The sequence below is a fragment of the Tachyglossus aculeatus genome, chromosome 5 (assembly GCF_015852505.1).
Source record: "Tachyglossus aculeatus isolate mTacAcu1 chromosome 5, mTacAcu1.pri, whole genome shotgun sequence".
Lineage (NCBI taxonomy): Eukaryota > Metazoa > Chordata > Mammalia > Monotremata > Tachyglossidae > Tachyglossus > Tachyglossus aculeatus.
The window spans coordinates 74,649,067-74,926,771 of NC_052070.1; the positions used below are offsets into that span (position 1 = coordinate 74,649,067).

At 46.6% G+C, this 277,705-nt stretch overlaps 2 protein-coding genes and 2 non-coding genes across 4 annotated transcripts; 3 read left to right on the top strand and 1 right to left on the bottom strand.

Annotated features, from left to right (window-relative positions):
• Window positions 1-507: 507 nt before the first annotated feature.
• On the bottom strand, window positions 508-62,162 carry STRA6 (signaling receptor and transporter of retinol STRA6). The gene is made up of 18 exons (XM_038746562.1): window positions 61,933-62,162; window positions 47,852-47,984; window positions 32,773-32,839; window positions 31,783-31,868; window positions 31,050-31,189; window positions 26,372-26,538; window positions 22,928-23,053; window positions 20,380-20,447; window positions 19,373-19,449; window positions 18,330-18,391; window positions 16,978-17,140; window positions 11,798-11,873; window positions 11,415-11,548; window positions 7,637-7,754; window positions 6,352-6,453; window positions 4,013-4,176; window positions 1,497-1,634; window positions 508-1,010 (listed from the first exon to the last, which is right to left on the bottom strand). The coding sequence occupies exons 1-18, from the start codon at window positions 62,150-62,152 to the stop codon at window positions 832-834; spliced, it is 2,220 nt and encodes a 739-aa protein (XP_038602490.1). The 5' UTR covers window positions 62,153-62,162; the 3' UTR covers window positions 508-831.
• An 11,865-nt stretch (window positions 62,163-74,027) lies between these two features.
• LOC119928813 (coiled-coil domain-containing protein 33-like) lies at window positions 74,028-228,407 on the top strand. Its single transcript, XM_038747330.1, has 16 exons — window positions 74,028-74,337; window positions 80,838-81,145; window positions 137,232-137,395; window positions 154,761-154,992; window positions 162,492-162,511; window positions 162,707-162,766; window positions 164,483-164,616; window positions 177,713-177,822; window positions 179,828-179,929; window positions 189,372-189,463; window positions 191,554-191,674; window positions 201,106-201,235; window positions 203,025-203,158; window positions 206,226-206,297; window positions 223,633-223,821; window positions 228,207-228,407. The coding sequence occupies exons 1-16, from the start codon at window positions 74,028-74,030 to the stop codon at window positions 228,309-228,311; spliced, it is 2,283 nt and encodes a 760-aa protein (XP_038603258.1). The 3' UTR covers window positions 228,312-228,407.
• On the top strand, window positions 159,286-159,423 carry LOC119929078. Its single transcript, XR_005451220.1, has one exon. It is a non-coding gene; the product is annotated as a small nucleolar RNA SNORA7 (small nucleolar RNA).
• LOC119929418 lies at window positions 224,828-224,965 on the top strand. Its single transcript, XR_005451543.1, has one exon. It is a non-coding gene; the product is annotated as a small nucleolar RNA SNORA7 (small nucleolar RNA).
• Window positions 228,408-277,705: the final 49,298 nt, after the last annotated feature.

A 277,705-nucleotide genomic window follows, 5' to 3' on the forward strand; every position in this document is an offset into this window, starting at 1 on the left:
GGAGGGGTGAGTCACCCAAGTAGGTCAGACACAGGACGGGCCCTCTGTGGCCTGTGGCAATACCCAAATCTCTGGGTGGCATAAGGGGCGCATGTTCTGGAAGACTGCCCCTCTGTACTTGGTGACATGCCCTGGTCAGAATGTGGCACTAGTCACAACCTGGGGTTCCCAGAATAGACATGAGCCTGAAGCATCCTCAGAAGGTTTTGGTAAGGACTCTGGGAATCCATGAAAGTCAAAGGAGCATTGAAAGGAAGAGGGTTAGTTAGAAACAATTACAGCATTGGCGATTAGGAGAGGGTCTCCTTCCAGAACTGCTGTGCTGAGAATGCTGCATCACCTATAGAGTGAAGTCCCCTCCCTACCCTGTCCCCCAAAAATACATATAATGCCTCCAGCTCCCCTCACTCCTAGCTTTGGGTCTCTCCTCGGAAGAGGCATCCACGAAGGGGCTCACCCAACTCATTTCAGTTATAGGGGGCAGGATCCAACCCTGCCCCCCACCCCCCACCCGGAATGAAAATGCCAGTTTGTTGAGCCTGGGTCTCCTAGGTCAAAATCAAAGCAAGACCAAATGAAGCAGGGGCTTCCAGACCTGGTAGACCAAGCTTTTCCCTGGGAACATGGCAAGTCATGTCCGCTCAGTAAGAGCCAGTGGCCCAGGGCAGCCAGCCAGATGCTCCAGGGGTCAGAAGCCCTTCAGCATCTCTTGTAGAAGGAAACAGAGCAGCAAGGAAGGAGTAATCTGAACTTTCTCACAGGGTAGGGGAAAGGGCCCAGGGGGCATCCTTGGCTAGAGTTATAAGCCAGAGGGTCTCTCTTTCTCCTTCCTCAGGGCTGTGTGGGGCTGGATTGCTTCCCATTGGCCTGGGAGTCAGGAAGGACAGTCTTGCGGAAGGCCAGGAGGGCTGGGTTGTGGAGGAGGGTGTAAATTAGCCACCATCTGGCTCGGGCCTGCCTTGATCTGGCCCTGCTGACTGTTGGGTTCTTGGTGTGCATCAACTGGATCCCTGAGAGAGAGAATCCCACCAAAACACCCCCTAAGACCCTCCATTCCTTGATCATTATAAATCCCCCATGACCCCCACCCACCCAGAGGACTTCACCAGGGAGAACCTTCAGGAGAGTCCAGAGAGGAGCAATGGCAACTTCCTCAGAAGCTGAGGGCTGACACAAGGCATGGAGGGTCAGCGGCCATCTCTTTATTCCAGGTGAAGGTTGATTTTGTTTCTTTTATTCCCTGTCCCTCCTAAGGGGGAGCGGGCTGGTCCAGCTGGAGATTTGTTGGCAGGAAATGGAGCAGCAGTCATAGCATTCTCCCACCCCACAAAAAGAGAATGGGCTCTTCTGTACCAAATGATGTAGAAAGAGCCAGGTACCAGGGCTGGGGAAGGAGAATTCCAGTCCAGGAAGTTTCCCCTCCTCAGTGCTGGCTCCATGGGGCAGGTGGGGGGCAGGAAAAGGGTTAGGGGTGGGCACCCAGCATTCCCTCTCACCTTCCTCCACATCACAGGACTTCGGACCCATCAACGGCTCTGGGCTGGATAATTGGAGAAGCAAGGAACAAAAGGCTTTCATTGCTGGGTGTGACTGGTTGACCTCAATTTTCAAGAAATAGCAGTAAGTGCGGTAACCTGGGAGGGAGGGGAGGATGAAAACACAGAAGGCGGGTAAAAGCCATGCCTATGATGGCACTGAAGCACATACAGTGTTTTATATGCAGATTAGAACTGACTTCCTGCTTCCCCACCTCCCAACCCTGCTCCTTCTCCCCCTCTGTCTGAACAAGGGCAAAGCACAAGACACTGGGGGATACAGCCACATACTCCTCCTGGGTAGAAGTCAGGAGCCCGGTTAGAAACTGGGAGCCCCAGGCAGAGCCCGAGACAATGCAACTCAGACCAGCAGATGTCTGTTTTCAGGGAAGTGAACTGCACAGGGTCAGGCCCACCAGGGCAGCCTTCCTGAGTTGGGGGCTTCACTCTTCATGTGATACAATGTTCTTGGCAGAGCAGTTCTGGAAGGACACTCTCCTAATGGCCAGTGCTCTAATGATTTCTAACTAGTGTCCTTCGGTGCCCCTTGCTTCCCACCTGCTCATCCCTGTGTCCAGTAATATCCAGAGCCATGGTGCCTGCCCACATCCCAGTACTTGGGAGCATTGCGAGAACTCCTTATGAACAAAACCAACCCCCCTCGCCCCACCTTCCTCCTACCATTCCTCTCCAAACTCCTTGAGCGAGTTGTCTACACCCACTGTCTCAAATTCCTTTCCTCCAATTCTCTCCTTGACCCCTTCCAGTCTGGCTTCCATCCCCTTCACTCCACAGAAACCACCTTGTAGTAGGTCACCAATGATCTCCTTCTTGCCAAATCCAATGGCTTCTACTCCATCCTAATCCTCCTTGACCTCTCAGCTACCTCTACACTGTTAGCCACCCCCTTCACCTGGAAACGTTATCCAACCTTGGCTTCACTGACTCTGTCCTCTCCTGGTTCTCCTCTCATCTCGTTGGCCATTTATTCTCAGTCTCTTTTGAGGGCTCCTCCGCTGGCTCCCATCCCTTAACTGTGGAGGCCCCACAAGGTTCAGTTATGGGTCTTTCTTCTATTCTCCATCTACACCCTCTCTCTTGGAGAACTCATTTGCTCTCATGGCTTCAACTATCACCTCTTTGCAGATGATACCCAAATTTACATCTCCAGCCCTGATCTCTCTCCCTCTATGGAGCCTCGCATTTCCTCTTTCCTTCAAGACATCTCTACTTGGATGTTCTGCTGTCACCTCAAGCTTAACATGTCCAAAACAGAACTTCTTATCTTCCCTCCCAAACCCTGTCCTCCTGATGACTTTCCCATCACTGTAGACAGCACCGCTATCCTTCCTGTCTCACAAACCCATAACCTTGGCATTATCCTTGACTCTTCTCTCTCATTCAACCCACATATTCAATCCATTACTAAATCCTATTGGTCCGAACTTCACAGCATTGCTAAAATCTGCCCGTTCCTCTCCATCCAAACCGCTACCATGTTAATAAAATCACTCATCCTGTCCTGACCGGATTATTGCATCAGCCTCCTTGTTGACCTCCCAGGCTCCTGCCTCTCCCCATTCCAGTGCATATTTTATTCTGCTGCCCAGATCATTGTTCTACAAAAACCTTCAGGACATGTCACCCTACTCAAAAAACTCCTGTGGTTGCCATGCACCACCACCACAACAAAAACTCCTCACAATTGGCTTTAAAGAATTCCATCACTTTGCCCCCTTCTATCTCACCTTACTTCTCTCCTACTACAACCCGGTACACACACTTCACTTCTAATGCTAACCTTCTCACTGTGCCTTGATCTCGCCTATCCTGCTGCTGCTGACTCCTTGCCTACTCCTGCCTCTGGCCTGGAACACCCTCCCTCCTCAAATCTAACAGACAATTACTCTCCCCCTTCAAACTTTACTGAAAGGACACCTCCTACAGGAGGCCTTCCTTGACTAAACTCCTCCTTTTCTCTTTTCTTACTCCCTTCTGGGTTGCCCTGACTTGCTCCCTCTGTTCTTCAGCCCTCTCAGCCCCACAGCATTTATGTACATATCTGTAATTTTTTATATATTAATGTCTGATCCTCCCCTTCAAGACTGTAGGCTTGTTGTATGCAGGGAATGTGTCTGTTTATTGTTGTATTGTTCTTTCCCAGGAGCTTAGTATAGTGCTCTGCACTCAGTAAGTGTGCAATAAATATGATTGAATGAACAAGGAGCCATGAAGGAGCAGAGAAGTCCAGTGGCAGGGGAGAGTGGAGCTGGGCTGCAGTGCTGGTTCCCCTGACACCAGCACCCCCAAGACAGCCACTACCCTGAGCCAGCCCACACGGGGCAGGAGCACTGTGTTCCAAGCCCACAGGGCAAGTGGCCAGCATCCAGGAGGCTCACACTGGGGCAGAAGCAACCATAGACTCCAAATCTGAGGGGAGAACCACTGAGAAGTCTGATGTCAAGGTTCATCTGTACCTGGGTCGAGGGTCTCCACTCCTCGATTCAGCAAACTGAGGTGCAGCAAGCACAGGTGGATGACGTTGTAGAGGGCGGAGATGACAATTCTCCAGACACCTGCCAGGACTCCCACCAGCACGTTAATGGGGAACAGCAGGAAGGTCACTATGTAAAAGGCTTTCCTGTAAAGCATAAAGGGAGAAGGGAGCTCAAGGGGGCCTGAGGGGGGAGAAGGAGGAAGGACTGGGGTCTTGCGGGTCTCAGAATCAACTTCCAGCCTCCTGTGGGCCTTCTCGGGACCAAGCCAAGGAAAAGCAGCTTAGATGGGGATCCACTAGGGGGCAGCATGTGTGCCCTAGAAACATGGCCACACCCAGGACAAGGGAACCACATCTTGCCATGCCTGGGGGTAAGGGGCAACCCTCTGCGGTGGGTGACCCATCTGTAGGGGGATGGGGGCATAGAGAAACAGTGTGCTCTGGTGGATAGACCACAGGTCTGGGAGTCAGAGGACCGGACTTCTAATCCTGGGTCTGACACTTGCCTGCTGTGTGACCCTGGGCAAGTCACTTCACTTGCATCTCTGTTACCTCATCTGTACAATGGGGATTAAGACTGTGAGCCCTATGTGATACAGAGACTGTGTCCAACCTGATTAACTTGTATCTACCTGAATGCTTAGTACAGTGTCTGGCACATAATAAGCACAAAACAGATACCACAAAAAAAGCACCTGCTGCCCTGAGTAACCCAACCCTCTCAGTCCTGTGTGCTTCCACCCAGCTGTAGTAGGAAAGCTCCCAAGTGGGACTGAATCACTGTACAAAGTTGTCTAGGCACAGTCCAGCTTAGAGGCTCAGCCACCTAGGAGATGGTTGTTCTTATGGTTCTGGCTAATTACAAAGTCCAGCACTCTCTCTGGGTAGGGGACCACCAGCCCTAAATCCAATATTTCCCTGTCCTCTAAACTTACAATTTTATCAATGGAAAGCTCCTTGGTTTTTTTATGGTATTTAAGTGCTTCCTAGGCATTAAACTCTGTTCTAAGCACTGGGGTAGGTACAAGTTAATTAAGTTGGACACTGTCCCTGTTCCCCATGAGACTCACAGTCTAAATAGACGGGAGAACAGGTATCCCCATTTTACAGTTGAGGAAACTAAGGCACACAAAAATTAAATGATTTGCCCAAGTTTACACGGCAAGCAATTGGCAGCCGGGATTAGAACTCAAGTCCTTCTGACTCTCAAGCCCATGCTCTCTCCACCAGGCCATGTTGTTCCTCCTTGTGGTCAGGGAATGTATCTACCAACTCTGTTATATTGCACTCTCCCAAGTGCTTACTTAGTACAGTGCTCAATAAATGCCATCGATTGATTGGCCTTAAAGGGGGAATGACATCAGAGAGTAACTGTACCCTCTCTCCCTCTGACCCCCAAGGAAGTCTCTATGCCCATTTATTCAAGCAGCAGAGTGATGTATATTGGATTGCCAAGATTGGGCATCACCAGGTTCTCACTATCTCTGCCCCCAGCTTGCTGTATGATATTGGCGGAGCATGCACCCTCTCTGGTCTCACTTTCCTCCCCTGCCCTCCCTCAACCCTCTACTGGGAGTCCGAAGGAACAAAAAAAAAATGCCTTGCACTCCTTGAAGGGAAGAACTGGATCAATAAGAGGTGGCACCATGAGCCTACCGAGGGTTCACCAGCACTACAAACTTTCTGTGGTGGCTCCTAACACGAATTCTCCTTGCCAGGATCATCTTGTAAGCAAATGAGCCATGATTTAAGCCACACCAGGTCATTTGCCCCAACACAGAAGGGTCCTGACCCTGTTCTCCAAAACTATAAAACCAGATATCTACCGGCTATACCCAAACCTCTGGATTCCACCCTCAGGCCTTGAAAGGGGGAGAAAGAAGGGAAGGATGGTGCCCCAGCTGCTCTGATAAAACCTGTCCCCATCCCACTGGGCACAATGCTAAAGTAGGCTTCATCTCCCAACCTTGCAAGCCACTTCTCCCAGCCAAGGGGCTAATCAGAGCTGACAGGCAGGCTCTGCAATGTCAGGAAGGCCTTCTGGACTGAACTGCATCCTGCAGAGTGGGCAGCTGCCACCCTCACCTCACACAGTCCCTTGAGATGGATGGTGTTATGCCACCTTTGAGAAGGCTGGAGCAAAGACATCCCAAAAGGAAGCACTTGAGAGAGCAAGCCCTACCACCACCATCCCCTCTCTGTCCCAGCCTTTAAAGGCACCTCACCCCCATCCCGCCTCCCTCCAGCCTGTAGGTCCCCCCATCTGTAGAGTCATTCTGAAACAGGACAGAGGTGAAGGTCAGGACACGTGACTGTCACCTGTTGGTCAGCTCTTGGTGTCCATGGTGGTCTTTGAGGAAGAGGCAGCGAGCAGCCAGATTCTGCAGGAGTATCGCCAGCACCAGGGTTAACCAAAATGGCCTAGGGGGATGGAGAGAAAGGACAGTGTCCAGACAAGCCATGTTTGGAAAGTGGTAAACCCAGCCAGGGGATTGGGTCATTTGTGGCTTTGCAACAGCTGCCTGGGGCTCTGGGCAGGCCCCTTCTCTTCATGGATTTATTGATTCAGCCAGTTGTATTAGCACTGCACTTCTTCCCCAGCACTGCTCAACCTTTCTGGGCTAAGGATAATGCCAATAAATGAGGGGGGAATTCATTAATTCAACTGAATTTGAGTGCTTACTGTGTGTAAAGAAGAAAGGAAAAAAAATTAGAAAGTGACAATCCAAGGGAGGATTAATATCATTTTAATTCCAAAGCTGCTGGAGAACCAGCTACAGTCTGGGTAAGCAAACTTCCCAGATAATGCAAGATATCATTCAAACATTCTTGTCCCTCTTAATTGTTTCACACATCTGATTAGTTTCTATCTACCCTGGCTCTTGGCACAGGGCTTAGAACACTGTGATCTCTTAATACCCAAACTAACTGGGGGCTGTCTGATGGGTGGCAATTGTTCTTTACTCTTAGCTTGGTGCCTGGTGGGTGATGTTCTGGATCCAACTGAGGCTCATTTGCCACAATTTCAGTCAATCTGACCACCCCCAGAGGTCTGGAGAGGGAACAGGTCAGCCACATGTTTAGAGCCAAAGGCACAGGCAAAGTGACAGCTCTCTCTCACTCTAAGTTCAATCCCCTCTCCAAGCTTGGGAAATCTCATCTGGATGCACTGGTGGACCCCTTGGTGGAAGTAGGGAGATAGCCTACACTAGCCTTGCAAATAAGTGAAAAAGTTAATCAGCCCACTCCAGTTTTTGCCTTCCTGTTTAATGGAACCTTTTCCCAAGGCCATTGTTGTACCCTGTTGAAGAACTGGAGGGTTCCCTCCCCATGGTTCACTGGGACATGGAGCCCCTTAGCTTCTAGACCCCCTGCAGGGATTATTCAGTGAGTCCAAGACAGAGCCCAGCACTAGACTCCACTCCATCTCAAGCTTCTTTGGACTATAAGCGCACTGTGGGGAGGGGCTGTGTCTACCGACTCTGTTATAACGTATTCTCCCAAGTATGGTGCTCTGCACAAAGTAAGCACTCAGAAATTATGATTGATTCATTCTCTGGAACCTCAAAGCAGCCCAGCCCCTGCAAGACTGCACAAGACTCACCACATTGTCTTCAAGACTTGGAACAGAAGCAGGTTTCTGCCGTACAGGATGGGGACTGCTACCAGGAAGGCAAAGGCCACGATGCAGTGGAAAAAGATCAGCTGCTGAATGAGGAGCCCTAGGAAGAGTTGACAGGCTATGAGTTACCCAAATCAGCTCCCTTTGCCTGAAGGCTGGAAGCAAGGAGAAGATACTGAGTTTCTCAACAACAGTGTCCAGCGTTCAGTGAAGAACACACAACTTTCTCTCTTTACATCCTCTTTTAAAAGAATAGTTGGGGAAAATTGATGGATCAAGACTGAGGCCAGGTGGGAAATCAAAGATCAAAAGCCAGGAGTGTCAAGACCTACTTCTCAACCTCAGTTTTTTCTCCAGCTGAGGAAGGGGATTTGGGGACAGTGAATACCCACTTGGGAGAGACCACAGATGGCATCTCAATTCCAATCCTTGAGTGGCCATTCTTGCTGCTGTCCAGTGGTTAGAGGCCTGGACATGAGGATCCCTGGGTCTTTGAGCCAGCTCAAACACCAACTTGCTGTGTGACCTCAAGCACTAACTTAATCATTATGGTATTTGTTAAGTGCTTACTATGTGCCAGGCACCGTACTAAGTGCTGGGGTGAGTACAAACAAATTGGGTTGGACACAGTCACTGTCCCAAGTGGGGCTCACAATCTCAATCCCCATTTTACAGATGAGGGAACTGAGGCACAGAGAAGTGAATTGACTTGCCCAAGGTCACACGGCAGATAGGTGGTGGAGCTGGAATTAGAACCCATGACCTTCTGACTCCCAGGCCCATGCTCTATCCACTACATCATACCTATACTAAGTTGAGGGAGCCAGTTAGAAGGGGAAGGGGGTACACCTCTGTCTCCTCTAAGAATCGGCAGGATGGGCAAGACACAGGAATGCTTTGGACTCCTCTAAAGTCCTAGGGGAGTTTGGGAGTTTAGTCCTGCTAGTCCAGTGCCTTTCAACCCCAAGACTAGTGTTGCCTGATGTCTCTCAAATATACGATTGTTCCTTATTGCCTTGTCCCATCTTCCCAGGAAGATGTGTCAAGGCACATCTGTCAACAGGTCATGTGTAACTGCCCCATGTGGAGGAACACCAGGGGCAGAAGTTATGGGAAGCCTGACCACTATGGCCATCCATTGCCCCTAATTGGAGCCCTGGCATCTACCCCTGAATGCAGACCATGCCCTGCTTGTCTCTGTCTAGCTGGCCACTGCCGTGATGCTGCGCTTTGTTTACTACAGGGCTGAAACGATGCCTCCTCTGCAATCCATCCAGGCACGAGAAGACCTGCTATGGACTCAGTGGGCAAAGGGAATGGCAGGGCAGGGTCAGCCTCATGGGAGCTACAGTCCTCAGACTGCACAGCGGCCATCACTGGCTTAGGGCCTCTAGGTCTGAGTGACCCACACCCCTCCTGACTCCCAGGAGCAGTGGGAGGGAACCTGGAAGGGAATTGTGGTGGGGGGGGGGGGGTGATTAGGGAGGAAGCTCCAAACCTTGAAGAAAGGCCCATCATTCATTCATTCAATCTTAATTATTGAGTACTTGTGTGCAGAGCACTGTACTAAGCACTTGAGAGAGTACAATATAACAAGACACTCACACATTCCCTGCCCACGGCGAGCTTACCATCTAGAGATGAGCTTACAGTCTAGAGACGAGCTTACAGGGTCCCAGCAGTGATGAGAGGCTGATTGGTCAATTAGTCTCCTACCACCATGACCAGCAGAAGTCCATGGAGGTTTCTGGGGCCATGGCTGAAGGGTGGGATGTTGAGGGACACATCCCACAGCCTCCCCTAGCATGTAGTGTTGATTTTTTTCTACCCCATTAAACTTAGCACTTGAGAGAGTACAATACAATTTGTAGGCACAACTCTGCCCTCAAGGAGCTAACTACAGTACTGTAAACAAAGTGCTCAATAAATACCGTTGATTAATAGATTGGTGGCTTTTCAGGGATCGATGTGAGAGGAGAGTGTGAGGGAAACACTGGGGATCACCTGGGGCTGTAGCAGGCTCCACTAGAGCACAGCTCTGACTTCTGCCAGTCTGCTGCTGGAGTGTTCTGACTGTCCAATACTGGCAGCACACAGGTGGTGATGATGATGATGGTATTTGTTAAGCACTTATGTGCCAAGCACTGTTCTAAGCACTGGGAGAGATACAAGGTTATCAGGTTGTCCCACGAGGGGTTCACAGTCTTAATCCTCATTTTACAGATGAGGTAACAGTCACAGAGAAGTTAAGTGACTTGTCCAAAGTCACACAGCTGACAAGTGGCAGAGCCAGCATTAGAACCCACAACCTCTGACTCCTAAACTCGTGCTCTTCCCACTAAGCCATGCTGCTTCTTGGGCTGTTCTGAGCCCAACTGCAACCCATCAGACTCCCTCCCCATATTGCCCATTCATTAATCCAAAGGGCTTGATGCAAAAATTAGTTTAGGGAGAGTCGGATGCACTCTGCTGGACTTAATTACTAATGCACACTCTCGTGGTCATGCACCTCATCAAACCAACTGAGCGACAAGATGAGCGGTCTTAAATTACAAATGGGGTCTTCAATTTTCTTTTATTTAAATGTTACCCAGCCACAAAGAGGGTTAATGAAGGCTTTGGCAAAACCAGCACACTCAGGACAGTGAAGAATATCCAAATTAAAGATGTCCAGGATAACACTGGGAAAAAGGAACCCCTAAGCACCCTCCCCCCACAAACCCCTTCAATCTGCATGAGGCTCCCAGCCCCCTCCTTCTCTTCCTCTTAGTGGGCACACATACACCCAGGACTCCCAGCATCCCCAGCACTTTTCCCATGCTGCTCAGCTATTGGAAGGAGTGGGTGTGGGGTGGAAGGAGGAGTCTGGGGGGGGTCACAGAGGAGGAGGGCAGGGATAGAGAATGGAGCTGAAGTGGAGGAGTAGTAGAGTGATTCCCATGAGGCTGGGGGTGCCTTCTCCCTCCCCTAAAGCTTTTTGGAAGGCCCACTGTTCTCTCCCTCCCTTAAAGCTTTTTGGAAGGCCCACCTCCTCCTGACTGTGCCCTATCCCCCCCACCCCCGGCCTCCTTCTCCCGCTCCCTTCTGCATTACCCAGACTCACCCCCTCCCAGCCCCACACCGCTTAGGTCCACATCCCTCATTTATTTATATTAACTTCTGTCTCCCCCTCTAGCCTGTAACCTATGGGTGGGGAAAGTGCCTGTTTATTGTCCTCTCCTGAGCACTCAGTACAGTGCCCTGCACACAGTAAGCACTCAAATACAAATGACTGACTGGATTGAAGGCAACGTGGCTCAGTGGGAAGAGCCCGGGCTTGGGAGTCAGAGGTCATGGGTTCGAATCCCAGCTCTGCCACTTGTCAGCTGTGTGACCTTGGGCAAACCACTTCACTTCCCTGTGTCTCAGTTACCTCATCTGTAAAATGAGGATTAGGACTGAGCTCCACGTAGGACAACCTGATCACCTTGTATCCCCCAAGTGCTTAGAACAGTGCTTTGCGCATAGTAAGTGCTTAACAAATACCATCATTATTATTATTCCCCTTCCCACACTCATCAGTTATCTCTATCCACCTCTAAACTCTGAACTTCCCACCCTCCAAACCTGCTCTCCATCTGTTCCAGGTGGCCTTGCCCAAACCTGGCCTCTGTTCCTCAGGTTCCCTCCATCCCTGTGGCTCAGCAGCAGACAACCCCTCAGCTCAGTGTTGCCACCCCTCTGCAGTTCAGTTCATGTCCTGGTGGAAGCAGAGAATCACCTAGGCAGGCGAATGCCGTCTGGTAGCTGGTGAAGCTCATCCAGCAGAAGAGAGCAGTCTGGGACGGACGCAAACTCCGGGGACGGCAGAACACGGTCAGCTTGGCCCCTCGGTACAGAGCTTTCAGATTAGCCCTAGGGAGATAAGAGCAAGCAGCGGCCTCAGGCTTGACACCCTCCCACACAGAAGGAAGACTCAGGACTCAGAGGGAAGACCCCAGATTCCAGACTACCAGGCCACATAAGAGTCACCATCAACTAACCTCCCCCACACTCATCCCAGGTAAGGGCCATTTTGTTCAGGGGTCTATTGGATCGTATCCTCCAAGAGGTGTTCTTCCCCTCCCCCAACCAGTTCTGCAGTGACTTTCAGATGGTGTTTACCTGTGTGCCACAAGAGAGCTCATCAGCATGAACAAGGTCATCAAGCAGGCGAGAACCAGAGCCGAGATATAGCACACTGAAAGAGAGTAGGAAGGGAGTCAGGGGCTAGAACCAGAAAGGCCTGGGAGAAGGGAGAGAGAGAAAGCCGGGGGAGGGATGGAGGTACTGGTGGCATCCCAGGCTACTATGAACAGATGTTCTCCAGAGCAGAAAGTACAGACATGAACAAGATATTTCTTAATAAAGAAGATTGATTAAAAGTAGTACAATGATCAAGACTTTTCACTGTGGGCATATATGTGAGTGGAGATATCAGTCTAGGGAAGCAGCATGGTTTAATGCAAAGAGTACAGGCCTGGGAGACAAAGGATCAAGGTTCAAGTTTTGCCTCTGCCACTTGTCTGCTGGGTGACCTTGCGCAAGTCACTTAACGTCTGTACCTCAGATACCTCATCAGTTAAATGGAGATTAAATCCTACTCTCTCCTACTTCATCCTTGTCCCAACATGGGGCTCAGAATCTGTGTCCAATCTGCTTATCTTGTATCTACCCCAGTGTTTAGTACAATTCTTGACTTGTAGTGTTCATTAAATACCATTAAAATAATAAATAAATCAATAGTATTCATTGAGCACCTGTGTATACACCACTGTACTCTTCCAAGCTTGTACAATAGAAAAAAAAAAAGATGTGATCCTTGCCTTGGGGTGCTTACAATCTAGTGGGGGAGACCGATTTAAAATAATCTAAAATAGGAGAAATAAGAGCTCAAGAAGTAGAATGTATAAAAGGATAAAGACAACAGGAAGTACTTCCCAAGCGCTTAGTACAGTGCTCTGCACACAGTAAGCGCTCAATAAATATGATTGATTGATTGATTGAAGTACTGAAAGTGAAAGTGCTGACAGGATAAAAGGAAGGATGTAACCTAGAGAGAAGGAAAAATGTAACTGGGAAAAGCCTCCTGGAGTAGTGGGATTTCAGAAGGAATGTGAATATGGGGAGAGCTTTGGTCTGGTCATTTCAAAGTCAGGAAAACGGGCATAAGCAAGGGGTCAGAGGTGGTAGAGACAAGACAAAGGCATGGTGAGAAGGTGAGCTTGGAAGGTACAAAGGGCGCAAGCTGGGGTATAGGAGAAAAAAGAATGAGAGCTGTTGGCATAAAGCCAATGGTCAGGAGTTTGTTAGCTGTGAAGTTGAATGGGTAAACCACTGAGGCTTTTGATAGAGACATTGAGAGACATGGTTGGAACAGTATTTTAGTAAGATAATTTGAGCTGCTTACAGAGTGGGTTTGTATCATCAGTCTCTCTGACCCAATCAGAGAATAAAGGAGATAAGTCCAAAAGGAAGGAAAAAGGAGGGAAAATAAATGAAAAGCGAGAAGGTAAACAGAACAGAGGAGGACAAGAGAGAGACTGGTCATGGAACCTGCAGTCCACTAAATCCCTACTCATATTTAAAACAAAATTCCATATTGTCCAGAGCAAAATTAATAGACAGGGGATGCTGAAGGCAGGGTGATCAGTGAGGAGATTGATACACGAGCCAGGCTGGGTTGTGACCAGTGCCCAGGACCAGGTTTGTGATCATTTGGATGGTGAGAAAAGGACAGAACCAGGAAGTGCTGTGGAGGAAAATCCAACATCGTTTAGCAATCGACTGAATGTAAGAGTTTAAAGAGAGAGGAATCAGGGATAATGCCAAGGTGGATGATGGTGCTGGCAACTGTGATGGGGAAAGTTAGGTGGAGAGGATCTAAGTGGCAAGACAAAAAGTTCAGTTTTCAATATATTGAGCTTGAAGTGCTGGTGGAACATATTGCCTGGAACTCCCCCTTTTTTCACAATTGGCAGACCACTACTCTCCCCATTTCCAAAGTCACATCTCCTCCAGGAAGCCTTCCCTGAGTAGCTTCTCAACTCTCCACTTTTTTCTCTCCCTGCTGCATCATCTATGTGCTTGAGTCCTTACTCCCTAAACACTTAGGTATTCACCCCATCCCCTACCTCTGCAGCACTTATGTATCTCCTCATACTTAGGAACATGCCTTTATACTTCACTGCTTCTCCTTCTTGTAATTCATTTTATTGTCTGTCTCCCCCACCAGACTGTAAATTCATTGAGGACAGAATCAAGTCTACTAACTCTCCTAAGTGATTACTACAATGCCCAGCCCAGAGTAAGCACTCAATGAATACTGATTGATTGATTGAGATGTCTTTCGGGCAAGAGGAAATGCAAGATTGAGCACCTCTTAATAGGAACTCAGTAAGTGGAGAGAGAAATAAAAGTCCCCCAGGTTCTGGATAGAGGAGCACACTTCTTGAGGATCTTAACCTGGCCCTTATCTAGGCTCTCAGCAATTAGATTGTAAACACCTTGAGGGCAGGGTAGATATCTTTTGCTTTTATCAAATGTTCTGAAGGTCTAGTCTAGTGCTCTGTCAATAACAGCTGCTGCTGCTGAAGTCAGGCTCCTATGGAAATAGTCTTGGGACTCTTTAGTAAGGAAAAAGAACCACCAGAACTGACTGATAACACTAGTTCTGGCCTAAAACTGTCATGTTTATTTGCAATTCATAAAAGGCAAAGCTGCCTACAGAGTGGGTTTGTATTACCAGTCTCTGACTCAATCAGAGAATAAAGGGGATAAGTCCAAAAGGAAGGAAAAAGGAGGGAAAAGAAATGGAAAGGGAGAAGGCAGTCAGACCAGGGGAGGACAAGAGAGACCGACTGGTCTTGGGACCTGCAGTCCACTAAATCCCTACTCGTATTAAAAACAAGTTTTCACATTGTCCAGAGCAAAGCAAAAGCCACGTGACTAGAGACCCTTTGGCTGCCTGTCAAATGCCCAGGATCTCCATTCTGATTCTCCATACGTCAGAAACCTTTGCAGTTTCTCAGATGGAGTGCCATCTGCTCATCCTTCACACATCAGCGTTCCAGGGAACAATAGCAACTGTGGTGAGGCAGTGCCAGGTTTGACACAGTCCCTCCCTTCTTCCAGACACTTAGCCATGATCTCTGCTCGGGGACACAAAACTAGGGGTGCTCGGGCTTGGTTTTCCCATCCCTGTCAGTCTGCTCCCTTGCATAAAACATCTCACATCACCTTGAGGGTCAGTTTTGGGGAGGAATGGGAATCCAGAGCCTTAAAAAAAACCTTTCTTAAATCTACCTCCTCCAGGAAGTCTTCCCAGATTAACCCCACTTGTCACCAATCACTAGGTACCTTTCACACATATTTGTTCCTAAAGCATTTGTTGTTATTCTTCTTTGTAGGATCTTATGTGTCTTTTTCAGGCTGTCCTTGGGCATGCAATACAACTGATTTATGAAAATGTGTGCTAAATCCAAATGTCATAAATTGGAAACAATTTTGCCATAGGAATGAATGTTATAAGTGGAGGCTTGGTTCCTGAACCTGGATTGTCTTCTCAATTGGAGATAAAAATAATATTGCTACATTAATGGATTTACATTGATTTGGAGAGGTTCCATGATAAGGTTGGTGACCTACTTCAACAGAGGTAAAATGAATGTGTCAATCCTCCTTGATAACTTCGATACCCCACCCCCAAAGACCTTATTATGTATCTGCATATTCTTCCACTTCCCCTATCTGCAATTTATTTTAATGTCTGTCTCCCCAACTAGATTGTAATTTCCTTGAGTCTCCAAGTAGAACATGCCTAGCAACTCTACTGTACTCTCTCAAGCCCTTTCTACAGTGCTTTGCATGTGGTAAGGTTCTTTTTTTCCCCTTTAATGGTATTAAGTGCTTACTGTGCCAAGCACTGTACTTAGCACTGGGGTAGATACAAGCTAATCTGAATGGATACAGTCCATGGCCCACATAGGGCTCAAAGTATTAGTCCCCATTTTACAGATGAGGTAACAGGCACAGAGAAGTCAAGTGATTTACCCAAAGTAACACAGCAGACAAATGGCAGAACTGAGATTAGAACCCCAAATCTTTCTGATTCCCAGACCTGTGCTCTATCCACTAGCCAAAGTCCTTGTGATTCCCAAGCCTGTGCTCTACTCACTAGACTACACTGCTTCTCAAGTACTCAAATACCATTGACTGATTGATTGAACTCCACCTGATGAACCCCTCCCCTCCCCCACCAATACCTTTCAGCTCCTCCCACCTACTTTAAACTTTCTTCTCAACCCCCACCCACATTACAACCTTCCAAATTACTTCCTCTTTTCCCTGAGGCTCCTTTGCACCCTTTATGCCCCAGGAGCAAGTGTTGTAAAATAAATTAGTGCTGCAAAGCCAAAGCCAATGTGTTTGAAGCTGAAACAGGTTGCAAATTTAGAAAGGTTGTACTCTCTGCTGATCAACCTGAAACACCTCAAACTTGAGATGCCTGTATAAATTCAGGTTTGGCTTTATGTATCTGCACCGTCTCCCCCACTAAACTGAAAGCTCCACAGTTGTAGAGGTCATGTCTTCACTTCTCTCTAGCTCTTCATCTTCCTGCCTCAGGCCCCTCTTCCCCCCAAAAACAAACGGAAGTGACTGGAGCTCAGAGGTTCTAAGACAGGGGGAAACAATTTTGCCATAGGAACGAATGTTATAAATAGAGCCTGGTTCCTGAACCTGGATTGCCTCAATTAGAGATAAAAGTAATATTGCTAAATTAATTGTGGAAAGAGGTTTGAGTGGAACCTGGATTCAGTGTTGGCCCTTTGCCATAAAAAAGGAGGAATCTTCTTTCTGACCACCTGAAAAACTCCAATTCCATCAGCTTTAGGGTGGAGTCTGAGGGACCAGTCTGGCTGGCAGAACAGTAGGGCCAGGCATGGTAAGGGAGGGCAGATGGGGGCCCAATGTCTCAAAATCCAAGCTGTGTCCAGGGAAAGGGGCTCTATATGAACACCTGCTCAGGCAGAGGAAGCTTCTTGCTTTCCTGGTGGGGAAAAATGACAGCCCTTCAACAGGCACAAAACATGGCCAAGACAGGCTGGGGGTTTGGGGAAGACATGACAGAGATGATGCTGATTCTACCTCTCTGGAGGCTGTAAACAGGAGAGAGATTCACCCGTGGGGATGATGTGGAATTGTTCCTGCCTGGAGGCAAGGGATTGGACAAGACGACCCCTTGCAGAGCCCCATGCCAGGCCCCAAGGATTCTGACTCTAAGAGGGCTACGTGGGGCTGCTTACCTTCCAGAGCCCACAGGTAATGCTTCACTAACTCCATCACCTCCTGCTTGTCTTCTGAAAGGACGACACCAAACCCTGCCAACAGGAAGGCAATGTCCTCCGTGATCCCTGCCCTCACCTTCTGCATGGTAGGGATGAAAACCACCAGGAGAAGCAGGGCTACCTGGGAACCAATGATGAAAGTCAGGGCAGCAGGACAGACAAATACATTGGAGCAAAAATTTATCTTCCAGTGTGATGACCCAGCGAACTGGGTCAACTAACAATGAAGTGAGGCCAGTGATGGGGCCAAGATAACATTATTCATTATTTCATCCATTCCACACTGAATTTAAATCAGAAGCCCTTTCGTAAATACATCAATTGATTGCATTTATTGAGCAGAGCACTATACTAAGGACTTGGGGAGAGCACAATGCAACAGAGTTGTTAGACATGTTCTGCCCACAGTGATCTTACAGTCTAGAGTGGGAGACAGGCATAAACATAAATAAATAAGTTACAGATGTGTACATAAGTGCCTTTGGGCACTGAAGGTGGGGTGAATATCAAGTGCAACCTGGAAAAGATTGAATTTTAATTTGCAGTTTAATCTTTTCCAAAAGGTCTTCCCTATAAATCGTCTCCTCATCAAAATATTCACAGCCTATGAGACCCAAGGAGACAGCTCCATTTTAGTGAATTGGGAAAGCGAGGCTCAGCGAGATTAAGTGATGAGCCCAGGGTCACCTTAAAGGTAAACAGCAGAGCTGGTCTAGGTATCAAGTCTCTGTGGGTCAGCAAATCCCATAAGACAGGGACAAGGGAACTGAAACGTGAAGGTGGGAAGTTCAAAAGTAACTAAAGGAAAGCCTCCTTTCCACTCAGCAAGGGGAAAGTATAAGGAATTCATTATCCCAAGAAGTTGAGCAGATGGAAAATAGATTTAATGAGTTCCAGAATGAATTCATACACAGGATCACAATAGAAGATAAGAGAGCTAGAAGAATTAGCTCTGGGAAGTTGCAGGAGCCACATCTAATGTACTCCCCTAGTCACCTATTACAGTGTTCAGTACAGAGTGTGCACTCAATAAATACCATGAATTGGCTGAATGATGGTCTCTCCATAGACATGAAGATGTAGGTCCAGGAGGACATACATCACTCTGTTGTTCTAAATATCTTTTGTCGTTGCTGATGGATACTAAATCCTGAACTGGACAGACTACTGGTACCAGGATGGTATGCCATACATTTTTATTCCTGGCCCCCATCTAGTCTTATTCCTCATCTATGCAAAGAGCCAGTGCTAGGGAAGAGTGCATCAAGCAACAAAAATGGCAAAATCACCCTCCCAGCCTGATCTGATACCTGATAAATAGCCACGACAACCAAGGTGGCTGAGATGATCAGCTGCAAAGGAAGTCGGAAACCTGTAATGCCAAGAGAGAAAACTGTAAGGAACGGCTTTCTCCCCCAACCCGCCACTCTGCTGCCCACACTGTCTCCCCCTGCCCTGGACATTGGCCCAGGAACCTGGAGGCTCAAACTAGTGGTGAAGTGACAGCAGTTTAGACCCTAAGAGTGCTGTCCACTCAGGTGGGCCCAACTAGGAGCCTCTGGCTAGATGGAGGAGTGTGAGTGTTCCTGGCTGTTGGGGATTCCTCAGGGCTTCCTCTCACCATAGATGGCTACTGGAGTGACCAGAGTGCATAGGGTACTGAGGGAGGGAGGGTGATAACCTATATATCAGGAGACAGTCCCGGAATAGCCCCTCCCACCCCCAACCCAGGTTTGACTGGCCTCTGGGTGGAAATGAGGGCACAGCTATCTCCACCTTCCCAGACTGTCTACTTCAGCATCATGCCTCTTGCCCTGTTCATTCATTCATTCAATCGTATTTATTGAGCACTTACTGTGTGCAGAGCACTGTACTAAGCGCTTGGGAAGTACAAGTTGGCAACATAGAGAGACGGTCCCTACCCAACAGGGGGCTCACAGTCTGTTAAAAGCTACAATGGCTACACACTGGGGCTCATCTCCCCTTTCTAGTCAACTTCTTCCAGATGACATATAAGCTAAAGCTCGGAGATAGGAAACAATTATTGCCTTGGCCCTCTAGGACACGGGGCAGAGTCTCATCTCTTTGGCACCAAATGGGGCATCAAATCAGACAATCGGCTGCAGAGGTAAGAGCTGAACCAGGCTGGTTGTCCACCCCTCCTGTTCCTAGCCTGTGCTTCCCTGAGGCAGAACCGATGTCTGTGGGGACTAGGGGAATCTCTCATGTCTCACACCACAGGTGCTGCCACCCAGGCAGAGGCTCCACTGTGAAAGTCAAGAGGCACAGTTCTCCCTCGGGGCAGGAAGTCTGGAAGCAAATTCCCATGGCAGACACCTCCAGCTCACAATACCTTGCTGGGGGGTGTAGAGGTAAGAGCCTAGGAAGGCAGCGAGCCTGGAGGCAAGGGTCTGCTTTGTGAGGCTGGAGCTGGAAGACAAGACAGATTTTTTGTTATTTTGGCTCTTTATGGTATTTGTTAAGCACTTACTATGCACCAGGTCCTGTACTAAGCACTGAGGTAGATACAAGTTAATCAGTTTGGACACAGTCGATGTCCCAAATGAGGCTCACAGTCTTAATCCACATTAAACAGATGAGGTAACTGAGGCACAGATAATAATAATAGTGGCATTTATTAGGCACTTACTATGTGCAAAGCACTGTTCTAAGTGCTGGGGAGGTTACAAGGTAATCGGGTTGTCCAATTGGGGGCTCACAGTCTTCATCCCCATTTTACAGATGAGGTAACTGAGGCACAGAGAAGTTAAGTGACTTGCCCAAAGTCACACAGCTGACAATTGGCAGAGCTGGGATTTGAACCCATGACCTCTGACTCCAAAGCCCAGGCTCTTGAAGTAACTTGCTCAAGGTCACATAGCAGACAAGTGGCAGAGTCGGGATTAGAATCCAACTCCCTCTTACTTCCAGGCCTGTGTTCTACTCACTAGGTGACACTGCTTCCAGAATTGCCAGAGAAAAGACATTTCAGGAGCAAGACAGAGTGTCCCACTATGGAGCCCTCTCCCGGCAGCCTGGCCTGGCTGGTGGATGTGGACCAGTTTCTTTCCCTGTCCCTCTTCCCACCACCCCAACACACACTCACACCACCACCCTGTCCTGCATAGCTAGAAATGCCAGGGATTGTGAAGGTGCATAGATGGCCTGCACATGCTCAAGAGCCCCGGCCCCTCTCTTTCAGCTCCTCTTGTTTGGCTCTCGGAATTACCTGAATTGGGGTCTTCTATAGAGGCCTCTCATCCCCCTTTAGTGCCCACCCCGTCCCAAGACCCAGTTTACCCCCACACAAGGTCCTGAATGAACCAACTAGGACCCTCGGTGCACATCTGGGGATCTTACCTGTCTTTCTGCTTTCTGGGATCAAGGACATGTTTGAGGTATTCTTGGTAATAATGGTTTCCAGGCATCTACAAGAAAAACCCAGAAGCCACATGTGATGACCATCTGTTTGCTGTCCTCTAGGCTGTTATGTTCCTAGAGGAAGTGACTGGGTCTTGTACTTCTGCTATGTGTTCTCTAAACCCTAGTTCAGAGCTCTGTCCTAGTAGATGTTCCATAGAGTTCTGCTTGTGGCAGGATGGGGACCACACTTACTGATTCCCCTTCAGTTGGAAGAGAATTACATTACTGTTATGGGACATATTAAACCTTACTGTGATCTAAGCCCTGGGATAGCTATAAGATAATCAGATCAGACATCTGTCCCACCTTGGGCTTACAATCTAATTGGTAAGGAGTATCCCCATTTTATAGATGAGTAAACAGATCCAGAGAAGCTGTGTCTTGCCCAAGATCACTCAGCAGTTCAGGGACAAATCTGATATTAGAACCCAGGCTTCCCAACTCCTTGAGGCCATGATATCTTCCTAACAAATAAATGAATCAAAACATAATAAGCTTTTCAAAGCCAGCCCTTGGGAGTTTAATCAAAGACTTTGGGGCTGGAAAGGACCACAAACTGGACTGGTCTATGAACTCCTCAGACAGACCCAAGAGGAAGGCTGTTCCCTGAGCTCTGTGGGGGACTGGAACAGAGTCCAGTCCAAATGCAGTTGCCATGTATCTGCTCTGGTGCTTAGTACATGGTAAATCCTTAATAAATACCATCATTATCATTCCCCATCTTCTGTGGGGTTGTACTCACACTCAGGAGCCCAGTCCACTGCTTAACAACCTCTACCATCTTCCACTGTTAAAGCTGAGGAGTTCAGTTATTTCTCAGACTATTCTCACAGAGAGAGCTCTCTGCTCTTTCTAAAACTTTCAGTTTGGGACTGAAGTGAGAAGGAAAGGTCTCTAAGGAGCAGGTCAGGCCAATTCCACATTCAGGAAACCCCAATTCCTCCTGCCACTTTGACTTTAAATGAGGGAGGCCATTAGGATGAAAAAGGACTGCACTAAACATAGCCAGACACTTTCTGAGAGGAGAGGGTCTCTCTTCTGACCCATCATCCTTGAAATCAGAGAAATAATTCAGAGGTTATCACCATGGGAACCCAGAAAATGCATCAGATTAGTGTCTGAAAAGGGCCCATTGAGACCTAATCCTCTTGCACTAATGGGTTTACCCAGCACGAGGATTTTCCTAGTGACCAGGCTAAAGAGGACAGAGGCACATGGTAGGGGGGAAGGGCCAATGAGGACTGCTCTTCTGTCACCCCAAGTCCAGCCAAGTGCCTCGGGGAAGAAACACGAGGGAGATGGAGCCAGGAAGGACCTCAAGAAACTTGAGAGATCAGGAGAGGGCAAAGAGACACTTTTGGGTTTCTAGAGGGCATTATGGTCCTTCATAAAGAGTCTTCCCTGCAGGTTACAGGAAGGAGACGAAATTCCTGGGGTTGCTGTTCAATGACTTGGGGGCCTCGGGGTGATTACTGAAGAGTCTGGCCTTCAGTTGACAGACAGCCAGTTACACACAAGTTCCATGTGGTTATTCCCATAATGCCCCTCAAAAAACTGGATGTTCATAAATATGGGCAGTCAGCACATTGGGGCAGCGGCAGGGGGAATCCTGACAACTACAGACCCCGCCACTGCTTCCACCATCACTGTCTCCCCATTCAAAGTGTTCAGGTGGCAGGTAAAGGATGCCACTGGCTAAGCTTGACTTTAGAAACAGTCGGTGTCGTGCATCTGGCTACCATCATCCTTCTCCCTTGCTCCCTCTTCCACCTCTCCCCCTGTCTCTGGAAAGCCAGCTCTCCACCTCCATGAATCTGTTTGCAAAAAACATCTGCTGGAATAAAAATGACTTACTGCTGATACCAATCCATCATTCTCAGTCAATGGCAACCTCGGTCACTCCCCAAGTATTTGCAGGAAAGGGGGTCTCTGGTCTGAGGGGCTCCCACTGTTGGTGACAGGCACAGTGACCAGGTCTAGTCCAGGCTTGGCCCCAGGCTTACTCTGGGATCTGGGGCATGATCAGATCCCTTCCAGGGCCAAAACATAGGGAACGTTACTTGCCACCTCCCTCTTCACCATGGCAGAGTCAGGCTGCCACACAGCCAAAAAGCCCTAAACGGGGAATGACTCAGCACACCCTTCCCAGCTGAAAGCTCATCTTTGGGAGTCTCCAATGCTCGGCTTTAAGAGTGGCAAACTTCCCAGCTGGACTGCAGCTGAGTACCGTGAGGACTGGGCATTAACTCCCAAATCTCTTCACTCCCTCTTCTCACATTTGTCAAGCCCATTGCCCAGCTGAACAGTAGCAATGTGGTCAGTACACAGATGGAAGGAAGGCCACCACAAATAGCATCTTGTACCCTCTGTTCCTCTTTCATTCAGGCCCAGGCACTACTTCCCAGCAGGCTGCCCGCCCCCTGGCCCAGGCCTCTGCCTCCCTTTGAGAGTGACACAAAGACCAAGGCAGCCCTCAGCCCATTACCTCCAAACCAGCCGATGTTCTCTTCTGAGAAAAGCTCTTCAGCAGAAGCTTTGGGTACCAAAGACTCAGAAGCAGGAGGCACAAGATGATAGGAAGATGGGACAGAAGAGAGTAATACCTGTAGATCTGAACACAAACATGTCATCATCATCATCCTCTCAGTTTCCCTGCGTTCAAGAAGAGGCAGAGAAAATGCAGGACTTGACTAAGCTTTCCACTTGCCCCCTAATCAGTAAAATTTATTGATCACTTACTGTGTGTAGAGCACTGCACTAAGTGCTTGGGAGACTACATTATAACAGAGAGGGTAGATATGCTCCTTGTCCACAATGAGCTTACAATCTAGAGGGGGAGACACACATAAGTTACAGATATGTACATAAATGCTATGGAGCTGAGGGAGGGGTGAATAAAGGAAGCAAATCCAAGTGCAAGGGTGACGTAGAAGGGAATGGGAGAAGAGGAAATGAGGGCTTAGTCAGGGAAACCATCTTGGAGGAGGTGTGCCTTCAATAAGGCTTTGAAGGCGGAGAGATAAATTATTCATTCATTCAATTGTATTTTTTGAGCACTTACTGTGTGCAGAGCACTGTACTAAGCGCTTGGGAAATACAAGTCGGTAACATATAGAGACAGTCTCTACCCAACAACGGGCTGTTGGATATAAAGAGGGAGGATGTTCCAGGCCAGATGGAGGATGAGGCAAGAGTTCAGCAGCAAGACAGACAAGACTGAGGTACAGTGAGTGGACTGGCATTAGAGGAGTGAAGTATGTGGGCTTGGTTATAGGAGAGTAGCGAGGTAAGGTAAGAGGGGCAAGATGACTGAGTTCTTTAAAGGCAATAGTGAGGAGATTGTGTGATACGGATTTGGTTGGGCAAACACTGGAAGTTCTTGAGGAGTGGGGAAATGGAAAAGTGGGGAAATGGAAATTCTAAGTGAAGAAGAGAACCTGGCAGCAGTGGAAAAAGAAAACTGAAACGAAATAGATGATGAGAAAAGCGATGTCATCCCTTCTCATTCCCAAGCCCTGGAATGTTTAGAAACTGCTATGAAATGGGTAGAGTGGCAAGACAAATGCGATGCTGCACAACTTTTATGTCTGAAAAGACTAAGGGACATGGCTGACACCAAAAGGAGGTCTTTCCTGAGAAAAACTTTAATTACAGGTTACTTCAGGACATGAAGCACATTCGGTAACTATGTAATATATTTTTTAAATTCAATCAAATTGACTTTTTTTGACCATAGCATTGTGTTTGTGACTTCAAATTTTTAGAGAAGCAGCGTGACTCAGTGACAAGATCATGGACTTGGGAGTCAGAGGTCATGGGTTCAAATCCCTGCTCTGCCACTTGTCAGCTGTGCGACTCTGGGCAAGTCACTTAAAATTGGATGGGGAAAAAGATCAAAAGTCTCTGTGGGGGGAATAGGACAGATTTGCAAGGAGGGGGTATGTGGGAGAGAAAGCAGGTGAGGGGGTTGTGGTCAGATGGAGGGATTTCAGTGTTGGTGAGGGTAGAGACTGTATAGTGACTTGAGATGAGGAGATGGAGTGTGTGTCCAAGTTGGTGAGTGGGAGAGGTGGGGTGGAGCTGAAGGTCAATGGAGTTGAGGAGTGGTAGAAAGTGGAAGTAGCCTGCTTCCACACATGGCAGTCGAATGTCTGAAGTGCTAAAGTTTATCCTCCTTTTATCTCCAATGCGGGCAGGACCGAGAAGCTACGATAGTGAGTGCATGGAACTAAGCTAACAACTAAACAATATTCCTCCCCATGGTACCAATTCTAAGTCTTTTTCTGGGGCCCTGTCTTCTCCAGGAGGAAAGTAAGGGGCATATCAACAAGCCTGAAGCCATTGCTGGCTCAGTGGAAAGAGCACGGGCTTTGGAGTCAGAGGTCATGGGTTCAAACCCTGGCTCCGCCAATTGTCAGCTGTGTGACTTTGGGCAAGTCACTTAACTTCTCTGGGCCTCAGTTACCTCATCTGTAAAATGGGGATTAAGACTGTGAGCCCCCAGTGGGACAACCTGATCACCTTGTAACCTCCCCAGTGCTTAGAACAGTGCTTTGCACATAGTAAGCACTTAATAAATGCCATCATTATTGCTGGCAAAACCAGTCTTGGTCGAGGGATCTCTGGACTGGAGATGCCTCAGCTTGGACCCCACTGGGCACTTTCCAGAGTTACTGAACAGGTTTTACCACCCCTCATTCCTCAACCCTAAGTCCAACCATCAGTCTAAATCAGGGCCTCTTTTCCCTCTTTCCACTTCCTCGTTTTCCTCCAGGTCAAGAGCCCCGATCTTGCTCAAGATGGCCAGGAAGCTGATCAGAAACAGATCAGACTAAAGGGGTCTGGGAGGCAGAAAATGTAGACTTTCTTCCCGTTACTCTCCACCCTGGCTCTCAAAGTCAAGCTTCTCTGATTTTCAGACAATGGAAACACACTTGCTGGTGAGATACCAGCTCTCTGGTGCCAAGTGGGAGGGGTCAGCTACCTCCAGACTAGAGCTTCCTGATAAGGGAATGGAGGGCTAAGATAGCCAGCCACAGGATCTGGGGTGCAGATCTTTGCACACCTTCTACTTTACTCAGGGGAAAATATTGCATTCTCTGTCATTGTGTTCCTGGCTAAGTGTCAGAAACGCCTTTGGGAAGCCTATTCTGAAGAGTCTGTGGCAGGATTTCACAGCCTGGAGAGAATCCAAGGCAGTCTGCACATACCACCTGCAATGGGAAATGCATATTTTCACCAGGATGTGTGGCCAGATGCTGTCATCTTTGCATCCATCAGCATGCGGATGACCATTTATCACCCCTCTTTACTGTTCAGAGAGCTGGGAATGGGCCTTTGGTGACTCCAGGCAAATTTGCATTTTCAGGCACTGGAGTGGTGAAGGAGGTGAGGGTGTAATGAGCTACTCTGTTGTACTGTACTCTCCCAAGCACTTAGTACAGTGCTCTGTACACAGTAAGTGTTCAGTCAATACCATTGATTGAATGGCTTGAATGCACAGTCCTGCTCTTAAAGTCATCCTCTTCCTGCCTTCCTTTCCAGGGAAATTTGGGTTTGATGAGGGCTTTGCTCAATGGCTGGGTTGGTGAGGAGAGGGATGGGGTCCCAATAACGCATTCCCAGGAGATCCTTTCTGGGCCACCCTTCACTCCAGCTCATCACTGTGCTGGCTCCTGCTTGGAGCCTCTTGCAACCAGAATCATTTATTCATTCATTCAATCATATTTATTGAGCACTTACTGTGTGCAGAGCACTGTACTAAGTGCTTAGGAGATCACACTATAACAACAGACACATTCCCTGCCTACAACGAGCTCACAGTCTAGACGGGGAGAAAGACACTAATATAAATAAATTACAGATTGCAGGGCCCAGGAAAACCCAAGATGACAGCAGGTTGGGGCCCTCACAGAAAGCCGGTGCTTACCTCTGGGGACTGCGGGCACTCCACCTTCTGCCAGATAAGAACCCCGCAGTGGGTCCAGGACAGCAAGCAGCCGAGGATGTAACCAACTCTGTGTCTGACTGTGGCACAGGCGATTAAAGGGTAGTAATAGGCGGGATAATACAGCAAAGCCATAATCTTCCAAAACTCTAGAGACAGATGGACAGACAGAGTCTTTCAGCCCACTGAAAATTAGCAGCAAAGCAGTCCTTCCCCTCTGCTACCCTTGGTGCTGGATGAGGCTGATTCACCCAGTCAGGTCACTGTTCTTGGGCCCTTCCTCCCAGAGCTCAAGGAGATCAATCTGCAAGCACCCTGGAAAATACCCCAGAACACCCTCTCTGGCCCTTCAGAGCTGAGACTTCAGGGAGACTGATCAGTGACCAAGATTATACCAGTATCCTAAGCAGTTGTCTTGCTGGTGCCCAAGGACATTTTTTGTAAACAAGCTTCTGACCAGATAGCTCACAGGACTTCTTGCCCCACTGACCTCTTTTTCATTTCAGTGCTGCCATTTATACTTCCCATACTGCCATCAATTCAGTTATCCAAAAATTTATTTGGACATGACTGGTTAAATGAAACTGCCCTAGGCTGAAGGTGAGTTTTCACACTACTTAATTCAGCATGATTCATCAGTCACAGGTATTTGAGTGCCAACTATGTGCAGAACACTATGCTAAGTGCCTTGGAAGAGTATAACAAGGGGTAAGAGACGTGATATCACCCCTCAGGGATTTTACAGTGTAATCCTGAACTCCTAGATACTTTAATTTTACTTTGAATCTGTAGTAAAAATGTCTTTATAATGCACTTCATGGCAACGAGGACACTTTTTCATCCTGTCAGACGAATGGTATTGTATATGAAGAGCCCTTCATAACCAAGTTTCACCAAATTGGTCCCTTCACTTTAATCAGGTTTAAGGGTGTTCCTTTCCAGACTCTATGCCACCCTCCAAACTGGCAAAACCCCTGAAGGGTAATTAGTACCTAATAATAATTGTGGTATGCTAAGCACTTGGAATAATAATACTAATAATGGTATTTGTTAAGTGCTTACTATGTGCAAAGAACTGTTCTAAGCACTGGGGCAGATTACTTTTTCATATTAATGTCTGTCTCCCCTCTAGATTGTAAGCTCTTCGTGGGCCAGGAATGTGTCTACAAACTCTGTTACAATGTACTCTCCCAAGTACTTAGCACAGTGCTCTGTACATAGTAAGTGTTCAATAAATGCAATAGACATCTTGATTGGTTGGACACCGTGCCTGTCCAACTGATGCCTCACAGTCTAAATTTGAGGGAGAAAAGGCATCTTATCCCCAACTTAAAAGTCAGGAAACTGAGGCACAGAGAAGTTGAGACTTTCTCAAGTTCACCCAGCAGGCAAGTAGTGGGGATGGGATTAGAACTTCTGATCCCCTAGTGAGGTGCTCTTTTTTTTTTTAAAAAAAGGTATTTGTTAAGCGCTCACTATATGCCAGGTGCTGTACTAAGTGCTGGGGTAGTTACAAGCGAATCAGGCTGGACAAAATTCATGTCCCATATGGGGCTTTGAGGATTAATCCCCATTTTTACAGATGAGGTAACAGGCACAAAGACTTGCCCAAGGTCACAGCAGACAAGTGGTGAAGTGGGGATTAGAACCCAGGTCCTTCTGACTCCCAGGCCCAAGGTCTTTCCACTAGACCATGGTGCTTCTCTCTTTCCACCAGATCATGCTACTTCCCATAGTCCTGCTGAAAGGGATATGAGAAAGGTGGTTGATTTTTAAATGGTTCTTCTATGCTCCATCTGCGGACACTGCACTAAGCCAACTCTCCACGGGACCCAGGGCTCACCCAACCTTTTCCAGAACCAACAAGCTGAGCTCACTTCGACCTCAGGCTCCCCTACAACCTCCAGCCCTGTCTTGAAAAACTGGTGGCTGGAGTCTGAGGCGAGAAAGAAGTTGATCGGGCTGCCTGGGAAACCAAACAAAATCATCTTATTCTTGTAATCTGAGCACATCTGAGTTGAAGTTTCTGATAAAGAACAACAACAACAAAAACACTCCAGGAGGTCAATTTTATAATTGCTTTTCTACCTTACTAGCCTATATTGGCTCAAAGCCTTTCTCTGACCTCCGACCATTCAAGCCCGAAAGGAGAAATGGGCGTGGATTTTACAGGGACAATGGGCTACATTTCCCCCCCAGTAGGAAAACCTTCAAAACTCAGAATATTTTTTGATGTTGGCAAATTTTGGTCAATTCTCCCATTCCCCAGTCACATCAATTTTTATCCTCAATACCCAATCTGGCCATGGTCACAAAGCATTGGGCTCTTTCCCAAAGCCTTTCTTTCTCTTGGGCCTGCTCTCCGCTGAACCAGAGCAATCTGGAAAAAGCTGTGAGTTTGTGCTTTGCAGAACTGCTCGATTTAAAAACAAACCAAGAAAGGTGACCAGCAGGTGACAGTTAAGGACATATTTTACCCTCCGGGGGTTTGCAATTACAGCTCTTTCCCATCTGACTTCAGGAGAATGAGATGGGATGCTGGGAGAAAGTGGGGAAGTTCTGACTGAATCCACAAGTCTCTGCTCAGAGTAAGTGGAGAGAATTTCCAGATTGGGAGACTGTCTACCACTTTCCTTCTCCCTTAACTGGCACCAGTTTCAGCCCAGGTTCTACAGCCCAGGGAGGCCCTGAATAATTGGAATTAATAATAATAATGATGGAATTTGTTAAGCGCTTACTATATGCCAAGCACTGTTCTAAGCAGTGGGGGGGATACAAGGTAATCAGGTTGTTCCACATGGGGCTCACAGTCTTAATCCCCATTTTACAGATGAGATAACTGAGGAGCAGAGAAGTTAAGTGACTTACCCAAAGTCACACAGCTGACAAGTGGCGGAGTGGGATTAGAACCCAAGACCTCTAACTTCCAAGCCCAGGCTTTTTCCACTGAGCCAGTGCACAAACTCATTTTAATAATAATAGTAATGATGATGATAACAACAATGGTATTTGTTAAGCACTTACTATGTGCCAAGCACTGTACTAAATGCTGGGGTAGATACAAAATAATTGGATTGGACACAGACCCTTGTCTCACATGGGACTCGCAGCCTTAATCCCCATTTTACAGATGAAGAAACCAAGGCATAGAGAAGTTGTCTCTCTCAAACCCACATATTCAATGTCACTAAAGCCTTCACAACACTGATAAAATCTGCCCTTTCCTCTCCATCCCAACTGCTGCCACATTAATATAATCACTTATCCTATCTTGCCTTGATTACTGTTTCAACCTCCTTGTTGACCTCCCAACCTCCTGTCTCTCCCTGCTCCAGTAAATACTTCCTTCTGCTACCCAGATCATTTTCTACAAAAACATTTGTGACATGTATTTCCCCTCCTTAAGAAACTCCAGTGGTTGCCCAACAACCTCCGCATCAAACAAAAGCTCCTCATCACTGACTTTAAAGCACTCAGTCACCTTGCCCCTTCCTACCTCACCTTACTACTCTCCTATTACAACCCAACCCGCACACTTTGCTCCTCTAATGCTAACCTCAGTGTACCTCGATCTCATTGCCGCTGACTTCTTGCCCAAATCCTGCTTCTGGCCCGGAATGCCCTCTCTCTTCAAATCTAATAGGCAATTACTCTCCCCTGCTTCAAAGCCTTATTGAGGCACATTTCCTCCAAGAGGCCTTCCCTGACTAAGCCCTCCTTTCCTCTTCTCCCACTCCCTTCTTTGTCACCCTGACTTGCTCCCTTTATTCATCTCCCTCCCAGTTCCACAGTATTTATGTACATATCTGTCATTCATTTATTCCAATTAATGTCTGTCTCCCCCCATTTAAAACTGTGAGCTGATTGTGGGCAGGGAACGTATCTGTTTATTTTCATTTTGTACTCTCCCAAGTGCTTAGTACACTGCTCTGCACACTGTAAGTGCTTAATAAATACAATTGAATGAATGAAAGTGACTAGCCCAACCATCACACAGCAGACAAGTGATAGAGCCAGGATTAGAACCTAGGTCCTTCCGACTCTCAGGCCTGCGCTCTTTCCACTAGGTCATACTGCTTCCCACTGGCTACTAGTTCCCCTCCCATTGACCTTTCCTGGAGAGGAGAAGATGTGGTTAATGAAAGGCCTGGATAATCCACAGACAGTACCCAAAAACTCAGAAGCAGTATGGCCTAGTGGAAAGAGCGCAATATTTGGAAGCAGGAGATCTAGGTTCTTGCCCTGGTTCTGTCACTTGCCTGCTGTCTGGCCTTGGGCACATCACAAGTTCTCTATGCCTCAAGTTTTGTAAAACTGGCTAAAATACTTATTCTCCCTCCTACTTAGAATGTGATTCCCATGGGGGACAGGGACTGAATTTGATTTAATGGTATTATTTTTTAGAAGAAATTTCCCTAAGGGATGGCAGAGATGGTCTTTTATAAGGTTCCTAGGTCCCTTTAGAAATACTGGGCAATGAAACTGTTCTCAGGAGAAAATATAGAACTTCACATCCTCTTGTATCTAAAACAGCCTGAGCCAGGCAACCTGAAAGGGGACAAGGCAGGAAGAAGGTGTCCTCCTTCTGTGGCTCAAGCCCAGCTCCACCTGTTTCAACCAAGAGGTCATCACCACTTGCTCCCTGTAAGGGTCTTGTTACCTCGCCCAGCAGAAGAGGTGTGGGTCACCATTGGCATGGGGTTCTCGGCCAGGACCAGCACACACAGCGAGCTGAAGAGGATCCCGAACACTGCAGCAGCTGGGCCCCGGGGCCCTTCCTCTTCTAGGAAATTCACAGGGCTGCAACCCAGAGAGCAGAGAGAATGATGAACATCAGAAGAGAACCAGGGAGCAGGAGGGTGACTTTGGGACAGGAGATTAGTACTCTGGACCTAAAAAACACCAAACATTTTTTAAGCACTTATTAGGTGTCAAACACTGTTCTAAGTGCTGGGGTAGATACAAGTTTATCAGGTTGGACACAGTCCCTGTCCCAAATGGGGCTCACATGCTAAGTATGAGGGAGGATAGGTACTGAATCTCCATTTTCCAGATAGGAAAGTGAGGCATAGAGAAGTGAATTGGCTAAGCCAAGGTCACACAGCAAGAAATTGGCACAGCTGGGATTAGAACCGAGATCCTCTAACTCCCAAGCCAATGCTCTTTCCATTAGGTCCTGCAGTTTCTCACGATACTCTGACCTGTGGGGGATTCCACTCTGCCCATATAGGTAAAGGCTGGACCACAGTCAGAGCTCAGGGAGTAGTGACTTCTGGGCCTGGAATTCCAGGTGATTTGGTGGAATTGTTAGGGCACGACATGCAGGAGGAAAAGGGGCAGCAGGGTGGGGAAGGGAAAAGGGAATCTTCAGACCGACAGGCCCCGCTGCGTACCTTAACAGCCCAGGCACCCCAGTCCAGCACTCTCTGGATAGCCGCCGGCGTTTCACCAGCAGAGTCAGTGTGAGCATCGTGGCCAGCTGCAAAAGCAGAGAATGAGTCAGACCAGGGAGGGAAGAAGGGAGGGAGGGAGGGATAGACAGCTGCAGGGTGTGGGTTTGATGGGAATCCCCTTGCACCAGAGATGTGCAGATAGATCTCAGCTTTCTCTCTGGACCAAGCTCGTTGAGGCTGGTGGAGAATGGGCTCATCCAAGAGAATGTCAGCTGAAACAGTCAGTGAGTCTACTTAGGACAAAGGACCCTCATAAAAGAAAATTTCATTTTTTCCAACTTCCCAAGCTGGTCAAGCCTTGTACTTCAATGTATCAAAAGGGATATTGGATATTGCTTTGGGAACCCTGAGGTCCTTTTGACTGACAGACAGCATTCCACCACCAGTCCTGTCTCTCAATCCCTCTGCTGCCTGTGGGCCCTCCAGGAGTCACCAGAGCCTAAGAACATTTAGGAGGAAAGCCAGGCCACCAGAGGAGGAGCCAATCAGGGGAAAGCAATCCCCTCCTGTCCCCCTTCAAAGCCCTACAAATACCTTAACATTTTCAGGCCTGCTGTGCCAAGTCAAAATGACAAAGTTATCAGTTGTCAAACTTACTTGCATAGGGGCCACTGGAAAGAGAACAGGACTGGAAGTCAGAAGACCTGGATTCTAATCCTACTTTGTCATTTGCCTGCTACATGACCATGGATGAGCTATTTGGCTTCTCACATATCAGCTTTTTCAGCAGTAATGGTATATGTGGGTAGATTCTCACTGTCAGTGGGAAAGAGGACAGCAAACCAGAGAGAAAGAGAGAGATAGGAATCCATAGCAAAGGTCAGAGGAGCCATCCTATCTGCTTTGGAGGCAAACAGGAAGACCCTCACGAGGGAAGGGCAGGCTGGACAGGCCAAACCCAAAGAAGGTGAAGCACTGGTCAACACTTACCGACAAGGGTGCCATGCAGGTGTGGAACAAGCTGAGCGGGATTGTGGGTTGGCAGTCGGTAATGGCCCTGGATCACCAGGAAACAGAGAGACATGTCAAAGCAGAAAGGGGGTGAAGCATGCTCCAGTAACACATGATGGGCAAGGGGAGTACTCAACATCTGCTGCCACCTCTTTCATACCTGGGTTTGCTACATCTCCCACTCTGGATGTTGCATCTGGCCACCTCCTGCCTGATCACCACCCATCATCTCTGTGGCTCAATTCTAGAAATCTCCAGGCCCCTGCATGCTATCACCAGTCCCCTAAATCCTCACTGGCCACATCCCTTCCCTCTCCACTTTCCGCACACCCAGGTCTTCCTGATCCTGACTCACTAGGCAAGGGGACACAAGTCTAGGCTGGCACCCCTGAGCTCCAAACTAGACAGCCATTCCTACAGTGCCCAGACAAATAGTGGAGATGTGAACCTGTGTTTGCCCAAGTTAGGCCAAAGCCAAGATCAGGCTTTTGTAAGACTGAACTTCCGGGAGTGACTTGGTAGGGGTTCAAATTCCAGTCACTTTCCTTATGTGGGATGACCCAAGAAACAGGCACCTGAAAGAGTTTAAAGGACAAGCTTCTGATGGGTCTCTTTCAGACCAACTCCAACCAGCATTCTTTCCTCCCCAGATCAAAGCCACAGATCCCACTGGAAACCCAGACCCATAGAGGCCAGGGTCTGAAGCATTCTTTAGCAATCTCACGGGAAAGACGATGGGGCAGTTTAAGATGGGGGAAAAAGGAGAACAGAGTAGGTTAGGGAGTGGGGAGGTTGGACGGGTTCTTCTATTATTTTAGTTGCTTTTCTCATTTCTCTGTACAAATATTGACTTTCACTCTTCTTAGAGGTTTCCCATAAATGACCCAGCGGGATTTGACATTTGTAGCCCAGCAGGGGCCCAGCTGCATCCTAGAACCCTCCAGCCTGTTTGTTGTCAATAGCCCTCCCTCCACAGGAATGGAGAGCTGATTTGCCACAAAGACTATCAGGGCAGGAGAAAAACAGCATGGACTAGGGGAAAGAGCACTGGTCTGGGAGTCAGAAGAGCTGAGTTCTGATCTCAGTTCCACCACTTGACTGTTGTGTGACCTTAGGTAAGTTGCTTCACATATCTGCCTTAGTATCCTCATCTATAAAAATGGGAATTAAATACCTGTTTTCCCTCCCCCTTAAACTGTGACTTCCTTGAGGAACAAGGATCGGGTGTGATCTGTTTGCATTGACTGTTCTCCAGTGCTTAGCACAGCACTTGGCACATAGCACTTAAATGCCACAGTTATTTGCTTCCAGTCAGATTTACCTTATCTCGCCTGTTCCCAACACCTGGGGCAGCATGCAAGACCCCTGATCAAGCAGACAAATGCCCAAGGTGGACTGTTTGCTTATAATAATAATAATGGCATTTATTAAGTGCCTACTATGTGCAAAGCACTGTTCTAAGTGCTGGGAGGTTACAAGGTGATCAGGTTGTCCCACGGGGGTCTCACAGTCTTAATCCCCATTTTACAGATGAGGTTACTGAGGTACAGAGAAGTTAAGTGACTTGCCCAAAGTCACACAGCTAACAGTTGGCAGAGGCAGGATTTGAACCCATGACCTCTGACTCCAAAGCCCGGGCTCTTTCCACTGAGCTATGCTGCTTCTCCAGCATTAGGTTGGGTTGATGTAAATTTTGTCATCCTGGCTACTAAGGGAGCCCAGCATGTGGGGCCCAGGCATGATGCTCAATACCTGAGGCCACCAGATGCCTCTTCTGAGATTTATCCTGGAAGCAAAAATGAGCAACCTCCAACAGAAACCCTGCCCCACATTTCTCCAGAACACTGGCCTGGGAGTCTAAAGGTTATGGGTTCTAATCTCGGCTCCACCACTTCTCTGCTGTGTGATCTTGGGCAAGTCACTTTACTTCTCTAGGCTTCAGTTGCCTCATCTGAAAAATGGAGATTTAGACTGTGAGTCCCACATGGGACAGGGACTGTGTTCAACCTGGTTTGCTTGTAGTAATGATGGCATTTGTTAAGCACTTACTTCCTTCCCCTTCCTTCCTCTCCCCCTCATCCTCCTCTCCATCCCCCCATCTTACCTCCTTCCCTTCCCCACAGCACCTGTATATATGTTTGTACATATTTATTACTCTATTTATTTTACTTGTACATATCTATTCTATTTATTTTATTTTGTTAGTATGTTTGGTTCTGTTCTCTGTCTCCCCCCTTTTAGACTGTGAGCCCACTGTTGGGTAGGGACTGTCTCTATATGTTGCCAACTTGTACTTCCCAAGCGCTTAGTACAGTGCTCTGCACACAGTAAGCACTCAGTATGATTGATTGATTGACTTACTATGTGCAAAGCACTGTTTCTACCTCTTGCTTAGTACTATGTCTGTCACATACTAAGCACTTAACAAATGCCATAATTATTATTATTCAATTTCTTCTTACATCAACTCCTTCCCCTGGTGCCCATTTTTTGTATTCCCCAGTCCCTTGAGCTTGCAAGTTTCCCACTGGGAATTGTTATGGGATCCCTCTGAAAGGACCATTTCCATCTCACAGATTCCAGGTCTGCTGCTGGGGGACAGTACTGATCTAAGATCACAGGAAGCCAATGCTTGAAATGAGCTTCCTGAAAAGCAATAGACTGGCACCTTGACTCACCCTTCCATGTCTGGCACTTTAATAACAGAGAGCTCCTACAGGCTGCCAGGCTGCCAAGACCAACCTGCATCAAAGAAAAAACTTCCCATCATACCCTCTTGGGGAAATACTTGAGGTGTGACAGATGGAAGCAAACCTAGAGAGCTATCCTGTCTGATAGGGGTTACAACCAGATTGGTCTCTGTGTCTCTTCCATAGAGATGAGCTTGATGCAACTTTAAGTGACTCAAGGGAGGGGCATTCCACTAATCCTCTCTGGAGACAACTGAACCATCTACATGGCATCACTGGAAGGGAGATTCTGAGGAGTCATTCATGTTCATTCATTCAATCATATCTATCGAGCAGTTACTATGCACAGAGCACTGTACTAAGCAATTGAGACAATGCAATACAACAATAAACAGACACATTTCCTGCCCACAAGGAGCTTACAGTCTAGAGAAAACTTGTCTCACGCCCCATTGGGGGTTCGAACCCCTGTCCCCTGTGTCACAGGTGGAGGCACTTACCACCATACTAACAAGGAGCATGCTGTGCTCTCCTGCTTTTTCCAATAATAATGGGCTTCTCATGGCCTTTCCTTAGGCTTTCCTCTCCTCACAATGTGGTGGCTTGACATTTCTGGAGCTTTGACCATCTTTGCCTAATCCTCTCTGCCCTCCCCTCCTTTGCCCATTTTCAGGCCCTTCGGCTCTTTTCGGTGGTTGACTGGGGAGAGTAGTCCTCCAAACCTCTTACCAGTGTTCCAGATGCTGCCCCTGACCTTACTCATGTTCCAGATGTAGCTTCTCTCTGAATGCCCTCTCCCTTTGCCCTTCCCTTCTCTCCTTCCCACCCTAGTGGCTTTGTGGAGGTTCTGGAGAGCAACAGCAGGGCTCTTGGTGAACAACTCCTCCCTGCCCAGCTCCCAGGGACAGCCCTTACTCTTACCTCCTCTTCTTTAAATAAATCCACTCTGCCCACCCTGGATCCCTTCTGGCCTTTTACTTTGCAGCATTCTCCTCCCACCCCAGGGTCTCTTTCCCAGGGTGTGTATGTCTCCAACTTCTTTCTCTCTAGAGAAACTAAAGCCCCTAACCCCTTCTGCTAGCCCTCAATAGGTATGAGAGGCACTACAGGGGGCATGGCACTGTCCTGGGTCCAGAGTAGACAGTTCCTGTCCTCAAGCAGTATGGAGCTTGCCACACCCAAAGAGTTCTTCTTGAAACAGTCTCCCAACACTTATGCCCTGTCCTGGGAATGAGTTCAGCCCTACTGGAAGCCACTACCAGAGTCCTATTCCATGCCCTGAAGCAATCATTTTCCAGAACCAATAAACTGGGGTTGGGCATCTATTCTGGGGATTGCCAGGCCCTCGCCTTCTGCTCCATTGCCTCCTGTGGCCTGGCTTTTGGCCATTTTGCCACTCTTGAGCCCTACCAGCGGGAGCTGGATGAAAGAATGAAAAGACTAGAATTGGATTCTTTTCCCACTCTGCTTAACTGATCTAGCAAATGGAGAAGGAAGGGTCAGAATTATTGTATAAAAGTGAAGATTTGGGATCATCATTTACTTTCTGTCTCTCTGGCTCTAGCTAATTACGAGTGCAATTACAGTCTTTGGGGGGACGGGCAGGACGACACAAATTGAGATTTAGGAGCACATCACACAAGTTTTGCAAGTGACTTCTCAGGGATTTCCTCCTAGAATCAAGGCCTGGTTCTGCCGCCACCCGGGGATAGGGTTCAGGCTCTACACTTCCTGGTAAGCACTTTCATCAATCAATGGTATTTATTGAGCACTTACTATGTGCAGAGCACTGTACAACAGAATTAGCAGACACATTCCGTACCTATAATGAGCTTACATGCTCTCACTCCCCAGCCCTTTGACAGTGTCTCCCAACTGTTATATTGTACTTTTCCAAGCACTTATTGCAAGTGCTCAATAAATATGACTGATAGATTTGTGCAGTTTCTAAAGGTGCTAGACTTAAAATCAGGAAGAAACACACATATGTACATGGAAATCTGGCTCAGAAAAGGCTGTTCAGCCATCTGTGATCAGCTTGACAGGTTCTTTGGGTCCAGATACTAGCCTTCAGGTTTCCATCTAGGCAGGACACTGTAAGAGTGCTCTCAAGCAGGGTGTCCAAACTCTCCTGGCAAAGTCAAGCTGGTTCACACACCCCTCACCCTGGCCTCCATCGTGTAGCAGCCCAAACTGCTCCTTCTCTGTGTTCCACCTCAGCTTCCATTCTCCTTCCTCTGTATAGTGCTCGGGAGTTTGTAGCCTTGGAGAATGCTCCTCTCTGACTAGAGAAGGGCTGTGAAAGGAAGATGATCTGGATTTGGGATCCAGCCCACAGAGCATCTAAAGAAAGAGACACCAGATTCTGTCATCCAACATTGGACTCTAGACTAGATCAATAGGCTTCCTGAGATAATACTCAGAAGAGCGGAGGCAGGTGGGAGAGGGTGGCAGGGGGAAGAGGAAACGAACTCTGGCAGCAGCAGGAGCAGAAGAGCCATGAGGAGGGTTTCCTCCAGGCTCAGCCCCCTGCTAACTGGGACAGAGGACACGCTCTTCTGAACTGGCATTTCCAAGCCAGCCAGACCTTTCTTCGCCCTGTCCCCACGTAGTCTCCTCGCCACCTACTGGAACCCTACTAGGCCAGTGAATTCACACCTAAAAGAAATCAGGGAGCATACTCAGAATAAGCTTGGCTTCTCTAAGTATCTGCATCTGGGTAGGAAGGGAGGTTGCCCCTAGCATGAACTTTTGGTTTAGAGAGACATGACTGAGCACAGCTCTGATTGTGCCTTCCCAGCCACAAAACATGCCCAGAGACTAAAGTAAAAAAACAAATCACCCCACCCACAAACACACTTACCCTAGCCCCTTGGATTTAACAACCATTTGGGTCTTGCAAAAGGATAACCTAGGAACAGTACTGTGGGGCACAGTGGTTATGTAGGTTCAGAACTCATACTCAGAATGAAAGTCTGCAGAGAAATCCAGTATGACAACAGGTTATGATGCCCCACATAGATATACATGTGTTACTCAAAAAATGCTTATGTGCTGTAAAGCCTGGTGAGAGTTGTAGGACAGGAAAAGGTGGGACATGGGGAAGATTTGATCTACCAAAAAAGTTGGCAAGTTTGTCTCAATGAGAGCAAATGCCCCAGGGAGAATGAACAGCACACCTGTAATTGTTGTTCTATTCAGAGGCCAGTTGATTCCCCTGTCCAACTCAATTTCACCTTGCCTCAGAATAAGTCCTTTCATGCAGAGAGTCTGGGGATCTAGGTTCTATTCCCAGCTCTATTTGCCTGTGTGTGACCTTGGGAAGTCACTTCATTTCTCTGTGCTCCAGTTTCCCTTCTCCTTAGAATGCGAGCCCATGAGGGACAGAGTTTGTCTAACTTGAGTATCTTGTACCTACCCCAGTTCTTAGCACATTGTGAGAACTTAAATACCACAATCATCACCATCATTATTATCCTGCCCTCTTATGCCACCAAAGAGTTAAAGCAGAGAATCTACAGGGAGTGCTGTGGGGGGGGGGGCAGGCACTATGGAAATAACAAAGCATTATTAATGCAGAGCATATCCCCAGAGGGAAAAGGAATTTGATTCACGTAAATTACTCCAACCACTTCTAGTGTGCTATGCAAACCACCCGTGACTCCATATAAAATATATAGCATTCCTCTGTGTCAAGATTTCTTGGAGGTTAAAATATATGGCTTCTAGACTGGAGCTCAATCTTCAATCTATTAATATAGATGATACTATCAAACATTTAGCAAGATTAGGTTTATTATAGGCAAAATTTATTGATTCTATAACTAACACAGCAGGAAGGAAGCCAGGCATGTAAACTCCTCTAAAATAGATGTGCGCAGAACCAGGCAATATATCCAGAGAGAATAAACACAATTGGTGGAAAATGTACAGGCCTCTTGCATGTCTCTCCTGGATCACAGAGCTTTGTTTCTCTTGGATCCAGTGACCTGACAGTCTGTCTAATATGAGGAAGTATTGGGGAAAAAGAAGAAGATTTAGAACTCCAAGATAAAAAAGTGATTCAAGAGTTTCGTTGTGATGGAGGAGTCCAAGTTCTCATCCCAGTCTTAGAATGAGTCCGTTATTTACTTTGGGCCTCAGTTTCCCACTCCATATCTTTCATAGTTGATGCAAGACACCGAAGAGAAGAGTTGGTCAGCTTGATCCTACCTGTCAACTGGTTTCAGGAGCAGAGCGGACACCCGCATGCAGAAAGAACAGAACAAGTAATTTAAAGACAGTGAAGCCCAGAGTCAGTCTACTGGAGCAGGGGCCTGCTGGGGATGCATCAGCACAGAGAAGAGTGTGGGAAGCTCAGTGGAGTAAGGTCAGGAAATGGTCACAGGTGTGACAAGTGGTGAATACATTGGCACGGCCAAGCAACATAGCTTAGTGGATACAGCACAAGTCTGAGAGTCAGAAGGTCATGGGTTCTACTCCTGTCTCTGCCACTTGTCTGTTGTGTGACCTTGGGCATGTCACTTCACTTCTCTGGGCCTCTATTACCTCATCTGTAAAATGGGGGTTAAGACTGTGAGCCCCAGGCGGGACAGGGACTGTGCCTAACCCGATTTTTTCATATCCTCCCCAGTGCTTGGCACACAGTAAGCACTTAAATACCACATTATTATTATTGGGTTTGTCAGCCACCTTTTCAGTCTAGTGGAGTTACCTCCCACTCTCTCAACACCCTTGAAGAGGTCTTGCTCTCTGGAAGCAGGGAATGCATCTACCAACTCTGATTTACACTCCCAAGGGCTTAGTCTAGTGCTCTGTACACAGTAAGCACTCAGTAAATCCCACTGATTGATTAAGTAGCTGGCTCCCTGGCACATCCTAGCCTAATAGACATCTTACACTGGGAGACGTTTTGAAGGAACATGCCATGTTAATCAACAGTAATGACTGAGCACTAACTGTGTGCAAAGCACCATATTAAGCACTTTAGGGAAAGATTACAAGGGTGGTTTCCCGATCTTACAGTAATGATGTTACAAGCTGGAATGGAGTGGTGTGTGAGGTAGTGGGAGGGTGAGGGAAGAGGAGGGAAGGGACCACCAGGGGTTCAACCATGCAGTTCCTGAATGTCCATGGGTCTCTGACCCTGCTACCCCCTGGTTCCTGCTGCAAGTGAGGGTTGAAGTTTAGGTTGTTCAGGTAGGGGGAAGAGGAGTTCTGCAAGTGGAAAGAGAAGGTTAAAGAAGGATCCTAGCATCTTGCTAGGATAGCATCAAGAATAGTCACTATGCCACCTCCAAGTAACAAATCTAGACACCTCCCAGGAAGAATTGGCTGCAGGTCAGGGACTGGATGGACCAACTCTACCAGCTCCTGGCAATGCAGGCAGGACACAGGACAGTGTGGCCCCATTTCCCCCAACAGAAGGAAGAGGCCTGGAGAAGGAATGGGGAGATCTTGGGGAGGAAGGGGAAAAACTGACAGTTGCTGCCTCTATCCAGGATAGTTTCAGCCTACATGTAAGACATTCACTCTCCCACCCGCTTTCACATTTTAATCAGAACTTGAAAGAGAACAGAAATCCCCTTAGAGAGTGAATCATCTCTGCTACCCACAAAAAGAAGTGTGGACAGACAGACAGAATGCAAAGGACAGGATGCTTGTGTTCCCTTCTCAGCCCTGCCAGAGGCTCATGTGTCTATTCTGGGTCTCCCCTGCAAAGTGGGGAGAATCACATTAAAGGATTCTAGGCCAATCCGTCAGGACCCTTGAGACAGCATCTATTCTATCCCCTTCAAATAGACCACAGTGAAAATTGAGATCTCTGGACCAAAAAGGAGGATCTAAATACATCCAATGACTCTAAAACAGAGGCCCTTACAATGATAGAATCTGATCCTTCCCTTTCTGTAGAATAGCTCACAGTTATCCTCCATCCCACCTCTTGATTCAGGTCCAGTCCCACCCTGTTACAGGTTAAGCCCCCAGTGGTATGAAAAAACTAAGGCCCCTGTGAATGCCAGCTTGCTTCCACACTGCACCCAGGCCCTGTAAAGAGATTTCTGAGCAGTGAGAAGGCCAAGGTTCCTGCTGCTCTCATCCAGTCCTGGATGGAGGTCAGAGCAGTCACCAGTTTCAGGAGGTTTCACATCTGGTTTGGTAGTTCCCAGTGATTTTAATGAGTTGCAGAGGAACAGGCCCATTCCCAGATTCTCAGCAGTCTGGGGCAGACTGTCAGGGTCACTTTTTCCAGGACGGAACCAATGTTCAGCTGCCAGGCCTCTGGGATCAATCCAGAGTAGGGGTAGGAGTCTTATCCTAGTTCACAGGAGGTGAAGCAGAGAGGGGGATCCAGTCTGGCATGATTCAGGCAGCTGGGATTGGGAAGGGAAAAGGAGAGGAGAGGCAAGATCAGCTTCAGAGAATAAGCAAAAAGAGCAGCTGCCTCGGAGCGCCCAACAAAGTAGACAGCAGTGGTTGGAAACTTGACAGCTGCCAACCTCTTTCTACCTGGGCTCTTGATTCCGAGTCCCACGGCTTGGACAGTTTGTGCAAAAGTCCTGGAGGAACCCCCTCACTTTGGGAGGACTCCCATACGATATAGTTATGTTGCACAGGCAGCACTGTGTGCACCTTGGATCGGGAAGCTGCTCAAGCTAGGGTCTGGGTGGGATAGGGGAGATGGGGCACTTGTTTCTTTAGGAGAAGCAGCGTGGCTCAGTGGAAAGAGCCCAGGCTTGGGAGTCAGAGACTGCAGGTTCTAATCCCAGTTCCATCACTTGTCTGCTGTGTGACCTTGGGCAAGTCACTTCTCTGTGCCTCAGTTACCTCATCTGTAAAATGGGGATTAAGATTGTAAGCCCCATGTGGGACAACCTTATTACCTTGTATCTACCCGAGCGCTTAGAACAGTGCTTGGCACATAGTAAGCACTTAAATATTTATTTATTTTATTTGTACATATTTATTATATTTATTTTATTAATATGTTTTGTTTTGTTGTCTGTCTCCCCTTTCTAGACTGTGAGCCCACTGTAGGGTAGGGACCGTCTCTATATGTTGCCAACTTGTACTTCCCAAGTGTTTAGTACAGTGCTCTGCACACAGTAAGTGCTCAATGAATATGATTGAATGAATGAAATACCATCATTATTATTATTATTATTATCATTGTTTCTCCCACGCCAAAGCTACCAAATGTCTGAAGCCAGCCCTGGTAAGGGGAGAAAAGTTAATTCTTCTACTTCTCACCATCAAACCTTTCATCTCATTCCCCCTTGCCATGAACAGCTGGCTTCTCATTGTGCTTCTCAATCCCTCTGATTCTCCCCTGAATGAAAACTCTTATAGAGAACAGATTCTGGTGAGACTCTCCCATCCTCAGGGTTTTCCCCACATACTGAGTCATGGAGATGCAGCTGGCCCATACCTCTCTAGCCTGGCCTCCAAGGAGCTTTGAGTTATTGAGCAGCAGCATGCTCATCTTCACCAGATCCTGGCAATGCAGGCAGGACACAGGATAGTGTGGCCCCATTTCTCCCAAGAGAAGGAAGAGGCCTGGAGAAGGTAATGGGAAGATCTGGGAATAAAAGCTATGTTCTGCCCAGTCAGGGCTGTGACATTTTCCATTCTGTGTAAGGGAAGGGGTTGGGAGGAGATGGTTTTGTGTTCAAAGGTTCTACAATACGTGTCTCCCAATGAAGACCCCGCTAAATGGTACCGCAGATACAAGAGTCCCTCACTTACCCAAGTATAAGTCAGCTGAGGGCATACGGGAATCTGCTGCCAAGCAGGCGCAAGGAGATATGTTGTCCTATGGCCACAGACTTGCAACCTAATGTTCTGCAATACATATTGTTGGCTACAAAGAGGCTAGGAAAGAGACCATTGATGGCTCAGCACCAGTCACCTCTACTACTGAAAGACAACTCCAACACATGTCTTATCGATGTGCCAGTTCCTTCTCAGAGGTTAGTCACTAACCTTCACCAATCCCAGGAAGGGGCACCGGGTCCAACAGTCAGTCAATCATTCATATTCATTAAGTGCTTACTGTGTGCAGAGCACTGTACTGAGTCTGTACTGAGTTCTTGGGAGAGTACAAAAGAACAATGAGACATATTTTTGATGCTCCCTTTCCAGCATATTTCCACTCAGAACAAACCTTGTCTCTCCTAGGCAATCAGAAGTAGTATTAAATAGTAATAATGACATATGCTATTATTATAAGTGCCTACTTTGTGCCAAGCACTGTGCTAAGCGACAGGATAATCAGCTCAGACAGTCCCCATCCCACATAGGGCTCACAATTGAAGGGAAGAACAAGTGTCAGGCCTTCAGTTACTCAGCAGACAGATGCTGAAATTGGAATTAAAACCCAGGTCTCTCAACTCCCAGCCCCGTGCTCTTTGTACTAAGCCACACTGCTCTTTAAACGGTGGCAGCAACAATACTGTCATCACACTTAAGAGTTAGGTCCAGTGAGCAGATGGAAAGAGATGGGATGCTGCAGGATAACTGCTCTGTGGAAAACTTAACACCTCTCAAATGTACTCTTCCTTTAGCTGTAGGTCACTACCAGATGCTTTTCCTTTCAGGTACCAGTGCCATCACTTTGAGGATTTCAAAACCCTCACTGGAAGCTAGTGTACTTGGTTCTCTGACTCTGGAAGGGTTCTAATACCATTGCTCCCTGAACCTCAGCCTCATCCATTTGCTTAGGAACACCATAAGCAACCCGTTCAATTGGAAGCTCTTCAAGGGCAGGGACTGTGTCCCTTTCACTTCTAGTGTATGTTCTTAATCTAGTTCAATGCTCTGCCCCACACTACAGTCGACATCAGGAGGGATGAAGCAACCAGCTGCTCAGGAGAGTGTATGGCTATGTTTAGACCCACCTCCCACCACCACCAAAAGAGATCCTAGTTTATCTTTACAACAACCCAGCCCTGGGCTTCAAGGCTCTCCATCACCTCGCCCCCTCCTACCTCACCTCCCTTCTCTCCTTTGCCCAACCCGCACCCTCCGCTCCTCTGCCGCTAATCTCCTCACCGTACCTCGTTCTCACCTGTCCCGCCATCGACCCCCAGCCCACGTCATCCCCCGGGCCCGGAATGCCCTCCCTCTGCCCATCCGCCAAGCTAGCTCTCTTCCTTCCTTCAAGGCCCTGCTGAGAGCTCACCTCCTCCAGGAGGCCTTCCCAGACTGAGCCCCTTCCTTCCTTTCCCCCTCGTCCCCCTCTCCATCCCCCCCATCTTACCTCCTTCCCTTCCCCACAGCACCTGTATATATGTATATGTTTGTACATATTTATTACTCTATTTATTTATTTATTTTACTTGTACATAGCTATTCTATTTATTTTATTTTGTTAGTATGTTTGGTTTTGTTCTCTGTCTCCCCCTTTTAGACTGTGAGCCCACTGTTGGGTAGGGACTGTCTCTATATGTTGCCAATTTGTACTTCCCAAGGGCTTAGTACAGTGCTCTGCACATAGTAAGTGCTCAATAAATACGATTGATGATGATGATGATGCTTACAGAGGGAAGAGACAGAGCAGGCAGAGGGTCCAGCAGATGGAAGAGGTAGGCTCATGCCATTCAGGAAGCCCAGCTTGCTTGCCACCCCAACTAAGTAACGGTTCAAGGCTCTGCAGCCTCCTTTCTGCCACCCCAATAGAATTTCTCTTGGATGCTCAGTCTGAGACCCCTAACTTAGAACAGTCAGCCAGGGAATAGTTCCAGGAAAACCAGATCACTGCAGCCATGATGCAATCTTCACATTTCCACCTATGATGCCTATGCATTTCACTCAAGAGTAATTTGACACCCAAGGAGGTCTTAAGCCTTTCATGCACTTTAAAGACAGGGCACCCTCTATTCCCACTGGGACCCAAATTCACTCTCAGCAGGAAGAATGTGCTCCTTTATAAGTATCCATCCCAGGAATTTGAAGAGCGCAGAGGGTTTAATCCATCAAATTCCCCCAGATTGCTTTTCCAAGAACACCCTCCCCTCCACTGCCTCCAAGAGGCACTGTGTATTTTGGCCTTGCTGAAGACTGTCTTCATATGACATCTGGTTGTCAGAAGAAGAAAGTGAAGTTTGGAAGAGCTGTTATTCCAATTGTCCATCTTTAGTAGCCTCTGTGGCAGAAGCCTCTCAATCTGTTCTGAAATCAGGATGTACCCCAGGTTCCTAGTACTTTCCAGAAGCCTCCTTCCCTAAACAGTTCCCAAAACTGACAAGCCTATGTTTTCTCACAATGACCTCACTGAGCAGGGTGGGAAAGCGGCACGGGAAGAATGTGTTAAAACAAAATACTGATCAGCTTTCCTTTTCCACTCAACTGGCATACATAGTTACCCACCCTAAGGAGTAGACCAGTTACTTGTTGACAGTAGAGGGATGGAGACAGGGAAAATGGAAGTGAACAGAAATTATACAGCAGCAGAGTTGGAAATAGACCCCCATTTCTCCAACTTCTTGTCCTTTGATCTTATCCTCTAACCCAGTGGTTCTCACTTTGAGAAAGATGGTTTTGGCATGGAATTAAGTTTCATAAGGATCTGCTTTTGATATTTATTTATCCATCTCTCTCCACCTTCCCACCTGGCAACAACTAGGATCCTTTGACTGCCTCAGCCTCCAGGCTCCGCTTCTCCCCCTATGACCACTCCAACCCCGGAAGAACAACTACCCTAGTCCCTTAAACCTCTTGCACCATCAACACTGGCTCTTCATGACCCTCTGGGAGACTACCAGATACCGATCCTGCTGTGTCCTGAATAGGGAACCATACTAGCAACTTTAGATCCTTTCCTACAGAAGTTTCCCCAGGACCTTCCCATTCCCCTCTCTCTTTCCCCAGCACAACGAATGCCAGTCCTTCAGCTAATGCATCAAGATGGCACCACCTTGTTTGGGTAATACAGCTCTTACTGAGGAAAAACATGCCCAGATTAACTCCCCTCTTCCAGTTTCTAGGACTCTGACATGTGAGAATCAGACACGTACCCAACTAGGACCCTGATGGCACAGATTCTAAAGCCATTGATTAGTGTGGAGTCAAGGGAAAGGAGAGAAAAAAATGGGAGAAGACTGCTCCCTTCTCCCTCCAGGACGTGAATCATTTGCTTATGGTAAATGTATCTGCCTGATCTTTGACCTAACAAAGATGGCAAAATTATAATTTCAAGGAGTGAGTAGACAGGGGAAATCTCTGACCAATGCTAATTCCTGTCCTCACTCAGAACCCATCTCTCTTGTTAAGGGCAGAAAAAAAATGACTGCTTGAGCACCAGAGCAAGTTAAAGATGGTGGATCAGGTAAATATGGGTGCCAGATTTAGGAGAGACAGCTTCTAGAATTAATCATGCCATCTCCTTACTCCATACAAGGTAGCAAAAACAGATGCCCCAAAAGCAATACTTCTTTTTATGGTGAAGAACAGAAGCTGCTTGAGAGAAGGGATTGGATATTTTCTTCTACTGGGTGGGACATGGATGAATGGTTTATAAACAGAAGCAGCTGTACTCTGGATTGAAAAGAGACATTTGTAAATAAAGAGGGCAGGGCTAGAATGTGAAAAGACATTCCCACAGTGAAACACAGTCTAACACCCTAGGATGTAGCAGAGGACTGCTGGAAAGTCGCAGCAGCAGACAGAGCAGCAATCAGAAGAGGGACTGTTCTGTGGGTTGTGATTTAGGGAAGATTGGGAATCCAAGAGACAGGATGCCAGTGTCAACAGTGACCGGCATGGTAAGGGGCTACCTTTCTGTGCTACAGAAATTGGATTATCAGTTCATTAGTCATTTTGCCCACACTAAATCTCATGGGTAGGCCCTCCCTGGACAGTGTCATTTTAAAACACAAAGGGCAGGTCTGTTTGCAAAGAGATGCTCTCCATCCCCTAGCCCTCCATGGGAATGTCTAAGAGATGCAAGTTATTAATAATACCAACGAGGAAGATAACTCAGGATAGTTTCTAGACTTTAAGCTCCCTGTGGGCCGGGAACATGTCTACCAACTCTATTATATTGTCCTCTCCCGAACACTTAGTACAGTGCTCTGCACACAGTAAGCACTCAGCAGCATGACCTTGTGGGTAAAGCATGGGCCTGGGAGTCAGAAGGACCTGGGTTCTAATCCCAGCTCCTCCACCTGTCTGCAGTGTGACCTTCGGCAAATTACAACTTCTATGAACCTCAGTTTGCTCATCTGTAAAATGGGGACTAAGACTGTAGGCCCCATGTGGGATGGACTGTTTCCAACTTGATTATCTTATACCAACAGTACTTGACACAAAGTGCTTAATAACATCATTATTATCTTTAATGAATTATTGATTGAGTTTTTTGAACTTACTCATCTGGTGGGGACATCTCTCCGCCTGCTGGTTCGTCAATGTACCAGCTGGTATAGAGGTTATCTTCAAAGTCTCCAGAGCTCTGATTTCCTAGGGCTAAGGACGACATCCTTTCTGGTCTTCTTCCTGTTCCTTTTTGCCCCAAATGGAGAAGAAAGGTCAGAGATTAACTAAGGCTTTAAAAGCATGAAATTCACTTCCTTGTCTCTTTCTGGTACAAATGCAGAACTCCTATGAGGTTTTCTTTTGCATGTCTCTCTGGGAGAGTGCAGTCTGAGTGAATTAGGAAAATGTACTTCTCTGTCCTTACGAGGAGAAAAAAATACCATGCAAACTTGTCCTGACCTCCCCCGACTTGTCAGTCTCATTAGACTTGGTGTCATAGGGAGTTTGTCAATTCAGCAGAAGATGAAACAAAGAAAGGGGTTGAAACCCTCTCTCTCTCTGTCACACACACACACACTTCACCAGAAAAAGCCAATATGAATTAAAGCTGAAATGATTTGAAAAAGGACAAGGTTAACTGGAGTCCAACTTTCATTTTCCCAATCCCCACCTCCACAACAGAGACTAGGGAGACACTGGGCTTTTCTCTGAGGGACAACACCCTCTCTTCCAACACACAAGGGCAAGAGGTCATGACTGCTTCATCTAAAGGTGAGGTGCAACCTAGGAAGGGAAGCCAGGTTGCCAAGGTAGCAAGATGGGTGGAAGGAGTTTCTATGTGTGTGAGTTGGCATTGCCCAGAACCACAGTTGAACTATGTCCTGACTGCCCATAAGCTGTACTAAGAGGCTTCTGCATTCCCACTTTCAGCCCCTTCCTCAATCAGGGAGACTCTGAAACTTGGCCTAATTTTTCCATCACCAAGATGCTGCAAACCCTTAAAACTAGCTAAGCACCCCACCAACATAAACCCCCTTCTCCGCCCCACAGCACTTGTGTATATTTATATATACTTATATATGTGCATATATGTTTGTATGTATTTATTACTCTATTTTACTTGCACATATTTATTCTATTTATTTTAGTTTGTTAATATGCTTTGTTTTGTTGTCTGTCTCTCCCTTCTAGACTGTGAGCCCACTTTTGGGTAGGGACTGTCTCTATATGTGTCTATATGTCTCTGTATGTTGCCAACTTGTACTTCCCAAGTGCTTAGTACAGTGCTCTGCACACAGTAAGCGCTCAATACGACTGAATGAATGAACTTATTATTTTATTTATTTTATTAATGATGTATATATATCTATAATTCTATTTATCTATTTTGATGTTTTTGTTTTGTTGTCTGTCTCCCGCTTCTAGACTGTGAGCCCATTGTTGGGTAGGGATTGCCTCTATCTGTTGCCAAATTGTACTTTCCAAGCGCTTAGTACAGTGCTGTACACACAGTAAGTGCTCAATAAATATGAATGCATGAATGAGAGAGAGATAGACAGGGAGACACACACACACACACACACACACACGTTACCCACAGCAGCAAAGATGTTTGATTGCTGAGGAGAATTCCAGACCCCGCTCCCCTCTGAATGTTTCTTTTAGGTGTTAAAATAACATGTTTGCAGAGGAAATGCCACGGTAAATTGGCAAGACACACTGAAACGATCATTTTTACTGAACGGCTTGAAATATGCGGAACTTAATGTGGAAGTCTGAAAATCACCAATAAGAAAAGGCCCTGAAACTAACTTGTATCATCTGAGCATCTTCAGAAATTCAATTACAATCAACCTACTCTAGGTAGAGGAGCTTTCATCGAATACTCTACCTACTCTTTCAACAGCTATTCATGAGGAAAGAACACTCTGGTGATTAGAAGTCAACTTTTTTTGTGTTCAGTCTCCAGAAGGAAGTTTTCTAGGGCTGACTAATCTGGGCTCAGAGGATTTTGCAGGTTTGTTTGTAAGGTTTGTTCACATTTGCCACTGTTGGAAATGGACAGCTTTGAGAAATGAAGTGTATTCGCTCTTCCTGGTTTTCACACCATGAACCTCCATTTTGTACATCACAGGATCTGCATGACAATTTGCAAGCAGACAGGGGAATTGGGCCAAGAACAGAGAGAATTTTTGGAAGATTTTCTGAAGAGAAGGAAGGGCACTCACAATCAACAAGGAAATCACCCCATCAGGGTTAAGGGGACAGCCTTAACATGACTCCCAGTCTGAAAAGTCAGGCCAGGAAGTCAGAAATAATTATTTTAACTCCATGCATTCTCTGCTTAATAAATTAAAAAAAAAACAAATAAAACAAACCACATTCCTGAACTCCCTCACTCCAGCTTCCTCTCTGCCACCCTCACCTAAGAGTGTCCCTGTCTTCCATTTTCATTATTCTTGGGGACCTCAGGTGCCTAGGGTGAATGAACCCTCTCCACTGAGCCAAGCACTGGGGCTAAAGGATTTGGGGTAACAAAGGAGGTTAGGATCCAGGCTATCTGAAATCAATGGTGATAAAAATAATAATGGTATTTAAGTGCTTACTATGTGCCAGACACTGTACTAAGCGCTGGGGTGGATACAAGCAATTAGGGTTGGACACAGTCCCTTTTACCACATGGGGCTCACAGTCTCAATCCCTATTTTACAGATGAGGTAACAGGTACAGAGAAATAAAGTGACTTGTCCAAGGTCACACAGCAGACAAATGGCAGAGTCAGGATTCTGACTCCCAGACCCATGCTCTATCCACTATGCCATGCTGCTTCCTGAGCACTCACTGCATGGAGAATATTGTTCTAAGTGTTCAATAAATACAATTGGTAACAGAATTTTTAGACATGTTCCCTGCCCAGAAGAGGCTTACAGTCTAGATGGGGGCAGCATTCAGATGGTCAGCTCAAATGGCATTCACCTACTCAGAGGTGACCCAAACACAGATTATCTTTTGCCCAGATAGGCATCTCCCCAAGTATTCCTTGCTAAAAGATTCCAAGCTCTCTGCCATCAGGCTGTAATTTCTGTTGTACTCTCCCATGCACTTGGTATAATACAGTGCTCTGCATACAGTGAGCGCTTAATAAATATGACAGTGAATTTTCTGTACTTGAAAGGCACTAGATAAAATGCCACTAATTGAAACTTTCTGCCACAGTATGTCAGTGGTCACTGTCTCTGGAATAGGCCTGGAACTACAAGGTGATGCCTCCCAGTTTAGCCTCCCTATAATGAGAGCCTCTAAACTGACCCCAGTGGCCATCCCACCCAACTCCCTCAGTGTTGGATACTGTGGGATTGCCACATTTCAAGCACAAGGTGGAATCCCAGGTAATGGATCATCTCACAGACCTCTAGATCTCAACTCCCTCCCAAGAACAAGTCCCCCTGTGGAACCAGCCCAGCCCCTCAAGAGCGGGAGAGAACATGGGGGAGGAGTGTAGAGACAGGGAATGATTGGAGAAGAGATGTCAGGTTTCCAGGCAGTGCTTGGCTCAACCTGCTCTTAAACTCAGCCCCCACCAGCTGTGAGTTCATGCTCAGAGAATGTGGCACTCTAAAGGAACCCAAAAACCACAAAGCAATGCCGCAGGATTTTTTGTTTTAAAAAAAGGCAAGAAAATTCTTATTGCTGAAACTATAGTAGGTGCTTCCTCCAGGGTTGAAGCACTGTATTAATATAATAATAGTAATAATAATTCTGGTATTTGTTAGCAGTTACTGTGTGCCAGGTACAGTACTAAGCACTGGGGTGGATACAAGCAAATAGGATTGGACACAATCCCTGTCCCACATGATGCTCACAGTCTTCATCCCCATTTTAAAGATGAGGAAATTGAGGCACAGAGAAGTGAAGTGACTTGCCCAAGGTCACAGCAGACAAGTGGCGAAGCTGGAATTAGAACCCAGATCCTTCTGACTCCCTGGCCTGTGCTCTATCCACTAAAGCAGGAAATTCAAACAAAAAACTTGGTCCTTATCCTGTGGGGCTGGTAGGGTATGGATGAGGGCGACTGGACCCAGAGTGTAAGGTGAAGTTCCTGCCAGACCCTGGAATGGGCTGCCACAAGCAGTTAGGACATATCTTTCAAGGAGGAGGATTAGCCATCTGTGGGAGATTTAGATGCACAATTGCCTGGAGGCAGAGGACTAGACAAAAGATAAATTCTAGGGCTTCCTTCTAGTTCAGGGCCACATGTTGGAACCAAACCTGGGCCAACTCTCTGACAAACAGCTCCAGCCAGAGACTAGGGCATTTCAGGCATGGGTGCCTGCTGGACAGAGGGGGAGCATGAGGCTGTTCAGAGGGGGTCATGAGTCAAACCGTGCCCTTGAGGCCAGAGGGGAAAACCCCTGGACTCATGGTCTAACCAAGCTAACCTTTGCCCAAAGGGCAAGGGAGTTGTTGCTCCCTCTAGGGCTTTCATGCCCCTTAATGTCACATGGGAAAATGCAGGGTTAAATTCCAGTTCAAAGTCCCTTCCATAATGGATCAAAGTCAGAGAATGGCAATAAGTCGGGGCAAGAAGTAAAGCTTCTTTGAGCAGATCCTTCCAGGACATAGCCAGGACACAGGACAGATCCAACAAGTTATAGAAGGTGGAGGGATAAAATGAAAAAAAAAACCCGCAACAATGAGCATCTTCCAGACTCTAAAGGAATATTGTGTAGAGGGTGTTCCATTCCCAAGGATGACAGAACAAAGATGTAGGCTTGAACTCCACAAGGAAAGAATTAGATTAGAATAAGGAAGACCTTAATGGGGAGGGTCATTAAATCCCCAAAAGACTCAGCCGAATAAGTCATGGGATGCTCTGCTCCTCTGCTTGGCATGGTTATGGTGTGGTCTTTGCTCAAAGGCAGAGGGAGGGGGCAGTGGCCCTCAGAAGTTTTAAAGACTACTGTCAATGGCAAGAACTCCTCCCTCTAAAGGTGCTAACAAGCTCAAAGAACAGATGATTGCTCACCTGGGCTGAGTCCTGGGGTAGTGGGGGTAAGGGCCAGATCCCCATGGGGGTGGGAGAGTCAAACTCTCTCACACCAAACCCCTAGGTGACTCATAGGGTCACCTATGAGGATCTCATAGGGTGGGTGTGAGGTCCAGTTCCACACCCACCTCAGATTCAGGAGGCGACTCATTACAGGACCTGGTCAGAGCAGAGCCCACCCCAAGCCCCCACTGCAGGGGTGGGGAGGTGCAGGGCTGCCTCTCAACATCTACCCACCTGGACCAAGGAGACTGCAGAATCACCAAAGCCCAAAGTCCTTCCTCCTGCTGTTTTGTTTCAAGTTGATTGAATTTGAGGAATTTGTCTGTCAGAAAAACAAGAAACATCTGCCCTGTGGTTCCACACTGTGTGATCGACAATGCTTGTTTAATCAAAGCTACAAAGGGCAGAGTAGAAGACAGCTAAAAATAGATCCACTGTTCAGAGAACTATTTTCCAGAATAAGAGACAAGAGAGATGCATTCAGTGCTGATCACACAAAAAGACAGATGGATTATTTCAATATTAACTCGAGCATAGCAGGAGGGTTGGTAGACACAAACAACTGTCAGAGAGAAATGCAGCTTCTTCTCTGCAGGTCTTGTCACCTGTAATGACATTTAATAGCACTTAATGACATTACAGTATGGCCAATTGTAATTGAGCTCCCACTGGGGTCAATGCTTAGGAAAAAACAACCTAAGCACAACATTCATTCATTCAATCGTATTTATTGAGCACTTACTGTGTGCACAGCACTGTACTAAGCACTTGGGAAGTACAAGTTGGAAACATATAGAGACGGTCCCTACCCAACAGTGGGCTCACAGTCTAGAAGGGGGAGACAGAGAACATAACAAAACATATTAATAAAATAAAATAAACATGTAAAATAGAGTAATAAATAGAGTAATAAATACGTACTAGCATATATACATATATACAGGTGCTGTGGGGAGGGGAAGGAGGTAAGGCGGGGGGATGCGGAGGGGGAGGAGGGGAAGAGGAAGGAGGGGGCTCAGTCTGGGAAGGCCTCCTGGAGGAGGTGAGCTCTCAGTAGGGCCTTGAAGGGAGGAAGAGAAGCTTGGCAGATGTGCGGAGGGAGGGCATTCCAGACCAGGGGATGACGTGGGCCGGGGGTTGATGGCGGGACAGGCGAGAATGAGGCATGGTGAGGAGATTAGTGGCAGACGAGCGGAAGGTGTGGGCTGGGCTGTAGAAGGAGAGAAGGGAGGTGAGGTAGGAGGGGGAGAGGTGATGAAGAGCCTTGAAGCCAAGGGTGAGGAGTTTTTGCCTGATGCGTAGGTTGATTGGTAGCCACTGGAAATTTTTGAGGAGGGGAGTAACATGCCCAAAGCCTTTCTGGACAAAGACAATCTGGGCAGCGGCGTGAAGTATGGATTGAAGTGGGGAGAGACAGGAGGATGGGAGATCAGAAAGGAGGCTGATACAGTAATCCAGACGGGATAGGATAAGAGTTTGAATGAGCAGGGTAGCAGTTTGGATGGAGAGGAAAGGGCGGATCTTGGCAATGTTGGGGAGGTGAGACCGGCAGGTTTTGGTGACGGCTTCGATGTGAGGGGTGAACGAGAGAGCGGAATCGAGGATGACACCAAGTTTGCGGGCTTGTGAGACGGGAAGGATGGTAGTGCCGTCAACAGTGATGGGAAAGTCAGGGAGAGGGCAGGGTTTGGGAGGGAAGACAAGGAGTTCTTGTCCTTGTCGCAACATGTACACTACACACAGAGTTTACACTCTAATAGGGGAGGTATGGTATTACCTACCTAGAGGTGGTGGGGGAGGGGGAACCTGATAGCCTCCCTAGATAGCAGGGAAGCAGCATGGCCTAATGGAAAGATCACAGGTCTGGGAGGCCCTGGGTTCTAATCCCAACGCTGCCAATTGCTTGCTGTAGGACTTGGGCAAATAACAACTTCTGGCCTCAGTTTTCTCACCAGTAAACTGGGGATTCAGTGCCTGTTTTCCCTCAGACTGCTCACCACGTTCAATCTGATAAACTTTGTATCTACCCCAGTGCCTAGAACAGTGCCTGACACATTGTAAATGCATAATAATAATAATAATAATTAGTAATAATACCAGGATTGACCCATCCCACTGTTACTTAGAAGTCAGCCAGCTCAGGTGGACTCAAACTGACTCTGGGCAGGAAGGATTCTTGATTCACAGTCACTGTCTGTTTCCTTAAACCTGTTTCCCTCACTTCTGGGACTCAGTCTCTCTTTGCTGGCTGCTCTCTTCCCACTGGAAGATAAGCAGTTCCAGCTAGCTGTTCAGTCTCTGACAGCGGACTCCCACAGAAGCCAGATCCTGAAGGAGACCTAGCTCTACTCTCCCTGGCTGCTGCCACAGCAGGCTCATCCATCACCACCCCTCCTCACTTCCAGAGCCCCTTCCCCTATGAAACACAGAGGGTTTCTTGTGCCACCTAGAAGACAGTGGGCCCCTCCCCACTCACATTTACCCGCAACCTGAGCCTTTTGGTCCTCAATCTAACCTCTAACTTGAGCCTTTTGGTCCTCAATCTAACCTCTCCAGGAGAGGACTGAAGCTTTGATCCCAGCACTATAAGCCAGAGATTGATGGTCTCAATAAAGCCCCTTCATAGCCTTCATTTCCCTCAATCCATCACTCCCGGGGGACCATTTAGCATCTCACCAATATGAATTGCCCGATGAGGGGAATTTCGGTGAGGGGGGACGCTTTCTTTGGTCAAGGGAAGTGACAGCGGCTGGAGTGCACCATTTAATAAAGATGATAAAAATCTCGCTGCAGAACTGTACTGTGAGCTTTTGATTTTGAGCATTTAATTTAAATCCAATTTGGCTTTGGACAAGACATTGGGCTTGTAAAAGAAACTGGCCAGGGTAACCGCCTGGCCCAGAGACCCATTGCAGATCTTCTTTGATGTCCTGGTAGATTCAGCTAGAGGGGAGAGTTGCCCTGTACTACCTTATGTCTGGAAGAAGCTGGTGGCAGGAGGTTACTAACCTTCTCCCCTGGCAGCAAAGATCCTTTTTGGGTGGTACTAAAACTCACGTGAGAGAACAGACTGTCCCATTGTCAGTCCCTAAGTGGGGTATACTTACCTGATGTGGCTAGCATGCCACAGTGAAATCTGCATCCGATACGTAGCTCCTTTTTTAAAAAATGGTATTTGTTAAGTGCTTAGTATGTTCCAGGCACTGTACTAAGCACAGGAGTAGAGAAAATGAATTAGATTGGATACAGTCCATGTCCTACAAGGGGCTCACGGTCCTAATCCCCATTTTAAATATGAGGGAACTAAAGCACAAAGAAGTTAAGTGACTTGTCCAAGGCCACCCAGCAGACAAGTGACAGAGTCGGGATTAGAATCCTCACCCATAATGTTCTGTGCCAAGTCTGCAGGCCTTTTCCTATCCCACTGACACCCATAAGCAATCAAAAGATGGCATTTAAGCACTTACTGTGTTAACTTCTAAGGTCACATCTCCTCCAAGAGATCTCCAATTAAACCCCTCTTTTCCTCAGCTTCCTTTCCCTTCTGCATCATCTCATTCAGTGGTTGCAGATCCAAGTGAATTTGGTATTCATCTCACGCTCATCCCCACAGCACTTATGTACATAGCTCTTAATTGTAATTTCATGTATTTATATTAATGTCTGTCTCCCAATTAACACTGTATGCTCACTGTGGTCAGGGAATATGTCTACCGACTCTGGAAAATACAATGCCACAAAGTGCTTTAGTACATTGCTCTGAAAACAATAAGTACCGCTGATTGATTTGTTCAATCATATTTATTGAGTGTTTACTGTGTGCAGAGCACTGTACTAAATGCTTGGGAAGTACAAGTACATTGATTGATGGCAGAGCACTGTACTGAGCACTTGAGAGGCTTGGGCAACCTGCCCAAAGTGCCCAGTTTCTTGTGGAGCCAGCAGTCTGCTAGAGGAGAAACCTACAGGGTGATTCCTTCACATTGTTCCACTTCCCCTCCCTTTCCCACACACAGCCCATGGGAACCTTGAGAAGGCAGGGAGCCAGTTCCAGGAGTCAGTCAGTCAGTCCATCATATTTATTGAGCACTTGTATGCAGAGCACTGTACTAAGTGCATGGGAGAGTACAGAATAATAACATAGGCACATTCTATGCCCACAGCAAGCTTTCAGTCTAGAAGACGACAGACATTAATATAAATAAATACATACAGTTACAGATATGTACATACATGAGGGGGGGGAATGAATAAAGGGAGCAAGTCAGGGTGATACAGAAGGGAGTGGAAGAAGAGGAAAGGAGGGCTTAGGGAAGGCCTCTTAGAGATGAGGCCTTGAAGGTGGGAAGAGTGATGGTTGGAAACAAAGAGGGAGGATGTTCCAGGCCAGAGGCAGGATGTGTGCAAGGGGTCGGCAGCAAGATAAATGAGAATGAGCTACAGTAAGAAGATTGGCATTAGAGAACCGAAACGTGTGGGCTGGGTTGAAGTAGGAGAGTAGTGAGATGAGGTAGGAAGGGGCAAGGTGATTTGAGGGGCCAGGGACAATGGCAAAGAACTGGAATGTGGGACAGGTGCCCAGAGGTGGCTGCCAGACATATGAATGGTGACTAATGCCCCACCCCTGGGTACTGCCAATACAGGCAAGTTGAACTGAGCCAGAGTCACCACCCTGGGACCTAGGGTTTGTGGTGTTTTCTTCTTTACTCCTCAGGCTGGTAGAGAACTTTGGCTGTTCCCAGCCCCTCCCTCTGATTCAAGACAGGTTCCCTCCCTTGTCTGAGTTACTCCAGACACAGCTCCCCTCTTATCCTCCAGGAGTCTCAGTCCAGTCTGCACACCTGATCTGCAGAGTTTCATCAGGAGCACACAAGGCTCTTTGAAATGAAGTCCAGAGAAATGCCAGCTCCCATATCATTCACACTGGAGAAGGATGAGTGAGAGAGGGAGGGGTCCCTGGGGCTTGATGAATGACAAGGAGTGGGTCAGTTATCTTCTCAAGACACCAGAGGTGTCAGTTGTGGCTTATCTCTATAGATACCAGATAGGCTTGGGAAGATAGCCACTGGTCAAAACTGTGCTGAGCACACTGCTTCCAGGTTATAACCTGTCCTCTCTGATAGGGGCCCACTGGAACCCTTCCAAGGGCAAGGGGTGAGAATCTCAAAGAGGCAGAGACAGAGGAGGCTCTTTGCCAGCCCCTCAGTAACCTGGGATCTTCCCAGCTTGATCTTCTGGAGCCTTGATGCTCCTGAGGATGAGAAGGTTAAAAAAAAAAAAAAAAATCAGGCACAGCTGAATTGGTAGTTTAGCCTGGGTGGTTAAAGAGGGAAATAATAACAACAATAATGGTATTTGTTAAATGCTCATGTGCCAAGCACTGTTCTAAACACTGGCGTAGACACAAGGTAATCAGTTTGGACACTGTCCATGTCTCACATGGGGACAACAGTCTTAATTCCCATTTTACAGATGAGGTAACTGAGGCACAGATAATCAGGGAATGATCACCCTGGAACACAAGCCTGGCTACTGAAAAACCCTGCCCCTAGGCCAAACTCATTTTGGTCAGAGAACATGTCACAATATATAACAGAGTAGGTAGACAATCAATTATATTTATGGGGTACTTACTGTGTGCAGAACACTATACAAAGCATTTGTGAGTACACTGTGTTCCCAAGCAATACAGTGTTCTACAAACAGTAAGCACTAAAAAATATGATTGACTGAGGGTGGTGTTTTTCCTCTAGTGGGACTTCTGAATGTGCACAGAACTGTGCAATCTGGGACTCACACCCACAGAGATCTGGCCCCAGCTGTAGTTTAAGTTGGTGGCAATAGCCAAGCCCTGGTTGAAATAAGTCACCCTGGCTGGCCCTCTGGAAAAGATCATACCAAATGCCCTTGCTCAGTGTCCTTAAGGGGCAGGAAGGACCTTCTGAACTTGGTTCAGAGATCGAGAGCCTAGGTGGGGTGGGAGCCATTTTGCTTTTTGCCAGACCATTTCCCACTTGTGGTCCTGCCCCGGGCTCAGGCAAGCCTAGAAATCTCAGGTGGAAAAGTCTGATTTCCTCTAACAGCTCACTTCTGTAAGGTAAACCCAAGATCAGAATACAAACACCAGTCCAGTGGCCTTAAGCTGAGTGTGAATTCAATTCTCCAGTGTGAATATGGGAGCTGGCATTTCTCTGCACTCCATTTCAAAGAGCCTTGTGTGCTCCTGATGAAACTCTGCAGATCAGGTGTGCAGACTGGACTGAGACTCCTGGAGAATAAGAGGGGAGCTTAAGCTCAGGATACAAGTTCCATACTGAGCAAGCTTTTCACTCAGCTTTATTGCTTGGAGAAGACTTAGCTCTGTGGTTTGGGGTCTTATCCTTCAGTATACCAACATTTCTCTTCCCCATTCCATCAGACTCAAGAGATCAGGGAATTAAGTTCTAAGTTTCCTTTTCCAGGTGCTTTTTAAATGCAAAAGGGCTGAGGTCCCAAGAACTATAATGGCTCCAGCTCAGTTCTACTCAGTTGAGGCTTCTTTGCTCTACCAGGCCTGGTCTCAACATCAGTTCCACACAAGACCCTCATCAGCCCAAAGAGGAAAGAACTCAGCTCTGCAAGTCAGGAGTCCTGGTGGGTCTCAGTCTAGGTTCTGCCTGCTGAGACTAGGCTATCAGAAATAAACATTTCTGACTGAAGAATAGCCTAGGACATTCCATAAGCTGGACTTACCCAGCAGGAATCTTGAAAATGACATGGCTGGTGAGTGAAGCAAAGGCCACAGTTGTACGAAGACTGTACCCTATGGGGAGAGTCCACCCCTTTCCAGATCAGGGTTCAGTTCTTTTGCCCAGCTCTGTTGGTGGGCTGCCAGACCTCCTTGCTTGGAAGAGTTAATAAAAGCCTTGCCAGCAGCATGACCCAGAGGGGAGGGAGGGCAGCTTATGATTAAGCTGCTTGGAAGACCATGGAGCAAACGCTGACCACTGCTCAGGTGACTTTCCAAAACCCAGCTGGAGATGGAATTGAATGAAAACAGAAGAGGAGAACCCACCCCGAAGGAAGAGGGGAAGCAGTATCCATGTTCTTATTTCCCAAGATCCAGAGAGATTAAAAATCTGTTTTAACAACAGGATCCACCTTGTTGTGAAGGGGTGCTTGCTTTGTGTTCTCCCAAGCGCTTAGTGCAGTGCTTAATACAGATGATGTCTTGATTTTCCATCCTTGACCATGGGGTCTGGCTGCCTAGAGATTTAGCTTGACCATTCCCCCCTCTCCACCCCAAGTCTCAACTAGTTCCTTATGTTCTCCTCCTGAACATTGAGGCCTGTGGGAGATGCTGCCATTCTGCTTCTGCCCCCACCCCAATAGCATCTGGGGGTCCCACCAGAGCAAAGTAGGCAGAGGCACAGCTGCTCCTTGTCACCAGCTGGTCATCATCCCTCTATTCTAAGCCTGTGATCCTCTGTGCTCATACCACTTAACTGTGAGCTCATTGTGGGCAGATTGTTTCGACTGCTATATTGTACTTTCCCAAGCGCTTAGTACAGTAAGTGTGCAATAAATGATTGAATGAATTAACTTGACACCCCACAGATCACCATGCTCCTTATCTTCAAAACTACAAAAAAAAAAATCACATCTCCTCCAGGAAGCTTTCCCTGCCTAATCCCTCATCTCCCCACTTCATTTCCCTCCTTACTGCACCAACTATGTTATACAGTACTCTCCCCAACATTTAGGTGATATTTGTTGAGTGCTTACTGTGTACAGAGCATTGTACTAAATGCTGGGGAGAGTACAATATAACATAGCTAAGTGCTCATTCAGAAGTGCCTCAGGTACGTACCCCCACAGCACCTATGTGCATATTCTTATATTCTGGCCCAACCAGCCAGAAGCACCCCAAGAGAGGATTGGTCATGGTCGTTTGCCAATCTTGAGCCAGAAGCCCCCCTGAACCCCTTCTCTCTTGGAAGCCAAGGCCCCGGGAAGGTGTCAGACGATCACATGTGGGTGCAGGGCTAGGCTACATCCAGTGGGTCTGGACGGGGAAGGGTCACCTGCAGATCGACTCATTCGTTCATTCATATTTATTGAGCATGTACTGTGTGCAGAGCACTGTACTAAACTCTTGGAAAGTATAATAGAGCAAATAAAGAGACAATCCCCGCCCACAATGGGCTCACAGAATAGAGATGGGAGACAGACTTTAACAGGCATCAATATAAATAGGATTATAGATATATACATATACACATAAGTGCTGTGGGGAGTCGGGGGAGAGCAAAGGGAGCAAGTAAGGGTGATGCGGAAGGGAGGGGGAGAGAAGAAGAGTGGCCCAGTGGCAAGAGCAGAGGCTTGGGAGTCAGAGGACACGGGTTCTAATCCCAACTCTGCCACTTGTCTGCTGTATGACCTTGGGCAAGTCACTTCACTGTGCCTCAGTTATCTCATCTGTAAAATGGGGACTGAGACTGCGAGCCCCACGTGGGACAACCCAATTACCTTGTATCTATCCCAGAGCTTAGCACATAGTAAGCACTTAAATTCTGAGAAGCAGCGTGGCTTAGTGGACAGAGCACGGGTTTGGGAGTCAGAGGCCGTGGGTTTTAATCCCGGCTCCGCCACTTGTCAGCTGTGTGACTTGGGCCAGTCACTTAACTCAGTTCCCTCATCCGTAAAATGGGGATTCATTCATTCAATCGTATTTATTTAGCGCTTACTGTGTGCAGAGTACTGTACTAAGCACTTGGGAAATACAAGTCGGAAGTCGGCTGAAGACTGAGCTCTGAGACAACCTGATTAGCTTGTATCTACCCAGCTCTTAGAACAGTGCCTGGCTCATAGTAAGCACTTAACAAGTACCACTATTATTATTATTATTGTTAAAAGTGGAGTTTAGCTGGAAAGGCCTCTTGGAGGAGGTACGCCTTCAGTAAGGCTTTGAAGGGGCAGGGAAAATGATCGTCTGCCCGATCCCCGGGCTCTCTGCTGTTCGCGGGCGAAAGGGGGGATGAACTTGGGACTCCGATAGATGGTGGGAGAGAGCCCCCAAAAGTACCTCTACCCTCCTCCAGGCTTGGTTACCCCGCTGACCCCAGCCACTGAAGACCCCAAATCCCTTCCCGCACGGTGACTTACCTGCTTCAATTCTTCCTCTACGCGCCCGGGCAACCCGGAGAGGAAACCAGGCTCCACAAGTCCAGCCTCGGCCACCCGAATTGCCCCGTCCCGCTTCTGCCCTCCCAGGAAGAACCCCAGCTACTGCCCCACTCCAGCCCAGGAAACTCGCAGACAAAAAAGTTGAGCCCCCAGGCGCCAACCACTGCCGTGCGCAAGGAGGGAACTTTATCCCTTCCATGCCTCCAAGCGGGTTGGTCCAGGGCCAGCGCAGCCTCCTGAGAGGTGATTGATTGATTGAATGATTGATTTGCAGCAGAGGCAGCCAATGGGGCACTCAGGTGGGTCGTCGGCTCCTCGCCGGGGGGTGGAAGGGGGCGTCTCCCCCGCCCCGAGCATTCTCCAGAGCCCGGCCGCCCGTTCGTCCTCCCCACCAGGAGCCGGTAGAAATTGGAGAATGGGTGTAGGCAGCTGGGCGGGACTGTCTGTCTGTCTCTTCTGAACACAGATCAAAAGCAATTCGGCTTAATTTGCAGCAAGGGAGATTGTGGTTATGCATCAGAAAGAACTTTCTGACTAAGAGTTGAACTTTTGAACAGCCTGAGGGAGTGGGGGAGGGGAGAGAGACAGGGAAGATGTAGAGACACTTCTTTTTTGAGATATTTAATAATAATAATAATTACGGTATTTGTGCCAAGCACTGTTCTAAGCACTGGAGTAGATACAAAGTAATCAGGTTGTCCCACGTGGAGCTCACAGTCTTAATCCCCATTTTACAGATGAGGTAACAGGCACAGAGAAGTTGCCCAAGGACACACAGCAGACAAGTGGTGGAGGGAGGATTAGAACCCACATCCTCTGACTGCCAAGCCTGTGCTCTTTCCACTAAACCATGCTACCTCTCTAGGAGGAAAGACTCCTGCTGATTCAGGTGGCTTCAGTGTAGACAGGTTTACTCAATCAGCTTTCGCTCTCCCCCCCTCCAACCCAGCCCATGCACTTCACTCCTCTAGGGCCAACAGGGCTTCTTTCTCACCATGAGCCCCTTGCTAAAGTCCTCCTTCCTGCCTGGGACTCCCCCATTCACTCCCTGCACATCACCACTCTCCCCATCTTCAAAACCCTCCTATAATAATCTCTCCTCCAGAGGCCTTCCCTGACTAACCTCTCATCTCTCCACCCTAGTCTCACTCCCTTCTCCATCTATGCATTTGGATCATTACACCCTAAGTTCTTTGATACCTCCTCCCCATAGCACTGATGTATATATCCTTATACTTGGTTGCTTCCCCTAGCTGTAATTCATTTAAATGTCTGTCTCCCTAACTAGACTTGTGTCAGAGTCAGGATTAGAACCCATATCCTCTGACTCCCAAGCCCGTGCTCTTTCCACTAGGCCATGCTGCTTCTCTGCTGCAGTCCTTCTCTACCTTAGCCCTGCTCCTCAGGCCTGGACACATCATTAATACTCTCCCTTCTCACCTGAACCGGTTCTTCTCCAGAAAACACTGTGGCAGTGAATGCTTGGGGTTGAAACCCCCATCCATAGTAAGTGGGATAGGACAACTGGCAAAATACAATGATCCCCAGTCCTTGAGTAATCTCACCTTCTCCACCCCCTCCCAAGATTTTCTGTGCTGCAAAGAGTGTGTCTGGGAAGATACTAATTATTTCTAGGTTGGAGATCTCATTTGACAATCTCCCTCCTACTTATCTACTCTCTTCTCCCACAAACTTCCAGCTCACACTCTTCATTTCTCAGAAGCTCACCTGTTCACTGTGCCTGGTTCTTGTTTCTCCATCTCCAACCACTTGCTCTTCCCCTTCCCCCTGCATGAGACAACTTCCTCTTTCAAATCCACTGGACCATAGCTCTCCCAATCCTCAATGTATTCCTAAAATCTTACCTGAGGTTTATCCAAATTATGGTCTACCTAAGTCCAACAGGTACCTTTAGCACGAATTTTTTTCACCTACCCTTAGCACTTTTTTATCCTTCCATACTTCTGCTATTAACAGCTGTTGGATTTTTTCTTTCACCTTCAACTATTTGTCATTCATATTTAGCACTTATTTTATGCAGGACACTGTTCCAGCACTTAGAACAGTGCTTTGTACATAGTAAGCGCTTAACAAATGCCATCATTATTATTACTAAGTGCTTGGGAGAGTACAGTATAAAAATAAACAAATACATTCCCTTCCCACAACAAGCTTATAGTCTGGCTTGGGTAGCTAGATCTCCCCTCTTCAATTGTGAACTCCTTGAGGGCAAGGATGGTGTCTCATATTCAACTGTATTCTCCCAAGTGCTTAGTGCAGTGTTCTACAAACAGTAGGTACTCAGTAAATGCTGATGGATTTTAAGAGGTGGAACAGCTTGTGTTATGTTGGTTTGAGTGGGCCAGTCCATTTGTCCTGATTTCTAGTCCTGCCAGAGGGTAGGATCTCCAGGGCAATGGCAAAGGCAGGTGTCCCAGTCAGAGGAGACCCAGTCTCAGAAATGCCCACCAGGCCTAGGCCTGTTCAGAAATTGGACATCTCCCATTGAAGGGGTAGAAAGAAGGGTGGGTGGGAAGGCTTCACTTTGGGAGACTAGGTCAGGATGGTCAGCAGGGGCATGGGAAAAGAGTTCTACAGGGCCTGCAGGTCAGGTTGATTGCAGGACAGAGCCTCTCTCTGGACAAAACTGCAGACAAAAAACTGCCGTTCTTCCAAGGAAATGGCTGAAGGGCTCCATTCAGGTTCTTTCAGAACTTCTCAGAAAGGTGACGTCAAGACCTCTCTCTCCTCTCACTTACCTCTTTCTCTTGGGGACTCTTCAAAGCCCCTTGGCTCCTGCTGCTGCCAGCTTGTACCCTGGGGCACCATGGGAAGAGCAGTCAGAGCAAGAGTTGAGCCATTCTGTCTCCAAGACAAGAGTGGGTCCTTAAAACCATGGAATCTTGTCTTCCATTCTAGTAGTCTCTTTGCTAGCCCACCAGCCTCTGAGGGCCAGGCCAGGATTGGTCCTTTCATGTGTATACTGCCGGTTGGCCTGCCCTCAACTCAAGCCTGAAACTAAACTTACCTAATGAGTAAATACAGCTTAGGCTCTGACACTGGGAATCTCACCCCAGTGGGGTCATTTTTAGAGGGAATAGGCCCCAGGGTAGGTCCCTAGTCACAGTTCCAAAACCCACAAATGTCTAGCCTTAAATAAGTCCTGCTGTGAGGGAAATCCAGTTCTTTTTGTCTTGTTCTCCTTGGTGCATCCTGAACTGGCCCTGTTTCAGCAGCCTGATCTGGGATGCTGATGTTGTGAGGCTTTGTTGTGCCTGCAGAAGGCTGAATCTGATTGGCTTAGACCAGATCAAGCTGGCTTTCCAGACCCTATAGTCTATCCCACTGCTGGGTTTTCCTGTTGAAGGGAGAGGAGGGAGGGAATGGGGAATGGCTGAAGGAGGTGCCTGATGGAAAAACTCGCATGAACAGGTGATAATCCATTAGTGGATATTAAAGAAGTTTGCATAGTGAGGCCTTTGAAGTAACTTTTAGCTTCTGAGATTCCTAGTTAAATTCAGAAAGTGCATCCTGAGGTCACTGTACATATACAAAGTGATATACCAAATCCTTGCCTAAAGGATTGGATTTGCACGGATGTTCAATTAGTCACAAAGCTTGTGTTGGTGTGGGGCAAAAATAACAGCAGGTGGAAAAAATATCCCAGAATCCACTTGTTTGAATAGCCCCCCTCACTATCTTAAATGTAAACCAACTAATAAGATTTTTAACAAGTACTTTTTGTCATAATTCAACATATAAGACTCAAAATCTTGTCTTCAGTTGAATCTGCAAAATCTCTCCCAAAAACTGCAATGGAAATTTGGGACCACTTGGAGCAACTCTAACATTAGTTCGTTCCAAACATACAATGATTAATTTTGTTTTAAAAGTTCACATCTTATTATTGATGTACCATACACAGCTAGAAATGAGGGTTTTCAATCATTTGATCAATTGTATTTATTTAGTGATTACTATGTGCAGAGCACCGTACTAGGTGTTTGGGAGAGGACAAAACAGTAGAGTTGATGGACAACTCCGTTGTTTCTTTCAGGAAAGATTTTAAACAGGCTAGGACTAGATAATTTTGAAGTAAATGCTTAGTCTAATGTTCTTCTGAGTAAAAAAAGGGCACTTTGTTCATTTTCACAATGAGAACAACTTCTCCTTAAAAGAGATAATACCACTGTATTTCAATGTTTGGCCAGATAATACAGTGAGGTGGCAAGGCTGAATAGCTGTGAGGCCCCATCTTTCCATTGGTTGGGAGAGAGCACCAACAGGGTACTTCCTGGGTTCCTTGGAGCAGACATGGGCCATAAATGACTGCCATTATGCAGGGCAGTTCCATGTATAGTTAAGGAGAGTAGAAGGAGCGAAGAACAGGATTGTAAAGTTTTATGTGGCAGAAGTGAATGCTCATTGGCTGCTCCTTGGACATACCCAAGGCTCCATAGGACTCCGGGAAAGGTCAGGGCGTGGCTGGCCCACCCTAGCCTGGATCATAGAAGGATGTTTTAGAAGAATTAAGTACCGTGCTTGATACAGAGTAAACGTGTAATACAATACTACTACTACTACTACTACTACTACTAAAATAATAATAATGATGATAATAGGGGTATCCTCCTATTTTTTGGCAGACCATTGCTTCCAGCCAATCACACAAAATCCCTTCAGACACCTAAAGATTTATGGTCTTTATGCCCATGGATCTGTACCCCCTAAGCACTTGATATTCACCCCACCCTCAGCCCCACAACACTTATGTAAATATCCTTACACTCTGATATTTCCCATATCCATTATCTATTTTAATGTCTCTCTCTCCCTCTAGACTGTAAGCTTCTTGCAGGCAACCAACTCTATTGAATTGTACTCTCCCAAGTGCCTAATACAGTGCTCTACACAGTAATTTCTCAATAACCGCCATTGATTGATGTCGGTTAAATGACTTCCAGTTCCTTTTCCTTGAAATAGGCTGCCTTCATACATTTCCCAAACCTTTCTTCAAAGCTATTCCTCCCCTTGGCCTTCACCAGGGTCTTCATATCACATTTTAATGCTGGGTCTTGGGGTGGCTGAGTCACATGGGGAAGTTTGTATTACTTAAGGGAAAAAGATAATACTATCTGTGTGTGTTTTAGAGAGGCCTGCCTGCACCTCTAAGAGGGAGGATGTTCAAGGAGATGGGTGGGAGGCTAGCAGGAGGGAATAATCTGGGTGTCCTAAAACTGACCCAGCCAACGTTGGCTGGAGGAAAGGGGACTTGGGTAAGGTGACTCTGGAAAGACAGAAGTTAGGAAAACCTGGAAGGTGACATGCTCTGTTATCTGATGGTAGGTACTAACAGAAGTTGAAGGACAGGGGCAGGACAGAGGCTCAAGATAAAAATGGGCAGGGAAACTACCAACAAGTCTTTAGTGGATGCCTTGGACTATACTAAGCACAGTGCAAAGAATAGATTTGACCCTTTCCTTGAGGAGGCTGTAATCTAATAGAGAAAGCAGGTGTGCATACAACTGCATATCCAGTGAAATAGAATAATTTACCCAGAGGGTGGAGGGTGTGCTGCTCGTTGAGAAGGAATATGGCTGGGGTTAATCTGCGAGAACTTCCTAAGGGAGGTATGCTGAGGGCTGAGTTTGAAGAGAAAAGAGGGAGAAGAAGGAGGTGGAGTGGTGGAGAGGAGCAGATAAATTCTCATTGCCTGAGGAATACTTCGGGATCTGGCTTGGAGGCCAGAATGGAGGAACCATAAGGAGAACAACTTGACTGAGCTGGAGGGTTCATTCAGTGAGATGAGACAAGCAGGTGGGCTGGGTCAACATGAGGCCACACTTGAAGTTTATATTGGATTGGGAGAAGGATGGGGAGTAGCTGGAGAAGTTTCTTTAATTCCTCCCACAACCACTCTCACCTTGCACAGCTGATCAAACAGTGGCCCTTATGTTTGACTTTTAAAAAAATTGATATTTGTTAAGCGCTTACCATGTGCCTGGCACTGTTCTAAGCGGTGAGTTAGATACGAGGTAATCAGGTTGGTCACAGTCCATGTCCCACATGGGGCTCACAATCTTTATCCCCATTTTACTGATGGGGTAACTGAGGCACAGAGAAGTTAAGTGACCTGCCCAGGGTCACAGAGCAGACAAGTAGTGGAGCTGGGATTAAAAAATAGGTCCCTCTGATTCCCAGGCCCGTGCTCTATCCACTAGTCCACACTGCTTCTCTAAGCTACGCTGCTTGCCTGCTTCGCTGACAAAGGGCCACTGCTCTCTGTGACACTCCAGGGGTGCTGGTGGGACTGTGCTGTGACCCATCCTGTCCAATTGATGGCTCTGCTGTCCCGCTCTGAAAGATCCAAGGCACTGGATGCTGAGGGACGCCCTGTGCCTTCCCCTGATTTTCTTCCAGACTATTATCATCAAACAAGAATCATGTTATTCATGATAAAATGGAACAGTGGTGGGGTGAAGGGCACACAGCTGCAGGCTGACTTCAGAGCTGAGGCTGAATGTGTGGGAGGTGGGGGATTGAAGAATCTGACCGTTGCTCTCACCCAGCATGGCCTCGTGGATAGAGATAAGCCTGGGAGTCAGAAAGACCTGGGTTCTAAATACAGCTCCTTCACTTATCTTCTGTGTGACCTTGGGCAAATCACTTCACTTCTCTATGCCTCAGTTACCTCTGTAAAATGGGGATTAAGACTGTGAACCCTATGCAGGAGAGGGACTGTGTCCAACTTGATTAGCTAGTATCTACCCCAGCACTTATTACAGTGCCTGGCACATAGTAAGTGCTAAATAAATACCATTCAAAAAAAAAAAACAAGCAGGGGAAGGAGGTTGCCCTGCTCTATGGTTGACCACGCCTGTGTTTTAAGCTGCAGTCCAGCTCCAGTGGGCAGTCTCTGTTGTGGCCTAGTCCTCTTGGGAGGGGGAAAGGAAGGGCAAGGTGGGCAGGACAGGAAGGGGCAAGAAGGAACCAGCAAAGCATCCCTAATGCCCACCTGTCTGTAGGTGTTGTGAAGTTATTAGTAACTCCTGTTTTTTGGTTTCTTCTAGAAGTTGCATTTCAGCTTTTGACAGCTTTAGACTGAGGCCTCAGACAAGCCCTTTTTTCCTCTTCTCCTCAGTTTACCCATCTCCAAACTGGGATAGACATTATCAACGGCTACTCCACTTCAAGTGGAGGAAGAGGTGTTCGACAGAATACTACATTAGGGCCAAAAAGATGTGTGGAGTTCTAGAAAGACACAAGATAGAACAATAATACAAGATCCTATATTTCTTAAATTCCTCTTGCAAATGGCTTAAAGTGCTTCAGGTCTATTATGTCACTTGCCCCCAACCCAAGCCCAGAAAGTGGGTGAAGGTGGGTATTCCTCACTCCCAGTTTTCAGCTGGGGAAGCTGAGGCTCAGAGAGGTAAAATAACTCAGCCAGACTCACAGACAAAGTCAGGGAGAAGTATTGCTATCTCATCCTTGGGAAACCCAGCTCATATATTTCCATCTCAACTCCCTCTCACCAAACTTCAGTGCAAAATATTCTGTCCTGGAAAGTTTGCTGCTAACAAAACCCTGATTCATTGTCCCCAGCTCCTCAGCTAAATCCCTCAGACATCGCTCTGCCAGGATTACCTTAGTTCGAGTTTGGATTTTAATGAGTTTCAGCCTAATGGTTAGTGAGGAAAGAACTAAGCCAAAGGCACAGAGGGAATCAGAGATGGAGAGTCTGTCACTGAGTACAATTCTCCAACTCAGCAATGTTTGAATTTGCCAATCCCAACACTCACAGTTGACTGTTCTGATGGCTTGCGAGCAAACAGACTTTCTGGTTTCTTCAGCCCCCTCTGACCATGGGCCCCTCAGTCTTTCTCTGCCCAGTGGGTGATCACCTCATTAGTCCAGCAAGTAACTTGTGAGTGTCCAAACAATACACTGTAGGGCCTGGGTGTGGATGTCAAAGAGATGAGAAGCTAGCAGTGAAGAGAGCAGAACACACTGCCCCCTGCAGCCCCTCAAGAGACAGAAAAATCCAGACTCTGTCACTTGCCTACTCTGTGGCCTGGGGCAATTCATTAATTTCTCTGTGTTACAGTTACCTCATCTATAAAAATGGGGATAAATACCTGTTCTCCCTCCCTCTTAAACTGTGACCCCCATGTGGGGCAGGGACTGTGTCTAACCTAATTATCTGAATTCACTCCAGTGCTTAGTATGGTGGTTTTCACATAGTAAGCACATAAAAAGTACTGCAATTCGAAGTAGCATTGCTTAGTGGATAGAGCTGGGGCCTGTGAGTCAGAAGGACCTGGGTTCTAATCCCAGCTCCACCACATGTCTGTTCTGTGACCTTGGGAAAGTCACTTCACTTCTCTGTGCCTCAGTTTCCTCATCTGTAAAATGAGGAAGAGTGTGAGCCCCATGTGGGACAGTGATTGTGTCCTACCTGATTAACTTGAATCTACCCCAGTGCTTAGAATAGTGCTTGGAACATAATAAGCACTTAACAACTACCATAATTATTATATTATTATTATAATTATTAGTAAAATTAGTAGATACATTCCCTACTCACAAGGAGTTTACAGTCTAGACCATCCATTCTCCACACTGACTTAAGCACCTTTCGTATCCCGCCTTGACTACTCTATCATCTTCCTTCCCTGTCTTCTGTCTTTCCGCTCTCCAATCCAAACTTTTCTCTGCTGGCCAGGCCATATTTCTAAACTGACTTGTACCTTCCCCATCGCTTAGAATAGTGTTTGACACATGGTAAGTGCTTAATACTATTTTTTTTTTTTAAAAAAACCAATGAATCCTCAACAGGCTTAATCCTCTGCCGGAACTCCAGATGGGAAGAAATGGTCAGTGAGCTAGGAAACCTATCTGGGATTTCAGTTCTGCCAGCAGGAGAGCTTCACGGAGCTGATGTGGGGTGGCAGGAGGAAGCCGGGTGTGAACGAAGCAGCCACAGGATGAAAAGACTTTCCCCCTTTTGGCTAAGGGCTGTTTAACCTCACTCCCAGCTGCCGAGGAATTGGAAGTGACAGGCATAACTCATGTCCATAGGTTCCAATCTGCCCCAGGCTGGAGGCTAGCCTGCCACCTGATAGCTGTTGCCAAATAGATGCAGCAAGTTGTCAGGTCTCGGCTTCAGGCCTCAGAATGGCCATGGTTCTGGTTCAGCTTGGAAAGCTGAGAGGATGGGCTGGAATGTGGTGGCCATCTCCACTTCTCCCCTCCCCCTGACCCCACACATGTGGTCTTTCCCTCTAACTGGGATGAGACCAGCTCCAGAGAGAGCCTCAGTTCCACAACCTTGTGGCATGCAATTTAGTGCTTTGGGCTGACTTTGAGTAATTTAGAAAGCTTCTTCATTTTATTTTAGTGGTATTGAAGCACTTACTATGTGCCAGGCATTGTACTAAGTGCTGGGGTTGATAGAAGCTAACTAGGTTGGGTGGACACAGTCCATATCTCACATGGTGCTCTCAGTCTTAATTCCTATTTTTAAAGATGAGGTAACTGAGGCACAAAGAAGTTTGACTTGTCCAAGGTCACATAGCAGACAAGTGATGGAGGCAGAATTAGAACCCATGTCATCTAATTCCAAAGCTCATGCTTTTTCCATTAGGCCATGCTGCTTCTTGAAAATTTGACTGGGTTTAAATCCTTGTGCCTTCCCCAACCCCCTCAACCTGCCATCCCACCCCCACAGCAACTTCAGCTGCTGTTTATGATCCAAAAGATGTGAAAGTGAATGCATGACTCAGAGAGGTTGTAGCCTTTGGTTGAGAGCCTGATGGGGGCAGAGCAGGGGGTGGAAAGGACCCTGGACCAGGAGGCAAGTGATCTAGGTCTGCTGCTGATTACCCAGCTACAACAGGAGGCCCTGGGACAGTCATTTCCCTCCTCTGTGCAGCCATATAACTTTTTGAGAAATGGATCCAGAGATCTTCAAGGAAAATCAACCAAGAAGCAAACAGATAGTAAATACTGTAAGCTTCTTGGACCAAAGACAATGGAAAAATACCCAGAGGGCAAGGTTGGAGAATATGGGTGTTGTTAAAATGCTTGGTTTTGCCATTTCTCTGCTATTTTATAGGGCTGGGTCAACACAGGAAATGAACTTTAGATATTTCAAATAATGGGGAGTAGTGGTCATTATCCATTTTTCGGCTGCAGTTGTCTGGATAATTTGTAGGTATTGACCCACTCTGTGTGTCTGCCTGCAGAATGGACAAGCCAACATTTCCATTTGATTTCATTCTTTTCTACTCAAGTCCCTTTCCTTTATGGAGGAGAGCAAACTAGGAGACTCAATCAATGGTATTTAGAGAGGATTCTACAAACAGTTAAATGTTTTCAGGCCTTAAAGGAGTACATTCTGTAAGCATATTCTGTAGGCATGGAAAACTGGTTTACCAAAATGAAAAACAAAAAAAACCCAGAAAAGAAAACTCCATCTCCACCTGGATGTTAGCATAATTATCCTGTAAGCAGGGAAGCTGAGAGCATGGCTCACTAGCAGTCTACAGTAATAACACCTGGCAGGTCAATTGGCTTTCTCTGTGGATTCAAAGGACCGCTTAAACACTGAACTAATCCCCAGGCTGGGGAGCAACAGGGCCTAGGATATGAAGAGATGACGTTGGCCCCTCAACTAGCCTTGGGCCTCAAATCTGGGATTTGGGTCTTGAAGTGGAAGGGACTGATGAAATGAAGACTGAAAAGGGGTCTAACCCCAGCTCTGCTCCCGATATGCTGGTGATCTTGAGCAAACTCCTCCCCCTCTCTGAGCTTCTGTTTATCCACCTATTCAATGCAGAGTGTAATATTGGGTCTGTAGACAGAGGAGCTCCAAGAGATAATAATAATAACAATAATAATTATGGTATTTGTTTAACACTTACTATGTGCCAGGCACTTTACCCAGCTGTAGTGGATTCAAGCAAATCAGGTTGGACACAGTCTGTGTCCCACACAGGGCTCACAGCCTTATTCCCCATTTTACAGATGAGGTAACTGAGGCCTAGTGTAGGGATTTGCCTAAGGACACACAACAGACAAAGAGCAGAACCAAGATTAGAGCCCTTGACCTTCTGACTCCCAGGTCCATTTTCCTTCCACTACGCCATGCTGCTTCAGTCATCCCTATGTGGTGCTCAATAAATACGATTGAATGAATGAATGAATGAAGAACAAAACACTTCAACACTGTTATGGATGGAGTCACCTGGTCATTAATATTATCAACAGTATTTACACAAAACATCTTAGGAAATTTACTGAGCCCGCCCTGACCTTGAGAGTCTTTCAGGCTAATGGACTGCATCTTCTGAGCCCCTATCTAAAAGGAACCACTTTGTCTAATCTCTGAATGAATTGCTAAACATGTGTGAAGTAGGCTGGGCCTTATGACTCCTGCTTTCTCTTGTCTGGGTATTTCCCCAGGACTCCTCTTCCTCCTGGAATATGTTTATTTGTCAGTGTCACCCTGGATATCTCCTTGAATAAACTGTCCTACCCCAGGCCAAAGAAGCCTTGGTTCCCTGCCAGGCGGAGGCTGCTCTGTCACTAGTTACCAGGTTTCATCTCAAACAAACAGAAGGGTGTGGACTGTGAGCTGCTTCTCCCTCTTGTTCTGTGAAGCAGGTGAACCTAGCAGAGGGAGACTTTTCTCCTAGGTGTCTTGCTCCTTTCCTCCTGAGCAAAATTTGAGATTGGGGCTGGGGCTGCTCCTGGCTTTGGACTTTGAGATCTTCCAGAGGCTGGGATTGGAAGGCTCTCACTCATTCTAGAGGTGAAATCCACTCAGAGCTGATGCTGGGACTACTACAGGTTGCTATGCCTTTGATTGTCAACCTAGAAAGGTGCTGAGGACTTGGATGTCAGAACCATCCTGGTGTCTGGCACGGCAATGGGACATTATTTGGAGTGGGGGCATTGTGTAGGTGGGTCAGTGGGGTAGGATTTGGGGAGGGCCTTGGACAGCTTATTTTGGTAAAGGTGGAATTTCTCCCATTCCCTAGTGTTTCCTGGTATTCTCTGGGTTAGGAATGATGGAAGACAAGGTGGTAGAGCCTTGGGTGCCTACTTCCCTGCAGGAATCATGCTTAAAGGCCGAGGAGAAGACCCTAGACTTTGAGTTTGAGGTGGTCAGTGTCCAGTTCAATGAAGTGGGGCATTATGGCCTGCGGCTGACGGTGGAGAACCCGCTGCTGAAAGACTCTGGGGCCAGAGTTCAACTCCAACTGGATAGTGGAGAGGTGCTCCACACCAGCACGGGGATCACTGACGTCATTGAACAGAGGGATCCAGGCCAGACCCACACCTTCGCCCGGCGCAAATTCATCTTCACTCTGCCAAAAGGTACTGGAGGTGAAGGAAAGGGAAGCAGGGCCAAGGGAAAAGTATATCAAGGGGTGGGGGGATATGCATCTTTCCAGAACAAACGAAGTGGTCTCCAGGGAGCAGGATAAGTCATCCTACTCATTTTATTTCAGCAGGTCCCCAGTGGGGTCAGTGTATTCCATCTCCAGGCAGTCTGGGCTCCCAGAGAGAGCGTCCAAAATCTGAGTGGATCTGAATTCCAGGACCCCGTTGGAAGAGAGGCTGATCAGGTCTTACTGCCAAGAGCCCTCCAGACCCATTTCCACAGGCACCTCTCCAGGGACACCCCTTTTTCCCTTCACTCCCTACTTCTGGGTCCTCCCCTTGTGTGTGCCTGAGAGTTGACCTGGGGTGGCCTTTGTCAGCCCATGGCACTCAACACCCATGTAAATACCCCTTCAGAGGTTCAGTTCTGGGTCCCTTTCTATTCTCAGTCAACACTCACCCTCCCTTGGAGAACTCATTCGCTTACACGGCTTCAACTACCACCTCTATGCGGATGATACCCAAATCTACATCTCCAGCCCTGATCTCTCTCCCTCTCTGGAGTGGCTCATTTCTTCCTGCCTTCAAGACATCTCTACTTGGATGTCCTCCCAACATTTCAAACTTAATATGGCTAAAACTGAACTTCTTATCTTCCCACCCAAACCCTGCCCTCCTGCTCACTTTCCTATCACTGTAGATGGCATCACCATCTTTTCTGTCTCACAGCCTGTAACCTTGGTGTTATCCTTAACTTCTTTCTCTCATTCAACACACATATTCAAGCCATCTCTAAATCCTGTCAGTTCTGCCTTCACAATATCACTAAAATCCTCCCTTTCCTCGCCATCCAAACTGCTACCTATTAATCCAATCACATATCCTATCCCACCTTGAATACTGTATCAGCCTCCTTGCTGACCTCCCTGCCTCCTGTCTCTCCCCACTCCAGTCCATATTCCATTCTACTGCCCAGATCATTTTCTTACAAAAATGTTCAGTCCAAGTTTCCCCACTCCTCAAGAACCTCCAGTGGTTGCTCATCCAACTCCACATTGAACAAAACCTCCTCACCATTGGCTTTAAGCCACTCAATCACCTTGCCCCCTCCTACCTCACCTTGCTACTCTTCTTTTACAATCCAGCCCACACACTTCATTCCTCTAATGCTAGTCTTCTCACTACAACTCCATCTTGTATATCTCACCACAGACCTCCAGCCCACAACCTGCCTCTGACCTGGAATGCCCTCCCTCCTGATTTTGGACAGACAATTAATCTGCCCCACTTCAAAGCCTTATTGAAGGCACATATTCTCCAAGAAGTCTTCCATGACTAAGCCTTCTTCTACTCTTCTCCTACTCCCTTCTGCATCTCCCTGACCTGCTCGCTTCATTCATCCCCCCTCCCAGCCCCAATAATAATAATAATGATGGCATCCCAAGTGCTTTGTACTTCCCAAGTGCTTAGTACAGTGCTCTGCACACAGTAAGTGCTCAATAAATACGACTGATTGATTGATTGATTGATTAAGCGCTTACTATGTGCAAAGCACTGTTCTAAGCTCTGGGGAGGTTACAAGCTGATCATGTTGTCCCAAGGAGGGCTCACAGTCTTAATCCTCATTTTACAGATGAGGTAACTGAGGCACAGAGAAATTAAGTGATTTGCCCAAAGTCACACAGCTGACAATTGGTGGAGTCGGATTTGAACCCATGACCTCTGACTCCAAAGCCCGTGCTCTTTTCCACTGAGCCACACTGCTCCTCAAGCCCCAAGGCACTTATGTATATGCCTGTAATAGATTAATATATTTATTTATTCATATTAATGTCCATCTCTCCCTCTAGACTGTGAGCTCATTGTGGGCAGGCAATGTATCTGAGTGCTTTGCACACAGTAAGCGCTCAGTAAATAGAATTGAAGGAATGAATAAGAGTAATGAGGTAAGGTAATTGGGGGCAAGGTAACTAACTGCTTTAAAGCTGATGGTCAGGGGTTTCTGCTTGATGTGGAGGTGGATGGGCAACCAGTAGTGTTCCTGAGGAGTGGGGAAACATGGACTGAATGTTTTTGTAGAAAAATGATCCTAGTAACAGAGTGAAGTATGGACTGGAGTGGGGAGAGACAGAAGGCAAGGAGGTCAGTAAGGAGGCTGATAGAGTAATCAAGGTGGAATAGGATAAATGCTTGGATTAATGTGGTAGCAGTTTGGATGGAGTGGAAAGGGCAGATTTTAACAATGTTGTGAAGGTTGAAACAACAGGATTTAGTGAAAGATTGAATATTTGTGTTGAATGAAAGAGATAAGTCAAGGATAACTCCAAGATTATGGGTTTGTGAGACAAGAAGGACTGTGGTGATGTCTGTAGTGATGGGAAAATCAAGGGGAGGACAAGGTTTGGGTGGGAAGATAAGGAGTTCTGTTGTGGTCATATTAGTTGAGGGAATATCCAAATAGAGATGTCCTGAAGGCAGAAGGAAATGTGAGGCTGCAGAGAGGGAAAGAGATCAGGACTGGAGGTGTAGATTTGGGATGTATCTTCATAGAGGTGGTAATTGAAGCCATGGGAGTGAATGAATTGTTCAAGAGAGTGGGTATAGATACGAAAAGAAGGGGACCCAGAACTGAATCTTCTAGTTATCCCCTTCTAGTTATCGCCCTATCTCCCTTCTACCCTTCCTTTCCAAACTCCTAGAACGAGTTGTCTACACTCGCTGCCTTGAATTCTCAATGCCAACTCTCTCCTTGACCCTCTCCAATCTGGCTTCCATCCCTTACACTCCAACGAAACTGTCCTCTCAAAGGTCACCAGTGACCTCCTTCTTGCCACATCCAATGGTTCCTACTCTATCCTAATCCTCCTCGACCTCTCAGCTGCCTTTGACACTGTAGATCACCCCCTTCTCCTCAGCACGCTATCCAACTTTGGCTTCACAGACTCTGTCTACTCCTGGTTCTCCTGTTATCTCTCCGGTCGCTCATTCCCAGTTTCCTTTGCGAGCTCCTCCTCCCCTTCCCATCCCCTTACTGTAGGATTTCTTCAAGGGTTCGTTCTTGGTCCCCTTCTGTTCTCTATCCACACTCATTCCCTTGGTGAACTCATTCACTCCCACGGCTTCAACTATCATCTCTACGCTGATGACATCCAAATCTACATCTCTGCCCCTGCTCTCTCTCTCCCTCCCTTCAGGCTTGTGTCTCCTCCTGCCTTCAGGACATCTCCATCTGGATGTCTGCCTGCCATCTAAAACTCAGTATGTCCAAGACTGAACTCCTTATCTTCCCTCCCAAACTCTGTCCTCTCCCTGACTTTCCCGTCACTGTAGAAGGCACTACCATCCTTCCCCCTTGGTGTCATCCTCGGCTCCGATCTCTCAGTCACCCCACACATCCAATCCATCACCAAAACCTGCTGGTCTCACCTCCACAACATCGCCAAGATCCGCCCTTTCCTCTCCATCCAAACCGCTACCTTGCTGGTTCAATCTCTCATCCTATCCCAACTGGATTACTGCATAGCCTCCTCTCTGATTCCCATCCTCTTGTCTCTTCCCGCTTCAGTCTATACTTCACTCTGCTGCCCGGATTATCTCTGTACAGAAATGCTCTGGGCATGTCATTCCCCTGCTCAAAAATCTCCAGTGGTTGTCTGTCAACCTACAAATCAAGCAAAAACTCCTCACTCTCAGCTTCAAGGCTCTCCATCACCTCACCCCCTCCTACCTCACCTCCCTTCTCTCTTTCTACAGCCCAGCCTGCACCCTCCGCTCCTCTGCCGCTAACCTCTTCACTGTACCTCGTTCTCACATGTCCTGCCATCAACCCCTGGCCCACGTCCTTCCCCTGGCCTGGAATGCCCTCCCTCCACAAATCTACCAAACTAGCTCTCTTCCTCCCTTCAAAGCCCTACTGAGAGCTCACCTTCTCCAGGAGGCCTTCTCAAACTGAGCCCCCTTTTTCCTCTCCTCCTCCCCATCCCCCCCAACCCTACTTCATTCCCCTCCCCACAGCACTTGTATATATTTGTACAGATTTATTACTCTATTTATTTTACTTGTACCTATTTACTGTTCTATTTTGTTAATAATGTGCATATAGCTATAATTCTATTTATCCTAACGATTTTGACACCTATCTACATGTTATGTTTTGTTGTCTGTCTCCCCCTTCTAGACTGTGAGCCCATTGTTGGGTAGGGACTGTCTCTATATGTTGCTGACTTGTACTTCTCAAGTGCTTAGCACAGTGCTCTGCATACAGTAAGCACTCAATAAATATGATTGAATGAATGAATGAATCTTGAGGAACTCCCACAGTTAGAAGCCTGTGAAAATGACTAAGAATGAATGTCCAGAGAGATAGGAGGAAAGGAAAACCAGTAGAGGAGAGTGAACGTGAAGCCAGGTTTGTATAATATTTCCAGAAGAAGGGGGAAGTCGACAGGTGTGAAGGCAGCTGAAAGGTGACCTTTGAGAGTGTAGTATCTGTGGAGTGAAGGGGGTGGAAGCCATATTAGAATGGGTCAAGGAGAGAATTGGAAGAGAGGAACATCCAACAGCAGGTGTAGACAATTCACTCAAGGAGTTTGGACAGAGATGTTAGGGGACATGCGGGGTGATAACTGGAGAAAGCTGTAGAATCAAGGGAGGTGATTTTTAGGCTAAGGGAGATATGAGCATGGGTCATTCATTCATCCAATCATATTTACTGAGTGCTTACTGTGTACAGAGCACTGTACTAAGAGCTTGGAAAGCACAATTCAGCAATGAAGAGAGACAGACTAGAAGTGGATATACAGACTTTAAAACAAGTAAACAGGCAAGTAAAAATGGTTGAAAGCAGTAGGGGGAAAGCCATTGGAGAGTGAACAGTTGAAGATGGTGGTCAAGGAGGAAAGAAGGGAGGAGACAACTGCCTTCATAACGTGCAAAGGGTTGGAGACACATGTGCAAGTGGAGGGGGTGGATTTTTAGAGAAGGCAGGAAATCTTCTTGACTTATTTCTGGGAAAGATGGGAGAGTTGTAGAAGGGGTAGAAGGAAGAAGTAACTGGAGAGGAGCAGGGGCGATTTTAGGAAGATCATGCCTGATGTATCCAATTTTCTCAATTATGAGCTTGTGAGACAGGGAAGATAGTGATATTGTTTTCAGTGATGGGAAAGATGGGGGAGGGCAGGGTTTGGGTGGGAAGATGAAGAGTTTTGTACATGTTAAGTTTGCGATATCACTGGGACATCCAAGTAGAGATGTCCGGAAGGCAGGAGAAAATGCAAGACAGCAGAGACGAGAGATTCCCAGATCTACACCTTAGATGCTGCTGCTTCTGGGCATCAGCTACACATGAATAAAAATTCCCAAGTGATTCCATCCCCAGGTCAGATTCCTGGTCCACCCAGCCCAGGGTTCTGTCTCTAACAGTACATCAAAAGAGCCTTGGAGCAACTGGATGGTGGTTGCCACTCTCATGTCAAACTTCATGGTTAGGAATGTACCTGTTAACATCTTTAACTTTTCCCTCTAATAACCTGTATCATAATAATAGCAATAAATCATAATAATGGTTTTCTTAAGCATTCATCAGGTGCTTAAGTATTACTGAGGTAGGTACAAGGTTATCAAACTGGACACAGTCCATGCCCCATGTGTGTTGTGGGGGTGGGGGGGTGGTCCACAATCTACCTTATCTGCATTTTACTGATGAGGAAACTGAGGCCCAGAGAGGTTATTTTGCCCAAGGCCACCCAAAAGGTCAATAGCAGAGCTAGGACCTGAACCCCAGCGTTCTGAATCCCAGTCCCATGTTCTTTCCACTAGGCTTTCCTCTATTAACTCTTTTCCAGCCTATTATTAATCCCAACCTTTCCTTCTAAACATTTTGGATTTTTCCTTTGAAAACATATTACAGAACTCATAACCAAAATAATTATGGTATTTGTTAAGCACTTACTATATGCCAAGCACTGTATTAAGTTCTGGAGTAGATACAAGATCATCAAGTCCCACATGAGGCTTGCATTGTAGGTAGGAGGGAGACCAGATATTGAATCCCTATTTTAAAGATGAGTGAACTGAGACCAGGAGAAGTTAAGTGCTTCCCGAGGTCACACAACAGCAAGTGGTAGAGGTGGAATTAGAACCCAGGTCCTCTGATTCCCAAGCCCATGCTCTTTCCACTAGGCAACACTGTTTCTCATAAATGAATCCACACCCATCTTTAATCCAGTGATACTTTATTTTGCAAAAATTCATTTTTCTATTTTGACCTTGCCACTGCCAGGATTTGATGGTCGCCCCCTGTCCTCTGGTAGAATTTTTGAGACTCTGAGTTTCCAATCCCTCTATCTTACTTTGAAGATATCACACCAGGTGGGGAGGAGTTTGGGACCCCAAATGGAGACATGGAAGAATAAGAGGGGTGGATGGGGAAAGGGAGGAGGCATCTTTCTTTCTCTGTCCCCCTGAGTCTGAACGCTGTGCTCTCTTGGATCCAGGATTTTGCAAAAATGACGTGAACCATGATGTGCAGCTGCGGATTGAGGCCATCAGGCTGGGAGGGGTCTCACTGCAGGAAGTCCACCGGGCAGGGGAGGCCATCTTTGCCATCTACCCCCGCCCCAACCACCCACGAATGAACCCGAGGGCCCGGTGGGACGAGGACCTATACCATTTCAGCAGCAGCCTTGCCCTGCTAAGGGTGCAGCATGCCAGGTTGACCCGGCATTGTGGTCGGCTGGTCTACACCGTTTCCTTCCATGAGCACCGGCCCCTGCAGAACACACCTGGAGCCTCCCACCCGTCTGTACTCTGCTCCCCTTCTGGGCAGGATGGGACCACATCTCCCACAGGACCCTGGCTTAGCGCAGGGAAGCTCCCAGACTCTCCATGGATGAGCCTCCCTGCCTCTCCAGTGCCAGCAGAGCAGGAGCAGATGCCTCCTTGCCCAGGACCTCGACTCCCTGTGCCTGAGGTTAGTGCCTGCTGGGTGCCCTCATCTTATCACACAAACTAAGAGCTGATTCTGCTCCCAGGCTGCTGCCCTCCATGCCCTCCACTCTCCATTCACAAGGAAAGAGGATTGGTGATTTAGATTCGCATACCTCTTTGACAGAGGAAGAAACTGAGTCACTCATGGGCCTCCCAGCTGTGGGGTACCACTCCCTCTGGGCTCACTCCCTGCTTCTTCCCAGAGAGAGCAGATAGGGCCTTCCAGGACAGATGCTGTCTTAAGGTGAGACAGCCACTTCCCCACAGTACTATGCCTTCAATATCATTAGTATCATTATAGTATTGGTTAAGCACTTATTATGTGCCATGCACTGTACTAAGCACTGAGTTGCCTGCTAATTCTGTTGTATTGTACTTTCCCAAGTTCTTAGTAGAGTGCAATTGATTAATTTTATGGATTGATTCAACCTGACCCCTCCCCTCCCACCCGCCCTCGAATGATTCCTTTTGGGCTGGAGAGAGCCAAGGGGGTGTGTTCTCTGGGCTTCTGAGGAACCAAGCAATGGTCCCTCTCCCCTCCTCACATGCTAAACTATGGTGGCAGCACACTAGTACCAGTTTCCCCCTCACCAAAAGGCTCAGTCTCTGATCAAGGTCCCTGAAGTCGCCTAACACAGGTAAGGTCACCACACTCTGCTGGCTTGGTCTGTGCCCAGTGGGGAGGAGATGTAACCAAGTCTGACCCTAGTGACTGGGTTTGTATATGGAATTTTACATGGGGCTTCACTTCATGTGGTGATCTTGTAAATTAGACAGGGCAGGGACTCTTCTCCCCATTTTTGCAGATTAGAAAACTGAAGCTAGAAGGGTTGACTGACTGATTGACCCACAAAACACTGTCCCCAAAGCTTCTTGAGGGATCATTTCTACCAACTGTATTGGATTCTCCCCTCCCTCCTGGCTCGCATCTACTCCTACCTTCAGGACATCTCCATCTGGATGTCTGCCCGCCACCTAAAACTCAACATGTCCAAGACTGAACTCCTTGTCTTTCCTCCCAAACCCTGCCCTCTCCCTGACTTTCCCATCACTGTTGACGGCACTACCATCCTTCCCGTCTCACAAGCCCGCAACCTTGGTGTCATCCTCGACTCCGCTCTCTCGTTCACCCCTCACATCCAAACCATCACCAAAACCTGCCAGTCTCAGCTCCACAACATTGCCAAGATCCGCCCTTTCCTCTCCATCCAAACCGCTACCCTGCTCGTTCAAGCTCTCATCCTATCCCTTCTGGACTACTGTATCAGCCTCCTCTCCGATCTCCCATCCCCTTGTCTCTCCCCACTTCAATACATACTTCATGCCGCTGCCCGGATTGTCTTTGTCCAGAAACGCTCTGGGCATGTTATTCCCCTCCTCAAAAATCTCCAGTGGCTACCAATCAACCTACGCATCAAGCAGAAACTCCTTACCCTCGGTTTCAAGGCTCTCCTTCACCTCACCCCCTCCTACCTCTCCTCCCTTCTCTCCTTCTACAGCCCAGCCCGCACCCTCCACTCCTCTGCTGCTTATCTCCTCACCGTGCCTCATTCTCACCTGTCCCGCTGTCAACCCCCGGGCCATGTCATCCCCCTGGCCTGGAATGCCCTCCCTCTGCACATCCGCCAAGCTAGCTCTCTTCCTCCCTTCAAGGCCCTACTAAGAGCTCACCTCCTCCAGGAGGCCATCCCAGACTGAGCCCCCTCCTTCCTCTCCCCCTCCTCCCCCTCTCCATGCCCCCCACCTTACCTCCTTCCCTTCCCCACAGCACTTGTATATATGTATATATGCTTGCATGTATTTATTACTCTATTTGTTTTACTTGTACATATTTATTCTATTTTATTTTGTTAATATGTTTTGTTTTGTTCTCTGTCTCCCCCTTCTATACTATGAGCCCACTGTTGGGTAGGGACCGTCTCTATATGTTTCCAACTTGTACTTCCCAAGTGTTTAGTACAGTGCTTTGCACACAGTAAGCACTCAATAAATACGATTGATTGACTCTCCCAAATGCTTATTATAGTGCTCCACACTCAGTAAGTGTTCTATAACTGATTGCTTGATTGACTGTCCCAGAGGGATAAAGCTGGGACTAGAATCCAGGTGCAAATTCCAGGCCCAAGTCTATTTTTCCTAGACTAATGACCCAGTCCCTGGACAGGCTGGGCTCTAGGCCTAAGCCAGTCTCTAAGCCTGGCCATCTTGTTCCTGCTCTTCAGAGGCCTCAAGGGGTAGTTGATACCTCCAACTGAGTAAACATGGCCCTGCCCTCTCAGAATTGGCCCAAAGGATTCCAGAGTGATTCTTCCATCTTGTGGGAAGAAAGGAACCAGGGCAGACACTGATCAGGGGAGAAGAATAAAGGACAGAGTAGAAGCAAGGGGTTGTGTCCTCCAATGACTTTGTCTGCTCCAGTTGCTCCCTGCTTGACCCTCTCCTCCGTCTTATTATTTTTGGGCTTTAGGCCAGTTTACATTTCCAGGTCCCTGGGACATTTGATCCAGTTAAATGTGAGTACTTTTGCTTTCCTGGCAACTACCCCCAGTCTCCCATAGAACAACAAACACAAGTCAATGATGGGGGTGTGGAAGTACAGGGACCAGGAAGTGGGAAAGACCCAGGAAGTTTAGGCACGACAACATCACTCGACAGTTTGGCCCTGTAGAGGATGTACAAAACCCATGAACCTTGCCTTAGTTCCAGTGTGTCAAGGGGGTGGGATGGGGAAGAAAGGGGACAGTTCCTGGTGGCCCAGCAGATCCATGGGAAAGAGCCACAGAACAATCACATGGCCCCTAGATACTGATTAACTCCTGCCATTTCCTAGTTCAGCTCAAAGAGCCCCCGGGGCCCAGGCCCAGCTTCCTGTCTGGACCCCCTCCTCCCCTGCAACCTGCTCAATTTAGCATTCACCCCACTGAGCTCTGTCCAGCCTGTCATTAAACACTTCATTACTCATACCCAAACTGAGCCCTCCTAGTGGAGCTTTCTAATCTTGCCTCATACATCAACTGTCTCTGCAGCCCCTTTGTCATCTTGCTGATGCCTTGCTGGGGCCCACCACTTGCTCAGAGAAGGAGATGGCCCAGATAAAGCTGGGAGGTCCATAGTAGTGGGTGGGGGAGGTGCAAGCTGGCAGAGAAGGGGGGAGGAAAATGGGGGGGGGGGGGGTGAGGGGGAAGCAGTGAGAGGAGAAAATCAGCCTGAGGTGGTGATGGTCTCCCTCTCCAGCCCCTTCTTTCCACCTTCAGGGGTTTGAGCCAGCTGTTTCCTAGGCAAAACAACCTCCCTACTCGCCGTAATCCCCTCTCCCCTTTAAATCACAGCCTGTCTCCTCCAGGAAGCTTTCCCAGATTTACCCCTTCCACTCTCCTTCCCAAAGAACTCATCCATGTCACTGTAGCACAAAGATTCATTGATCGCTTTGTGTGTGTGCCATGCCTCCCCTCCAAGGCCATAGACTCCATCCCTGTGCCAGAGTGGCTTAGTGGAAAGAGCATGGACCTGGGAGTCAGAAGGACCTGGGTTCTAATTGCAGCTCCTCCACTTGTCTGCTGTGTGACCTTGGGCAAGTCACTTCACTTTTCTGTGCCTCAGTTACCTCATCTGTAAAATGGGGATTAAGACTGTGAGCCCAATGTGGGACAGGGACTGTCTCCAACCCAATTATCTTGTATCTACCCCAGCGCTTAGTATATAGTGCTTGGCACATAGTAAGCACTTAACAAATACCACAGTTATTATTAATCATTACTGAACCTCAATTTCTAGGGTCAGTTTCTGCATCCCACAGACAGACTGTTCTATGTTTTGGTCCCTGCCTCCAGTGGATTCACCCTAGGAAATCCCCTCAATTCTTGATGAACATATTGGAAGTTCCCCAGCCACTTTCGATGAGAGCTTTCAGGCAGCTCCTGCCTTCCTGGTATACTGTTCTTTTCACTCCTGTGTACTGTCTGTTTCTACACACCCCTTACCTCACTCTGTGGTTTCACTGCCTTTTGTTAACCCACATCCTGCCTCTCTTCCCATGAATCACCCTGGCTAATGGGTGAGCAGGAAGGGTCTCTAAATGGGAGCACCAGGCTGGGGAGGGAGTGCCTCTGGGAAAGAGCAGGCTGAGCTTGGAATGGCCCATGGTGTAGGGAAGGTGTGCAGTTTGACTGAAGGGAAGCCTGAAGGAACTAGTTAGGGGTAAGGGCAAGAATTGGGGAAACAGGGGTGAGTCTTTCAAATAGGAACCAGTAATGGGAAGCAGGGAAGCAGCATGGACTAGTGGATAGAACAAGGGTCTGAGAGTCAGCAGACCTGGTTTCTAGTCTGCCACTCATCTGCCGGGCAAGTTGCTTAACTTTTCCGAGTCTTAGTTTTCTCAACTGTAAAATGGGGATTAAATCACTCTCCCTCCTACATATACTATGAGCCCCCTGTGGGACAAGGACTGTGACCAACCTGAATATTTAGATTCTACCCCAGTGTTTATTACAGTGCTTAGCACATAGTAAGTACTCAACAAATACCTCGTAAAAACCAAGCCAATCTGAGGAGCAAGTGACACTGAAGACTGGTAAGCAGTGTTTAATTAGCATTGAGTGAGCTGGTCTCAGGGCTCTAACTACTGGCAGCAGCTGTTGCTGTCAAATGGGATGGGGCAGACTGGTGAGGGGAAAATGGTGGAAGGAGAAATGAGGTAAGAGGGAGTCCGAGTAGCAGAAACTCCTCTACTTTTGGAACTGAGTCTTCCAGGGAAAGACACGGCACTCAGTCCTGGAAGGGATGGCTCTGGCTAGATAGGGCCCTCTAGACTGTGAGCTCACTGTGGGCAGGGATGGTCTCTCTTTAATGCTGTAATGTGCTTTCTCAATCACTTAGTACAGTGCTCTGCACACAGTAAGCACTCAGTAAATACGATTGAATGAATAGGGCCCAGTTTCTTCTAAGAAGGAGTGCTCCTACTCAACCTGGAGTGAACATTGGCACTAGAAAGGGACACCAGGGCTCTGCCAGAGATGTTGGAGCTCTACCCACAGGTGCTGCCTTGATGGCAGCAATCATCACAAAGAAAATGCCCAGCATTTTTACCAAATTAAGACAGGAGTCAGTAACCCTTAGAGAACAGGTCTGGGCAACATTGTAAGCCACTGAGTCAATGTGAAGAGAAAGCTGGAGGAAGAAAGCATGGAATGAGCCAGGTTCCTGGCTACTTAGGAAGGTTGGGGAGTACCAGGAGATGTTTAAGGAAAAGATAGACATCCACCCACCCATCCAGCATGGCTGGATCATTCACCTACCTGGAGGCAGGAGGCGAATCCCTTCAGGTGTCAGCTGTCCACACCACTCTAGAGAGCGGGTCACCGAGCATGGCCCCTGGAGCTGTCCCTAGATAGAGTGGGGGGTGGAGCAGAGGTCCACAGGGGCGGGCTGTGTGGGAAGCCTGCCCGATCCCAGAAGCAACTGTGCAGGTCCAGAAGTGGCAACACAAATGGCACAGGTCCTCTTCCGGGTGGCAGCAATGTTACCGAGGCCAGAAGCGGGACTGCTCGGTTGCCACCTGGCATGACTCTCCAAGTGCACAGACTGTTGTTAAAAGTACGCTGTGTTCATCCAAGTCTCAAGCAACCACTGAATCTTCAGGTGCATCCTGGGGTCCATTTATGTCTCCTTGGGTGGACCAGTGGTTCCCACACAGAGCCCCAGCCCAAGAGTGGGGCTGGGCAGAGTGAAAAGGAAATGAGGGAAAGCTTGAGGCCCAGTGTGAAGAGGGTTTGGCTCTCCATCCCAAGTGGTTGCTTTCTGGGTCTGTTGGTAGTGCGGAATTGAAGTTGGAGTAGGGTGCAGGATGAGCAAAGGGGTTGCCACCAGCAGATCCCTCTTCTGCTCACCAGCTTCTGCTCTGGAGAAGGAGGCGTTCTGGCTCCAGCTAGATGAGACAGTGCTCCATTGTTGGCAAAGCAGAGAGGCCCAATGGGCATTCTTGGTGGGCATCAGCAGGATTAGGCTCTCTCTTCTATCTAGTTTGTATTTACAAAAGGGTACCCGGCTGGAATATTGTTAATGGTGGTAATTTATTTGATTTGCTGAGCCCCTTCCCTCTGATAGCTCTCACATCCGTTACCACATGTGTCCTCACCAAATCCCAGAGAATCAGGTAGTGGCAGTTGGTAATATATTTAGGACATAATACATACTTCAATAAATCAATCCATCAATTTTTTTATGTTATTTGTTAAATGCTTACTATGTGCCATGCACTGTACTATGCACTGGGATAGCTAAAAGTTAATCAGATTGGACACAGTCCGTGTCCCACATGGGGCTCACAGTCTTAATCTCCATTTAATAGATGAGGTAACTGAGGTGCAGAGAAGTTAAATGATTTGCCCAAGATCACCCAGCAGACATGTGGTGGAGCCAGGATTAGAACTCTGGTCCTCTGACTCCCAGGTCCAAGCTCTTTCCACCAGGTGCTTTATTGAAAGCTTACTTTGTGCAAAGCACTGTTCTAAGCACTTGGGAGAGTACAGTACAATCTAGCTGATTGACAGGATCCCTGCCCAAAAGGAGCTTAGGGATTAGAGGGGGAGATCTACATTAAAATGAATTACAGATGGGGAAATGGCAGAGTTTAAGAATATGTACATGAGGCCCAGAGAAGTTAAGCCGCTTACCCCAGGTCACACAGCATGTCAGTCTGAGAACTGAGATTTTCTGGTTCTCTATTCCCTGGTTTATGCTGCTTTTTTGTTTCTTTAATGTTTAACAGGAGCTTCTGGTACTTTTTGAGGAAAGCCTGGAGTGAGCTAAAGGTCCTGGGGGAACCGGCTGGGTCCAATCCCTCTGAAACCTGGCTAAGTTTGGACTGGAGCTGGCTGTTTCTGGCTCCCCTTCTCTCTTGAGAAAAATAGGAAATAGGGAAAATAGGGTGGCCACTGAGGACAACCAAGAATGGCAGATACCCCACTCTTTCATTCATTCATTCATTCAATCGTATTTATTGAGCACTTACTGTGTGCAGAGCACTGTACTAAGCGCTTGGGAAGTACAAGTTGGCAACATATAGAGACAGTCCCTACCCAACAGTGGGCTCACAGTCTAGAAGGGGGAGACAGACAACAAAACATATTAACAAAATAAAATAAATATAATAAATATGTACCAGTAAAATAGAGTAATAAATATGTACAAACATATATACATATATACAGGTGCTGTGGGGAGGGGAAGGAGGTAAGGTGGGGGGATGGGGTGGGGGAGGTGGGGGAGAGGAAGGAGGGGGCTCAGTCTGAGAAGGCCTCCTGGAGGAGGTGAGCTCTCAGTAGGGCTTTGAAGGGAGGAAGAGAGCTAGATTGGCGGATGTTGGGAGGGAGGGCATTCCAGGCCAGGGAGAGGACGTGGGCCGGGGGTCGACGGCGGGACAGGTGAGAACGAGGCACAGTGAGGAGATTAGAGGCAGAGGAGCAGAGGGTGTGGACTGGGCTGTAGAAGGAGAGAAGGGAGGTGAGGTAGGAGGGGGTGAGGTGATGGAGAGCCTTGAAGCAGAGAGTAAGGAGTTTTTGCCTGATGCATAGGTTGATTGGTAGCCACTGGAGGTTTTTGAGGAGGGGAGTAACATGCCCAGAGCGTTTCTGCACAAAGACGATCCAGGCAGTGGCATGAAGTATGTATTGAAGTGGGGAGAGACAGGAGGATGGGAGATCAGAGAGGAGGCTGATGCAGTAATCCAGTCGGGATAGGATGAGAGATTGAACGAGCAGGGTAGTGGTTTGGATGGAGAGGAAAGGATGGATCTTGGCTATGTGGCGGAGTTGAGACCAGCAGGTTTTGGTGATGGCTTGAATGTGAGGGGTGAATGAGAGAGCGGAGTCGAGGATGACACCAAGGTTGCGGGCTTGTGAGACGGGAAGGATGGTAGTGCCGTCAACAGTGATGGGAAAGTCAGGGAGAGGGCAGGGTTTGGGAGGGAAGACAAGGAGTTCAGCCTTGGACATGTTGAGTTTTAGATGGCGGGCAGACATCCAGATGGAGATGTTCTGAAGGCAGGAGGAGATACGAGCCTGGAGGGAGGGAGAGAGAGCAGGAGCAGAGATGTAGATTTGGTTGTCATCAGCACAGAGATGATAGTTGAAGCCGTGGGAGCGAATGAGTTCACCAAGGGAGTGAGTGCAGATAGAGAACAGAAGGGGACCAAGAACTGACCCTTGAGGAAGCCCTACAGTAAGGGAATGGGAGGGGCAGGAGGAGCCTGCAAAAGAGACTGAGAATGAATGGCCGGAGAGATAAGGAGAACCAGGAGAGGACGGAGTCTGTGAAGCCAAGGTTGGATAGTGTGTTGAGGAGAAGGGGGTGGTCCACAGTGTCGAAGGCAGCTGAGAGGTCGAGGAGGATTAGGATAGAGTAGGAGCCATTGGATTTGGCAAGAAGGAGGTCATTGGTGACCTTTGAGAGGGCAGTTTCCGTGGAATGTAGGGGATGGAAGCCAGATTGGAGGGGGTCGAGGAGAGAGTTGGCATTGAGGAATTCGAGACAGCTTGTGTAAATGACTCGTTCAAGGAGTTTGGAAAGGAATGGTAGGAGGGAGATAGGACGATAACTAGAAGGTGAGGTGGAGTCAAGAGAGGGTTTTTTTAGGATGGGAGAGACATGGGCATGTTTGAAGGCAGAGGGGAAGGAACCAATGGAGAGTGAACGCTTGAAGATGGAAGTTAAGGAGGGGAGAAGGGATGGAGCGAGAGATTTCATAAGATCTTGAACAGGGTGCCCTGGCCAACATGTACATGAATGATCAATAAAGACGTACAAAGTCTAAAAACGTAACTATCACCAACAATCAATTACTCAGTAGTATTTATTGATTGCTTACTCTGTGCAAAACACTGTACTAAGCACTTGGGAGAGTACAATACCACAGAATTAGCGGGTACATTCCCTGCCCATAACGTGCTTACAGTATAGAAGGGGAGACAGACATTACTATACATAAATTATTTATAATATGTAATTTAAAGGGACTAGGTCCCCTGTAAGCTAGCCTGGCCACTATAAAACTGGACACATGGTAACCCACCAGGAACCATATCTGCTCCCTGGAAGGGCACATTTTCCAGCCTTCAACAGGGTGAAGGCACATGTGCAAAATCCTACATGAGTTGGCAGCTGCCCCTGGAGGTAAGGCCTACCCTCCTTCCAGTCCCATTTAGACCTAGGCAGGACCTAATTGCTGAGTCTGCTCAGGCCAACCTGGGCCAGGAACAGGACTGGTCTCGGACCTTCTGGCCTTTAGAGGGCTTTAACATGCAACACTTGATGCTGGGGCTTGTGTGGGGCTAGCCTAGCCCATTGGGAAGCCAGGGAAATTTCAGTGGATCTGTGCCCAAGAGGGCCAATCTAGGTAGCATCCCCAGGCATGGGGGACATGCCGCGGGGCTGAGCTGCAGTTCCTTACAGGATCTGGGCAGCTTCAAAGCCAGTGTGTCGGGAACTGTGCTGTGCTAAACTCCCGCTCCTTGTGCCCCTTCCCTTTCCCTTCCTCCCATCTCCAACTCTTCATGCTGGTGAACTTGAAGATTGTTCAGAGTTTTCTTGGCTTGTGGTCTCCTTTGTTCCCTTATGCTGTGTTTCTCTGGATCTTAGTTTCCTCATCTGTAAAATGGGGATTAAATACCTGTTCTTCCTCCTTCTTAGACTGAGACACCCTTGTGAGACAGGGAGTGTGTCTGACCAGATTATTTTGTATCTGCCCCAGTGTTTAGTACAGTGTTTGGCATATAGTATTTAATGAATACTACATTTAATGTTGTTTTATTATTATTATTATAGTAGTAATGGTATCTAATAAATGTTTACTCTGGGCAGAGCATTATACTAAGCACTAGGAAAAAATGCACACGTAATCTGGTGTGGGCAGGGATTGTCTCTCTTTATTGCTGAATTGTGCTTTCCGAGCTCTTAGTACAGTGCTTTGAACACAATAAGTGCTCAGTAAATATGATTGAATGAATTGGACACAGGTGAAAATTGGACATGGTCTCTGGCCCTCAAGGGGCTCACAATCTGAGAATAAGGGAAGGGATAGGCTACAGACACATAAAGAAGTATGAAACAATAAAAACACCAAACCAATATAAAAGATAAGGACGATGATCTATATAGTGGATGTACAATAGGGCACATTGTCCAGGTAATTTAGAACCCCAAACCAGCTTTGGACTGAATTCTATTGTATAGTTATTCTAGTCACTTTTTCTCCTGACCTGGATAATTGAAGTCAAAATGCAATTTTTAAGGCCCAAATTACCTGAACGATAATTCTGACCTGGGCCAAGTCACCCAAGGCAACCCGCCTTACATTCCTGACTCAAGTCCTCAGAATTACAAAGGAAGAAGCTGAGACCTTCCCCTCCTCTCCTGGAGGTGGATGAATGCATGGAAATGCTTAGGGAGCCGTGGAAGGAACTTGCTTGATAATTACAGTGTATTCTGATAATCGCCTTTAGTAAGAGTAATAAAAAAATAGGCATATGACTTTGAATACAGTTGGTTTCTGTGATTGCAGGAGCAGGAATGGGGAGAAGATAAAAAAACAGATATATACCATGTGGTTTTAATACCACAACCCTTGCGAAACTATGAAAAATACCTTGACAGTGTCTTTGTTGTTTTTAAATAAAAGAAAATCGTTGCTACAAAGGGAAAACCTTAGGTTGCTTTTACAGGCACTGAGAAAGCCTGGGGCATAATGTGTTTAAGCTGGAGGCAGTTGTCAATGGGGAACAGAAAGAGAGTGAAGGAAAAAAAAACTCCTTAAAAGGGAGAGAATTCAGCTGATGGAGGTGGTTATTACTGATGCCTTGATTGAGTTTGCGCAGGGAGCGTCTAGACTTAGCAAACCTCTTTCAAAACGGGTGAAAAGGAAGAAAATCAATATTAATCAGTGCTGGGTTGGAATTATTGCAAGAAATTTTAAGCAGTTGCTGACTGGGGGCTGGATTGAGGAAGGAGAGACAGAGGCATTAGCAAATGCATTTTTAACTTTAACTCCAAGAGGCCCCAGGGTGATTGGGAGCTGAAGAAGTGACCAGTTGTAGGCTGGTTGAAGTCATTTGAAAATATTTGCTGAACGGACATTATAAAAGTAGAGCTGGGGTGATGAGGGAGAGAAGTGTCCCTAACAAGAGTTAAGAGGGAGATTAATATATTCATTACCCTTGGGGTACTTGTGTGAGCTATTTGGAGTGCTTTCCTCAAGCCTGTAAAACTGCCTTATCTCAAAGAAGGGATGCCCAGGGCCGGTTTTCTATTATCAAATTGTGCAGATAGGCAGCTCACCCCTAGGAATGCAGGCCATAAATTGGGGTCCACCTTGAAAGGGAGCATGATTTAGGGCATAGAAAGCAGACACTGAACTGGAATCTGAGGCTTAGACACTTCCCTTGGTGCTCCCCTGAATCTCTCTAGGGACTTGATCTAGTCTCAACCTCAACATCTCAAACTGAAAAACAGCATGGGACAGTGGATAGAGCATGGGCCTTGGGAGTCAGAAGGACCTGGGTCCTAATCCCTGCTCTGCCACTTGTCTGATGTGTGACCTGAGACAAGTTACTTCACTTCTCTGTGCCTCAGTTACCTCATTTGTAAAATGGGAATTAAGCCTGGGAGTGCCATGTGGGACATGGACTGTGTCTAACCTAATTAGTTTGCAACTACAAGAACAATTAGTACAGTGCCAAGCACATAGTAAACGCTTAACAAATGCAATTAAAAAAATCTGTGAAATGAGGGTGACGACACCCTCTTTGCAGAACTGAGGAACCCCAGTGGGTAACACTGATTGAATCACAGTCTGGTCAGGCTGAAAGGAACCTTGAGAGACCATCACATCCATCCCATCACATCCATCCCTCTGCCTCCCAGCAGGATGATATCTAAAACTACAGATATATGTACATCCAGTATGCACAGCACTAGACATTGATTCATTCATTCAGTCGTATTTATTGAGTGCTTACTGTGTGCAGAGCACTGTACTAAGCACTTGGGAAGTACAGGTTGGACATCAATCAATTGTATTTACTGAGTGCTTACTGTGTGCAGACCACTGTACTAGGCGGCTGGGAGAGTACCATAAAACAGAGTTGGTAGGTAAGTTCCCTGCTCACAAGGAGTTTACAGTCTAGAAGGAGTGACAGACATTAAAATAAATAACAGATTTGTCCATAAGTGCTGTGGGACTGAGGACGGGGTGGATAAAGGTTGCAAATCCAAGTGCATCCCTGGAGGATTCTTGTCCTCCATGAGCCTTTGGTCTATGGATCCAGACAGGAGGTGGCAGTGAAATCATTAAAAGTGGTTTCATTTTTATGCTTCTTAATTAGGGCTGAAATTGCTCATTCTGCCAAGATGAGACACTCTCTCACACCATAGACTTGGAACCCTGCTCCCAGCATTTGGTATTCCCATTTTTATTACCATTGGCAACAAAAGTGTTTTAGAATTGGGGGGCGGTTGTGGGGGGTTTGAAAATCTTACATAACAGACTCCTGGGATTTTGGCTTCTTCCCCTGAAATAAAATTGTCCGGGCTATTTAAATGCTAATGAGTGAGGGAGAAACTTAGTTGGTATTTCCTGGAACAGAAGACTTTCTTAAATAAGGGGAGCCATATGCAGGAGGAAGGGTCTGGGTTTTGACTGCTTTTAAAGGCTTGTGAAACTGTTCCAGAGGATTTCAGCTCACATTTTTATATCATGATGCATCCTTTTTTGAAGCCACATTTAAAGGAATTGCAGCACCAGAAATTGATATCCCAAAGTTATCCACTCTTAAAAATGTAGTTTCCTTACTGGTTTTGCTCCAGAGAGCATGAGGGGCTAGGTGATTTCCATTTCAGTAAAATCCACTACAATATAAAGATAGGAGGTACTGAATAGGTGTGATGTTTGACCCAAAAGTCAGATGAGCAAATAGGAAGCCACTAACCCAAAGAACACAAAAGCAGAAGGACACAGTGTGTTTACAGAGCCCACACTGTACAAAGACCCAATTACAGTAAGTCCAGTTTAGAAGGTTCGACTCACAATTTGAGAGCCAGCTCTGACAAAGCTCGTTTTTGGCATGTCTATGAACTCTGTTATATTGGACTCTCTGAAGTGCTTAGTACAGTGTTGTGCACACAATAAGTGCTCATTAAATACAATTGAGTGGTTGATTGGCCACCTGGGTTCTCTGTGTCCCAGGCATTGGAGCAAGCTGTGGAATGGTTGACTCTCTGGGATGGAGGAGAAGAGAGGGCAGAAAAGGAAACTATTTGAAAGACTTATCTTGGCAAATGATGGAGCAGTCAGAGGGCTGGAGGACAAGGAAAATAGCTCACATTTGAAAAACAGAGTCGACAATCTCCTTCAGGAAATGAATACTTATATATTGGTTCTATACAGAATTTATGATACAAAATCCAGTCAAGTTTGGAAGAGGTCATATCCATCAATCAATGGTATTTGAGTGCTTACTATGTGCTGAACATTGTACAAAGCACTTGGGAGAGTAAAATACAATTAAATAGAAACAATCATGGCCCACAAGGAGCTACAGGGAAGAAGGACATTAAAATAAATTACAGCTACATATGTACATAAGTGTAGTGGGGTTGGGGAAGGGAGAGTATCAAAGTGCTTAATGGGAACAGAGTTCAGTGCATAGGTGTTTCAGGAGGAAGGGAGGGCAAATAGGGGAAGTGAGGGCTTAGGCAGAGAAGGCTTCTTGGAAGAGATGTGATTTTAGGAGCGCTTTGCCAATGGGAAGAGTGGTGCTCTGTTGAATATAAAGAGGAAAGGAGTTCCAGATCAGAGTGAGGATGTGGGCAAGGGATTGGTGGCAGGATAGATGAGATAGAAGTACAATGAGAAGGTTGGGGTAAAAGGGGTGAAGTGTGTGGGCTGGATCATAGTAGGAGTTCAGCAAGGTAAGGTAGGATGAGGAGAGCTCATTGAGTGTGCTTTAAAGCCCTCAGGACCTTCTTTCAAGAAATAGGTAAGGCTCACGACTCCATGACTTAGCAGGTGTCAGCTGTCTGTTTCCAAGTTCGGTGACTGTAAAGCCAAATCTCCCATCCTAGGCTTCTGACTCGCGCCTTGTGCAAATGGGCTGACAGCCAAATAACTTCCAGGGAAGTAGGTGGAATGAAGAATATTCTTAGGGACTCTTTGTGGTCAGGGGGCATTCTGAAGGAAAAAGCTGGAGAGGGTTCCAGTGATCTCAGCTCCAGAAGGCTTCTGGGAAAGCAGCAATCTTCTAGGAGCTAATTTCATTGAATGACTTATCCTGGAGCCCAGAAGAGTGGCTTTAGACTTCTGCCTCTCATTCCCTGCCTTATAAGGAGGATGCTGGGTGGGGGTGAGGCACATGCAGAATGCTGATATCTTAGGCTGGGGGATCTGGAAGGTGGGTTTTGAGGCTCTTCTTCCTCAAGACTCCCTCTCTACCCCCACTCACCTTTCTCCACTACTTTAACAGGTTCCCCAGACTCAGGAATCCCCCTGTCCCCAACTGGCCACCCAAGGTCATCCTAGTCCGGTACACTGCAACTGGTCCTGGGGTACCCTACAGCCCTGGGGGATGCGGCCTCTGGTTTTTGAGCATAGACAAAGGGTGGGATGGTGGCATATTGTGATCCCAAGCCAAGACCTGAGCTTTCACTTTAAATATTTCAGGGCCAGAGATCACGGAGGCCAGAAAGTTAGAGTTGACTTGGGGAAATCTCGCTCCAAATTCCTTCAGTGATCAGGACCAAGATGTGAACCTAAGACTTCCAGGGATTTAATAGATCAAACTATGTTTTTCCTCCCCTCTTTCTACCCCTTGAGCCCCTTTCTGCCCCTCTTCCTGCCCTTTAAAGTGGTCAGAGTACTGGGCAAAATGAGAGGCAGCAAGACTTTGTACCAGCTGAGCTCACCCCCAGCCATGAGGATGATATGCCATGCCCCCTAGTCCCCAGTTTCCACCCCCTTGCCCCATTTCCTCCAGTTCCAGAGGCCAGTTCAACTCCAGAGGAGTCCCAGGACTGCAATCTTGGCCAGTCAGGCTTAGCGGATCCTATTCATTCCTGGTTTGAAGGCAGGGGTGGGGAAGGGGCAGTGGTAAAGACCCGGCACAGGAATTCTGTTCAGTTACAGAAAATTAAGGACTTCCTCTAGTCAGTTAATCATATTGAGTGCTTACTGTGCACAGCACTGTACTAAGCGCTGGGGAGAGTAAATTAAACAATAAACAGATACATTCCCTGCCCTTGATGAGCTTACACTCCCTGCATTTGGGTCCCCACATCATCAGCCTCTTTGCCTCTGTCACCACAGGGGACTGAGATTGAACTTTGATTTCCATTTCACAGGTGGAATGAAAGAGTTTGGCCTCCAAGTCCCCATCCAGCCTGCTCTGTTCCCTAGAGCCTTAAGGCAGGGACAGTAGTGAGGTGAGGGAGAAGGGGCACTGGAGGAGCTGGGAGACTCCAAATGAAGGACTGAGAGCAGGGCTGTGTGACAAAGGAAAGAAGCAGAGAAGAGGTGAGGCCTGGCTTCCTTTCTCATCTGGCCAAGAACCTTAAAGTACTTGGGCCTGGTTATCTCAGAGATTGGCTATCTTTCAGCCCATCCCCCTTCCCTTGTCAGAACTCAAAGGCAGAGACAATTTAACATCGATTTTAGCTCTCAGACACTAGTATGGTAGGGAAGCAGCTTGGCCCAGTGGTAAAAGGCTAAGCCTGAGAGGCAGAGGACCCGGGTTCTAATCCCAGCTGTGCCTCTTGCCTGCTATGTGACCTTGGGCAAGTCACTTCACTCCCCTGAACATGCCTCAGTTACCTCATCTGAAAAATAGGGATAAAACACCTGTCCACTCTCCCCTAGTCTCTGAGCCCTATGTGGGACATGGACTATGTCTGATCTGATTATCTTCTATCTGCCCTAATGCCCAGTACAGTGTTAGTCACATGGTAAGCACTTAAAATATACCACAGTAGATGTTCAATAAATACTGTTGAGGGTTCAAGGGAATCTGGAACAATCACTAGATTGTAAACTCCTGGAGAGCAGGGATCATATCTATTAATTCTATTGTCCTCTAGGAGTGCTCCAAATGTCTGGAGTAAAGCCTGGGTGATGGAAACTCAGAGGATCAGTCTGTGAGGAAGACTGATGGAGGGTTTGGGGGAGTGGCTCTTCCAACAATCAACTAATGTCTGAACAACACATGGGAGGGTCAAACGAGACGTGGCCGGGTCAATGGATTCATGGGCAGCTATGAGCAGCTAGAGCAGTGTCAGGCTGGGGAACGATTTCCTATCATCCTGACTTTTGATTAACATGCCCAACTCGTGACTCTAGACATCTCTCCCTCCCCGGCTGTCTACTTCCTCCAGTAGATGAGCCGTCTCTCTCTCTGGGGCCTCAGCTGCCAGGGGACATCTCTATAGATCTTCTGGCTGCCCTGAGCTTGTGGCAGGGGCTTGTTTCTCATTAGTGAGAATTGGGATGTTTGTTGGGGGGAGCACATAGGTGGGGGAAGCAGATGGTGGGGAGGAATGACCCAAGACATATGCACAGACACCCAAGCAGCTGAGCTGGGGCTTTGCTCGTCACAAGGTGTCTTAGAATTCTTAGCAAAAAACTTTTCCCCAGAGAGCTCTGCCCAGGCAAACAACTCCTCTGCCTCCAGTGGATCTTGATGACGTTATCAGATCTCCCCCTATGGGTAAGAAAACACTGCTAGTTATTCAGCCTCCTTCCTTCCTGCTTAGAGGGAGCAGACTTCAATATCGTTGCCAAGATTTTGTATTAATTTGAAATCCTGGGAGTGGGTCCTCAAGGGATCTGAGGCCATTCAGTTCAGATATCTTATGCCTTAGAGGTGGATCCTGCCCCAACCTGAATTTGTTTCTAATCCAACTCTGGGGGACGAAGGAGGTTGGAGTGGGGACACAACATACCATGATCAGTTGGGACTATTGAGTTAATGGAAATTGAAGTTTCCACCTCAATCGCCCCCTCCCCCCAACACTTACACCTTTTTATGGTACTTGTTCACCACCTACTATGTACCAGGCACTGTACTAAGCACTGGGATCAATATAGGATAATCAGGTTAGACACAGTCCCTGTCTCACAGAGGCTCACAAATTGGAGGGAGGAGAATTTAATCTCCAGTTTGCATATGAGGTAACAGGCACAGAGAAGGTAAGTGATTTGCCCAAGGTCACACAACAGACAAGTGTCAGAGTTGGGATTAGAAGTTAAGTGACTTGCCCAACGTCACACAACAGACAAGTGTCAGAGCTGGGATTAGAATGCAGGTCTTCTGACTCTCACAACCTGCTCTTTCCACTATGCCATGCTGCTTCCTAAGGGTTGAGGGCTGGTTGAGGGCTCCTACCTCACCTCCATTCTACAGCCCAGCCTGCACCCTCCGCTCCTCTGCTGCTAACCTCCTCACTATACTTATTCTCGCCTGTCCCACTGTCGACCCCTGGCCCATGTCCTTCCCCTGGCATGGAATGCCCTCCCTCCACACATCCGCCAAGCTAGCTCTCTTCCTCCCTTTAAAGCCCTACTGAGAGCTCACCTCCTCCAGGAGGTCTTCCTAGACTGAGCCCCCTTTTTCCTCTCCTCCTTCCCATCCCCCCACCCTACCTCCTTCCCCTCTGCACAGCACTTGTATATATATATTTGTACAGATTTATTACTCTATTTATTTTATATGTACATATTTACTGTTCTATTTATTTTGTTAATGATGTGCATATAGCTTTAATTCTATTTGTTCTGACGATTTTGACACCTGTCTACATGTTTTGTTCTGTTATCTGTCTCCCCTTCTAGACTGTGATCCTGTTGTTGGATAGGGACCGTCTCTATGTTGCCAACTTGTACTTCCCAAGCGCTTAGTACAGTGCTCTGCATACAGTAAACGCTCAATAAATACAATTGAATGAATGAATGAATGGTTCCTTTCATGCCAAGAGGATAAGGGTGAAAAGATGTCCTGAAGGATTGGATCAATCCCTTCCTGGGCACAGCTCAAAGCCCAGATTTTTAGGACAAATGAAAGATGAGTTGACATTTTCATAATCACCAGTGGTATTTATTAAGCACTTATTGTGTGCAGAGCTCTATATTAATAATAATAATGACATTTGTTAAGTGCTTACTATGTGCAAAGCACTGTTCTAAGCGCTGGGGGGAATACAAGGTGATCAGGTTATCCCACGTGGGGCTCACAGTCAATCCCCATTTTACAGATGAGGTAACTGAGGCTCAGAGAAGTTAAATGACTTGCCCAAGGTCACACAGCAGACATGTGGTGGAGGCAGGATTTGAACCCATGACCTCTGACTCCCAAGCCCGTGCTCTTTCCACTGAGCCAGGCTGCTTCTCTATTAAGAGCTTGGGAGAGGACAATAGGGTAAGTAGATATGATCCTTGCCCTTAAAGAGCTTACAATCTACTGTGGGAGACAGGCACTAAACTAAAGGAATTAGCACAGTATAAAGATATCAGTCAATCAATCAATCAATCCTATTTATTGAGCACGCAATGTGTGCAGAGCATTATACTAAGTGTTTGGGATCAGGGAACCAAGCTAAGCTCATTGTGGGCAGGAACCATGTCTACCAACTCTGTTATACTGTACTCTCCCAAGTGCTTAATATAGTGCTCTGCACACAGTTAGTGCTCAATATATATGATTGGTTGATTATTGATTGACCACTGACAGCTTGAAACTGGCTCTAGAAGGTGGCCCTGTCCAAGGCCTGTCCCGGGGATCCTGGCATCAGGGAGCAGATTCTTTATTAGTGGTTGATGGATGGGATCTCCCAGCTCCCGCTCCCTGTGCTCTGTGGTTGGTGACAGGTCTCCCTGTAGACCATATGCCTATCATTTGTAAGCCACCTTGTTCTCGCAGCCTAATGAAGGAGGTGACAGTGGGAGCTGGAACCAGCCCTGAACCTGGCCTGGCAGGGACTTTGTCAAGCATTGAGTGGGGAGAAGGCGGGAGAGGGAGAGAATGTGTGTGAGAGAAAGAGAAAGAGAGAGAAATGGGGGTGGAGAGAGAGACAGATGGATCGATTCATCGTCAAGCCCAATGAGGCTGAAAAACCAACTTCTCCAGCTGAGCCCACCCAACCCAGGCTCTAGGTACCAGCGGAGAAAATAAGTGATGCTTGCTGCAGTGTGCTGCGGCCAATTTGTTGGGGTCTAAACCTCTGTCAGTTGGGGCAGAGACCTTGACTTATTTATTGGTCGCGCTGGGTGAGAAGAGCAGGGTAGGGCCCAGGCTGCATGACGTAGGAGCTTCTTCCCATTAGATTCTGGGATAAGGCCAGATGGAATCCCTGAAACTGGCAAGAGAGAGAGACCAGGGCAGAGAAGCCTGCTCAGAGGACTCCTGGCCTGAATCAGTAGCACAAGGAGAAGTGGGTGTCGGGGAATCTTCCGACTCGAAGATTCGGAGTTTTTCCAATTAGGCTAATGGCCCTTCCCCAGGGCTTCCAGCTCTACCCTCTCAGCTTTGCTGGTATTGAAGGCAGGGCTGGATCAGGGTTGGGAGTGGCCTTGAGCCCCCAGGCTGTGGTCAGTATCCCACCACTGTAGGCCCCAGCTTCCCCCGCACCCATACCCTGCCTTGAAATTGTAGCCCTAAGACAAGCAACACTACGGAACACAAGAGGGGAGTGGCGTGCTGGTGTGACAGTAGCTCGAGAGTCTCCTCGTGGCTCAGTGGAAAGAGCACGGGCTTTGGATTCAGAGGTCATGAGTTCAAATCCAAGCTCTGCCACTTGTCAGCTGTGTGACTTTGGGCAAGTCACTTCACTTCTCTGCACCTCAGTTACCTCATCTGTAAAATGGGGATTATGACTGTGAGCCCCCCGCGGGGCAACCTGATCACTCTGTAACCTCCCCAGCTCCTAGAACAGTGTTCGCACATAGTAAGCACTTAATAAATATCATCAATCAATCAATTCTGGACCAACGAGTCAAATAGCTCAGCTGGCCTGGCTTTCTAGAGTTGCCAGGGATGCTATGGAGAATGAATGTCTCGGCCCTTGACAAGAGAAGTGATGAGGGCCATCTTATTAGCTGAGGCCTTGCGGCAGGGACTCGAACACACATTTCTGTGGGATTTTCAACCAATCATTCAATTAATTGAGCATTGACTGTGTGCAGAGTACTATACTAAGCACTTGGGAAAGTACAGTACTGTGGAGTTGGTAGACACAATCCCTGCCCACAATGAGCTAACAATCTACAGTCCACCTCCACATCAAACAGAAACTCCTTTATCATTGGATTTAACACACTCAATCAGCTCCCTCCTACCTCACCTTGCTACTCTCCTCCTACAATGCTGCCAGCACACTTCACTCCTGTAACACCAACCTACTCCAGTGCTTAGTACAGTACCTGTCACATAGTAAGCACTTAAATATCATAATCGTTACTCACTGTGCCTCAGTCTTGTCTACCTTACTGGTAACCTCTCAACCATGTCCTGCCTCTGGCCTGGAATGCCCTCCTTCTTCAGATCTTACAGACAATTCCTCTCCCCACTTTGAAAACCTTACTGAAGGCACAATGCCAAGAGACCTTCCTTATCTAAGCTTCATTTCTTTTTCTCCCACTTTCGTTTGCGTTGTCCTTATTTGCTCCTTTTATTCACCTCCCCCTCAGGCCCACAGGACTTATGCACATATCCATAATTTATTTATTTATATTAATGTCTGTCTCCCCCTGTAAACGGTACGTTCACTATAGGCAGGGAATATGTCTGTTATATTGTTGTATCGTACTCTCCCAAGTGCTTAGTACCGTGCTCTGCACACAGTAAGTGATCAATAAATCTGATTAAATGATTGATCTACAGATTGCCCACACACCTCCCCTCATCCCACCTTCAATAAAGGGATATAGGGAAGGAAGAAATCACAACAGTCCCAAAGAGCTTGTTCACTCCCAGTTGAATGCAGCTGGAACATTAACCTGATAGACCAATTTGGGGGACCAATTTTCCACCCAGGCTGAGGCGGGGTGAGGAGACCTAAGGCCAGCAGCTCTTGAAGGGGCTGCAGAGGGTGGCGAAGGTGCAGAGCGCTCCGTGCTGAGCCCCTGGGGGCCCATGAGATGGCTTGTTAGGGCTTTACTGGCACTAATTTCTAGGATTTAAAACCATCATCTTCCCTCTGCGATCTCTCTTAACATGTCAAATGTCGACTTCAGGGAAGACAAGAAAATGGCTTTCAAGAGAGAGGAAAATAGCTTTCCTTTCAGAAAGAAGTCGCGCGAGAGAGAAAATTATACCACGGCTGACAAATATAGAAGCTATAAAATTCTCCTAATGGAACAGACAATGAATGAAGGAGCTCAGAGCCAATTTAATTATTTGACAGGTGAATTGGGATTTTTCTTATGCATAAATGGAATGAAATGAATTTGGCAGATTTAGCCCCAAGGAATTCCAAGATCACTCCAGCCCTGCTCTTTGGAGGCTGGAGTGTGGGAGGGTCCCTCCAAGCCTCTCTGAAAACTCCTACCCTTTCAAAACATTGGCAGAATTGAGTGAGAAAGGATGGGGGGAGGGGTGGGGAAAAGGAGGGGAGTGTTAGAAGGGGAGGGAGGGGTCTAAGGGATGCATGCAGTTTCTAATACAGTCCTACAGGGTCCCCTCTAAGAGACAATGAAGATTAAAAACCATAAAACCTCTATCGCTTCAGCAAGTGACATTTACTTGGCAAAAGACCTGCATGGAGTCTGCCCCGCCTCCACCACAAACTGTGCATTGCCATCAGCCTCCAGTGCTCTGAACCCAACGCTGAAAAGTGAAGGCTTCAGTGATTTGGATCAGAACTTTTTAATGGCAATAGACAGCCAATAATTATAATGATAGTAACTTTGAGATCACTGTGGACAACTTTGTCAAACTCTCCCAAACTTGGTACAGTGCTCTGCTCACGGTAAATGCTCAATAAATACCAATGATGAGGATGATAGTATTTATTAAGCACTTATGATGTGCCAAGCACTTCCCTAAGTCCTGGGATAAATACAAGGTAATCAGGTCCCACACAGGGCTCACAGTCTAAGTAGGAGGGAGAACAGGTATTGAATCCCCATTTTGCAGATGAGGGTTCTGGGGTACAGATAAATTAAGTGACTTGCCCAGGGTCATACAGATATGAGATTAGTGGAGCAAGCACAGGTATGGGAGTTAACAGGATATGTGTCCTAATTCCAGCTCTGACACTTGTCTGCTGTATGGTCTTGGGCAAGCCATTTTACTTCACTGTGCCTCAGTTACCTCATCTGTAAAATGGTGATTGAGACTGATTCCCCAGTGTGGGACATGGACTGTCAACCCTGATTACTTTGTATCTACCCCAGTGCCTAGCACATCGGCAGCGCCTGACACATAGAAAGCCCTTAACAAATACCATTAAAAAAAGGAAATTAGAACCCAGGTCCTCTAACTCCCAGACCATGCTCTTTCCACTAGACCTCATGGTTTCTCTATGTGCCAAGTCTCACTTCCCTCCTGTCTTTAAGCTCTTTGTGGGCAGGGAACATATCTACCAACTCTGCTGTGTTGTACTCTCCCAAGTGCTTAGTACAAAGCTCTGCACACAGTAAGCACTCTATAAATACCATTGATTGATTGATTATGGCAGGCAAGGCTGGCAACTATGATGACTGCCCTCTACAGATACCCTTCCACTAACTGCCTTTTTGTTAGTAATTTTCATCTCCTTTCTCTTCTCCTCTCTCTGTCCCCTCACACCATTAAATCACACCACAGAGCCAAATCGGCTAGTTTAAGTTTTGGCTCCTCCTCTGGTCCTGCCCTCCCTCTGCTGGAGCACTTACACTGCCTGGCACATAAGTGGTAAGCACTTAACAAATACCATAATAGCCTGGTAACAGTAGTGAGTGGGGAAGAGAGCAAAGCACAGTGGGGAGGCAGCAGCCATTGAGAGGCCCCATGAGTCTAGAGCCTTGGACCACTGATCCCTGCACCATCAGAAGTTGTGTTTGAACAGAGTTTCAGGGTTCTTGGGAGCAGACTACGTTGTCAGGTCAGGCTTTCCCAGGGCACAGGTCGGGCTGGCCCCAGGATGGGTGAAGTGGGAAGCAGCATGGCTTAATGGAAAGAGCACTGGCCTGGGAGCCAGAGGCCTTGGGTTCCAATCTCAGCTCTGCCACTTGCCTACTGTGTGACCTTTTGCAAATCATTTAACTTCTTTGTGCCTCAGTTTCCTCAGCTACAAAGTGGGAATTCAATACCTATTCTCCCTCCTACTTAGGCTGTGAACCTCATGTGGAACAGGGAATGTATCTGGCCTGATTAACTTGTATCCACCCCAGCATTTAGAAGGATGCTTGACAAAGAGTGAGGGTTTATCAAAACCATAAAAAATGAAGTGGCTGATTCTCTGTGTTGGGGGGGCGGGGGAAGCAGACATTCACCCCTCCCATGTGGCCCAAGGAATTTCACCTGCCTCTGATTCTCTGCCATCCCCTTACCTTCAAAATCCCCAGTACGAACGGTGTATTTCTGAGATGAGAAGTCCCAAATATCTCAGACACTTAGGATAATAATGACCCTTTGCTTCCTCTCTCCCTTCCCTCCCACAGTTCATGCTGGGTCAGTGACTTAGCAGCAAGATGGAACCTAAGGGCAGGACTTCTGGCTGCCGGACTCCACCGTACTGTACTAGTAGCTCTGACCCTGACAGTACTGAAATGCAGAGTGAGAAAGAAATTCTAAAGGTTTCATCCCCTATCTCTGGGTAGGGTTCACTGGCCAGTCCAGAGAGATGAGAGGCTCTTCTCTCCTCAGTGGTATTCGGGGAGGCAGACAAAGGACATGGGCAATTGAAAATGATTCAGTCAGTCCATCAGCCATAGTTAATAATAATGATAATAATACAGTGCTTTGTACACATTAAACATTCAATATAATGAATGAATGAATAATATTAACTGTGGTATTTGTTAAGCGCTTACTATGTCAGGCACTGTTTAAGCGCTGGAGTGGATGAAAACAAATCAGGTTGGATACAGTCCCTGTCCTACATGGGGCTCACAACCTTAATCCCCATTTTACAGGTGCAGTAACTGAGACACAGAGAAGTTAAATACGATTGATTGATTAAGTAACTTGCCTAAGGTCACATAGCAGACATGTGGTGGAGCTGGGATTAGAACCCAGATCCTTTGACTCCTAAGCCTGTGATCTATCCATAGGCAACACTGCTTCTCTGGACTGTGTTATGGACTGTGCACTTTATGCAGAGTACTGTGCCAGGCTCAGAGCCTAATAGCCCTTGCTTCCTGGATGCTTCCAATTGCTCTCTTTCTCTCCTTGCTTCATTGTCATCCCACTTGTACTTCCATAGACCTCAGTGGAGATGGAAAATGTCTGGCCATTACTCTTCTCTTCTTTAGACAGAATCACTCCAGTTCCTTCACTGTATCCTTCTAGACCCTGTCTTACAGATGAGGAAAAAAGTGCAGAGGTGGAGGTGGAGGGGTCCAGCTCCAAGTGGCTCAGAGACCCAGGCTCTGAACCCCTGGCCCTGGGGTGCAGCCTGGCCTAATGCAAAGAGTACAGGACAAGGGGACAGAAAACCTGGATTCTAATCCTGGCTCTACCACTTGACAGCTGTGTGGCTTTAGGGAAGTCACTTAAGTTATTTATGCCACAGTTTTCTCATATGTAAAATGGGGATGGATTATCTGTTCTCCCTCCCTCTTAGACTGTAAAGTTCATGTGAGATCTCATGTCCAATCTGAATTTAACCCTTGCTTAGCACAGTGCTTGGCAGGGTCCAGAACCTGGGTCTCTGAGCCACTTGGAGCTGGACCTGTCCACCTCTGTGCTTTTTTCCTCATCTGTAAGACACAGTCTAGGAGGACATAGTGAAGGAACTGGAGTGATTCTGTCTAAAGAAGAGAATAATAATAATTATTATTATTATGGTATTTGCTAAGGACCATTATTATTACCACTATTAGTATTATAGCATTTGTTAAGCATTTATTATGTGTTGAGCACAATTCTAAGCACTAGGGTGGATACAAGTTAATCAGGTCAGATACAGTCCCTGTCTCAAATGGGGCTCACAATCCAAGAATCTGAGAGACTAGACATTGAATTCCCATTTTACAGATGAGGAAACTGAGGCACAGAGAAGTGAAGTGACTGCTCCAAGGTTACACATCAGGCATGTGGCAGAGCCACAGTTAGAACCCAGGTCTTCTGACTCCCAGGCCTGTGCTCTTTCCACTAGTTCAACACTGCTCCTCTACCATTCTGTAGAACAGAACTCAGCACTGGGGTAGGTACAAGTTAAATAAGTCAGACACAGTTCCTGTTCCATATGGGGCTCAATCAATCAATAATATTTACTGATTGTTTACTGTGTGCAGAGCACTGTACTAAGTGCTTGGATGAATACAATATAACAATATAGCAGACACATTCCCTGCCCATAATGAGCTATAGGGGGAGACAGACTTTAATATAAATAAAAATAAATTTTGGATTTGTACATAAGTGCTGAGGGGCTGAGTGTGGTCGGAGTAAATAAAGGGAGAAAATCAGGGTGCTGCAGAAGGGAGTGTGAACAAAGGAAATGAGGGCTTAGTCAGGGGAGGCCTTTTGGAAGAGATGTGCCTTCAATAAGGCTTCCAAGGTGGACAGAGTAATTGTCTGTCAGATATAAAGAGAGAGGGCATTCCAGGCCAGAGACAGGATGTGGGCGAGAGGTCAATGGTGAGATAGATGAGCTGGAGGTACAGTAAGTAGGTTGACATTAGAGCAGTGAAATGTGCAGACTGGGTTGTAGTATGGGAGCAATGAGGTGAGGTAGGAGTGGGCAAGGTGATTGAGTGCTTTAAAGTCAATGGAAAGAAGTTTTTGCTCAATGTGGAGGTTGACGGACAACCACTGAATGTTCTTGAGGAGTGGGGCAACAAACAAATACTTTTGTAGAAAAATAGTCTAGGCAGCAGAGTGAAGTATGGGTTGGAGTAGAGAGAGACAAGAGGCAGGAAGGTTAGCAAGGAGGCTAATACATGATGGCTAATAATGACGGCTAATAAATGCCATCATTATTAATACAGTAATCAAGTCAGGATACGATAATAATAATAATCATCATCATTATGGTATTAGAGAAGCAGTGTGGCTCAGTGGAAAAGAGCATGGGCTTTGGAGGCAGAGGTCATGGGTTCAAATCCCGGCTCCACCAATTGTCAGCTGTGTGACTTTAGGTAAGTCACTTAACTTCTCTGTGCCTCAGTTACCTCATCTGTAAAATGGGGATTAAGACTGTGAGCCCTCCGTGGGACAACCTGATCACCTTGTAACCTCCCCAGCGCTTAGAACAGTGCTTTACACATAGTAAGCGCTTAATAAGTACGATCATTGTTATTATAAATGCTTAGTACAGTGCTCTGCACACAGTAAGTGCTCAATAAATATGATTGAATGAATGAATTTGCTAAGAGCTTACTATGTGCCAGGCACTGTACTAAGCACTGGGGTGAATTCAAGCAAATTGGGTTGGACACAGTCCCTGTCCCATGTGGGGCTCACAGTTTCGATCCACATTTTACAGATGAGGTAACTAACTGAGGTTCAGAGAAGTTAAATGACTTGCTCAAGGTCACACAACAGACAAATGGTGGAGCAGGGACTAGAGCTCAAGCACTTGGATTAATGTGGTAGCAGTTTGGATGGAGAGGAATGGGTGGATTTTTACAACCTAAGTATGAGGGAGATCAGGTATCAAATCCCCGTTTTATAGATGAGGAAACTGAGGCACAGAGAAGTTAAATGACTTGCTCAAAGTTACTCAGCAGACAAGTGGCAGAGCTAGGACTAGAACCCAGATCTTCTGATTCCCTGACCCAGGCTCTTTCCACTAGACCAGGCTGTTCCCCAACTTCACTCTGGCTCCTACAGCCTGCAAGCAGGTCTTCAGCCCCTAGGGGTCTGTGTCCAAACCTACCCTCTGGGATCTGAATCTCGACCCCTTCCCATCTAGTACAGTGCTCTGCACAGAGTAAGTGCTCAATAAATACCAATGAATGAATGAATGAATCTGCCAAGAGCATGGGGGCTCTAAGAACCCGAGAGGCAGAGTCTGGGTTCTGGGAGGAAGTTCTTAAGTTCAGCATTTCCTTTACCTCTGGGGATGGGGTAGAAGAGTCAGAGGAAGCTTGGGGCAGAGATTGTTTTAATCTTCCTTTTAACCGTAATTGCTTTTCAGAGACTCCCTGTGCTGGTTCCGGGAGATGATTTCCCAGCTAGATTGCTCTCTGCGCTTCTCTCAGCAGAGACAGACTGGGGCCTGTGTCATCTCAGCACTACATTAATGCAGCCTCAAATGAGATTTCACAGCCTCAAATAAGATTATTTCCACTGGCTCCGCTGGCTCTGGAGAGCAGGGCAGATGGACAGACGGACGGAAAGCAGCCAGCAGATCGGGAAAGGGTTCCACTGAAATAGGAGAAGAGTTGCTGGAGGGTGAGGGGCAGGGGGTGGAGTGGGGGGGTGGGGAGGGAGGAAGGGGATCGGAAGACCTGTAGTCTTATTCAATTGAGCTTTCCTATGTGGTTAGAGTAGCTTGTCTCACTCAGGGAAACTACATTATTCCTATTGAATCCCTCCCAAAGCACACCTTTCCTTCCATCTCCATCAATCCCAAAGGCTAGGCAGAATGGATGCTGATCAAGAACAATATCAGGACTTCCTTCCCCTCTGGATCCTTGCCCCCTCCTACCTGACCTCGCTGCTTCCCTACTACAACCCAGCCCAAACACTTCACTTCTCTAATGCCAACTTACTCACTGTACCTCTATGTCAGGAGAAGCAGCGTGAATTGATTGATTAGTTTCCTAACTTCTCCTGCTTTTGGACCTCTAAAAATATTTGACTTGGGACAGTCAGAAATGTTTTAGCTAACACCACATTTCCTTCAGCTCCATATTCCTTTGCATGTTGGGAAAACAATCAGCTTTTCATTGGAAAAGCCAAACATGTTGCACCTACTTTGTCATTCACTTGTGCTGGCATCTTGGAGAGAGAAATCAGTGGTTGTCTTCATTGGTGTCCACATGGGGAAGCTGGAGAACAGAGAGGGACAGTGATTTTCTCAAGGTTTCACAGCAGTCTAGTGATTGATAAAATAATGGGACCCAGAGTATTCTGTCTCCAGCAATTCCTTTCTCCATAGCCACTGTTATCTTTGCATACAGCAATCACAGAAACTAATATCAGAGGAAACGTCAGAAGCCTCAGTGGGAGGTAAGAACGTGTGCACATGTTCTAATGCATCTAAACCATTTGGGAAGAAAAGCTGGATATGAAGCCAGATGCAGAAGGTGCACAGAGCGATAATTGAATTTCAAGACACCACTGGACACAGGAAAGAAATGAGCAGAAGTCGCCTGAGCCCAGAGAGATAAAGTGACTTACTCGAGGCCCCTAAGAGACTCGGTAGAGACATTAAGATCAAAGTCCACGGCCTCAGGGTTTCCCAGTCATTGCTCAACCAATGGATCAGCCAGCCCAGGCAAGATGTACTCATCCTCACTATTAAAGATCATTTATTTTCTCATTCCACTCACAATGTCCCTTCTCTCTCTGCTGAGCCGAACTTTGACAGTTGCCCAGTGCACATTTACTGAAAAATAAGCTCCATGCTATCATCATTTGATTGCTAAGTGTTTGTGTGTTATTTCTGTCTACTGTCCCTAACCAACACTATTCACTTGTCTGTATGCCCTTTCAGGTCTGTCCACAGTAGGTCACAGTAGGGTTGTCCATCTTGCTCTTTTTTAAATAATGGTATATGTTGAGCACTTACTGAGTGCCATTACTGTACTAAGCACTGGGGCAGGCACCGGAGAATCAGGTTGGGCACAGTCAGTGTCCCACATGCAGCTTACAGTTTTATCCTCATTTTACAGATGTGGATACTGAGTCCCAGAAAAGTGACTTGCCCAAGGCCACGTGGCAGAAAAGTGGCACAGCCGGAATTAGAACCCAGGTCAGCTGACTCCCAGACCCATGCTCTCCTTCTCAATCTATAAACTCTTAGAAGGAGACTTGTACAGTGCCATTCACAGAGATTTTTAATCAACACTTTGTGAGAGTGGGGAGAAAGTGCTACTCAGCTTCAACCAAATGACATGCTGATTTTCCTCAACTGCCCAACCACTCAAAATAATAATGATATTGTAACAATAACAATAATAGTGATATTTGTTGAGCACTTTATATGTTCATTCATTCAATCATATTTATTGAGCACTTATTGTGTGCAGGGCACTGTAGTAAGCATTTGGGAGAATACAACAATAAATGGACACATTCCCTGTCCAACAAGCTTACAGTCTACAAGGGGAAAGACAGATATCAATACAAAGAAATAAAATTACAGATATATACATAAGTGCTGTGGGGCTGAGAGGAGGAAAGAGCAAAGGGACCAAGTCAGGGTGACACAGAAGGTAGTGGGAGTTGAGGAAAGGCAGGGCTTATGTACTCAGTCTCAATCGCCATTTTCCAGGTGAAGTAACTAAGGTACAGAGAAGTGAAGTGACTTGCCCAGGGTCAAACAGCTGACAAGTGGTGGAGCGGGGATTAGAACACAGACCTTCTGACTCGCAGGCTCATGCTCTATCCACTAGGCCCTGCTGATCGATGGAATGCTTGTCTACTGCCCAGCCAGAAATGTCAGGAGTCAAAGATTGGTTGGAAGGGAGGTATTACAGCCCAGATAATCAATCAGTCATTGGTACTGATTGAGCGCTTACTTTGTGCAGAGTACTGTATTAAGTGCTTGGGAGAGTACAATATAATGGAGTTGGCAGGTGTATTCCCTGCCTCATGAGCTTACATTCTAGAGGGATGCAAGCCATCAGGCCAGCAGTCAGTCCCTACTGAAAGTGCAGCCAAGAGCTCATGGCCTGTTGAGTGAAAACCACAAATTTAGTCACAGAAATGGTGAAGGGGCATCTTTTAGGCAAAGGAACCTGGAATCATCAAGTCTAATTTCAGGCAGGAAACAGGTACCTGGCTCTGGAGCACATGATTTTATTCATTAATTTATTCAATTGTATTTATTGAGCACTTACTGTGTGCGGAGCACTGTACTAAGCGCTTGGGAAGTACAAGTCGGCAACATATAGAGATGGTCCCTACCCAATAACGGGTTCACAGTCTAGAAGGGGGAGACAAACAACAAAACAAAACATGTAGACAGGTGTCAAAATCATCAGAACAAATAGAATTATAGCTATATTTACATCATCATTAACACAATAAATAGAATAGTAAATATGTGCAAGTAAAATAAATAGAGTAATAAATCTGTACAAATACATACAAGGGGAAGGGAAGGAGGTAGAGCGGGGGATGGGGAGGAGGAAAGGAAAAAGGGGGCTTAGTCTGGGAAGGCCTCCTGGAGGAGGTGAGCTCTCAGTAGGGCTTTGAAGGGAGGAAGAGAGCTAGCTTGGCAGATGTGTGGAGGGAGGACATTTCAGGACAGGGAAAGGATGTGGGCTGGGGGTCGATGGTGGGACAGGTGAGAACGAGGCACAGTGAGGACGTTAGCGGCAGAGGAGTGGAGGGTGCAGGCTGGGCTGTGGAATGATAGAGGGGAGGGGAGGTAGGTCATTTGCTCCAATGGCTTCAACTATCATCTCTATGCTGATGACATCCAAATCTACATCTCTGCCCCTGCTCTCTCCCCCTCCCTCCAGGCTCACCTCTCCTCCTGCTTTCAGGACATCTCCATCTGGATGTCTGCCCGCCACCTAAAACTCAACATGTCCAAGACTGAACTCCTTGTCTTCCCTCTCAAACCCTGCCCTCTTCCTGACTTTCCCATCACTGTTGACGGCACTACCATCCTTCCCGTCTCACAAGCCCGCAACCTTGGTGTCATCCTCGACTCCGCTCTCTCATTCACCCCTTACATCCAAGCAGTCACCAAAACCTGCCAGTCTCAGCTCTTCAACATTGCCAAGATCCGCCCTTTCCTCTCCATCCAAACTGCTACCCTGCTCATTCAAGGTCTCTTCCTATCCCTTCTGGACTACTGCATCAGCCTTCTCTCTGATCTCCCATCCTCGTGTCTCTCCCAACTTCAATCCATACTTCATGCTGCTTCCCTGATTGTCTTTGTCCAGAAACGCTCTGGGCATGTTACTCCCCTCCTCAAAAATCTCCAGTGGCTACTAATCAATCTGTGCATCAGGCAGAAACTCCTCACCCTCGGCTTCAAGGCTCTCCATCACCTCGCTCCCTCCTACCTCACCTCCCTACTCTCCTTCTACAGCCCAGCCCGCACCCTCCGCTCCTCTGCCGCTAATCTCCTCACCGTGCCTCGTTCTCGCCTGTCCCGCTGTTGACCCCTGGCCCACGTCATCCCCCTGGCCTGGAATGCCCTCCCTCTGCCCATCCATCAAGCTAGCTCTCTTCCTCCCTTCAAGGCCCTACTGAGAGCTCATCTCCTCCAGGAGGCCTTCCCAGACTGAGCCCCCTCCTTCTTCTCCCCCTCTTCCCCCTCTCCATCTTACCTCCTTCCCTTCCCCACTGCTCCTGTATACATGCATATATGTTTGTACATATTTATTACTCTATTTATTTTACTTGTACATATCTATTCTATTTATTTTATTTTGTTAATATGTTTTGTTTTGTTCTCTGTCTCCCCCTTCTAGACTGTGATCCCACTGTTGGGTAGGGACTGTCTCTATATGTTGCCAACTTGTACTTCCTAAGCGCTTAGTGCAGTGCTCTGCACACAGTAAGTGCTCAATAAATATGATTGATTGATTGATTAGGAGGGGGTGAGGTGATGGAGAGCCATGAAGCCAAGAGTTTTTGCCAGATTCATAGGTTGACAGGCAACCACTGGAGATTTCTGAGGAAGGGAGTGACATGCCCAGAGCATTTCTGTACAAAGATAATCTGGGCAGCAGAGTGAAGTATAGACTGAAGCATAATAATAGTTATGGTATTTGTTAAGTGCTTACCATGTGCTAAGCACTGTACTAAGCTCTAGGATAGATAAATTAGTCCCACATGGGGATTACAGTCTAAGTAGGAGAGAGTAGGATTGAATTCCTATTTAACAGATAAAGTACCTGAGACACAGAAGGTGAAGTGAAGTAACCCTGGAGGAGCCACTGTCAGTCTTCTAGGTGAGCTAGAGCTCACCTTGAACACAACTATGCTGGGTGAGATGCACAAGGAAAATGAACTACAGAAGGAAAACCAAAAAACTTCTGTTAGGAATGCTGGAATTTGGAAACAGAAAGCAAGGAGGGCTAAGGAAACACTTTAAGGACACTAACACAAAGCCTCAGACAATGCTGCATCCCACCCAAAACAGAGTTACTTGATCAGTTGGTGCACTACTATCAAGAAATGAGTGGCTCTCCTCCAGTAAAAAGCTTTGTAAAGAATGGAAGGCAAGGAGGGAAAAGAGGTAACAGCACCAGGCACTGGAAGCATTTAAACTTAGCAACACAACAAGGGACTGATTCTTTGTGACTGGGACTGTGGGTGCTACATTTGGCCTTTTTAGTTACACACAAATTCAAAGGTGAATTTCACTCTCAGAGGTGTTTGCTTTGAATTAGGAGGAAATGTGATTTCAGGAAGGCTTTGAAGTTGGGGAGAACTGTGGTCTGCCAAATGTAAAGTAGAAGGGAGTTCCAGGCAAACAGCAAGAGGTTAGAAGCAGGAGACAAGCGTGAGGCACAGGGAGTAGGTTTGTTTGAGAGAAATGAATCATGTGAGCTGGGATGTAGTTGGAGAAGACAGTGGATAAGTAGGAGGGAGAGAGCTGATTAAGTTCCATAAAAATGGTGGTCAGGAGTTTCTGTTTGATGCATAGAGGAATGGATGACGACTGGAGGTTTTTGAGTGAGGAGATGTGCATAGTATGATATTTTAGAAGAATGATCCAGGCAGCAGACTGAAAAATGGGCTGGAGAGAGGAGAGAAGCTGGAGGAAGGGAGGTCAGTAAGGTAGTTGAGTCAGAAGTTGAACCGAGACGTGAACATGACCAGAAAAGTGGATTCTGGAAATGTAGAAGAACAACCCACAGGGTCTGGCAATAGACTGAATATGGTGGTTGAAAGAGAGGGAGAGGATGAGGACAAGGTCAAGGTTACGGACTTGAGAGACAGGGATGATGGTGGTGTTATCAATTTAGGAAACACGAGGAGGAGAGGAGGGAATCAATAAACCAATTTGAAGTGTTCAATTTTGGATCATTTGAGCTTGAGATGCCAACAGGATATCCATGTAGAGAGAGCCTGGAGGCAGGAGGAGATGTGAAATTTTAGAGAAGGAGAGATGTCAGGGCTAATGAGTCAATAGCACAGAGGTGGTAGTTAAAGTCTTGATAGTGGATGAGCTTTCCAAGGGAGTGAGTGTAGATTTGGAATAGGACACAGGAGAACCAGGAGAACACTGTTAGGAAAATCAAGGTTTGATAATCTTCTCAGAAGAAGAGAGTGATCTACAGTTTTAAAGTCAGATGAGAGGTCGAGGATGAATAGGACCAAGTAGAGGTCATTAGATTTGGCAAGAAGGAAATCATCATCCGTACTATTTATTGAGTTCTTACTGTGTTCAGAGCACTGTATAAAGCCCTTGGAAGAGTGCATGCAACAGAGTTGGAAGACACATTCCCTGCCCACAACGAGATTGTAATCTAGAGGGAGTTTACAGTCTAGATTATCAATCAATGATAATTTATTGAGTGCTTACTGAGTACAGAGCATTGTACTAAGCATTTGGGGGAATACAACGGAGTTGGTAGCCATGTTTCTTGCCCACAATGAGCTTAAAGTCTAGAGGGGAGACAGAAAATATGTCCCTTTAATGCCTTTGAAACCTCTTTTTCAGATATAAAGGGGAAATATGTGTTTTTGATTTAGCTAAAATGGAAAAACTGGCATCAGGGTTTAAAAGACTACAACTGCCAAATCAAGAAAAGAAGGGGGAGGAGAGAGATGAGAGAAAGGAATGATGTTTAATCTGAACTCACATCAATACACGCATGTTCCAATGATATATTTATATTTCTGGTATAAGATCATTAATGTTTGCATTAAAGGAAAACATTTCCTATTTCTTCTGGATAGTATACTAAATTGGCTTTTGTAAAATGTTAGAGATTGCTTGGGCATTTTGTTTCATTCCATTTACTACTACTAGATAACAAGTAGGAGATTCGGGGAAAGGAGAAAGAGGAACAGGAATCAGAATTACCATGGCCCTGTGGGCCATAAATCAAACTTTTTGGGTTCTAGTCCCTTCCCCATCCAAGTTCCTTATGACATTCCCTTCCCTACTCTGCACCTCTGTTTCCTGATCTGGAAAATGGGGAGAATAATCTTTACCTTGGAGTGTGTTTATGAACCTCTTGTAGTCCTTGTTGTGATGGCATCTATCACGAGGACAGGAGCATACTTTCACAAGTCCTCTGTGTTCTCCAAGTTTCCCTTCAAGAGCTAGACCACTAAAGTTCAGTTACTAATCAACTCTGAAGATCTTGTAATTTTGCTATCACAGCTGGTAATTTCTGTGTTTAACCCCCCCATTGTTGCCTCATGATTTGCAAAAGAATACATCAATCACCTCCCTGCTCCTATGTTCTACTTCCTCCTCCTCTGTTTTATCATTGCACATTATTATCAGAAGTCTCAATCATTAATTGATCACCCCAAGGAGATAACTCATGAAACGTGCATCTTGGCTATCTGTAGTCACAACCATTGGACCTGGTTGTGCAAAACTCACTGAGAAGAGGAATGACCTGATCCTGGGATGCTGCTGCTTCTGCTGTGGAGAGAAGGTCTTTGTTCTCTTTGGAGCCAAGTTTGGCATCTTATAAGGATTTGTGGTGTTCATTTGCACAGCTCTTTCTAACTCAGACTCCCCTTGACCCTTTTCTCGTCCTGTCTCGAACCAGCTCTGATGAGTTCCTGGCCTAGTACCTCTGCCTGCGAATTCCCTGAATAATTCCAACACTTCTTTTTTATCCTCAATTTTTTAGCTCTTCTGCTGAAAGTTGGATTTGTGGGCCTGTAGAGGACAGATTGAAGTTTCAGCTCGTTGCTATCTGGATAGTGTGCACCTAGAGGCCCACGCTCAGTTCATCTAATCCTGGTACAAGACCTTGCATAATACAGAAGTCCAGAAGATCCTGCCTTGGACTTGACCTAAATTGAGATAGACAATCTCGTCTAGGCTACTGGCTATAAATTCAGGAAAAAAAGAGGACGAAGGCCTGAGAAAACCTTCCCTTTTATAAGAGAAACAAGCACTTAGTACAGTGCTCTGCACACAGTAAGCACTCAATAAATACAATTGAATGAATGAAGAGGGAATTTGTTTTAATGAGACAATAAAGGCCACTTGGCAAGTTGGAATCAGACAACAGAGATTCCTTTGAGAGGCCCATTAAAAGAGTCTGTGAAACTCTCAGCCTGAACATTAAGGGGTTAAATAGCTATAAAAGGCACCATATTGAAAGAGTCATTTCTGGCACAGGAATTACACTGGATCAAGCTGGATAGCCTCAAATTCGAGATCTCTGAGATCAGGAAGAAACATACTCTGGAGAGTCACAACCCATAATGCAGTTCAGAGAGTGTTTCTGCCTTTAAGTGTTCAGTAACAGTTGAGGTGTTTGTTAGCTATTTTGTGGGCGGCCACTGACCAGGCCCTTCAGTCATCTCTCCATCAGTAATATCTAGTTGCTCTCTTTTCTGGCTGCATCCCAACTTAAACACTCAGCTCCACCCATTAAATAAAAGGTTCCTCACTCCTGACTAACCCGTCTCCAGTCCATCATTCATGCTGTTCCCTCTGCATGGGACTCCCTCCTTCCTTAAATCCACCAAACCCATCCCTCCCCCTTTCAGAGCCTTCCTGAGAAGTCACCTCTTCCAAGAGGCATTCCTGGATTAACCCCCTAACTTTCTGGTCCTGTCATCTGTCAGCCAAGCAATCATTAATGTATTATCTGTTCACTTGCTACATATATTAATTGCTCAGTTATGAATGTAATCATTTTCATTTATGTGCTCTCCCTTTTACATCTCGTATACTTGGCAATTTGTGTCCATTAGTCTCCTCCATAAGTGGTAAGCTTCTAGAGGGTAAGGGTCTGTATCTTTTACTTCTAAGTTTCCAAGCATTTAGTACAGCATTCTGCACCCAATAAGTGTTCAATAAATTCTGATGCTGTTGCTGATGAAGATGGTCCCCTTTTTGCTTACCCTCTTTATCCTCAAGACTGTGAGCTCCGTGTGGGCAGGGACTGTCTCTATTGCTGTATTGTACTTTCCCAAGCACTTAGTACAGTGCTCTGCACACAGAAGCACCCAATAAATATGACTGAATGAATAGACAAAGTCACTGAATGTCTAACCAATAGAGGGGAGAAATTTGTCTTATCAATCATATTTATTGAGCACTTACCCTGAATACCGGCCTGGGTGTCAGAAGGACCTTTTGTTCTAATCCCAGCTCCGCCAGTCATCTGCTCTATGATCTCAGGCAAGCCACCGACCTCTCTGTGCCTCAGTCACCTCATCTGTCAAATGGGGATTAAGATCGTAAGCCATATGTGGGACAGGGACTCTGTCCAACCTGATTAACTTGTATGTACTCCAGCACTTAATACAGTGTCTGGCACATAGAGTTTTACAGCTACTAGAGATAAACATATATATGGTCTTTTCCATCAAATAAGCAGAATGAGTAAATTAAGGAGGGCAATGCAAGAAAAAGATGAAGTCTGGGAGTGGTAATAGCTTCCTCTCCTAGTGGTAAAGGTAGACAAAGTTTCAGTTCTGTGCTGACAGCTCTCACCCTGTCCCCTGCTGACTGATTAGCTCTGTCTTCAGTGTGCCTCAGCTGTAGCCCAGCTGGCAGGGATAACAGACTGTGAGTGCCCCTGCACAAAACAATAATGCAATATTCAATTCCTTTGCTTGGGTTCTCTGTCCTGAAGTCTTAGGCCTGAGGCTTGTACAACTTTCTTGACCGGAGGCTCCATCATGATGCTGAGTCATTACCAGAGTCTGGGGAGGCATTCTGTTAGAAGAGCTTGTGGTGACTCTCAATCCTCTTCATTCTCATTACCCTACTATTATTTAAAGGGGCCTCCGGAGGAAGATATAACTGCCACGTTCTGACTGATGCCCTTAAATCACTCGTCGGGAAAGACCGGGATTCTCAAGAGAGTCCCTACCTTGCTTTGGACTTCTAAGCTTCAACACATGGATAGCTCTGTCCAGAACAATGAAGAATCCATTACAGCTGTCCTCGAAGCCTTGGGGTGAGAAAGGGAGATGAAGTGGATGGGTGAAGCCCCACTTCTTTTTAACATTTCACCCTGTTTTTCCTAACAGTCATATCAGACCATCATCCCAGTTTACCAAATCTGGTCATGAGCAGGATATTGCTTATATCTAATTTTAAAGCAGTGCTTTGACAAGTTGCTCAAAGAAAGCAGTATTACCTAGTGAATAGAGCATAGGCCTGGGAGTCCCAGCTCCTTCACTTGTCTGCTGTGTGACCATGGGCAAGTCACAACTTCTCTGTGCCTCAGTTATCTTTAATTTATATTAATGTCTGTCTCTCCCTCAAGAGTGTAAGCTCACTGAGGGCAGGGAATGTGTCTGTTTATTGTTATATTATACTCTCCCAAGTGCTTAGTACAGTGCTCTGCATACAGTAAGTGCTCAATAAATATGATTGAATAAATACCTCATCTGTATTGGACTTGTCCAACCTGACTAGTTTGTATCTACCCCAGCACATAGTACAGTGTCTGGCATATAGTAAGCACTTAACAAATTTGAGACAGAGAGAGAGAGAGAGACAGAGAGAGAGACAGAGACAGGCAGGCAAAGGACAGGCAGACTGCCCAGGAGAACCCAAAGCCTCCAAGCAATCCAGTTGTGTATTTTGGCAACTCGCATCCACACCCATTTTCCCATCACCTCCCAGGCTGCACCCATCACTGAGAAAATGGGGAAGGACCAGGCTCAGGTGGAACACTCTCATTTCAGTCAAAATTAGAGCAGGACTTGTTGGGAAACAAAGGAGAAAAATAGAGCGGAAAGTCGATTATCCAAACCAATTCGGGGCCTGGGGCAGGTTCAGATCTTTGAAAATTGAGTTTGAACATCTGCCTGTCTGAGAGAATCTATTTCATTCATTTATTCATGCTGTTATTGAGATTTAGAGCTTTTTAAGTGTCTTTGTTGACCTTGGTTTGCTAACAGGTAGTTGTTCAGATTGCTTCTTCTTCTACAACAGAAAACCAACTAAGGAGCTGGATAACCCTCAAACTTGATAAATTAGCCCAGGAGTAATGAAGGTTGATATTCAGTCCTCCAGCAACTTCTGGAGACCAGACTTGGAATCAGGAGACACGGATTCTAAGTTGTTCCTATCTGTATATTGTGGGATAATGTGCCCCTAGCTAGAATAAGGAGCTGAGGTTACTTTCCCTGGTCTTGAACATTAGAGTGATAGATTAGTTTTCCCCTCAAAGAGATTTCAGGATTCTTAAGCAGACTTGCAGATAGGCTCCCCAAAACAGATCAGTCAGCTCCCAGAAATTGTTACTGACAAACAGCCCGGAATAACCTCCCCTCCACACATCTGCCAAGCTAGCTCTCTTCCTCCCTTCAAAGCCCTACTGAGAGCTCACCTCCTCCAAGAGGCCTTCCCAGACTGAGCCCCCTTTTTCCTCTACTCCTCTCCATTCCCCCTGCCCTACCTCCTTCCCCTCCCCACAGCACTTGCATATATATTTGTTCAGATTTATTACTCTAGTTTCCTTGTACATATTTACTATTCTATTTATTTTGTTAATGATGTGCATATAGCTTTAATTCTATTTGTTCTGACGACTTTGACACCTTTCTACATGTTTTCTTTTGTTGTCTGTCTCCCCCTTCTAGACTGTGAGCCCATTGTTGGATAAGGACCGTCTCTATAAGTTGCCAACTTGTACTTCCCAAGCACTTAGTACAGTGCTCTGCACAGAGTAAGCACTCAATAAATATGATTGAATGAATGAATGAATAGCGCCCCCTTTCCTGGTTCACACATCTCAGGGTTATCGGTAGCATGGACCTGATAAATGACATTTCTGGTGCAAAGGATTAATAATAATGATGGCATTTATTAAGCACTTAACTATGTGCAAAGCACTGTTCTAAGCACTGGGGAGGTTACAAGGTGATTCAGGTTGTCCCACGGGGGGCTCACAGTCTTAATCCCCATTTTACAGATGAGGTAACTGAGGCCCAGAGAAGTTAAGTGACTTGCCCAAAGTCATACAGCTGACAAGTGGAAGAGCTGGGATTTGAACCCATGACCTCTGACTCCAAAGCCGAGGCTCTTTCCACTGAGCCATGCTTTTGTACAATTCTTACTCTACAAACATCTGATTTCTTAGAGGGCCAGCCTGATTTCTTTCTGTCCTTGCCTACTCGGGTGGCTGATTTAGTACCTCTGGGTTGCTTTTTGTGGGTCTCTGGAGGCAAGGTTGTATTCTGAGCTGAGGCAAATGCTTAGAGCCAAGATTGGGATTGCAGCTGAGGAGTTATAACTCACTTTTTGGAGCTTCAAACCACCTCAGCCTCCATAAATCATATTTCAAGAAGACTATGATCTTTTTTTTTTTTTAAACGTTGTGACTGGTCTTCCGTGCCTGTAAGAAACCTCGTCTTAGTACATGTGTAAACAATCTGTAGCAATTACATGGGTGTTGATTAATGCAATGTTCTTGATTTAATAATCTTTGGAAGTCTTCACAGCAGGCATAACATTTCACTGTGGATATTGTTAATTAATACTCCCCAGCCTGTAAACTAAATATAGAGGCTCCACGATCACCAATGTTTCACTGATTCTTACTTGGCTCAGACCTTCTGCAGAGCCCTCGTCTCCTGCTGGTGCCCCAGTGTCTCTGGACAGGCCAGAGCTGTGTTTGGGGTTTGTGGCACTGGAAGAAGAAACATGTTTAAGGGGTGTCACTGTGGACAGGTGGAGATATAGAGAAGGCCTCCTTTGCAATCCTTGCTAACCTGTCCTATCGCAAAGAGTGCCTGAGCCATTGTCTTATAGAGGTACTTTGGGGATTTGCATATTATTTGCATGTATTTTGCACTGCAGCTATTGGAAAGAAATGCAAGAGGTGTTAGGTGGCAAATTGCTAACTCTCAGGATGGCTATGAAGAGTGCAACTGTCATGTTGTCACTGTTTCTCCAAACATCTTTTGTTATTCCTGTTGGAGACAGAATGTTCAGCTGGGTAAAACACTGGTCTGATCTAGTACAGGGCTTTTGTTCTCAGATTGCTGGCAAAATGCCCAGACATCTCTCTTCGCATTCCATTCTATTTCCCCTCAGACCTGAAGCCCCCTGTTCTCTGGGCTCCTTCCACCCCCATCTCCATTAAAACTGTAAATCCCTCCTGTAGCTGCTTCAAAATAGGGGCCCCACCACTACTGCTTTCCAGCTCTAGGTCCCCCTTTTGGGTCTCTGCACTCAACCTAAGAGAACCCAATCTGCATAGTGCCACTCTGCCCTTCACCTCATCTGTGCAGGGTCTAGGTCAACAGGACAGCAGAGAGATGATAAAACTCATCATAAATAAGTACACCCCAATTCTTACAGACTGTATGTGGGAAAGATCATGCAGACAGTGCCATTTTTGTCCTTAAGAAGTTCCCATGCTAAAGAGGAGCAAACCCAGATCTTTCCCTGTCTTTATTTGGTTTGAATTTGGTGCGACTGAGATTCAGGGGAAGCTAAATTGTTCTAACAGGCAAGAGTTAGGGGGTTAGCACTCTCATTCTGCTAATCCTGAGCCAGGTGAAAACCCAAACTATAATCTGACTACTTCATCAGCTAGATCAAAGAGAAGAACAGCATTTACTGAGTATCCTCTGAGTGCCATGGAAGCAGAATACATTTTTCCTTCCTTCTAAAGGGGAATTATTTTCTCAGCCAGTTAGAATGACTATGTTGGCCCAGAGAATCAAGTTTGAGAGACATTTTACTCTTAAAGTATTGTTTCATCAGCATTGCTTCAAGAGGCAAGTCTAGTGTGGTCTTGGAGATAGTTGTGACATCATCAAGGCCCACAATTAATCCTGACTCCAAGCCCTTCCCTAAAGCTCTGTCATCATCACTTCCACCTTAGTGACAGGAAGAAGCAGAATTTTCCTTCTTCCCAGGCATCTCCTTAACTGGGGTCACCCTTGCTGGCCTCAGCATAACTAGAAAATAGTTAAAGAAATAGTGCAGGGCTGCTAATACCCCAGGGCAGCAGCTGTCAATCATATGGATGTTTTGGTCCCTTCTGTGCAAAAAGACAATCTCATGGCAAAGCTACCCTGTGTGTACAAGATCAATCTGTCATTGTCCTACCTGTTTCATGCTGCAATTCAGTACGACAGCCTCCATTCAATAGCCTGGAATTAGGATTTCTGATCATTATTAATGATAATAATGATGATAGGAAGAAGGAGGAATAGGTAGAAGCTGTTTTTTTAATATTTTGTGCTTTCCCTTCATGTAGACAGAGGCACTGAAACTGCTCTTTGAGTCTCCCACACAAGAAGGGATCCGAGAAGATGGAGGAGGGTTAGAGGCAGGGAAGATGGGAGGCAAGGAGATTAATGGCCCCAGCTTTCCAACCTAGAACTGAATTTGATCCTTTTAAAGGTACAAAATAGCAGGCATTTCTACTTGCTCTGAGAAAGGGTCAATGGAAGGAGGTGGATCAGCAGGGGGAAGGCTGCAGATTGAAGCCCCAGGGAGAAAATTATGTAAAAGGGCATGTGTTCTGGGCCCAAGCCCAGCTAAGCAGAGATGGCGTTCTGAAAGAAATTGGTAATAATAACAATCATTACAGCACCACACTGAAGAGTGAAGTGCAGGCCAAAGGCTTGAAAGGCCACAGGTCTTTTTCAAGGCCAATTATCTATTAGTCAGAAGGAGACTGTGATCTGAGAGTTCCACAGCAAGCCAAGCCCATTACTAATTCTCTCTCTTTCTTTGCTCCCCTTCTACAGATTAAGAAACAGAACTAATAGTGAGGAAAACAGAGATACCTTGCCCCTGCTCAGAGAACTTTCCAAAATTCAGATAGTTACAGTATTTAATAAGTGCTTCCTATGTGCCAACTATGGTCCACACTTTATACTCCACTGTGGGAAGTCAATTAATCAGTAGAACTTATTCAATCATATTTATTGACCGCTTATTGTGTGCAGAACACTGTAAAGAATTATAAATCTTTATGGTGGCACAGAGCACTTTACTAAGCATCTGGGAGAGGACAATATGAGAGTAGGTAGAAATGATCTCTGCCCATAAGGCGCTTACAGTATAAGAGGAAGTTAGTTGGAGAAGAAGATCTGGGAGGGAAGATGAGGAATTCAGTTTTGTACATGTGGAGCCGTCAGTGAGATATCTATGTAAAGATGTCCTGGAAGCAGGAGGAAATGTAAGATTTAAGAGAGGGAAAGAGGTCAGAGTTGGTGAGGCAGATTTGGGATTCACCCACCTAGAGGTGATAGTTGAAGTTACTGCTCAGTGAGGCCCCAAAGAAGTAATGCCCAAATGAGAAGGGGACCCAGAACAGAGTCCTGAGTGAAACCCCCTGTTAGGCAGTGGGAGGCAGATGGAGAAACAATGACCATAGAAGCAAGAGGACTACTTACCCCATGTGGGATAGGGACTGTGTCTGACCTAATTAACTTGTACCAACCCCAGTGCTTAACAAATGCCATAAAAAAGGAGAACCAAGAGAGAACTGTGTCAGTAAACCAGAGTTAGATATTTCCTGGAGACGGAATGTCAAAGGGAGTAGAGGGGGAGGGAGCTGGGTGCTTTCATTAAATTTCAGTAAATACCATTGATTGATTTCAAGTTTTCAGCCACAGCCACCACCCCCTTGACAATGTATCCTGAAGCATCTGCCTCACTGGTTTACATCAAAGGCCACACCTGCTCCCAGTCCCACCATAGGCCTAGAGATAACCACAGATAACCAGTGGATTCAGGGCATTCATGAACAATGTCTCATCTCCTGGAAGTGATGCGAGTTGGTACCCAACCAGAAGTTGTTTTTATTTCCAGGTCAGGCCCGCCCCTCTTCACCCACAGGGCAAGTAGGTGCCAAAAGCAAGCATCAAGGTTTCAGAGTGGGTGGTAGAGAGGAAGAGGAGCTGATAGGTTATATTCTAGTACATTTTGACCCGGACAGAAATTATCAGTGACTTACTGTCACTTTTTACTCAACCTCTTGGATGCTTTTATAACAGGACTGCAGTCCTGGGGGTGCCTACAGGGGAAATTGATCAAGATCACATAGTTTAGATGGGTGGATGCCAGGAGGTGGACAGCAGTTATTCCTGGAGCTCAAAGACTTAAAATCTGGTTTCTTTCTTTTTTCCTTTCCCCAGGGGCCTGAGTCAGGGAAGGAGATGAGGGCAAGAGGGGAGCGAAGCCAGTCAAGCATATTTCTGCAGCTGGTTGATATGAGGAACTGATTTCTGGGGGATGGCAGGCTGTGGACAACAACCTAAGAGACTCCAATTATCTCCCACCTCTTCATTCCCATCCCTTCCAATCAGCATCCTCAGCTCCGGCCCTACACTTCAGGGCTCCTGCTGTCTTGCCATCAACACTTCACCATGACAGCTGCAGGGGGGAGCAGGGAGACTGGAAGTGGGGGTTGGGGAGTAGGAGTGGCAGAGTTCCAGACCATCTCAGCCAGAGGGCAAAGAAAAGGGTCCCATGACAGGCAGGCAGCTGGTGCCAGGCTGGGGGAGGATCTTTGGATGTGGGTAACTTGGAGGCTGGGCAGAAAGTACATGTTCCACATAGGGTCCAGTGGGGGCACACGGGCAGGAGGCTGGGCTCCCTGAGAGGTCACTGCTCTGGATGGGCTCTGTCTTATTGTCATATTGATGCTGTGGCTGGGGATTAGGAGAGATCCTAACCAGGATAAAGGGGTGCTGACAGTCTGAGCTGCCAGCTTTCAGAGGGCCTCCATCAAACCCATCTTCATCAGGACTCCAGGCTGTCTGATCTGAAGGGATTAACAGACATAAATCAACAGCAGCAATCTGGCAAGATGCCTGGGGAGGGTGGTGGGCTGATCTGTAGCTTTAAGAAAAGGGAGGCTCTTCTCTCCTGGAATCGACTTGGCTTAGCTTCCCCTGTTCACTGACCTCAAGAATAACTACTCCGTGTGTTGTGAGAGCAGCATCTTCAGCCCCAAGAGACAATGTGGGTGGAGCCCCATACACTTGGGTGAATTTAACAGGGCCCATCCACCAATATGAATGCCCTGAGCTGACCCTTCTCCTCTGCCTCTTCCACCCAGGCCAGATCCCAAGGAGGGCAACCCCAGTGGGGCAGTGCTACTGGAGCACACCTCCTCTTCTCACATCCCCCTAGACCCCTGCTTCTGACTTGGGAAGCCAGTGCCAACTGCATTTCATCTCTGTTCTGGCCTGCCCTGCTATCTTCCTAGGCAGTTATATGTATTTGAATAGAAGTGTACAAGTCCATTCGCCTATGTGGGTAGGTCCCCCTAATCTACTCACCATGGGTGGAGGGGGAATACTACAAAAAAAGGAAATTGAGGCCCAGGAAGACAAAGTAGATTAACTATGGCCACATAGTTGTCCACAGAACTGGAAATTAAACCCTGGTGTACTGGCCCATCTCTTCTCCACCCAATGGTAATAAGTGGGGTATTTTTTTTATCAGTATCTGTTGAGCAGTTATGTGCCAGGCAATGTACTAAGTACTGGGCTAGATACAAGATAATCAGGTTGAATCCTGTTCATGTCCCACATGGGATTCACGGTCTTAATCTCCATTTTACAGATAAGGTAACTGAAGCACAGAGAAGTTAAGTGACTTGTCTGTGGTCACCAAGCAGACAAGTGGTGGAGCCAGGATGAGAACTCAGATCCTCTAACTCCCAGGCCTGGACTCTACGACCTTATTAAGCTCTTACTATGTGCTAAGCACTGTGCTAGGTGCTGGGGTAGGTCCAGTATAATCAGATTGGATCTAGTCCCTGTGGCACGTGGAGCTCAAGTCGAACCTAACCATCCAAACTTCTGGGGTTGCGGAGAGAGTTTTCAAAAGAGTCTGCCTACCTGTGTCCCCAGCTTCCTCTTTCAGCAGGTGGGATGGGCTGGGTGAAACAGATGAGGAGCCAGGTGTTGGCACCTGAAGCATATCTAAGTCTATAAAAGCCATGCATGTGAATGTATGTGAGAGAGACGTTTGAAAATGATGACAGTGAAGTCTCAGTTGTATAATTTCTCCATCCATCAGTGTACCAAACCTTCTAGTCATGGGCATTGAGTAATGGATAACAATTCAAGGGCTGGAGCTGGGAGGGAAATGTTTTCTGCCCACTCCCATCCCCTCTTCCTCTGAAATCAGTCTGTCTCTGGGGAAGGGGCAAGATTGGAAACTGTTTCTTCCCCAGATCTATTGCCCACTGAACCAACACAGAACTGAATTAGAGCAGAGATTGGACCATGAATCCCTTCATTGCTGATGCTCAGGGGCTTTTGGCTCTCAGTGGCAGCCCCTTTGGAAACTCTTTTTTGGACATAGTGCTGTATTCGGGGAGCTACTCAGTAGGGATCCAAAACCTGGATGACAGAATCCAGTTCTCAAAGCTGAGAAAGGGCGGGGAGGGATGCCCTCTGCCAGGGATGGAGAGGAACCATGTAAGAAACAACATGGTCTAGTGAAAAGAACATGGGCCTGGGAATCAGAGGACCTGGGTTCTAATCCTTGCTCTACCAGTTGCCTGCTGTGTGACCTTGGGCAAGTCACTTAACTTCTCTGTGCCTGTTACCTCATCTGTAAAATGGAGATTAAGTCTGTGAGCCCCATTTAGGACAGGGATTGTGTGTACAACATGATTATCTTGTATCTACCCAAGCACTTAGTACACTTCCTGGCACATAGTAAGTGCTTAACAAGTAATAATAGTAAAAAAAAAACCCTGAGGCTACATCTCTTCACCTCAGGATTTCTTCAAGCCTGTAAAGATACATAGGAGACCCAGGCAGACACCTACCAAGCACATCTGAAAACTCCAGCCCTTGTTAGCTGGTGTTACAATTCCCTCAGCCATCTCTTAGAGTTGGTTAGTACCCAGCCAAGGAGTGCAGTGGGGGACCACATGAAGTATTCAACTTTAAGCTGAAAACCCAGTCCATGGAGGCAAATACCCTTGGAGAAAACTGGTGGTGGGGTTTAGGACCTGGGACTAACTGATCTGGGCTCAAATCTGGATTTGATTTTTGTGACTTAAGGAAAGTCACTTATCCTCAGTCCTTGTTTTGCCAGCTGTAAAGTGGGAAATAATGCTGCCTGCTCCACATGCTCCTCTTCCAGGGCTGGAAGGAATGTGCTTGAGACAGACTTGTCTGTGGCTAAATAACCTGGGAATTAGAGACCTGGGTTCCCTGTCCTCTGGTTCTTAGAGAGATACACTTCTAGAGGAGGATTGGGACAGGCAGCCTCCATTCAGACCAGGCAAATTCCTATGATGCCAGGACACTGGGTTTCTGAGATTAGGGCTTCTCTAGCCCTGCCGAGGGACATTATGGGGGATTTGAGGTGGGGTGAGAGGTAGAGGTAGAGGACCGACAAAGGCAGGGGAGAAGAAGGAGCAGGAGGCAGGGGGTCCATCCCCCAAGTCTGGCCAGCAAGGTCCCAGCTACTCCCCATGGTCTCCTGGAGCAGCCAAAGACAAGCAAAGGACATGGTGCAAAAGACTCTAACCCTAACCCACAGCTCCCTCCAACTACCACCTCATCATCACCCTTCTCCCCTTCCTGCCCAAACTCCTGGAATAGCTTAGGTACACCTAGAGCCATCACCCCTCCTCTGTGGGGGCAGGTCCAGAGGTGGAGCTCAGCATCTAAACAGGACCAGTGATTTCATGATCAGTCCACTGGCTAGCAGCAGGCAAATTTCAGACTCCCCTCTGGAGTACAACAGCCCTGGAGTGGGGGGATGAGATCCTCAGGACTGGGTAATAGAGAAGCAGCATGGCTCAGTGGAAACAGCACAGGCTTTGGAGTCAGAGGTAATGGGTTCAAATCCCTGCTCCACCAATTGTCAGCTGTGTGACTTTGGGCAAGTCACTTAACTTCTCTGGGCCTCAGTTCTCTCATCTGTAAAATGGGGATTAAGACTGAGCCCCACCCCCCCGTGGGACAACCTGATCACCTTGTAACCTCCCCAGTGCTTAGAACAGTGCTTTGCACATAGTAAGCTCTTAATAAATGTCATTATTATTATTATTAATGGCAGAGTGCCAGAGGGGGTGGGGATAAGATGAACTCCAGAGTCACCCTGAGGGCGGGACCTTATGGCAGGATTGCTTTTTCTTGAAGAGCCAAGTTGAACAGGCTACCAGACAGGGAAAGAGAGAGGTTTGGAGTGGTTCTACATCTGCTTCTTACTTTGGGGTTGGGGGAGAAGAGAGGGAGAGAGAGGGAGAGAGAGGGAGAGAGAGGGAGAGAGAGGGAGAGAGAGGGAGAGAGAGGGAGAGGGAGGGAGAGGGAGGGAGAGGGAGGGAGAGGGAGGGAGAGGGAGAGGGAGAGAATGAACAGGTGCTGGCCATGAGATGATTTCAGCTGAGGGAGGGGGAAAAGGACTGAAAGAAATATAGTATCTGCAACCTCTCTGGACTGGATCTCCATCTTCTTTTCTGGGGAATCTGGACCTCTAGATTCTAGGTACCTTGTGGGCAGGTAACATGTCTACCAACTTTGTTATACTCTACTTTCCAAAGCACTTAGTTCAGTGCTCTGCACACAGCAAGTATCCAGATATCACTGTTTGATTGACTGAACCCACAGCTCCCCCCAACTACTGCCCCATCCCCCTACTCCCCTTTCTGCATGAAATTCTGGAACTAATGAACATCTAGTGCTGTCACTCTAATCAATCAATCGTATTTATTGAGTGCTTACTGTGTGCAGAGCACTGTACTAAGCACTTGGGAAGTACAAGTTGGCAACATATAGAGACAGTCCCTACCCAACAGTGGGCTCACAGTCTAGAAGGGGGAGACAGAGAACAAAACAAAACATATTAACAAAATAAAATAAATAGAATAGATATGTACAAGTAAAATAGAGTAATAAATATGTACAAACATATATACATATATACAGGTGCTGTGGGGAAGGGAAGGAGGTAAGGTGGGAAGGATGGACAGGGGGAGGAGGGGGAGAGGAAGGAGGGGGCTCAGTCTGGGAAGGCCTCCTGGAGGAGGTGAGCTCTCGGTAGGGCCTTGAAGGGAGGAAGAGAGCTAGCTTGGCGGATGTGGGGAGGGAGGGCATTCCAGGCCAGGGGGATGACGTGGGCCGGGGGTCTACGGCAGAACAGGCGGGCTGGGCTGTAGAAGGAGAGAAGAGAGGTGAGGTAGGAGGGGGCGAGGTGATGGAGAGCCTTGAAGCCGAGGGTGAAGAGTTTCTGCCTGATGTGTAGGTTGATTGGTAGCCACTGGAGATTTTTGAGGAGGGGAGTAACATGCCCAGAGCGTTTCTGGACAAAGACAATCTGGGCGGCGGCATGAAGTATGGATTGAAGTGGGGAGAGACAAGAGGATGGGAGATCGGAGAGGAGGCTGATACATTAGTCCAGACGGGATAGGATGAGAGCTTGAACGAGCAGGGTAGCGGTTTGGATGGAGAGGAAAGGGCGGATCTTGGCAATGTTGTGGAGCTGAGACTGGCAGGTTTTGGTGATGGTTTGGATGTGAGGGGTGAACGAGACAGCGGAGTCGAGGATGACACCAAGGTTGCGGGCTTGTGAGACGGGAAGGATGGTAGTGCCATCAGCAGTGATGGGAAAGTCAGGGAGAGGGCTGGGTTTGGGAGGAAAGACAAGGAGTTCAGTCTTGGACATGTTGAGTTTTAGGTGGTGGGTAGACATCCAGATGGAGATGTCCTGAAGGCAGGAGGAGATGCGAGCCTGGAGGGAGTGGGAGAGAGCAGGGGCAGAGATGTAGATTTGGGTGTCATCAGCGTAGAGATGATAGTTGAAGCCATGGGAGCGAATGAGGTCACCAAGGGAGTGAGTGTAGATCGAGAACAGAAGGGGACCAAGAACTGAACCTTGAGGAACCTTCACAGCAAGGGGATGGGAGAGGGAGGAGGAGCCTGCAAAAGAGACTGAGAATGAATGACTGGAGAGATAAGAGGAGAACCAGGAGAGGACGGAGTCTGTGTGGCCAAGGTTGGATAGCGTGTTGAGGGTGCTCAATACTGCTCATACTTGCTACTTTGAGGGCGCTCAATAAATACGATTGATTGATTGATTGATTAGAGTGACAGCACTAGATATTCATGAGTTCCAGAATTTCATGCAGAAAGGGGAGTAGGGGGATGGGGAGGTAGTTGGGGGGAGCTGTGGGTTCAGTCAAACAGTGATATTTGAATACTTGCTGTGTGCAGAGCACAGCTAACTATACATCAATTCTATTCTTGACCGACTGCAAACAGGTTTGTACCCCCTTCTCTCTACAGGAGTCACATTCTCTAAAGTCACCCAAGTAACCTCACACAAATCCACTGGGCTCTACTCTCCCCATAATCCTCCTTGCCATGCATATTCAGTTGTACATTTCTTTTTGTTTTTCTGATATTTCATTCTGACATATTCATCCTACTACCAGTTTTACCATTGTTCTGCAGTGCGGCTTAGTGGATAGAACACAGGCCTGGGAGTCAAAAGGACCTCAATTCTAATCCTAGCTTCACCACATATCTGCAGTGTGACTTTTGGCAAGTCACTTAACTTCTTTAGGCCTCAGTTACCTCATCTGTAAAATGGGGATTAAGAGTGTGAGCCCTATGTGGGACATGGGCTGTGCCCAACCTGATTACTGTGTATCTACCCTAGCACTTAGATCAGTGCCTGGCACTTAGTAAGCACTTAACAAATACCATAAACCACTATCTGTAATTATTTTTCTCTCTCCCCTCCATTAGACTGAAAGTGCCTTTTGGGCAGGGATCATGTGTTTCATTTTTGCTTTATTTTCCAAACACTTAGTACAGTTCTTTGATTCATTAAGCCCTAAGTGATTATTGATTGACTGATTAAGTGATTCTGACAGAGATGGCCTGACCTATCCAGGGTCACTGATCTGCCAAGTTTGTCTGCTCCCACCATGGAATTCCCTGAGATGAACTCACACCACTTTCCCGCAGAATCAGTAGGCTTGAGTAGAGGTGAGTTTGACAAAAGGGTGTGTGTGTGACATCAATCTGATTTCTAGATGGGAAATGGGGGACACCCGAGAGGGATCAATTGTATTTATGGAGTGCTTACTGTATGCAGAGCACTGTACTAAGAACTCGGGAGAGTACAGTAAGACAGAGTTGGTAGATGTTTCCTGCCCACAACAGGCTTACCATCCAAAGGGGTCCTAACAGCTCCCAGTACCAGGCCGATCCCCCCACACAACTCCATGACTCAAACACACACATTGTCAGTCAGTCAGTCAATTGTATTTATTGAGTGCTTACTGGGTGCAGAGCACTGTACTAAGCACTTGGGAGGGCACAGAGCAGCCATCTCTTCCCTGGGCATGGGCAACATCTGCCTCATAGTCTGAGGTCACAGCCTCATTGTTTGCAACTCTTCCTCTTTATATTTCAGACCATCCCTTGCTCCTTGCTGGACTCCCCCATATCACCAGCATCCTCCGGGGAGACAGGGGTCCCTGGGGAGGAGGAGGGAGTGCAGTCCCCATCTTTGGTCCTTGCTATTTCCCTGAGGTCAGGAGCATCTCCCGGAGGCTGGGGGAAGGACAGAGAGTCACCCCCAGCTTTGCTCCTTGCTGGACTCCCCCTCATCATGAGCATCCCCCGGGGAAACAGGGGTCCCTGGGCGGGGGGGGGGGGGGTGCAGCCCCCAGCTTTGCCCCTTGCTACTTTCCCTGAGGTCACGAGCTACCCTCTGGGGGCTGGGGGAAGGTCAGGGAGCAATGAATTGTACTTTCCAAGCACTTAGTACAGTGCCCTGCACACAGTAAGTGCTCAATAAATACAAATGACTGAATGAAGCCCCAGCTTTGCCCTTTGCTAGACTCCCCCATGTCACAAGCATCCCCCAGGGAGACAGGGGTCCCAGGGGAGGACAGGGTGCAGCCCCCAGTTTTGCCCCTTGCTACTTTCCCCGAGGTCATGAGCATCCCCTGGGGGCCTGGGGAAGGGCAGGGAGTCACCCCCAGTTTTGCTCCTTACTAGACTCCTCCACATTATGAGAATCCCCTGAGGAGACAGGGGTCCCTGGGGAGGGGGATGAGGTGCAGCCCCCAACCTTGCTCCTTGTTACTTTCCCTGATATCATGAGCATCCATCCAGGGGCCGGCGGAAGAGCAGGGAGCAACAAATTATACTTTCCAAGCACTTAGTACAGTGCTCTGCACACAGTAAGTGCTCAATAAATACAATTGAATGAATGAATGACTATACTCAAATGAAATTGCTCCTAAAGTACAGTCATTCTGCTCTGCAAATAAGAATGTGAATTGACCACCCCAACAACATTTCACCATTCTGCCTTCCCTCCAGGAGGCAATCAGAGAGTAAAATCAAGCACAACAGCACTTCATCAACATTCCTTACCACTATGTCATCACCGGAGGCAGTGACTCTCTTCAAGACTGTGGAATTGACGATGACGATGATCCTGAAGCCTCCCAACTCTCTTGCTCCTAAGCTTTACTCAACCTATGCCAACATACTCATGGAGAACTGTTTGGGACCTGGTTGCCACTGGCTTTTACACTCCCAGCATGTGTGACAGGCTCCAAACTTCACTCCCCACTCTCTAGGGGGTGCCCTAAGCATGTTGGGTCCCTCCTCAAAGTAGTAGCCATTTCTCCTGCAGAATTCACTGTCTTGCTGTTCTTTTCTGCTGTCTGATCCGGTAGAGAGCATAGCAAGCCTGGCCTGGAGTATACCAGGCAGCACACAGCTGGGATCTTGGGAAATCAGCATATTTCTTTGTCAAGAGCAGAAGATATCTGGGGGGCTTAATGAGGGGAGGGGGGAGAGGAAAGCAGCTAACAAGAACACCTCCACCCACAAATACCAAGCGCTCTAGCACTCCAACTTGAGGTTCATCCCTCTATCTTATCACATCAGCTGGTGGGAATTAATGAGCTGGGGGAAGTGGGGGAGGGGCCTCCTTCTGCTTCCCTTCCCCCTGCAACAGATTGGTGTCTTGATTCCCATTGTCAGAATGAAATTCAAAACTTCACGTCTAGGCTTAGGGGAGGGTGAGAGGAAAGTTGGTGAAGAGGTGGGGGAAACTTGAATTTGAAGGCCTAAAGCCCTGTACTGTTCATTTGAACTCACATGTCCTTAATCTGGCATTAACTCACCCAGAAAGGAAGTGCTGTGGATTGAGAAAGTGAAAGAGTAAGTCCACCAGCTACTCCTGAAGCCTAGGGGCAGCACTGCCATCTGATTACCAAAGTATCGAGGCTACTACCTCCAAAGTCCTGACATCTACTTTGCACTGTGGTTTATATGATGCTGAAATACCCAGAAATCCTCTCCCTCCTCACCCTTCCCAACTGCTCTTCAAGCCCATCTGGAACAGCTGTTGGGTGGGCTCCACTCTGAGGGAATGGAGAAACTGCATGGTATAATCAATCAATTGTATTTATTGAGCATTTACTGTATGCAAAGCACTGTACTATGTACAATATAACAAAGTTGGTAGACAAAGTCCCTGCCCACAACAGGCATAAGTGTAGAGGGGGAGACAGACATTAATATAAATAAATAAATTACAGATATGTACACAAATGTTGTGGAGCTGAATTTGGGAGGTGAATAAAGGGAGCAAATCAGGGTGACACAGAAGAAAGTAGGAAAGGTGGAAATGAGAGCTTAATCAGGGAAAGCCTCTTGGAGGAGATGTGCTTTCAATTAGGCTAATAATAATAACAATAATATTGGCATTTATTAAGTGCTTACTATGTACAAAGCACTGTTCTAAGTGCTGAGGCAGTTACAAGGTGTTCAGGTTGTCCCACAGTGGGGTCACAGCCTTAATCCCCTTTTTACAGATGAGGTAACTGAGGCCCAGAGAAGTTAAGTGACTTACCCAAAGTCACACAGCTGACAATTGGCAGAGCCAGGATTAGAATCCATGACCTCTGACTCCAAAGCCTGGGCTCTTTCCACTGAACCACACTGCTTCGCTAATGGAAAGAGTGTGAGCCTTGGAGTCAGAGGATCTGTGTTCTAATCCCTTCTCTGTCACTTTTCTGCTGTGTGACCTTGGGCAAGCCACTGGACCTCTCTTTACCTCAGTTTCCTCATCTGTAAAATGGGGATAAATCCTACTTAGACTCTGAACCCCATGTAGGACAGAGATTATGTCCAATCTAATTATCCTGTATCTACCTCAACACTTAAAAATGTTTTTTAAGTACTTACTATGTGCTAGGCATTGTACTAACCACTAGAGTAGACACAAGCAAATCAGGTTGGACACAGTCCATGCCCCACTCAGGGCTCACAGTCTCAGTCCCCATTTTACCAGATGAGTCAATCATATTTTTTGAACATTAACTGTGTGCAGAGCACTGCACTAAGTGCTTGGGAGAGTACTATAAAACAATAAGCAGACACATTCCCTGCCCACAATGAGCTTAAAGACTAGAGTGGGAGATGGGCATTAATATAAATGAATAAATTACAGATATGTTCCTAAGTGCTGTGGGGCTCGGAAGGAGATAAATGAAAGGGGCAAGCAAGAGAAACGCAGAAGGGCCACTGAAGCACAGAGAAGTAAAGTGACTTGCCCAAGGTCACACAGTAGACAAGTGGCAGATCTGAGATTAGAACCTAGGTTCTCAGGCCTGTGCTCTTTCCACTAGGTCTGCTTTTCAATGCATGGCTTAGTGCTTGGCACACAGTAAGCACTTAAGTACCATAATACTAATAATAGTAATAACAATTATTATTATCTATTCTAGGATTCTAGGCACTGGGATAGATACAAGGTAATCAGGTTGGATATAGTCCCTGTTCCACATAGGGCTCATACTCTTAATCCCCATTTTACAGATGAGATAACTGAGACCCAGAGAAACGAAGTGATTTACCCAAGGTCACCCAGCAGCCATGTGGCAAAGCAGGGATCAGAACCCATGACCTTATGACTCCCAGGCTTATGCTCTATCCACTAATCCTCACTGCATCTCAATAAATAGTTGAAAAACATCAAGTGGCAATTTGACAAATGCTCAGTTATTTGAATGCCTGGATCCAAAAACTCTTGACAAATACAAGTCAAAATATTACACTCTGGAGTCTGACTTATTTGGGCTGATGGTCTACATGAGATAAATTCACTGCATAATTGCCATCTTTTCCTTTCACTTGTGCAACATAGAAGATCCAATTTAGAAACTCAGAGGTGGGTCCAGAGTAAGAACCCAGAAGTACCATCCCTGTCGACTCTTCAAATCCCAGACCTTACTTCATCCTATTAAAATTTTCTCTAAAACATCAGGCAGAATGACACATTAAATCCCACACTGCTAATGAGTAATTGACTACATGCTGCTTGTTAGCATAGACAGCTCAGAAGGGATTCATCTGTAAACGCTACTTAGTGACTCTCAAGATGAATTATTGCTACACGGTTTCACTTACCGTGTTACAGTAGAATCACATTTTTCCCCACTGAGATTTCTAAGCCCTCTCCAACCCAGGTCATTGTCCCAGCTTGGGCAGAAGTCCAGGGACCTACATGGTCGCCTATGGTCTTACTGGGAGACCACAAAGCCCAGAGAATGAAGAACTGTTCTGTAAGAAAAGGAATCTAGGACAAAAGCGTTCCATTCCTATCTCTGATGTCATTTTCCTGCTCTGTGCCTTTGTTTCATCCTAAGTAAAATGGAAGCTATTGCTTCCAACCCTCCCATTAGTGCCTTGCAAAAGCAAGGAGTTCTCTGAAGTGGACATCTGCAAAGATTCACGCTATGGCTATTTCCTGAATTGATCAAGGCAAAGGTAGAATGTTTGAGGGGAAAGAAATTGCTTTCTTCCTTTGTTCCTTTTGGGCTGGTGACATACATGAATTGGGGCTTTGGGATCAGAGGACAGGAGGGATTTAGAGTCGTGCTGAGAGTGTAGTAACTGTGGTAGCTGGCCCCAGTGCCAGTTCAGCAGAGGGCAGCTCATGGTGCCCCACCTTTGGAATCGTGATAGGGCAGCACCCAAATCCCTTTCTGCCAACCCTCTGAGCTGGTATGAGTGACAGCTGGAAGAAGAGGCCAGAAACAAATAGGGATGGATGGACAGAGAAGAACACAAGAGAGGATAGGTGAGAGTAGAGCAGTGGAGCCTAATGGAAAGAAGTGTGGGATTGCAAGTTGGTGGATATGGGACTCTGCCACTTGCTGCTTTGTAACCTTGGGCAAATCACATTTCCTCAACTGTAAAATGGGAATGAAATACTTATTCTCCCTTCCGCTTAGACTGTAAGTCTCATGTGGGATGGGGACTGTGTCCAACATGATTGTCTTGTATCTACCCCAGCACTTAGTACAGTGGTTGGCAATTATTAAGTGCTTAACAAATACCATTAGTAGTAAGAGGAGGAGAGTGAGGCAGCCAGTCATATTGGTTTACACAAACAGGGTGGAGAGGTTGAAGATTGAAAGCTTCCTTCTTGTTCAAACCTGGCAGGTTTCAGAAGCTTCTGGAGGCACCGAGGAATCAGCAGACGCCTCCTCGGAGATCAGCAGTCACCTGCCCCATACCAAAAAGGAGTTGATCGCTGTCATCTTACACGGAGCCACTAACCTGCCTTCTCTTCAGGACGGCTCTAAGCCCTGGCCCTATGTTATAGTGTGAGTACCGGGGTTGGGGTGGTAGGCTTGGATTGCTTTCTTGGCAATGATGGCTGCATCTAGGCTCTGAAGAGCATCAGACAGGCACCCAAATTGACACAAGAGTGACTGTAGTTGACAGGTGACCACACAGTCTTGCATCATTGGCAGGTTACCGCAGTCTGACATCATGGGAATTTCCCTGGCCTGCTTGGTGCCCTGCCAGAGGGTACCATTTCACATCTTTGTGCCAAATGGGGTCCTGGGCTATGTTGTGCTCACCTGCCCTTCCAGTCTACCTCCCTGCCTATTCTTCCCCTTCCCCCACCCTGTTTTCCCAATGCTCCACCAGGCCCCCAGCCCAAGCTCACCACACAGAGTCTGAAAGCCGGAGGGGTTCTTAAGCCTATTCCTTCCTCAAAGGGTTGAAAGCTAACAGGAAAACAAAAGAAATCAAATCTGACTAATCCAAAAGAAATTATGAAGAGGGGAAATGAGGGAAGCCTGGATTCTGAAGAGCAGCTTGCTGGCCCCAGGTGAGCAATGTTTCATCCTGGGCCAGTGACCAGTTGTGGAGTCTCTGGGCCCTCTCTCTGGGTGTAGGCCAGGGATTAGACTGCTAAAACACCCCTCCCTTTGTCTAAAATCTTCATTCCCCATTTGGTCTTCATACCCTACCTTCTCAGCACACAAATCGACAACACTGCCCTCTCCACAGAACTCACCTCCCTTGCTTCCTGTCCCTCTCCTTATCTCATACCACTAATGTCCAGCCCTGGATCACCTCCACAATATGCTTTCTCTCCTCTTGTGCTCCCTCTGTGGAACAATGCTGGCAGAAATCCAGATGCTAATCTGACCTTGTCCATCCTCAACTGCTTTAATACTGCCCTCTCCTCTGCCCGACAACATTATTTCTCCATCCTTATTCATTCTTGTTGTCCATGCCAGCTGCTTCAGATGTTAAACTCCCTATTCAAACCCCCTGTCCTCCAGCCTGGACCATCTCTTGCCCCCGATGACCTGACCATGTACTTCATTGATTAAACTGAAACAATTAGGTGTTATTTCCCTAAAATCTCCTCTGCTCCTCTCCAGCCCCTCTCTCCTTTCACTTTCCCATCCTTCCCTGTAGTGTCTCAAGGGAAGAGCTCCCTTCTCTTATCAAAATCTACCCCTTCTACCTGAACCTCCAACCCAATCCCTTCACACCTCATCAAAACACTTGCCTCCTCCCTACTTCCCACCATGCCCACCATCTTCAACAGTTCACCTTACAATGGTTTCTTCTCCATTGTTTTCAAACATGTACATGTATCCCCTATCCTAAAAAACCTCCCTTGACCCCACAGCTCCCTCCATTTGTTGTCCCATCTTCCTCCTGCCATTCTCTCTAAACTTCTTCCCTATAACTGCTGCTTCCACTTCCTCTCCTCCAATTCTCTCCTTGATCTCCTTCAATCTGACTTACAACACCTGCACACCAGTGAAACTGCCCTCTCTAAAATCACCAGTGACCTTCTTCTTGTCAAATCCAACAGCATCTACTCCATCCTAATCCTTCTAAACCCCTCAGCAGCCTTTAACACTGTGGACCATCCCCTTCTTGAGATATTAGCTAACCTTGGCCTCAGTGGCACTTACCTCTTCTGGTTCTCCTCATATCTCTCTTCCCACTCTCTCAGCCTCTCTTGCAGGCTTCTTCTCTACTGCCAACTCTCTAACTGTGGGAGAACCCCAAGGTTCATTTCTGAATATCCATCTATTCGCCATCTACACCCACTCCCTTGGAGAACTCATTCACTCCCATGGCTTCAACTACCACCTTTACGTGGTTGATTCAATTGCTTAGTATAGTGGTTTTGCACACAGTAAGTGCTCAATAAATATGATTGAATGAATGATTCCCAAATCTACATCTCCAGCCAGTTCTGACCTCTCTCCTTCTCTCCAGTCTTGCAGTTCCCCCTGCTTTCAGAGCATCTTTACTTGGATGTCCAGCTAACACCTCAAATTAAACATGGCCCAAACAGAACTTCTCATCTTTCTAACAAAAAACCCTATCCTCCCATGCTTTCCCCATCACTGTAGACAACATCACTATCCACCCTGTCTCCCAAGCCCCAAACCTTGGGATTCTCCTCTACTCATTTTTCTTATTAAACCCACATATTCATTCTGTAACTAAATCCTTTCAGTTTTGCCTTCATAGCATTGCTAAAATCTGTCCTGTCCTTTCCATTCAAACTACTACTAATGCTGATGAAAGCACTTACCATAAACCGCCTTGATTACTACATAAGCTTCCCTGCCTCCTGTCTTTTCTCACTTCAGTTCTTACTTCACTCTGCTGCCCAGATCATTTTTCTAAAAAAAAAAAAAGTCAGTCCATGTGTTCCTACTCCTCAAGGATCTCCAGTGGTTGCCCATCAACCTCTGCAACAAATAGATACTCCATACCATCAGCTTTAAGGTACTCAATCAGCTCTCTTCTCCCCAACTTCAAAGTCTTATTAAAAACACATCTCCTCCAAGAGGCCTTCCCCCACTTCCCCTCATCTCCTGACTCCTTACTCCCTCTCCCTTCTGTGCTTCCTATGTACTTGGAACTGTACCCTGTAAGTGCTTGATGTCCACCCCACACTCAGCCCCACAGCACTTATGTACACATCTCTAAGTTACTGCAATGCCTGTCTCCCTGTCTAGACTGTAAACTACTTGTGGACAGGGATGATATCTACCAACTCCATTGTATTACACTTTCCCAAGCATTTAATACAATGCTATACTACTACTAATAATAATGCCATTTATTAAGTGCTTACTATGTGCACAACACTGTTCTAAGCACTGGGGAGGTTACATGGTGATCAGGTTGTCCCACAGGGGGCTCATAGTCAATCCCCATTTTACAGATGAGGGAATTGAGGCACAGAGAGGTTAAGTGACTTGCCCAAAGTCACACAGCTGACAATTGGCAGAGCCAGGATTTGAACCCATGACCTCTGACTCCAAAGCCCGGGCTCATTCCACTGAGCCATGCTGCTTCTCTATGCACACAATAAGCTCTCAATAAATACCAGTGATTGATTGAATGACAGGGATTGGCTCCTCTTATGTGTACATTTGCATGGTGGCTGATATCCCTTACCCATTGCCTAAGCTTTAGCCCCTTAGCAAATTCAGGGTAATGCTGGGTTTGCTTAATGCTCTAAACCTCTGAAAGTCCTGGGACCGATTGGTGCTGCTTGTCTCCTGCCACCAAGGCCCATATGAAAGTCGTACATTGGGTTCATAAGAAATCCCTCAGTCTCTCCTGGCACTGCTTCCCTTTAACTCCCTAGAGCTGTTGTTCTTGGTAGATAGTCAGAGACCCAGGAAAGCAGTGGAACTGCTGGAGGTGATCACCTGTTTTCTATTTCCTGACTGGCTCTGGACACTAGCAGCTGCACTATTGCTGCTGCTCCTGCTTCCCCTTCTCCTTCACCTCCCAGTTTCTTTGTTCACTAATGAAATCCAAATGGCCTTCACTCTGGCCCTTCTTGTCTTGGCATCTCCCCAAGGCCCAGCCTTCCTTTTCCTTCCACAGTTGGCTTCTGACTTCCTTGGTGCCAGAAGTAGCAAGGAAATCAATCAGTTGATTAACCAACCTTATTTGTTGAGTGCTTACTGAAGCAAAGTAGCCTAGTACTCTTTCTACTTGGCAGTCAGAGGACCTGGGTTCTAATCCCAGCTCCACCACTTGCTGCTGTGTGACCTTGGACAATGCCTAACCTCACTGTGCTTCAGGTTCCTCATCTGGTAATGGGGACTAAATCCTACTTAGACTATGAGCCCCATGTGGCACGGGGGCTATGTTCAACCTGATTACCTTGTATCTATCCCAGCACTGAGTACAATGCTTATTCACTCAATCGTATTCATTGAGCACTTACTCTGTAAAGTACTGTACTAATTGCTTGGGAGTTTACAATATAATACATAGTGCTCAACAAATTCCACAATTATTATTATCACTGTGTGCAGAGCACTGTACAGAGTGCTTAGAAAAATACAACAGGGCTTACAGTCTAGCTGAGGAGACAGACATTAAGATCAATTAAGGATAGGTACATGAAGTCCTGTAGGGGTGAGAAAGGGGCAAAAATCCAAGTGTAAGGGTGATGCAGAAGGGACAGAGAGTAAGGGAAATAAGGGATTAATTGAGGAAGGCCTTTTGGAGGAAATGGGATTTTAATAAGTCTTAGAGAGTGGAGAGAGTGATGGTCTGTCAGATATGAAGGGGAGGGAGTTCCAAGCCAGGCTGCCTGCCCTGTTCTAACCTGGGCTCTGGGAGTCAATGGGACCTACTGTGGTGCTGAAGCTACCTGCACCTCTTCCTGACCCCCTGGGAATGGGCAGAGGCTGAAGGACATTTCCTGAGGCTGGAGGCAAAAAAGGTGACCAGCAGGGTCATTCCACTGGATGAAGCCCATCTTATTTTGCACAGTCAACAATAGTAGAACTGGATTGAATTTTCCATCTAATTTACAGGAAGGGAGACTGAGGCACAAAGTAGGGAAGTGACTTACCCAAGGTCACTGGGCTGAAATGAATTGGGTCCAGGCGATCATTTGCTTCTAGGGAATCATACTCAGTTTACCCCAACCAGTTGACTTAATCCAGCCTTGAAAATAAAGTACAAATACTAGCAACCACACATTTTACCAGCCTACCTTCTCTCTTATCAGGGACAAATGCTTATTTTCACGGCTGGTCTAGTCTCTTCTGCTAAGTTCTTAAAGTGACAGTCAGATGAAAATTCTCCCAGACTCTATAACTAGGCTGTCCATCCCCGACTCATCAGGGGTCTATGATCCAGGATGTGAATTGCCTAGGTCACTTGTTCCTCTACTTCCTTCTGTCAGCCTTTTCAAGCTTCACTTGCCAGAGAGGATCCTGAGGATACAAAAGGAGATAGAACTCCTTAACAGTCCATCTGGCTATTCAGGAGTAACTCTGGGGGGAGGATGAAACTGAAACTATTGGCTAAAATGTGGGAAGATTTAGGCTCAGCAAGCTTGTTGTCCTCAGAAAAAGTGTCAAAACCTAACTTAAACTTTTCTGCTTCTTGACAATTCAGTCCTTGCTATTTTCAAGGACTTGGTTCTTCACAATGTACAGGGTATGCTCAGTCTACAAAGCGGGCACCCAGTGGATGCCAGTGCAGGTAAATTTCTGGACCAGAGCTAAGGATTTATTCCTATCCTCCCAGTCCATTCACCCTGGGTCTGCCGGGACATCATCTCTTCTCCCCACCCTCCCAACTCCCCCGTCATCCAGTCCCAGCTGGATAAACATAACTGGCCTAGGGGAAAATAGTTGCTCCTGAGTAATAGACTCATATGCCTGAGCTGGTGCCCTGGTGGGGAAAGCAGCCAAAGGGAAAGAAGTTGTCAGTCAAGAACATCTGGTTCAGCCCTGCAACACAGCCTGGATTTAGTCTGCAGCTTCAGCTGCCCTAGAGCAGCCTGACATTAACACCAGGCTCCTGATAATCTAGCAGGATGCAATTTGATTTCCCAGGTGATGCTTGGGGACCACTTAGCAGGACTGCAGCAAATCCTTTCTATGGCAGAGCAGAAAAGCCCACTGTGATTTTTCCCCAGTGGCTGGAAACTCCTCTGCTCCTAGATCAGGAATTGTAACACCACCTAGTAAGCAAATCACACTTTTCTTCAACTGAGTTTATCATCTCCTCCACCCTCATTCACTCCTGTGCAGCCACCCCTCATTACCTGGGGTTAGGGGGTGGGGGAATAAACTGAGGCATAGAGAAGGGATGTGGCTTATCCAGTTGGAACCAGACAGTCATTTCCCAACTCATCATGGATACAAAGGGGAATGGAGCATCTGGGTTGCCTTGGTAATTGGTGCCATAAAGGCAAGGAGGGCCAGATGTCAGTGGTCCAACAGGTGGGGTACTTGTCTGCATGCCCCCAGTCATCCCAAAGAGTAAAGGGGTCCCCTCACCTCCTCCCCACATCCCTCTACATGGATGGGGCACAGAGATCCCAGGAAGGAGACATTACCCCTTTAGCCAGGACCTTGCTTTAATCTGCTGGAAGAGTAGGGCTATTTCCATAAACCAATTATCCCTAGATAATCTCCGGAGATTTAAACATCAATATCCTAAATGGTAACACAAGTGTATTTTATGACTGTTTCATCTCTCTTTACATTGCAACGTGGCTCCATCACTGTGTTGCCATGGGAACACCAGCCGGAGGGGAGCTGGGAAGGGCAGCGGGGAGGGGAGGAGAGGTGGGGTTGAGGGGCCGGGAATTATCAATGCAGGGCACATAAGTTTCTTCACGGTAACCATGGCAAGGAGCTCAAACTGAGAAGGGGAGTGCCGAGGGAGAGGAAAGAGCGACCTGGCCTCTTACAAGAAAGGCTGCATTCTCACCAGCACGAAAGCAGAGGGAGGTTGGTAGGCGGCAGTTGCATGGAACGATTGTAACCCATCTATAGGGCAGGTGGGTAGGATGGTTTGGTGTTCTCTTCCTCCCTTCAAAGCCCTACTGAGAGCTCATCTCCTCCAGGATGCCTTCCCAGACTGAGCCCCCTTTTTCCTCTCCTCCTCCCCATCCCCCTCTTCTGCCCTACCTCCTTCCCCTCCCCACAGCACTTGTATATATTTGTACAGATTTATTACTCTATTTATTTTACTTGTATATATTTACTATTCTATTTATTTTGTTAATGATGTGCATATAGCTATAATTCTACTTATTCTAATGATTTTGACACCTGTCTATATGTTTTGTTTTGCTGTCTGTCTCCTCCTTCTAGACTGTGAGCCCATTGTTGGGTAGGGACCATCTCTATATGATTCTGACTTGTACACCCCAAGTGCTTAGTACAGTGCTCTGCACACAGTAAGCACTCGATAAATACGATTGAATGAATGAATGAGTTGAATGAATGAATGCCTATTGCTGGTTTACTACTAGGTGAAGAGAACCCCTGGAAGGGAGACACCGAGAGGCTTTAAGATCACCCAGCAGGCAAGCTGGAGGCAGCCAAAGTCCCAGGTGCTGTGGTGGTGGGAGGTGACAATGAGACACAAACACAGCAGAACAGCAGGGTGACTGAGTGGGAGCACAAGCTGCTGCTGAGAATGGCTGAATGTGCCAGAGCAGGTAATACTTGATTCACTCCCTGCCCACAGGGCCAACTTGTGGCTGGCCAGCTTTCTGTTCTGGCTCCAACACCACCGGCACAGCCAGACCCACCTGGAGTGAAGAAACCCCCACCCAGATCCTGGCAGGGACAGACCAATTAGGTCAGGAGGACTTTCTGGTTGAGCAGAGCAGAGGTGATGAAAATAGGTTGGAGAGAGAAGGCAGGACCATAGCCCCTAGTCCCATCTTCCCTTCTAAGGTGGCCTGGTCTTATGGACTGGGAGCTAAACTGGTGTCCATCTTGTCCAAGTCATTGAGCCCCAGGGAAATTCTTTTGTAGCCAAAAATCTACCATTGGCTTCCTCATTGGCTCAGGACTTGAACTGATTATCCACTGGTTTTTAATAGTTATGGTATTTATTAAGCTCTTTGTATATGCCAAGCATGATGCTAAACCATTGGAGTAGATACAAGAAAATTAGCTCAGACACTCTCCCTGTCCCAAGTGGAGCTTACAGTCTAAGAGGAAGGGAGCGCTATCAATGCCTCTGCAAGCAAGACTTGGGTGGCAGCCAAGGTTGGGAGAGAGGGCAAGATATACCTACCTCACCGGGTCAAAGAAGACTTCTAACACTACCCAAAAGGGTCCAGCCTGTGTGACTGCTCTGCATGCCTAATAATAATAATAATGGTGGTATTTGTTAAGTGCTTACTATGTGCCACACACTGTACTAGAGCAGTGGTAGTTACAAGCTAATCAGGTTGGACATAGTCCCTGTCCCACATGGAGCTCGCATTCTTAATCCCCATTTTACAAATGAGGTAAAGGAGACAAAGAGAAGTGAAGTGACTTGCCCAGGGTCACACAGCAGACACGTAGCAGAGTTGGGATCAGAATGCAGGTCCTTCTGACTCCCGGGCCCATGCTATGTCCATTTGGCCATGCTACTTCCAGAGCCATCCAGAGCACGACAAAGGGTCTGCACATTAGGGCCTTCCAGTTCCCATTAACACTTGTCACTGTTCTAAGAGAGCTCCAGTACCTTTTCTTATTATGAGGGCTGGGGTAGGCAATAAGCCAGTTAGAGAATCAATCAATCAATCATCAATCAGTGCTATTTATTGAGCACTTACTGTGTTCAGAGCACTATGTTAAGCACTTGGGGGAGTACAATACAATAAGAGCTCTTGGGAAAGATAAGCCCACACAACTGAGGTGAAAAGCAGTGAGCTCGGAGATGCCCTGACCTCCCAGCCTGCTTGTGGTGTCCAGAACAGTGAAGGCAGGACTGAGAGGGATTTGAATGATCTCCATCTGTGTCTGGACACTCTTTGACAGATTGAGACCAAGGCTCTAAAGAACCAACATGACCTTCACCCCCCAGCCCAGACTGGTCTAGATAATGATGATGCTTATGAAATGTTCTATTCTTCTTAAGCACTGCTACAGATACAAGATAATCAGATAAGACACAGATCCTGTCATACACAGAGCTCACAGTCTAAGAGGGAGGAAGAAAAGATGAAGAAACAAAGAGAATAGAGAACTTGTCCAAGGACACACTGCAGGCAAGAGGTAGAAAAGCACTGGAACCCAAGTCTCCTGATTCCCAGGCCTCTGCTCTTCCACTACACCCCATACTGCTTCCCTACAGAGCTAGCTTCAATCCCTAGTGCATATAATAATAATAATAATAATAATAATAACAATAATAATAATAACAATAATAATACTTATTTTGTGTTGACTGTCTCCACCTTCTAGACTGTGAGTCTGTTGTTGCGTAGGGACCGTCTCTATATGTTGCTGATTTGTACTTCCCAAGCACTTAGTACAATGCTCTGCACACAGTAAGTGCTCAATAAATACGATTGAATGAATGAGTGAACGGATAATAATAATGTTGGTATTTTTTAAGCACTTACTAGGTACCAAGCACTGTTCTAAGCGCTGGGGTAAATACAAGGTAATCAGATTGTCCCACGTGGGGCTCACAGTCTTCATCCCCATTTTACAGATGAGGTAACTGAGGCCCAGGGAAGTGACTTGCCAAAAGTCACACAGCTAATAAGTGGCGGAGTTGGGATTTAAACCCATGACCTCTGACTCCCAAGCCTATGCTCTTGCCACTAAGTTATTCTGCTTCTCAGGCACACCTCTCCTGGTGTCTGATCCCATGCCACCAACCTCTGACACACTCACCCATTATAGTGGAACTCACCCACTCTTACCACTGAGAGCCATAGGCTAAGAATGGAGGCTTCAGTTTCATCTTTCCTGTTGCTTCATATCCCTGGGTGACCTTATACAAGCTCCTTCCCTTCCCTTCCCCTCCCCTTTCACCCTTTTTTCTTCCCTCATCACTTCCTTCCCTTTCCCTCCCTTTCTTTCCCTTCTCTTTTCTTCCCTTTCCTTCCTCTTCCTTCCCTTTCCTTTCCTTCACATGCTTCAGTTACCTTATTCCAGCCTATTGGAACTATAAATCCAAACTAAGTTTACCACTCAAGGAACAGGATGGTCTACTGAATAGGGTACCGGACGGAGAGTCATACGGAGAGTCATATGGTATGTCCTGCTCCCAGAGGAATGGTTCACTCTCTGGTTTTGTCAGGCTTCCTCCCTGGGCCCCAGGTTAGCTCATGACATTATGATGGCTGAAGATGGTGTCAGGCTCTCCAGGGGCCATTGACAGCCCAAGCCACCCCAAGCCTCTCCACTGCCCATGACTGTGGTCACGAATAGGATACTCTAGAGCTCACTGTTGGGTAGGGACTGTTTCTATATGTTGCCAACTTGCACTTCCTAAGCGCTTAGTACAGTGCTCTGCACACAGTAAGCGCTCAATAAATACGATTGAATGAATGAATGAATGTAGGACTTACTAATGGAGCATTTTGGAATTGAAACGTGAGTGTTAGTGAAATACGTGCTTTATTTTTCTCTTGAAACTTTAACATTAGAGCCAAAGCTGGCTCACTCAGAAATGCACTTTATCCTTTCTCTGCCCTCCCCTTCCCTCCCCTCCTCCAATGCATTCATTCTTTCTGATGATGGCTACTACAGACAGCAGACCTGCTGCTCTCTCCTCCAACCCCCAACACTGCCTCAGTAATCACCGGGTGGTTTAGAGCAACCTTGAGGTGCTGAAATCAGGTGGGTTCTCAGAAGAGATAACAATGGGGCCTTTTTCTTGAATAGGGGAAGGGAAGCATCCCCCACCTGCCCTCCAGCCCCCACAAAACTCGTGGGCCTCAGGGCAGATAATAGAGATTTCAAGGTTGTCCTTCTTTGAATGGAGTGTCCTGGGGCCTCCTGTTTTTAGAAAGAATCCTGATGCCTTGAAAGGCAGGGGCCTGTGAGGTTCTCTACATCAGAGAATAGGAGGGGTCAGGATGGCTGGGCCAAGGCAAAGATCAGCTTTCTGACACGCTCCTGATACCCTCTTCTTTCTCTGCACCAATCTGATGGTCCAGAAATTTCCTGAGCTTGAGAATCTTCGGGAAGCATGAAGGATTATGATAATAATAATGATTGCTGTATTTGTTCAGTGCTTACAAAGCGCTAGTCATGGGGGTAGGTATAAGGTAATCAAATAAAACACAGTCCCTGTGATGTATTCATTCATTCATTCAATCATATTTATTGAGCACTTACTGTGTGCAGAGCACTGTACTAAGCGCTTGGGAAGTACAAGTTGGCAACATATAGAGACAGTCCCTACCCAACAGTGGGCTCACAGTCTAGAAGGGGGAGACAGACAACAAAACAAAACATATTAACAAAATAAAATAAATAGAATAAACATGTACAAATAAAATAGAGTAATAAATACGTACAAACATATATACATATATACAGGTGCTGTGGGGAGGGGAAAGAGGCGGTGGGGATGGGGAGGGGGAGGAGGAGGAGAGGAAGGAGGGGACTCATTCTGAGAAGGCCTCCTGGAGGAGGTGAGCTCTCAGTAGGGCCTTGAAGGGAGGAAGAGAGCTAGCTTGGCGGATGTGTGGAGGGAGGGCATTCCAGGCCAGGGGGATGACGTGGGCTGGGGGGGTCGACGGTGGGACAGGCGAGAATGAGGCACGATGAGGAGATAAGCGGCAGAGGAGTGGAGGGTGTGGGCTGGGCTGTAGAAAGAGAGAAGGGAGGTGAGGTAGGAGGGGGTGAGGTGATGGAGTGCCTTGAAGCCGAGGGTGAGGAGTTTTTGCCTGATGCGTAGGTTGACTGGTAGCCACTGGAGATTTTCGAGGAGAGGAGTAACATGCCCAGAGTGTTTCTGGACAAAGACAATCTGGGCAGCGGCATGAAGTATTGATTGAACAGGGGAGAGACAGGAGGATGGAAGATCGGAGAGGAGACTGATACAGTAATCCAGACAGGATAGAATGAGAGCTTGAATGAACAGGGTAGCGGTTTGGATGGAGAGGAAAGGGCGGATCTTGGCAATGTTGCAGAGGTGAGACCGGCAGGTTTTGGTGATGGCTTGGATGTGAGGGGTGGACGAGAGAGCGGAGTCGAGGATGACACCAAGGTTGTGTGCTTGTGAGACGCGAAGGATGGTAGTGCCATTAACAGTGATGGGAAAGTCAGGGAGAGGGCAGGGTTTGGGAGGGAAGACAAGGAGTTCAGTCTTGGACATGTTGAGTTTTCGGTGGCAGGCAGACATCCAGATGGAGATGTCCTGAAGGCAGGAGGAGATTGATGATGATGACTACCAGGCCCATGCCCTAACCCCATGCAGCAGACAAATGGCAGCAAACCTTGTGACTACCAGGCCCATGCCCCGTCCCTATGCAGCAGAAACCTTGTGACTACCTTGTAGACCGTGAGCCCACTGTTGGGTAGGGACTGGCTCTATATGTTGCCAACTTGTACTTCCCAAATGCTTAGTACAGTGCTCTGCACACAGTAAGCGCTCAATAAATACGATTGATGATGATGACTCCCAGGCCTGTGCCCTAACCCCATGCAACAGACAAATGGCAGCAAAGCTTGTGACTACCAGGCCCATGCCCCGTCCCTATGCAGCAGAAACCTTGTGACTACCTTTTAGACTGTGAGCCCACTGTTGGGTAGGGACTGTCTCTGTATTTTGCCAACTTGTACTTCCCAAACGCTTAGTACAGTGCTCTGCACACAGTAAGCACTCAATAAATACGATTGATGATGATGACTCCCAGGCCCGTGCCCTAACCCCATGCAGCAGACAAATGGCAGCAAACCTTGTGACTACCAGGCTCATGCCCCATCCCTATGCAGCAGAAACCTTGTGACTACATTTTAGACTGTGAGCCCACTGTTGGGTAGGGACTGTCTCTATATGTTGCCAACTTGTACTTCCCAAACGCTTAGTACAGTGCTCTGCACACAGTAAGCGCTCAATAAATACGATTGATGATGATGACTCCCAGGCCTGTGCCCTAACCCCATGCAGCAGACAAATGGCAGCAAAGCTTGTGACTACCAGGCCCATGCCCCGTCCCTATGCAGCAGAAACCTTGTGACTACATTTTAGACTGTGAGCCCACTGTTGGGTAGGGACTGTCTCTATATGTTGCCAACTTGTACTTCCCAAACGCTTAGTACAGTGCTCTGCACACAGTAAGCGCTCAATAAATACGATTGATGATGATGACTCCCAGGCCTGTGCCCTAACCCCATGCAGCAGACAAATGGCAGCAAAGCTTGTGACTACCAGGCCCATGCCCCGTCCCTATGCAGCAGAAACCTTGTGACTACCTTTTAGATTGTGAGCCCACTATTGGGTAGGGACTGTCTCTATATGTTGCCAACTTGTACTTCCCAAGCGCTTAGTACAGTGCTCTGCACACAGTAAGCACTCAATAAATACGATTGATGATGATGCGAGCCTGGAGGGAGGAAGAGAGAGCAGGGGCAGAGATGTAGATTTGGGTGCCATCAGCGTAGAGATGATAGTTGAAGCCATGGGAGCGAATGAGTTCACCAAGGGAGTGCGTGTAGATCGAGAACAGAAGGGGGCTGAGAACTGAACCTTGAGGAACCCCTACAGTAAGGGGATGGGAGTGGGAGGAGGATCCTGCAAAAGTGACTGAGAATGAATGACCGGAGAGATAAGAGGAGAACCAGGAGAGGACGTAGTCTGTGAAGCCAAGGATGGATAGCATGTTGAGGAGAAGAGGGTGGTCCACAGTGTCGAAGGCAGCTGAGAGGTCGAGGAGGATTAGGATAGAGTAGGAGCTGTTGGATTTGGCAAGCAGGAGGTCATTGGTGAACTTTGAGAGGGCAGTTTCCATGGAATGTAGGGGACGGTAGCCAGATTGGAGGGGGTCAAGGAGAGAGTTGGCATTGAGGAATTTGAGGCAGCGCCTGTAGACGACTCGTTCAAGGAGTTTGGAAAGAAATGGTAGGAGGGAGATAGGGCAATAACTAGAATGTGAGGTGGGGGTCAAGAGAGGGTTTTTTTAGGATGGGAGAGACATGGGTATGTTTGAAGGCAGAGGGGAAGGAACCAGTGGAGAGTGAGTGGTTGAAGATTGAAGTTATGGAGGGGAGAAGGGATGGAGCGAGAGGTTTCATGAGATGAGAGGGAATGGGGTCAGAGGCACAGGTGGCCAGAGTAGCACTTGAGAGGAGGGAGGAAAGCTCCTCTGAGGATACTGTTGGGAAGGATGGGAGAATAGTGGAGAGCGTGGAGAGCTGGGGGGTTGCAGAAGAGCGGGGAGTGACTTTGGGGAGCTCACACCTGATGGATTTAATTTTATTAATGAAGTAGGAGGCCAGATCGTTGGGGGTAAGGGAAGGAGGAGGGGGAGGAAGCGGGGGCCTGAGAAGGGAGTTGAATGTACGGAAGAGCTGACGGGGATGATGGGCATGGTTGTCAATAAGGGAGGAGAATTAGTTTTGTCTGGCAGAGGAGAGGGCTGAGTTAAGGCAGGAAAAGATAAACTTGAAGTGAACTAGGTTGGCATGGTGTTTAGAATTTCGCCAGCAGCGTTCAGCAGCTCGAGCATAAGAGCGAAGGAGGCGGACAGTGGCAGTGATCCAAGGCTGTGGGTTAGTGGTCCGAGAGCGGCAAAGGGAAAGGGGAGGGAGCAAGTCTACCTGAGTAGAAAGGGTAGAGTTGAGAGCAGTAATCTGATCATCAAGATTGGGTAGAGAGGAAAGGGAGGCGAGGTGGGGTGTGAGGCACTGAGAAAGATGGTTGGGGTCAAGACAGCGGAGAGCTCTGTGAGGGAGTAATATGGATTTACAGGGGAAAGGAGTGTGAGTGAGGAGGCAGGTGAGAAGATTATGATCAGAGAGAGGGATTTCAGAGTTGGTGAGGGTGGAGACAGTGCAGCGATAGGAGATGATGAGGTCGAGGGTGTGACCAAGTTGGTGAGTGGGAGAGGTGGGGTGGAGCAAGAGGTTGGCAGCATCAAGGAGAGATAGAAGGAGGGCGGCAGAGGAGTCACCAGGGATATCCATGTGGATGTTGAAGTCTCCGAGGATCAGAGTGGGCATGGAAAAGAAGAGAAGGAAGGTGAGGAAGGGGTCAAAATCGTTAAAGAAGTTGGAGGTGGGGCCGGGATGTTGGTAGATGACAGCTACAAGAATCTGGAGGGGATGGTAGAGGCGAATAATATGGGCTTCAAAGGAAGGGAAGGAAAGGGAAGGGGGAGGAGGGATAGTGCGAAAGCGACATTGGGGGGCGAGAAGGAAACCGACACCTCCTCCTTTTCCGGTGAGTCTGGGGGAGTGGGAGAAGAGTGGGAGATGTATGGGGCTTGTGGTGTAAGGGGAAGAGAGAATAGGTACTTTATCCTCATTTTACAGATGAGGAAACTGAGGCACAAGGAAACTAAGTGACTTTCCCAAGGTCAAGCAGCAGCCAGGTTGGAATTTGAACCCAGTTATCTTGATTCTGAGTCCAGAGCTTTTTCAATCAATCAGTTGCATTCATTGCAGAGCACTCTACTAAGCAGTTGGGAGAGTATATGTTGCCAACTTGTACTTCCCAAGTGCTTAGAACACTGCTCTGCACACAGTAAGCGCTCAATAAATACGATTGAATGAATGAGAGTACAACAGAGTAGGTAGACACGTTCCCTGCCCACAGTGAGCTATCACTAAGCCTCTCCTCTTCTAGACCATGAACTCTTTGTGGGCAGGGAGTGTGTCTACCAACTCTGTTATTTTGTACTCCTATTAATTTTATTTGTACATATTTTTTCTATTTTATTTTGTTAATATGTTTTGTTTTGTTGTCTGTCTCCCCCTTCTAGACTGTGGGTAGGGACCATCTCTATATGTTGCCAAATTGTACTTCCCAAGCGCTTAGTACAGTGCACTGCACACAGTAAGCTCTCAATAAATACGATTGAATGAATGAATGAATGTTTGTATGTGTTCATTACTCTATTTATTTTACTTGTACATATCTATTCTATTTATTTTATTTTGTTAATATGTTTTGTTCTCTGTCTTCCCCTTCTAGACTGTGAGCCCACTGTTGGGTAGGGACCGTCTCTATGTTGCTAACTTGTACTTCCCAAGCGCTTAGTACAGTGCTCTGCACACAGTAAGCGCTCAATAAATACGATTGATTGATTGATTGTACTTTCCCAAGTGCTAAGTATAGTGCTGTATGCACAGTATGTGCTCAATATAAGACTGATTGATTAATAGGCCACACTCCTTTTTTTAATGGTATTTGTTAAGTGCTTACTATGTGCCAGGCACTGTACCCAGTACTGAGGTAGATAAAAGCTATTCAGGTTGGACACAGTTCATGTTCCACATGGGGCCCAAATTTTTTCATCCCCATTTTACAGATGAGGTAACTGAGGCCCAGAGAATTGAAATGACTTGCCCAAGGACACACAGCAGACAAGTGGTGGAGCCGGGATTAAAATACAGGTCTTTCTGACTCCCAGGCCTGTGCTCTATCCACTAGGCCATGCTGCTTCTCTAGGGATTGACTTAGAGTTTTAGCAGAGCTCCTTTCCTGCTCCCCCAGTCTCCAGTGCCATTCTTGTTCCACTGTTTTCTCTCCTCCCCAGAACCAGTTCTCAGGGAGGGAGCAACAGAGAGGACCATGGTGTTAGAGACCTCCATATGTCCTATAGTTGAATCCCCTGCCTGAGGCAGGGCTTCACCTAAACCATCTTGAATAGTTGTGAATTTACACTTTAAAACCCAATGCCACAAGGGGATTGGGCTGGGCAGAAGGAATAACTGGGAAATTATTCAGGAATAATCATGCCCAATTGGTTATCCTTCACTATGTCTTTGACATGAGTGCCTTGAGCTGAAGAATGTGAAGTAATTTCTAGAAACGTGAGAAAGGATATGTGGTTGGTTGTGGTCTGGTAATTGGAAAAGGAAGTCTTGGTCAGTAGAAGCAGCATGGTCTAGTGGATAGAGCAGGGATCTAGGAGTCGAAGGACCTGTGTTCTAATCCCAGCTCTGCCACAAGTCTGTTGTGTGACCTTAGACAAGTCACTTCACTTCTCTGTGCCTCAGTAAACTCATCTGTTAAATGGAGATTATGATTGTGAACCCCATGTGGGACATGAACTCTGTCCAGCCTGATTAGCTTGTACTTAACCCAGTGCTTATTACAGTGCCTGACACATATTAAGTGTTTAACAAATCAGGTAAAAAAGGTAGACAAGACGCCTAAAAAGATTTATGTCCAGAAGACCTTCTTTTCTGCTCTCCCACTCACTTTCCCCTCTCCCACCCACTTTCCGCTTCCACTCTGTGGAGTTTCCCACCTGGTTGAGCCTTAGTCATCTCAGGCTCTTGGAAGACAATCCCTAGGTGGTCTTTTCTGCACTGCTGGGCTCAGTTGGAGATTTTGCCACGAGGGGCCCAGGGTCTGCTTCAACCCACCCTCGTGGTTTCATTCAGACTTCGAGCATGTTGCTCCGTGGCTATCCCCCGTGGAGCTCATTATTGGAGGTTTGGATTCTGCAGCCAGTCTGGAAGGATTCAAACCCGACGTTAATCCCTCCCCTCCAGAGCCTGGCTCTGGGCCACTGGCTCCTGGCTGGAGGGACAGCCTCTCATGAATTCTCATCCTTGGGCTGGCCAGACTCAGGGTCTGTGAGGCAGGAGCCAAGCCCAAAGAGATGGGAATAAAAAACAGGGGTAGGCAGCGGGAGTCAGAGCCTCCCTGACAATTACAAAATCTAAATGAGGAAGCCTGGTTCAGGGGTTGGAGAAAGACTGGGATGGGCGGAATGTGGGTCAGGAAGTGGGAGGCATCCCAGGTGGGGCTGGAAGAGACCTGGTGCCTGGCTGCTGTCTGGATTGGAGCCAAGAGATTTGAGGCTGCAATGTCCCAGAGGGTGGTCTCCGAAGAGTGTCTGAAAGAGGAAAAAGCCTTGGCTAAACTAGTGCTAGCCATCAGCAGGGGAAGGAAGAAAATGAAGAGAAAGGAGGCAGGAATCATCTCCATTCTGTTGCAGCTGAGTCCTGTGCTTGTGAGCGGCAGACTCCATTAGAATAACTTCACAGGGTGAGCTGGGGGTGGGGGAGGATGGAGGAGCGATATCAAATGGCTTGGAAGGAACAGGCATTAAATTTTCATCAGCTGATTGCTTTGAGGGGAGCAGAGGCATGGGAGGATGTGGGGGAGGGGTCAAGCTGGGAGAATAGAGCTGAAAGGAAAAGCCATGGACATCTGAGGATAAGCCGTGTGCCCTTCAAGCTGATGGAGCCCTCCCAAGGGCAGCCAAGCCCTCTGGCTTCCATGTTCCCACTGCTGCTGCTGCTGTGACTGTTGCTCTTGCTGCTGCTGCTAAGGCTGCTGTCCCAGTTCAGAGCCTTGAAGGACTCGTTGTGGTCCCTAACCCCATTCCTACCCCAGCTGTGAGCCTGGAACCTTGGCTTCATCCTCAACTCCTCTTTCTCATTCAACCCATGTAGTCATTCTGTCACCAAATCTTGTCGGTTCTCACTTAACATATCTAGAATCTACCCCTTCCTCTCTGCCTAAACTGCCACCTTGCCGGTTCCAAGCACTTGTCATATCTCACCTAGACTACTGCCTCATTTTCCTCACTGACCTACTTGCCTCTTATCTCTGACCATTACAGTCCATAGTTAACTCTGCTGCCCTGATCATTTTTCTAAATACTGGTCTGTGCATAGATCTTCACTTCCCAAAAACCTCTAGTGGTTGCTTACCAGCTCCTTATCAAACAGAAATTCCTTACCATTATCTTTAAGACGCTCACTCAGCTCTTGCTTACTATTTTACCTCAGTAATCTCCCACTGCAACACAGGCCACACACTTTATTTCACTGCTTCTTTTAGAGAAGCAGCATGGTGTAGTGGATAGAGCATGGGCCTCAGAGTCAAAAGGTCTTGGGTTCTAATCCTCGCTCTGCCACATGTCTGCTGTGTGACTTTGGCCAAATCACCTCACTTCTCTATGCTTCATTTACCTCCTCTGTAAAATGGGGATTAAGAGGGTGAGCCTCACATAGGATAGAGACTGTGTCCAACCCAATTTGCTTGAATCCACCTCCAGTGCTTGGAACTTAGTAAGTGCTTAACAAATACTATTATTATTATTATTATTATCATTATTATTATTATCATTATTATCATTATCAGCAACCTACTCACAGCACCCCAATGCCATTTCTCTGGTCACTGACCCCTTCCTCATGTTTTCCTTCTGGTCTGGAATTTCCTTACCTTGTATAATAATAATAATGGCATTTATTAAGCGCTTACTATGTGCAACACACTGTTCTAAGCGGTGGGGGGGGGATACAACGTGATCAGGTTGTCCCACGTGGGGCTCACAGTCAATCCCCATTTTACAGATGAGGGAACTGAGGCTCAGAGAAGCTATGTGACTTGCCCAAGGTCACACAGCAGACATGTGGTGGAGCTGGGATTCGAACCCATGACCTCTGACTCCAAAGCCCGTACTCTTTCCACTGAGCCACGCTGCTTCTCTGACAGACCACCACTTTCCTAATCCTCAAAACGCTATAAATGATTGATATCTCCTCCATGACTATGGAGGTTTCCATGACTAATCTCTCATTTTCCCACCCTATTCACCCTCCTTCTGTGTTATCTACACACTTGGGCCTGTGCCCCTTAAGCACTTTGATACTCACCAGGCCCACAGAACATTTTAATGGATATTCTCCCCCTCTAGACTATAAGCTCCTAGAGTGAAAGAGTCATGTCTACCAACTCTATTGTATGTTACTCTCCCAAGCACTTAGTGCAGTGCTCTGTACGTAGTAAGCACTCAATAAATATCATTGATTGACTGATTGATTAATTGACTGACATGGTCTCAGCTGCTTGGGGGAGTTTCAATCTCTGTTTCAGTCTTCTGGGGTGAGGAAGGACAAAGGGAACTTTTCCCTTTGCAAAATTCCACCCTGGCAATGCTTAGTTCTCTGGACAGGCAACTGGGGACAAAGCTTAGTTCTCTGGACAGGCAATTGGGGACAAAGCCAGTGAGGAATGAGATAGGTATGGAAATCATGTGGGCTGTTAGGGAGTATTTGGGAGCAGGGTTCAGAAGGGAGAAGATAGTGTTTGCAAACCCACAGAATACTGGTTTTGCTTTGCTTGTTTGTTGGCTCTCCTGAAACTGAAGAATATTTTCCATAGCCCGAAGCTCTGGGATGTAGAAGTCAAGAATTTAAGATTTCCTGATGGGCATCTGAGTCCTGTGGTTAAAAATCCTACATGGAAATAGAGGGACAGATCCTGGCAGCACCAATGCTGTGATGTTGCAGGAGTCATGGCACTTCTAGCTCGGCCTGAACATAATAATAATAATAATAACATTGGTATTTGTTAAGTGCTTACTATGTGCCAGGCACTGTACATGAAATTTTATCACCCATCCACTCACTCCCACCTTCCATGAACTCCATGGCTCATCCCTTGTATGTGAGCCATCTAGAGGAAGGAGAACTAAGCTGAGAAGCAGCATGGCCTGGAAGTAAGAAGGACCTGGGTTCTAATCCCAGTTTTTCCGCTTGTCTGCTCTGTGACCTTGGGCAAGTTACTTTACCCCTTTGTGCCTCAGTTACCTCATCTGTAAAATGGGAATTAAGACTGTGAGCCCTGTGTGGGACAAGGACTGCGTCCAACCCAATTACCTTATATGTACCCCAGCTATTAGTACAGTGCCTTGCATATAGTAAGCACTTAACAAATACCCCAGTTGTTATTATTACCTGAATTCTGGGGCCCCACTTAGTCCTAGTTTTTTATGGTATTTGTTCAGCACTTAAAATGGGTCAAGCACTGTTCTAGACACTGGGATAGATACAAATCAATCATGTCTGACACAGTCCCTATAAAAGCCTTACTTTTCACCTCCTCCAAGAGGTCTTCCCAGACTAAGCCCTCTTTCCTCAGCTTCCCCTTCCCCTCAATCCGACTCATTCCCTTTGCTCTAGCCCCCTCTTCCAAACCCCACAGCACTTGTGAATATATGTACATATCAATGATTCTATTTATTTATATTGACGCCTGTTTACTTGTTTTGATGTCTGTCTCCCCCTTCCAGATTGTAAGCCCATGTGGGCAGGGATTGTCTCTCTTTATTGCTGAACTGTACTTTTCAAGCACTTAGGGCAGTGCTCTGCACTCAGTAAGTGCTCAATAAATGCAATTGAATGAATGAATGAACTCACAGTCTAAGGAGGAGGGAGAACAGATATTTAATTCCCATTTTACAGTTGGTAGGGAACTGAGGCAGAGAGAAGTAATTTGACTTGCCCAAGATCAAACTACAGGCAAGTGGCAGAGGCAGGATTAGAACCCATGTTCTCTGATTCCCAGTCCTGTGCTCTTTCCATTAGTCCTTGGTGCTTCCCAGCATTGCCTGGTTCTGTCAGATAGTTCCTCTGGGTCTCAACTTTCCTGGCTTTAAAATGAAGGGATGAAATGAAAATGGCCCCTCTTTTTCTCACAAGGTGGCAGAGGATAAAATGGGATCACAGATGAGACTGGTGACCACACTGGGGGTTTGAGAGCTGCTGAATTCAGAGCTGTGAAACCCATTGGTCACTGGAAATGAGGGATCTTGGGGCTTCCAGCCCTAAAGCCTTTAGCAGTTGCCTGCACACCCTGAGGCTCTGCAGATCTTCTGAATGGTGGTGCACTTTCTGGGTTTTTGAAGAATTAAAAAGCGGCTCCTTCCCTCACATTTCTTGAATATATTCCAGGCCTCCAAGGAGTCAGCTATGCCAGGAAAAAGCCATTAAGCTGAAACCCTCTTCTCTAACTTCTTGAAAGCCTCTCTTCTGCCCCCTGAGACCAGAGACCCCTCCCCTGTTTCAAAATACCTAGCTACATCATCATTTCCACTCACTGGCCTGGTCTGTTTTCTGGCCACCCTTATGGAGGGCAATTAACCATTTCAGAGGTAGGGGAAGTCTGGCCAATCATGGATTTTGGCAGTGTTGTGAAGGTAGATCCAATAGGATTTGGTGACCGATTGAATATATGAGTTAATAAATGAAATGAGTTGAGGATAGTGCCAAGGTTATGGGCTCGTGAGACAGGATAGATGGTCGTGCTGTTTACAGTCTTGGGTAAATTAAGGGGAGGACAGCGTTTGTGTGGGAAGATAATGAGTTCTGTTTTGGACATGTTTAGTTTGAGCTTGCCAGTAGGATATTTAAGTAAAGACATCCTGAAGGCAGGAGAAAATATGAGACTGAAGAGAAGGTGAGAGATTGGAGCTGGAAATATAGATTTGTGAATCATGTCCTTCATAACTCCCCACTCAGGGTCGCATCTGGAGAGTTTCCAATACTCTACCAGTCTCAACTACAGGAGGGAGAGTCAAGCAGACGTATACCCATTCCATTCCTAGCTTGGGCAGTGGCTAGTGAGTGGAAGGCAATCTACTACAAGTCAAAACTCACCTGTGCTGGGCAGCAGCAGCTTGGGAGAGATTCGAGGGTGGAAACTCAAGTTTACTATGCAGAAGGAGGCTGTACATTACCAAAACAATTGCAGATGGAGGTGGGGCATTCTGGAAGAGATGTGTCCATGGTGTCGCTATGGGTCAGAGACGACTCTACAGCATAAGACAAGACCTTCATAACATTGCTAAAATCCACCCTCTCCTGTCCATCCAAACTGCTATCACATTAATCCAAGCACTTATCCTAGCCCACCTTGACTACTGTATCAGCCTCCTTGCTGATCTCCCTGCCTCCAGTTTCTCCTCAATCCAGTCCATACCCCCATCTGCTGCATGGATTATTTTTCTAAAAAAATGTTCAGTCCATGTTACCCCAGTTTTCAACAGCCATGAAGGATTATCCGTCGACCTCTGCATCAAACAGAAACTCCTTACCATCAGCTTTAAAGCACACAATCATCTTACCCCCTCCTAATTTATTCCACTGATTTCTTACTACCACCCAGCATGTTCACTGGGGTCTTCTGATGCCAACCCACTCATTGTACCTTAATCTTGTCTATCTCACCCACATCCTGCTTCTGGCCTGGAATGCCCTCCCTCTTCATACCAGACAGGTGATCACTCTCCCCACCTCTAACGCCTTAGTAAAATCACATCTCCTCCAAGAGGCCTTCCTGGACAAAGCTCTCATTTTCTCTACTCCCTCTCCCTTCTGCTTCATCCTTGCACTTGGATTTGTATGCTTTAAGCATTTGATAGTTATCCCTGCCTGTAATGTGTAATTCATTTTAACATCTGTCTCCCCCTCTAGACTGTAAGTTTCTTGTGGACAGAGAACATATCTACCAACTCTGTTATATGTGAACATATGTGTAATTTATTTTAACATCTTTCTCCCCCTCTAGATTGTAAGCTTCTTGTGTGCAGGGAACATATCTACCACCTCTATTATACTGTACTCTCCAAAGTGCTTCACACAGTGCTCTGCACACAGAAAGTCCTCAATAAATATGATTGATTGATTCATTGATTGATTAGCTGTCCTAAATGAGCATCATAACCTTAACATATAGAGGTGTGAGACTACTTCAGGGGTGGAGAGAGAAATAGTCAGCCTTGACCAGCATAGGCCATAAGATCAAATTTTAGCTTCCCCACTGCTGCGTCAAGTGTCTCAGGATAAGTTTCTTGCCTCTCTGTGCTGGCCTCTCCTCTGACAAAAACAGGACTAATTCTGACCTTCTTCCCCCTGCCCATCTAAACTATCTCAGTGTCACTGGGAGTTTTATAATAATAAATAATAATCATAGTATTTGTTAAGTGCTTATTTTGTGCCAAGCACTGTACTAAGTGCTGGGATAGGTACAAGCAAATCGGGTTAGACATTGTCCCTGTCCCGCATAGGGCTCACAGTATTAATTCCCATTTTACAAATGAGGTAACTGAGTCCCAGAGAAGTGAAGTGACTTTCCCAGGGCTACACAGAAGACAAGTGGCAGAGTCAGGATTAGACCCCATGACCTTCTGATTCCCAGGTCCATGCTCTATCCACTACACCATCATGCTTCTCATGCTGCTTTATCTAGCTCTATACATTCATGCAGCTTCCCAGCTCAGAACCCTGAAACTTTGGGCAGTTCGGTAGCTATTCTCAATCAACTTGGTGGGCTGAGCGGCAGCGGGGCTGGGGATGGCTCTCTCCAGGTCCTGAGGTGTGGTCCCTCCATGGCTCAAATTATTTTAACCCTAATCACCCAAACAGAAAACAAAAGCATCTCAAAGCCCTGAGAGCACTGGAGTCCAAAGTGAGAGCACTCAGGCAGTACCTGTGCTGCACTGATGGAGGACTGGGCTTCAGTCCAGTCAGAGGGTATCAATGCTGGGCAGGAGGAGAAGGAGTTTCACCTCAGGGGCCCTGAGACACCATTTTACTGGATGCCTATTAATAATAATAATAATAATCACTATTATTATTATTATTATTATGGTATTTGTTAAGCACTTACTATATGCCAAGCACTGTATTAAGCACTGGGGTAGATGCAAGAAAATCAGGTTGGACACAGTCCCTGCCTCACATGGGACTCACAGTCTCAATCTCCATTTTGCAGATGAGGTAACGAGCACAGAAAAGTAAAGTGACTTGCCCAAGGTCACACAGCAGATAAGTGGCAGAGCCAGGATTAGAATCCATGACCTCCTGGCTCCCAGGCCCATGCTGTATCTACTCTGCCATGCTACTATTGGTGCCTCAAGTGTGGGAAGAGTATCTGTAGAGAGGCAGAGCAGATTAGAAGCCATCAGAGGGAGAAAGCTGGAGCCAGAGGAAACACACAGGGAGTTCTGAGCAATATTGGCTCCGATTTTCCTAAGAACACATGAGAGTTTCTTGACAGAAGGGAACCTCTGTCTGCCGTCCCACTGAGCTCTGGACATAGCCCAGGGATATTGATACACTAGCAGGTATTAGGGCCATGTGCCTGGGGTTAAGCAAATGGTAATTGGAAGGCAGAATTTCCTGAGACACTCGGGAAGACATTCAACAAAGGGGTCTGTGGCATCTTCTCTCAGGGAACTTTTCAAAAAAGCCTAGACTGTGATCTGTCAGGGATGGTTTAGGCAGAGATCAGCCTGGAAGCGGGGCTGTGAGGGGGTAAGGTGGGGGAGGGTGTCAGATAATCCCCAGGCCTCTGAAAGAGAAAGGAACAAAGAGGCACATGAGGAACACCAGAGCTTCCTCAAAGAGGGGAGTTGAGGCTTGTGGAGAGATTGGACCCTTTGTTCCCGGTTTGACAGGCTTGGGGCAGGGTGGTTCTGGATGGTTTTGCTGACTTGGAAAGTTGGACTCCACTGGCCAGGCCCCTCCCTCGTTCCTAAGCCTTTGGAGATGAGTCTATTGCTACTTGGAAGCTTGTTGCCTCGTTGCTGTTTGACTCATTTCCTCACTCACCTTTGTATCCAAAGCCAACCCATTAAGAGTCTTAGCATTTTCTGGCTCCTATTTATCAGGCTGGGGGAGTGCAACTGGAGGGGCTCATTTCTGTGAATTGCAGCAATTAATGTTGCATTACCGGTGAGAGCGTCAATATAATAATTGCATTGGCAAAAGGCTTATTAACTCTCAGATTGAGTTGTTAACTGTGCTGTCTCTGGCGGGCAGTTATTGCAGAGAGCTCCGCATTATGAAATGATAGCCATGATGATAGGTGTCTAACCTGTCTTTCTTCCGAAGCTCAGCCTGGGACTGGAGCTTTTTCCTTTGAAAAAGATCCCAGGAGCATTCTGGAAAATCAGGATCTTTGACCCCTAGGGCACTGGGCTGGGATCGGTAAGGACTGGTAGGGTTTAGGCCATGGAGACCCATGAGACTGCCTGTCTCTGCCTCTGAAGCATAACCACTGTCTTGTGAAGTCATTCCTTGGGGCTCTGGGACTCCTGAAAGGGAAGACCCAGCTGAATATAGGGGCAAATTTCAGTTCAAGAACTGGGACAAAAAATGGAGCAGGGATTTACAGAGGGTGAGAGAACAGGGTGGGGACAGGCTTCAGAGTACTATCAGACTAGAAAGCCACCATTTTGGGTATTTTCAAGCCTGACTGACATTCTCTGATCTGATCAGAGTCCTGGGATGAGCAAGGAAGGAAATTCAACTTGCAGGAAGCCAGCACCCCCATTGCTCTCGTGGAGTGGACACCTTGGCAGCTGACAATTGAGCCCCTCGGTCCCCTTGGGTTTTCAACGTGAATTGTGAATAGCTTTGAAGGGGTCTGTGGAGAAGTGACCTGTGCAGGGGAGGGAGGAAGGAAAAAGGAGTGGGATCCATGAAGTCTGGGGTTCTTTCCTAGATCAGAACCCCTCAACCTCATTTCAGCTTGGTACCTGCCCCCTGCAACAAAACTGGGACAGTGGGACTCCACAGGAAACACAGTGAACAGCACCCTGAAGGAAAGTGCCAGTTCACCCTGGACTCAACACACTCCATGCCTGTGGGGCTTTAGGTGGCTCAAGTTAGTGAGGATTCATTTGGGAGGAATGAGCCTGTTATGAAATCTATTTGTGAATAAAACCTCCCGGAATGTACTGAAATAAGTAATCCTGATTCTGGTCTGCCACATGGGGCTTGTACGAGCTGCTCTTAGAGGTATTTTGAGGCAGTTTTGGAAGGGAGGGGCCCTTGGTGATGCCAGCAGCAGGACTGCCCTCCAGCTGCCCTGGCCTGTCCCTGAGCACACCCTCCTCTACTTCTGGGCACTCAAAAGGATGGACTCAGCACAGAAACATCTCTGAAAATACCTGGGCTGGACTCATGGGGAAGCCTTGTGTTTACTCCAGGATTTATTCTGGTTGGTGGAATGGTTGCAAAGCCCTTCATGTTTGACTACAGAGTGCTCTGTGGTACCAGATACCCAAGTTCCAATACAGCAAGGTCACAAATCTCACACATGAGAAATACTACCCCCTGTCGTCTCTGCTGCAATAAGTGCTAGGGAGAGAGAGAGAGAGAGAGGGAGAGAGTGCTAGAAACCAATCTTCCTGTTAGGTATGATAGCTGCTGGATCCCTCCTTAGGCCTCTTCCAGCCCCACCAGTGGACACATGTAGCCCATCACCTGCTTCCCCATGATTTCTCCCACACCATCCACATAAACTGAGGTGGAGACAGAGCTACAGAACCTAGACACCTGTCCCCTCGCCCCAACCCTTTTCCATCAGTCTAACCGCACATCCCTAACAAGAGGAATATAGATCACTGAGCAGGAACAGATGGCTTTCAGTCTCTGGTTGTGATGATGGGGAATGGCTGTGTTGTTAATAGTAATGTTTCCCCAGTGGAGTACATGAGATCGAGCATCATCCTGCAGCCATAAAGTGGATTGAAACCTCTTGGGCCCCAGGGTGTGAAATTATTGAGTGTTTCTGGCTTGGGAGCGAGTTGATCGACAATTCCTCAACCACCTTTGATTTATGGGGTCTGGAGATGGGTGCTTACCTAAGGGAATGGACACTCCCTGATTCATTATCTAGCTTATCTTCTCCCTCCCCAGGAAAATCAGTTCAGAAGAGGCCAAGGATTGGAATGCCAAGACCTTCTCTCCTGTGAGCAAGGAACCCACTCACTCTCCCACCTGGGAAATGGTGGTGACAACTGAAATCCAAGAGGAAAACATAGACTGTGAAGGTGCAGAACTCTGTGTGTTTCTGGAGTTTGCGGAAGAGTGGGGGTTGGGAAGGAAATGATGCAAAGATCAAAGAGGGTAGGAAATTTGGGTGAAAGGACCACCTGTTATTACAGGTTTTTTGCCTTCTGGACCATCATAAATGACCTTTTGGTGGGGCAGAGGGAGAATTGGGTAAAGGCTGAGGGGAAAGGGAAGCCTAGGATAGGTGGGGCAGGGGGATGTGTGTATGTGTGTTTCTGTTCATGCTCAAGGCAGGGGAGGGGAAGTCTGGGGGATCAGAAGACCCAGCTGAGGAGGCCTCTTGAAAATATAGGCACCCAACCTGTGGAGGGGTCAATCTAAGGAAGGTCACCATTCAGGAAAAATTTTCAATATGATGTGAAGGCAGTTTCTTTGTGAGCCGCTCTTTGTTTGCTTCATCTGTACACCTCCCCACCCAGGTGCTCTCACACAGTGTGCCATACACCCAGGCCCCTCAGACCTGAGCTCCCCTAGTCTTGATTTGAATTTGAGCCTCCAATTCCTCCTTCCTCTCTCCCAACTAGGGCATGGTTTGTAAACTCTTTCTCTCCTTGAGCAGCCTGTGAAGATGAAATCATCCTACTGAGCTGTTTGATTTTATGGTTTCCAACTCTGGGTGGGATATAATTGTAATAACATTAATGGAATTATGTCATTTGATTAGATTGAAGTCAGCTGTCTGCAGAAGAGCTTAGGCAGAATTCAGTTAAAGAGAAATGCATAATTTCATTATTGTAATTGCTCATTACATAAACAAAAGAAACCTCCTCATGCCCCTCTTACCACAACTGGAAGGCTTGGGGGAGGGCAAGGGGAGAAAACAACAGGAGGAGATTCAAAGCTCAGAGTAGTCTGGGCAGCTGTGTAACCCCATCAAGAATTTGTTGGCTCTACTCAGAAGGACCTGGGTTCTAATCCCAGATCCTCCACTTGTCTGCTGTATGACTCTGGTCATGTCACTTCATTTCACCTCACTTCTCTGTGCCTCAGTTGCTTCATCTGTAAAATGGGGATTAAGAGTGTAAGCCTCGAGTGGGCATGGACTGTGTCCAACTTGATTAGCTTGTATCCACCCCAGTACTCAGTACAGTGCCTAGCACATAGTAAATACTTAACGAATACCATAAAAAAACACAAAAAAACCCCGTGTAACCTCAAATAAGCTGCTCCACGACTTGACCATTTCCTCATCTCTTAAAGGGAAAGAAGGGTATTCCTTAGATCCTACCCATCTACATGGGATCAGGTGAATATTTTTTGAGAGGAGTCATCTAGTGAAAAATTAATTTACTGACCTGGGGTGAATCACAGTAATACACTCATCACATCAACTAAGGGATCGCCTCTGGAAAATAACTAAGGTTCTGGAGCCTCTTGACTGTAAGTTCTTTTTGGACAAAGAATGTATCTGTTACACTGTGACACTACTTCCTCAAGCACTTGGTACAGTGCCCTGCACACAATAAGTGCTCAATAAATATGATTGACTGACTGGGCCAAAAACAATTAGTTCCAGCTCAGTTTCTGTCCTAAAGACCAGGATCAATCAATCTATCATTCAATCATATTTATTGAGTGCTTATTCATTCATTCATTCAATTATATTTATGGAGCACTTACTGTATGCAGAGCACTGTACTAAGCACTTGGAAAGTACAATTCAGCAACAGATAGAGACAATCCGTACCCAGCAATGGGCTCACAGTCCAGAATTGGGTGCTTGGAAGAGTACAGTGTAACAGATTTGGTAGATATATTCCCTTCCCACAAGGAATCTAGAGGGGGAGTCAGATGTTAAAATAAATTATAGCACCACAATGCACATATGTGCTGCGGGACTGAGGGTGGGATGATTTTCAAGCTCTTAAAGGTTACCTATCCAAGAGCAAGGGTGATGTAGAAGGGAGAAGGGGTAGGGAAATGAGGACTTAGTTGGGAAAGGCCTCTTGGAGGGGATGGAATTTTAATAAGGATTTAAGGTGTGAGAAGAGTGATGTTCTGTTAACTATGAAGGGGAAGGGAGTTCCAGGACAAAGACAGGACATGGCTAAAGGGTCAACAGCGAGATAGACGAGATCATGGTAGAGTGATGAGGTTGGCATTAGAGGAGGGACGTGAATATGCTGTATTGTAGTAGGAAATCAGTGAGGTAGAATAGACCACATGATTGAGTGATTTAAAGCTTTGTAACAGATGAAAGTATGGATTTCAGCGATGGTATGAAGGTAGAACTGACACAATTTGGCAGATTCAATTAGTGGGTGGAATGAGATAAATGAGTCTAGGGTAATGCCAAGGTTACAGGACTGTGTAGACAGGGAGTATAGTAGTGCTTTCTGCAGTGCTGGGAAAGTCAGAGGAATGGCAGGATTTAGGTGGGAAGATGAGGAGTTCTGTTTTGGACATGTTAAGTTTGTGGTGTTGGCTGGACAACCAAGTAGAAATGTCTGGAAGGCAGGAGGAGATATGAAAATGCAGAGAAGAAGTGAGATCAGGACTGGAGATGTAGGTTTGAGAATCATCCACAGAGATAGTAGTTGAAGCCATAGGAGTGAATGACTTCTCCAAGTGAAGGACTTCTATAGTGGGTGTGGATAGAAGGGACCCAGAACTGAGCCCTGAGGGGCTCCCACAGTTAGGGGGTGAGGGGCAGAGGATGTAGAAATTGGAATTGTGAAACCAAAGGGCCTGGCAGTGGGGTAAAGAATAACCACAGAGCTGGTAGCACTTCCAGGCAGCACTTGTCAATCACATAAAATTCCTAGGCTAGTCAGAAACCCTACACAGACCTAATCCTAAAGGAGAAAAAAAAAACCTGTCTGTTCCACCTCAACCTTAGTTATCTTCATCCTGACACAGAGTGCTAGAAGCAAAGTTTCAGTTGGTACCCAGATAATGAGGCACATACCACTGGGGCTGTTAAGAAATCCATGGCATCTCTGATGATTTTTCAAATGAATGTTAGGCTTGTCCCATGCAGACTCAGCCAATGTGTGAGAAGTGTGTTATTCATAGACAAAAAGAGCTGGATAGGTTACAAAATAAGATTTTCATTTGTGTAAAAAGAGTCTTTATGACATGCACTCTATATACCCATCTGCCTCATACTTTCTCTGCTTACACTGCCAAAACTGGCTATGAGAATGTCCTGTGGGTGGGGAGAGATGGGGGCTCACTTTAGGAAGGGGACAGAAATCAGTCCCATTGAGGTAGATCCTTGAGTTACCATTCTGGTTAGGGGTGGGTCTGTTCTCTTGGGAGGAATAACATCCTTCTTCCACTTCATTCCATTCTCCCTGCTGATTTATATTTGCTTCCATAATCCTCAGGCAGGCAACTCTCTCTCTCTCTCTCTCTCTCTCTCTCTCTCTCTCTCTCTCTCGCTTCCCCCCCCCCCATAGAAGTGACAATGGAAGTGGCTCCTAAGTTATCCTGATTGCATTTGCTGCTCTGACCGAATCTCAGCAGGGGAGAGCCAAGTTGTCCCCAGTGATTACCCTGGGATCACAAAGTGTCCACAAGAGACCCCATGGGAAAATCGATGGAGAGGAAGGGGGTCTTCTCCTAGGACTCATTGGCAGCCCATCCTCCTATTTCACAGAGAAGAATTAGTCTTGCCATATAGAAAAACAGCCCAGCCACGTCTCCACTGCCCTTGTTAGAGAATGGGTGATCAAAGTTCCCAAGAGTGAAAGCCCCAGATATCTCCCACCTCCCTTTGGATGGGCATCTGGATTTCTGCCCCAGAATGTCCTGGTAGCCAGAAAGAGCCAATGCAACATGAAATCATATCAGTGCTCAAGATGAGGATGCTGGTTGTCCACTGGAGTGAACCCATACATGAGCACAAAGGGAGACTGGAAATTTGTAACTAGGTGATTTTAGAAAAAAGACAAGTCTTCATTGGTTTGGGTTCAAGTCACACCCAGAGGCAGAGGGATAACTGAGCTGATCTCTCACCTGTGAAATCTATGTATCTCTGTTTTAATAATAGTAATAATGATAATGGCATTTGTTAAGCACTTATTATGTGCAAAGCACTGTTCTAAGCACTGGGGAGGCTACAAGGTGATCAGGTTGTTCCACGTGGGGCTCACAGTCTTAACCCCCATTTTACAGATGAGGTAACTGAGGCACAGAGAAGTTAATTGACTTGCCCAAAGTCACACAGCTGACAAGTGGCAGAGGCAGGATTTGAACCCATGGCCTCTGACTCCCAAGCCCATGCTCCTTCCAATGAGCCATGCTGCTTCTTAATCCTTTTCCACAGAAAAGACACAAGTCTTCTCCTTCCACAAAGATGACTAAAGCAACACAAGCTATTCGTTAAGGCATTTTTTGATCAAATAGAGAAAGGAAAGGACTCCCCATTCAGCCCTTCAGAGACTGAACAATAGGATCTAGTTTTCAGACAGAACAGAGGAAGGTAGAGAGAGAGAGAGAGAGAGGGAGGGAGAGGGAGTCATAGGGAAGGAAGAAAATCAAAAGGGGGTTGTAAATGTTGATGGGGAGTGAGTGTCCTTGAGTGCAATGCAAAATGAGCTCAGTTCAAGCCCCCGCCCCCGCAGAGGAGCCCTGTGACTGGAAGTTTAGTAATAGTAACATTCTTTCCAGAAGACTTCAAAGACCCTATCTCTGCCCCATCAATATGGGGAGAAATCACTGAATAATCTGCAAGGGGAGGAAAAGAACACAGATCATTTAAAGTTTGAAAACCACTGCTAGAGAGCTGGTTCATAGACTGTTGCTGTGGTGATATCTTGGGGAGAGGGGGTGGAGAAATGAAGGAAGGGGCTAGAGAGGAGTGGGGGTGGGAAAACCTCAAGGATGTGTTAATGAGAGGAGATGGGGGATTTCATTCTTCTTCACACGCCAGGGCAGCAGGTCCATTAATGGCTTTTTATTCAGGATACAAAGAGTGCACCAGGAGGAGAAGAGAGGGAGGCAATGTCAGGAGGCTAATGAGGCATGTTTCCAGCATGGAGACCAGGCAGAGACATAAGGCAACAATTTCATCCCACACAATGCAGCAGAACTCTGGCTCCTTTGCACTCTGTACTGAGAAAAAAGGCACTGACTATCTTTATCTACCAGTTCTGGGCATAAGACGACTTAGACGGCCTAGTTTCTGTGGTCTCCACCAACCAGATCTCCCTAGAATCCATGCTGCTGCACTTTAGCCTGCCACAGTTCGAGCTTGGGCTGTGATCTTGGAAAACCATTGCAACTAAATTGGCTTAGATGTGGCTGGCTGTCATTCGGTCAATTAACACCTTTATATTCCCAGAACATATTGTACTCTCCCAAGCTCTTAGTACAGTGCTCTGCAAATAGTAAGCACTCAATAAATACGATTGATTGATTGATAAACCACTAACTGTTCCCTCAAAGTAATGAAAGTCACTATCAGAGGAAAGACTGGAATTAATTTCAGCTCATATAGAGAGGACGGATCAACTACTCCTCATGGGACTGGAACAAGAAGTGAAATGGAAATGCAGCTTGCGCAGACTTAGCTTAGCTGTAAGAAATAATACCCTTATAGTGATTCTGGTTAAAAGTGGAATGAATTTCCAAGGAAATCAGTGCATCTCCGTCTGGACTACATACTCCCCTCTAAATTGTAAGGTTACTGTGGACAAGGCAACATGTCTACCAACTCTGTTGCATTGTACTCTCCCAAGTGCTAGTACAGTGCTCTGCACACAGTAAGCACTCAATAAATACCCTGGATTGACTGATTAATTGATCTCCTTTTCTGAAGGCTTCTAAAGATCATAAACTCTCAACTCTCTGATTTACTTTAGATGTGAGCTTGGTTGGAGTCAGAGGGCTGAATGAGATGACTTTTTAAGGTCTTTTCCTATTCACCTAATCCAGGGGCAGGAAGAATACCCTGCAGACACATCAATCAATCAATCAATCAATCAATCAATCAATCGCATTTATTGAGCGCTTACTTTGTGCAGAGCACTGTACTAAGCGCTTGGGAAGTACAAGTTGGCAACATATAGAGACAGTCCCTACCCAACAGTGGGCTCACAGTCTAGAAGGGGGAGACAGAGAACAAAACCAAACATATTAACAAAATAAAATAAATAGAATAGATATGTACAAGTAAAATAAATAAATAAATAAATAGAGTAATAAATATGTACAAACATATATACATATATACAGGTGCTGTGGGGAAGGGAAGGAGGTAAGATGGGGGGATGGAGAGGGGGACGAGGGGGAGAGGAAGGAAGGGGCTCAGTCTGGGAAGGCCTCCTGGAGGAGGTGAGCTCTCAGTAGGGCCTTGAAGGGAGGAAGAGAGCTAGCTTGGCGGCTGGGCAGAGGGAGGGCATTCCAGGCCCGGGGGATGATGTGGGCCAGGGGTCGATGGCGGGACAGGCGAGAACGAGGCACGGTGAGGAGATTAGCGGCAAAGGAGCAGAGGGTGTGGGCTGGGCTGTAGAAGGAGAGAAGGGAAGTGAGGTAGGAGGGGGCGAGGTGATGAAGAGCCTTGAAGTCGAGGGTGAGGAGTTTCTGCCTGATGTGCCGATTGATTGGTAGCCACTGGAGATTTTCGAGGAGGGGAGTAACATGCCCAGAGCGTTTCTGGACAAAGACAATCCGGGCAGCAGCATGAAGTATGGATTGAAGTGGGGAGAGACAGGAGGATGGGAGATCAGAGAGAAGGCTGATGCAGACACGCCCACCCTGTCAATGATTATCTCTGGACAATCACTATTACCACAAAATGTAAAAATCTCAACGATATCATCATTGCACAAAGAAACAAAAAACATATTCATTTCATGTGCAGAGTACAATTTAAATCTCACTGTGCTTGGGTATTGCTGAGGTTCGTTTAATCAGATATGACTCTATCACTGTGCATACTGTCTTTGAGTAGCATGAGTAAGCCTGGGGTCAGTTATGTGCCATTTGCAATTGTAAGCATGAGAAGAGAGTGAGAAATGAATAAATATGTATGGAAACAACATGAAACATTGCCATAACAAATTTATTGGTAGTTATTACAAACACCAAATATTTGTTGTGTGTCTCAGAAGCTTTCTAAAACTCTTTAAGTGCTCCTACAGCCTACATGTTTGTCTACCCCTACTCCAATCCCACTAATAAGCATTACAATCCTCAAGACTGTAAACCCACTGTAGGCAGGGAATATTTCTACCAATTCTGCTATATTGTACTCTCCCAAGTGCTTAAAACAGTGTTCTGCAAAGAGTAAGCATACAATAAATATAACTAATTGATTATGAATTGATTTGCTGAGACCCTCATGAGAAGTCTGGGAAACCTAAATGCTCCCTTGAATTGTGGTATTTTTTAAGTGCTTACTCTGTGCCAAGGACCGTATTAAATTCTGGGGTAGCTACAAAATAATCAGGTCCCACATGGGACTCATAGTCTAAGTAGGAGGGAGAAGAGGTATTGAGTCCCCATTTTACAGATGAGGGAACTAAGGCACAGAGTAATTAAGGTCACACAGCAGACAGGTGGCAGAGCTGGGAATAGAAAACAGGTCCTCTGACTCCCAGTTCCATGCTCTTTTCACCAGGTCATGCTGCTTCTCAAAGATAGCATGAGGGATTCTTGTGCCCCTACAAGCTGGAGTACATCCATATTGGGCCAGTAGCAAGAAGGAGGCAGAGCTCCAAAGCTACCAGTCCATCCCTGAGAAAATAGCATAGTCTGGTGGATAGAGCATAAGAAGGACCTGGGTTCTAATCCTGGCTCTGCCATTTGTCTGCTGTGTGACCTTGGGCAAGTCACCTAACTTATCTGTGCCTCAGTTACATTATCTGTAAAATGGGGTTTAAGACTGTGAGCCCCCTGTGGGACAGAGACTGTGTCCAACCTGATTAGCTTATACCTACCCCAGTGCTTAGAACAGTGCTTGACACATAGTAAGGGCTTAACAAATGTCATTATTATTAAATATACTAAACATGGAGCTTTACCATAAATTATCCAGTCGGCCTGGCTCTTGCCCTGGTACTGGAACCTCAGTCTGGGTGTTGATCCCACAATCAAGTGCCCTAAACAGGTTCTAGTTTAAAAATCACTCTTCTTTAATCAGTGAATCAATCAATGTTATTTATTAAGCACTTACTGTGTACAGAACACTTGACTAAGAACTTGGGAGAGTACAATACAACAGAGCTGGTCGACATGTTCCCTGACTAAAATAAGTTTCAAAGGAAAGAAACATGAATCACCAACCAATTAATGACAGAAATATCCAAAGGAAAGCCTAGCCTGCCAAGGAATTGGGATCATTTTTTTCCAAATGGATCGCAAACTTTATTCTTGGAGACTACCCAATTAGAAGGGCCTCGCTATGTGACCAACCATATATGTGGGAGGCTCACAAGAAACTCACAGATATGGAGTTGAGCTACATGCTCCAGAAACCTTTGCTAATTGGCGTGGGCATCTCTGCAGTAAGAGCCTGCTAAAGAGAGTCTGACCTGGACACTACAGAAGTGTCCATATTGGGAGAAAGAATACTGGCCCAGGTTAATCGGGTAGCAACTGTTATATTTGTCAAGTGCTTGCTATGTTGAATCAAAATGATGGAGTTGATAAAAAAATATTCCAGTCAGACATATACATTGCCCCATATGGGGCTCACAGTCTAAGAGGGATGGAAAATGGGTATTTTATCTCCATTTTACGGATGAGGTAATTGAGACAAAGAAAAGTTGAGTGACTCACCCAAGGCCACACAGCAAGCAAGTAACAGAGCTGGGATTAAAACCATGTCCTTCGATGTCCAGGCCCTTGTTCTTTCCACTAGGACATGGTGCTTTTCCATGCTGGGTGATAACTATTATCACCCCAACTGTAGCAGAGGAGAAAACAGAAGCACAAGTAAGCATTTCACAGTTAACAAATGAAGCTGGGAAAAGAACTCATATTTCTTATTACCAGACCAATTACCTGCAATGGTTCTCATGATTGTACTTTTCTTTTGGTTTAGAATGACCAACAAATAAAACCTACCAACAAAACCCAGGAGGATATCTTCTGAAGATGGTGTATCTCCCCTGGCAGGCTGCCTGCTGGCTTCCCACTGAGAGGGCCTCATGGCTGTAGCAATGTGTACAGTTGATGTGCTGACTTGCTGTGGGCAGGAACTTTCTGCTGAAAAGCAGAGTGACCTAGTGGACAAAGCATGGGCCTGGGAATCAGAAGGACCTGGGTTCTAATCCTGGATCTGCTGTGTGACCTCAGGCAACTCACTTCCCTTCTCTGTGCCTCCATTACCTCATCTGTAATATGGGGACTTAAGACTGTGAGCCCAATGTGGGACAGGGACTGTGTCCAATGTGATTTGCTTGTATCCACCCCAGCACTTAGTACAGTGCCTGGCACATAGTAAGTACTTAGCAAATACCACAATTATTATTATGAAAATGTGTGCTCCTTCAGCATAACCATCTGCATTATGTGGTTGGCAGCCTATGGGCTCTTCACCTTCTGCCAGAACTGCATAGTGTTCTCTGCCACCATCTTCATCACTCTCATGGGTTTTGTTGGGTACCTCCATTCTATGAAGATCGATAAGGAGAGCCTGGCTCACTTGGCATCCAGATGACCTTGTCCTATGCCTCAGGCAAAGAAAGTACCACCTTATTAAGATGGGCCTGAGGAAAGACATGGTCATCAGTGAGACCAATTACATACATAAGGTGATCTACTATCTGTAAATTCTGCTTCAGGACCAGGTAGAACTACAAGGGGTGTCTCAGGTGGTACCTGTCTTCCAGAGTGCCAGGTCTGATTGAAGTGTACAGAAGCTCTTATGCTCGTCAAGACAAATATTTCAACCTAGCAATTGGAAAAGAGTGTTGCCACAATTTTCCCCAGGAGAAGTTGATCAATCAATCAATCAATGAACAGTTACTGTGTACAAAGCACTGTATTAAGCACTTGGGAGGGTACAATTTAGCAATATAACAGACACATTCCCTGCCCACAATGAGCTTACAGTCTAGAGGACCAGAAAGAACTGATGAATCGGCTTATTTGATACTGCTAGAGATCCCATCACCTAGGACTCATGGTATAATAGTAATGACTGTGGAATTTGTTAAGTGTTTACTATGTGCCAGGCACTGTACTAATCTCTGAGGTGGATACAAGCAAATCGGGTTGGACACAATCCCTGTCCCACATGAGGCTCGCAGTCTTAATCTCCATTTTACAGATGAGGTAACTGAGGCCCAGAGAAGTGAAGTGACTTGCCCAAGGTCACATAGAGGACAAGCTGCAGAACCAGGATTAGGACCCAGGTCCTTCTGACTCTTAGGCCCATGCTCTATTCACTTGGCCATGCTGCTTTTCTCTCTGACCTTGAGTGGGAGAAATGTGTGCACGTGAGTAGACGAATTATCTCCATTCATTCATTCAATTGCATTTATTGAGCACTTACTGTGTGCAGAGCACTGTACTAAGCACTTGGGAAGTACAAGTTGGCAACATATAGAGACAGTCCCTACCCAACAGTGGGCTCACAGTCTAGAAAAGGGAGACAGACAACAAAACAAAACATATTAACGAAATAAAATAAGTAGAATAAACATGTACAAATAAAATGAATAGAGTAATAAATACGTACAAACATATATACATATATACAGGTGCTATGGGGAGGGGAAGGAGGTAAGGTGGTGAAGATGGGGAGGGGGAGGAGGGGGAGAGGAAGGAGAGGGCTCAGTCTGGGAAGGCCTCCTGGAGGAGATGAGCTCTCAGTAGGGCCTTGAAGGGAAGAAGAGAGCTAGCTTGGCGGATGTGTGGAGGGAGGGCATTCCAGGCCAGGGAGATGACGTGGGCCGGGGGTCAACAGCGGGACAGGCGAGAACGCGGCACAGTGAGGAGATTAGCGGCAGAGGAGCGGAGGGTGCGGGCTGGGCTGTTGAAGGAGAGAAGGGAGGTGAGGTAGGAGGGGGCGAGGTGATGGAGACCTTGAAGCCGAGGGTGAGGAGTTTTTGCCTGATGCAGAGGTTGATTGGTAGCCACTGGAGATTTTTGAGGAGGGGAATAACATGCCCAGAGCATTTCTGGACAAAGACAATCCGGGCAGTGGCGTGAAGTATGGATTGCAGTGGGGAAGACAGGAGGATGGGAGATCGGAGAGGAGGCTGATACAGTAATCCAGAAGGGATAGGATGAGAGCTTGAACGACCAGGGTAGCGGTTTGGATGGAGAGGAAAGGGTGGATCTTGGCAATGTTGCGGAGGTGAGACCGGCAGGTTTTGGTGATGGCTTGGATGTGAGGGGTGAATGAGAGAGCGGAGTCGAGGATGACACCAAGGTTGTGTGCTTGTGAGACGGGAAGGATGGTAGTGCCGTCAACAGTGATGGGAAAGTCAGGGAGAGGGCAGGGTTTGGGAGGGAAGACAAGGAGTTCAGTCTTGGACATGTTGAGTTTTAGGTGGTGGGCAGACATCCAGATGGAGATGTCCTGAAGGTAGGAGGAGATGCAAGCCTGGAGGGAGGGAGAGAGAGCAGGGGCAGAGATGTAGATTTGGGTGTCATCAGCATAGAGATGATAGTTGAAGCCATGGGAGCGAATGAGGTCACCAAGGGAGTGAGTGTAGATCGAGAACAGAAGGGGACCAAGAACTGAACCTTGAGGAACCCCTACAGTAAGGGGATGGGAGGGGGAGGAGGAGCCTGCAAAAGAGACTGAGAATGAATGACTGGAGAGATAAGAGGAGAACCAGGAGAGGACGGAGTCTGTGAAGCCAAGGTTGGATAGTGCGTTGAGGAGAAGGCGGTGGTCCACAGTGTCAAAGGCAGCTGAGAGGTTGAGGAGGATTAGGATAGAGTAGGAGCCATTGGATTTGGCAAGCAGGAGGTCATTGGTGAACTTTGAGAGGGCAGGTTCCATGGAATGTAGGGGATGGAAGCCAGAGTCTAGGAGAGAGTTGGCGTTGAGGAATTTGAGGCAGCACGTGTAGACGACTCGCTCAAGGAGCTTGGAAAGGAATGGTAGGAGGGAGGTAGGACGGCAACTAGAAGGTAAGGTGGGGTCAAGAGAGGGTTATTTTAGGATGGGAGAGATGTGGGCATGTTTGAAGGCAGAGGGGAAGGAACCAGTGGAGAGTGAGTGGTTGAAGATGGAAGTTAAGGAGGGGAGAAGGGACGGAACGAGAGATTTCATAAGATGAGAAAGAATGGGGTCAGAAGAACAGGTGGCTGGAGTAGAACTTGAGAGGAGGGAGGAGATCTCCTCTGAGGATACTGCTGGGAAGGATGGGAGAGTAGCGGAGAAGGTTGAGAGCCAGGGGGTTGCAGAAGGTGGGGGGAGTGACTTTGGGGAGGTCAGACCTGATGGATTTAATTTTATTAATGAAGTAGGAGGCCAGATCGTTGGGGGCAAGGGAAGGAGGAGGGGGAGGAACCGGGGGCCTGAGAAGGGAGTTGAACGTAGGGAAGAGCTGACGGGGATGATGGGCATGGGTGTCAATAAGGGAGGAGAAATAATGTTGTCTGGCAGAGGAGAGGGCTGAATTAAGGCAGGAAAGGATAAACCTGAAGTGAACGAGGTTGGCATGGTGCTTAGTCTTTTGCCAGCAGCGTTTAGCAGCTTGAGCATAAGAGCGAAGGAGGCGGACAGTGGCAGTGATCGAGGGATGTGGGTTAGTGGTACGAGAGCAGCGAAGGGAAAGGGGAGCGAGTGAGTCTAGCTGAGTAGAAAGGGTAGAGTTGAGAGCAGTAATCTGATCATCAACATTGGGTAGAGAGGAAAGGGAGGCGAGGTGGGGTGTGAGGCACTCAGAAAGATGGATGGGGTCAAGAGAGCGGAGATCTCAAGAGAGTGGAGAGTGGGCAAGGTGGGGTGGAACAAGAGGTTGGCAGTGTCAAGGAGAGATAGAAGGCGGGTGGTAGAGGAGTCACCAGGGATATCCATGTGGATGTTGAAGTCTCCATAATGAATCTGTAGTGAACAGCCCTCCTTCCCACAACCCCAGAAACACAGACCATGGGGTTACTTTCTCTCAGGTAAACAAGTCAAAGTTCCACATGCAATTCTCCACTCTCTGCTCCTACCAGATGTGATCCTGACAGTGGCAGATCATAAAACCAGTGAGGTATTGGCAGCCTACCGAATTCCTGTGAAATGCCTCCATGTCTTCCATCCCTATCATTTTGAGCTGGTGACGGTGAGTGCCCAAGATTTGGAGCTTTTTGCCAAGGCAATGGAAGCCTTTGAGCTTCAACAGGGTTTGTCTGAGCACGACCCAGGGGAAATCAATTGTACACTGCTTCTCACAGGTGTGGGAAAGCAGAGAGGGCTTCTCTCTGGTAATGGAACTCCAACCATGTGTTACGGGAATCAGGCATTTAAACATGGGACTCTGTGGGGCTTGGAAGAGGGTCAAGTTCTCTCCTGAATCTGTTTTCTTGAAGAAATATGGAATATACCTGAATCTGGAGCTCTTGGGTTAATTTATGAGGAATGCAAAAGGGTTCAAAATGGCAAAAAAGGAGGTTTTCTGGTAGGCCAAGGGATAGGTGGGAGAGTGACCTGGAACAGCCTTATTTTGGGAAGCAGGTCGAGACATGGCCTGAAGTGGGTGGACTAAGTATGCAACCTACTTATCCAAACCAAACTCGCTGTTGGAGGAGCTCTGGGAAAAGAGATACAAATCTATAAATCTCTCCCTGCAGATCCCACTGACCTTTTCAGTTTCCTTTTGGTGTTTCTTTTGGCCTCCACCCCTTCAGGTGACCCAGAGAATCGATGTATAGCTGAAAACTGATTACCACAAGGCATGGCTTAGTCATGCAACAGGATAGAGCTGAATGTTACCTGGGTGAATGAGTCATCATTAGCAGGATAAGATCGGAACAGCCACACTACGGCAGATGATCCACTGTCATGCTCTGCCAATCCTCTTATTAATAACATTAATGAAAATTGCATGGAGTCAAACAGCAGCTTTTCTCCTAAGAGCCCTGAGGAATTTTAACCATAGAATGTCATGTATCCCCCCCCACCCGGCCTGCCTCGCCCCCACCCTTTGTAATCAATCAATCAATCAATCAATCGTATTTATTGAGCACTTACTGTGTGCAGAGCACTGTACTAAGCGCTTGGGAAGTACAAGTTGGCAACATATAGAGACAGTCCCTACCCAACTGTAGGCTCACAGTCTAGAAGGGGGAGACAGAGAACAAAACCAAACATACTAACAAAATAAAATAAATAGAATAGATAGGTACAAGTAAAATAAATAGATAAATAAATAGAGTAATACATATGTACAAACATATCTACATATATACAGGTGCTGTGAGGAAGGGAAGGAGGTAAGATGGGGGGGATGGAGAGGGGGAAGAGGGGGAGAGGAAGGAAGGGGCTCAGTCTGGGAAGGCCTCCTGGAGGAGATGAGCTCTCAGTAGGGCCTTGAAGGGAGGAAGAGAGCTAGCTTGGCGGCTGGGCAGAGGGAGGGCATTCCAGGCCCGGGGGATGACGTGGACTGGGGGTCGATGGCGGGACAGGCAAGAACGACGCATGGTGAGGAGATTAGCGGCAGAGGAGCGGAGGGTGTGGGGTGGGCTGTAGAAAGAGAGAAGGGAGGTGAGGTAGGAGGGGGTGAGGTGATGGAGAGCCTTGAAGCCGAGGGTGAGGAGTTTCTGCCTGATGCACAGATTGATTGGTAGTAAGGTAGGTATTATGCCTACTTCACAAACTGAGACCCTGAGGCCCAGAGAGATCGTGTGACCTGATCGTGTGACCTGCCCAAGAGCTCTAAAACATAGCCAGCAGTGGAACTGGGATTAGAACCTGAGTCTCCCAACTCCTGGACTTGGCTGCTTCCCAGAGAAGATGACCTTAACCCAGTTTACTCCTCTAGGATGGTTATTTTCCCTTTTTACAAAGAGAAAATCTAGGCAGCAGCCCTAGTAAGGATGATGAAATATTCAAATGCAAGAATAGAAGATTTATTATATTGATTTTTCTGGAAAGACTCTAGGGGACACTGAGCTTTAATTATCAGTTCCTGCTTCCTTGTCAGCGATGGCAGCTGAGAGCCGCAGCAGAGCAATACAAAATGTTTGCATACACAAAGCGGCATCTTGATTTATTGCTTGGGCTTTCAACGCAAACCCCGTTCTGCTTTTCTGTCTTACCTTCCTCTTCTGTCTCCCTTATACCCTCAGCCCAAAAAGGGGGACCCAGCTGGCACCAAATTGTATACCTCCATCATGCGTAAGGGCAGTTTCATTCCCCGCTGCATTGGATTCACTTACACTGCTTTGGAGGTAAGGAGAGGGTGAGGAAGTGGGAGGGGTGAGGGGCTCAATGGGACCTCTGTCTTCTTAAACAGCAGAGAGAAGGGAGCTCTCTGTGGGCAGGGAACAAGTCTACCAACTCTGTTAATTGTACTCTCCCTAGAACTTAGTACAGAGCATAGCCTACAGTAAGTGCTCAAAAAATACCATTAATTGATTGATTGGTTGAGGGTAGATCCCCTAAATCTGTGGGCTCTCGCTAAAAACCTCAGAGCAATGTACTCTCAAGCTAGGGGAACACGGCTCTGGAAAGCAGTGAGCACTTGGGGCAGGGACATACAAGGAATGGAGAGAAAATAGATGCAAAAAAGAAACGAACCCTTTCCAGAAGTTCTAAGCTGTCAGAGTTCTTCCCTGGAAAAGTTCTTTCCTCAGTACTGTACTCAGAACTTAGTGCTGCAGGCATGGCCCCTTCACATCTGCAGAACATCCTTTCCCTTAAGCATCTTTCAAGCATCTTCCCTCTGTATCAATGTTCTCCAGCTCAGCTAGAGATTGGTTGGGACACTAGGTCTCTGACCGAGAAAACTCTAAGTCAAACACTTCAATCTCAAACCATCACCACTTAGCGCAGATTCCTCCTCCCTCTCCAGCTTGCTCACCCTTCGAGTGGCTTCCTGTGGAAATTGGAACCTCCCAATCATCCCACTGAGGCATCCCGGAGGAAATGACAACATTTGTGGCTGATGCCCAGGGCCTGGCTGTGCCAGCTCTCCAATGCCCATGCACCTTCCCTTGTGTGTATTTCTACCTTTCCACCAGTCCCCAATCAGCTCATGCAGGTACTGATGGGTTCTTCACATAGCAGCTTATGTAAATAAGCATCTTTTTGCTCTCACCCTTGAGACTCTTTCCCCTTGCTTCCAGCTCGCTCCTCTCAGACCACCTTAGGAGGACAAAGAATGGCCTGGAGTCATTTACTCAAAGAAATTTGTCCCCTTTTCCTCTATGACAGAAGAACCCATCTCTGACCCACAACATTTGGTCTCTTGAGGCTCCTGTATTGTCCAGTTCAAATCAGTGGATTCTCCACTTGGCTCTGGCCCGTGCACCTCCTCATGATACATTGGTCTCACCTTAAGAGCTGGCTGCTTCAGCCACATGAGACTTTGGAGCAGTGTGGCACCAGTGTGGCTATCTTCTAGGCATAGCCAACGCCTCACCAGGGGTTCCCACCCTACAATCCTTCCCTGATCATCTCTGAATACCAGGGCTCTGGTTGTGACTGAGGCCATTTGCATTCCTGACAGCAGAGACAGAAAAAGGCTTCTATCAATAGCCTGACATGAACCTCAGAGGGACATTCCAGCCAAGCCAAAGTGGTTGGAAGGAAGGGGGAGGCCTGGACTTTCTTCCCCCTTTCTCCGTCACAGACGTCAGGCTGGGATTGATCTTGGCTCTGATGGAAAGGTTGCACCATTTCAGATGCTAAAAGAATCAATGGGCACTTTCCCTTCTGTCCCCAGTGTGGTGCACGAGAGGAAGTCAGCCCCCATAGAGGTAGCGATCTGCCCTCCATCCCTTCCTGAAAGCCTGTCTGGGGTTGACACGGAGGAAAACACAGCCTGCTTTGGAAGTTCAGAGCAACTGTCAGAGGAAAATCATGGCATTCTCAGGAAGGAAGGAACCTTAAAAGGCCACCTAGTTCAACTCCCTGATTCCAGGCAGGCCCAGGCAGGTGGTCTACACCTTTTGCCCAGAGAGATGAGATGCTTCCCATTTTTAAAAAAGACCCTCTTCCATAGTCTATGTATGCCCAAGATATGGACTATCTTTATCTCTTTCCAGTTCCATTTGCTTTCATTAGGACCCTTCTTGTTCCACCTTGGATATTCTGGGACATTATCTGTTTCCTGAGTAGAAGAGAACAGAGCTGGAAAATTCCAATAGGCGCAGTTTCTCCCTCCCTGCTGGTGAAGGGAAAACACTAGAAACCACCCCATGCTGGTTTGTTATTCTGCAGAATGTAATCAAGATGTCAAGAATGCAAGGTCCAAACAAAAAGAGACCTCCCCTCCCCCTGCAGCCATAGGTTCTGATCCCCTGGGATTGAGGAGGGCAGGTGTAGGGGGTAGGAAGGGGTGTTACCTCCATAGGTTTCCAGAGGGAGGATGAAGCTGTTGTTTTTTTAAAAAAAAATTCTTTCTTGGATGAGCCTACCCAGTCCCCCTCCCCACAGTCTCCAAAAAGAATTTTCAAGCAGGGCTGAAGAGACTCCACTTCAGATTTTTCTCACCCAATAATTCTTTAAGACTGCTTGCCACTCCTGATCTCTATCTCATATACTCCCTGACAATCATTCAACAAAAACGTTGAGTTCATGTCTCCCCACTCCTCAATACCCTCCAGTGGTTGCCCATACACCTCCACATCAAACAGAAATTCCTTACCTTTGGCTTTAAAGCCCTCAATCAGCTCACCCCATCCTACCTCACTTCACTAATCCCCTACTACAGCCCTGACCACACACTCCACTTTTTGAGTGCCGGTTTACTCTCTGTGCCTCGATCTCATCTGTATCGCCACCAACCCCTTTTCCACATCCTCCTCCTAGCCTGATACTCTCTCCCCCCAACATATGCCAGACCACCACTCTCTCCACCTTCACAGAATTACTAAGGTCATATCTCCTCCAAGAGTCTCCCTTCTGTATTATCTATGCACTTCAATCTGTGACCTTTGGACACTTGATATAAACCTCAACCCCAACCCCACAAGACTTATGTACATATCTTTAAATTGTATATTATAAATGACATTAATTTACAGCGCCACTCACCTCCCAGATTGTGAGCCCGCTGTGGACAGGGATTGTCTCTCTTTATTGCTGTATTGTACTTTCCAAGCATTTGGTACAGTGCTCTGTACGCAGTAAGTGCTCAATAAATATGACAATGACTGAACGAATAATAATAATGATAATGGCATTTGTTAAGTGCTTACTATGTGCCAAGCACTGTTCTAAGCACTGGCATAGATACCAGGTAATAAGGTTGTCCTACATGGGGTTTACAATCTTAATCCTCATTTTACAGATGAGGTAACTGAGACACAGAAAAGTTAGGTGACTTGCCCAAGGTCACACAGCAGACAAGTAGTGGAGCCGCAATTAGAACCCACATTCTCTGACTCCAAAGCCTGTGTTCAGTTACCTCATCTGTAAAATGGGGATTAATACTGTGAGGCCCCCGGGACAACCTGATCACCTTGTAACCTTCCCAGTGCTTAAAACAGTGCCTTGTACATAGTAAGCGCTTAATAAATGCCATTATTATTATTATTATTATTACTGTCACTAGGCCATGCTGCTTCTCTATGAATATTAATGTCTGACTCCCCCTATAGACTGTAAGCTCCTTAAGGGCAGGGAAAATGTCTGGTAATTCTGCTGTATTGTACTGTCCCTAGTGCTTAGTACAGTGCTTTGCACATAGTAAGTGCTTAATAAATGTGATTGCTTGATAGATTGATCGAATCAATTAATCAATCATTGGTATTCACTGAGAACTTTTTGTTTGTGGAGCCTTGTACTAAGAGCTTGGGAGAGTCTACTGAAACAAAATTAGTAGACATGTTCCCTGCCCACCAGAAGCTGGGAGTGCTTCCAACATTGCTTACCCCAGCATCTGCCCTGGAAACTCCTGCAAAGCCTAACCAGGATCTTACTTGCCCTCAGGCCAGATGTGGGCTTTTTCTGAGCAGAGACTCACAGGCCAGGAGACATCCCAGGACTGAAGGAGCTCTGCTAGCTTTACCCTTCCATCCAGCCCATTCCTCCTGTCTGCCTCAACACTCCGCTGATGTCTCTACAATGTAAGCATCCCTGCCATCCTCACCCGGCCACAAGGTACCAGCTAGGCAGGCTTCAGATTGCTCCTCCACCTCACACTGAGCACAAAGTACTGGGTTTATTGTCTCCCAGAGGAGCATCAACAGCCCCAGACTTTCCATCCAAGACACCCAGAACCTAAATAATAAATAATGTATCATTATTAAGTGTGCACTATGTGCCAAGCACACTGCTAAGCAGAAGTGCAGATACAAGATCATCAGCTCAGACCCAGTCCCTGTCCCACACAGGATTCACAGTCTCAAAGGTAGGGAGAAGAGATTTTGCCTCCCCATTTTACTGATGTGGAAACTGAAACATGAGAAGTTATATGTGACTTGCCCAAGGTCACACACAGGCCAGTGGAAGAGTGAGGACGTGAATCCTGGTCTCCTAACTCCCAGCCCCATGGTCTGTCCTCTTGGAGCCACCACCTAAAGCAGCAGTGTGACTTGCCCAAAGTTTCCCAGTAAGAGACAGTGCTGGTTGTCAGGCCCAGGATTCCAGACTCCCAAGTTCCACGCTCAGCCTCCAGCAAGAAGACATCAACCTCCAGGCTTAGCTGAGGTGTAGCTAACTGGATCAATGGTCAAGGAAAGCCTCCCTTCCAGAGACAAGAGGCCACGTGATGAGAGCCTCTTCTTGCTGGCAGAATAGCAGGTGCTCTCTGCAAGGCCATGATCCTGTCCTCAGAAAATTGCTTCTGCTTATTATCATGAGGCTCTGGCTGGTGTCTCATTCACACCCCACCAGACAGCCAATAGGTGTGAATTACTGTTTCCCAACTCACACACACACTTCTCCCCAGTGGTTTGCCTTCAGCTCCTCATCACCACTGCAGAATGGGACTTTCAAGCCAATGTTTCAGTGCCAAGCCACTGAGGTCTGGGTCTGTCTCCCCTCCCCAGTTTCTGGAGAAGGTGCTAATTAAATTTAGTTCCTGAGCCAAGTCAGAGCCAGGGGACTCCAATGCATCCTCTCTCTCCTGGTATCTGGGTGAGCTCAAAGGGAATCAGAGAGTCTGGAATTCAGGAACTATGGCAGTGGTGTCCAAACTGCAGCTCTTCTTCACTTCACGGCTCACTCATAGAGGCTTTATTTAGGATTCTGTCACCATCATGGTGGGGTACAGTGAGCCTCTGTGGCAGCCCTGAGGTGGTCTCCTGCCTTAGTGCCTTGCTCCGAACACAGTAAGCACTCAATAAATGGATTGATTCATTGAAGGTCCATTGTGGGGTGATACTCAGTCACAGCCCCAACCCCTACCCCTGCTATCTCTTATTAGCCACTCTCCTTCCCCTTCACCCAGGAATGCCTGCTCCCCATCACTTGCCACTCTGACCCTCCAGCCACATTCCCCTCCCAGCCCCCGCCCCTTTTCCCCCTCCCTTCCCACCGCACAGGACCACCTGCTCATCACTAACCCTCCATGCCCCCAGAAATGCCTGTTGGCCATTCCAGCTAAGGACTATTTCTGGCTATGCAGGTCTCGGCAACACTATGCTTTGGGTTTGCAGATCTGCAGTTCATGAGGCTTGGCCTCCCTGAAATGATGGATTACAAAATGCATAAAGTCTTGTTTTGTATCAACACAAGGCACCTCTGTCTCAACTGACTCTGCATGTGTACATACATTAGAATAAGAATGTGCATCTCCTTGTAATTAATCAATCAATAATATTTTTTAATGTCTAATGTGCAGAGCACTGTACAGGAAGACCTGGGTTCTAACCCCAGCTCTGCCACCTGTCTGCTATGTGACCTTGGGCAAGTCACTTAACTTCCCTGTGCCTCAGTTACCTCATCCATAAAATGGGGATTAAGATTGTGAGCCCCATGTGGATCAGAGACTTTATCTAACCCAATTACCTCATATCTACCCCAGTGCTTAGTATAGTGCCTGGCACATAGTAAGCATTTAACAAATACCACAATTACTGTTATTATTATTATTATTATTAAGTACCTTGGGGAGTACACTAGAGTTAGAAGACATGATTCCAGCCCTTAAAGAATTACAATTTAGCAGGGAGGGTGGATACCAAATAAATTCCAGATTGGAGGAAGAAAACAATAGAATGATGGGTAGGTGGATGAAGAAGTACTTCAATAAGTCTTTTATGTGAGTCATTGTGTATGGAAGTACTTCGGGTGGTTGTACATGTGTAAGTGTGGAGATGACGCAAAAGCCCTAAGGTGGTAGCTGGGAGCTTCTAACTTGGGAAGAAGAAAAATGAGCCAGGGAAAGCCTCTGGAAAAAGCTGAGATTTCAGAAGGGCTTTGAGGATTGGAGAACTGTGGTGTGGAGGGTTTGAAGAAGAAGGTAGTTAGAGGCAGAAGGAAGGGCATGAGCAATGAGTTGTAGGAAAGATAGGAGAGAATGAGGCACAGTGAGCAGGTAAATTTGAGAGGAATAGAAAAAAGTGAGCTGGGGTGTAGTGGGAGAGGAGAGTGGATAGTAGGAGGGAGAGAGCTGTTTTAACATCAGGAAATGTGTGTTCCTTATTAACTTCAGATTGGGATGATGTAATTAATGTCCTAGTCATTAGTTATGAATGCTTCTTATGACATTAAGTGCTTAGAGAAGCAGTGTGATTCCGTGGAAAGAGCATGGGCTTGGGAGTCAGAGGTCATGGGTTCTAATCCCAGCTCCACCACTTGTCAGCTGTGTGACTTTGGTGAGCCCACTGTTGGGTAGGGACTGTCTCTATGTGATGCCAATTTGTACTTCCCAAGCGCTTAGTACAGTGCTCTGCACATAGTAAGCGCTCAATAAATACGATTGATTGATTGATTGATTGATTCTCTGTGCCTCAGTTACCTCATCTGTAAAATGGGGATTAAGTCTGTGAGCACCACATGGGACAACCTGATTACCTATATCCACCACCCCCCACACGCCCAGCCCCAGTGCTTGGCACATAGTAAATGCTTAACAAATACTATTGTTATTATTATTATTATTATTATTACTATGTGCCAAGTACTGAGTTAGCCCTGAAATAATCAGATCAATCAGATGCACAGTACCTATCCCACAGTCTGAGAGGTAGGAAGAGCAGGAATCTTAATCCATTTTACAGATAAGAAAACTGAAGCTCAGAGAGATGAAGTGACTAGTACACAGTCATACAGCAAACCTGTGGCAGAGCTGGGATTAGGATTAGGGTCATGCTCTTTTTGATAGATCACACTTTCTTTCTCCCACCCTACTTCAGAAGAAAAGTACCCACTCAATTTGTAATAATAATCATAACTGCGGTATTTGTTAAGTGCTTATTATGTGTCAAACACAGTACTGAGCTCTAGGGTAGATACAAGATAGTCATGTTGGACATAGTCCCTGTCACACATTGGGGTTCTCAGTCCAAGTAGGAGGGAGAACAGGTATTAAATCCCCATTTTAAAGGTGAGAAAATTGAGGCACAAAGAAGCTAAATGACGATCAATTTCACATAGCAGGCAAGTGGCAGAGCAGGAACTAGAACCTAGGTCCTCCTTACTCCCAGTCCCATGTCCTTTCTACTCAATCTACCCAATTCAAATGGCTAACTGGCATACTCACCATATTACTTAGGAACACCAAGAGACTCTCCATCTCTGAATAATTTTTAAATTGGGATGGCCCATTTATCTTGAATTTAATTTGATCAGTCTGGAAGACATGGTTGGGACCAGATAAATCAGTGGTAATTTTTGAGCACTTACTGTGTTCAGAGCACTGTATTAAGCACTTGGGAGAGTACAATATAACAAACTTGGTAGACATGTTCCCTGCCCACAGTGAGCTTAGATGGCTTCTTGGTCCTATGTTTCGAAGATTTTCCACCTTTCTTCCTCAGTGGAAATATTACATTTTCTATATAGAGTTGTGACCAATCACGGAAAGTCAAAAGTGTGTTGGTGTCAAGAGCCAGAGTGGTTTGGGTGAGTAATCAAAAAGCTGACTCTAGGCTATTCCAAGCTGTGACTGTGAGTGGCTGTACAAACTACTAGTGTTTGAATAGATTATTTGGCATACATTGTTAGACCCTCTAGACTGTAAGATTGTGGGTGGGCTACATGTTTCCCAACTCTGTTGTTTTGAACTCTCCCAAATGCTTAGTACATTGCTCTGCACAGAGTAAGTGCTCAATAAATACCATTGATTTATTGACTGATTGAAGTCTCAGAACCAAGGCTTATCCTCCATTCCCAATGGGAACCTCCATTATCATCATCTAATCCATGTTGAGATTTCTCCATTCCTCACCTCTTGGCATCCTTCACCCCTTTCCTCCCCACAGAAGTCTAACCCTTTGGGGTGGGCGAAGTGGGGAAGCCAAGTGCCCCTTCATCAATCAATCAGTGGTATTTATTGAGCACTTACTGTGCGCAGAGCACTGTACTAAGTGCTCAGAAGAGTATAATAATGGAGATAATAGAAATGTTCCCTTTTTTAATGGTACTTTTTAAGCGCTTACTATGTGCTAGGCACTGTAATACTAATAATAGTAATAATAATAATAATGGTATTTGTTAAGTGCTTATTATGTGCCAAGCACTGCTCTAAGCACTGGGGTAGATACGAGGTAACCAGGTTATCCCACTTGGGGTTCACAGACTCAATCTCCATTTTACAGATGAGGTCACTGAGGCACAGAGAAGTAAAGTGACTTGCCCAAGGTCACACAGCAAATAAGTGAAGCAGGGATCAGAACCCATGACATTCTGATCCCAGGCCCATGCTCTATCCATTATTCCACGCTGCTTCTCAAGTCAAACTGCTTCTCAAGGAGTTGACCACAAGGAACTTCCAGTCAAGAAGAAGGGGGATCCTTGCTGCAGATAGGCCAACACTGGGGAAGGTTTCTGATCAAAGAACCACCTTGGGCATTTTGCATGGTGGATGAGCCCAGCAGAAATCCTGAAAATAACTGGGGAATGTGGGCTGTGAAGGCTACAGTCATTGCCAAGGTGGCTACCATGGCAACCACCTGCTAGTCTATGGTGCTTTGGCCCAGCAGCAGTCAATCAGGATGTAAATGGGTATAATCAAAGATATAAAATTGTAGCCTGCCCTTCACACTATGCAGCGCCCCTGCCCTGCAATGCTCTGTTTAATAATTATTGTACTTGTTAAGTGCTTATTATGTGCTAAGCACTGTTTTAAGTGCTGGGGTAGATATTAGTTAATTAAGTTGGACACAGTCCCTGTTCCACACAGGGCAGTTGTTATCCCCATTTTACAGATGAGGTAACTGAGGATCAGAAAAGTAAAGTGACTTGACCAAGGTCACCCAGCAGACAAAAGGTGGAGCTGGGATTTGAACCCATGACCTTCTGACTCCTGGGCCCATGCTCTATCCACTTGTCCTAGTGGGGACACATCTTGTAGAGATGGAAGAGTGCAAATGATCACTCTTTATTGCTGTATTGTACTTTCCAAGTGCTTAGTATAGTACTCTGCACACAGTACGTGCTTAATAAATACGATTGAATGAATGAGTGAAATGGCACTGTCTTTTATGAGGGGAGCATTATCATCATCTCCGCCCTCTCCATGCTGCACAAAGGTCACCTGTCCTTTCTTTTGGCTTTTAGGTCTTCCTCCACGGGATGAATCAGCCTCTGAAAAAATCTGTCAGTCCTATCGTGGTGGTGGTACGAGTAGTCACCAACTACAGGGACTTCATGTGAGTAGTGGGGTCAGGGAGACTGAGAGAAGGGCATGACTAGAGAATTAGAGAAGAATTAGAGAGAATTAGAGAATTAGAGGATTAGAGAAACAGCATGGCTCAGTGGAAAGATCCCGGGCTTGGGAGCCAGAGGTCATGGGTTCTAATCCCGGCTCTGCCACATGCCTGCTGTGTGACCTTGGGCAAGTCACTTAACTTCTCTGAGCCTCAGTTCTCTCATCTGTAAAATGGAGACTAAGACTGTGAGTGTCCTGTGAGATAATCTGATCACCTTGTATCTCCCCCCCCAGCACTTAGAACAGTGCTTTGCACATAGTAAGAGCTTAACAAATGCCATCATCATTATTATTACTATTATTATGAGTTGTCCTGCAGGCACCCTCACCCCAACCTGCTTGAAAGACAGGCCCAATCACCAGGTGTCTCACTGGACTAGGTGCTTGGCCACCACCTGCTCCTGAATTGTGTCAGTGCTCCATCTTCTTGGTTTTTGACATTACAGTGCTTGTCCCTTCTGTCTTGGTCAGGTATTTAGTGCATGGAGACTAAGGAAGTGTTTTAAATGGAGTTGGAGAAGACAGGAAATAAACAGCTAGTCTCACCCAGGGCCTAAGCTACTTCTGGTTGTAAATCAGACCCCTTTGGAAATTGCAATAATCACTCTAGAGAGGCCTGGTAGACAATTCCTACTTTACAGATTAGTAGTACTAATAGCAGTAGTAGTACTAGTAAGCATACTTGCTAAACATCTACTATGTGCAGAGCACTGTACTGAGCATGGGAAAAAAACAAGTGAATTTAAACACAGTCTCTGGCCCTGCAGTCAAGTAATCATATTTACTCAGTACTTACTGTGTGCAAAGCATTGTACTAAGTGCTTGAGCCCCTTGCAGGGGCTCACAATCTATAAAGTGGGAAGGAATTTGGCAACAGACACAGTAGGAGAAATTAAATAACAACAATACAAAACCATCAGAAAAGACAAAATTCAGATTCCAGTAAGTCTACTGTTCTAAAACTGGTAGGGACCTCAGACTCCTGCACGTTAAATTCCCTGGGACCACATATGCACAGAACATGTAGAGAGCGGGGGCCCTGGGTGGCATGTTGGGCGGGGGACAGGAGTTCTCAGTGGTCTTAGTATTCTAACAAGCAGGCTCTCTAACTAAGAAGCTTAAAAGCTTTGAGAGAAAGTGGGTAATCAATCATGGTGATAACAGCAGAGTGGCCTAGTGGCAAGAGCAAGGGCTTAAGATTGAGAACTGGGTTCTAATCCCAGCTCTGCCCATGTCTGCTGTGTGACCTTGGACAAGTCACTTAACTTCATGCCTCAGATACCTCATCTGTAAAATGGGATTAAATCCTAATCCCTCCTACTTAGACCGTGAGCCCATGTGGGACAGGGACTGTGTCCAACCTGATTGACTTGTGTCTACCTTAGCATCATCATCATCATCATCAATCATATTTATTGAGCACTTACTGTGTGCAGAGCACTGTACTAAGCGCTTGGGAAGTACAAGTTGGTAACATATAGAGACAGTCCCTACCCAGCAGTGGGCTCACAGTCTAAAAGGGGGAGACAGAGAACAAAACCAAACATACTAACAAAATAAAATAAATAGCACTTAGAACAGTTCTTGACATATATGTGCCTAACAAGCATCATAATTAAAAATTAATTAGTTAAAACAAAAAATTAGCACAGTGTATAAAGTCCAGAGAGAGAAGGGACTTTCCCATGCAAATCACTGCCTGCCCCAGCCCGGGCTGACAGGGACATTGGCTCAGATCCTGTTGGGCCCTAGCTGTCCAACGGGAAGGGCATGTGGGCAGAAAATGTGTCTGATATATTGTATTCTCCCAAGTGCTTAGCATAGTGCATACACTAAGCACTCAATAAATACAATTGACTGACTGAGTGAGTGTCCGAGGCCTTGGGCCCCTCTCCCACCTGTGGACCGAAGGTATAAATTCATGGACAGGGAGTCCGAGCCTGCCCTGAGGGTGCCCCCCACAATGTAGGCGGGGGGATCTGAGAGCTCTCAGATCTAACCTTCCTCACCCCTTCCCCATTTCTGTCTCAGGAAGGTCAGGCTGGCCAACTCCCCATTATACTCAGGGCTGCCTCTAACCACGGTCGACTTCCCCAGTCCCTCTGTGACGTCATTTGATGTTCATCAGATCCCCAACCAAGGATGTCCTCAGGTACCAGCGTGGGGGCGCGGGGGGTGAGCAGGAGTGCGTACCACATCAAAATGGCCCCCAGGTGGGATTCAGTGGGCCTGGTGGGATTCCCAGCCTCTGCTCTGAGTCCAGGCCCTTGAGAACCAAGAGTGGAAAGCTGGGGGAGGAGGGGCCAAGTCGAGAGAATAAGGAGGAAATGGGTAAATAATAATAATAATAATAATACTTATTAAGCACTTGGTATGTGCCAAACACTGTTCTAAACACTGGGGTAGTTGTCTCACATGGGGCTCACAGTCTTAATCCCCATTTTACAGATGAGGTAACTGAGGCACAGAGAAGTTAAGTGACTTGCCCAAAGTCACACAGCTGATAATTGGCAGAGCTGGAGTTAGAACCCACGACCTCTGACTCCCAAGCCTGTGCTCAACACAAATACTTAGGCCACTGTAAGGAAGGTTTGTTAATGCTCATCCATGTCTGTTCCTAGCGGGGCCTGGGTACTGCTGCTGAATTGAATATATTGGTGAATATTGAATTTCAATAGAAGAGTATACCATAGTTGGTAAACCTGCCTACAGAGGAACCAATGAATGGGCTATGAGAAAAAAAAAAATCAAAACTCCATCCCATGACTAGTCAGCTATTGATCCTAGGTGGGCAGGGGTTGGGAGGAGAAGCTATGACCTGGTGTTGGGCAAGATGGGTCCAGGGATTTTCCCTTTTACCTACTGGGTCCAGGTGACTGCCAGTTTGTCTTCTCTGAGCCCCCTATTCCTTTGGCACTTGGTTCAGTGCCCTGCATCCAATAGGTGATCAATAAATACCACTGATGACTGACTGATTTAGCCCCCTACCAGGTGCTGTACCACTTGGCCTAACTAATATGGGTTAAAGCCCATTGGATGCAGGAAACTTTGCCGAGGATTATTAACTTATATCCTTCCCTAACTCTTAACTTGGCCCTCATTCCCAATGCTTAGTAATAATAACAACAATAATTATTAGAATAATAATGGCATTTGTTAAGTTCTTACGTTGTGCAAAGCACTGCTGTAAGCTCTGGGGAGGATACAAGGTGATCAGGTTGTCCCACGTGAGGCTCACCATCTTAATCCCCTTTTTACAGATGTGGTAACTGAGGCTCAGAGAAGTTAAGTGACTTGTCCAAGGTCACACAGCAGACATGTGGTGAGCCGGGATTAGAACCCATGATCTCTGACTGCCAAGCCCGTGCTCTTTCCACTGTGTCACGCTGCTTCCCTTATTACTCCCTTATTATTATCCTACATTGTAAATGGAATAAGGAGTGAATAAGTGTATTTTTCTAGGTGAAGAATGATGGTGGACAGACAAATTCTGTTTGGAACTCATGGTCAGGGCCATTTCACAGTCTAATTCAAAGGCAAAAGCTTCAGTGACAGGGGAGAATGGTAACAGGTGGAGGAAAGAAAGAGGGGTTCTTGGGAATAGGAAGCATTTCTCCAAAGCTATATTTTACATCAGAAGCCACATTACACATAACCCTGCAAATAACAAGCAAATTATTGACCTATTTGACCAGGTCTCCAGGGGCAAGGGATGAAGAAGGCTTCTCTTTGTTTTAGGGAATGTTTCTCCTCCATGTAGAACATGCAGCAGTCATGTCAACTTGCTTTTCTTTATGATATTTTTTCAATACTTACTGTGTGTCAAACACTGTTTTAAGCACTGGGGTCGGTACAAATTCATTAGTTCAGAACAGTACCTATCCCACGTGGAGCTCACAGTTGAAGTAGGAGAGAGAACAGGTATCCCCATTTTACAGCTGAGGAAACTGAGGCACAGAGAAGTTAAGTGACTTGTCCAAGGGAACAGAGTAGACAAGTGGCAGAGCTGGAATTAGAACTCAGGTCATTCTGACTCCCAAGCTCATGTTATCTCCACCTAGGTAAACTGCTGCTCCACTAGGCCACACTGCTTCTTAGGCAAGTGAGGTCTCCTACCATTCTTATTTCCTGGAAAGGGGAACAAAGTCCCAGAGAAGTAAAGAAGCTTGTGTTAGGTAAAATAGCAGTGTGGTGACTGAGACCAGGGGACACTCCGAACCACATCTTTTCTGTTCAATGAGAGAACGGGGGCCTAGAGGAGTCTGTACTGGTTTCAAGTGCACAGAGAAAAAAAATAACAGCTCAAGACTGTACTTACTCTCTCATCCCTTTATCAAATTCCTCTCTGTTTCCACAGCACTGAGCATACCAATTCCTAAACTAGCTCTCTATCCCCCTTCAAAGCCCAAGAGCCCACCTTCTCCAAGAGGCCTTCCCAGACTGAGCCTCCTTTTTCTCTGCTGCTCCTCCCCTCCCCATCGCCCCACTCCCCCCACTCTACCCCCTTCCCTGCCCCACAGCACTTGTGTATATTTGTACATATTTATTATTCTACTTATTTTATTAATAATGTGTATATATCTATAATTCTATTTATCTATTCTGTTGCTATTGATGCCTACTTGTTTTGTTGTCTGTCTCTCCCTTCTAGACTGTGAGCCCATTGTTGGGTAGGGATTGTCTCTATCTGTTGCTGAGTACAGTGCTCTGCCCACAGTAAGCACTCAATAAGTACCATTGAATGAATGAATAAACTCCCTACCATCAGTCCTTCAGAATCACTTCCTCGGACACCCCTCGCCCACACAGCAAACTCCTTGTCATTTCTCTTGGAGGGGTTCACCCTCTAAGGGGCTTGGGGTTCCCACAATTCTCAGGGCCACCTGGGGAAAAGAGATCATTCAGCAGAGCCATCTTTCCTGCTGAGGCAGAGACCCTTAGAAATGCTAAGCTAAAGGGAAAGTGATAATAATAATGATTGTGGTATTTGTTAAGTACTTACTATGTGCCAGGCACTGTACTAAGCCCTGGGGTGGATACAAGCAAATGGGGTTGGACCCAGTTTCTGTCCCACCTGGAGCTCACAATCTCAATCCCGATTTTACAGATGAAGTAATTGAGGCACAGAGTAGTTAAGTGATTTGCCCAAGGGAACAGAGTAGACAAGTGGCAGAGCTGGATTAGAACCCATGACTTTCTGACTCCCAGGCCCATGCACTATCCACCACACCAAGGCTAATGGGCCACAGGGAGGAGTATTGGTTGGAGGGAGAAATGGATGGGCCACAAGGGAGAAGCTGATGGTCTCCCACTGGGGATGTGGTGTCGGAAGCCTGGGGTTGAGGCTGGTGACAGAGGATCCTTGGCTGGGAGGGTGACTCTGAGGAGCTTGGATGAAAGGAGACCGGGGAGTGAGGTCGCTGCAGTTACAGGGGTTAATGGCTTTTCCTGAGCGACATTTGCGCTGGCTAATCATATTCGATAATTCTCTCCTTCCAGCATGCAACCTCGCCTGACCTTCCCAATTAGCATTTGCAGACAATGGATCCACATTCACCTCCAGCCGGGCTGCAGGCCCCTGCCCAGGCGGTTGGTGGGCCCCAACTCCGCTGAGCATTTAACCCTTCAGAGCCCCTCCGCAACAGTGTGGCAGACACCTGCCTTTCTGAGGCTCTTTTGTTACTGTTGTTGTTTTTATGGTATTTGTTAAGTGCTTACTATGTGCCAGGAGCTGAACTAAGAGCTGGGGTAGCAGTGGGGCTTAGTGGAAAGAGCACGGGCTTGGGAGTCAGAGGCCGTGGGTTCTAATTCCTCCTCTGCCACTTGTCAGCTGTGTGACCTTGAGCAAGTGCTTAACTTCTCTGTGCCTCAGTTACCTCATCTGTAAAATGGGGATTAAGACTGTGAGCCCCACGTGGGACAGCCTGATTATGTTGAATCTATCCCAGTGCTTAGCACATAGTAAGAGCTTAATAAATACAATAATAATTATTATTACATAAGCAGCATGGTCTAGTGGAAAGAGCATGGGCCTGGAAGTCAGAGGATGTGATTTCTAATCCTGGCTCTGCTGCATATCTGCTGTGTGACCTTGAGCATGTAACTTCACTTCTGCGGGTCTCAGGTACCTCATTTGTTAAATGGGGATTAAGACTGTGAGCCCCACGTGGGACTGTGTTCAACCTGATTACCTTGTATGTATCCCACCTCATAGAACAGTGCTTGGCACGTAGTAATTCATTCATTCAATTGCATTTACTGAGCACTTATTGTGAGTTAGCACAGAGCACTGTACTAAGCACTTGGGAGAATACAAACCGCTTAACAAATACCACAATGTAAGCTAATTAGATTAGACACAGTCCATGTCTCACACAGGACTGATAGTCTTAACCCCCATTTTACAGATGAGGTAACTGAGGCACAGAGAAGAGATTTGCCCAAGGTTACATAGCAGATGGGGATGAAGCCTGTGAGCCCCATGTGGGACAACCTAATTACCTTGTATCTACCCCAGAATTCCAAACAGTGCTTGGCACATAATAAGCACTTAACAGATACCATCATTATTATTATGACACAACAGACAAGTGCTGGAGTCGGGTTTAGAACCCAGAAAGGTCCTTCTGATTTTCAGGCCTGTGCTTTAACCCCTAAGCCATGCTTCTCTACCATCTGATTCTGCAAGACCACCTGGGAAAGTTGGCCCAAGGAGAGCAGGCTTGGAGGGAGGAAGGAAGGGACAGAGAGAAGTGCTCCAAACCAAGCAAGGAATTCTGCTCCATGTTTACATTGTTACTGGATAGCCAGCTACCAAGCATTTGGATTGGGCCTATTTCACAGATACACGTGTTGATTTCCTACACCCTTGTACATGGTAGCAACGGGCATTCATGTTAGCCATTATTAGGATTATTAATGATACCATAAAGGATTGATGAGAAGTTCATTTTAATTAGTGGCTATTATTGATAATGAGGTCAGCTGTCCCACCCCCTGAAGGCTCCCAACCCTTCCAGCTCCACTCCCCTCATTGTCTGCCAGTTTCTGGCTGCCAGCAGAGGGACAGATATGCCATGTATCAGTGGTAGGGCTCTGGGACACTGCCCACCCCATTCCCGTCTGTGTGCCTTGGTACCTGAGTGGAGAAGGAGGAAGGTGGAGTAGCAGCAGCCCCACGGACACAACAGCCAGTATCATCACTCACCAGGCACCCCACTTCCTGCCTGGCCCCCAAACAGTGCTGAGCACCCTCAAAAGCATTGCACAAAATCTCTGCGCTCCTGCCCGAGGGGCGAGGTGGGGGAATCACGTGCACTTTCCCCTCCCTTCTCCCCATAGTTGGAGGAGGAATCCCTGAATGGAATAAGACAGTCCATTCTTGCCCTATGTGGTGGGCAGAGTTAGACTTAACAGAAAGAAAGAACACCAGCAAGGGGGATTGAAACTGTTCCATGAGTTTTCTGCCTCTGTAAGGCCACACAAGAACACTTACGAGGAGGCATGATAGAGTCTCACCTGGAAGACTGTTTTACGAAGAAGTAGACAGTTTTCTCTCTCTCTGTCTCACTGTGATGGTTTGAGTGCAGTTTTGTCCACAAGCAAGGGGATGGACTAGATGATTGTTTGAAGGTTCCCACCCCCTAAGCCTTATGATTCTATGAACCCCCTCATCCCCCAGTTTGATTCTGCCTTCCCTTCTCCCACCATCATATTTTATTCCATCCCCTCTAGACTGTGAGCTCGTTGTGGGCAGGAATGTGTATGTTTGTTGTTATATTGTACTCTCCCAAGTGCTTAGTACACAGTAAGCACTCAATAAATACTAATGAATGAATGAATGGAAATTCCATTCATCTTACTAAAAATTGTGGTATTTTTTAAGTGCTTACTCTGTGTCAAACACTGTGCTAAGCCCTGGGATAGATACAAGATAATCAGGTGGGATACAGTCCCTGTCCCTCACTGGGCTCACAGTCAAAGTAGGAAGGAGAACAGATATGGAATCCCCATTTAACAGATGAAGACACTGAGGCCAGAAAAGTAAAGTGAGCCCACTGTTGAGTAGGGATCGTCTCTATATGTTGCCAATTTGTACTTCCCAAGTGCTTAGTACAGTGCTCTGCACACAGTAAGCGCTCAATAAATGCGATTGAATGAATAAAGTGACTTACCCAAGATCGCAGAGCAGGCAATTGGCAGAGCCAGGATTAGAACTCAGATGCTGTTTCTACTAGGCCATACTGCTTCTATCCTGAATGGGCAGTGGGCTTGTGTAGCAGGGTCTTATCATTCATGAGTGAGCCACTATCAACGGGTTAATAGAAAGGGTAAAAAGAGTCAAAAAGGAACAGCAAGGAATAAGGAGAGGTACTTTCCTGGCAAATACTTTGAGGATATCTCTCTCTGCTGGGTCAGGAAGGAATAATTTCTACCAGCATTCTCTTTTTGCCCCTTTACCTTTATTATCCTGATATACTACACCTCAGGCTTTCTGTCTGGCACCCAAGCAGGGCAGAGCCAGGCAGTAGAGTACAGACAAGATAATCAGGTCAGGACCGCTCTCAAACAATCAAAATATTTACTGAGTGCTTACTGTATATCAAGCACTGTACTCTGCACTTTGGAGAATACAATCCAACAGAATTGGTAGACACATTCCCTATCCACAATGAGCTTTTAGTCTAGAGTCAGGTCTAATTATAATAATAATAACTGTGGTATTTGTTAAGTGCTTACTATGTGCCAGGTACTGTACTAAGCATTGGGTGGATACAAGCAAATTGGGTTGGACACAGCCCCTGTCCCATAAGGGGCTCACACATATGAGGTAACTGAGGCACGGAAAAGTTAAGTGATTTGCCCAAAGTCACACAGAAGACAAGTGGTGGAGGCAGGATTAGAACCTATGACCTTATGATTCCCAGGTCCATGCTCTATTCAGTATGTCATGCTGCTGCTCAGGTTCTAGAGTCTACAGCAGTCTAGAGTTGGCTCTCAGAATGAGCCATCAGTACTGTCAGTGTACTGGGCCTGGTGGTTGTGATGGGCTTGGCAGGGAGACCAGGGAAGGTGTGGGATGATGCCACCAGTACCTCTCACCTGTCCCTGCAGCAATCATCAGCCCTGCTCATCTCCCTGTCCTGATGGCACAGAATGCCCTAGGCTGCGGGGGCAAACCTGAAGCCTGGTGGAAAACAATAAGCTCCTTATAAGGGTATATGGCAGTGTCAAGTGGCCTGAGAACACCTGCCCTCCCACCAAGAGAATTGACCCAAGCTGGAATAATAATAATAATAATAATTATGGTATTTGTTAAGTGCTTAATATGTGCCTGGCACTGTACTAAGCACTGGGGTGGATACAAGCAAATGGGGTTGGACATAGTCCCTGTCCTACGTAGGGCTCACAGTCTCAATCCCCATTTTACAGATGAGGTAACTGAGGCAGAACAGTTTGAGGAACTTTTTTTTTTTGGGGGGGGGGGCACCCAGTGAAGGTCCAGCAGAGATTAGGCCATCCAGGCCTGCCAGGGGTGTGGGAGGGCAGTCAGATGTTGGTGCATCCTTGCATCTCCTGAGGAGGTGCTCTGTCAGAGAGGTGGGAGCTTGTAATTATTATTATTATTACTGAGCAACAGCTGAGTACAAGACACTGTTGAGAAAGAAAACAGAGGGAAAAGACACACTCCCTACCCACAGGGAGCTCAAACTCTTAAAGGGGAGCAGATGTGCAAATATTAAAAATAGTGGGAGCAATGGGGAGCAACAGCAACAGAGTGGGACTAGGTGAGCATGCCAAATCTCCAACGGGGCAATGAAACAGATCCCTCTACTCTCGGGAGCTGAGGAGAGGAGAGGAAAGGCAGGCATGACCCAGCCAAAGAACAGGGAGCTTTTGGGAGGGGTGCGGGGCTGCAGCCCGGGGAGGTTGAAGAGCAGGAGCAGGTTCTGGGGCTACTGGCCTTTTGCAGGTCATGACCTGGGTGAGCTCTGGCTGTGTTGGCCACTGCTCGGCACTGAGAAGCTGCAGAGTGTGGGGAGGTGGTTGGGGGACCAGCCTGACTGAGGGGCTCTGTGGACACCAGGTGATGGAATGGTGGTATTTAAAACTCTCGTGTTAAGGCTGACCTTTACGAGTGCTTGCCCTGTTGTGGAGGGAGACGATGAGAGGGGGCTCTGAAGGGGCGGTGGGGGGAAAGAGGGGGAGGGATGGAAGGAGGAGACGGAGATTGTGAAAAAGAAGGTGCTGGGGGATGGTGATGTGAGGGGAGGGGGACAGGAGGGGTTGGTGAAGGGTTGGAGGATGGAGGAGGGAGGAAGGGAAGGAGGTGGGCAGGATGGGGTGGTAAAGGGTTGGGTGGGGAGGAAGAAGGAAGGGAAGGAGGGCGATTAGGCGAAGAGCTCCAGCCCTGCCGGAGAACATGGCTATTTTCCATGACAACTCTGGCTCCAGGCATCAACACTGTGGCTGATTGAACAAGCTACTGGAATTGGATGCTGACACTCTGCCCACCCCAGCCATGCGAGGTGATGTGGAACATGGCCCAGTTTGCCAGGACTTGCTTCTTCCAGTTCAGTCTCGGGGTAGACACAAACCCCCCCACTCAACACACTCCAGGATAATAATAATAATAATAATAATAATAATAATAATAATGCTATTTAAGTGCTTACTATGTGTAAAGCACTGTTCTAAGTGCTGTGGGGATACAAGGTGATCAGGTTGTCCCACTGTGGGGCTCACAGTCTTAATCCCCATTTTACAGATGAGGGAACTGAGGCACAGAGAAGTTAAGTGACTTGCCCAAAGTCACACAGCTGACAGTTGGCAGAGCCGGGATTTGAACCCATGACCTCTGACTCCAAAGCCCATGCTCTTGCTACTGAGCCATGCTGATCTCACCTGAGCCCCCAGTCTTGCCTCTCAGCTGCTTTTGTGGGTTCTTGTTCACTTCACCTTCCTTCCTAGACACATCTTTTTCCCTCCGGGGCCTCTCCCCAGCTCCCTCACCCACCCCTGGAGCTCTTCAATGTGGAGACACTGTGGTCTTGGCTTGGATTCCCAGTCCTACCCATCCTACCATCTGGATCTGTTGTCACCCTCCACCAGTTCCCATCCACCCGTCCTCTCAATATGCTCTGTTCAAGTTGGCTGGCCAATTCCATTGCTCCACCTACATGCAAGCTGAGCTCAGGAACTTCCTTGAGCCTTGGGGTTGCCCTTCTAGTCAAGGGCCTTTTCTGCTACCCACTTCACCACCCTGAGAAGGAAGGTGATGCACTGGGGAGAAGGTATCAGGAGAAGCACCATTGCCTAGTGGATAGAGCATGGGCCTGGGAGTCAGAGGGATCTGGGTTCTTATGTTGCCTCCACCACTTGTCTGCTGTGACCTTGGGCAAGTCACTTAACCTCTCTGTGCCTCAGTTACCTCACCGGTAAAGTGGGGGATAAGAATGTGAGTCTCATGTGGGACATGGACTGTAGCCAGCCTAATTAGCTTGTATCTATCCAGAGCATATCTCTAGATGGTCAAACATCCGATGCAGGCCCTGTTCACCTGTCCCCTTTACCCCACCATAGATCTCGCTGCCTGGGAAGCCAGAAGAACAGCCCATGTGGAACAGCTCCTTCCTCTTTCAAGGCAGGGATGGTGCCACCCTCTTCACAGAAGACACGGCCCTGGTGTTGGAGTACTACCCAGTGACCACAGGTGAGCTCCAGGACGTCTTCCTCCAGGAGAAGGTCTAGGCTGCTCAACCCCTCTTGGTTACAGCAAGGCAGTGCTACCTAAGGGTTAAAGCAGCTTTGCAGGGGGCTCCAGGAAATAGAGCTGCATTTTCTCCTAGTCCCACAAATGGAATCCCAGAAGTAGAGTTGGGGGTTGCACTTTCCATTTGCATGACCATGGTAACTTGCCTGTACCCTGATTTCTTTCTGGCTCTGGGTCCATGTTCATCTTTGTCATGGTTTGGTGAGTGCAGTTATCTGGACTGAGAATCTTGGTTTCAAATCCCAACTCCACTTGAAACCTTGGGAGTCATCCCCTCCCTCACCTGACCTTCAGGTTGAATCCCTGATACTCACCCTTGCCCTTGGAGCCTGGTCTGAGGAGGAAATGGAGCCTCCTGGTTGGGGAGGTAATTGGCTGTGCCCCATTCTTGGTGCTGCAGCCTCTGGGGAAGAGGAGAGGGCTACTCCCTTTTGCCAGCCCAATTCCAGACTAGCCACAGGACCACATGGGTGCAACCAAATCTTGGGCCCAAGCCAGCTTGAATTATTTCTAGGAGTCCTTGTACTGAACTGAGCTGGCCAAACACCAAGATGCCTCCAGAAATGGGAAGGTGTTGGGGCCAGCCCAAGCTGCAGCCTGGTCCAGCCTGGAACAGGGTCAATTGATCAATAGTATTTATTCATTCATTCAATCATATTTATTGAGTGCTTACTCTGTGCAGAGCACTGTACTAAGCACTTGGAAAGTACAATTCAGCAACAGACACAATCCCTACCCAACAATGGGCTTGTCACCTACACTAACCAGGATTAAGAGGGAAGAATCACCCCTTGGATTTGGGACCAATTTCTTCTTCCTTGAAGGATCGGGAGTATATTTGGTGGTGGAAAAAAAGACGGGGGGCAAAGGGGGTTTCAAAATAAGGCCAAAGTTCCCCCAAACCTAAATGCCCAACTTGCTTCAAGCCTCTTTTGGTTGAAACAGTGCCTGTAACCTGAGAAGGGCAGTTTGTATTCCCATCACACCAATGGAGAAAGGAAGGCACTTTTAAGTTGGTAATATCTTGCCAGCCAGAGAGCTCTGAAGGGTCCTATGCCCAGTGCCATGACAACACCCTTCCCTCAAACAAAGGGCACTTATCTTTAAAGAAATGCTGTGAACAAGCAGGATTCAGTTTTTCATAGTTGGAGGAAAAAATGAATTCTTCTTAGAAAAAACAAAAATGTGGCAGGGAGGAGGGGAGGAGCACTGAAAACCACCATGAGAGGACTAACTACAGGCCCCTACAGACTTAGACACATGACCACGGCCTTGCAATAGACGGAAAGAGAATATCCTGCCCACTTCAGGGCTGGAGGTCAACCAATGACTCCTTCTCCACCCTGTCTCCATGGTTTCTCCTCCCATCCACCATCCCCCTTTCCTAGAACAGTGAAAGAGTACCGTCTGCTGGATTCATTACTGCATCATGGAGCAAGGTGGCCATACTCCCAGCTAACCCATTGGCTAGGTGGCTGTTTTTGAGTGCTTAATGTGTGCAGAGCACTGTAACAAGCACTTGAGAGACAGGATCTATGCAAGGCTGTGACTCAGAAGGTAAGGCATCTCTGTAGAGGCTTCCCTCCAAAAGGGAACAGACCATTCATTCATTCAATCATATTTATTGTGCACTTACTGTGTGCACAGCACTGTACTAAACCCTTGGAAAGTACAATTCAGCAACAAATAACAGACTAGTCACACTGCTCTCTGTGGTACCTTCCTACAGTGATGAAGAATGAACCCTGGAATCTCTTCAGGCTTCTGGGCTTGTCTGTCCTCCCACTGAACAACTGTGTGTACCGAAAGTTGGTGGCTGGCCCAAACTGGACTGGGCTACAGGTGGAAGGACTCCCCATTCTGGTAAGCCCTTCTCTCCCAGGTGCCCAGGGTAGATCACAGGTACATTCAAATTTGGGTAACAACACTAGAGACAGACCAATCAAACCCAGTTTGGTCTCCGATAGGGAGGTTGGTTAAATGCCATCTACCATACCCAGCTGTTCCTTTTGATCCCCAGGGCTAGATTGTTGTGGGCAAGGAATGTGTCTTTTATATTGTACTCTTCCAAGTACTTAGTACAGTGCTGTGCACACAGTAAGCACTCAAAAACAATTGACTGGGTCAGAAATCATGGTGTAGATGACCTTCTCCAGTTCTGAACACAGGCATGAGGAGAGGGTGGAGGTGTTTGAGGAGAAGAAATGACTCTTCATCTTCATGTCACTCAAGTGCCTCCTTCCTTACTTCAAGCTGCGGCTGCTGGCATCTCCACTCCCCAGCTAACCATCCTGGACATGAGCACAGCCAGAGTGGATACTCTAACCCAGTCCAGTTCACACCACAGCAGCCCCACTGGTGTTTTCCCGGTCCCAGCGGTCAGTCTGACCTGTCAATCTACCTTCTTTCACCTATCAGCAGTGAATCCATCTAAACTCTTCTCAAGTCTTCCAACATCCATCACAGTCACCTTAATATTCTATTATCAATCAATCACTGCCACTTACTGAGCACTAAATGGATACAGATCACTGTATTAAGCACTTGGGAGAGTACAAGACATGTCCAGTGTGGGCAGGGATTGTCTCTATTGCTGAATTGTACTTTCCAAGCACTTAGTTCAGTGCTCCAGACACGGTAAATGTTTAATAAATACGACAATGAATGAATAGTAGGTGGATAAGATCCCTGCCCACAAGGAGCTTCAAGTCTAAAGGAGGAGGCAGACATTAAAATGAATCATAAATGCAGGAAATGACAGAGTATAAGGGTATGTACATAAATGTTGTGGGCTGGGGTTGGGGTGAATATCAACTGCTTGTGGTGTGCAGACCCAAGTGCAAAGGTGATGCAGAAGGAAGGGGGAATTAGTGAAATGAGGGTTTAGACAGAGAAGACTTCTTGGAGGTGGTGTGGCTTTATTAAGGCTTTGAAGTTAGGGGGAATGGTGGACTGTACTACATGAAGGGGGAGGGAATCCCAGGTCAGAGGGAGGGCATGGGCAAGGGATCAGTCATGAGATAAATGAGATTGAAATACAATGAGTAGGTAGCATTAGAGGAGCAAAGAGTTTGTGTTGGCTTGTAGTAGGAAATCAATCATTCATTCATTCATTCAATTGTATTTATTGAGCACTTACTTTGTGCAGAGCACTGCACTAAGCACTTGGGAAGTGCAAGTTGGCAACATATAGAGACAGTCCCTACCCAACAACGGGCTCACAGTCTAGAAGGGGGAGACAGACAACAAAACAAAACATGTAGACAGGTGTCCAAATCATCAGAACAAATAGAATTAAGACTATATGCACATCATTAACAAAATAGAATAGTAAATATGCACAAGTAAAATAAATATGTACAATGGTATGTATTAAGTGTTACTATACTAAGCGCTGGAGTAGATACAAACTAATCAGGTTGGACATAGTCCATGTCTCACATGGGGCTCACAGTCTTAATCCCCATTTTATAAATGAAGTCACTGAGGCACCGAGAAGTTAAGTGACTTGTCCAATGTCATACAGCAGGCAAAAGGCAGAGCCCAGATTTGAACACAGGATTAGGCTTTGGGGAAAGTGGTCTAGCTAGCACTCCCAGCCCAGCCGGACTTCAGCCCCATAATCAGCACAATAAGGTAGAATGGGGATTGCTGATTGAGTGCTGTAAAGTGATGGTAAAGGAGTTTCTGTCTGACTGGACCTCTCCATGGACCTCATCCATACATTCACCCAAAATCATCTTAAAATCACTAATGTCTTCTGTCTGCACATCTTACAGCAGAGCAAATTCCTTGTGCTTGCCATAGATTGGTCTGAATTTGTTACCATCAAGGTTCAGTGGGTGCCCTTCATCCAGGATATTGCCCTGTCAGCAACTTTGTGAGTGGGTAAGGTTTCATTCTGTCCCTGATTGGCTGACCAGGGCTGAAGTCCCTGCAGTTGCACAGCACTGAGACACAAATCTTTCCAGGAGAGGGGCACGGCCAGCAGAGTGTGCCTGGCTAAGTGACATAGACCCTGGCTGCATATACCATTTATTCTAGGTGTGGAATGGAGGAGATTGGGGTCTGAACTCCCTTTGCTTTTTTTAAAAAAAATTTCTATGGTATTTGTTAAATGCTTACTTTGTGCCCGCCACTGTAACAAATGTTGGGATAGATACAAGCTAATCAGGTTGGACACAGTCCAAATAATAGTAATAATAATAATAACAATAATAATAACAATGGTATTTGCTAAGCACCTACTATATGCCAGGCACTATACTAAGCACAGAGATGGATACTAGCAAATCAGGTTGGACACAATCCCTGTCCCATGTGGGGCTCAGAGTCTCAATCCTTATTTTACAGATGAGGTAACTGAGGCAAATAGAAGTTAAGTGACTTGCCCAAGGTCACACAGCAGACAAGTGGCAGAGCTGGAATTAGAACCCATGATCTTCTGACTTCGAGGCTCATGTTCTCTCCACTATGTCATGCTGTTTCTCCCACATGGGGCTCATAGCATTAATCCCCATTTTACAGATGAGGCAACTCAAGTACAGAGAAGTTAAGTGACTTATCTAAGGTCACATAGCAGACAAGTAGAGGAGTCAAGATTAGAACCCAGGTCCTTTTGACTTCCAAGCCCATCCTCTAGGACACACTGCTTCTATGTCCCTGGCTTCTGAATCACTGGCCCTCCCTCCCTCTCTCCTCCTTTTCCCTCATCCTCTCCTCTCTCTCTCTTCTTCCAGCCTCCCATTCTTAGATTCATATTGATGCAGTTCATCCAGTATACACAGACCCTTTTGAAATGTGTTCCTACCGGTGTTAGAAAGAAGAGTAGGGGAACTGGCTGAGGAAGAGAAAGGCAGAGGAGAGGTTTTGACCGAGTTAGCCAATAGACTGATGTGGACTTGACTAACCCTCTTCTCCTGTCCCCCAGGGCACCAAGCTGGAAACCAAGTCTGGCCAATTTCCTGCAGTGCGGTTCTCTATGCAGCTGATTGGCTCAGAGGTGAGGCCAAGATGGAAGCCACTGGGTGCCATTCACTATATCCTGCCAGACTACTGCCCTACTGACATAGTGGAGGGAGGTGGGGGCCCTTTGTGATAGACAGTATTCTGTGCTATTGGGGGCTCTGGAAACCAAGAAGGAGAAATTAGAGAGAAGACAAAGAATTCCAGAAGGGGTGCTTCCAGCCCAGAAGATATGATTCCAGTGTAGCTTCACTCAGCCTTTTAAGTCAATCAATCAATGGTAATTATTTAGTGCTTACTATGAGTAGAGCACTAGGGTACTAAGAATTTGGGAGAGTACAATACAGAGTTGGTAGACACATTCCCTTCCCACAAGAAGTATACAGTCCAGAGGGGAAGACAGACAAAAACATAAATTACAAATATGTACATGAGTGCTGTGGGTGGGATGAATATCAAGTGCATGGGCAATGCAGATGGAAGAGAGATAAAGGGAAAAGTGGGTTTTATCTGGAAAGGCTTCTTGGAGGAGATGTGACTTTGAAGATAGTGAAAGTAGTGGGTTGTCATATAGGAAGGGAAGAAAATTCCAGTCCAGAGGGATTATGTGGCTAAGGTTTCAGTGGAAAGATAGACAAGATCAAATTACAATAAGTAAGTCTGGCATTAGAGGAGTGAAGCGACTGCACTGGGTTGTAGTAGGAAATCAGTGAGGTAAGGAAGGAGGGGGAGAGCTGATTGAGTGTTTGATGTGAAGGTGGATGGGCAGCCACTGGAGGTCTTGAGTGTACTGCACGGTTTTTTTTTATAAAACAATCCTGGCAGTAGAGTGAAGTATGGATTGGAGTGGGGAGAGACAGGAGGTAGGGAGATCAGTGAGAAAGCTGATACAGTAGTCAAGTTGGGATACAGTAAGTGGTTGCATCATCATAGTATCAGCTTGGATGAAGGGGAAAGGGCAGATTTTAAAGCAATGTTGTAAAGGTAGAGCTGACAGGATTTAGTAACAGAATGAACACATGGATAGAATGAGAGAGATGAGTAGAGGATATTGCCAAGGTTACAGGCTTGGGAGACAGGGATGGGAGTGTTGTGTACAACGATGGGAAAGAAAGGAGGACAGAGTTTTGGTGGGAAGATGGAGTTCTGTTATGGACGAGTTTAGTTTGAGGTGTCAGTGAGGCATCCAAGTAGAGATGTTTTGAAGGAAGGAGGAAATGTGGGACTTCAGATAAGGAGAGAGGTCAGGGAAGGAGAGGTACATTTGGAAATCATCAGAGATGGTAGTTGAAGCTGTGGGGGCAAATAGGTTCTCCAAGAGAGTGGATAAAGATGGAGAACAGAAAGGAACCTGGAACTGATCCTGGAGGAATTCCCACTGTTAGAGCACTGAAGCCAAGAAAGAACATGCAAGAGACTGAGAAGGCATGGACAGAGAGATAGGAGGAGAACCAGGAGAGAACAGAATCAGTAAAGCCATGGTTGGATAATGTTTCAAGGAGAATAGGGTGGTCCCTGGTGTCAAAGGCAGCTGAGAGTTCTAGGAAGATTAGGATGAAGTAGAGGCCATTGGATTTGGCAAGAAGGAGGTTACCGGTAAACTTTGAGAGGGGAGTTTCTGTGGAGTGGAGGGGGAGGAAACCAGATTGGAGGGGATCAAAGAGAACTGTAGGAGAGGAAGTGGAGGCAATGGGTTTAGACAACTGTTTCTAGGAGTTTGGAAAGGAATGGTTGGAGGGAGATGGGGTGATACCTGGAGGGATTTTTTAGGATAGGGGATACGTGAGCATGTCTGAAAGCAGAGGGAAGATGCCATTGGAAAGTGAACAATTGAAGATGGCGGAAAGGGAAGGAAGAAGGGTCTGCTGCTGCCACTGCTACTACTACTGCTGCTGCTGCAACCTTAGGGCCCCATTTCAGGCCTTCCGCAGTTGGCAGATTAGAAATATGAATATGAGTGATCTGTTTCAGGTGAGTAAAACCGGATTTGAACAAGGTTTCTGCTGGTTTTCCTCCTCTTCCCCAGTGCCTCCTCCCACACCACGAACTCCTTTCCCCTCCCCTTTCCTTTCCTCCCTTTATCCCCTTCCTCCAGTTTCTGAGACTATAAACAAGTCTAAACTTTTTCTTCCCAAGCATCTTTTTGTGAAAGATGCAGAAATGGGAAAGAAACAAGAAGCAAATAAGCAGCACAGCCTAGTGGAAAGAGCATGGGCTGAGAGTCAGAGAACCTGGGTTCTAACCCTGGTTCTGTCACTTGCCTGTTGTGTGACCTTGGACAAGTCTTTTCCTCAGTTTCCTCATCTGTAAAATGGGGATTCAATACATGATCTCCCTTTCCTCTAGACTATGACTGTCATGTAGGACAGTAGTTTGATCCAATCCTATTATCGTGTACTTACCCCAGCCTTTGGCAGTGCTTGGCACATAGTAAATAGTTAATAAAAACCTTAATTAATGAATGAATGAGCTTGAATCTTCCACTTACCACTGCATCAGATCACACCATTACTATGTGTCCTAGCTGGACCTAGGAGAAAGGAGATGATTCCTGCCCCTGAGCAGCAGGAAGCTTTGGACTTGACCCTTTGACATTAAGACTTCAGGTCAGTCGCCCACTCTCAGCCCCTTCAGGTTAGACCAGGAGCAAAGATTTGGGTTTGACTCTGCCTCCGGGAGGTGGAGAACTGAGAGGGCCACTTGTGTCCTGCATCCTGTGGCAGCTTCAACTCCCTGCTTCACCCCCACCTCAATTCCGCCCCATTCCCAGCCTGAACCCCAGCCCGCCAGCCATGGTCAGGGGGTGAGGAAGATCTCTGGGCCCCAATTCTTCCAAGGAAATCAGCAAATTCTACAGCAGGGTTAGGTTAGCTGTCAGCTCCCCAGTCTTCCTGAAAAGGCCCTGGGCTTGAGTTCATCCGTCACCCCCAGCGCCCTTCACATGGCTCCCCACAATGTTTGGAGGCCTGGACTCACTTTCATCCATTGTGGTTTTAAGGAAGAGGACAGACCCACTGGCAGACCAGCTGAGCTGACGGGATACTTTTCAGTAATTGCCCAGGGGCTGAACACAAGGGGGTCTTTGTATGATGAATTATTCATAGGAGCATCACTAAGTGCAGAATTAATCCCTTTCCTTCCAGCTGGCTGGCTCACTAAATTATCCCTCCAAGTCATGCGGGAAAATGCTGCCGAATTCATTTAGCAGATGATTGTTTTGGTCTGAGAGCCGGGATTTTAGCTCTCCCCTCCACCCCTGACTCCTCTCTGCTTCTCTCTTCCTCCTCAGAAAAGCTCATTTTAAAAAAAATATGAGCAATGGCTGTTAGGGGGGAAAAAAGTTTATCTAGGTTTAGACTAGGTGTAGCTTGGGTAGATAATGTCTGTGTTACTCAAGTCTCTTTGGATGGTCTGAACACATGATGTGGTGATGCATATTGCTGTTTCCACCAATGGTAATAATGAACAAATCACTCTGATAGAGACCAAAAGGAAAAGCAATTGAATTTAGGGAACCGGATATTGAGTAGCTAACCTAATATAGTTACCCTAGTTTTAGACTGTGAGGCCCCTGAGGGACAGGCACCATGTCTAATTCCCACCTGTGCACTTTTCCCAGAAACCAGTATAGTGTTCTGCTCACAGTAAATGCTTAATAAATGCCATTATGACAAGTACAGCTATGGCTTGAGGATCTCCTTTCAGCCCAGAACTGGAATTCAAGCTTTGCCAATAGAGGGATTTGTTGACTTTGGAGGGGCATTCAGAACTTAGGTAAAGTAGGCAAAAGTCATCAGTCCCATGAAATTGAATTAATCATCATGATCATCATCAGGTTAATTGATGCATATTCCTGATTATGATTCTGTGCTGGCTCAATTTAAATCGGCATGGCATACCTCATTGGGAGCAGTCTTTCTAAAAGGGTAATGGACAGTTGACAGATGTTGGGCAATCTGCAATCTTATGCAACAGTCTGGTACACCAAAGTCATCCACTTGGATGGAATACCATCAGAAATTACAGAAGAACCATGATGTACAGGATGGTTTATGTACTGTTCTGTTCGGAAGCTGGGGAATGGGCCAGATGACCTTTCAAGCTCACCCCTGGCCCCAAGAGTCAATGATACATTCCGTGAACCACATGATCAACTGAGAGATCTCACCAAGAACAATCTGGAGGCCCAACAGCTATGGTTTGATTGTTTCCCGTGCTCCTCTGTGCCCAGAGAACACCTCATCCCTTCTTTATAGCCTTGGAAGACCAGATGGCAGGAGAAGGGAGAACAGTCCTCATTTCATGTTCCCTCTCCCTCTCTCTGTGGCAAGGGAAAACATAAATTGACTGGGAATTCAGTTTTCTGAATATGGGAAAGTTGCATTGAGCCCACAGGATATTGCCATGAACTCAGGGGTCCTGATCTGTGACAGTTTTGTTTGTGTCCCTGACTGATTATTCTCTAGTAATACAGATCTATAGAGGGGAAGCAGGTTCTGTCAGTCAGCCAATCATTTATTGAGCACTTACTGTGCACAGGGAACTGTACTAAGAGCTTGGGAGAGTACAATATAACAGACACATTCCCTGCCTGTTGGAAATATCAGACAGAGAGGTAACCCCTTGAAAATATCCTTGAGACCAGGACACCTACACCAAGACGTAGGAATAACTTCCTGCCACTGGTAGTCATGGAGTCTTCCTTCTGAAGACTTTCTTAGGCCATGACTGTTAACTCCTGGGGCAGACCCTGGGAATCAACCAAGCCATCAGTAGCATTTATTGAACACAATCTGTATTCAGCACTGTACTTAGAGCTTGGGAGAGTACACTACAGTTAGTGGATATTATCCCTGCCCTCAAAGAACTTACAATCTAGTGAGAAAAACAGACACTAAAATAAATTACAGATAGGGAGAAGAAATAGAGTTTAAAGATAAATGCATAAGTGCAACAGGGGTGGGGAGGGATGAGTCCCTAAGTACTTGGGTGATGTGTTGAAGTGACCGTGAGTGGGGGAAGAAGCAGAGTGAGATGAGAGATTAATCAAGGAAGACCTCCTGAAGGAGATGGGATTCCTGAAGGGCCTCAAAGATGGGTAAAGCAGTGTTTTGATGGATGTGAAGGGGGATGGAGCAAGGAGTCATAAGAGTTAAGATGAAAATGTGGAGGGATTCCTGCATAGTAGTTTCCCTGGATTCTTAGAAGACAAAGAACGGAGTAGGGATTTTCTAACACTCCCCTCAACGTACCTGGAGAGCTTTTGCCTTGTCCAAAACGTCTCACCTCCACAACATCGCCAAGATCCACCCTTTTCTCTCCATCCAAACCACTACCTTGCTGGTTCAATTTCTCATCCTATCCGAACTGGATTACTGCATCAGCCTCCTCTCTGATCTCCCAGCCTCCTGTCTCTCCCTGCTTCAGTCTATACTTCACTCTGCTGCCTGGATTATCTTTGTGCAGAAACGCTGTTTGCATGTTACTTCCCTCCTCAAAAATCTCCAGTGGTTGCCTGTCAACCTACGAATCAAGCAAAAACTCCTCACTCTCGGCTTCAAGTTTCTCCATCACCTCGCCCCTCCCTACCTCACCTCCCTTCTCTCCTTCTACAGCCCAGCCCACACCCTCCACTCCTCTGCCGCTAACCTCCACACTGTGCCTTGTTCTCGCCTGTCCCGCCGTTGACCCCCGGCCCACATCCTTCCCCTGGCCTGGAATTCCCTCCCTCCACACATCCACCAAGCTAACTCTCTTCCTCCCTTCAAAGCCCTACTGAGAGCTCACTTGCTCCAGGAGGCCTTCCCAGACAGAACCCCCTTTTTCCTCTTCTCCTCCCCATCACCCCCTGCCCTACCTCCTTCTCCTCCCCACAGCACTTGTATATACTTGTACAGATTTATTACTTTATTTTACTTGTACATATTTACTATTCTATTTATTTTGATAATGTTGTACATATAGCTATAATTCTATTTGTTCTGACATTTTTGACACCTGTCAACATGTTTTGCTTTGTTGTCTGTCTCCCCCTTCTAGACTGTGAGCCTGTTGTTGGGTAGGGACCGTCTCTATATGTTGCCGACTTGTACTTCCCAAGTGCTTAGCACAGTGCTCTGAACAGAGTAAGCGCTCAAAATAAGATTGAATGAATGAATGAATCCAGTGACAACAGAAATTCCCCTATCCACCTCCCAGTGTGCCTGCCTTTTTCTAAAATGGACAGTGCTCCACCCTAAGGGGTTCCAGAGGGACCTTTAGCCTGGGAGAGTGGCATTCAGCCTTCACAAAAATCAGGCCTGGGAAGAGAGGAACTAGTCATACATTGATGTCAATCAATCTTACATTTTAATCAATACAATGTATTAAGTCCTTACTGTGAGCAGAGCACTGTACTAAGTGCTCAGGAAAGTGCAATATAACAGAGTTAGTAGACATTCCCTGCCCACATGGAGCTTACAGTCTAGAGGGTTTTGTAAGTTGCTCAACATGGCAACTGTGTGAGAAAAGCAGCATGGTCTAGTGGATAGAGCACAGGCCTAGGAGTCAAAAGGTCTTGGGTTGTAATCCCGGCTCTGCCACTTGTCTGCTGTGTGACCTTGGACAAGTCACTTAACTTCTCTGTGACTCAGTTGCATCAGCTGTAAAATGGAGATTAAGATTATGAGCCCCATACAATTTTCTAACACTTAGAACAGGGCCTGGAACATAGATAAGCACTTAACAAATGCCACAATTATTATTATTATTGTTGTTATTGTCAATTTCTTGTGTGAGCCCCTCCCTGACAATGAGGGGAAGCTGAGAAAGAGTCAAAACTCAGATTATTTCCAAATGACTTGAAAAAATCAGGTTTTGCCCAGGAATTGGGCTTCAGATTACTTCCTAACAAACCATTCTTTTCAGTGCCTGGGGAGCATACAGTACATAAAAGGAGGGAAACACTTTGAAAACATTGTGTTTTCCCAGCCAAAGCCAGTTGCCACAAATTAAGTCTCAGTCCAACCTGTAGCTGTTTCACTAAACACTCTTTGACCCCTCGACTCAGCTCTATGGTGGTGTTGCTTTTTAGTAATTAGACTCTCTGGGAGATAAGACATCTGGGTTCCAGTCCCAGTTCTGGCAAACTGTGTGACCTTGGACAAGTCATTTCCTTTTCCATGCTTGAATTTCTCCATGGGTAGTTCTAACTATTCTGTCCCCATTTCAGGAACAGTTCAGTGTCCTTTTTTCCTTCATCAGAACAAGAAGATTGGTCCAGGTCACTCACTAATATTTCTTATACTGGGGACACTTTGAGGACAGTAGCCATTTCCATTTTACATGTTCTTTACAGTGCCAGGGAGATGATGAACACTTATGAATGCCAGTGATTTGCCAGAACAACTTTCTCAGCAAGGCTGGATTTCCTTGGAATTTTACCAACCAAGAATACCTAGGTCTGACCCTGCTTAACTTGCAAACTAAACTGCTTCAGCCAAAACTCATTCACCCACACTGACTCTCTTCTCTAGCATAAGTAAAACAAGCCTAACATCCCAGCATCAAAAAGCTAATATGCTTCCTGCTACTCCCTGATTAACAGAATAATGGGAACTGGCAGCCTACATAATTACTCATGTAACTATATTGAGATAAAAAGTAATGTAAATTTTCCATTGAAAAGATGTCCCTGACACGGGTTAAAAAAAGAATCCTCATTACTTTCTCCTCTCCCACTCTGCCGTCTCCCGGCACCATAACTTCACAATGGATTAACCCAGTGACACCATTTTCATTGAAAATAAGTATATCTCAGTTGATAACATTTGGACCCATTTTTAGCTGAGAACCGAATAGGACAATCACTGTGAAACCACCATATAGCCAATGCTACAGCAGGATTCACAGTAAATTAATATACACTCCAGTAAAGGAAGCTCTCTTAGGGAAGGATAATGTCTTTTTCAGTATATATAGGACATAAAAAATAGAAACATGGCCAAAGGAAATGAAATGCCATTAAATGAATGGGGAGCATTTCTGGCAGTTTTCATTACAAGGCTGCTTTAGACCTAGACACCCTTATCAGGGTGGAAATTACATCAGGATTTCCAAATCACCAGTGAATGGAAACAGATTTTGCTGGACTCACTTTGTTAGATAACTAATGAGTGTAACACGGATGGGCAAAGCCAAAAGGAGACAGAGTAGGAGTAAGGGAAAAATGAACGTCTTTGTTAAACAGAATTTGTCAGTTTCCGCTTTCTGCTCCCGGGAGAGTGTTCAGGAGAGAGCTAATTGAATTAAGAACATGTTGTACTCTCCTGCTTGCACGGACGCTTTATCTGTGTCTAGTGGAGATGGCTGGAGAAGTCCGCGTCTGTGGAATTTATGGTAATTTCAGAACCCCGGACAGCAGCTGTAATCTGGGTCCTCTGTAATTGCAGGGATTTTTTTTAAAACTGTTGCATTTTGCATGATCCACGCCCCCCTGGAGAGACTGGACAGAAGGGGGAGAGAGGGGGAGACAGGGCGCCATTCCTACTTGGTTGTCCCTTGACCACTGCTTTTGATGCCCAGTCCCTCTTACCGGGGTTATGGTCCTGACTTAACGAGTTGCTGCGAATGGGATCTGGTGAAGTTAATGAGGTGGTCAGGAAAGGTGCAGCATAGGAAGGAGAGAGAGAAGGGCAGAGAGAGATGGAGGGGACGAGAGAGAGTGTGTAGCGGCAGCTCAGAATCCCCCCGCCCCTTCCCTTCTCTCTTTTCACAACTGGAAGCATCTAGGGAAATAGAAGGGGCAGAATTCTTAGAGCCGCGTGTGTGACCATGCATAGTTCTATGTCTTTGGAGACGCTGTCTCATTAGCGTACTAACGAGGCAGGTCCCGCTTCAGTCATGGAGTGGTAAACAGAGCAGGCCACTTTGCAAACCCTCATCCACCTCCACCAATTTGATCTAGTTAGAGACTGGGGCCCTATTAAATGAGGAAATAAATGAACAGAGCTGGGGCTGGTACTAAAGTTGGCCTCAAGAGAGAGGCGGGGGTATGCACTGCCTGGCAAAAGAGATGTTGGGAGCAAGCTGGTAGCTGGCCCCAATCAGCACTAGTGACTTGGAAGAAAGAATATACTGATTGAGCAGGAGACCTATGAGGGTCAGAGGGTTGCAGTTGCTCTTCTCTGGAGCCCAGGCTGAACCCTCTCCCTTTTCCATTCTCCCTTGTCACCCCTACCCTGCTTCCTGTCCCCCAACCTCCTCACACAGCACACTACTGACAGATCAGAAATATTGACTTTAGTTAGATGAGGTTCAGATTTTCCTATTAGCATTGGTTTTTGATTCTATAGGCTTGAGTCTGTAGGCTTAGAGAAGCAGCATGGTTCAGTGGAAAGAGTCCAGGCTTTGGAGTCAGAGGTCATGGGATCAAACCCGGCTCCGCCAGTTGTCAGCTGTGTGACTTTGGACAAGTCACTTCACTTCTTTGGGTCTCAGTTACCTCATCTGTAAAATGGGGATTAAGACTGTGAGCCCCCGTGGGACAAACTGATCACCTTGTAACCTCCCCAGCGCTTAGAACAGTGCTTTGCACATAGTAAGCACTTAATAAATGCCATCATCATTATTATTATTATTGTCAAAAAGCAAGGAGAACAGTTGCTAAAGGATAAGATATTTGTGCCATACTTTTTTAATGGTATCTGTTAAGCATTTACTTTGTGCCAGGCACTGTACTAAGCACTGGAGTAGATACAAGCTAATCATATTGGACCCAATCCATGTCCCACATGGGGCTCACAGTCTTAATCCCCATTTTACAGATGAGGTAACTGAGGCATGGAGAAGTGAAGTGACTTACCCAAGGGAACAGAGTAGACAAGTGGCAGAGCCAAGATTACAACTCAAGTCCTCTGACTCCCATGCCCATGCTCTTTCCACTAGACCACACTTTTTCCCACACTCCTGGAGGAGCCCCAGGGTTGGAGACTCTCAGGCTATTTGGATGCCAGTTTGTGAGATTTTGACAACTGTATCCCACCCCAAGGAAATTTTCAAGGGCCCTGAAGTTCTGAGTGGCCACTGTACTATCCATGTTCCTGACAGTTATTTGGGTACCTGAGCAGCTGGCAAGTTACTGAGCTACTAAGAGCCAGTGTAATGGTAGTCACGTGGAGGAGGAAAGTTGGAGTCTTCATCAAGGGTCCACTGGGTGTAGTGCACTGAATTAGGCATTTAGGAAATACAAACCAGAGAATGACAGAAGTCTGGCTGTAACCAACTAGTCTGAGGAAAAGGTTCAGAACTGCAGCTTGACCTAGTGGATAGAGTGCAGGCCTGGGAGTCAGAAAGACCTGTGTTTTAATCCTGGCTCTGCCACTTCTCTGCTGTGTGTGACTTTGAACAGGTCACTTAACTTCTCTATGCCTCAGTTACCTCATCTATAAAATGGGGATTACGATGTGAGCTTCACATGGGACATGAACAGTGTCCAACCTGATTAACTTAAATCTACCCCAGTGCTTAGTACAATGCCTGGAACATAGTAAGCACTTAAATACCAGAAACAAACAAACAAACAAAAAACCCGTCAGGATTCTGCAGCACCTGAGGACGCTGATGGGAAAGTAAACTAGTCTGGCAACAAGAACCTAGATTCTACAGTCCTCCCTTCCCCCTTAGGTGATATCACTCATCCCTACTCACCAAAGCTTTCCATCTCTTTCCTCCCTCCCTCCCTCTGTCTTCCATCCCGTTTCCAGCACAGTAGACAAGAAATATCCAAATAGCCTCAGTTTCCCCACAAGTCCAGGTCACCTAATAAAAAGCCAGATCACTCTTATCACTTCTATATTCATCTGGCAAAAATGTTGGCTGCTTGAGCCAGTCAGGGGAGGGTTTGGGAGGAGTGATAGTGGGAAAGGCAAGAGGAGAGATCAGTTTTCTCAGTTTTGTGGGAAGGCTGGGAAGAGCCCAGCAGAGTCTGGCTCTCCCAATGCTGCATCTCCATTAGTCCACCTCCAAGTTCTCCTGGACTATCTTCCAGCACCAAGCAAATCCACTGCCTCACTTTCCAACTGGATTTCTTTTTAGCTCTATGCAGAGGGTCATTATGGTTATGTCAACAGGCCTTCCAGTGTAATCTCAAGGAGGCAGATGGGACTGAAAAAAGAGCATAATGAAAATAGATCAGAGCTAGAGTTCTGAGCAATAATCTAAAATTAGGGAGAGAAAGAAATTTCTTCCCCTGTGAAAACCACATAAGAAAAGAAATGAATTCAGGGATTTGGGATGGGCTTGGTGGCTATTCCTCCAGTCAATTACACTGAGATCCCACATCTGGAGTTGGCTCAGAACTGTAGCTCCAAAAAAGTTAATGGGACTTGGTGCATCTTGAAGATTTTGGTGTTGGCACCCCTTGAGGGCTACTACTGGAATGAGAGAGCAAGGTGAGATGGCCTTGAGGCCTACTGAGTCCCTGAAGGCTCCTGGAGGGAAAACAGCATTTATCAAGCCCTACCACTGGTTGACATCTTCTAAGAACTGCATCCTTGTTATAAAAAGCAGAGCCTTTAACAGCTCAAACTGAAAACAGTAAAAAAACAAAAAAAAACACCCAAAAAAAACCCTGCAAACACAGAAACCGATGTTCTTTACCTTTCAAACTGTTACCTTTTGGGGGGAAACTGAGCAACAGTGGTTATTTGCAAGGCTGGTGGTGAATGGTCAGTGCTTCTGCTTCTACTTCTGATTCTGCTAGACTGTAAACTTGTGATCGTGTCTGCTATTCGCTCCCACGGCTTCAACTATCATCTCTACGCTGATGACACCCAAATCTAAATCTCCGCCCCTGCTCTCTCTCTCTCCCTTCAGGCTCGTGTCTCCTCCTGCCTTCAAGACATCTCCATTTGGATGTCTGCCCACCATCTAAAACTCAATATGTCCAAGACTGAGCTCCTTATCTTCCTTCCCAAATCCTGCCCTCTCCCTGACTTTCCTATCACTGTTGATGGCACTACCATCCGTCCCATCTCACAAGCCCACAACCTTGGTGTCATCCTCAGGTGTCATACCTGTCCCGCCGTCGACCCCTGGCCCACATCATCCCCCTGGCCTGGAATGCCCTCCCTCTGCCCATCCGCCAAGCTAGCTCTCTTCCTCCCTTCAAGGCCCTACTGAGAGCTCACCTCCTCCAGGAGGCCTTCCCAGACTGAGCCCCTTCCTTCCTCTCCCCCTCGTCTCCCTCTCCATCCCCCCCCGTCTTACCTCCTTCCCTTCCCCACAGCACCTGTATGTATGTATATATGTTTGTATATATTTATTACTCTATTTATTTATTTTACTTGTACATATCTATTCTATTTATTTTATTGTGTTAATATGTTTGGTTTTGTTCTCTGTTTCCCCCTTCTAGACTGTGAGCCCACTGTTGGGTAGGGACTGTCTCCATATGTTGCCAACTTGTACTTCCCAAGCGCTTAGTACAGTGCTCTGCACACAGTAAGCGCTCAATAAATACGATTGATTGATTGATTGGTCCTCGACTCTGCTCTCTCATTCACCCCTCACATCCAATCCGTCACCAAAACCTTTCTGATCTCACCTCTGCAACATTGTCAAGATCCGCCCTTTCCCCTCCACCCAAACTGCTACCCTGCTGGTTCAATCTCTCATCCTATCCCAACTGGATTACTGCATCAGCCTCCTCTCTGATCTCCCATCCTCCTGTCTCTCCCCACTTCAGTCTATACTTCACTCTGCTGCCCGGATTATCTCTGTACAGAAACGCTCTGGGCATGTTACTCCCCTCCTCAAAAATCTCCAGTGGTCAACCTACGAATCAAGCAAAAACTCCTCACTCTCGGCTTCAAGGCTCTCCATCACCTCGCCCCCTCCTACCTCACCTCCCTTCTTTCCTTCTACAGCCCAGCCCACACACTCCACTCCTCTGCCACTAACCTCCTCCCTGTGCCTCGTTTTTGCCTGTCCTGCCGCCGACCCCCGGCCCACATCCTTCTCCGGGCCTGGAATGCCCACCCTCCACACATCTGCCAAGCTAGCTCTCTTCCTCCCTTCAAAGCCCTACTGAGAGCTCACCTCCTCCAGGAGGCCTTCCCAGACTGAGCCCCCTTTTTCCTCTCCTCCTCTCCATCCCTCCCTCCCTACTTCCTTCCCCTCCCCACAGCACTTTTATATATTTGTACAGATTTATTACTCCATTTTACTTGTACATATTTACTATTCTATTTATTTTGTTAATGATGTGCATATAGCTACAATTCTATTTGTTCCGATGATTTTGACACCTGACTACATGTTTTGTTTTGTTGTCCCATATTCCCCACTCCTCATGAACCTCCGGTGGTTGGCCATCCACCTCCACATCAAACAAAAACTCCTTACCATTGACTTTAAAACACTCAATCACCTGCCCCCTCCTACCTCACTTTACTGCCACCCTACTACAAACCATCCCACACACTTTGGGGTCCTTTAATGCCAACTTATTCACCATACTTCTCATCTATCTCACTGTCGACCCCTCACCCACTTCCTGCTTCTGGCCTGGTGAGCCCTCCCACTTCCTGACAGACAATTACTCTCCCCACTTCAAAGTCTTCTTGAAGGCACATCTCCTTCAAGAGGCCTTCCCTGACTAAGCCCCCTTTTCCTTTTTTCCCACTCCCTTCTGCATCTCCCGGACTTGCTCCCTCTAGTCAACCGCCCTGCCCAGCCATTTAGCACTTAAGTACATATCTGTGATTTATTTATTTTTATTAATGTCTTTCTCACACTCTAGACTGCAATCTCCCTGTGGGCACAGAATGTGCCTGTTATATAGTTACATTATATTCTCCCAAGTGTTTAGTGCAATGCTGTGCACATGGTACACACTCAGTAAATACGATTGATTGCTACTACTACTACAACTACTACTACTATTAGGCAGCATATTGGATAGAGCATGGACCTAGGAGTCAGAATGTTATGGGTTCTAATTCCAGCTCCTCCACTTGTCTGCTGTGTAACATTGGGCAAATAACTTCATTTCCCTGTACCTGAGTTACCTCATCTGTAAAGTGGGGATTGAGGCTGTGAGTCCCACACAGGACAGGGACTGTGTCCAACCCAATTTGCTCCAGCACTTAGTACAGTGCCTGGTATGCTTAGTACAGTGCCTGGCACATAGTAAGCAGTTAACCAAAACCATAATTATTAATTATTATCACTACTACTAAATTTACTACTACCATAACTAGTACTACTACTAAAATTACTACTGCTATAACTATTACTACTACAGCGTAGCTTAGTGGAAAGAGCCCGGGCTTGGGAGACAGAGGTTGTAGGTTCTAATCCCAGCTCCGCCACTTGTCAGCTGTGAGACTTTGGACAAGTCACTTAACTTCTCTGTTCCTCAGTTACCTCATCTGTAGACCGTGAGCCCGTTGTTGGGTAGGGATTGTCTCTATTCATTGCAACTTGTGCTTCCCAAGTGCTTAGTACAGTGCTATGCATACAGTAAGAGCTCAATAAATATGACTGACTGAATGAATGAATAAAATGGGGATTAAAACTGTGAGCCCCACGTGGGACAACATGATAGCCTTGTATCTATCCCAACGCTTAGAACAGTGCTTGACAGGATTTAGTGATTGATTTAATATGTGGATTGAATGACAGAGGAATCAAGGATAATGTCAAGGTTATGGGCTTGTGAGTCAGGAAGGATTCATTCATTCATTCAATCATATTTATTGAGCACTTACTGTGTGCAGAGCACTGTACTAAGCACTTGGGAAGTACAAATCGGCAACATATAGAGATGGTCCCTACCCAACAATGGGCTTATAGTCTAGAAGGGGGTTACAGACAACAAAACAAGTAGACAGGTGTCAATACCATCAGAATAAATGAAATTATAACTATATACACATGATCAATAAAATGGAGTAATAAATATACACAAGTGCTGGGGGGAGGGGAAGGGGGTAGGACAGAGGGAGGGAGTGGGGGGTGATGGGGAGGGGAGGAGTTGCAGAGGAAAAAGGGGGAGCTCAGTCTGGGAAGGCCTCCTGGAGGAGGTGAGCTCTCAGTAGGGCTTTGAAGGGAGGAAGAAAGCTAGTTTAGCAGATGTGTGAAGGGAGAGCATTCCTGGCCAGGGGTCAATGGTGGGACAGGTGAGAACGAAGGATGGTGGTGCTGTCTACAGTGATAGGAAAGTCAAAGAGATGATAGGGTTTGGGTGGAAAGATAAGTAGCTCTATTTTGGACATGTTAAGTTTGAGGTGATGGGAGAACATCCAAGTAATAATAATAATAATGGTATTTATTAAGCGCTTACTATGTGCAAAGCACTGTTCTAAGCACTGGGGAGGTTACAAGGTGATAAGGTTGTCCCACGGGGGGCTCACAGTCTTAATCCTGTAATCCCCATTTTACAGATGAGGTAACTGAGGCACAGAGAAGTTAAGTGACTTGCCCAAAGTCACACAGCTGACAATTGGTGGAGCCAGGATTTGAACCCATGACCTCTGACTTCAAAGCCCGGGTTCTTTCCACTGAGCCACGGCTGCTTCTCTGAGGTTTTGAGGGGAGGCAGGAGCTCTCCTCTAGAGAAACTGCTGAGAAGGGTGGGAGAATTGAAGAGGGGGCTAGAGAGGGGAGGGGCTGAGGAGATGTCTTCAAGACAGGAGGAGATGCAAGATTGCAGAGAGGGAGAGAGATCAGGGCTGAGATGTAGATTTGGGTATCAACCACACAGAGGTGGTAGTTGAAGCCATAGGAGCAAATGAGTTCTCCAAGGAAGTGGATGGAGATGGAGAATAGAAGGGAATCCAGAACTGAACCTTGAGGGACACCTGAAGTTAGGGCTTGGGGGGCATAGGAGGAGTCCATGAAGGCAACTGAGAAAGAACAGCCAGTGAGATAGGTGGAGAATCAGGAGAGGACAGAGTCAGTGAAGCCAAGGTTGGATAACATTTCCAGGAGAAGGATGTGGTCCATGATGTTGAAGGCAGCTGAGGGGTCGAGGAGGATTAGGATGGAATAGAGGCCATTGGATTTGGCAAGAAGATGATGACTGGTGACATTTGAGAGGGCAGTTTCTGTGGAATGAAGGGGACAAAATACAGATTTGACAGGGTCAAGGAGAGAAGTGGAGGAGAGAAATTTGAGACAGCAGGTGTAGACAAATCATTCAAGGATTTCAGAGAGGAATGGTAGGAGGGAGATGAGGCAATAACTGGAGAGAGCCATAGGGTCAAGGGAAGGTTTTTTTAAGATAGGGGAGATATGGGTATGTTTGAAAGCAGTGGGGAAGAAGCCATTGGAGAGCGAATGGTTGAAGATGGTTGTTAGGAAGGGAAGAAAGGAGGAGGTGAGAGTTTTGATAAGGTGGGAAGGAAGAGGGTCTGATGCACATTTGGAGGAGGTGGGTTTTGAGGGGAGGCAGGAGATCTCCTCTAGAGAAACTGCTGAGAAGGATGGGAGAGTTGAAGAGGGAGCTGGAGAGGGGAGAGACTAAGGAGGGGCAGGGACGATTTTAGGGAACTCCCACCTGATGGTGTCAATTTTCTTAATAAATTAAGTGGCCAGGTCACTGAGGGCGAGGGTTGGAGGAGGCGGGGGGACAGGGAGACCAAGGATATAAGAGGAGAAATGTAATACTAGATGAGGAAAATTCACGTATAATAATTGTGGTATTTGTTAAGTGCTTACTGTATGCCAAGCACTGTGCTATGTGCTAGAGTAGATACAGAATAATAAATCCCACATGGGGCTATAATCTAAAGGTGGGGGAAAGAACAGGTATTTAATCTCCATTTTGTAGATGAGGAGACTGAACCACAGAACCTTATTAAACGCATATCTCTCCAAGAGGCCTTCCTCAACTAGGTCCTCAGTTCCTCTTCTCCACTCCCTTCTACTACATCCTTGCACTAGGCTCTCCACCCTTTCTTCACCCCCGCCTCAGCCCCATAACTCTTGTATACATATCTGTAATTCAACTTATTTACATTACTATCTAACCTCCCTTCTAGACTGCAACCTTGTTGTGGACAGGGGACATGCTACCAACTCTGTTATATTCTACTCTCCCGAGTGCTTAGTTCAGTGCTCTGCACACAGTAAGTGCTCAATAAATACAATTGGTTGACTTGCCCATGGTCCCTAAGAAGGCAAGTTTTAGGTCTGGGATAAGAACTCAGGTCCCCTGACTCCCAACCTATGCTCTTTCCATTATGTCATGCTGCTTATTTTTAACATTCTGGATTAGTATCCATAAAGGAGGAAAGGGAAATTCCCCACAGCTGCCTTGGGGATGCCCCATTCCAACCCATACAGATGATAAGAAACAATAATTGAAAACTTGAACTTTGTATCCCTAGAGACCAGACCGATTCTTGACGATTTCCAACAGCAAGGATTTTCCCAGTCTGAACCCCTGGATACTGGACTCCCGTCTTGAGGCTATCACAGAGTTGAGGAGCAAACCAAGTGTGAAGTGTGAGTCTCCGGCCCCCCTCCTTCCACCTTCCCCAATGGAAGGCTCCCTCCAGGTGACTTCACAGGTTGAGGTAAGTACTTAATTCCTCCCAGAGCCTCAATCCTGGGTGGGCCAAATTCCTGAGTGATCAAGAGGACTCATGTTCCTGGCCTGAGACCACCCTGATGCACATCTCTATAGGCTCCCAGTGCCCCATGCAGATTGTAAGGTGGCAAATATTTGCTCTCACCCATATTGTTCAGCCAGGAACTTAGAAGTTCACAGAGGAGAACCAATGAGAAGCCACGTGGCCTAGTGGGAAGAGCACAGGAAGTCAGAGGACCTGGATTTGTACCCCAGTTTTGACACCTGTCTGCTATGCCTCAGTTACCTCATATGTAAAATGGGAATTAAGACTGTACATCCCATGTGGGACATGGACTGTGTTCAACCTGATTAGCTTGTATCTACCCCAGAGCTTATTAGAGTGCCTGGCACATAGTAAGCATTTGACAAATACCATTATATACCATATATATTTGGTGTTTGCAATTCGGGAGGATCATTCAGGGGCCCATCTCATTTCTTCAAGCAACACCCCAGGCATTGCCATACAATCCAAGTGCCCAGGAAACAGGGCCACCAGGTAGCTGCCCAAGACCTGGGCCCACTAGTCACTGACCTGGAGAACAACAGCATCCTTACCACAGATGGTGAATGTCCTGTTCCCATCACATACTGTGGCTGCTACCCTACCAGCAGGTGGTGGTTTAAGGTTTCTGATGCTGAGGTGCATATGCTAGTTTACAGTTAATGTACCTATCCACTACAGGACACTGTTCCTACGTGATGATCACCTCTCATTTCTCCACCTGGTAGGACTCTGAGCCTCTCCCAGACTTTAGTTCTTCCAGCCACCCAATGCACTCAGAGGGATCCTTTCCCTCCCACAATAGATCCTCTCAGTCCCTTATTTCTGGGACAATCCTGCGAGGCAGGCCTGACCTTGGCCTTGTTAGTCACCAGAGTGGTCCCCAAGAGAATTAGCAAGAAAGAGTGTTGTGCAGGTCAGCAGATATTAGCAGTAGTGGTAGTAGCCCCTCTCAGGATCGCACCTGGAGAGTTTCCATTACTCTACCAGTCTTGTCTACAGGAGGTAGACTCAAGCAGCGGTATACGTATTCCATTCCTAGCTTGGGAAGTGGCTAGTGAGTGGAAGGCAATCCGCTACAAGTCAAAACTCACCTGTGCTGGGCAGCAGCTGCATGGGAGAAAGTCAAGGGTAGAAACAAGTTTACTGTGCAGAAGGCAGTAGCAAACCACTTGCATATTTTTACCAAGAAAACTCTATGGATAAACTACCAGAATGATTGCAGGTGGAGGTGGGGCATTCTGGGAGAGATGTGTCCATGGAGTTGCTTTGAGTTGGAGATGGCTCGATAGCATAAGAAAAGGAGTAGCAGTAGTATTGCTGTTATTGTTGTTATTATTATTATCATACTTGTTCAGGGCTTTCTATGTTGTCAAGCACTGTTCTAAGATCTGGGGTTGATCCAAGATAATCAGGTTGGATGCAAATCGTGTCCCACATGGGGCTCACAGTCTAAGTAGGGGGAATAACAGGCATCAAATCCCCATTTTATAGTTGAGGAAACAGACAGAGAAATTAAATGACTTGCCCCAGGTCACACAGCAGACAAGTGCTGGAACTGGGATTAGAACTCATGTCCTCTGGTTTCCCAGGCCCATGGTCTTTCCAGTAAACCACACTGCTTCTTCAGCTGCTTGTACAGCTGAAATCTGAGATTTTAAGATCTGCCGGGCGGGAACTGGGTGATTTATTTCTCTTGGATGCTCCCAAGAGCCAGTGCAGTGCCCTGCCCCTGGAGATGCTCAACTGGCACCACTGGCACTAAAGCGGGCAGTCTGGGTACAGACCCCTGGGAGTAGAAAGGTGCTGACTAGGAGATTGGTAGCATACCAGGGTGCAGAGAGGGGTGCTATGGGACACGAGAACAGATTGATAAATAATGAGGCTCAGGCTGGCAAATGATGAGGATCAGTTTCTCAAAGACAAGGGTCAGGCTGGCAAAGGGATAGTGCTGAAGGCCAAGGGCTCTGGGGAGTGATGAGAGAGCTGTGAAAGGGGGGATGGGTGTGGCCAAAGCTACCCTTTCCTAGTTTTTCCCCCTTCCTTATCCATAGGTCTCATGAGAAACTCTGCCCCTGAAGTTACTGGGAAATTGCCCCATTGTCTAGGGGAGCCACAGCCCTCTTAGCCAATGAGAACTGCCAGAGATCGCCACCCTAGGTCCTCTGCCAGCCTCGACCTCTTTCCTGGCATATCTGAGGATTCCTCCTATCTTCCATGGATGGACATGGGTTGGGGACCTGATATGGGTCACCCAGAGATGCCAGCAAGGCCCTAGGAGCCTACTGTTAGCCCATAAATTCCCAAACTGCTCAACAGGGAGCTTCCCCAAATCCACCCCCACTTCACCACTTTCAACGTCCCCTCACCCTGCCCACAGCTAAAGTGCTTCACCTCCTCAGCCAGGAACATTGCAGCTCCACTAAGAGGAATAAAATGAAGAGGCCACTCTCCACCAGAGCCATTTCCCTAAGCACATTCTGAAATATTCACCAGTGAATAAATAATCCATCGCTCAGCTCTGGTTACAAACTCCCTCCACTGATCCACCTATCAAGAGGCTGCCGGTATGGATGAATAAGGGAGAGAGCATCTGTATGGGGCCCTGCTCTTTTGTTTCCCCAAGGATCTGGGGCTGGGTAGAGGCAGCATCTGGGGATCAAGATGGAAGAGCTAGTGATGGGTGTGAAAAACCTTGCTTACCAAATTGTAACAGCAAAGCAAGAAAATGGAAAGAGGAGATGAGAGAGGAAAGAAATATTTAGGAGAAGGAAAGGATGTGGGGAAATGGGAGGTAAACAAAAGGGAAAAAGTTAGAAATGGAAAAGAGAGGAAAACAAAGGGCAGAAATTTGTCCCCAAGGACATGACTGGGTCAATGGGTGCTACCCCCATCACTGACCCCCAAAGGACCTCTCAAGTTCAGCAGCCCTAATGAATCAGTATGGAAGACCTCTTGCCTGCATCCACCCAGAAATCTGGCCCCCCTGCAATACTCCATCATAGCCAAAAAGGAACAAAATTGGCATTGTCCATCTTCCTCTTCTCTTCCATTTCCCATCTCCCACCAGGAGTTCAGTACAATTAGAGCTGGGTAGAGTCTTCCCTGGGAGCTGGGGATTGGGCTTGATGATAATAATAATAATGATGGCATTTATTAAGTGCTTACTATGTGCAAAGCACTGTTCTAAGCGCTGGGGAGTTTACAAGGTGATCAGGTTGTCCCACGTGGGGCTCACAGTCTTAATCCCCATTTTGCAGATGAGATAACTGAGGCACAGAGAAGTTAAGTGACTTGCCCAAAGTCACATAGCTGACAAGTGGTGGAGCCGGGATTTGAACCTATCAAAGTCCCCTTCCTTGACTGAGGAACAGCCTCAATGGAGTGCTATGGGGATTCTGTGCCTCTTCTCCCTCCTATCAGTCATCTTTACTGAGTCATATGCAAAGTGTTGTACTAAGCAGTTGGGAGAGTTCAGTATAACAGAGTTGGCAGACACATCCCCGGCTCATAAGGACTTTGCAGTCTAGAGGGACTTAGACTTAAACCGTGAGCCACCCATGGGAAAGGGACTTTGTCCAATCTGGTTATTTTGTATTTACCCCACTGCTCAGTACAGTACTTGGCACATGCTAAGTGCTTAAATACAATAATTATTATTATTATTGTTAATTCAGTCCTAGTTCTTGTCCTGCCCTGTCCATAATGGCCCATGTCCCATGTGTAGACTCAGCCAATCAGCTGGAATCATGAGTCTGTTGTCCTACCAGACTACACGTGATTGCCAAACTCTGCTAATTATTCTTCCAAGCATCAGCCTTTTTTTCACCCTAGACCCAGGGTCATTTAGAGAAGAGACCACACAACAGGGTGCCAGGACTCCTAAATCCTAATGCAAGTCCTGCCAAAGGCTTGTAAGTCGATCTTCACTATCTGAGTGCCTCGGTTTCTCCCTCTACAGTTTGGGGTACTTCACAGTTGGCTACAGTTGGCCACCTCCCTCTATGGAGAAAAAAAAAAGACATCTCTAAAGTGATAGGAGCCACCCAGAAGCAAAGTGTTGGTTCTCAATAACATAAAGAGCATCCAATTTCTCTCAACAGGAGTCAATAGGTGACTTCCACAAGAGATTTTGGAAAAAATGTAAATGTTGTTCTTTTATATTAGCAAATAGACAAAGGGAAAAGACCACTGGGAACTGATTTGGCTGCAGGCCTCATTGGATTCTCCTTGGGGAGTCTGATTCCCACTTGCAGAGTCACAGGGCAGCTGTGCTAATATGTGCCAAGAATTTATTTACCAGACTGCAAAAATGGTTTCCCCAGCTCCCACTCAGTGCGGCAGGGGTGGAACGTTCAGCCTCATCGACTCACTCAAGCCTCATCTGTATCTCACCTTCAAGGATTGGACTGGTGCGGTCCAAGGCTTAAATCAAAGCCCAGGCCACCTGACTTGCTCCCGCTGCTCCTTCCTGAGGAGATTTGTGGGAGCCCAAGGGCTCTCATACCAGGGGATGAATAATTGACAAGGGCTATTTAAAGATTCAGTGGAGTTTTTTCAACCTTGTCACCCTGGAGTAACTCATTTCTGGCTCTCTTGGAATAAATTATTTTTCCTCTCCCCCTCATTAGCTTGAATTTCTTTGTTTCACTTGCCTACACGGTTTCTTCAAAATCCCCTTGGTCTTTCAGCTGCCACTGTTGGGAAGTACCTGGGAAGCTGGGTTCTGCTATGGGTCGGTGGCATAAATAGGACAAGGAAAAACCAAGCAAGCCTACCCCTGAATTGTCCAAGGTGTCTTCTGTCCCCACTCTCCAGGAAGGTTCTAGGTAGAAAATAGAATTTTACAGTTGGTATCCATGAGTCTCAAGCAGAGGAAGTGAACTCCCAGCAAGAGGCTAGCCTCCAACAGCAAGGTAGAGAAGCAGAATAGTGTATCATATAGAGAACAAGCCTAAGAAGTCACAAGATCACTGGTACTAATACCTGCTCTGCCACTTGTCTGCTGTGTTGCCTTCAGTAAGTCACTTCACTACTCTGGGCCTCAGTTACCTCATCCGTAAAATGGGCGTTGAGACTGTGAGCCCCACGTGGGATATGGGTGGTATCCAACCCAATTTGCTTGTACACACCCCAGCACTTAGGGGTGGAACATAGTAAGCACTCAACATATTTGCTTATGGTTGTCACATACGTGCAGAGGTCTTCCCTTCCTCTCAAATACGTGGCAACCAGCTTTAGTTTTATTTTGCATGTGCATCCTTTGCTTCTCCACCCCCAGAAATAAAAGGTTCTTTTTAAAAAGTTCAGCAGGGTGGGGTTTAGCAGGCATGTTTTCCCTCTCTCTCCACCTCCTCCTCTGCCCCACCACCCAAGGGAGGGGTTCCAGGCTTGGCTCTCCCCACACCAGGGAAGGCAGGAGAACAGACTCGGCTCTCTCCCCTTGGGAAAGATGGCCAAGCAGCCCCGGGGGGAGCTCCCCATGTGGCAAAGGTGGCCAGAAGACCTAGGGTGGCTTTCCCTGCACTGGGGAAGGCAAGATTTAGGGTTGTTTCTCCCTACCAGAGGATCCTGAGGACACAGCATGGGATCTCAGAACCCAAAAAACACAGAATTCCTGCTTCCCACTTCAAAGGCACAGAGGCAGCAACACAGGGGCAGATTCACAGACGACCATGAGATGGGGAGGCAGAGAAGTCCTTCAGAGCTGGGGTGGGAGGCTAGTATCACTGGAGCCTCACAGAGCCCAGGTTGGGAGAGAGCAGGGCCTCTGTCCAGGCAGAGAAGACTGTGGACCTGCTGGCCCTGGCTCTTTGCACTGATTCCTGTGGTTGGGAGGGAGGGGCAAATTAGGAAAATTTTCCTAAACAGTGTGGCTTAGTGGAAAGATCATGGGCCTGGGAGTCAGAAAGACTTGGGTTCTAATCTTGGCTCCACCACATGTCTGCTGTGTGACTTTGGGGAAGTCACAACTTCTCTGGGCCTCAGTTACCTCATCTGTAAAATGGGGATTAAGACTGTGAGCCCCAGGTGGGACAGGGACTGTGTCCAATCTGATTAGCTTTTATCTACCATAGTGCTTAGAACAGCACTTGGTACATAGTAAACACTTAACAAGTACCCTAATTATTATTGTTAGGCTCTGCAGCTTCTGCCCCTGGTAGCCAGGCCCAGAGCCCACTGGCTGTGGGACCAGGCTCCAACTCTGGGGCCAGGCTGAGATGAGTTGGGGAGGGAGAGCCAGGAGAGGCTGGGTCATAGTGGAGAGCAGTCTGCTCCAGGCTGCAGCGAGGGATGTGCAGAGGAGAGTGAGGGCAGATCTGGAACTGACAGGGCCGGCGGAGGGAGTCACCACTTAGGGAAAGATCCATGTCCACCACCTGAGAGGGGCTGCAGCCAGCTGTGTGGCTCAGGTATATTGGTATATACTCAGGTATATACTAGGGATATTGGAGCCAGCTAATTCTGGAAATTTTTGCTCCAGGGCATCGCTAAACAGGATGGATTAGCATGGCCTAATGAAGTGTGATGTGGCCTAGCAAAAAAGAGCACAGTCCTGGGAGTTCTAGTCCTGGCTCTACCACTTGCCTGCTTTTTAAACCTTGGGCAAGTCACTTCTCTGTGCTTCAGTTACCTCATCTGTAAAATGGGGATTCAATATCTGTACTCCCTCCTATTTAGACTGTGAGCCCTGTGTTGGACAGAGACTATGTCTAATGTGATTATCTCTTATCTTCCCCAGTGCTTAGAACAGTGCTTGATGCAAACTAAGTGCCTAACAATTACTCCAATTATTATTACTATTAGGATGGTTTGGTGACAACATACTGTGTGTTGGCATGCACACATGAGCGGTGGCACTGTGAACCATCATGAGGCCATGCTGGACGTTAGAATTCTGGGGTCTGGCCAGTGCCAAAGCTCATAGTCTAGCAGCTGCCATCTTGGTTGGTACATGAAAACTAACTTGGCATGGAAAGACCATTGATTGTATTCCTTTGGAGTCAAATGGGCAAGTAACACCTGACTCAGAGCACTGGAAAATATCATTTTGAAATAGCTTCCACAGAGATGGGATGGGGAATGGGTAAAGACTTCCTCAGAAGCACACCGCAATCCAGAGCTTGAAAGGAAACCTAAAAGGCCTTCTGGAGTTGTCGCAGAGCCATCTAGTGGTAATATTGATTTTTTCACAGAGCCATTCAAACCACCAGGAGCCTCCAAAGCCAGCATGAAGTGGAGAAGGGAGACAGTTGGCCAGATAGTTCAAACCAAAGGCCAAAAGACAATGATTCCATCAAGCAAGGGGGCTTTTTCAACTCCATTTTGCAAGTTCGTAATTCCACTAACATTTGCAGTGGGCAGGCATGGCAGAGCAGCCACAGCAGAAAGGCTATACCTACCACTAGCCCTGCTCAGGAACCACTTCTTCAACCTGAGGGCTGAAGCCATGTCCAGATTGGCCACCCCCTACCTTTGATCTGAAGAAAGGTCCCAGAGCTAAGGAACTTGGGGGTGCGATTGGGGCAGCAGGGGATGGTGAGAATAACAGCAACCTTGGGCATCAGCTGTCTTCAATCATGCAGACTCCTGGGACAATTAGGAAGCACACTTAAGGAAACTGGGCTCCAGCCCTACTGTCTGTGATCATTGGAGCTCATATAATACTTGCGTTCTAATCTCAGCTCCATATTTGTGTGCTGTGTGACCTTGGATAACTCATTTAACTTCTCTGTTCCTCAGTTTCCTCATCTATAAAATGGGGATTAAGACTGTGAGCCCCACGAGGGACAGAGATTGTGTCCAACCTAATTATCTTGTATCTACCCCAGCACTTAGTATAGTGCCTGGCACATAGTAAGCACTTTACAAATACCATTATTATTCAAAGTATACCAGACACAACTACAACAAATGCTGGTTTTATGGGCTTGTTGGCCTGAGAGATTGCAATTTTAAAGCTAATGGGCAGCAGGCAAGACCCAGTTCATCTCTGTAAGATCATTGTGGGCAAGGAATGTGTATTTTATTGCACTCTCCCAAGCTCTTAGTATAGTGCTCTGCACATAGTATGCACTCAATACAATTGACTGACATCTCCAGCTTGCCATGCAAATCAATGCTGCCCTAGCAAGCAACTTCTTGCTTAGACCTCCAGGGTCTTATACACCAGTAAACACAATCCACATAGCACACACCTCTTATCCCATCCCCCAGATGCAGGAATGGAAAAACTGAAGCCCAGAAAAGGAAAGAGATCATCCCAAGGTCACACAGTAAATCACTGACAGCCTGGAATAGGAATTAGATTTCAGGGTCCCTGCCTGCATCTAATCAAGGGGTCCTCTCAGCTCAGGGAGTAGTGATCTGCAAATTAGGTATTGAGTAGCACCCCTGTCCCACATTCAGGAATACTGGTTTCTAAGAATGGCAGGAATCCTCAGCTCTCTGCAGTATTTGCTAAACATTTACTAAGTGTCAAACTGTAGGGCAGATTCAAGATAATCACAGTCACTGTCCCTCATGAGGCTCATAGTCTAAGTGGGAGAGAGAACATGGAATCCCCATTTTACAGTTGAGAAATGAGGTGCAGAGAAGTGAAGGTCACAGCAGGCAAGTGGCAGAACCAGGATTAGAAACCAGGTCCTCAGACTCCCAGGCCCATGCTCTTTTCACTAGGCAACAATGCTTCAGTTGATTGAGAACCTACTGAGAAGCAGCCAGTTCTGGAGCCCAAAGAAAGAGGACCAGCTGTGGGAGACTAGAAAGCCATATATCCTCTCTGTCCCTCAGTTACTGTGATCATTAACTGAATGTATTGAGTGCCTCCTGGGAGCACAACACTGTACCGTATTAGGTGCTTGAGGAACATACAGAAGTGGTTTGAGATTCAAGGCCTGCCCATAGGGAGTTTACCATCAATTTTCCTGACAGCCACAAGGGGGTTGTTGCTTTCTCTGTAAGCAGCGTGGCTCAGTGGAAAGAGTCCGGGCTTGGGAGTCAGAGGTCATGGGTTCCAATCCCTGCTCTGCCACTTGTCAGCTGTGTGACCTTGGGCAAGTCACTTCTCTGGGCCTCAGTTCCCTCATCTGTAAAATGGGGATGAAGACTGTGAGCCCTTTGTGGGACAACCTGATCACCTTGTATCCTCCCCAGCGCTTAGAACAGTGCTTTGCACATAGTAAGCACTTAATAAATGCAATTATTATTATTAATGTACTTTTTTAGAGCACTTTTCAGGAGCACAGATCTGATCAATAGGTGCATCTGAGTCATCATCTTATCACCTTATGAGGGAAATAGAGAGATGAACAGACGGAGAAGGGATGCACCGAGAAGGGAAATGATTGGCACCATGGATAGAGCATGGGCCTGAGAGTCAGAAGGTCATAGGGCTCCACCACATGTCTGCTGTGTGACTTTGGGCAAGTCATTTCTCTTCTCTGGTCCTCAGTTACCTCATCTGTAAAATTGGGATTAAGAGCTTGAGCCCCATATGGGATAGGGACTGTGACTAATGTGATTTGCTTGTATCCACTCCATCACTTAGTACATTGCTTGTTACATTGTAAGCACTTAAATACCGCAATTATTATTGTTATTATTATTATTATTACTAACCAAAGACTATGCATAAGGCTCCTGCTATAGTGTAGGATTATTTGGACCTCTAAAGGGGCTAGTTTCCCCTCCTTCTCTTCCTCCTCCTTCTCCTCTCCCTGCCCCCTTGGGGTGACCCAACTGATTGCCATCAAGCTCTTGTGCTGAGTCTCCAGAGTCTCATCCTTGTTGCTGCATTCATCGCCCGGGATGAAATAGATTAATCAAAGAGCCTCATAAATCAGCTCATGTGAGCGCGGCAGATATTTACAGCTCGGTTTCACTTTGCAAAGAGATTAAGTGTATGCCAATTTATTTTCCCTTTGTGGGGAGATTAAATGGGGCTTGCTCAGCCGGCATGGAGCTGGGCCCAGCATCGATGGGGATGAGAGGGGAAAGGCATATGGATTGCCCAAGTGCTTACCTACTGCCCAGCTGGTTGCAGAGCTGAGCACCCTGGGTGTGTCAGGGGGGTCCGTGCAGGGTACTGGCATTTAGGGACCCTGGGTGCTGGCCTATCTCCTCAACTCTGCTGTCACCTTGCTGGTGCTCTCCCTTGGGTTGGGCTTGATTGGAAGTTTCTGATATAGACAACATCTTTCCAGCTGAAGGGAAAAAGCCTGTCCACTCAGCCTCAACAGGGACCAGCATCTGCCACGTGGCCACTGGGACCACCGTGACCTCAGTTACTGTTAACAACTGGTGCGGCAGCCAGGGGAAACTGGCCTTTCTCAGCTAGGCAGAAGGGGCAACAGAGTTTGCTGGAGGGACAGCAGAATTAGGGCAGAGCCTTACAGCACTTATGTACATGTCCAGAATTTATTTTGTCTTCCCCCTCCCCCCCAGACTGTAAGCTTCTTGTGGGCAGGAAATATGCTTGCAAGCTCTGCTGTATTGTACTCTCCCAAGCACTTAGTACAGTGCTCTGCTCTGCACACAGTAAGCATTCAATAAATACTACTGATTGAATGATTGATCAGAGGCCCCACTCTACACTGTAAGCTCACTGTGGGCCGGGAATGTCTGCTTATTGTTGTACTCTCCAGGGCACTTAGTACAGTGCTTTGCAGAATAAACAGTCAATAAATGATTGAATGAATTTGCCTCCCTCCCACTCATCCCTTTCCACCATCTCCTCTATTCCCTCTCACTTCCCCCACCCTTACTTTAACTCTTCACACACACCCCTTACACTACTCCCTCTTTTCCTCTCTTTCTCCTTAACTAATCTCCTTTCACCCTCTTCCCATACCTCTCTGGCCAGATTTCTAATCACCTTATATTAAATACCAATAAACAGACCCCAAACGGTATAGAATAAAATCCAATTCCCAAACACAATCTTCCTTCTCCAGACTTCATTGTCACTCTAACCTAAAAAAATCTTCCCTAGACCCAATGGCTTTCTCTAGTTATCACCCCAACTCCCCCTCCTACCACTTCTCTCCAAAATCCTTGAAGTTTCAAGTTCTCTAATTCTCTCTGATCCCACTCCAATCTGGCTTCTGCCCGCTTCACTCCACAGAAACCACCCTTTCAAAGGGCACAAATTAGCTCCCCAGTCTAGACTGTGAGCTCGCTGTGGGCAGGGATCATCACTCTTTATTATTGTATTGAGTTTTTCCAAGTTCTTAGTACAGTGATCTGCACACAGTAAGCACTTAATAAATTTGATTGAATGAATATCTTCCTTGCCACATCTAATGGCCTCTTGTCTTGCCTTATGCTGTCGAGTCATCTCCGACCCATAGTGACTCCACGGACACATCTCTCCCAGAATCCCACATCTCACCCGACCTCAATCTGAAATCATTCTGTTAGTGTAAACAGAGTTTTCTTGGTAAAATATGCAAGTGGCTTACCATTGCCTTCTTTCGCACAGTAAACTTGAGTCTCCATTCTCAACTCTCCCATACAGCTGCTGTCCAACACAGGTGAGTTTTGACTTGTAGCAGATTGCCTTCCACTCACTAGCCACTGCCCAAGCTAGGAATGGAATGGGTATTAATTAATTAAAGGGTATTAAGTACTTACTATGGACTCAGCACAGCCAAACCAGGAATAAATACAAGATAATCAGATCAGACACCAACACTGCCTCACCAACTGAGCGGGCAGAAGAGTGATTTTATCTTAGAGTTTAACAGACTTTAATGTCAGATGATTCATTCAGGCCATTTCAATGCCTTGGACAATCTCCTCAGTCACCATGTCTCTACGGTCTCTCCAGGCAGGGCCTGCTTCAGACACCTGGCTTCCCTGAGGCAAGGATAAGTTTGCCCTACAGTTTCTGTGTAATGTCCTTCTATAATTCTATTTATTCTGATGGTATTGACACCTCTCTACTTGTTTTGCTGTCTGTCTCCTCCTTCTAGACTGTGAGCCCGTTGTTGGGTAGGGACCATCTCTATATGTTGCTGATTTGTACTTCCCAAGAACTTAATACAGTGCTCTGCACACAGTAAGCGCTCAATATGATTGAATGAATGAATGTCCTTATATTACACCAGACTAAAAGTTTAGGGTGTCATAATAATAAAAATAAGTGGTATTTGTTAAGTGCTTACTCTTTGCCAAGCACTGTGCTAAGCACTGAGGTAATTACAATGTAATCAAGTCAGACACAGTCCTTGACCCACATGGGGCTCACTGTTTAAGTGGGAGGGTGAACAGGTATTGAACCTCCATGTTACAGATGACTGAGGGCCAGAGAAATGAATAGACTTGCCCAAAGTCATTATAGTAGGTAAGTGTTAGGGTCAGAATTAGAACCCAGATCCCTTGACTCTCGGGCTTATGCTCTTTCCATTAGGTCATGCTGAACCCCCCAAAACTAGGCCATTTCTCTTGAGAGACCCCTGACCTGTGTTCCCTTCCCATGCTCTGGTTCATAGAGGTGCTGCTACTGGCTCAGAGGAGTAGCTGGGTGCTTTCAAATTTTCCATTCCCCCTGAATCCTCACCCACTGCCACAACAGTGCATCAGTCAGGCCCTAAAGCTACAACTCCTCACCCTTTCTTCCCTCCCACCCACCTCTCCTCTGTGCCAGATTGTGAGGGGCCTAGCTTAGTGCTAGGCAGCTTCCCTCCTCTCTGGGTCCCATCTCCAGGGGAGTCCTAACCCATAGGGTAGAGAAGCAGTGTGGCTCTATGGAAAGAGTACGGGCTTTGGAGTCAGAAGTCATGGGTTCAAATCCTGACTCCACCAATTGCCAGCTGTGTGACTTTGGGAAAGTCACTTAACTTCTCCAGGCCTTAGTTACCTCATCTGTAAATTGGGGATTAAGACTGTGAGCCCCCCGTGGGACAACCTGAACACCTTGTAACTTCCCCAGCACTTAGAACAGTGCTTTGCACATAGTAAGTGCTTAATAAATGCTATTATTATCATTATTATTTTTATTATTATCATTATTATTAGTGGTGAGAAACAGGGGATCATGCTCCAAATTAGCACCAAAGCTTCTAGCTCAAGACGGCTGGCCACCATCACTTCCCAGTCTGCTTTTTCCCTTCCCACTCTCCTCATCCCTTGTTACGCTGCTCTGCTGCCACCTGCTGCTCTCCAATTTTTCCCTCTGCTCCCTGAGGAGCACTGACCTCAAGCTATTAACACAGTGCCGTGCACAGGGTAAGGACTCAATTAATACAATCAATTGATCTATTCCTCCTTCCCTCATCACTCCATCCTGTTCTTGTTACTTTCCCTTTTTGCCCCAGAGCATCTTCACAGCCTGAATCCCCAAACCCATCCCCAACTGGGAGTCCCTCCTAAATGGTAGTGTTGAGAGGGGAAGTAGAGGATTAAAGGAATGGGGGTGCTGACCTAGAAGGAGGGAAGAAGCAATGGAATGCACTAGTGGTGAAGCCCAGGCTCCCTTCCTGAGAGCTATAGGCTCAACTTACTAAATACATTTCATTAATTCCACCCGTCAGCCCTGGAGGCAAAGCTACTTTACTTTCATATCATCTTTCCAAGCCCTGATCTTGGCCCCTCTTCCTTCCATAAACATCCCTGCCCCAACAACACACTCCTTTGGGGTCCCAGGCAGTTGGTAAAGTCGAAAAACCCCAACTTCACAGGCAGGCAAATTTGGTTGTTGTGTTAAGAAGCAGCATGGCGTATTGGATAGAGTACAGGCCTGGGAGTCAGAAGGTCATGGGTTCTAATCCCAGCTCTACCACCTGTCTGCTGTGTGACCTTGGGCAAATCACTTCACTGGGCCTGTTACCTCATCTGTAAAATGGGGAATGAGACTGTTAACCCCATCTGGGACAGGAACTGTATTCAACCCTGAACCCCACCTGGGACAGGAACTGTATTCAACCCAATTGGCTTATAGTCACCCCAGCACTTAGTACACTGCCTGGTACATAGCAAACACATAATACAATAATAACAGCAATTCCTGAGACAGAAAGCTTTCCTGGGGTTCTCTGGGCTTCAGAGTACCCCTATCTGGGGACACCCTGAGCACGTGCAATAACCCACCCCCAAAATACTGGTTCCTTTCTGCATCCATTTCCCAAGGAGTCAGTTTTATCCCCCCTGGGATCAGAGCACTGAGGAACAGCAGTCAGAGCTATAATTGGGGCTTCTAAATCCTGCCCCTGGCCAGCAACTTTGATGCTGCTCTGATCTCAAGCCCTGCCCCTACCCTGGGAGTCTTCCAAGCTTCCTGATGAATGTCCAAACTGGAGCATCCCAAGGCAGTTGGGAGCCCAACAGAGGCAGTGCAGGCCTGCTGACAAACTCACTCCTTCTTGGGCCTTATCTTGCTGGAACAGACAGCCAGGGCTCTCAGTAGAGAGCCACCCTAGAAGAGGCAGTGAGCTGTATGATCAGCCACTTTCATGTTGCTATTGAAGGGTCTATCACACCAGCGGCAGAGACGAAATGAAGCAACCACCTCCTCCCAGCCCCCAGCCACCTGAATAGAAGGGGATCCAGGTGCCCCTATCAGGTCGACTCAGCAGCAGATTAAATGCTTTTCGATACAATCCAATTAACTCTTAAATTGAATAGGCAAACCTGTGTTAATATACCCCCTCAGCACATTTTGTTTTAAAGATACAATCTCCACTGTAGATTATGTTGTGAGGCTAGCAAGTTCACCCTCAGTTTAATCAGATAAAATGCCAATTAATCCCCAGGTCCCTTTGCATCCGTTGACACCCTGCCACCAGAGGATCTGGAAGGGCAGAAGGTCCTGGTTAGAGAAGGATGGTCTACTCTGAGAGGCGAATCCTAAATGTGGGAGGCCGGCATCTCCAGCTGGAGGAAGAAGGGAGGATTTAATCTACAGCTGTAACTTTAAATTTGGAGGGCGGCGAGGGAAGAGGAGGGAGAGAAGTGCATCATAGACTAATTACCCTCCAGCTTTTAACTAGTGCCTATGCGGGAATGGGAAAAAAAGAGGAATTTTTCTCTGATGTGGATAAGCCTCCGCAGTAGGCTTTTTCCTCCTTTAGATATGCAAATCTGAGCCGGCTTCAGCGTTCTAACCGGGTCAGGGTAGTTGCAGTGGTAGTTTAAGGGACTGTCAGAACAAGAGGGGATGGGGTGAGATGGGAGACTTAGGTCATTATAGCCCTGGACTTTCATCTCCTCTCTCCTCCCCCATTCCTGCCTTTGTGGACTCCCTGCCTTGGAGGGAGGCAGATCCAGTACTCTGCACCCCTGAATCCTGAGCTAGTGTATTCTGTAAAAGCAAAATTATTGAATCCTTCTGTTCAGGGGGGGTGGGGGACAAAGGGAACCTCTTTTCAGAGGTTCATCATTCAGCATCTAAACTGTTTCTCCCAAAATGGGATTTAGCACCAACATGGGGGAGGTCAAAGATTCAGATTTGAAAGAGATCTCCAGAGGTTATTTAGTTCACCACCTGTTTCTAGGCAAGCTTTGCTTTAGTATATCACAAATCATTTATTTCTATTTGTCTCCCACTCTAGACTGTAAAGTCATTTTGGACAGGGACCATCTCTACCAACTCTGTTGTACTCTCCCAAGTGCTTGATACAGTGCTCTGCATACAGTAAGCACTTAAATGCTGATGGTGGCAACTATCCAGAAAGGTTTTATTCATCTGTCTCAGAATGAAAGACCTAGAGGAGTCCAGTATGGTTTATCCAAGTGTGGAAGGGAAAAACCCTTAAACAGGGACTCTGAGTGCACTACTGATTTTAGTTCACTGCTTGAAATCAGTGATTTTAATGCCGGCAGCTGATACAACTGGATTGTGAAAAGTTGTACCTTTTTCCCATACTTACATTTCATAAATTAAGATCTGTTCCAGAACCACTGGAAAAGTAATATGACATTCCTTTGCATGCTATGCACCATAATGATAAATATCACAAACTGTTATTAAAGTAATTCAAAGCATAACATCACAATAGTAAACAGAGAGTTGTAATATGATTATGAGTCTCTTTCAGAAGCTGCAGTAGTAGAAATTGGTTCTTCTGACTGCTGTAGTGATTTTTCAACTTTGAAGAATTTGTCTAATTTAAGTTGAACAGCAAGCCTTCTTTTCTTCAAAAAAGCTTTCTTCAATCATATTTATAAATGTATCTGCTTTCTTGAACATTGAGGCAATGCTTTTGAATCCCAAAATTTTAGCTGATAATGGAAAAGTAAAAGATGCTTCATCTGTTTTGGTATCTTGCAATAATATATTTGATTATCAAAGTTGGACAATGATTCCTCTGAGATGCAATTAATACCCCAAAATTTGCATAACCCATTTATAAATTAAGTTAGCTCCTCAGATGGCCAAATTCATTGGTTATCTGCTCAAAGGTCTTTTCAAATCTTTGAAAGTCTGAACCAGACTGTGAACACAGTTTCTTCTAAGATCCATTCATGTTGAACAGTTTATCTCAGCTCAGTAGGGGAGGAGAAAGGAAGGGTTTTACTTACCTTCAGTTCCAGGCCTGAATATCAGAGTGGTTGGATGAATGCCTAAGAGGGGAAGGAGAGGGAGGGAGGAATAGGGGAAGGAGAGGGAGGGAGGGAGGAAGAGGGGAAGGAGAGGGAGGGAGGAAGAGGGGAAGGGGAGGGAGGAAGAGGGGAAGGAGAGGGAGGGAGAGGGGAAGGAGGGGGAGGGAGAGGGGAAGGAGGGGGAGGGAGGGGGGAAGGAGAGGGAGGGAGGGAGGAAGGAGAGGGAGGGAGGGAGGAAGAGGGGAAGGGGAGGGAGGGAGGAAGAGGGGAAGGAGAGGGAGGGAGGAAGAGGGGAAGGAGAGGGAGGGAGGGAGGGAGGAAGAGGGGAAGGAGAGGGAGGGAGGGAGGGAGGGAGGAAGAGGGGAAGGAGAGGGAGGGAGAGGGGAAGGAGAGGGAGGGAGGGAGGAAGAGGGGAAGAGGGGAAGGAGAGGGAGGGAGAGGGGAGAGGGGAAGGAGAGGGAGGGAGGAAGAGGGGAAGGAGGGAGAGGGAAGGAGGGAGAGGGAGGGAGGGAGGGAGGAAGAGGGGAAGGAGAGGGAGGGCGGAAGAGGGGAAGGAGAGGGAGGGAGGAAGAGGGGAAGGAGAGGGAGGGAGGAAGAGGGGAAGGAGAGGGAGGGAGGAAGAGGGGAAGGAGAGGGAGGGAGGGAGAGAGGAAGGAGGGAGGGAGAGAGGAAGGAAGGAGGGAGGGAGAGAGGAGGGAGGGAGGGAGAGAGGAAGGGGGGAGGGAGGGAGAGAGGAAGGGGGGAAGGGAGGGAGAGAGGAAGGGGGGAAGGGAGGGAGAGAGGAAGGGGGGAAGGGAGGGAGAGAGGAAGGGGGGAAGGGAGGGAGAGGGGAAGGGAGGGAGAGGGGAGAGGGGAAGGGAGGGAGAGAGAAGAGGGGAAGGGAGGGAGAGAGAAGGGGGAAGGGAGGGAGAGAGAAGGGGGGAGGGAGGGAGAGAGGGAAAGTTTGACTGTATGTGTGCACCTGAGGTTCTCAGTCTGAGCATCAGCCAGTTGAGTGTATGTGATATTTGCTAAGCACTTAATACTCGCTATGCACTATACTAAGGCAGATTCAAGATAATCATGTCAGACATAGTCCCTTCCCACATGAAGCTCACAGTCTAAGTAGTAGGGAGAACAGGTGCTTAATCTCCATTTTACAGATGAGGGGCCTGAGTCACAGATAAGTTAAGTGACTTGCCCAAGGTCAACCAGCAGACAAATGGCAGAATTGAGGTTAGAACCCAGCTCCCTCTGACTCCCAGGCTCCCCACTAGGCCATGCTGCTTCTCTAATGGTCTTGCTTGGCCTCTTTCAAGAGACTTGGAGGACACATTTGTCTAACTCCTTCAGGCCACCTAGCACCTGAGTGAGGAGAGCAAAGGACCATTCTCCCTATGAGGGTCGTCATCACCCTCACAGACCAGGCCAAATAATGGTGTGATGTGGTCTGTGGCCCTATTGGTTTTTCACCCAGGAATAAATGATGTTGGATCCTGCAATATCCTTCCCAGGGGACAGGCCCTGAGCCCAGTGCTTTGAACCACTTAATTCTCTCTGAGCGTTGGAAGTGTGTGAGTTTGGCTGGGAGAGTCGGGGGAGGTTGGTAATGAGTATCTGTAATTAATGTCTGGGAAGGCAGCAGGAGGAGATTGATAGACACTGTCTATCAATAACTGCTCCCTTGGAGAAAAGCAGGGAGACACATCAATATGTGCTCATTACAGGCCATTATGGGGAGTGTGTGCACAAGAGGTTTGTGTGTCGGGTGTGCCATCCTGTGAATTGTGTCCGCAGTCAAATGAACAACCGTGGTTGCAAATGGGCAGTCTGTGCATTCCAGAGTGCAGGCTTTCAAGCACTAAACAGATGCTTCCCCTCTAGACTGTAAGCTTGTCATGGGCAGGGAATTTGTGTGTTTATTGTTATATTGTAATTTTCCAAGGATTTAGAAGAGTGATCTGCACATGGTAAGTGCTCAATAAATATGATTGACTGACTGACCTGACACTATCCTGGGAACGGGGCCTGGGTCTGACCTGATTATCTTGTATCTTCCCCAGTGTTTGGAACAGTGCTTGGCATATAGTAAGTACTGAACAAATACCACAGTTACTATTATTATCATTTCAGACCTCCCTGGGCAGAGTCAGAGAACTGCGAACACCCTAGCCCAGTTTTCTTCCTCTCTATTCCCAGTGCTGTTCCAAAGGAGGCAGAATATAGCCCTGAGAGAGTAGTTAGGAGCATCTGGATAATAATAACTGTGGTACTTTAAAACTCTTATTATGTATCATGCACTATACTAAACACTGGGGCAAATACAATATAATTACGTCAGACATAGTCCCTGTCCCACTGGGGCTCGTAGTCCCAGGAAGAGGGAATACTGACATTTAATCCCCAAATTAACAGATGAGGAAAATGAGGTACACAGAAGTTAAGTGACTTGCCCAAGGTCACACAGCAGGTAAGTGGTGCAGCCTGGATTAGAACCCCAGTCCCCAACTCCCAAGCCATGCTGCTAGGCTAACTGCCCTATTTCTATCTGTAATTTATTTTAATGTCTGTCTCCCCCTCTAGACTGCAAGCTCCTTGTGAGCAGGGATTGTGCTTACCAAACTCCATTCTACTGTACTCTTCCAAGCACTTAGGACAGTGTTCTGCACAAAATAAGTGCTCTATAAATAACACTGATTGATTTACAGCTGACACTGTCCTGTGAGAACTCGATGCTCAGAACTGGTAGCCAACCCTCTTTTCAGCCAGCCAGTCCCCTCTCCCTAGTCCAGATCAGACTCAGCACTGCATATTTTTATGTCTGGTATTTTTGTTTTCAGCTTCCCATGCCCAGCTCCCACCTCCAGGCCTTTGTCTTGGATGCAGAGCCCGAATTCACATGAAACCTGAGAAGGGAGCACAAAGACCATGTGGAGGGGGACACCAGGGGTCCCCAGAAAGATGCTCTAAGGTTGCCTCCACTCAGTGTGCTTGGGTATGGGAGTGCAGGTGATGTCATGCCATCACCCTCCATGCCCGGCCTGATTCAATTCAGTCATGTTTATTGAGTGCTTACTGATACGTGCAGTGTCCCAGATGTCTCCTTGTTTGGTGTCCATGAGGCCTGTCAGTGGCTGCTCCACTTAAGACCATCCTGCTATCACAGCTCCAAACTTGGGGATTCCCTCAGAGGGAGCTAGGTATGGTCATCAGTGCCATACCCTGAGACTGGCAGTAATGATAATAATAATAATAATAATATTTGTAAAACAGTGTGTGTCAAGCACTGTTCTGAGCCTTGGAGTAGATACAAGTTAATCAGGTGGGACACAGTCCCTGTCCCCATAGGGCTCACGGGGGAAATAAATATTGAGAAACTGAGGCCCAGAAAAGTTAAGTGACTTACCCAAGGTCCCACAGCAGACAAGTGGAGGAGCCAGGATTAAAACACAGGTCCTCTGGCCCCAGGCCCAAGATCTTTCCACCAAGCCATGCTGCTTCTTCTAGGAGTGTCTAGCCCAGCTCTGGGTTAAATAGGCTGTGTAAGATGAAGCTTGCAAGCTCTCTGGGCCTCAGGTACCCTGGTCAATAAATCAAGAGCATTTATCTCCCACATGCAGAGCACTGTACTAAGAGCTTGGGAGAGTATAATAGATTTCATAGAAATGACCCCCGCTTAGTAATGTAGCTGAATGCTTAGTACAGTGCTTTGCACAGAGAAAATTCTTGTATTCATTCATTCGATCACATTTATTGAATGCTTACTGTATACAAAGCACTGTACTAAGCACTTGGGACAGTACAATATAACAATAAACCAACACGTTCCCTGCCCACAATGAGCTTACGGTCTTGAGTGGGAGACAGATATTAATATGAATCAATAAGGACATAAATTACAAATATGTACATATATACCGTACCCCACATCTATCCCAGTGCTTAGTGCAGTGCCTGGCACACAGTAAGTGCTTAACAGATACCATAAAAAAACACTTAGTAAATACAGTTATTATTACTACTGCTGCTGAAAAATGGGAAGGTGGGAAGCCCTGAGGGAATCCATCTAGGCAGAGGAGTTTGGAAGCTTACATTTGTACATATTTGTACATATTTACTATTCTATTTATTTTAATGATGTCCATTGAGCCTTAATTCTATTTGTTCTGATGACTTGACACCTGTCCACATATTTTGTTTTGTTGTCTGTCTCCCACTTCTAGACTGTGAGCCTGTTGTTGGGTAGGGACCATCTCTACATGTTGCCAACTTGTACTTCCCAAGCACTTAGTACAGTGCTCTGCACACAGTAAGCGCTCAAAAAATATGGTTGAATGAATGAATAAAATGAATCTGGTTGTTTCCTCTCCCCTGCCAACCTTTCTTGGACACAGGGTTTGTGCCGCTTTCCCCAGAGTTCTATCAGCCTTGAAAACACTGGCTCACTCCATTCTGGGGACCCAATCCCTGCCAAATCTGAAACAAGGTTACAGGGTAGGCACTGCTGATGTGACCCTAGGCCCAACAGGAAGCAATGCCAGTTCATTTCAACTTGGCCTAATGCCCGGGTCTGGATCAATCAGGCCTGCTTGGAGGGTGGCGGGGGGGGTATACCTGGGGGGAGAGGAAGAAGCTTTAGTGGAGAAACCAGCTGAGTCCTTGAGAAATGAGGGGGCGCCTTTGAAAATCACTTTCTTGACCACCATATCCCTGTCCATAAAATTCTCATTCTTGAGATGAGACACTCTGACCTCCAGGTGTGTTCTGAACTCAAATAATAATAATAATAATAATAATAATAATAATAGCATTTGATAAGCACTTACTATGTGCAAAGCACTGTTCTAAGCACTGGGGAGGATACAAGGTGATCATGTTGTCCCACGTGGGGCTCACAATCTTAATCCCCATTAATACAGATGAGGTAACTGAAGCACAGAGAAGTTAAGTGACTTGCCCAAAGTCACACAGCTGAGAATTGACGGAGCCGGGATTTGAACCCATGACCTCTGAATCCCAAGGCACTGGGAGTCAATCCACTGGGCCACTTTCCACTGGGCTTCAATCTTCCTGTATCCCAAGCTTCCTGGCCCTCTCAACTGCAGTACTTTTGTCTTGATTTTGCTCACTTCATCCATGCTATACAGAGACCCGGAGCCTACGTGGGAGTTTAAGCAGCAATGTAGATACCCACAGATTCAGGTTCATGGGATCCAAAAAAAAAAAAATCTGTCTGGATTGATTCATAGATCAGACAACGGGGCTAAAATATGGACTAATTCTACCTATAACTTTTTAATTGTTTTGTGCTAAGGGTCAGGGTTATTTCCATTAGGAGAAAGAGTATTTAAGTGAAGGTGATCTGACATGCAGAAATGGGTTAGATGGTTATGCTTTCTTTGGGGTTCTGCCCTGTTGGCTCTTTCTATCTCCTTCTCCCTTTTTTCTTTGCCCCCCCCACCGCTTGCTTTCTTCCCACAGAGGCAGACTGGTGGGCAATGCTTCTCCTGAAGCCAGGCAGAGGGGAGAATTGTAAACCCAGGCTTTAGGCCCCTGCACAGGTGGGTGGGGAGGTGGGCAAGGACACCTTTTCTTTGGGCCTCTTGCTTCAGGATAAACTTGCCCATGAAAGCCCAGGCACTTCTCAGTGTAGAGATGTGTGGAGCCCACTCCTAGGTATTTATATTAATGTTTGTCTCCTCCTCTAGATTGTAAACCCCTTGTGTGTTGGGAATGTCTCTACCACCTCGGTTATATTGCACTCTCCCAGGTGGTTAGTACAGTGCCCTGCACACAATAAGCACTCAATGAATATGATTTATTGACTGATTGCTATTGGGAGAAAAACCATGATAATGTGAAGGTGTTTTTGGAAAATAAAGTACTATGTAAAAGGATATGTTAATTGATTTGTCTGTGAATTAAGCCAGGTTCACCCCTCCCTCAGCCCCACAACACTTATGTGCCTATCAATAATTTATTTATTTATATTAAATAATATATTAAACTGCAAGCTCCTTGTGGGCAGGGAACATGTTTACCAACTCTGTTGTATTGTAATAACAACAATAATAATAATTGTAGTATTTGTTAAGTGTTTACAATGCCCCAGCCCTACCTCCTTCTCCTCCCCACAGCACTTGTATATATTTGTACAGATTTATTACTCTATTTTACTTGTACATATTTACTATTCTATTTATTTTGTTAATGATGTGCATATAGCTATAGTTCTATTTGTTCTGATTATTTTGACACCAGTCTACATGTTTTGTTTTGTTGTCTGTCTCCCCCTTCTATACTGTGAGCCCACTGTTGGGTGGGGACCGTCTCTATATGTTGCCAACTTGTACTTCCCAAGCGCTTAGTACAGTGATTTGCACACAGTAAGCACTCAATAAATACGATTGATTGAATGAATGAATGAATGTGCCGGACGGGGTGGATACAAGCGAATCTGGTTGGACACAGTTCCTGTCCCCCATGGGGCTCGCAGTCTTAATCCCTATTTTACAGATGAGGTAATTGAGGCACAGAGAAGTGAGGTGATTTGTTTAAGGTCACACAACAGGTAAGTGGTGGATCTGGGATGAGAACCCAGCTCTTTCTAACAGGCCCGTTGCTCTATCCACTAGACCATGCTGCTTCTCTCCCAAGCATTTAGTTCAGCTCTCTGCACACAATAAATGCTCAATAAATTTGATTAATTGATTGATTGACTGACTGAGAAAGGGCAAGGCAAACTCTCCCTAATCTGCAAATGTGGAGAGTAAGACTCGAAGAGGGGAAATAATTTGCCCAAAATCACCCATCCTGGAGCTGAATATGCTGCTGTTTTGCTGTGTGACCTTAGGAGATCATTTAACCTCTCTGGGCCCTGATTCCCCCTCTGCCTTATGGGAGAAATCTCATCTGTGGGCTGCCCCGTTTTCTCAGGGTTGGAGCCAGGTAACTCCTGGACTGGGAGTTAAGATGCCAGGGTTCTATAATAATAATAATAATAATGGCATTTATTAAGAGCTTACTATGTGCAAAGCACTGTTCTAAGTGCTGGAGAGGTTACAGGGTGATCAGGTTGTCCCACGAGGGCTCACAGTCTTGATCCCCATTTTACAGATGAGGGAACTGAGGCCCAGAGAAGTTAAGTGACTTGCCCAAAGTCACACAGCTGACAATTGGCAGAGCCAGGATTTGAACCCATGACCTCTGATTCCAAAACCCGTGCTCTTTTCCACTGAGCCATGCTGCTTCTCGTGGCTCTGTCTCACCTTGATGGTAATAAATCTTCCTGTTGGCCTGCTTGATGTGTGAGGCATAAATCATGGGGCACGAGAATGACTAAAGAATAAACCCATCAAGGTCTCTTGGGCTCTCTGAATTCTCTCACCTTTGATCAATCCTCTTTTCAAAAGAGAAAGAAAAAAGGACCAAAAATTCTTGGCTAAGTCACCGCCGTTCCCTCTTCCTTTCTCCTCTGGCTGTGGCCAGACTAGAGGCTGCCTCTGGAATTTGGAGTGAGAGCTACAGTCTGGTGCATTATTGATGGAGCCTTTAATTGCACGTTTCCTTAAGTCTACAGAGCCTTTGATGAAAAATTCATGGCACGCTGGCAGTAGTAAGCAGGTCAAATCGATCGGCAGCTCTTCCAGATGGAGGAGAGAGGCCTGAACCCACGCCAGTCAGAGGCCCCAGGAAAGGGAGAGAAGGGCTTTCATCAGGCCTCGAGGTCTGAGAAAACAGAACAATGCCAATCCTTCTCTGTGAGCAGCAGAAATCCTGGGGGCCACCTGTTCCTGATGACTCTAGGGCATAGACTTCCTCTTGGGCCTTTCCCCTGGAGATCTCAAAGGGCTACTCACTCGATGTCCAGGGGGAAGGGGGGAACAGCCCCCATTTTAATTGGGGGTGAATTTGCCGCAACGTGGGGGGGTGTAACCTACCCAAGGCCTCATGAGAAATTGGAAGCAGAGTTGGGAGTCAGACACCAAATGCAGACCTCCAACCCCATTATGACTCCACCTACTCACCCTATCTCTGAATCAGGGCTAGCAACTTTTCATTTTGAGTGTGGGGATGAACATGAGGATGGAGCACCAAGGAAATTAGGCAGCAAGGCCTTATGGAAGCACTAATCCCTGCTCTGCACTTTTCTGCTTTGTGACCTTGGGCAAGTCATTTAACTTCTTTGTGCCTCAATTACCTCATATGAAAACTGGGATAGAATCCTCCTCCTCAGACTTAGTCTGTGAGCCTCATGTGGGACAGGGATTGTGTTGAATTTGATTAACTTGTATTTACCCAAGTACTTAATTCAGTGATTAGCACTTGACCAATACCATTAAAAATGTCACCTAGCTTCTCTGTACCTCAGTTTCCTCATCTGTAAAGTGGGGATTAAATACCTCCTCAGAATGGGTCTCAAGTGGGATAGGGGCTGTGAATGATCTGATTGTATTGTAGCTATCCCAGTGTCTAGCCCAGAGCTTGGCACATAGTAAAAAATACCACATTTTAAAAATTATTATTATCATCATCATTGTTATCATTAGCATCATCACATCATTCTCCTCCTCATTATAATAATTGTTGTGATTATTGGGGTGGAAAATCAAGGGATAGGATGGGGATAGGTCAAGGCATTGTGGACAGGTGCAAATAGCAGCATGGCTTAGTGGATAGAGTACTGGCCTGGGAGTCAGAAGGACCTGGGTTCTAATCCTGTCTCTGACACATGTCTGCTGTGTGACCTTGGGCAAATCATTAACTTCTCTGTGCCTCAATGACCTCGTCTGTAAAATGAGGATTAAGATTGTGAGCCCCATGTGGAGACATAAACTGTGTCCAATCTGATTAGCTTGTATCTACCCCAGAGCTTAAGTACAGTGCACTTAACAAATACCACAAAAAACGAATAACAATAGAAAGAGGAGGGCGGGAGAAAGGGTGGGAGTTAAATTTTTCCCAGGTCAACTGCCTACATTTAAAATCAGTGCCAGGTCTGCTGGCTGCATCTGTTGTAAAAAGCAGCCATGAACTAGAGAAAAGAGAAATGGGGAAGGAAGTGAGAAAGCAGTGATGATGCTCCTTAGAACTCAGCTGTGTGTGTGAAACTTGAGAATGGGACAGCAGAGAGAAGGCCAGGGAGGCAGCCCCATGTATGCGGAAGCAAGCAACAGGAACCCAAGATCCAAGGAATGGAAATAAACCATGGATTTCAGCTTGGCAAGTGTGTGGGGGTGATAAGGTTCTTCCACCAGCTCTCCAGCCCCCTGAAGCACCCTAGAGAAGTGCACTGGCTCACTAGGGCTCAGCCACTGAGAAAGACAGATCAGTGACCGCTGGGTGGACAAAGAGTAACAGGTGCAGCGATAGGTAATTTGGGGTAGGAGACAGGAAAGGAAAGAGAGCTATAGGGAGAAGAGAATGGAGAGCAGAGATCCTGTATAGAGAGGAAGGAAAACAGAGAAAGGAAGATAAGAAAGTAGAGAGAGAGAATGGGAGAGAGAGAGAGAGAAATAGACAGACAGACAGACAAATGTGGGTCAAAGACTCATAGGAACTTGAGACCGGATATTAGAAAACCAAGGGCCTGAAAGAGAGGTCTTGCCTAGGGATGAAAGGAAGGCCAGAGTAGCAATGACAAGAGGCTCTGGGAGTGAGATTGGAAAGGACAGGGCAGAGATCAAACCTACAACACTATTGTATGTACTTTCACAAATACTTAGTGCAGAGCTTTGCACATAGTACGAGCTCAATAAATACTATTGAATTGTCTATTAAGAATTTTGAGGAGCAAAAACGTCCAAGGAGGAAAAGGGTAAGAGAGTGATTTCCTGAATTACTCCAGGCAGTTTAATAACAGTACTCTAGATGGTTTTTTTAAAAAAAATTTAAATTTTTCCACAGCACTACCTCTAGACTGTAAGCTCCTATGGGCAGGTAATGTGCCCATCAACTCCATGTATTGTACTCTTTCTCCATGTATTGTACTCTTTCAAGGACTTAGTACAGTGCTCTGCACACAGTAAGCACTCAGTAAATACAGTTGATCACAACAGCTATCACAACTTAATGAGGTAGGCATCATTCTGGTCTAGCAGATGAGGAAACTGAGGGACAGAGAGGTTATGTGACTTTCCCAAGGTCACATAGCAGGCCAGTGTCTAGGTTTATTCCAAAATCCATTTTTTTTTCATTAGGACAAGGTGCTTCCTGAAATAACAGGAAGCCAGAAGGGTACTCTGCTTTTGTCCATTCCCAATACTACTTGCATTCCACCACTCTTCATTAGCTGCGAATATTCAGACCCTTTCTCTCCAGTAGTTATTAAACAATCATTCATTCAATCATATTTATTGAGAGCTGTGTACAGGGCACTGTATTAAGCACTTAGGAGAGTACAATACAACATAATTAGCAGAATCGTTCCCTGCCCATAACTAGCTTACAGTCTAGAGTATTCAAAACAAAAATCTCCATTTTACAGATGATGTAACTGAGGCACAGAGAAATTAAGTGACCTGCCCAAGGTGGTGATCATTCTGAGATTCGCTGCCACCCTCGGAGACCACCCCACTGCAAGATAGCTTCCCTCTGCCAGCACAGAAACTGGTCGGGAGGGATTTTCACCCACCCTTGTGCCTGGACTCTGATCTTGCAGAACACAGCCCTGTAGAGATGGGTGTGTGTCCTGGGGGAAGGTGGTCGGTGACAACAAAAGTAGTGGTCAGCCTTGTGTGCCCAGGGCTGGGTGGCAGAGATTAACTGAAGACACTTCATTGTAGGTATGGAACGGGCCTACCAGCTTTGTTATTGTACTCTCCCAAGGGCTCAGTTCAGTGCTCTTCACACTAAGCGCTTGACAAATACCATTGATGGATTGTTTTGATGGGAATAGTCCCCATTCTGGGAACACACATGGTGCTCAATATATGTAAGCCCCTGACTTTCCAGGCCTCTGAAGTCATTGCTCCTGTACACATGGGGTTGTCCAACAATGAGGAGAACTCTTCAAAGGAAGAAGAAGCAGTGTGGCCTAGTGGAAAGTATGCACTTGGGAGTCAGATGGCCTGGGTTCTAACCTTGCCTCTGCCAATTGCTTGCTATGTGGCCTTGGGAACTTAACTTCTCTGTGCTTCTGTTTCCTCAACTGTAAAATGGGGATTAAATCCTACTCCCTCCTACTTAGACTGCAAGCCCCATGTGGGACAGGGACTCTGTGCAACTTGATAAAAACTTGTATTTACCCCAGTGCTTTGAACAGCGCTTGACACATAGTAAGTGCTTAACAAATACCATCAATCAATCAATCGTATTTATTGAGCGCTTACTGTGTGCAGAGCACTGTACTAAGCACTTGGGAAGTACAAGTTGGCAACATATAGAGACAGTAAAAGGGGAAGCCCTACTGGAAGCCAAAGTGGCTCAGGGGCTTCAAACTATAGGAGAGAGAGAGAGTGTGTTGGACATGGATCAGTCTTAGGGCAAGCAGGAGAGTTCAATGAGTGTAGCAAGAGAGACGAGCAGATGAGCAAAAAAACCTCCTCACCATTGGCTTTAAAGCATTCCGTCACCTTGCCCCTCCTACCTCACCTTGCTTCTCTCCTTCTACAACCTAGCCTGCACACTTCACTCCTCTAGTGCTAACCTTCTCACTGTAACTCAATCTGACCTGTCTCACTATCAACCCCTGGCTCATGCCCTGCCTCTGGCCTGGGGTGCCCTCCCTCCTCAAATCCAACAGACAATTATTCTCCCTCCTTCAAAGCCTTATTGAAGGCACATTTTCTCCAAGAGGCCTTTCCCAACTAAGTCCCACTTTTCCTCATCTCCCACTCCCTTCTGTGTCACCCTGACTTGCTCCCTTTGTTCTTTCCCTGCCACCAGCCCCATAATGTATATAACTATAGTTTTATTTATTTGTATTGATGTCTGTCTCCCCGCCTCTAGACTGAGCTCACTGTGGGCAGGGAATGTCACCACTTATTGTTGTATTGTACTTTCCCAAGCACTTAGTACAGTGGTCTGCAACACAGTAAGCGCTTAATAAATATGATTGAATGAATGAATGAATGAATGAGTGAAAGAGTGTGGAGGCAGGGGTATTTGGGCTATTTGCAGGAGTCATGGACTAGGAGTGAGGTTCTGTGCTCCTCACATCCTTTCTCCCACTGACACCTCCCTCCTTCCCTCTCTCCTTTCCTCCACCCCAGTCTCACCAGGGAGAACCAACCCAACCACAGATAGAACCATACTGGATCTTGTTCTCATTCTCGTTTGGTCATGGGTGCCAGTTTGTGCCGGGCTATCAAGGATAGAGAGGGATGAGGAGGGAGAAGAAAATAATAATAATAATAATTGTGGTATTTGTTAAGCATTTACTATATGTGACAGACACTATACTAAGCTCTGGGGTGGATAGAAGCAAATTGAGTTGGACACAGTGCCTACCCCACATGGTATTCACAGTCTCTGGGAAGGTTATTAAGAGAAATAGTGAGAACTAGTGGAAAGAACAAGGGCCTGGAAGTCAGAGAACCTGGGTTCTCATCCCCGGTCCACTACTTGTCTGCTGTGGGACCTTGAACAAGTCACTTAACTTTTCTGTGCCTCAGTTCCTTCATCTGTAAACTGGGGAATAAGATTGTGAGCCCTATGTGGGAGAGAGACTATGGCCAAACTGATTATTTTTATATCCACCTCACCACATATAGTACAGTGCCTGGCAAAGAGCAAGCATTTAATAAATACCTTAAAAAATCCTTTTTCTGCAGCTGCCCATAAGGAGTAAGGCAGAAGCCAGCACACCTTCTTATACATAAACACCTCCACCAGTTGGGCTCTGATTGATCCTCACTGTCAGATTTATTGAACACCTTCTGAGTGCAGCAAGATAAACTAAGCGCTTGGGAAACACAACAGAAGCACAGAACCTGTACCCCACACACCAGGAGCTTACACTTTTATGGGAGAGGCATGGAAATATTGTTACTTGTAGGGCATTTCCTGACTTTTTCTGTCCTTGGGTAATTAGGGACCTCTTCTTCTAGGTTCCCTGTTGAAGTGAGAGGTTGAGCTGGCCCCATAAACATTTGAGCATCTGCCAGTTGGACTCTGATGGGTCCTCGCCCTCAGAACTGATGAGCTGGAATACAGTGGGAGACAGAGCAACCTGCTTTCTAGTAAATTCCTTTAAAAGCAAATTACCCAAAGCGTTTCTTTGAACAATTTGAGGGAAGGGGAGGGGAGGGGAGGGGAGAGAAAGGGGGAAGCAGTGGCTCTTTTTATTCCTTCTAAATGCTAGGTCTGCACAAAGGCTTGCCAGCCTCTCTAAATACCTAACAGCATGCAAAGCGAGAAATTGCCATATTGCATTGTTTACATTATGTTACCTGATTTAAAATCTCAATTTGCATGTATTTACATGTTATTAACTGATGAATGAACTAGTGCCAGAGGAGGCAGGAGACTGCCTGACTGAGGGTAGTTTGGTTCCCTGGAGATAAAGTGAATAGGAGGAAGAGGGTGACAGTTCCCTCACCTATAAAATGGGGATTAAGACCAGAAGCCCCATGTGGGACATTGACTATGTCCAACCTGATTACCTTGTATCTACCCCAGTGCTTAGTACAGTGCCTGGCACAAAGTAAGCACTTAACAAATGCCATTAAAAAAAAAAAAGCCCGGCCTAGGGGAAAGACAGGTTTGGAAGTCGGGAGATTTGGGTTTAAATCCTGGGTCTGCCACTTGTCTGTTACGTGACCTCGGCAATTTACTTCATTTCTCTGTGCCTCAGTTTCCTCATCTGTAAAGTGGGAATTAAATACCTGTTCTCCCTCACCCTTGGATTGCGTGCCCTGTGTGGGACAGTGTTTGTGTCTGATTTAATTAGCCTAGATCTATCTTACCTCAGAGTTTAGGACAATGCTTGGGATATAGTAAGAGATTAACAAATACCACTATTATTTTGATTATTATTATCATTATTATCATCTGGTGGAGCCAGGTGAAGCAGGCCTGGTGCAGGAAGAGATTGGCAAAGGGGGCTCTGCATAGGAGAGCCAGAGAATGGGCCTGGGAACTGAGACGACTTATTTCCATCACCAAGATGAGGAAGGAGAGCATGAAGAATCACCCAGAGCCATGCCTCCCCACTCAGCTCTGCTCTGGTAGAGGTCATAGGTCTGCTATGGAACCTCCCTGAGATGCCATGTCCATCTCACAGGGAGCAGGGAGGTCACCATTGCGGACAGGTAATGTGTCTATTGTTGAATTGTACTCTCCCAAGTGCTTGGTTCAATGCTTTGCACACAGTAAGCTCTCAATAAATACGATTGAATGAAAGGGTAAAGGCCACAGCCCCATGCTGTCCAGGCCCCATGCTCCAAACCGTGATCTCTCCTCCCACCCCCAACCTGCCTCCTACAGCGTCTTCTGGCCCTTGAGCCCTCTGAAGCATGTGATTCCCCGGGGCTAGGCATGAGCTTCCATCCCACACAAAGCTCTGCCATGGCCCTCTGCTGCTCTGCTGAGGCATTTGTGGAAAGGGGGCTCCTTCTGCTGGGAATAAGCAGAAATGCAGGATGCCAACTAGGGAATGAAGCAAACTGTCAATAGGGAAAATTGGGGAAAGTATTGCCTGGGGAAATTCGTTCATTCAATCATATTTATTGAGTGCTTATTGTGTGCATAGCATTGTGCTAAGCTCTTGGGAGAATACGATATAACAATATACCAACACATTCCCTGCCCACAAGGAGCTTCTCCATCTGGGGGCTACTGGTCCCCTAGGCTTCTCCAACTTTCTCATCCTGGTGAAAGTATGGGATTGAGAGAAGCCAGGCAGATGTGAGGAGTGTAGAGGCCCAAGAACCAGGCAGGGAGAAATATCAAGGGGAAGGAAGGCTGCAGATCAAGGGGGTAGATTTCTGAACCCTCTTCTGAAACATGCAAAAGCCTCTTGTTCAAGCCCGGAACCAGAGGAAGACCTGTGTTTGCTGACTGACTACCTGAAGCTCCTCATCCCAGGCCTGGAAGGAAAAGGAGAGACTAATAATAATAATAATAATTGTGGTATTTGTTAAACATTTACTATGTGCCAGGCACTGTACTAAGCGTTGGGGTGTTTACAACAGTGCTTTGCACATAGTAAGCACTTAACAAATGCCATCATTATTATTATTATTACAAGCAAATTGTGTTGGACATAGTCCCTGTCCTACGTGGGGCTCTCAGTCTCAACCCTCATTTTACAGATGATGTAACTGAGGCACAGAGAAGTGAAGTGACTTGCCTAAGGTCACCCAGCAGACAAGTGGCAGAGCTGGGATTAGAATTTATGACTTTCTGACTCCCAGGCCCGCACTCTATCCACTAAGCCATGCCACTTCTCCAATCTATAGAGTAGGTAAGGCTGGGGTTGCCTCATCAACCAAGGCTTTCCTGGGAATAGGTCATAGCCAAGTGAGTGTTTGTGCAGTCCGGAGGGTGGAGAAGAGTGGAAGAGCCCATGGGGCCTGGGGCTGCTACTGAATATTATGGGCAGGAAGCGTGTGTTACCATCTCTGTTATATTGTACACTCCCAAGGGCTTAGTATAGTGTTCTGCACACAGTAAGCACTCAATAAACCCCACTGATTGACTGAAGGAAGCAGATGGGATTTCTGCATATATTCAGCACTCAATAAATGATTGACTAATTGGGCAGGAGTAGGAGAAGCCTGAGGCCCAGAGTGAGAAGCTGATTTCCTGCTGCATTAGAACCCAAGAGTTCTGCCTCTAACCCTAGGGACAGGCCTCCCAGCTGTGACTCACTCCTTACGTTCAGGTTGTGGAGGGAGAAGGCCAAGAGGAGAGGGAAGAAGGATGCTCAGGACCAAACTGAGGTCCTGCAGTCCTAGGCCAGAGAAATGGGTGTCAATAAGGTCTCCCATCAAAGTCTCCCTGAGCAGAATGAGCAGCAATCCCCAAGGCCCGGGGACTTACCCGGAACCTCTAGCATGCAGGGGGCCAGAAACAGTCAGCAAGGCCCAGGGGCCAGGCTACTAGTTGCCACACCTAGCCAAAAAGCTATGCCTTCCCCAAGGGTTCCAGTGGACCAAGTGATTGCTACAGTTGGTCAGGGTGCTGGGGGAGGAGAAAGGGCCAGGTCAGAGAGAACTAGCCCCAGAACCTCCAGCTTCACCTTCTCCCTTATTGCTTTCTCTTTGTTTTTATGGTATTTGTTCAGCACTTACTACTTGCTTTCCTAGGAGCTCTCAGGACCAAGGACTCCTGACATGACTAGGGGCTAAGTTCAGAGAGAAGAGAAAGGTGGGAGGTGGTCTAACCTGAGCCAGAATACAGGACAACTTGGTTCCAATCTTGTGTGTTTCTTCCCCTTTTTTGCCTCAGATTCCTCCTCTGCACTATGAAAAGAACAGTATCTGTGCTCAGCTGGATTGATTAGGAGCTGCTTAGAGGAAGCTGTTATAGGAATCTATGCATTTATGGAGGGTCTACTGAAGAGAAAAGCACCTGCAGCAGGAGGCAGGGAAGCAGTGGAAAGAGCATGGGCCTAGGAGCCAGAGGACCTAGGTTCAATCCTAGCTCCACCACTTGTCTGTTGTGTGTCCTTGGGCAAGTCACTTAACTTCTCTGTACTTCAGTTTCCTCATCTTCAAAATGGGGATTAAATTCTACTCCCTCCTTCTTAGACTGTGAGCCCTTTGTGGCACAGGGACTGTGTCTGATCTGATTATCTTTTACATACCCCAGCATTTAGAACAGTGCTTGACCACTAGTAAATGCTTAACAAGCACCATAAGGATAATAGGGTGGCATAAGCCCCTTCACTCCACAGAAACTGCCCTCTCACAGGTCACAAATGATGTCTTTCTTGACAAATCCAATGGCCTCTACTCCATCTTAATCCTCCTAGACCTCTCAGCTGCCTTCAACATTGTCTACCACCCCCTTCTCCTGGAATCATTACCCAACTTAGGCTTCACTAATGCTATTGTCTCCTGATTCTCCTCCTATCTCTCTGGTGGCTCATTCTCAGTTTCTTTTGTGGCTTCTCCTCTGCCTCCCACTCCCTGACTCTGGGTGTCCCTCAAGGTTCAGTTCTGGGTCCACTCCTATTCTCCATCCACACCCACTCCCTTGAAGAACTCATTTGCTCCCATGGCTTCAATTACCACCTCTATCAGGATGATACTCAAGTCTACATCTTCAGCCCTGCAGTCTTGCATTTCTCTGCAGTCTTGCATTTCCTCCCATCTTCGAGACTTCTCTACTTGGATGTCCTATAGACACCTCAAACTAAACAGGTCCAAAACAAAACTCCTTATCTTCCCACCCAAACTCTGTCCACCCCGTGACTTTCCCATCATTGAAGACAGCACCAACATCCTTCTTGTCTAACGAGCCCATAACCTTGGCACTATCCTTGACTTCCCCCTCTCATTCAAACCACATATTAAATCTATCACTAAATCCTGTCAGTTGAACCTTCACAACATCACTAAAATCAGTCCTTTTCTCTGCAGTCAAAATGCTACCACATTAAACTGAGCATCTACCCTATCCTTCCTTGATTACTGTATTAGCCTCCTTGCTGATCTCCCAGCCTCCTGTCTCTCCCCACTTCAGTCTATACTTCATTCTGCTGACTGGATCATTTTTCTACAAAAATGATCAATCCATGTTTCCCCATTCCTTAAGAACCTCCAGTGGTTACCCATCCACCTCCTCAAACAGAAATTCCTTACCATTGACTTTAAACTACTCAATCACCTTGCCCCCTCCTACCTCACCTTACTTCTCTCCTACTACCACCCAGCCCGCACACTTTGCTTCTCCAATTCCAACCTATTCACTGTACCTCGATCTTGTCTGCCTCACTACAGACTTCTGGCCCACCTCCTGCCCCCCTGCCTGGATTGCCCTCCCTTTTCATATGCAACAGATAATTGCTCTCCCTACCTTTAAAGCCTTATTGAAGGTATGTCTCCCCCAGAAGGCTTTTTCAGACTAAGCCCTCATTGCCTCTTCTCCCACTCACTTCTGCATCACCCTGACTTGCTCCCTTTATTCACCACCCCCACCCCATCCCTACAGCACTTATGTACATAGCCGTAATTTATTCACGTAATTTATTCTCCTCGACTGTAAATTCACTGTGGGCAGAGAATGCATCTGTTATATTGTTGGTTTGTACTTGCCCATGTGCTTAGTACAGTGCCCTGCACAACGTAGTGCTCAATAAATGCAATTGATTTATTGATTAATTGGTGACTCCTGCCCATCTGCTGCCCATTCCATGAGTCTCACCCAGTCAATGAGAGTGGGTATCAAGGCATGAAAATCAATGCAGGAAATGGTGCTATAATTTAAACTTGTATATTTCAGTTTGCTTATTATTTTTAGCAAGGGCACTTAGGATCATGGAATCCAAGAGCTATAAGGGACTTTCAAAGGGTCACCTGGTCACGCTTCTTCCTGCAGGGCTGGGGATTGGCTATTTCTTTGTAGTATTTATTAAGCACTTATTATGTGCTAGGCACTGTACTAAGAGCTGGGGTAGTTGCAAGATTGGGCACTGTACTAAGAGCTGGGGTAGTTACAAGATTGTCAGGTTAGACACAGTCTATGTCCCACATGGGGCTCACAGCTTTAATTCCCATTTTACAGATGAGGCAATTGAGACACAGAGAAGTTAAGTGACTTGCCCAAGGTCATGCAGCAGACACGTGACAGAGCCAGAATTTAAACCCAGGTCCTCTGGCTCCCAGCCCCGTTCTCTTTCCACAAGGCCAAGCTGCTTCTCTAAATTTTAAATTATTTTGTTAAAGCTCCCCAGTGGAGTCACCCTGAGAAGCCAGACCTCCCTCTATCTAACCACACTCTCTCACGATAGTCTAAGCCCACTTCATCTTGTTCATCCCAAACAGGACATTAAGAATCACCAATCAGCATTCCCCTAATAAGACCCCTTACACAGTCTTGAGGGCAGTGATTCAGCCTAAGACCACCTCTTCTTCTAGTTAAGCAACGTTAATCCCTTTAACCTATCCTCTTTTTTCTTTAAATGGTATTTATTAAACACTTTATATGTGCCAGACACTGTACTAAGCCCTGGGGTAGATGCAAGAAAATCAAATTAGCCTCAGTTCATTTCTTACATGGGGCTGACAGTCCTAATCCCCATTTAACATATAGAGAAGCAGCATGGCTTAGTGGAAAGAGTATGGGCTTGGGAGTCTGAGGTCATGGGTTCTAATTCTGACTCCCCCACATGTCTGCAGTGTGACCTTGGGCAAGTCACTTAACTTCTCTGAGCCTCAGTTACCTCATCTGTAAAATGGGGATTAAGACTGTCAGCCCCAAATGGGACGTGATCACCTTGTATCCTCCCCAGTGCTTAAAACAGTGCTTCACACATAGTAAGTGCTTAACAAATGCCATCATTATTATTATTTAACAGGGTACTGAAGCAGCTAGAATTTAAGTGACTTACCCACCAGTCACGAAGCAGATGTGTGGTGGAGCCAGGATTAGAACCACTCATTCATTCAATCGTATTTATTAAGCATTTTCTGTGTGCAGAGCACTGTACTAAGCACTTTGGAAAGTACAATATACAACAATAAACAGTGACATTCCCTGATCACAATGAGCTTACGGTCTAGAAGCGTTCTTCTGACTCCCAGGCACAGGCTCTATCCACCAGACCACACTGCTTCTCCGCCTCCTGCTGCAAGGGCTTTTCTCTTCCATAGACTCTCCATAAATGCTTCTTTTGGGGACCCCTGTGATGTTTCCAGTCACTTTTGGGGGCCAGATGCCCAAGTGGAATTCCAGGTTCTTAGTGCCCCTGGTGGTTTACATGTAGCCTGGGTGGGGACTCGCTTGGGGTTCCACACAAGCAAACCCCAAACTGCTCCAGCAGCTTGCAGCTAACATACTATGACTCAGATTCAGAACCCCCAAAAGCACAGGAAGCAAATGGGGACAGACCCACACTCTGAGAGCCATCTGCTGAAAGAAGGAGGAATGCCAAATGCCCTATTGCCTTCCTTCTACAGTGATCTCTCCAGTATTGTGTGTGAAACTTACTGTCTCTTTGGTTGTAAGCAGTTAGAATTGAGAAGCAACATGGCCTTCTGAATAGAGCACGGGACTGGGAATCCAGAGGTCATGGGTTCTAATTCTGCTCTGCCACTTGTCTACTGTGTAACCATGGGCAAATCACAACTTCTATGTACCTCAGTTACCTCATTTGTAAAACGGGGATTAAGACTGTCAACTCTATGTAGGACATGGACTGTGTCCAAACTGATTAGCTTGTATCTACCCCAGCATTTAGTACAGTGCCGGGTAGTGCTCTGCACTCAGTAAGCGCTCAATAAATACAACTGAATGAATGAATGGTACAAAGCAAACAGTTAACATATTTTAAAAACTCCAAAAAACAAAAAAACTTAATTTGTCTATGCCTCACTTACTTCATCTGTAAAATTCATTCATTCAATTGTATTTATTGAGCACTTACTGCGTGCAGAGTACTACAGCAATAAAGAGACACAAAATAGGAATTAAGACTGTGAGTCCCATGTGAGACAAGGACTGTGTCCAACTTGATTAGCCTTTATCTACCCCACCGCTTAGTAATAATAATAATAATGATGGCATTTATTAAGTGCTTACTATGTGCAAAGCACTGTACTAAGTGCTGGGGAGGTTACAAGGTGATCAGGTTGTCCCACAGGGGGCTTACAGTCTTCATCCCCATTTTACAGATGAGGTAACTAAGGCACAGAGAAGTTAAGTGACTTACCCAAAGTCACACAGCTGACAGTTGGTGAAGACAGGATTTGAACCCATTACCTCTGAATCCAAAGCCTGGGCTCTTTTCAGTGAGCCATGCTGCTTCTCCAGTGTTAGTACAGTGCCTGAAACATAGTATGTGCTTAACAAATACCATTAAAAAAAAAGAAACTGCAGCAACACCTCTGATGCTTCAAGAAATTGCACCATATCAGCAAAGAACCTAAGCAGCACTCAGCATTCAGTATACAAGTTAGCAGGAACAGAACAGCATGTTGCTACATGTGGAATATTAAACTCAGGTCTGCTGGACTTTCCTTAGCAGCTCCTCTATCCGCTCGCCCTCTACGGGTTCTTCTTGGTAATTTTCCGATGGTCACCAGCGTCCTCCTCCTTTCCTTTAACATCTCCTTTATGGGCCCGCCACCTACAGGTTATTTTCCCATCCTTCACCCTGAGGAACGGCCGGGTTTTCTTTTTCTTTTTTAAATTTTATTGTGTTTGTTAAGCGTTTACTATGTGCCCGGCACTCTACTAACCGCTGGGATAGATACAGGCCAGTCAGGTTGGACACAGTCTGTGTCCCATGTGGGGTTCATACTTTTAATCTCCATTTTACAGATGAGGTAACTGAGGCACAGAGAAGTGAAGTGACTTGCTCCAAGTCCCACAGCAGCCAAGTCGCAGAGCCAGGATTAGAACCCAGGTCCTCTGACTCCTAGGTCCAAGCTTTATGCACAGGGCCATACTACTTCAAGCTTCCTTCCCCGCTGGAAGTCTGGCAGGGACTCCCACCTCATGGCTAGGAATGCTTCCATCTATTTTCCCAGGCTCCCCTTCCCCAGCCTAATTCCTCCCCTAGATTTGGCTGTGCTCTGGAAGACATCAACAGGAGTTCTAGAAATTTCTGAGCCTTCCCCCACTTTACTGAATGGCTAACCTAGCAATGGTCCTACATCCTCTCAACTATTTAGCATGCTTGGGTTTGTGTACATGCATACATCTATTTGCATGCATGTACTCGTGTGTCTTTATATCGGGACTGTTGTCCTTTGTACTTGAAGGTGATATTGGCTGTGGAATTCACCTTTGGGTTCAAGGATGTATGCAAAGTCCCACGCGAAACCCAAAATTCCATCTATACTATACAATGATCCTTCCTGGAATGTCATGTTTTGCTGCCTGGTGCTGTTTTCATTTTTACCTCCTGATCTTGGACATAGCTGTTGGGTATGACTAAGGGTGCTCTACCTTTCCTTAGCAACCTTCAGTGGTGGAGCCATAGCACCACGGTAAACCAGGCTCAAGGCTCAGAATCCCTACTGCCAGGAAGTTCTTCTTAGTGTCACATTTAAAAGCTTCTTACTGTAATTTCAGCTCATTCCCTGTTGTCTCCAATGGTGAACAACTTAGTCTTAGGTGATTAACGGACACAGCCCTGGAGAGAGGACCTCCGTGGCCCATTAGCAGCTCTCTCTTTCTCTGTGCCTCTGATTAACTGGAAGCAATGTCCTCGTCCCCTCCCCTGCTTCTCAGGGCTTTTCCCAGAAAGCCATACATGGCGTAAACCAATCCTATACGGCCTAGTGGAAATAGCACAGGCCTGGAGTCAGAGGACCTGGGCTCTAATCTGTGCCTTGCCACTTGTCTGTTGTGTGACCTTGGGCAAGACATTTAACTTCTCTTTGCCTCAGTTACTTCATCTATAGAGTGGGGATTAAGACTGTGAGCCCTATGTGGGACAGGAACTGTGTCTAACCTCATTATCTTGTATCTACCCCAGTGCTTAGTACAGTGCCTGGCACAAAGTAGGCACTTAAGTACCATTAAAAAAAGAACAGGAAAGTAGATTACAAGAGCTTTAATCTTGCTTTAGTCTGACATTCATCAGAATAACTGGGAATGTCTGAAATATATGCTGTGGAGATAAATACCTGACTTTTTAGTTTTGCCCTTCCCTAGCTAAATATTTAGCTTGTTTCTTTCCAGGCTGTAGAAATGGCAGGAGATGCAGGAACTCTGCCCCAAGCCAAAGATTATTTGGTAGGATCCAAAACCCAAGAAATAGGTGGGGACCATGTCTACCAACTCGGTGTCTACCAAGTGCTGAGTACAGTGCTCCACACACAATAAGCACTCAAATATGATTGATTGATTGATTGGATAGAATTGGGGTTCTGCTAGGCAGGGAAACCATTGTCAAGAAGTGCTTTACTCATCAGGGTTTTCAGGAGTTCTCACTGTCTGGGGACAAACTTGGGTTGGCCCCTCCCCAGTTACGGGAACTGCCAGTCAATCAATTAAATTGTATTTATTGAGCACAGTGTTTGCAGAGCACTGTACTAAGCACTTGGGAAAGTACAACAGTGTTAGTAGATAGATACAGTCTTGCTCACAAGTTTGCAGTCTAGAGTGGGAGATGGACATAAATATAAATAAATTACTTTTATGTACATTAGTGTGTTGGGGCTGGGAGGGGGGAAATTAATAAAAATAATAATAATAACTGTGGTGTTAAACACTTAATGTGTTCCAGGAACTTTTCTAAGCACTGTGGTGGATACAGGCAAATCAAGTTGGGCATAGTTTCTGTCCCATGTGGGGCTCAGTCTCAATCTCCATATTACCGATGAGGTAACTGAGGCTCAGAGAAGTGACTCCCAGTTCTTGTGACGCCCAGGCCCAGCACTATGCCATGCTGCTTCCCTAAGGGAGAAAGTCAGGGCGACTTTGAAGGGAGTGGGAGAAGAGGAAAGGATGATGTAGTCAGGGAAGGCCTCTTGGAGGAGATCTGCCCTCAATAAGGCTTTGAAGTAGGAGGAGGGTGTGGAAGAGTAATTGTATGTTGGATATGAAGAGGGAGGGTGTTCCTGGCCAGAGGCAGGAAGTGGGAGAGAGGTCAGTGGTGATATAGACGAGATCGAGGTACAGTGAGATTGTTGGCATTAGAGGAGTGAAGTGTGTGGGACGGATTTTAGTAGGAGAATAGCAAGGTGAGGTAGGAGGGGGCAAGGCATTGGCATTGCTCTAAAGCCAATGGTGTGGAATCAATGCCAGGAAATAGAACATGAGACTTGGAGCATGTCAATGTAATCTGTTAGAGAAGCAGCATGGCTCAGTGGAAAGAGCCCGGGCTTTGGAGTCAGAGGTCATGGGTTCAAATCCAGGCTCTGCCAATTGTCAGCTGTGTGACTTCGGGCAAGTCACTTAACTTCTCTGTGCCTCAGTTACCTCATCTGTAAAATGGGGATTAAGACTGTGAGCCCCACAAGGGACAACCTGATCACCTTGTATTCCCCCAGTGCTTAGAACAGTGCTTTGCACATAGTAAGCGCTTAACAAATACCATTATTATTATTAATACATAAGGAGATCGAGTGTCCCCGGATGACCTTGGCAAAATGGGAACTCCTTCATACTGACGGCTTTGGGGTCCCAGCAGGAGGTGGATCAGCTGTGCCTAGCGATGGAGAGAATGGCGGATGACATCCTGGTCCTGCGGGAGCACATCACCATGCTGGAGGTGGAGAACAGTGAGCTGCGGCACCGTGCAGCTGAGCTTGATGATTCAGAGCACCTCCTTTCCACCGACAGTGATGACATGACCAGGGCCGAGGTGGCTGACAAATTGGGTAACCTTGGCAGGCGTCTCTGAGCAGCCTGATGGCTCATTGTGACCAGGGAATGTGTCTGCTAGTTCTGATGTTCTGTACTCACCCAGGTACTAATATAGTGCTCTGCACACAGAAAGCTCATAATAAATCCCATTGATTGACTGAGGGCTGCAGAGCAGTGTGGTGTTCTCCACTGTACCCATTGGATTAATTCATTCAATCGTATTTAACCATTTACTGTGTGCAGAACACTATACTAAGGGCTTAGTGCCCAAATAGAGTTTCTGGCCATCTACCCATCAGTCTTACTCAGCGATGACTGCAGATGATGTTTGGACAGTCTGAGCCTAGGGAGATGGGGAGTGGGAAGGAGAGGGAGTGTTTGCCTGACCCCCAAATTCTCAGCAGTATTCTACAAGCCCATTCCCAAGGCAAGGTATTCCCCCATTACCTGAACTGCTGTGTCCCTATAATGGCTTGTCAGTGAGATCAGAAATCTACAGGACAAGAAACCCTCACCTCTTCCTCACCATCTCCAACTCCCTGCCACTCCCCAAAGTTAGAGCTGGCTTTAGGGTCACATATACATTCCGTGGTATGACCAAGCTTTCAGATATAATACTATAATACTACAATCAAAAACCAATTTCATGTAGCATTGACTAGAGGAAAGAGTACAGGGCTGGGAGTCTCAAGACCTGAGTTCTAATCCCGATTCCATCACTTGCATGCTATATGACAATGGGTAAGCCATTATGACTCTGTACCTCAGGGTCTTCACCTGTAAAGGGGGGATTAAATCCTCATTCTCCTTTCCTACCTGCACTGTGAGCCCATTCTGCCAATGCTTCTTTCTACTTTCATGTGCTGCTCTCTTCTTCAATGCTTACTTCATCCTGCCTCAGGGTTACTTCTCTGCATGCCCTTTTCGTGCCTCCTCCCAATTCAAAGTGACTGCCTTTTATCTGTGTTAATGTCACAGCTGTGGCTCTACGTGGCAGGTCCGTTACCAGGTAGAACAGGGAGAGACCTCCCATCATGCTCCACCCCCACAAGCCAGTAATCACCTGCCACAGGTACAGCCCATCAGTGCCTTTGCCAGTCTCTTCTTTCTTGTTGTTCGCAGGATCACAAACAATCACTAGTAAGGCCACTTGTTGGGGGCTCACCACTTATTATATCTAACCCAGAATTTAGCACAGTGATTGCACCTGGTAAGGGCTTAACAATTACCACAATTGTGATTATCATTACCACCTCCAGGATTTGCTTTCAAGAGAGGAAATGCTAGAAATCTTGATTTGTACATTACAGCTTTTGCATCATCATTCGTTCTGTCACCTGTAATGCTTCCAAAGAGCTGACACCAAAAAATGAAAGTATAAGTTACTTACAAGAATTATTTTTAAATGTCTTCTTTATTTCCAGGATAGTAGCCAGGTTTCCATGGCAATGACTGTAATTTAGAGCCCTGAAAATAAAGTTAATTTCATATCAACTGGATCTCTGTAACATTATCACATTTTTTTGTTTCTTAAATAAGGTGTGAAACAAACAAATGAAAAATATCAAACAAAAACTCCTCACCATTGGCTTTAAAGTGCTCCACCACCTTGCCCCATCCTACCTCTCTTCTCTCCTTCTCTAGTCCAGCTCACACACCCCGCTCCTCTAGTGCTAACCTTCTTACTGTGCCTCCTACTCACCTGTCTCTCCCCCAACCCCTGGCCCACGTCGAGCCTCTGGCCTGGTTCACCCTCCCTCCTCCAATCCGACAGGCAATGACTCTCTCCCCTTCAAAGCCTTATTGAAGGCACACCTTCTCCAAGAGGCCTTTCTAGGCTAAGCCCCTCCTTTCCTCATCTCCCATTCCCTTTTATGTTGCCCTGACTTGTTCCCTTTGCTCTTCCCCACTCCCAGTCCCACAGCATTCATGTACATATCTGTAATGTTATTTATTTGTATTGATGTCTGTCTCCCCCCTCTCTAGACTGTAAGCTCATTGTGGGCAGGGATTGTCATTCTTTTTTGTTGTATTGCACTCTCCCAAGCTCATAGTATAGTGTTCTGCACACATTAAGCACTCAATAAATATGATTGAATGAATGAAAAGTGTGAAACAAAATTAACAAGTTAAAATGAAAAAGATTTCAAAGGATTTACTTTTTTACTTTTCCATTTCAATTGGTAGTGCAATTAAACTTGAACAGATTGCATGCTATCTTCTGAAACATGCCTTTCTCACAAATATGAATGGAGTACAAACATCAAAAGTATACAAACATTGATAGACAAAATGGTAACTGGTGGCTTTCACTGTGGGACAGGGACTGTGTCTGACCTGAGTATCTTGTGTCTACCACAGCACATAGCACAGTGTCAAGCACATGGTAAGTACTTAACAAGCACTTCAATCATTATAGTCTGTAGAGCAGGCTTTTGCTATTTAAAGATAATCAAAATAATTATAATAATTGTGGTATTTGTTAAGCGCTTACCATGTGCCAGTCACTGTTCTAAGCACTATGGTGGATACAGGAAAATTGGGTTGGACATAGTCCCTGTCCCACATAGGCCTCGCAATCTCCCTTCTAGACTGTAGGCTTATTTTGGGCAGGGAATATGTCTGTTTATTGTTGTATTGTACTTTCCCAAGTGCTTAGTATAGCGCTCTGCACACAGAAAGAGCTCAGTAAATAAGACTGAATGAATGAAAGATAAACAAAAGAATAAGAAATAACCATCCTTGTCCAGCCCTTGCTCAATTACCTGTGAATATTCCCTCTAGGTGATGGAGACCGTACATCCCAGAAGACTGTTTGTCAGATGTCTCATTCTCAGCAATGGCCAAACTCAGTTTTCCTTCCACACCAAGTGAAAGCCATAAGGCAGTTCTATCAGTCAATTGGGAAGTCAATCAATCAGACAAATAAGTCCCTCTCCTTTCTCCCACTGAGAGTAGGAATTGGTTAAGACTCCCAAATATATGATCTTAACCTTTAAAGGAAATACAGATGAACTTCTTCCCAGGTTGCCAACCAAAATGTCATATGAAGGTGTTCTTCACTTAAACATACCTTAAAACATGGAATGCCCTCCCTCCACACATTCAAGCTAGCTTTCTTCCAAAGGCCTATTGAGAGCTCACCTCCTCCAGGAGGCCTTCCCAGATTGAGCTCCCTTTTTCCTCTCCTCCTCCCCGCCCCCCTGCCCTACCTCCTTCCCCTCCCCACAACACTTGTATATATTTGTACAGATTTATTACTCTATTTATTTTACTTGTACCTATTTATTATTTTTGTTAATGATGTGCATATAGCTTTAATTCTAATTGTTCTGACAATTTTGACACCTGTCTACTTGTTTTGTTGTCTGTCTCCCCCTTTAAGACTGTGAGCCTGTTGTTGGGTAGGGACCATCTCTATATGTTGCCTACTTGTACTTCCCAAGTGCTTAGTACAGTGCTGTGCACACAGTAAGCACTCAATAAATACGATTGAATGAATACTCCAAGTACCTTGATTTTGGGTCCAAAATAGACTATTAAGTGCTCTAAGCATCATGGACAGGAAATCCACCCAAGAGAACTTTCTTTCAAGCTTGAAAAGCTGCAACCTTGATGCTGTATTTCACCTAATTCTCCTCTTCCAGTAGAATAATACTGTTTAATATAGACCCAGGGGACTATTGTTTAGAAATCAATTACCAAGCACTGAAGACTGAGCTTTTTGCTCCCTAATACACCCCAGGCCACCTGAATCCCAGCACAGTGGGCATTTAAAATATTTAAAAGGTAGGGCTTCTTCCTTTGTCTTTAAGGCTTTCTCTCAGTCTAGTTTACATAAATTACTGGGAGAAGGCAAAATGGACACGCTGCGGAGCTTGACTATCCTTCCTCACTTGATCTTTCTTATTGAGATGATTTGGCTGTATATTCTCCTGGGATTCAGTCGTAATTAAGGATTTGATTTTATGAACTCTGCTGCAAATGGCTGTTTGTTGCTTGTATGTATAGTAAATAAAATGGCAGAGATTGGATCGCCGATTCTCACCTGCTAATCACAAGGAATGATGAAATAGCTCCTTAGCATCATAAGAAGAGAAGTGAATCATAGAAGGGTCATCATACTGCCTTTTATTTTTTACTGTAGATTTTTGCTTTTAGATGTTTTCAAATCATTCACAGGTTGAATCTATTGCAGGTACACAAGATTAAAAGGAATGTACTCCAAAATAATAGCCATTCCCTTTCACCTGAACACGATAAGTGGTCTATTTTACCATCACCTATAATGAGCATTAGCTGCCTCCCAAATCAGGGTCTTGCTCCCCCGGTTATGATGGGCTGCCTCCATTAACATTTGAAGAGATATAGATTAATTTTGCAGCAAATGAACATACCTCCAAACCAAGTTGGTGAGCCTGAGAAACCAATGTCAGACATTTGGCCTGGGTAAATGTTTTTCAAGTAACTTATCCAAATATGTAACCATCATTCCAGGGAGAAATACCCAGCATGCCACAAGCATCTGGATCTGCCCCAAGGTGGGGGCTGGGGGAAATGGTCAGGACAAGATCTCACCACTCCTTATGTAAGTGGTTTAATTGATTTCACAGTTGCAGCTCACCTGTAGTATGAGGACTGGCTCCATTTTCTGAAAATACTCCTCAGAAGCTAAGGAAAAACTTAAATCAAAACACTGCTCATTTATTTTATTTTACCAAAAGCCAGCTTTACTCAGAATCACTCTTGGAAGGTTAGAACAACACTTCAATTCTTCCCCGGACTTCCCTTAGCCCACTCAGGGCATGGTTTTCCTTTATTATTGATTTTTTAAAACTGTCTCAGTTTTTTCGAGGTAAAGGACTTCACAACTTAGAGATCAAGGAGAAGTTCATATGGAAAAATAAGCTCAAATAAACATTTGAGGGAAAAATAAGAAAATATTTTTTATAAAAATGATGAAGATAAAATTGGTGCAGAAAACACCTAAAGGAGGTACTTGAATCTAAAAAATAATACAACAATTCCACTTGTTACTCTCTGGTAAGGAATTACAATGGCAATGTGCTATGCTTACTTGGAAGAATTTCATGCTGAAAACTTAATTTGGAATCTAGAACACTCTAAACAAGGCCCCCAGAGGGTTCCCATATAATAACCAGAACATGATCACTAGCAGGTCACAGGATTAGGGACAGAGACAGCATGTATATTTTAAAATTTGGAATGTTTGAGCTGGTTTCTTATTTTTGGTGTAAATTTTTAAAGAACACAATTAAAATTTTGGGAGGCAAATACTGGGCCATAGAAACATTTCCTGTAGACTAAACTCCTTATGGACAGTCTTATGCTGTACTCTCTCAAATGCTTATTACAGTGCTCTGCAAACAGTAAGCACTCAATAAATATGTTTGATTGATTTGGAAATCATTGTGCTAGAAGTGGGGACATATATTGATTAAGAATCAGATAGAATGTCAAGACAGGAGGAAGATGGACTTCACAATACCAATAATTCCCACTGAGTATGGAAGGTTTTTCACCTTTGAAGCAGTTTGTAATTTCTGATATGCATGAACCTATGTAGCTCTGCAAAATATACTGCCTGTTATCCCAAAATATAGGATGTGATGTGTCAGAAGGGATGGTTGTTTGTATCACAGCAGGATTGGTCAAGCCAGAAGTACTATAACATGTGCTTTCCTTAACACTGGATTTGTCAGAAATGGAAAACTTGTGTTATAGGAGAACGAGGGTTACTGCCATATCAAGTCCTAATTCCTTACTAATAGTAGTCACTCATTATTAATGCCTTATGCTTGGGCCTTATACCATAGATAATGAAATTTCTCATTACACCTACACTTTGGAAAGGGAATCAGGCAAATCTACCCTGTTGTGGCTTCAAAATGGCCCACCATTAGAGACATTAAACTCAGAAATATTTTACACCTATTTATTCCTTCAAATCAACCAATAAATGGTAGTTATTGAGTGCATACTGTGTGCCAAGAACTGAACTAATGCTTGGGAGAATTGGTAGACATGTTCCCTGCTCACGGCGAGTTTACAGTGTAGAGGGGGAGACAGATATTATGCCCCTCAATCTTTTTTTGAGGCCTCCTCCTCAAACATTAAGGGGGAAAAGATGTGTGTTTGACTTAGCTGAAATGAAAAAGCCTGACTTAAGCCTTACTCAACCAAGCCCTCACTTCATCTTGTCCCACTCCCTATGCATCACTCCTTCACTTGGATTTGCACCCTTTATTCACCCCTCCCTCAGCCCCACAGCACTTATGTACATAACTGTAATTTCTTTATATTAATGTCTGTATCCCCCTCTAAACTGTAAGCTTATTGTGGACAGGGAAGGTGCCTACCAACTCTTAGTACAGTGTTCTGCACAAAGGCTCAATAAATATGACTGATTGATTGATCTCCAAGTATCAGACTGCATTATCATATCCAGCAGTTTAGAATAGTGCTCAGCACTTAGAACAGTGCTTGATATGTAGTAAACACTCAAAAATACCATTATTATTTTTTTAGTTATTATTATATCATCTGACTGAAAAAAAATCTACAAAAAAGGGGAAAATGGCTGCATGAGACAACTAACAAGTGTTGTAAAGTAGCTTCCTTTGGAGCATGAGCAGGCCACCATTCGGACCTATGTGTTACTTATTGTGCTACTTACTGTGCTCTATAAGTGGATGCAAAGCAGTTGGTAGAGAGGAACCAGGGAGGAAGTAGGAATACCTCTAAATTCTGGAAGTACAGACATTTCCATCAGCTGAAGCACTGCCCTGGCTCCAAAACTGCAGCACAAAGTTGGTAACCTCCTTCCACTGCTAGTCTTGGGGCACACGTGGGAGCCTGTCCTGTCAATCAGTCAATCCTATTTATTAAATGCTTACCGAATGCAGGACACTGTGCTAAATGCTTGGGAAAGTACAATAGAATGATAAACAGGCACATTCCCTGCCTAAAAGGAGCTTACAGTCTAGAGACACAAGAAAAGATAGTGCCCACAACTGAAAAGAATGCAGTAGGAGTTATCATGGGCTGAATAATTGGCTCATGACCCAAGGCAGTATTTTGTCCACCCCTGCTTTAGAGCACTGATTGCCAATATAAGATTTCTCTGGGGTCTCAAGAGTATTCATAAGCATACACAGAATGGGCAATCTATCAAGTGCTACAACTTTCAAAACACAAATGGAAAATATTATGGCTGTCCTTAAATGATCATTTTTTAATTTTTTCTATCTGTATTCCTTCTCACCTACCCTCCATAAGAGAAGTAGCATGGCTCAGTGGAAAGAGCACGGGCTTGGGAGTCAGAGGGCATGGGTTCTAATCCAGGCTCCATCATTTATCAGCTGTGTGACTTCACTTCTCTGTGCCTCAGTTACCTCATCTGGAAAATGGGAATTAAGACTGTGAGCCCCATGTGAGACAACCTGTTACCTTGTATCTCCCCCAGTGCTTAGAACAGTACTTGGCACATAATAAGCACTTAACAAATACCAAAATTATTATTATTATTATTATTATTATTATTATTATTATTATTATTATTATTAAGCCATCTTTTCCCCAGCCCCCTCTTCCTTCTGGGTCATCCCTGCACTTGTATCTATGACCTTTGGACATTTGATATTGTTCCACCCTCAACTCCTCAGCACTTATGTACATATCTTTAAATTATACATTTTTTAAAAATAAATGTCTGTATCCCCCTCTAGACTAAGCTTGTTGTGGGCAGGGAGCCTGCCAACTTCGTTGTATTTTATTCTCCCAAGCACTCAGAACAATGCTCTGAACAAAGTAAGAGCTCAATAAATGTCATTGATTGATTCCATACTTAATTTGCATCTCTCATTTTTTGCATAATTTCTAAAACCTAAAAACAGGGAGGGGGCTATGACACAGGAAATTAAGTCTAGCAATAAGGAGAGCTGAAGAAGAAAGAGGAGGAGGAAAGGTGGGGGGAAGATGAAAGGGCACATGAGACTCCATTTCTTGGTTCTATTGCTCTCCTAAATGGTGCATATGATACACACTCAGTCAACCTTCACTTCCTTCTCCTCTTCTTCCTCCTGCTTGCACTAACACCAAAAATTATCACCTTTCATTTTATCTTCAAAACTTGAGGTGGGGGAAGAATTGTGATGGAGGCAATGAACAAAACCAACACATAAATAAGTTCAAAAGTAAAGGGGCATGAAGCTGTCTCAACAGCCACTGCTTCTTCATGCTTCTGATGGCATGAAGCATTGACTTGTCATTGATTTCTACCAAGTAGTACATTGTCCTATGGCACACAGTTGGACAAGGAGGAAGAAAGGAACCCAATCAAATCAGGCAAAAGTGGTAGTCTCTTGGAAGATGGCAAGGTGCTGAGGAGAGTTTATGGATTTTCTGGATTCCAGGCTTCAATGGCAATTATTGAAGGATGTATCTCCAGAGATATAGTGGTACACCTCTGCCTCCCCAGGATCCCACACGGACCTTCCTTTGTCATCGAAGGCTGTCTGTCCTGACCTTCCAAGCCTCTCATGGGACAGAGAAAATCAGAGACTGCTGGCACCACCTCCACAAAACCTCAGGAAGGCTGTGGTGACTAGAACTATACAGGTTGCTGTGGCTGCTGTTAGAAAAGCAGCATGGCTCAGTGGAAAGAGCACAGGTTTGGGACTCAGTGGTTATGGGTTCAAATCCTGACTGCCAATTGTCAGCTGTGAGACCTTGGGCAAGTCACTTAACTTCTCTGTGCCTCAGTTACCTCATCTGTAAAATGGGGATTAAGACTGTGATCCCCAAGTGGGACAACTTGATCACCTTGTATCCACCCCAGTGCTTAGAACAGTGCTTTGCACATAGTAAGTGCTTAACAAATACCATTATCATTATTATTATTATGACTGTGGACTCTGAACTGTGAAGAGCCTAAAATTCTGCTCCTCTAGCCACAGCACCCTACTGTTTGTCTTTATGTTGTCTTTAGTCTTTTGCTTCTTCTCGCCTTATATATCTGTCGCCAGTCCACTCCCCACTTTTTATTTTTATATTGTAGGCCCCCCCAAAGGGCAGGGACAATTTTATTTCCCATCTGTATATTATTTTCCAGGGCTCAGCTCTGCAAACAGTATGTGCTTAATGAATACTATTATTAGTTTATGGATCAGAATCTGCTGTCTATAAGGATGTTTGCAGAAAGGAAATGAATAATTTACTTTGCAGCACTAATCAAACTCCTGCTTTGTTTTTAAAGCACAAACGCACACATTTTCCTTCATGCTCAAAAGACACTACTTACAGTGAAATGTATATGGAGGGGTGGGGGAAGAGGGTGTGTGTGTGTTTTCAGTCCATAATACCTGGCTGAACTAGACAGGTTTAAAATCAAATACATCAGTGATTTGTAATAGCATTAAAACTATTTTAGCATTAACTTAGTGTTTAATTACACTAAATTCCTTGAGGGCACTAAGCGCTTGGGAAGTACAAATTGGCAACACATAGAGACAGTCCCTACCCAACAGTGGGCTCACAGTCTAAAAGGGGGAGACAGAGAACAAAACCAAACATACAACAAAATAAAATAAATAGGATAGATATGTACAAGTAAAATAAATAAATAAATAAATAAATAAATAGAGTAATAAATATGTACAACCATATATACATATATACAGGTGCTGTGGGGAAGGGAAGGAGGTAAGATGGGGGGATGGAGAGGGGGACGAGGGGGAGAGGAAGGAAGGGGCTCAGTCTGGGAAGGCCTCCTGAAGGAGGTGAGCTCTCAGCAGGGCCTTGAAGGGAGGAAGAGAGCTAGCTTGGCGGAGGGGCAGAGGGAGGGCATTCCAGGCCCAGGGGATGACGTGGGCTGGGGGTCGATGGCGGGACAGGGGAGAACGAGGTACGGTAAGGAAATTAGCGGCGGAGGAGCGGAGGGTGCGGGCTGGGCTGTAGAAGGAGAGAAGGGAGGTGAGGTAGGAGGGGGCGAGGTGATGGACAGCCTTGAAGCCCAGGGTGAGGAGTTTCTGCCTGATGCGCAGACTGATTGGTAGCCATTGGAGGTTTTTGAGGAGGGGAGTAATATGCCCAGAGCGTTTCTGGACAAAGATAATCCGGGCAGCAGCATGAAGTATGGACTGAAGTGGAGAGAGACACGAGGATGGGAGATCAGAGAGAAGGCTGGTGCAGTAGTCCAGACGGGATAGGATGAGAGCTTGAATGAGCAGGGTAGCAGTTTGGATGGAGAGGAAAGGGCGGATCTTGGCAATGTTGCGGAGCTGAGACCGGCAGGTTTTGGTGACGGCTTGGATGGGAAAGTCAGGGAGAGGACAAGGTTTGGGAGGGAAGACAGGGAGTTCAGTCTTCGACATGTTGAGCTTTAGGTGGTGGGCAGACATCCAGATGGAGATGTCCTGAAGACAGGAGGAGATGCGAGCCTGGAGAGAGGGGGAGAGAGCAGGGGCAGAGATGTAGATCTGGGTGTCATCAGTGTAGAGATGATAGTTGAAGACGTGGGAGCGAATGAGGTCACCAAGGGAGTGCGTGTAGATTGAGAACAGAAGGGGACCAAGCACTGAATCTTGGGGAACCCCCACAGTAAGAGGATGGGAGGGGGAGGAGGAGCCTGCAAAAGAGACCGAGAAAGAACGACCAGAGAGATAAGAGGAGAACCAGGAGAGGACGGAGTCTGTGAAGCCAAGGTCAGATAGCGTGTTGAGGAGAAGGGGGTGGTCCACAGTGTCAAAGGCAGCTGAGAGGTCGAGAAGGATTAGGACAGAGTATGAGCCGTTGGATTTGGCAAGCAGGAGGTCATTGGTGACCTTTGAGAGGGCAGTTTCCATGGAATGAAGGGGACGGAAGCCAGACTGCTTATTATCACTTTATGACTTTCAAAGAGGGTCACATGATGTTAAAAATTATATTAAAAATATTTGGCAGCAATCTTCTAGGAAGAATGATGTTATATCATCAACCTGAAAAGACTGAAATAAAATTCTTACGAAGGCAAAGAACAACCTTACATAAATATGATTGTAGAAGCAATTACTAGATATGGTGAGAGCCACTTGTAATACTCAAAAATTCTTTGGAAGAAAGCTACCACAGAAAACTGGTAATAATTCAATACAGCCCCAAGTACTTTCTGAATTTATTTTTTTGTCTTTGAAATTCATCCATGAACATTTAATACTGAATACCAAATATTTGCTTTTTCTTTTCCTGAAAGACAGTCAACTTGCCACCTGTCATTTCATAGTCTAGTGGAAAGAGCACAAGACTGGGAATCAGGAGACCTGGGTTAATCCTAGCTCCACCACTTACCAGCTTTGAGATTTTGGGAAAGTAAATTAACCTCTCAGTTCTCATCTGAAAAATGGGGATTAAACAGCTGTTCTCCCCTCCTCTTAGTTTGAGTATCCTATGGACAGGGACTCTGTACCACATGATTATCTTGTATCTACTCCACCACTTAAATGCAATTATTATTTCAGTTTACCAAAGGCAGAGAAATAGCATGGCCTACTGGAAAGGACACGGGGATGTGAGTCTGAGAACCTGGGTACTAATTCCAGCTTTGCTACTTGTCAACTGTGTGACCTTGGGCATATCATTTCTCTATGCCTCAGTCACTTCAGTTGTAAAATGGGGATTACAGTTGTGAGCCCCATGTGGATCAGGACTGTGTCCAACCTGATTACCTAGTATCTACCCTGAAACTTAGCACAGTGCCTGGCACATAGTAAGCACTAAACAAATAATAATAATAAAACTATATTCCTTTTGCCTAGTAATGGGTTTTCATTTGAATTGAAACACAGAGTCATCCTAACAATTATTCCCCATTGTCCAAACAACTATTCCCATCCTTACTGCCTTACACATTACTAACAACCATAGTTCCGGGGATTGTAACCTTCTCAAACGGCTCCTGAAGTTCTAATACGTATTTGCTGGGCAATCAAAATTAACTTTGGGCCCATTGGTTTCATCATCTGGGGCCCTTTCAGGCACCAGGATTGCATCACCCTCGCTCTTGGATGGCATTTATTAAGTGCTTACCATATGCAAAGCACTGTTCTGAGCGCTGGGAAGGTTATAAGGTGATCAGGTTGCCCCACGGGGGGCTCACAGTCTTAATCCCTTTTACAGATGAGGGAACTGAGGCTCGGAGAAATTAAGTGACTTGCCCAAAGTCACACAGCTGACAAGTGTTAGAGCCAGGATTTGAACCCATGACTTCTGACTCCAAAGCCCCTGCTCTTTCCACTGCGCCACACCACCCCTTAGCTCCCCAGCACTGAAGTACATATCCGTAATTTATTTTCATGTCTACCTCCCCATCTAGACTGTAAACTAATTGAGGGCAGGGACCATGTCTACTAGCTCTGTTGTACCGTACTCTCTCAAGTGTTTTGTACAGTGGTCTGCCCACAGTAAGCATTCAATAAATGCCACTGATGATGAAGTGAAAGGCATTGCCACCATCCGGCAGCATTACAGCAATACTGTGCTGTAGTGCCTTGAACCAAGAGGAGGTGACTTTGGTGGTCGCTGCAGTCTTCAGAACCCTCTTAAGCCAGCTATTTTGAGGATTCCAGCTGGATCTGATCACCTTGGAGAACGTCGTGGGTCGTGCTTTGATCAGAAATACTTACCACTTGCTGATATAGCTCCAGCAGGCAGCATCATCAGGACTAGAATTCAGGTCTCTGGATCATCTGTTACGCTCTTTCCATTAGGCCAACACCAAGGCACAACAGCAAAAAAAACAAGGCAAAGATAGGGGAAGTGAAGTGACATTTTCCCCTTAGGGTCAGAAGTGGATTCATTTGTACCTTTCTGGATATGCCCA

What these genes read in the sequence shown, in the direction of transcription:
- STRA6 (XM_038746562.1), bottom strand. Translation starts at nt 62,152, where the DNA reads ATGGAAGGGATAAAGTTCCCTCCTTGCGCACGGCAGTGGTTGGCGCCT. An exon ending in CCTGCATGGCACCCTTGTCG is followed by an intron (nt 31,869 to 32,772) that starts GTAAGTGTTGAC and finishes CTGCTTTTGCAG; the next exon opens with CTGGCCACGATGCTCACACT. An exon ending in GAACATCGGCTGGTTTGGAG is followed by an intron (nt 20,448 to 22,927) that starts GTAATGGGCTGA and finishes TTTTTCTTGTAG; the next exon opens with ATGCCTGGAAACCATTATTA.
- LOC119928813 (XM_038747330.1), top strand. Translation starts at nt 74,028, where the DNA reads ATGGAAGACAAGGTGGTAGAGCCTTGGGTGCCTACTTCCCTGCAGGAA. An exon ending in ATCATTTTGAGCTGGTGACG is followed by an intron (nt 177,823 to 179,827) that starts GTGAGTGCCCAA and finishes TTATACCCTCAG; the next exon opens with CCCAAAAAGGGGGACCCAGC. An exon ending in AGGTGACTTCACAGGTTGAG is followed by an intron (nt 223,822 to 228,206) that starts GTAAGTACTTAA and finishes TGGTTTCCCCAG; the next exon opens with CTCCCACTCAGTGCGGCAGG.